Below are 256,820 nucleotides of genomic sequence, written 5' to 3' on the forward strand. Positions count from 1 at the left end.
TTAAAATCTCCCAGTCTTGACAGATTTTTGAAAATGAGGATCATATTATTAATATTTTATCTCCTGTATGGAAAAAGTGACAGTTTAACTAAGGCAGTCAAGCAGTGCTCTCTCTCAACTTCCAGCTTGTGTTGTGCAGCCCTGTAGAGTAATACAGTGTTCCTACTCACTGTTATGGGCTTTTAGTAATTTTCCGGGGGAGGAAACAAAAGCAATCAGCGGTACTTGTGTGACTGTAGTGGAGACCTGGTGACTAATATAGCAGCTAATCTGGCTTCCTTGTAGACTGATGTGCTTGCTCTACTGGCTATTTTTAGTACAGATTTGTTGAAAAGAACAATATTTCTCGGGCCTCGCACATTCAGCGCTTCTACTTCAGATTAATTGAAGATGAGTGTGCTTAAAAGTTTGTTTAATTTAGAGGCGTTCTTACCTGCGTTCCTCATCTGGCTCACGACCCTTTGCAACAGCCAAACCACAGCTCCACTGGAGCTGTGAGGATTTCTCCACACCACAGACACGGAGCTTATTAATCTCACACTGGTGTCAGCCTGCTGGCAGTGATTTAATGAGCCAATTAATGTTAAACAGAAGAGTTGCATAGATTAGGAGCAATTCATGTGAAAAATGATTCCTTAATCGTGTTGAACATGTAGATGTACTCTACGCGCTCTTCTCCCTCACTGGAATTAACAGGGAGCGCTTACTTTGGATGAGGACCACTGGACTGTCTCTAAAATGTGAAACCTGCAGACATGATGCAGTATCCCAGTGTGAAGAAGAACATTCACTGACCGGATGTAGCCACTAGGTTCAAGGTTCAAGGTTCAGCTTTATTGTCATTATACAATACAGGATTGGAAAATGAAATGCATTTACAGCCCCATACACGCTACACACAAAAAACATTTATAAACAGGTCAAATATTTTGAATTAGAATAAAACAATATAATATTATAAAAAGTAGCACTGGTAAATATGTTATATATATATATAAATACACATATACATAAACAAAATTCAATATATTCGCAATATCACTGTATACTATAATCAAAGTTAAAAGGTCCTACACTGATTATCACATACTGTACATTGTAGTAATCTGCTGTAGCTGTCCTCACAAATTACAGTGAGCTAAAACACAAACATCATTTTAAAAAACTCTTAAGCATGATGACATGATTCAAATGAACTTTTCATTTGTGTCCCTGGGACCAGTCTGCACGACAAAATAATCTCAACTCAAAGGTCCATTTACTAGCTTTTTTGAAACTCTCAACCACATCTTATGGTCTTCATCAGCGAATGGAGGTGGCTTAAGTGTAATGAGTGATAACAAGTGGTCGTTCACATAACGGACGTTACGGTCACATGATGACACCTGAGCGTTCTCTGTTCGCTGATGAAGACTATATGATATGGTTGAAAGCACTGAAAAAGCTAGCAAGTGGACCTTTGGGTGGAGGTTATTTTGTCACATTTAGTATCATTATATTGTAATTCTCCTGATGGAGGTGCTATATTTGAAGATCAACATTGCAAACTTTTAAAGTCCATAATGGCTTGAACACTGATCCACACATCTTGTTGCTGACTGGCCCAAGGGTTGTCTGCATCTCTGTGAAGGAAAACCAGCCCAGTATCAAGTAGTACAATTCGGCACCTCACAATTTACATTCAATGACATCGTTCAATGTCAATACCGGAAGTAGTGCACCCTCTTTGTAGGGAGATGGAAAGTAAGGGTGTGGAGGTCGTGGTGGTGGATGGGTGGGTGGGTGACACATCTAACTTTCATGTAGGAGACTGAAGTTTGCGTCACCTCACGGACCTGCAATTAACATTTGTCTTTTGATTAACCATATGCAAATGGTTCCCTAACCTTAAACAAGTATTTGGTTGTGTAACCTTAACCATACCTGAACCATATTTTAGTTGCCATAACCACAATCTTCCTCTAACCTTAACCATACCATAGATGCCAAAAAACAATTACAGTGTGACAAATGTAATCGCTAGCTGGATCATGTTCAGAGACAATGTTTTTTGAGTTAAGGTTAGGGAAAGATAGTGGTTTCGGTTAAATGTTAACAAAACATGTTGTGTCTCAAGTTACTGTGACTTTTTCTGTATTAAACCAAATATGATCTTTCCTAAACTCAATCAATTGTTGCCACTGCCTAAACATATCCATAAAAAAGCTTATTGGGTGTGAATGAAATACGTTCTACAAAAAAATTCTTTATTATTATTCTTCTGCCTCTTTTTTTGGCACTTAACTCCTTCTACATTTTTTAACATAGAAACTTCATTCAAACATGAAAATATTCAGCTCAATTAGAACATTCCATCTATTACTTTTCTCATTCATACCTTTCATACTTTCCAAAATATTCAAGGTTTTCCAGGACATTTTCCCTCTTCAAATGAATGGACAGAATGTTCAAAATTTATACATTTTCAAGCTTTTTCAACTCTTAATTCATACTTTCAGCTAGAAACTTCATTCAAACTTCAAAATGTTCCACATCTGTACATTCTGGGTATTATTCAGCTTTTCAAATCCCATTAAAACTTTTCAAATTTTTCAACTTTGTTTGAAGTAAAGTTTTGATGAAATGTTCAGAGTTTGAGTGTGTGACTTCATCGTTAGAGTGCAGAGGAGAAAAAAAAAATCTTAAACATTTCTCATTAACTTGCTCCTCCTCCCACAATTTTCCTTCCACATACATAATGTCACGGGGAAAACCTCCCTCCGGGCCAGATGGAGTTAGGTCCCCCACCACAACGTTAAAATTCTTTGTAATCAATACAAACAAACTGCAGAGTTCAATATGATATAGGTTCAATGTAACTGCAAACAGAGTACTGTTAAAACTGAGTTGGGTCCCAGGAGCAACTGAATGGGCTCCAGTGTGCACCTTCCTTATATTATCCCATTACTCTGCCCTTGCTCCTCCTGTTGTGGGCCTTCAATTAGGCCCACCTCTCTTATGCTTCACCTGTCCCACCTCAGACACCACTATTTCTTGTCTCCATAGCAGTTGGTTTTTTAAAAACAGCTGCAGATAGCTGTGATTTCCTTTAGATGGCATCCTACGCACACTAATTCTCTTTTGATTCTTTCGGCTGTCGCTACTTCACAAAAAAGCTATTTCATCATTTCATTGTGTGGTTTTAATTACAGAGCACATTTCTTGCAGTCAGAAAAGTGAACCACTCAGTCAGAAAGTGAACTTGTTCATTTACTATGATTATAGCAAAAGGGGAAGCCATCTTGCCATTGTGTGCATCCGTGAGCATTGGTATCTCAGGCAACTGCCCAGGCCGGGGGGGGCAGAGTGGCCTCAATGGATAACAATGGATACATTAATCACAGGTACGCAGGAGTAGCGCAGGCCGGCAGATGTCTTTACCCTGTACACAACATAATATATTGCTACACTTAATTGCTTAAGTGATCCAACAGTAGAATGTTTCAACAGTAGAGTATTTTCCTTCCACAATAATTTACACATCACAACGTAGGGAAATGGGTTCTGGTTGCAGACATGTAACTATGGAATCAAACAAACTTATACGTTTGGCTTGGTGAGCTCCCAAGCAGCTGCCGTGTTAAATGCCATGTTAAATGAGAGTTGAAAATTTCAGGAGGAAAGCAGAGAGTGCCAAGTTTTTAAAATCTCTGTAATGGTCACATTTTTAACTTTATCCACATTACAAATTACACATGTGGATGTTTGGAAAAGCCTAAGGATGCTGTTGGTGTGGTCAGTGCAACGATACGACCCACAGTTTTTTAATGAGGGTGTCTTGTTCGAGTGGTCCTTTGACAGGGATTTCCCTGACTCAGCACAGTCAGTTACACACACACCTGAGGTTGATTGGCTGATCAAACGTCTATGCAGTTTGTTCCTCTGCTCTGATTGGTGGATAGGTGTTCAGCTATGTTTGGCATTTGATAGCTCTGTCCGGTTTCAGTCTTCTTTGAAGGGAACTTGTACAGGGCTCCTTCTGTCTCTGAGCACTTTCAGGCTACACACATACAGTTACACACTGTTGATGCTGATTAACTGATTAAACCTCCATCAGTTTGTTCCTCTGTTCTGATTTTCACAGTTTTCACTCTTCATACATAATTTATACAATGTAAAATGTAGGAAAACTTGTACTGGTCACAGACATTTAACTATGGAATCAAACAGACTCACACAGTCAGCTTCAAAATAACAGCAGTGCCAGCCAACTGCTGTATAAATTCCATATTAACTGAGACCAGAATTTTCAAGAGGGAGGCAGAAACGGGGAGATTTCTAACGTGCTCTCATTCCAACATTAAACAAATCTCATCCAGCCTCTGCAGCAGGTTCTCTTCTCTCTTACACTATTTTTACTTTGGCGAAAGGAGTTACGGTCTTTGAGCTAGAAGCAAGAATGTGAGAGGTGAGCCTCAGTTATTATCTCTTTGATATTAACACATGTTTATTTTTGCATTCCAACTAAATTCAAATACAAACTTTCATTCCCTCTCTTAAATGTTACTACATTACAAAATGTTCTCATAACCAGATTTTACACACAATAGTTCGGTAGCAAAAAGGGCTGCAGTGTGGAAGACTATTGATATAATTCAGAGCAGTCAAATGTGGCAATGGCAGAGTTAGGCTTTGGACGATTGGCTTAACCACATATAAATCCACCTCATTTGAAAACCAAAAAACAATGTGAAATGTTCAATGTAGTTTGCAGACTGACTTCATCAAGGAACAAGAAGAAATTACATTGGTTTCCCAGAGTTACAATCATAGTTATTCAATAAAATCAAAGTCAAAATGAACTCAAGGACCACTTACTAGCTTCAGCAGTGAACGCAAACTTAATTTGCTAATGAAGGCCATTGAACGCCATTAAAACTATTGTTCCCAAGATCAATAATGAACTCTCACACTCTAAGTGAAATGATTATAGCCTTTAACTGAAATGTCAAAGTTAAAATATTGTTACTGACTGCAAAAGTCAGTAGTGTATAACTAAAAGGAAGGGCACTCAGAGTGCGCAGACCTCCGCCAAGGCCAATAGTCCAGTCTTCTATGAAATGCAAATCTGCAAGTGTCTGGATATATTTCCAAAACTATTACAATTACAGTTTGTCATAATATGGTTGTGCCTATGAAGCCTCATCATCTCAGCTGATGTGGCTGTTATGTTTTGCTATGTTTAGTCCCAGCACACCATTCACTTTAATTACGACGGGTTTGTGTAATAATTTGTGTATCCGCCCCGTGATTCAGATCCACTCCAAAATGTAATGGCTTCTTCCTTGGCCCATGCTACACCCTTCCACCAAGTTTCATGAAAATCGGGCCAGAAGTTTTCCCATAATCCTGCTGACAGACAAACAAATAAAGGTCAGGGTTCCACCATTGTCTAGTTTTTAAGATGATGATTTTTCAAGATGAAGAAAGACTCTCCAATGCCTTTCTGATGCCTTACAATTCATTGTCATTGAATCATGACATACTCACTCAAGTTGTACATTAGTGTAATGGAATCTACAATTCTGAAATGGAGTCAACATGTGTCTCTGATATCCCTCCATGTCCCAGCAAACTACTGACCAATCAAAGCCTTCGGACAAGCTGGACAAGATTTCCCTTCCATTATCTTTTCTCCTCTCAGCCTCTGTTCTCTAAATATGTCCGGAGAGAGTGAGGACAAAGCACACTTCTCGTGGCCTGACACTTGAAAGACACCAATAATTGAATGATAATTTATATTTTTCCTTTTTTGTCAGGAATGTCTGTTGTAATGTGTCTATTAGACCATAGCAGCTGACATGGCAGCCAGACTGACTCACACTTTTACACCAATGATCAAAACAAAACATTTCTCTGGGTCAACTCATCAACTTAGCTCTGTTCATCTCAACCAGCTGATGCATGTTGAACCCAGTTAGAAGGAAGACTTTTGCCAGTGGAGTGTGGGGTTCAGTAGAATTTGGGATCCCAGCGTTGCCATATCACAGTGAAAATCTAATATAACTTAAAGCTACTCTTATCAGTATTTTTATATAAACAACTGATGACTATGTGTGTAAAAGGAGTTGCTCCTAGTGGCAAACCCACAGAGAATTATCACTAACACTGCAGTTCCTCTCAGTTCTATGGAGTATTCTAGCGTATTTCAGCTCATTGTTTTGGTTTTACGGCCAGCAACTTTACTGTTTTAGTTCACACTCACTGCTCTCATCAACTTCATCTCCAGCCTGAGCAGGCAGATGTTTTCATCAAAACAGTTCTGATAAACCAGCTGTATGCTACCTGCACAGCAGACAAAGTTAGTAACTAACAGGTGAACATAGTTGAGTATTTAGCCACTAAAGAGCCAGATATTTTCTCAGGAGTTGGTGGAGACCAAAAACAGAGCTAAAAGGAAAGTTAATACTGGACTGGAATTCATTCATTCAAAACAGGTTTGTCAAAACAACTTTAAACAGTGTCAATTTGTCAATGTTGCATTTACAGTTTGTTCAGCTGCCCCCAAGAGGCCAAAAAATCTAAATTAATGCTGCTTTAAGAAATGAACATTTCTGAATCGTAAGTGTGCATGGTGATTTTGATTCTGATCTGTACAGGGATACAGATTGTCACTGTTTAAAGTTGTTTTGACAAACCTGTTAGCAAACAATTTCTTACATTAGCTTCATAGTTATAGCTAAAAATTATCATTGTTTTTTGGCTGAAATGCCATGAAAATGGGTTATGGTGTTGTCGGCTTATTCTCTTATTGTTGATGCATCTAGGCTAGCCTTTTCTCCCTACTTCCGCTTTTTGTGCTAAGCTAGGCTATCTCTGCTGTTTCTTTAGGATGCATGTAGCCTGATGTTCAGACTAAAATGCGGTTTCCCTTTCACTTTATGTCCTTCCACCAGAATAAAATATATTGGTTTGCTCACCCATCATTGATTCATATAGACACACTCTTTGTATGCAAGTGATTGCTCATTCGGCTCTAAATTGGGCAGTTAATGGTGTTCTCTGGGCAATCTGTCACTCGCTTTCTCATTCACTGACGTGTCTGTCGTGGACTGATGCATCCGTGCGTCTTTCACAGAGAAGTGATCCTATGTGTATTGTAGCGCTGATCACGATGGGTGGTCTTTAGATAACTGCGAGAAGCTCACTCACACTTTCATACCCATTCGCACACACTCCCCACCACCTCAACACACACATTATAAGAGCATAAAAAAGCAAACTACCAGACACAGCCAACCTGCTACAGATGAGTGCAGCCGGTGTGACTGGAAACCCGAGGTGTTTATTTTAATATTTGTGTCCTTGTGTATGTAATTGGTGGTGGACAAAATATTAGAAGCACCTTTCAGTATAATCCAACACCAGCACAAACTACCACTTTAGAAATGACTTTAGAGTTGAACCATTTTCTCCCTGACAACACAATTTGAGGCTGTGTTAATGTCGAATCATTAAATTGTAAAATTAACATGGGTAGTATTAATTTCAGGGTTATTGTGTTTGAATTACACCACAGTACAGGATTTCCATTTTTCTGCGTGTGTGTACAGTCTAAATTAAAGCCTACATTCAGTCTCAGGGCTTTTTTCTATTCTCTATATTTAAGTTGCTTTGTAGTATTTATTTTCTTATAATTTAACTGATGCATTAAACGCCACGCCACAAAATAAATGCCTTAAAATGGGATGCCACAAGATGGACGCCATAAGTTCCCACGCTGCAATTTTTTTTAGAACTTAGGAGGTGTATCGCTCCAATGAAATCAAACCTGTGACGCCATATTTTCAGCATGGGAAGTCGAGTATGTGATATGCTTGGCGTTCAAGTAGTTTAGGTTGTTGCTATGTGACTGACAATAAAATTGGACATTTCTTTGTTGCATTTCAGCGTCAAAGAACCTAAAAAGGGTAGAAAACAAAAGTAATCAATGTAAAAAAATATTTTAAAAAGTCACTTCCATGGGCTCTAACATTTTTAAAACCATCAGCTCACACATCACACACATCAATGGGTCATTCAAGTGGACTCTTCACAACCACACTTGAGGGCACCATATGCAGCACTAAACTGCCAGAGAACCACAAGTAACTGAACTGATGATCAAGAAACGCTGAAATCGAGCGTCACATCAAAGACACATCCATTAAGAAGGTGATCATAGTTTGAAAGAGTATTGTTTAATTTTGGCATTCATCAAACCAAAGAAGTATTACTCACCAAAGATCATCCCTGCACAGCAACTACTACTAAATACTGTCTAGCCAACCTTTGGGAGTGAAAATGGCTTGGACCCTGATGCTGAAAGGCAGGGCCCCTCACTGCCTCCTCAAACTCCTGAGCAGAGTGACCTGACTCTCCTGGCTGCTGGGCAGACTACAGTGATGATGGTGGCCATGTTTGGCCCATCTGCCTGCAAGAGATGTTGAACTCAGACAGCTGGCAGCCTGCTGAGGAGGCGGCTGAGGCCGGAGCTGAGCCGAGCTGGGCCACCAAGCTCAGAGGCCTCATGAAACAGAGGGAGACACCTGCTGAGGAGAAATGAAAGAAAGTGGTTGCAAGACAGATGCTGAGTCATCTCCCATCAAACCTCCACCTCAAAATAAACAATTATTCATAATATATTAACCATTAATGAATCTTTTCTTTAATATAATCAAATGAATAGTTGTTCTTACTTATATTTCACCAATTCATAACAAAGTTATCCCATTGCACTTTTCGTATAGAGCAGGTCTAGACTGTACTCTTCCCCAGAAAGTCCGCCAGTTATCTACAAAGGCCACATCATTAGCTGGACACCTCGAGAGCCAGCGGTGGAATGAAGACATGCGGCTAAACGTGGTTAGCACTGTCGCCTCACAGCAAGAGGGTTCTGGGTTCGAACCCACCGGCCAGCTGGGGCCTCTCTGTGTAGAGTCTGCATGTTTTCCCCGTGCCTGTGTGGGTTTTCTCCGGGTGCTCCGGCTTCCTTCCACAGACATGCAGGTTAGGTTAATTGGCCCTCTTAATTGCCTGCAGGTGTGACTCTACTTCTTTACGGCAGTATTGCGGGATATCTGTGTAAAAAAGGTTTCTCTGTGTTAGCCCTGTGACTGACTGGCAACCTGTCCAGGGTGTACCCCGCCTCTCACCCCACGTCAGCTGGGATCGGCTCCAGCCCCCCACGACTCTCTAAGGACAAGCGGTTATAGATAATGGATGGATGGATCTGCTTTGGTAGGTAATCTGAAAAATAAATATATATATATATATAATAATGTAAATACATTATATAGCTGTTGCTGAAAAAATGCAGACCATAAATAGTATAATTTAATGAAAAGTATGAGGATTATACCTTTAAAAGAGTGTTTTTGGAAGTAGTTTGTCTTCACTGACAACCTCTCAGCCCAAGATTGGGACAAGCTGTGAAGTCCAGCCGTAAGAAAGTATCTTCATAAATGTAAAGGTTAATGAAAACTGTTTAGATCTAAACCTCTATTTTATATGGGAAATAATAATTATATCCGGATGAGACCCTTGTTGCAATGATTTCTTTTAAGTAAGTCTGAAAAATAGCCCATAGGTAGCACTAGCAGTTTTAACCCACTGAGCTACACCTACCAAAAACCACCCACTCATATTTGGATTGTCATATTTTGAAAGATTTTTTTAAATAAAATTCAAATCAAAGTCGTGCCACGTAACAGCACAAGTGTTAACCCACCGTGTGTCTGAATAATAAGAGTGAGCTTTTCTTTGGAGTTACGACATACATGCTTGAAGCTTTATAAGGAAATAGTCATAAATAGTGCTGGCATAGTTGGCTGCGTTACCGCGACTAAAAGAGGCCACCTACGTCAAGACATGAGGAACATCACTGAAAAGGGAATGCTTCAAAAGATGCCAGTTATAGTTCAAGGGCTGTATGAAAGGAAACCAGTGGCATTGGAGCTACATTCAGACAAAGACGCATTGTACCCACTCACAATTTAACTTGATTCTCAAATTGAAACACTGAATTGAATTGAATTGAATTGAATCACTTCACCTGGGTGTGGAAGTGTAATTTTAATTTAAATTTCTTTTACTGGCTCCTGCTTACGTTTACACTTCACAAAGACTCACTCTTCCCTGCTCAATCAGCATCAACCGAAACCCATCCCCCTACTCCACGGCCAACTGCAGATGCAATGTACATCAAACCCATTACGTTCTTCTCATCTTTCAGTCATTCTGTTTGCTGTAGGCCACTTCATGTTAAGCGTACAGCTAAGATAAGCAAGGACAAAGAAAATAGAGACTAAATAGAGAATAAATGAAGACTGGCTTCAGCCTCGCCCAAGCAACCAGCCACACAAGCTGTTTCTCATTTCTGCAAGAAAAAGAAGCACTCCCTCATTATCATAACTGCGGGCGACTGTGGCTTAGTGGTAGAGCGGGTTGTTCACCAATCGGAAGGTCGGCAAAGTGTCCTTGGGCAAGACACTGAACCCCAAATTGCTCCCGAGGGCTGTGCCTTCGGTATGTGAATGATTAGTTACTTTGATGAGCAGTTCTGCCATCTGCGTGTGAATGGGGTGAATGTGATATGGAGTTGCAGCGCTTTGAGTAGTCAGAAAGGCTAGAAAGGCGCTATCTACAGTACAGTCCATTTGACCTTTTTTTTTAACTCTCCAAAAATACAACTAAAAGACACACTGTTACGACCCAGAGAGGTCCGGTGTGTGTTGATTTCCAATAATTGATTTCCAATAATTGTTAGTGGTCAAATAAATCATGTTTTCAAACTTGAAAACAGATCCAAAAGGTTACAAACGACTCGAGTCAACTGAGGCGAACGAACAAAGGAAAAGGGCTGCAGATGGCGCCAAATCAATAAACACAAACTCTACAACTATACAGCAAACCAGTTGATATGAACAAAGAAGCACAGTGGTCAACTGCTCAGGTTAAATCACAGCCGCCCCAGTTGTCTGTTCCGGACGACTTATAATTTCCTTGCGTGGAGCAAGCAGACTCTGGATTGGCGGACTAGGCTGATGACTTGGGATGGATGAGAGGACGAGGATGAGAGTTGATTGGAGGTGGTCTGAAGAAAAGCAAAATGAAGACTTTGGAGTGGCTTGGTCAAAGTCCTGACCTGAATCCTATTGAGATGCTGTGGCATGACCTTAAAAAGGCAGTTCATGCTCGAAAACCTCCCAATGTGGCTGAATTACAACAATTCTGCAAAGATGAGTGGGCCAAAATTCCTCCACAGCGCTGTAAAAGACTCATTGGAAGTTATTGCAAACGCTTAATTGCAGTTGTTGCTGCTAAGGGTGGCCCAACCAGTTATTAGGTTTAGGGGGCAATCACTATTTCACACAGGGCCACATAGGTTTGGATTTTGTTTTCCCTTATTAATAACTACCTTCATTTAAAAACTGCATTTTGTGTTTACTTGTGTTATCTTTGACTAATATTTAAATTTGTTTGATGATCTGAAACATTTAAGTGTGATAAACATGAAATAAAAAAAATAAATAAATAAGAAATCAGGAAGGGGGCAAACACTTTTTCACACCACTGTACAATTCTCCTCCTATCACAGGAAGTTACAAATTGAATCCAGAGTCTGGCAAAAATACCTCCCAAACTGCAGTAAGCAGGCGCTCATCCAGAGAAATTTCTATTCGCAAGCATGTTCCTTTGGTATAACACATCATAGACTGGCTGGAATGGTAAATATGAGTGTGCTATGTGCGCAGTTTACTGAAATTACAGATTCACTATTACTTTACAGATTTCTGGACTACCATTGCACAGCCTTTTTAATCTCAAAAGTAACTGAGATTGAATCTATAGGAGTTGAGTCAAATCCAACAATTCCTACAATAACAAATCACCAGCATTGTCGTGAATATAGGAATCACAAACTACTAACTTGAGGTTACCTTACCAGTGATTGAGAAATTAGAAAATGTTTTCCAATCCATATTTTCCCTGGCAGTCTGAGATTTGAACTGAAAAATGCCTGCCACAATCCTTCCTTACAATGAGAAGCACCAACAACAAGCACTTGAGCTAACATTGCAACTAACAGAAAACTTTGAAAAGAAGTTGAGTTGTGATTAAGCTATGTGCAAAATGGTACTCAATACCAATATGAGGGACATGGGAGAGTCTTTCGACTACAGTGACATCATCCCCAGAGCTGACATGCTTTATTAACGTGATCCATTGTCTCTTTTCCCCTCCCAACTGGGTCACCTATGTTTTGGTGAAAGTGATGAGTCACCTGTTCTCAATAGTCCACTGATGATGTTATCTAACTCACCTTTACTGCTGTTCTTCTGGCCACTTGCAGTAGCTCAGAGAACTTACTGTGAGAGAAAGACACATTGAAAACTGCAACCTCTCACAGACGGCGTGTGGATCCGTCATCTAATTGTGGTGGCGGCGTTCTTGCCTCTCTGTCAACGTCTCCAAGATTAGAGCTGATGGGTCAGCAGGGGTGCACCGATAAACTTAGATTGCATTTTACTTCTGCTTGTGTGATCATTAGAGGAAGAAAAAAGTCTTTGAACAGCTTCCTCAGATTTCCTGATTTGTGACATACCAGGCGGTGAGCCGTTCATCCATGACACAGCTCGATGACTGTGGACAGATCTCAAAGAGTAGATGCTCAAAGAGATGCGGTGTCTGTCAAACTAATGCAAATTTTCTGCACACAAAAAACACACAGCCATTTTATTTTCTGGAGCGGTATTTTTTGACAACCTTTCTGAATTCTGACATCATGCAGCACCTCCCCTCCTGTCCAAAGATACAAGTCTTTCAACCCTGGTCCTGTTTGATCCAATGGAAATAAGAAACAGCGTGTTGTATCCAGGCAACAAGTTCGTTGCCAGGTGACAGATACAGAGGTCCTGAGACCAGAGACTGCATGCAACAATTCCACATGAATAAGACAAGGCAGAACATCAGTCACCTCCTGCAACTCACACATTTCTTTGATAATCCTGCTTTGATGGCCTTTACATTAAAGCAAACAATACATGTCTGTTTGCCATCATATGAACAGTGAACTGGTAACAAATGCAATAAACCATGCACATGAGCAGATGAAGTGACAGTAAAACTCAATTGCAGGAAACTAATCTCCGCACCATGTGCAACTTGCCTAATTGCCGCATGGAATCATAATGTACACACTGATGGCTTATCAGACAAGACATATCCGCCAGCAAATATGAAAACAGCCATAAGTGGTGGGATTATCAAACGTGTTTCTGCCATAACGCAGGGCTTTTCATGTGACAGCCATGAGCAGAGATAATGATCATTTCCAAGGCGCTTCAGCTGACAAATCCACCGCCACCATTAAAGGCTTTCATTCTCCCCCCAGAGCTGTGTGGGGCGACTGTATACTTTTACTTTGATTTAGATTCTTTAGCTGGTGGGGGTGGGGGGGGCATTTTACTTACTGATGTCTGTCCAAGTAAAAATGGATGGATGGTAAACTGTATGCCAGTTTACTGTTCCTGATGTACATGGGACATTAAAGCTGCACTAATCTTTATGATTTATGTTGACGAAACACCAGAGAATTATCCCCTGACTCTGCAGTTACCCTCAGCTCTATGGACCTTTTTTAGCCTGTTTTAGCTCGTTCTTTTGGTTTTCACGCTGCTTTCATCAACCCTGTTTTCAGAAACAGCAGGCCACTGTTTTCAGCAAACAAAACAAGCTCTGATAAGTTAGCAACTAGCTGGTGAAAAGTACATTGAAGTCAAACATTTAGCAGCCAAAGTCCCAAAAACACTTTCTCAGGAGGTGATCAAGACCAAGACAGAGCTAAAAGGAGAGTGAATATCGGACTTAAATTAATCGGGTCACCAGAAACATGACTCCAAATGAATGCTAATGTTGCTCCATGTGTTCTGTAAAAAGGCAACTGTTTGCTAACACATTAGCTGTAATGTCAGATTGTTTTCAGCTTGTTCCTCTGCCCCCAAGGGGCCAAAAAAATCAGTTGATGCATCTTTAAATAATACCAGTTTTATTATTTAGAAACACTTTATTTTACTGGTCCGTAAATTCCTGATAATTTCCAAGGAAGTTTGATGGTAAGAACCATAGTTTCACACTAATTGAGGGTAAGATGGAGACAGTGTTGGTACCCCTCCAATTAAAAACTGTAAGCTAAAGCGTTGAATAATTCTTTGTGATATAAAGATGGTTTATGGGCCACTTTTGTCTTTTTGTTTCCATTGTGAAAAATCTGTTTTGTGGTGGAATTAACATGAATACATTTTTCGGACAAAATGCAGGTTTTTAGACATCGGACCTCTCTAAGTCAAACACTGAACACTGGACACTGGACATATGTTTCAGAATGCCCTCAAGGACAAAACATTCATCCCGTATTTGAGTCCCTGCTTTAGCAAAGAACACCACAGCCACACAGTTCATTCTCTTGCCACCAACATAATCAGACATTTGCTGCCACCCGCTTGTTGTGTCTGGTAAATGCAGGAATAAATACATTTAAAAAGATTAGTGTGCTGATTAGTGACTGGAATTGTACCAAAAACTCCATTAGGAATTGAGACAATTAATCAATGCAGGCGTGTTTGAGTTGTAGATGGGGATGAGAGGACAGTCTCTTCCTGTCCAGTGTATGAATACGTGACAATGTCCCACGATACAATGAAGTTGGATGGAATTTTATTTATGGTATGATTTATGGCTCACAGCATTAAAAAAATGTAATTAAATAAATTCAACAGCAACTTCTCTCTCCAGAATCCATGTCCCCGTTACTCTCAATAATCCACAAAACACAGTCAACAGTCTTCATAGGGACTATTTCTTTGGTGTGTGTGGACTATGCAGAGCAACCGAGAGGGTCTGGTATCTCCTGCATTACCCGTACACTATCTGCTGCCACTGATGCTATATTTTGCTGCTATCTATTTTAAGATCAGTTAAAGTGGATAGCATTCTTATTCCAGTGCAATACAACTGCATGTGCTGCTATCTATAGGCACTTTATTCCATTGCCCCATCCCAATCTTTTTTTAAGTGCTATTTTTGTATTTCTTATTTAAGTTTATTATTGATCATTCTTACTTGGTTTAATTCCTGGGTCAGTAAATATTTTTTTATATTGCAGTACACTTTTGTATATACTGTTGTATATAGCACCTTCCATCACATGCTTGGTCTTGTATACAGTATACAGTATTTTTTCTAACATATTATTCAACTACTTTTTGTATTGTATCCTTTTATTTCCTTGTATGGGATCAATACTTTATCTTACTTTATATAAACATAAGGCATTTCGTCCTTGCGGGAAATAGTGTGTGTCTGCCATGTAGTGGACAAACTTCTGTACTACAATAGCTGTCCAAACTACTGTATCTGTGCTTTTCTGGCTCTTTTATTTACATAAAAGCCTGATTCTCTACGATGCTGAGCCCAACCATCCTGACCTGCTGAACATACTGTACTTGGATATCAGGGACTGAATCTGTATCAGTACAAAAAAAATTTGTATTTAGTCTGTTACTAGTATTGAAAAAGCTAAGTGTGCAAACCAATTATGTAATTTTACCTGAGTCACCTTTATTTATATACTATATATTTAGATACCGTCATACAAATGCATTTAATAAATCAAGACCTCGTTATCTCATAATGAAAATTATAACAAAGAAGGTTACTACAGTTGAAAATCAACAAGAGTGCTTCAATATGCTGCAAAGATTTAGGTAATTTACATTTTTATGATTTAGAATTTGAACATTTGTATCAGAAATCAAACTAACTTGCGGTAGGTCTTACTGTGTTTACACTTGCTGAAATCTACAAATCCATGCTGTACCAAACAAAACCAACATTTTTGTTAACATAAGCTCTCCTTTTATTGCTAAGGTAAACAAACAAAAAAGGACACTCAGGTGTGATTCTGCACTGAGTAGCCTACTTATACAGTGCTTTAAGTGTTTCCTTTTAATTTGAATCTAAAATGTCCTTGTTCAAACCTCCCAGAGTTCTGACAGCAGGAAGCCCTTAGAAGACCTCCAGGTCAGCAGAGTTGTAGACCACCGCTGTCTCCTCAATGCCCACAGCAGCTTCCTCCTGACCCTCCTCTTCCGGAGCCTCCTCCAATGACTCCAAGGCCTCATTGGTATCACTGGCAAAAGTCTCCCTGGAGACGTCGTCGTGCTCCTGCAGGTTCAGTGTGCCGATGGCCTGCTTCATCTTCTTGGCCACCATGTGCCGCCTCCTCTTCTGGGCAGCCTTCTTGCTCTTGTACTCTTTCTGCTGTTCCTCGAAGAATATCTGCCTGATCTGGGCCTTGGTGATGCTGGGTGTGTTCTTCAGGAGGTTGAGATACACCCCACCAGGCGTCCGTCGCCTGCTGCCGTCCATGGTGTACACACCGCCGGTTTCCTCCAGTGTGGCAGTCTCTCCGAGCAGTTCTATGGCTTTTTTCTTCCCAATGGCTTTAACAACGCGCTCTATCAGGTCTTTTTTAGGCTCTTGCAACCTGTGTGCTATCTCGTCCACCACCTTATCCTCTGGGTCGTCCTCTGTGATCTCATACCGGCCCTTGATGTCCATCTCAGCCCTGGGGCCCAGTCTCTCTTTAGCTGGCCTCTTCCTCTTTGCATCACCCCCTGCCTTCTCCTCTGAGTCCCTGCCCTTCATGTACTCCTCCAGCTGGACGTCCAGCATGCTCACTTCTCCTTCATCCTTCGACTGCTTCTCCATCTCCCTCTCCTTCTCCATTATCTTACGGGCCAGGACAAAGTTATAAGTCTCCACATTTCTGCTGGACATGCTAACTTCACCTTCCATGCCAAATATGCCCAGCTCTGCAGCAATCGCATCCTGGCACTGCTCCTGGACCACGGAGCCCCAAATGTTGTTCACCTTGCGGCCTCCCAGCGCGCCGGGTGCGGGCATGCGGGTCGGCCCTGCCCGGGTGGTGCAGGCGGGCGGCTGGGGAGCGTTGGACACTTTTTGGCGCTTTCGGCGCCAATCAGCCGCCTCCTCGTCTGACGAGTCCGGGTCACTGTCGCTGGACTCCGCCGTCCTACCGGTGCTGCGGTAGGCGGCGGTAGATGGCTGGGCAGCGGCTCTGTTGTGGAAGGACTGGCCGCTAAAAGCTGGAGGAACCTGGGGTCGAGCTTGTGCAGCCGCGGCGGTTCCCATCTCAGTATCCGAGCTGGACCCGGAGATCTCTCCATCTTCCAGATCACCGTCCATTAGATATCCGCTATCCGCCATTTCTTGTCTGGAAGCCACACCAAAGATAATGGCTGTTGACTGCTGTTTCAATGCATCAGCTAAAGTTAAGGCCACTAATGTTTAGACACAATAGCAAACGCTACACCATTAGCAGCTAACAATAACACAGAACTTAACGCCAATTTTAAACCCGGCAGAGAATCAAACTACTATGTGTTAAAAGAGAAACACCTTCAATACCTGACACAGCAGCTGCCTCTGCTCTGCATGAGATTGTGTTTTCGCCTTGCTTGGCTCTGCCACTCACTGTAAACTGTTATGATGATGAGGTTGACAATCAACAGACAAACTTGCGACCCTCTGAAGAAAATTGGCGCTGGGCTAAAGCCACACTTCCGCCTTCCAACTGTCAGACGCTTTCAAAATAAACGTGACCTTTGCTTTTTCTAATTGAAATATCAGATAAAGAAATTACGAAATGAAGTGAAATAAAATGTTTTTCATTGACGCTGCATTTTGTAAGGCTATGTAATAGTTTCTCAATATCTCAGTATTAGTAGACAATACAAGCCGTATTTATATTTTATATCGTCATATTCGAAGTTAATGGAAACATCTTGTATTGCAGCGTTTTTAGAAACATGCACAGTTGTGAGAATAGAAGAAAATGAGCCAAGTGCGCTGAATAATCTATACTTAGTTTCCATCAATCCATCCATTAGCTATACCCGCTTGTAAAATGTAAATATACCCTCTTCTATATTTTTCATCCACCATTATTTCAGGTATTTGCCTTTGTACCTTTTTTATATTATGACTTTTTTAGGACTAATTGTATCTATATTACTTTTTTAAGTCTCAAAAAGTCTTGTTTTTATTCTTTAAATAAAATCATCTCTCCATCTCCGGCGGATGTTGCGTACTGCTTGCGTCAATGAAAATGGCAATTGCGCAGTGTGACAGATAAACAATATGGCGGCGTCCATACAGCGCCTTACATCTGCTGGGAGATATCTCCTACAAAGACATTTACTGAAAACAAATTCTTTAAGCAGGGTAAGAAGAATGTGTTTACAGACATGTTTTGATATAACACTTCCTCGACAGATATCAGTGTACAGTCTAACGGAGGAAAACCTCTCGGCATTGCCACTCAGTCAGCCTCAATGTTTGCTAACAGTTAACGTTAAAGTTAGCTAATAGCTGCGACATGCTCGGCTATTTCAAGATGAATTCTTAAAGCAATATTTGAAGTTTGGCCTGTGTGATACAGTAAAACAATCGACGAGATAGCTAAAGTCATTATCGCTGACAGCTAGCTGACGTCACTGTCCTAAATGTGTGGTGTCATCATGACTGGTTCCTGTCTGTCCTCCGCCTGCAGCTCTCAGCTGGACCACACAGGCTCTTGGCTACTCAGGCTGCTCACCATGTGGCTCTAAATGTTCCTGAAACCAAGGTGACCACTTTAGAAAACGGACTCCGGGTGGCTTCTGAGGACGCTGGGCTCACCACCTGCACAGTAAGTTAAAAGTTACTCCCCTAAACACACACACACACACACACATACTTGTGTCCGGCTACTTTTATGTATTAACAATAATAATTAAGAAAAGTACAAATACAAGAATAAAATAAAATGCCATTTTTTGGTTATCATCACAGTGTTTAGTATCCATGTCTCATATTTATTAAACTATTGTACATAGAAACCTAATGACCCTCTCCAACTCAAACCATAATAAAGAAATTCAAGACTCTCAAGTCAAAAAATTGTCAAAACCATCCTCACAATTGCATGCAGTCATGGCCAAAACTATTGGCACCTTTTGAACTTGTTGAAAAAAATCTAAATAGTGTTGTATTTATATGTATTTCTTTGGTTTGCACGGGAACAAATAAAACATTTTTTTTTTTTTTTTAATTTAAAAAGCTGACAAAAAACAAAACCTTCTCTTACAGACATACTGCAATGTACAGGACAATCTTGTTCCCACCGTTTGGAAGTTGTAGGAACTCATTTGATTTCCAAGTGGTGACTCTTCTTTAATTTGTGATTCAAGTCACCTGTGTTGAGTCGCAGGCGTCTGCAATATGAAATCATTCAACCAGTTCAGATAGAAAGGAGTTCAGCAGTTTTGTGCACCACACTGAAAAATGACAAAATCTTGTGGCAAAGCATGGACGATCTCAAGGCTATAAAGTCCATTTATAGAGGTAGGGGTGGGTAATGTGATCCCCTCCAAATCGAGAGAGTACATTTCAAGGGTTTATCCCAATGCTCTAATAAAAGAGTTTAGCTCCGTCAATACAGAAGGCAGCCTCACCTCAGGTATTTGTCTGAAGCTCTGGTACAGTAGCAGCAGAGAGTGTGAGAGTGGATATTAATCTGGATATTCATTGATGACTTCTTCCAGGTGGGCCTCTGGATAGACGCCGGCAGTCGCTACGAGAACGAGAGAAATAATGGCACAGCACATTTCCTGGAACATATGGCATTTAAGGTGAGATGGTAATAGTGCAGCAATGTTTTTACTTCTGCTAACTAGACTAAGTGGTTTGTAATCTAATGTTTCTTATTTGCATATATGCAACAATTATGAAGACGGTTTACTGTAGTTAAAAAAAAAAAAAAAAAAAAAGCATGTTAGCAAAATAGACAGTGGAATTCTTCAGGGTGACATAATGCAAAAAATAATTGCATAAATGTAATATTCATGACTTAGAAAAAGAAGTAATATGCTATATGTATCTTGTCTTCAGTAATGCAAAACATAGGTTCGTTCACAGGTTCGTTCACCTGTGTGTATGTGTGTGACAGGGCACCAGGAAACGCTCCCAGCTGGATCTGGAGTTGGAGATCGAGAACATGGGGGCTCACCTGAACGCCTACACGTCCCGAGAGCAAACTGTGTATTACGCCAAAGCTTTCTCTAAAGATCTTCCACGAGGTAGAGTACAGCGGGGCAGAGGAGCTGAATGCTACAGTGAGGTTAAGGCCACACTGATACATAGTCATGACCATAAGGATGATGAAGTTGGTGATGAAGAAAGGAGGATACATGTTATTGCTTTTCAGAGAATTGCATATTAGATTATGTGATCACAGAGCGAGTGCTTCTTTCTTGAGTCACCATACACAGATGTTCAACAGTCATTTATGGTGAAATCCATCACAGATGAGGCAGAGAAACCAATTTCTACTCTGACAGTTCCCTGAACTGACCAGGTTGCAATGCAGCCTATGTTATGCTTTCAGTAAGGAAGATGTCTGCAACTCCTGGAGAAATCATAAAGTGTCTTCAGTTATGTCATCTAAAGTTAATACATCTATTTTATTTATGGAGCTGGTGTTGTTTCCTATATAACTAAGTATTTAAAGGTTTTTAAAAAGTTTAACAATTTAGATTGATTACATTTTAAGAAAAGCTCGCTCTATGACAGAGGTTTATAAAGTTGGTAAACCAAAAGTAAATTTAAGTTTAAAAAAATTAATTAATTATAGCACAACACAAAATGAAACATTGATTGCACTGAATATCACAGACTGAATAATGAAAAATATTAATAGTTCCAGTTATCCAAATAAAATGTTCACTGTTTTCTTTCTCCCAAGCTGTGGAGATCCTGGCTGACATCATCCAGAACAGCACGCTGGGTGAGGCAGAGATCGAGAGGGAGCGAGGGGTGATCCTCAGAGAGATGCAGGAAGTAGAGACCAATCTGCAGGAAGTGGTCTTTGATTACCTGCATGCTACTGCGTACCAGTCCACGGCTCTGGGCAGGACCATCCTGGGCCCCACCGAGAACATCAAGTAAGACCAAACAGTGTTTTAAATGCTTTGGTCAGCGGGGCGTGTGTTGATGAAATGTGGATCTCTGTAGGTGGCACAAACGGATAGCTTGCAAACACCTGATCAGTGTGGTTAATCTACTGGTCTCACATGTTTCTGCTGTATCAAACTTGCTTTCTTTCATGCTATAAGTCAGTTGTATTTAATTGTAGGACGATCAACAGAGGAGACCTTGTGGAGTACATCACTACGCACTACAAAGGCCCCAGAATAGTGCTGGCTGCTGCTGGAGGTCAGAGCTGTTTATCTCCTCACTTGTTTGGTTTAAATAGGATGATATGTTAGTTTGATATGAACTTATAAAACAGCAGATCCCTATTGTTACTGGGAGATTATTCACAGCGTTTGTCATTGGAATTGAAAAGTTTTTCACAGTAAGAATTAGGCTAATGGAGGAGACAGAAACCTTGGTTCTTGGGGTAATATTTTTCTTTTGACAAATTTTAATTTTGACATTAGTTGATTCTGCATGAACTCACACCAAACCAAGGTAATGAATTCACACCAAAGTAAAATATGACTTTGAGGTTGTTCTGACCTTGTTTTGTTTTGTTTTTTTAATCAGGAGTTTCACATAATGAGCTCATTGATTTGGCCAAGTATCATTTTGGAAAACTTCCTGGCAGATATCAAGGTGAAGCCCCGGCACTTCCTCCATGCCACTTCACAGGAAGCGAGGTAAGGTTGAAGTCTTAAGGCTAACACCACACATTGTTATTGTGTTTTTTAGTTATGTTGTGTCATGTAAATCGTCTTATTTATTTCTTGAAAGCGCCTTAATAGACAACTGTTTATTTCAAAGAAAATATATCTTAGAATTGGAGAGTCTTTAATTACTGACCGTGGAAAAATGGCAGTGAATATGTTCTGCTGTCGCTTCAGATCCGTGTGCGTGACGACAAGATGCCTCTGGCTCACATTGCCATCGCAGTGGAGGCAGTTGGATGGTCACACCCCGACACCATCCCCCTCATGGTGGCAAACACACTTATTGGAAACTGGGACCGCTCGTTTGGTGGAGGTGTTGTGAGTACTGATGAAACCTCAGTCAAGTTAAATGGTGCAAAGTGACTCAACTCCAATTTACTTTAGATTTCTTACACTAGACAACTTAAATACCCCAAATTCTTGTTAAGTGATGTCACACCCATGTTAATCAGTCCACCTGGTCTGCACTACGTTTTTGCATTTTCTTGGTTTATTGATTTATTGACCTGTGCAAATGTCTTAGGATGTGAGGCTTTTGTTTTTACATCAGCAATATACATGTAAAACTTTAGAATTCTTGCATTAGAATACAAAGACCACATCATTAAAAGCTGCCAGCCATACATATACACACACATTTGGTCAGCAGTTGACCAAACACTTCAGTTGCCAGTTAAATTGACTGTACTCTTCTGTATTTTTAAGGATTATTACACAGAAGGACATTGATTTTTTTTTTCTTCTTCTCATCTTAATATAAAATGTTTGGTTTTAGTGATCATAATTAAATTTTGAGTTGACAAAATAAATACTGATTGAAAAAAGTGTGTTGACCACTCATGTCAGCCTCAAGGTATAATTGTTTTGAGGTCATGAAATGACGAACTGTTTTCATCTGATGACAATGATTTAGCACTTTCGAAAAGCAAGCTTGTTATCTAATGATCACAAAATTATTTTCTCGTAATTATGAGGAAAAAAAATCCTAAAAATAATTTTGACCCATATCCTGTCTGGCTTTCTGTATTGGGGTGTGGAATCCTTCAGGTTGGAATGAACTATTTCACAGTCCTGCTGTTGGTTTATATCACGCTTCACTGTAAAACCTGCCACAGACTAATTCTTCCCTTTCCCATTCAAAAAAAATCTAACTGAAAATTTCTAATAGTGTATTTGTAAACAGACAAAAAACAGCGTTCTGTGTGTGGTAATGAAGTGCAACACACAGCACAGGTCGTGCTTCCATCTTGTAACCATCCCTGTTGGATTGTGTCCTTTGTGAACCCAGAATCTGTCCAGTAAACTGGCTCAGATGGCCTGTCAGGGGAACCTGTGCCACAGCTTCCAGTCTTTCAACACCTGCTACACAGACACAGGGCTGTGGGGGCTCTACATGGTGTGTGAGCCCGGCACCATCAACGACATGATGCACTTCACTCAGATGGAATGGTGAGTACACTCTCACACACACACACACACACACAGCATATCATATACTGTAGAAATGGTACGTTGAAACCATTAATGCAGAGTTTGTGTGGCTGCTGTCTACCTGCTACTTCTAATCTTGTTGCTTCCTGTTAGGATGTCTCTTTGCACGAGCGTGACGGAGAGCGAGGTGGTACGGGCCAAAAATCTGCTCAAAACCAACATGCTCCTGCATCTGGATGGTAAGGCTGCGTCACGTCAGGCTGCACTGATGATCAGAGAAGCACAATGTAGCGCTTTTTTTTTTTTTTTTTTTTTTTAACTGACATCAGCTTATTTGCTTTCACTAGGATCCACCCCTATCTGCGAGGACATCGGCAGACAGATGCTGTGCTACAGTCGCAGGATCCCTCTGCATGAGCTGGAGGCCAGAATTGATGTGAGTGGACAGTCAGATCTCACCCACCAAGAATGTACAGAGGTTCCCACATTTACATTTAAAGGCTTTCAGTGGACTGTTCAATTTTCCAAATGATACATCAATTAAAGCCCGATTTAAACTCCTGATCTGCTCAAATATTGTTCCTCCGACAGCTCGGTCCAGACAGCTGAGGAATAATTAATGTGGAGGCTAATAATTTTGCCAAAACATTTCACCCTGAAATGGAACTTTTGTATTGAGGACCTTCGTTCTGCACCTGTAGGCATGAATAATAACCCCCAACTCCTCCAACAAGAAAATCCTCAGATTTTAAAGTAATCCCCCCCTTCCTTTCTCTCCGTAGCTGATATCTCATTGGTTATCAGTTTAAAAATGATCGTCACTGTTTTATGCCCCGTGCCAACATCCTGTTTCAATGAGGAATATATTATGAAAGTAGGAAATATGCAATTTTATGGAGCCCTTGCTCCAGTTGATAAACTCACCTAATAAAGCTATAAAAGATAAATAGAGCGAATTGTGGTGGGGAAACTACCGCAGTGTTAAGTTTGGTAATGTTTGTTGTTGTGCTCCTCTACAGGCTATCGATGCGAAGACCATTAAGGACGTGTGTACCAAATATATCTACAACAAGGCTCCTGCCATCGCAGCAGTTGGTATGTTTGTTGCTGATTTTTCATGATGCATTCAGAGTAACATGATTAGTATAACTTGTACACTTCGTAGCAGGCAGACCTGCCCGGTACTGTTCGTAGTGGCTGACTATCCCTGAGCTCATGGAGTTATGAAAGTTTAAGAGTTTGAATTTGACACGTATGTTTTGATTAGTCATTTTCTGCGGGTGGAGGAAATGTCCTGTCACTGATCATACCTGACCACGGAAGCAGAAGCAGCCATTTGTTCAAGGGGACACTTTTGATCCTTGCATGTAAAATTGAATAGGTTCATTAGTTACTAATCAACACCACAATGCTCAAAAGAAATTTAATTCCTTAATTATTTTTGTAGCTGGGGCCACCAGTTCTATTGATTATCACCTCTACTAATCCCTCTTTTCACAGGAAAAGCACACAATTACAGCAGGTAGACAGTTTCTAGGATATCAGTGTTCCCAGCACTTACTTTAAATGAGTAGTCTTATCATAACCAATAGAAACAAATGGGTAAGAGCTAAAAAAATAAAACCCATGTTCTAATAAACTGTAGTTTCCCTTTTTAAAAGTAGTGCAATACTTTTTCAGTTACATTAAATCCAACTTGTTTTTGTCTCAGGTCCAATTGAACAACTGCCAGACTACAACCAGATCCGCAGTGGAATGTTCTGGATGAGAACCTGAGCAGACCCACTCTGAGGACAGATTACATATCAACTGTACAGCATATAAACAAACACAGTATTTAAGTCTTTGTCTGTAGTATCTTTTTCCTCCTTTAATTTTTATTATAAAATAAAGACCAACACAATAATGTTAAAATAACACAGATACTATTCTTTGTGGTTCTTGTCATTTTTTACTCTTGGGTGCCACTTGTTCCTGTGCAGCTTTCTTGGCTTTAACCATCTCCACCAGTTCCTGTCAGAGAAACAGGGAAAAATATTTTGGATGATATTTAGTCTACCCTGATTAAATGGGGAAGACTAAATATTCGAAACATCTCAGTACAACATCACAACAAACTCCTTTATTAGACTGTAAGTTTTAGCTAGGTGTACCTAATAATCTGGCTGCTGAGGGTCAATTTCACTCTTCATTCACAACAGACCAGCACATCAGCTTACCTTGTACCTCTTCATACAGTCTTTCTTGCTTCGTCCTGGGACGGCAGCAGCAATCTTCTCCCACCGCTCAGGTGTGCTGACTGGGTAGGTCTTCAGGGCCTGTTCCAGAAGTTTCTGCTCCTCTGTGGTCCAGGCGGCAGCGTTACCATCGCTACCAGAGGCTGAGGGGACAAGACACAGCGAGTCAACGTGGTACACTGTTAAACAAAATATACTCTAATCAGACTATTTGTTTAACATCTCCCTCACAATGAATTCACTGAGCAGTTTCTCTGCTTCCAATGTACAAGTTAACCGCTCACAATGAGAACACGCTACTAGAGGAATCATTTTGCAGTTAGGATTCAAACTGTGGCACATCACCTGTAACACTGACCTGGAACTGTTGTGTTTTTGGTCTTTTTAAAATCACATTTTCATACAGTTACAGACACTAAGCAGCTGTACAGATACACTCACCATCAAATCTCTCTGAGGGCACAGCGTTGTCTATGGAGGGCGCTACTGAAGTGTGTTCCTTCTTGAACTTCTCAAAGGCTTTTCTGTTGATCTCATCTTTCTGTAGTGGATCTGTGGAGATGGCATTAAGAAAGAGACTATATTAATATTTCTGCCACATAATTACTAAAATTCCATGATTCTTTCAATTTTCCTTGATTTTATACCTGCAATACTGGTACAGTTGTATCTAGTCTAAGCAGAGATGTGTATTGTAACCCAATTTATTGAAAGGTTTTACGAACCATTAATAAATCTCCCGGACTGCCATTTTTCTGTTGACTTGTTGGAAGAAAACTGCAATTGCGGGTCATAAATATTAACTTTTTATTAACTAATATTTCAAGGTCAGTTGAGGAGAACTTGCACTTTGTTCTGCATTCCATACATGCAAGATGGAAATTAAATAGCCCATCTACAGGTCTTAATCAGCATTAAAAAGCAGTAGTGTATTCAAAATAACTCTTCATCTACGTTCATTTGAACCATGACTGCTGTTAAATACACAACTAAACTGAATGGAAGCAGTAATGCTAAATTGTGTGGCCCTGATGGTAGTTTGCGGGAGGTTGAGTAAATCTCATTTTCTTGATATGTGAGCTTACCTAGCCGTTGTAGATTCTTGGCTTTGTTGATGACGTCTTTGGCTGTCCTCTTCATGCCACTGGTGGAATGCAAGTTCATATAGTTGGCAATAACCTCCCATCTGGAAAGAAGGAAAAAAAACAAAAACAAATTTGACGTTGTGTTTTAATAGCTAACTTTCATGTCTATTTTCTTCCAGTGTATATGCCTGAACACAGGCTTACGCAGGCTGTGTAGAAATTGTGTGAGTGTCTACCTGGCATTGGTTCCAGCAGGGAACAGGTTGACAGCTTTGATGAGCAGCTGGAGGTCATCCTCCTTCCAGCCCTTCCCCCCAGCTCCTCCTCCTCCGCTGGCCTGGTCAGCAGTGCGAGCCGCCTGCCTCGCCTGGACCTCAGCCTCCCTCTCCCTCTGCAGCTGGGTGTTCACCTCCTGCACCTGAAGGGAGGAATACCAACATCATGTTTGTACACTTGTGAGGACTTTACAAACATCAGCTAACGCTCATTTCTTTAAAGGGTGGTATGTGTGGGGTCTCCTGATGGTCTTTGCTGTCTGTCTCCTCTATCAGCTATCAAATAAATGTGAAATATCCTTTTACCTGCTTCTCCACAGCTGCCTTACTGTCCTCTTTTGAGCCTGAGGCCAGGATTTCATTCAGGGACTGCAGACTGGAAACAAACAAGTACCAAAGATTAGTGTTACACACTTCCTCAGGGCTCGGTTTCCTGAAAGCACTGTAAGACTAGGATCATCTTAGCTTATATAATTGCAAGCGGACTAGGATCATCTTAGATTTAAGATGCTTTTGGGGTCCTGATCTACAGACGTGTCCAAAACAATTGTGAAAGCATTAAATTCATCCAAGTGATGATCTTGTAGTTGATTGTACCTTGTCAGCTCCAGCCGATCACAGAGCTTCTCCACTTCCTCCATCATTTTCACACTGTCAGCTTCAGTGTCAGCAAAGTAATTCCAGTTCTGTGGAGTGAGGAAACAACATTAACACTATGACTAATGCAAGTCTCAAGTATCTCTGTAACTCTTGGGAAATACTTGAGGTTTGAGTCTATCAAAGAGTACTTCTATGAGAATGAACCTTGCAGGTAGTCCTGAGTTTCTGCCTCTCCTTCTTGATGGCCTTCTTCTGGATCTCTTTCTCTTTCTTGGCCTGCTGGGCTGCCTGCTTGGCTTCCTCTTCCTCCTTCTCCTTCACCAAACGAGCCGCCTCCAGCTCCGCCTGCCGGGCCTGTTAAACACAGAAAATGTTTGAAAAGCAAACTTGTGTCACCAAAACCTAAAGCAGTTTATGGTAGGTCTGTTAAAGACCATTTTCAGACATTTTAACAACATTAACGATGACTTGGTTCCATTTAGGTGTTCCAGTAAATCTATTGGCTGTGTGCTACATGTCCGAAAAAGAGATCAAAGGGTAAAATATTAGGTAGGCTGGCTTGAGGCATCAGTGTTTGTATGCTCTTCAGAACATAGAATTTACAGCCTAGACCCAAACCAACAATGAACTGATCCTCCTCAAGTGTTTCAAAATTGGGTTAAAAAAATTATTAAAACCACATCAGTGAGCCACACTGCTGCACACGGTGACATGTTCCTTCATTATGAACACACACACACACACACACACACACACACACACACACTTACTTTGACTCAATCCCACACACACCGCCCTGCTGCCAGAAATACTCTCTAGAGAACCAAATGTGGATTAATCCGCTGCTGAAAATAGTCAATTGCACAGTTTCCTCCTACATTTTTTTAATGAAAGTATATATTTGTGAGCTGTTTTTAAATATTTACACCATCAGTGTACCTTATTGAGACGGACTAACACATTGGTTTTGGTCTTCTCATGGGATTTGTTGACAATAAGAAAAACTACAGTATGTCTTGTTAACAGATGTTAATTACAGTAACTTCCATATGACATAAACACAGCAAGAGCCTTTGACTGAGGAGAGATTTTAAACTGGACAACCATTTCTGACGCATTTTTAGAAGTGGATGCCAACAAACTGAAGCTGGACTAAGTGCATTGTCCAAAAGTCTTTTTAGGCTCACCTGCAAAGGACTGATAAACTAAACAACTAACCTTCTGAGACCAAGTTCTACCAGACCATCTACTTAATTTGCACATTCATTCTTATAGAAATACGTCTCACTACACATTTTCTTCAGTTCCAACTGAAAGGTAAGGATGATGCTTATTGATTTACCCACTACAGACAAAGTTAGTGGACATGTGGCTGTTGGCAGGTGTTTAGAATGAATGTGAATGAGACTTACTCGCTCCTTCTCCTCCTGCTCTCTCTTCTTGGCATCAGCTTTAGCCTTCTTCTCAGACTCCTTCCTGGCTTTTTCTTCTTCTTTGAATTTCTTTATTCTAGGGTCGCAGCTGTAGGCAGTATCTGCAGTGAAGCAAAGCAACTCAACCTCACTCATTTTCAGCAGTGATTTCCTAGGATTCCTGGACCATGCACCATATTATAGAATGTTTCCATATACAGAGGAAATATTTAATAGCCTAATGTAGCTTTAGGATATTTTTACTTGTTCCATCAAAATCTGTTTCATTCATCTTGCAGTGTGTGCTGGCTCTGAGACTGTACCAACTAGTGTTCGTATTCTGTTCATCTCCTCCTTCTTCCTCTGAGCTCTGGAAGCTCGATTCTGCTTTTCAATCCATCTCCTCTCATCTCGACTGCAAGAAAAAGTTAAAAACACGTCAGTCGGATACTGAAGTTATAACACAGGACCTGAAATGTGTTTCAGTACGATGGACTGCTGTCACACACACTAGCTTACCATTCAGCCTTTTCCTTTTCCTCTTCATCCAAGTATGAGAATTCCCTCCACGAATCAAAGTTGTACCTTTAACAGAAAATGACATACAAGTTAAAACACTTTCTCCTATGCAACTTGTGTTTTTGGCACAGCTAAATGCTATCTTTCTGTTCTGACACCAACTGGTTACTAACATTTCTTGCTAAAAAGCAACAAAAAATAAATAAAAACACTTACCAAAAAGAGTAAAAATTATCCACTTCTTCAAAAGAGGACTCCATGGTTCCGAGTTTGGGCACGTGCTTTTTGGAAGACCATCTGGCATTTCTCTCAAAAACGGGAGCAAACACCTCAAAAAAGTTTTCTTTGCCTTCGCTCTTTGAAGGCACAGCGTTGTCAAAGGTAGGATCTACACTGTCGAAGGCTCTCCTCTTCACGGGGTCCGACAGGATTTCTATAGCTGAGGTTCAAACAACGAGAGTGAGTTCAGGACCCTCCAGAAATAATATTAGTGCTGATAACAATTAGAGGCAGTGTTACATACCTTTAGTTATACAGGTAAAGTAGTCATTGTCTCCTTCTACAATCTGCTCTCCTGCAGCTTTCCTTTTGTCAGGATGGTGCTTCAACACAATCGCTTTGTCTGTTGAGAAACGGCCGAGAATGTGCTTGAAATAAGTTATTTCCACCAACTAGAGAAATGATCCATAAGAGAAGGAGGAAGACGCATACTCACGGGCAGCTTTGATCTGTTTCTGTGTGGCTTTGTACCTCAAGTGTGTGAGCCCGAGGACAGCATAGTGATCTTGATTCTGACAAACAAGTAAGGAGAAAGAGTTGAACTGACGAGCTGATACGTGTAGGGCTGCACCTAGCGATTCTTTTCATTATCATTACCTAAAGAGTTAGAAAATAGCAATAAATGTCCTCCACAGTTTCCCAGAGCCCATGGTGTCGCTGTCATGCCTTGTTTTGTCTAACAGTCAGTCCAAAACCAAAGATATTCCGTTTACTATCAAAGAAGACTAAAAAAATAAATAAAAAATCCTCACATTTGAGGAGCTGGAACCAGAGAATGGTTCCCATTTTTGCTTAAAAAAAAAAAAATGACTGAAATTATTAATCGATTATCAAAATAGTTAATTAATTTTCTGTCAGTCAACTAATCGATTAATCATTTCAGTGCTACATGAGGGCGTCCATACAAACGGCTTTTTAACAGTTTAAGAACAAAACAAATAGCACCCGATTTGTACTGGTATGAGTATCAAGCCGGCTGACTCTTAATCACAAGAGAAAATCAGAATTTGACTCAGTTGTCAGTAGTTACATTTTATAACCGCTCATGACTTCATATTAGACATGAGTAGGTCTTCTTTTTCACCCACCACTTGGCTGCTACAGTTGTGAACACTTTGTTACAAATTGAGCCAGATTAATTAAACTGATTTAAACTTTTACTAGTGCTGAAACAAATAGTAAATTAATCCATGAGTCGCCCGACAGAAAACTAATCAACAATTTTGATATTTGTTTAATAGTTTGACTAATTTTTTTAAGCAAAAAACACTCCAACTACACTACACCGCCAACTTCTCAAATGTGAGGATATATTGCTTTTTGCTGTTTTATATTGTTGTTAATTGAACATGTTTGCGTTTTGGACTATTGGTCAGACAAAACAAGCAGTTTTAAGATGCCTTGTGATGGATAATTTTCACTATTTATGACATTTTATAGACTAAATAATGAAAGAAATGAACAGAAAAATAATCATGGCAGCGCTACTTTCTAAATCAAAACTGCAGGGTGACAGATGTTTGAAGAGTGTCTCCTCCTTTGATACATCAGCTCTGAAAGGGAGGCAGAAACTTCTCTTCCTGTGACATCATTTTCTGATTTAGACCAATACCTTCCAGTCTTTGGGGTCAAGTGTTCGGAGCATCGGGTACTCTTCCAGCTGAAACTCCTCATCCTCGGACTCCTCTGAGGACTCCTCTTCCTCCTCCAGCTCCTGGAAGGAGGAAGATGCACTCCTGTTCCTCCTCTTCACAAAGGCCTCGAACCATCGACCCACAGGCTCCACCTGGACCTGCACAGAGGCTGAGGAGGGACAAAGAGGTGAGAAAACCAACGGTTTCTCATCAAGTTTGGACAACAACATGGAGCCCGACTGGATGATATAATAATATCAATATTCGACAGTTTTGCACAAACTTTATTTATTTATTTATATATAAAAATAAAAACTGAGTGGCACATTTTACAGTTGAAAAATAAAACTTGTCAGTGCAAAATAACAGCTAAACGGTTCCTTAATTACCTCAAAGGTATCTCAGGCATTTCACTACTGCAATGTCTTTATTTATCGGCCAACATATATGCTGATACTAATACATCTTTTATAAGCTATCAACTATGCAGATATATCAGAAAAACATTAAGAAATTAAAGGGAACGTTCACCCAAATGAGATAGGAGGTTTTTGTTTTTTTTTACATGGGATGTTTGTATTTTCTGTGGGGTTTGGCACGATCAGCTGTAGCAGACCCATGGAAAAAGAAGCATAATGGCTTTTAATAATGCTACAAGCACCTTGCTGAACATAAACTGAAATATATATATATATATATATATATTTAAAAGAGCATTCTGTTGCTCTGCAACTGCAAGACTTTGACTATACTTACACACACCAGAATGTTTTTTCCTCCTACTTTAACGGTGCTCAAAGTAGCCAGAATTTTTAACAACAAACAGGTTGTTCGACGAGTAGAGTTACTCACAATTCTGCCCAGGCTTTATCCATAATGTATGCCTGTTGCTTTATTTTTTTTATTGCAACACACTTTGTGAGGTTTGCTCTTGAGTGGTGCTATATTAAAAAACACTTACTTACATGGAAAACTTTAAAAGATTTAGACAAGATTTTTTTTTCTTGACTTTTAACACCACAAATAAATGCCACTGGGCTACAGATACATGTATTTGGGCTGACAGTAGCCTATATTGCCAATCCACTGCAAACTGCACCACAACTACCTGGAGGAAAGGCCACCCATTTAGCCAGCAGGGAGTGCATGTTTTACTATGGTTTGGGGCGAAGGTTTAACCCTTTGCTTTAAAACGAAAAACTACAGCTGTTTTTGTCCTCAATGAAAACGGTGACAGGTCAGAACATCTGAAGGTACAACAGGTGTCCAGACATTATGTAACAGCCCGGTAATGAATGTCTGACATGCGGAGAGATAAATGTCTGTGAAGTGTCGAACAAGTGAAAGTGTGTTAAATATCAAGAACTGCCAACCAGCAAGTGTTCAGCTAACTTAATGTCAAGATCTCTAAGAAATCACTGCAGCAAGTGCAACCATGAGTGGGCAGCAGCTCGGTTACATTATGCAACACAGTAAAAATCAGCTGGAAAAAAACGAGGAACAACACAAATTAAGAATAAAGGGACTCTTCCAAGCCCTGAATCAGCTGATAATATTAGCTTAGTCTTTGCTGTCTGCTTTCTAGCTGCATGCTAAACAGTATAGCAACAGTCTTCATATATAACACTGGTAGCTTAGCTAGCTACCTTCATCTGGCCTCTTTCAGTGCTTACCGGCAGCCGCTGTAAAGAAAACCGTTTCATCGCCGTCCAGCGCTTCTAACAGCATCTTAGAAAGATGGGCTACACGAACATTCAGGTGCCGAAATTATCAAGTGAAAGCTTTCTAAAGTGCTGAAGTTTGTGGCCCGCTCATTAACACACCACATGGGCCTCCCTTTACAAGTGCCAATCCGAAAACGAGCTCTGCTGTCACGCCGTTAACCACTCCGTGTAATGATTATGGTTCCTCACTATTGTTCGGCAGTTCCGCAATAAGTGTTTTATTAAGCAGTGCCTTTTCGCTGGAAATATTAGCGGTAACTGAAAATTTGCAACATTTAACTAATAATTATGATATAAAGTTATAATTATAAGAGTATAGTTTATGTACAAAAATATTTTTATTGGCGGTACATCCTCAATAAGATTCCGACCTGTACTTCCGGTGACTGGCTCACAGCGGCGGAAACCCAAAGCTGCTGTGTAATGGTACGGTTTAGTTGCCGAAGGAGCTCGGTTTTCTTGTGAGAAACAGATTATTCCCTGATTAAATATGCCGGACTATTTGGGAGACGACCAAAGGAAGACCAAGGAAGAGGAAAAGGATGACACACCAATCAGAGGTATATCTAAAATTGTAATGAAATTCTTAAAAATAGTCAGTGTTCTTTGCCGAAAAGGAACGTCGACATTAGCTACTTAGCTAACATTAGCGCTGCTCGTCAAACAAACTGCTACTATCTACCACTGGCTATAATAACTTATCTTTTGGTCAATGTAACATTTTAGATGTTTGCAGTGGAAGCAGTTACTATGAAATGTGTAACCACGATGAAATAAACTGCATAGCTCAGTTCGACAACAATGCTAGCGGCCCACTGCCACTGTCAAGAGTGTAAAATCATTCATGTTGTTTTCATCTTCACAGCTTTGGATGAAGGGGACATCGCCCTGCTGAAAACATATGTAAGTATGGCCTTAGCCAAGTTTGCACCACTTGACATCTAAGCTACCTGTGAAAGGTATCATTTGCATTATCATTAATTTTAAGTGCTTCTAATGTGGTGCTTGCTCTTTATCGTCAGGGTCAAAGCACCTACTCCAGACAGATCAAACAAGTGGAAGATGACATCCAGCAGCTGCTCAAAAAGATCAACGAGCTGACAGGTGGCTGATAAAACCAGAAATAAGCTTAAATGACAATGGGGCCGTGTATTTTTTTCTCTCTCTCTGTAACTGGCTTCAAATGTTATGAGGTGGGTTGTGTTTGAAGCTCCTGTTGTGTGTTTTGGCTTTCACAGGCATTAAGGAGTCTGACACAGGCCTGGCTCCACCAGCACTCTGGGATCTGGCTGCTGACAAACAGACTCTGCAGAGCGAACAGCCGCTGCAGGTAGCGAGGTAAAGAATATTTATATTGTTGCAAAAAATAAGAAAATGTGGGAATAATTTTGGTTGTGGCTGTTTTTTGCTTTTTGTACAATATTTAATGTGATGTGGTGTGTGAGGAAAATCACTGCATCTCCTGGCTTTAGCAAGTGCTTAATCTTCCAAAAAATACAATATTATATATATATTCCCATTCTTTTTGAAGCTGCTAAATATTTAGTGTCAGAGTTAACTTTCTCATCTTTCCTACTGCATTTATCTGAAAACCCTGTGTATGTATTATCCATCCTCTGTCAAAATCATAGTATAAAATGTATTCTGCCTCACAAAACTTTAATATTCTACAATGATAGCTCGTAAACAATGTTTTACCATGTTTCCTTCCAGTACAAAAGACATCTTTGTTTTCATATTTGAATTTGTACAGTATATCCATTTTGTCCCAAGTGTTTGTTTCTGTGTGTTATTCAAACAGATGCACAAAGATCATCAACGCAGACTCCGAGGACCCCAAATACATTATCAATGTCAAACAGTTTGCCAAGTTTGTGGTGGACCTGAGCGACCAGGTGGCCCCAACTGACATCGAGGAGGGCATGAGAGTCGGGTGAGGCAGAAGTATTATTTAAATGTCTCAAATATAATTTAAAAGTCACATTTTATGTCAAATGTCTAGTGAAACAATTAGCTAAATGTAGTGTCCCTTCTGTTCAACCAGTGTTGACAGAAACAAGTATCAGATCCACATTCCTCTGCCTCCTAAGATTGATCCAACTGTCACCATGATGCAGGTATGACTCCACTAATTATGAAAACACTGCTGTAAAGAAATCTGTGAAAAGTTTAAACATTGTCCCAATTTATTTTTTTTATTTTCATTTTGAGAAGGTGACAGCTGACTTTCACCTTTACTAAAATTACATGAAAAATTGCAATAATGGCTTCTGCAATTTCCACAGTAAGCTGCAGTGCCAACTCTTTGTTCTCATGTTGTAGGTGGAGGAGAAGCCTGATGTGACCTACAGTGATGTTGGTGGATGTAAGGAGCAGATTGAGAAGCTGAGGGAAGTGGTCGAGACCCCCCTGCTCCATGTGAGGGTTCACAAATGAAGATAATTGCACAGTCACTACCAGACTCAGATGAACTGTCTATTCACCAGTTTTAAAGCAATTTTACTAATAGACAGACCGGCCATCACACTTGTTCTGTAAATAATCATTACTTAAGTTAAGTTTTCAGTTTAGTAGAGTTAACCGGGGTAAATAAAACAGCTTTTCTCTGCCATGCGAGAGAGACTATACATGCCTCCATCCTGACTGATCATCCCGTTTGTTTTTTTTGCTCTGCTCACCAGCCTGAGAGGTTTGTCAATCTGGGTATTGAGCCTCCAAAAGGTGTGCTGCTGTTCGGGCCGCCCGGCACAGGAAAGACCCTGTGTGCCCGTGCTGTGGCTAACAGGACTGACGCCTGCTTCATCAGAGTCATCGGCTCTGAGCTGGTGCAGAAGTATGTGGGAGAGGTGAGTGTGCAGAGTTGGAGAAACACACCAGTCAAAGAATAGCAGCTTCGATAATGAATCCTGATAAATGTAAACATTCATTTTGAATTCCTGTCTGTGTTTGTAGGGAGCCAGGATGGTGCGTGAACTGTTTGAGATGGCCAGGACTAAGAAGGCTTGTCTGATCTTCTTTGATGAAATTGATGCCATTGGAGGTAAAGCTTGCCCCACTGTCTTATTCTTTTGTGTGTTACAATTTCATCACATTTTATCTAATATGTCTGTTATGATCCTTTTTAAAAATATCTAAAATTATATTCACATCAGGGCAACATCAAGAGATATTTGTAGAGGTTATTGGTGACTCTAATCACACAGAAAAGTGCTGTCATTTAAGTAAAAACAATTAAATTACCTATGAGAATTTAGATCATCTTGGTTGGTGCGAAATTCAGTTTTTACAGTTCATGAAATACTTAATGTAATTTTTTATTTTTTTTATAGCAGTGTAAAAAACCAAAACTGAATTGTGAAAAAATGACCCTTAAGCAGAGTACAGTCTTCCACATTAACTTGTCCTTTGTTTTTGAACCTGCCAGGTGCTCGTTTTGATGACGGTGCTGGTGGAGACAATGAGGTCCAGAGGACTATGCTGGAGCTCATCAACCAGCTGGACGGTTTCGACCCCCGAGGCAACATCAAAGTGCTGATGGCCACCAACAGACCGGACACCCTGGACCCTGCCCTGATGAGACCTGGACGTCTGGACAGGAAGATTGAGTTCAGCCTGCCTGACCTGGAGGTGAGTTAAAGGGACAATTCACCCCAAAACCAAAAATACATATTTTTCCTCTTACCTGTAGTGCTGTTTATCCATCTAGATAGTTTTGGTGTGAGTTGGCGAGTTTTGAAGATATCGGCCGGAGAGATGTCTGCATTTTTTAAATATAATGGAACTATATGGCACTCGGCTTGTGGTGCTCAAAGTTGTGAGCAGCTTCATGTAGATTCCTACATGAAACTGCTCACAACAAGGTCTGTAGATTATCTTGAGTAAGCGGGTCAAGATTTCTGCTGTTGAGTTTTTCAAAAAAATGTATTTTTTTGGTGCTTTTGCACCACAAGCAGAGTGCCACATAGTTCCATTCTATTCAAAAAAGGCAGACATCTCTACAGCCGATATCTCCAACTCACACCAAAGAGGAAAAATTTGTATTTTTGATTTTGGGGTGAACTGTCCCTTAAGTGTTCACAAGACATGTAGACATATTCTCATGAATCAACCATAAAACTATACAACGTGGTTAGCAGTGTTGTGCATGAATGCGCTCAGAGTGCTCTTCGAGGAACACGCGTTAACGACGCTCACGCACGGTGTTTTACGGCACCCGGCATGCCGGTGTTACGGTCATAGATTCTAGAAACACAGCGAGCTGAAGCATCCAGCCAGGATTGGGATATATCTGCGAGTGAATGATGATCACAAGAAATCATTAACAAAGGGTAAGACCACGGGCCAACAGCCGCAAAGTTCCTCCATCTGAGTCAAACTCACAGCATTTTGTAGAGGAAAAAAGAAATTAACGTGAACTAGTACATTTTTTTGGTACTGTGAACTTGCACAACACTGGTGGTTTGTCATAATTGTATTCTTTCTTTTTGCGTAGTCTCCAACTGTTTTTCTTTTGTGAACCCCTAGCCTCTGTTTGTTTTGTTTCAGGGTCGGACACACATCTTCAAGATCCATGCACGTTCTATGAGTGTGGAGAGAGATATTCGCTTTGAGCTGCTGGCTCGCCTCTGTCCCAACAGCACCGGTAAGACTGACACAGCAGCATTCAATCCCTGTCCTGTCATTTGTCTTCTGAAGAGCAACATTCTCACAGCCTCTTTACTTCTGTAGCTCTGTTTTACATTAGTTTTCCCTTGTTTCCTGTTCAGAAATGATCATTCCAGGGTCACTGTGACAATGGTCAAGTACTTGAGAAGTTTGTGATTCTTCTGAGTTGCTGGTGTGGAATATTGACACCTAATTACTATAGAGAACAGTTACAAATTTGACTATTTTTATTCACTAGTGTAATACTGATGTGTGGCCACAAGGGTGCACTGTAACAGCATTTTGTCACTGTCCAATGAAAGCCATGTATCTTGAATTTTTTATTGGAGGATTAAATGTTCCTTTATGGGTTGACAAAATTTCTGTTCATCTTAAGCTAAATAAACCGTTTTAAATCCCAGTTAGTTGTGTGTTGTCACAGAGCTGAAAACAGACCTGTTTATTTGGTCATGAAAAGTTCATGTTTTATAGATGCGTGGTTTTCACAGGACAGGAGTGATGAGTCAGGGGTTGTTTTACCTCAACTATGCATAAAGACAACACCATCTCTATAAATGTCTTGAAGTCTTTTCACTGTCTATCACAAAATGGCCATAGAAGCATCTTACCCTGTAGTTTTTCCAGATGTCTAGGTTGTGGGTATTGCTACATGAATGACTGAACATCTACACAGTGTTTCCTGTTCGCCCTGAAAGACGTTCTGTGAGCAGAACCTGATGTTTGTTTCCTTCCAGGTGCTGAGATCCGCAGTGTGTGCACAGAGGCGGGCATGTTCGCCATCAGAGCGCGCAGGAAGATCGCCACAGAGAAAGACTTCTTGGAGGCCGTTAACAAGGTCATCAAGTCCTACGCCAAGTTCAGCGCCACCCCTAGATACATGACTTACAACTGAGTGTGTTTGTGTGTGTGAGAGTTTCCACTTTGGCTTTTTACTGTCAAAAGAAGCAGAGAACTAAGTCAAAAATATTGTCCTTTTGTTGTCATTCTTGTTTGCTTAAAAATAAAAGTTTATTCCAGATTTGCATCTAAATGTTTTGTTAAATGTTGTAACATAACATGGTAACTTTAAAGGCATCCAGTGTTATTAAATAACAGCACAATTACAGCTTCTTTTTTTTTTTTAAAAATAGGAAAACACTGTCCACTGACAGAATGTACAATACGCATTAGTGTTGCACTCAGACTCAAACAGCAGTGCAAATGTACTGTAACATGAAACTGCAAATTGACCAATGATAGTTCGTCAGCTGATTTAAATACACAATTACACAGAAATGCAGCTGAAAATGTAATAGTCAGATATCCATCAGGACACAACTTCTCAGTAACCATAAACATTTGATAACCACATTATAATGAGAGGCAGCTTGTGGTCAGTTTCACAAAAGTTTCCACCACAAACTAGACTCTTCCAGAAATCATTCTAACAAGGACCAAAGAAGCAGCAGCTTACTTTAAAATATACTTCTTTCAGCAGAGCAGTGAGAACTAAAACAGAACTACACAAAGACTTTAAAAGTGCAACTCTAAACAACCCTCGAGAGAGGATGCAGAGGAAGAAGTCAGCTGGAAACTCAATCCTGCCTTTGTGATTGGATGAAAGCCTCATAAAAACTGCCTTGTATCTTGCTTCTCTGAGTACTTTTAAGTTAACAAGGTTGTCAGACTCTTGAGAGGGGAAAAAATCCACCTGGGCTATAAGCACTCCCCTATTCAGTATGAATGATTGTTCAGTTCATCTCTACTGTGATGCTGGAACATCAATGGAGACAAGTACACCGCTCCTACAGTTAGGTGCGGGACTAAATCTGCTGTCCAAGTCAGGACCCTGCTGCTGTGATTTTGTCCTCGGTTACAGGTGTCCTCTCCTGTCAGGTCGTTTAATTGATTGGAACAGCTGATGGGCGGGATTTTGAGTGCTGACAGCGCAGAACAGCGTCATGGATGGTCGGGAACACCATCTCTGGAGTCATGACCCCGGTGAAAAACTGTAAGGTGTCCAGCTGAGATAATAGGCTTCCTTGTAGATCAAAACAGAGATGCAAAATCAGTCAGACCACATGCAAACTTGTGTTCTCATACTACAGTATTTGTGTGAAGCTATTGCCATGAGTCTTTGCTGTACCATGTGTACCATTAAGGAACCTGAACACAGCCCGCCAGCAAAGACCATGAAAAAGATTCAGCTTGACCAGATTACTCCACTGACAAACAGTTGGCTACCTTTAATAGAAAGTACCTCAAACAGTAGAATACTGCTGTGGAGAACATGGAGGGCCTTGCTAATTTGTATAAAGAAATGTATTAATTGATATTTAATTGTGCAATAAGGATAGACTGATAAAATGCAATTCAAATGAATAAATGAACCATTATAAAACAGATCATTATTTAGTCTAGCCTCATTGATATAAAAAGGGATGGATAAAATGTTAGCCCTACAGTAAATCCTAATAAATCGCTTTTTTCTTATTAGTTTTAGCCATGTGTATCTAATAAACTGGCTACTGAGTGTATTTGGACAATATGAGATTAAGATATGACAAAAGAAATAAGTATAGTTTTATAAATCCCTCTGCAAGACAATCTTGATCCCCCAAATAATGATCACCACCACGCCTTTATTATGTCATTATACTACAAACAATCGTGTGCAGGTCTTGACTTTGCAGGAAGAGATGAAAGCTGATCAGAGCAACCGGTTTAATCTGGGTAAGACATCCTAACTAGGCTCCTGTTCATCATACAAAATGATCCAGGTTAGTCTGTATTTTAAAAAGGGAACTGCGTGTAAATATAGCCAGTGACTGTTTATATTTCCAGATTCAATAAATTACAGTACCAGTTACGGTATTTCCCTCGACGGCAATTATGCCTAAAACAAATAGAGAAAAGTCGTCATGATTACTTACTGCTGCAGCCGGCTATGACCACTTGAACATCCACAGCTGCATATTCCTTAATAACCTGCAGAGACAGATACTGTTTTACTCCCGGGTGAAATCCTGAACATCAGGGTTCCTACAGCAACATTCATTTTCCTACAAGCGTTCCTGAACTGACACTTCAGCAGCACAGGAATGAAGCTTAAGGGCTTTAACATGTACACTTGTAGTTGTTGTATTGAAAAAAAGGAAGAACCTGTTTGATGGCTTTGGCTCCCACAGAGTCAATAAAGCTGGCGGGCGTCCAGTCCAGGATGATTGAGTGAACGGTGCTCAGAGGTTCGAGGAAGACGGCCTCCTCTAAGTCCGACTCGCTGCTTCTGTCCCCCAGCCGGCCGTTACTCTGCTCCTCCCTCATGTGGTTATGGGACAAAACCTCATGGGTCACTCTCTGCCCCTTATACTGGAACCAATCAAAGAAGCTGATGTTTGATGATGGGGATTCAACAAGGTATTTCAGGTTGTCAGTTTTGGTGTATTTTTGATGATACTACCGCTGCAGGGAGCCAGAGTCACACACAGAGGCTTTAAGTGTGTGTAAGCTTTGCATATGTATATCTAGCTAACAAGATGAAAATGTCTTTTTTTCATTTCACTGTCACTACATGTGAATTATGGTGTTCATGGGTTGGATGAAATAAATGCACAGTTTTCTGCCCTCTCTATAGGATTTCTCTACAGAATCCACAAAATTCTATCACCACCTCTTAGGCCTGTCTTGTTAAAACCTCCTGAGGGGTTAGTCACGCTCTGCTGCCGCACATCATCCTGGGAAAGTTACACAAGCACCTACATGACAGGCATGATGCAAATATGCAGCACGCTGCACAGCCTGACTGTGCGACTGCGTACATACGCAACAAGCAACCGGGGAGAGAAGAGAAGAGAGGAGGACTCACCTTGGCACAAAGATTCAGTGGAGAGTTGTGGTTGCCGTTTGCTTTCTCCCGCTGTTTTTTTCGGGCTTTCCGGGTAGCTTGTAACTGCTCGGGGTTTACTCCCGTCTGTAAAGACATCATCAATAGTAGCAAACATGTCAGTGAGACAGTTTGCCTACTAGAATAGAGCTGCTAAAAAAGGACATTACACTCCTTCTTGTCCAGAATACGGATTTCTCTGTCTTTGTTTTGTTTGTAGCATCTTGTTAAGAAAAAAAAAAAAAGAAGAAGCTAAATCCTAAAACTGGTTTAAAACTTTATTTCCTTGTCAAACCTCAGCTGAACACATTTTCAACTGGGAGCCACTCAGTACAATGACTGATGGCCGCAGAGTAAATCTAATGATAACTTGTACATAGAGGTCAGCACCCACCCTAACAGAAAGGGAGTAATGCAATTACGCTTTAATCTAACTCATTCTAATGTCCAGCGTGACAATGACTAGCTGCTCAGGCCAACAGCTGACAGACAGAGTCAGTAGCAAAGGGACTTTAAATATCCACAAATGGGTGATTACCAACAAATAATCCAATAAGCCAGTGGTATTATTCTGGTTTTTGACTTAGATTTTTGAGGTGAATAATAAAATAACATACATACTGTACTTTAAAAACAGGAAAACTGAGTTTAAGTTTTAACTGTAACCTGGCTGAAAAAGGGTGAACGCAGCCACTTGATCGAGCTTAGAGCTGATGCTATGCCGGGATAGTAATCGAGGGGATTTGTTCGTACCAAAGAGCCCTTGAAAAGAATCGGATCATTTGCAAACCACTAATTGATTGTTTCAATCCACATAAATAGTCAGTGTGCTTATGTGTGCGAGATTAATTCTTACATTTCCGTGTTCAAATGGAAAATCCCAATCATTATATGATAGTTCAATCCCATGTATTCTGGTTCCATCGGCCTTCGTCAAAAGTTGAAATTTAATCGAGTTTATATCTTTTTTTTTTAAGGGTACCTATTTTATTTTGTTGTGTATTTTATCATATGTAGATATTTAACTCCTTATTGTGAAAATTGAATTGCAATAATTACACCAACGGATCGTAGTTGTTTCTCAATAACCTACATGTTCTCATCTAAAATCATTATACCTCTAAGAAATGAGTTATTTGTATCTAAGAATGGGTTCATATCGGGGTTTTCTAGAAAATGCTAACTGTGAATGAGACTGCACTTTTGCAGGTTTGGGTTTAAGGACGTGTTGCCCAGACAGCAATTTCAATCCAGCTTCGAAGAACAGAAAAATCCAGACTTGTGTCCAATCATCAACAGTCAAATCAAGCGTAGTCCGTTAGACACGTATGAAGCGGGACCCTGAAGTCTGAGGATATCTATGAGCATGTTGTCTGCTTCCTCTTTTCACCACTCATTCTGTTGACATCACATTACAACTGTTTGCTCACAGCCAGATTGTTTTCACATCCATATAATTACATGTCTCTGGGTAACGGTAGCGACGACCCGCATAGCGCCAACAGTGTTTGTCAATTCTAGACTTCACTGCACCTTTCGCAACCTGAAAACCAGTTCAATTCCATGGACAAAGGTGTTTCTAATATTACTCTCCTCCATAGATGTAAATGGGATAGGTTTCTTTTACCTTCAGTACAGTATTTTATAAAACACACACACACACACACACACACACACACACACAGTAGCTAGGATTACCTTCTCCTTGAGGGTGTTCACATAAAGGTCACTGTTAGCAAAGTAGATTGAAGAGTTGGAGTGGAAAATCTTAATCCCCTCATATTCAGCCACCTGGGAACAAAACACAAATCCCAGGCGTTCAGAGTTTAGACCATCAGACTCTGTGTGAAATTTGTAGCCTGGGCTCAGACTTCAGTGTTTTCTCCTCTAACAGACTCACCTCTTCATACTCATCCACATCATAGTACAGCCCTGTGCCTGGAACATAGCCCAGGATGGCACTTTTAGGGCTGGAAGACAAGGAGAAAGGTCAGAAACACTCACTCACTCACTCAAGTAAATTACTTTTACACTAAATCCTTCTGTTAGCACGCTTGGAGCACCATCCAAACCTGTTCGTACAAATGTATTTACACGCCATGATATGTAGCATTACGTTTATTCAGTGACTAATGGTGTGACGGTAACAAAAATAAAGACACATTGAGATTAAAAAGACAGGGAGCAGCCTATTATCAGTACCTCTGTGTTCTGTAGATGACTGTCAGTATGGCGAATGCGATGGCCACCAGGAGGCCATAATCCAGGCCCAACAGCACAGACGCTACAAAGGCTACCAGCCAGATGGCCTGAGAGAGAAAAGGGAAGAAACAGAAATACACCGACATGAAGTATTACAGCAGAGGGCGAAAATAGGCGCCGAAATCATCTTTTCCTCATCTGAGAGGGAGACAGCGGGTTGTTTTTGTTAGTTTGTCACACACTGACAATATCACTGGCATGTGATAGAGGCTCCCAATCATCTCTCAGTCATCGTGCCTCGTGGGCCTTCAGTAATGGAAGAGTAATTCCATTTAATCTGACAATGATCTATTATGATATTTAAAGCCATGACATTAAGCTCTCTTTCAAGGTGGATCATGAAGTTGAAGTGAACACTGATTACATCAGATTGCCCTTTTGTTGTCACATTCCTTCTAAAATTTCTCTTGCGTCACAAGCCAACTCTGTTTCCCATACACAAAAATAAATATTCAAATACAACAACGACGGGCAGATTGAGGTTTTAGGTGTAATCTGTGAAACAGAAAGAGAACGCAGTTTATCCTGTTTGTGCTGTACAGCAGAGGTCTTCACACAAAATAAACCTGCGAATGTCTCTCCCAATCCCGAGGTGGACCCGTCCATTAAAAAAAAAAAAAAAAAAACACAAAACACACAAACACAGATGCAAGCTCAAACAGCTCTGCATCTGGACCTCAGCCCACACAGACCTTAAGGAAATTAGGCCCGGATCAGCAAGAAAGAGAAGGTTAATACTGTTTAACTGCCTCCAAATTGTGTTAGACTCCTAAATAAACATAAATTAGCTCTTAATTAATACATCCAATTGCTCAGTTAATTCAGCACCAACATTTCTCTCTCGGAACAGTCTCCTTGACTTTTATGGCGGCGACGCACCTAAACAGGCACAGAAATGTGTGTAAAACACCTTGTAAGATTCACTGGGACTGGTTAACTCATGGGGGAAAACACTTGGCCAAAATGCCCTCTACTTAAATTAACAGGCACATTCTAACATTATCAAGACACATTCAAGTCAGTCATTTGTTGTGTTCTGACTAAAGACGCAGCATGTGTTGCTCATGGGAACAGTCTATTTTGAGAGAAGAGCTCCCTACCAGTTTAAATCAGACCCATTCAAAACCCACAGTGGACTCTATTCAGCTCCTTTAGCATCTTCAGATTTCCCATGGCTTGCTGCCTGAGGACCTCTACTGCACAGTAACACTTTTTTTTTTTTTTTGTTGAGTTTGACTTCACAGACTGACCAGTTCGAGCTTGCTGGTCCTCCACAGAGTAGGAATGTCTCTGAACTGTTTGAACATCCCCAGCAGGTTCACCATGATGATGGCAGCCAGCGCAGTCTGGGAAACAGAACAGAAGATAACGCCACATAAGAACAAAACATTAGCCTGTCAGCCGCTGTTTGTTCAACAGACTGAGAAGAAGGAAGAAGTGTCTGCAGCTCCACGTGTGACGCCGGGCTGCCAGACAGGAAGCTGGAAGCGCTGCGTCATCAGCTCCACAGCTTCACCCACCTGAGGGAGCGGCTGGAAGACGAAACCAATGGCCACCACCACCAGCAGCACCACGAGAGACGCCAGCAGCCCTGCAATCTGAACACACAAACAAACACACACACACAGCGAGAACTGTGTCAACATCATCTCTCGTTCTAATTATGGTCTCACAAATCTAGTGAAGTGAGAAAGTATAATCGCTCCTGTAGTGGAACTGGTGTGTGTTACCTGCGTTTTTCCACCAGTGCTCTCCTGCACCAGGCTCCTTGACATGGAGCAAGTGATGGCGAAGGTTTGGAAGAAAGAGCTTATGAAGTTACACAGACCGAGGGCAATCAGCTCCTGAAAGCAGAACAACACAAAGGTTTCTTCTCAGAACCTTCAAATAAATTCAATGGAATCCAAATGTGAACCTGTTTCGCAGCTTGTCAGGCAGTGAAAACGTAGTTTTAAACAACTTTAGGAACTGACCCCAAAAACCTATAGTTTGTGGATAAAAGGAGGCAGATGTTGACAGAAAAGAACCCAGAGCAAACCACAATGAATTCCAGAGAGACTCAAGTTATGACCTCAAGAAGAGATAGGTTAGCTTAGCTGAAGTTACAGTGCCTTCTCATTTCCAGGCAGTCCAGTGTGACAGACAGACATGATGTTCCATACCTAATCAGATATTGTAACATACAGCATATTCACTGAAAAAAAGGTTTTCTCATCACTGGGATATTTACTGTTTTATATAGCCTAGCCCTGCTTGTGAATCCATGTGACTTGTGCTTACGTTCTCCAGTATCCTTGTCACTTGGCAGCGTGAACCAAAACAAACCAAATACGAAAAAACAACAAGGTCCTTTGTTTCCACTGTGGCTCAGACCAAACAACTCAGTATGTTTACATGCACTCAAGAAACTGGGTTACTGTTAATCCATGTATACATGCAGCTGGTCAGTGATCAGATTTCCTCATTTCCTCATTTTACAGGTGTTACTTACTTCTTTTGACTTTATTTAGTGACAGAAGACACTGCATCCTGACTTTTCTTGGTGTGTATTGTAGCAGACTGACAGCGCAGTGAGGGACAGACAGACAGCATAGCTTTTCCTCACAGCGCAAATGTGTCTCGCCCTTACAGATAGTTAATTGCTCAGCGTTTTAGTTGGACTTTGGTGGGAATTATTTTAAATACAAAGGATGTATCGCTGCGTATTGATCTCTCCTCTCATCCCACCACTCTCTTGTGTCAGCAATATTTTCCCTGTCTGAAGTCTTTGCACATGATCACATATAAAAAGCTGATGAGAAACTCGCTTACCCTCACATACTTTAGCTTTCTCCAGGACAAATCTAGCTGGGGGAAACAGGTTCTCTAATCCCCCTACCTCAATTTCTCTTTTACATGACATTTAAGAAATCAGCTTATTTGAGGAGGCCAGCTGTAACCCGGTTACATAAGTGTATGTAAACGCAGTGTCAGGTTAGCATGCTGGGCCCATCGCTCATCAGCAGGTCCTCAGATGTCCAGGCTTACCTGGTTGCCGTCCACGCTGTAGCTGTGCTTCAGGGCAAAGGTCTTGGCAAGCGAGATGCCCATTGAGAATCCCACAATTGCTACAGCGAAGGAGTCTGTGACCAAACTGGGTAACAGAGAGAACTCTGGAGCGGCAGGAGGGAGAAGCCTGAGAACACATAAGAAAACACTCGTTACATCCATCCCACTGTGTAAATATTTCCTTTTACGGCTTTTACGGAGGAGGAGAAGACGAGCCTAAAACCACAAAATGAGTACAATTTAGATATGAAACAGGTTCTACAGCACAGACTTCCCAGTTGTAAAATTCCATGACTGAAAAACACCTCTCTAAATTCAGCGACATTCCAGAAATTCCACTGACAAAATGAGAATGCAACAACCTACCCACTTGGTATCTTCCCAACCACGTCCACCTTGTAGTCGTCGGATAAGGACAGGCCATACGAGACGCTGGTTGACACAATGACCACGATAATCTCTCCAGGAATGGGAATGGGCAGTTTCTTCTTAAAGCGCTCATTGAGGTCTTTGACAACGTACAGGAAGACGAGGCACACGAGGCCCAGGATGAGTGTGGTGACATTGGTGCTGGTGATGTCACTGAGTACCGCCTTGGTGCTCTGGGGTAAGAGCAATACAACAGTGTGACCATTTATGATGCATTTAAGGAATCTATTTTTTTGCATTTACCAAACATACAACAAAACCAGACCAGCTCCCAGAAAGAATCAACCGCTTGTACTCTTTCCCCCAGAAGCTATTAAAACTCACATTAATAGCAGAGAAGGGCCCACTGAAGCGCTGCGTTTTCACGCCCAGCAGGTACTTGAGCTGAGAGACAACGACGTGCACGGATGCTGCTGTAGTGAAGCCTCGCACCAGGGGCTCTGTGAGGTAGATTGCCACAAAGCCAAACCTGAGAAGACCCAGGACAATCTGAGAGAAAGGAAAAAGAAATTAAGAAAGCAATAAATAAGAAAGAGGAAAGGGGATAAGAACAAGCTACATAGTTTTGTTTCATATAAAAACATTAAATCAAGGGGTGGAAACATCAACAGTAATTCAGACATCCTGCTGCTTTGGGTAAACAGTGATTTTTGAGCGTGAGAAGATTTGAGCAAGCTGTATCACTTTACTGTGATGTTTTAACCAAATAACAGACACTGGAACAGACACTAAAGCAACAGCAGCTTTCAGCTGCTGGCCCGAGTGTGGTGGCTGACCTGGATGATTCCCACCAGGGTCGTGAGCACAACGGCCACCTGCACCCTCCTGGCGTCACGAGCCTCCACGTCCAGGACGGCAGACGCGTTGGATCCGTTGGCAGGCAGGACGTAAAACATGGAGTCTGGGGCCTCCCTCACCACAACACCCCCGATCATCAGACTTATCACCGCAAAAGTGCCTGCAGGTCACACACACACACACACACACACACACACACACACACACACACACACACACACACAGAACGGTTTCTTTAACAGTCATCTGTCAAACATTATTATGGCTGAATCATGGAAGTGCTTATCTTTCCAGGCTTGGTTTTGTACAGTATTATGATGTCCGCTGTAACTGTGGAACCATGCACCTAAACTGTGTGTGTGTGTGTGTGTGTGTGTGTGTGTGTGTGTGTGTGTGTGTGTGTGTGTGTGTGTGTGTGTGTGTGTGTGTGTGTGACTACACCCAATCTTTTGGACAGATGCCATTTTTACAGTGAAGCCAACTGCTTCACTTCAGATCAGATGAGGGTTGTTTTGTTTTTTTTTTAAAGGTTGAGCAGGCTTGGTTAATTGTACCCATTTGTCAGATGAACTTAAAGGTTAGAGCTGACATTTGAGATGACTTGGAGCCCTTCTTGGAAATAAAGTAGTCAGGTGGGTGAGATGAGGGGAGTGGGGGGGTCACACGAAATTTCACAATCCCGCTGTTGTAACTTGTGAATCTTTTGATAGTTAATTGAGCGGACCCCCCTGTGTGTGGGACAGAGACGGTCGGCGGTTTGAGCTCATCATACTGTTCTTGGCACTGACTGTGGAAAGTAACCTAGCTGCCTGAAAAGGCCACTGACTGCCTTAAAGACCACCATTCATTTAGACCAGGATAAACATTAACAACATGGGGATGGGATTAGAACACCACGAGAATAAATTTCCTCAAAATATTGTGCCAAAGGTTAATGGTGCTACGAAATGATGAAGCCGTACTGATATTGGCAAACGGATTTTCCCCACCACCAGTGCTTAACAGACAGCCACGTGAGAGAATAAGCAGCAGAAGGGAACAAAAATGTAAGCCCAGTAATAATAAGAGGCGTTTCAATCAAACATCCATATTAATAGAAATTGTAGCAAGCACAGTCACATCTCTGTGTTTCAGTAACAGATTTACCTCCAACTGTGACTGCTGTATAATATGTATAAATATGCCTGGTACCTCCTGTATTCTTACCCAAACTGTGACCTTATAACAAATGTACAGCTAGATTGTGGGGATTCATGCCTATAGGATATACATAACTGTAGATCAATCTTGGCTTTCCATTGGAACATTAGGCCAAATGTCTAATCAGTTGCCCAAACACACAATCTCTTATCAGTGTTGGCCTTCACTGCAGGAAAATGCAGCAGAGCGACACCAGAACAAACACAACAGTCCTCTGTCAAACATCATCATGTCTGAAACATGGACAGATTTCACCTTAGCCCCACTTATGTCCAGGCTTGGTGCTGTACAGTATCATGATGTCCAGTGTAACTGTGGGGGTCATACACCAAGTGTGTGTACATGTGTATTCCTTTGAGTGAAAATTCCATCTTGCCCACCACTTGAACAGCAGCCCAGTTATTCCTCTTCGCTCCCTGCCAGAAGTTAAGGGATCATCATTTCCACAGCAACTTGCTATCAGGCAAGATTTTTAGCAGAGGCTATTTTACAGTGAAGCCACCGGCTTCCTGTTGTTCTCTTCGGATCAGCTCTTTTGTTTCAAAAGGTTGAGCAGGTTTAGTTTACTGTGCCCATTTGTCAGATGGACTCATAGCTTAGAGCTGACATTTGAGATGACTGGAGCCCTTTCTAGGAAAGTAGCCGGATGGGTGAGGTGTCAGGGTCACTGAAATTTCACAATGTTGTTGCTCATGTCAGCTGAGGACACGGTCATCACATCTGAGTCAAAACATTTCCTCTATATGCCCTCTCAAAAACAACTTAATCTTTCATCTCACACTATGGATCCGTCTGTAAATTGAGTCGATACCCAGAGCTGTGCCCCTGTGTGTCTGGGACAGAGACGGTTGGCAATTTGAGCTGATCATAGCGTTCTTGGCACTGACTGTGGAGATCAATCTGGCTGTGTGAAAAGGACACTGACAGGATTAAGACACCACAGCAATCCCTTTCCTAGAAATATTATGCCACAAAAAAGGAACAAGACAAGTGCTGTTAATGTTTATCATTTTCTTAATCAATGGCAGATTTACTGTTAAAAACTGAAAAAAAAAAACATGGGGTAAGACAATTACAGGAACTTTCCTTTCCTGTAAATGTTGAGCCAAAAGCTGGCCAAGTGCCAACGGTTGGGTCATCCCAAAATCTATGATCGCACTTAATTGTATGGAATTTTTGCTAAACAGTCCGCTCAGCCTCTCTGTCCCTCTGTGCCTCTTAAAGTTTTCAAAACATTTTGAGCTGAATGAGCACTCTGCAGTTACATCAGGGATAATCGTCAAAAAAAACAAAACAGCAAAAAGGCCTCACACACCTCGCTGAACGTAAAAGTTCCCGAGTGAACGCAGAAGTCGCCTGGAGGATCCACCTTGAGCACTTTAGAATTTTGCATTTAGCAGCCCCAGCGTGCGCCTGTCGACTGTTTGATTTGGGTCACTTAGCACACCGGTGCATTAAATCAGTGAGTAATTAAGGTACAATGATGCTAACCGTAACCCATAATGACGTCATCCTTAATTTGATTGCATTGTTGTGCATTTACCGGTATGTACTGTTCACTGACTGCTAGCCCAGGACGGGGTGCGACCCCAGCCTCCCGTACCCCCCCCGCGCCTCTCGGCCAGTGAGCGTACACAATCGACATGCATCTTTTCCAGAGTGTCAGCTGAGCGCAGAGAGTCGCCTCTCGGAGCTCTGCCCTCCTGCAGCTGCAGACACATCTGCTGCAGCTGCTGATCTGACATCTTTCTTTTGTTCCATTCTCACACAGGTCATCAGGGCTTTTTCATGTGACTTGTTTTTACTCTGTAACGGATGCTTCTTGAAATGTAGCAAAGTACAATACTTGTGATAAAAAGCACTTAAGTAAAAGTAAAATTACCAATTTTTCAAAATACTCAAAAAAGTGCACACAACAGTAATGAGAGTAAGTGTATTTCGTTACTTCCGCCCCCTCAAGTGCATCTTTAAGAGCCCTTTACAAGATTTCTTTTTAAAACAAGTCAGCTAGGAACATTAAAAAGTCAGCCGGAGAGAGTGTTTTCAACCAATTCATGGAGCTAACCTTAGCTTAATAAGCTGACTAGCAACAACTGATGAAATCTGCCAGCAACAGTTGTTATTTGAGCCAGCAAAATCAACTGTCCCCAGCTAGAAATGAGAAGCTGCTTTTGTCTACCTCAGTCTAAAAACAAGGACCCATTGTTTCTCCACAATACACAACAAACATTTTCATAAGGAGGATTACTAAGAATTCCAAGTACTAAATCTGCTACCGTTATCATTGTAAACTGCATATATGCCGTGCAAGAACAGAGAGCCTGACAGGCATAGCAACGGTAACTAAGGGGGCTGGGCTTAGGGAAAGGTCGATTGCAAAACGCATTAACAAAACCTTTTGTCACATCTAACATACATTTAGCATGTTATCTTGTAGAACAATACACACAGGGACATAAGATAACAATAAAGGCAGTTTTAGGTTTCATGGGATCCGTCGGGTGTTAGTGTCGCCTTGTTGTTTCTATTAAATCGTATAATTCGCCCCAACCATAGCAGGTGGCACCAGCCGCAGCTTGTAGGAGGAGATTTATGACCCAAAAGCTAAGCCTCTACAAGACGTTTTAAGTTAATTTCTCACCTACGGATATGTGTCTGGAGGTGCCAAAGAAGGAGTAGAGCAGGACGGGGTAGAATGAGGAGTATAGACCATAAACTGGAGGCAGAGCAGCCAGCATAGCATAGGCTAGACCTGTGGAGCAGAGGAGAGGGAGAAATGTAAATAAACTGAACAGCGCCAGAAGCCAAAGGATTGTATCACAACCTCAGAGCTACAGCGATACCAAAACAAAGACAGCGTGAAGCTGAAAGCAGCTCCTCATGAGTTGGCAGCTGGACCTTCACACTATTAACACTCTTTAACCCTCGTGTCATTCCAGATGACTAGCTTGGCCAATTTCAGCTTGTAGCTACTGTACAGAGCCTTGGAATACATAACATTGCTGGCTTCATCAATCTGTAAAGGTAATGTGTTTTAGGCTTTCAAACATACAGATGGGTGACAAATTAACAAGATGGTGACAAAGTGTCTTAGTAAGGAGGGGGGGTTTTCCACCACAATCCTCCAAAACAGCTTTACTACTCCCTGTCATAGATTCTTCAAAGCTGCAGTACTCTACTGGAGAGATCAACACCATTCTTCCAAAAGATATTCCCACAGTTGATAACTTGAATTAAGTGAATGTCTGAAAGGGACTTTAGACAGCAGTGCCACTGGGACTGCAGGGCGCTGACCTTGAGGGAGCTGCACGACTCCTGTGCTGAGACCTGAGACCACATCCGAAAACAGGTACTGCTTGACTGGATAGGATGGCAGCCATGATAGAATAGGCAGGAAGCTCAAAGCTGCCGCCTTGGCCTTCTTTGATGAACACCTATGAAAGGAGACAAGTGGATTAACTTCTCAAGGCTATTCATTTAAAAAAAAAAAAAAATTAATTCAGTGTTTTCGTGCCCCATCACAGACAAGGCATCTTTTTAATTGGAGGAAGTCTTTCCTGGAATCCATGTTGTTTTTCAGCTATAGTTCCTGGCCCCCAATAAAGGCCAAGATAAACTATGATACAACATGTTACTCTTCCTTACTAACGGAAAAAAACTTGCTTCACTCACCTGACTCCTAGTCACACGTACTCCCATAAGCACATAAAACATATTTCTTATTTCTCACATACTGCCAAAAACAGCCACCATGAGTAAGATAGAAGGGTTATGTTTACCAAGGAATTAAACTTGAGAAAGAGAACTTTAAACTGGATCAATGACGTTAGCATAGGACAATATTCATGCTGTGAGTCACACTGAGTCATTAAGAAAGCCTTACAGTCATACAGTGTTTCACTGTTCAAATACCCATAAAAGCCAGAGGACAGGTGATAACAGGCACTCCAAAATATGTAGGGGGGGAAAAAACACTTTGTTTTAGAGGCTTTTCATTCTGAAAATGAAAGAACTGCACTGCAGTGCAACGTGTGTTGAGCTCAAAGCTCTCACATGGTTGCTGTAAACTGCCACCATATGCTACCAGCCGCGAATTGTGGTCGTTTATCCATGGAAGCCAGGTGGGACAGACATTCACTGGCTACACTGACAGTCACTCACTCCTAATGCTCATTCAGTTTGTTAATCATACAGTATATAGTGTCAGATTAGCCTGTGGCAGCGCAGGACTCCCTTCTAATGAACAAGCCGGAGGCATGAAAGAGAAGAATTCTGCGTAAGTGGGGAATTTACCAAAAACTTTATTGGTGCTGAAACAAACTGATCATCGGTCGACTGCTTTCTGTTTGATATCATTGTTCATTAAATATCTTTGGACTGTTAATCAGACAAATCAAGAAGTTTGAATATCTCACTTTGAGCTCTGGAAAAATTGCAATGGACATTTCCACAAAGACTAAACGATTAATCAATAAAAAAAAAAATACTCAGGAGATTCAATGAAAAATAATTACGGCTGCACGATATGGTAAAAAAAATAAATAAATCTTATTGCAATTATTTAGACAGATATTACCATTGCGATATGATTCACGATTAGTGGAAATGATCATTTTTGCATCACAATTTTCATTTTCACTGTAAAAACTTTTAAAATCGTGATGATGGGACATTTGTTGAGGTCTGTGCCAAACAAACATGCTTTCTCACATCTGGAGGACAAGATGTGTAGGCCAGGGCGTCTCTGCAGCGCTACAGCACTTCATTATAAAGCTGTTTTGTCCCACATTTTACCTTTATCAAAAAATGGCAGCTTCTACGATTTGGATATTGCACTGAGCCATATTATAATATAATATATTTATAAATAATATATTTGATTAATTGTGCAGCCCTGAAAATACCTAGCATTCAAGTGGATACCTGACACTTGGATTATACTGCAAATTAATTGATTAATCAATTAGCCTATAAAATGTCAGAACATAGTGAAAAATGTCCTTCACAGTCTTCCTGAAATCAAAGTGACGTCTTCAAATTGCTTGTTTTGTCTGACCAACAGTCCTGTGACACTGAACAAAGAAAAGAAAAATCTTCACATTTTAGAAACTGGAAACAGCTAATCTTTGGCAGTTTTGCTTAATAGATTACTTAAATTATTAATCCACTATCCAATTTGTTGCTGCATGTTTGTTGATCAACTAACAAATGCATGTTTTTATTTATCTACATTCTTATCAAATCATAGATTTTGAATGTCTTTTGCATCCAATTTTAAGAGTTTCATATACAAAGATGTACTGTAGGAATATTTCCTTTTTGACTTGTGTGGATATACCTGCACTGATTCAATGATTTGCTCAACAGCACTTCAGCAGGACCAATCCAGAGGTAAATTCCTGTCTAAACTTACCGGACCCGGCGTGCCAGCCTCTGTCGGAAGGTGGTGGAGTTTTGTTTGCGGTTGAGTAGCTGCGACCGGATGAAGGCTTCATCGTAGACCGGCCGCTCAATCCTGTAAATCAGCTTTGAGTCCACGTCTTCCCAAGCTGCAGCTTCTTCTTGCTCCATAACAGAAGCAGGGGGGCTGATCGTATTGAGTCAGAGTGTGTGTCTCTCCGCCGTTGTTTATCTCTCCCACTCAGTCGTCTCCATCATTGTTCTGGCCGGTACATCTTCATTCCTTTAGCCCGCTCCAACTTTAATCTGTCTGTCTGCACTTCCTCTTTCTGCTCAGAGGGCAAGAAAAGACAAGATAGATATTATTCCAACACTAACTGGTTTGTCTTTTGGTTCACTACTTGCTAAATGATAACAAGAGTGGGAGTGATGATAACCAACCAGGCCTTTGTGTTTGTGCATTTTTGTGCTGATAAGAGAGACTTCAGTTGGATTTGCAAGGCTACCACTTTTGATTGAGTGGTTTTATCACATTTTTAGCAAATATTTGGTCTTTGGCCGTTTATGCAAGTACATGGGTTGTATTATATGTGATCTATTGTTGGGACAAAGCTTGCTGTACAAAATCTTATGGCGTAAAGGCGCCCCGCATGACGGGGAAAAGAAATCATTATAATGATAATAGTCACCGTGATGCTATAGGAGTATAAATCTGTCTATGTATGACTTCATAGTGAATTTACAGTACCCTTATCTGCTGTGATTGAAAAAGCTTTTATTCAATATGAAAGTTTAGCAAACGCATTTCTGGATCCATCTGAATTAGCTAAATAAGAGATAAATAAAAAGAAACTAACAGCCGTGTTCTTCTTGTCAGGTTTGGTAAGATTTGATGTAATCCTATGTGTTGTGTGTGATATTTAATTATAGTCATTTCCACGTTAAAAATTGTACCTTTGTAATGCGGACAGTCAGTGTGGAATAAAGTGACCTGACCTGAAATTTAATTGACAATGATAATGCTATAGTTGATCGTTAATTTTAGGGAAAAGGAGGCAAAGACACACAGCCCTGTCTACATCTGTGGAGCTGAGGTGGAGCAGATCAACAGTTTTAGGTTCCTGGGGATCAGCATCACAGAGAACCTGGCATGGTCCTCTCACGTCTCCGCGCTGGTAAAGAAAGCTTCTTAAGGAAACTTCCGAAGGCAGAGTTCTTGTTAACTTTTACAGAGGAGCAACGGAAAGCATCCTGACCGGAAACATCACACACCGGCAGGGGATGAGCACGGCCCGGGACCGGAGGGCTCTGCACCTAAAGGACAGCACCCACCCAGCCAGTTCACCCTGCTGCTGTCAGGCAGAGCAGCTTCTCCCCTCAGGCTGACAGACTGCTACATTCATCCTCAGCACTTCCCCACGCCAAAGAGTTTTATTTCTACGACTTAATATTTATTCACTGATCTACTGTATGTCATTTATTTTGAGTAGCACACAGGGAACTACAGAACAAAGTCTACAATACATACAAACCTGTGTTGTAAAATGATCAATCAAACTGACACAGACGCACTTGTCCAAGCATAGTATGCTGTTTGTTTTCTTTTCATTCATCATTATAAAACGAAGCAGCTTGATGTTTTGTTGGTTCATAGTGTGCCCCGGTAACGTTAGACAAGACTCATCAGTTTTTTCCTATTCAATCTGTGACTCACAGTTGAGAGCGTTGAGCTTCTTCCCTTTTTTTATCTCCTTTACGCTAGCTAACGTTAGCTAACACGATATTGATAAAAGGAAAAAAACTTAATAAATTTTGAGAAAAATATATTTAACAGTAATGTTAGGTATAATTAACCAGTGCCCAACTGTTACACTATCCTCGCTGTCACAGAAGAGTTGTTTTGCTGTCTCTCCGCAGTTCAGCATTTAAGCTAACGTTAACACAGATGCTAGGAAAGACCAGGCTCTTACCTCCGTACTCCTCCAGCTCCTGTGGGGATGCTGCCGGCTGAAGGGCAATATGAATTTATAAACTGGCCTCTTTGGTTGAAGTTTAACAAGAGCAACGTCCTTTGAGGACAGCAGACAGCGCCAACCGCTTATGATTCACCAGAGATGGTCTATGTTGATAGGATGTATTACTCCGGTGAAATTTCTTTTCATCTTCCGGTTTGCAAAGATGGGCGTTGACGTTCACGCATGCGCTTTCCTCTTGCACTCAGGCCAGTTTGTAGTCCGTGAGTATTTGAGCCATGGCTTTCCTTGCCAGATTTCCAATGCTTTTTCCCACATTAGTTTCACTTTAACATATTTAGTTATTTAGGATTTCACTATGAATTTGCTAGATGTTACTACTCCATTGTATCTAGTATTGAATGTTTGGTCAGATTTGTGGTTTTTTTCGACTTATTTTAATCTATTTCTTGATGTAAATAAGGAAACGTTTCTAACTTTAGACAAATATTTATTTAGGCAAAGCCGTTTTTTAAGACATTGAGCAGTTATTGAGCATCATATTTGCACAGTCCAAGTCCTGTTTTATTTAAAAAAATGTTGGCCTAAAAGTTGTCAAATTTAAATATATTGATATATAAATTGATATATAAAATGATATCCATCATGTGTAAGTTTTATGTCACTCCAATTGCTGCGAGCTCCAAATTCAGAGAACATGATCTCAGCGTCCTTAATGGTAGCTATGGCCCTGACTATAGGACACCATACAAGATACTGTAGAAAGCCATCGAAGGAAGGTGAGGTAGGTTACATTTCCTTAAATCTGAGTTATTCTAGGCTTGCAGACTAAGTTTGCACTAGACCGCTGTATTTAGGCAGGAAAAAATATTGGATTGAACTTAATATAAAAGGACTTGAATTGGGATCAGGGGCAGACAAACAGGGTTGGGTCATCACTGCTTTTGACCACAGTTTGACTGCTCAACAAAAAAAATGTTAGTCACTGCAAACAGTGACCATTGGGCTCCCATACGCCCATTCTGTAATCCATCTACAGTATTTATAGAATAGAATAATACAATACCTTGATGTGGAAAGCATTATAGGCAATGGTGAATAAACATCGAAGTGAAGTTGCCACCTCAAACTGGCTGCTTCCAGCTAGGCCTAGTGATGCAAAGGGCAATGCCATGGCTTTATCCCAAGCAGATACTGATCATGGTAGTTTGTTAAAGTGTGGTTAGATTACATGAAAATGTTATGATTCAGTTTTATTTAGGGGGATTCTGTTATCACGTGAAATGTGTGGTGCAGGCCTATAATGAAAGCGAAGTCTAATTACATTTTTGTACTAAAAATGGATGACAGAGTGAGCGCTCTTTCCTCTCGTGGATCTCTGACTGTTTGGGGGCAGGGAGCTGCATGACGAAAGCAGAACCAGCAGTGTCATGCCCTTACGTGTAGTAACCTAGTCACGGGGCCCCTTCCTGTGTTCCTGTTTTTTTCTCACATGGTCCAGAATGAACAAAGACATTGTACAACATTTCTTCACACTGTTGTTTTGAACATTTTGAATACATAATCTCTAAAAAAAAAAAAAAAAAAAGTTAAAAAAAAGTGGACAGTTGCGCCCAGTCACAGGGGGAGGGGGAGAGTGCCGCGATCAGGCTTCCAGCAGATCGACGCATAGTGAGGACACAGAGAGCGTCTGCATCACCTGTCTGCATTCCTCTGTTTGCATCACTGGCTGCATAGTCTTCACAGTGACCAGTAGGCCTACTAATACACATCTGCTACCAAAAATGAAATGACATGTCCTGAAAATAATAACTAAGACAAGAAGGAAAGTTTTTCTGCAGATGAAATATTTTTGTCTGAGAATGAATTACTACATTTCACATCCCTCTAACAAAGATTTCCGTTTCCTAACACTTCATAATGATGATGATGATGACAGAAAATGTCACACTTCTTTATTATTTGTAACTGTATATGGTGCATAGTTTTATATTTGATATCTGCTTGGAAGGTTTGGTTTGCTTCTGAGAAAATCTTCAGTAAGGTAATCTGTAATTAATTATCCATGAATGTCACCAGCTAAACACCTTTGTTCTCTTTTGGTTGCCAGGAGTTTTTGTGTCTTCCTTTTCCGATGTCCAGTTTGTGGTCACTGAGCCTGCACTCGGTCAGGATCTGTCTCTGCTTTCTGTCTCGGACAGTAGAGATATTCTGCTATTCTGATATTCATCATCTCTTTTTAGGGCCAGATACCGCTCTGATCTACTTTGGCTTTTAGTTTCTTCTTTCCAATGTTCCAAACTGGTTTCTTTACATTGTTTGGTTTACTCTGATTGGTGTTTGGAAAGTTTGCTGTTGTGAGACTGGTCAGAGTCTGAGGGGGGGCAGTTAGTCTCAGTACCAACTGACATAGGGTACTTCTTTTCTGGGCTCAGCTCTTGGGTTTGGAGGGCTTTGATGCTTGTCCCAGCGGATATAGCCATGATGACTGAGCGGACCCCAGACTTCACTCCCATACAGCGCAGCGGGCTGGACGACATTAGCAAATATTTTATGCCAAATTTTAATTGGAATATGGAAATTATAAAATGTTCTCTTAATTGCATTTAGAGCTCTTTGAGCTTTTTCTTTAAGTGCATTCACTGCCATGCTGTTATGGTTATACCAAGGTCAGTATAACTCATACTGTGTTCAATTATATTATTATTTATGGTAAACTGGTATTTGTTCTCCTGGCATTTGTTTTCTTCATATTTCCTGCCAGCGCCCAGTTCTGACAGTACTGTTCTGCTATGTCCATTTGTTGCTGTCGTCCTTGTTCAGTAGGAGACAATAGAACAAGGTCATCAGCGTAAAACAGAGACTTCAGCTCTCTATCTAGGAGGGAGGGGCCCGGAGCAGCACATTGATCCAACTGTACAGCAAGTTCATTTATATACACATTAACTAAAGTCAGGCTTCAGTTGCAGCCCTGACGAACACCTCTTCTCTGGCTGAAGGATTCAGTTTGTTGGTCTCCAATTTTAACAGCACACCTATTTTCCAAATACATTGATTCAACCAGATCATACATTTTGCCGCCTTTACCACAATGTAGAAGTCTGTAACAGAGCCCTTCATGCCAAATAGAGTCAAAAGCTTTCTTGAAGTCAATAAAACAGGTGAATATCTTACCATTTTTGTTTGGTGTACATGTTTATTAATTAAAGTGTGAAGGGTGTAAACATGGTCAGTGATAGTGTTTTGGGAGGAAGCCAATTTGATTTTTACTCAAGATGAAATGTTCTTCAAGGACATCTGGTATTCTTTTACTGAGAATACTACAATATTATTTACCTAGACAACTGCTGACACAGATGCCACGGTAGTTACCAGGGTCTGATTTGCTCTTATGAATTAGGGAAGTGAGTCCTTTTCACCAGATGTCAGGAAAACATCCTGACTGTAATAAGATATTGAACAACTTCAACACTGCCCCCTGCGTCTCTGTGGTGCTGCATTTGGAATTTTGTTTTTAATGCTGTCTAGACCACAAGCTTTCCCTGACTGGAGAGACTTTGTCTGTGTGGTCACTTCTTCCGAAGTAACTGGGAAATCAAGGGGGGGTTTGGTTGTCAATAATTGTTTCTTCTAATGTTTGGAGTTTTTCTTTTATAATACATTGATCTGAATTAATTAGATTTATCGGTATGTCTTTGTACAGATTTTCACAATGTGCTCTCCAGATGTCACCACTTTGGATGGGAAATGCTTGTGGTTACTTTGTGTTGAAGTTGTTCCTCATTATCCCAGAAGTGATTAAGTTTCATGTGGGTGTAATTTAGTTTTTTGTTCCTAATTGTACGTTTATATTTGTTTGTAAGGCTGGGTTGTTTGGCTTTTTTTCTCAGGTCTTTTCTGATGGTCTTGCAGTCTTGATCAAACTGTTTGTCTGCATGTTGCCTTTTAACAGCATTAATGGCATCTTCAATGGCCTTGTTTACACCATCTCTGCTAGGATATTGGTATATTGGTCATTCATCAGATCAGGTGAGTTCAAGGCCATGAATTGAATTTGTCTCCACTGTCTGGGGGTGTAAGTAGGATTTCATTTATACAGCTTACTGTTTTCCTTTTTGTGTCACTCATCGGACCTGAGGGTTTAAAGAACACGTTTATTTGGTTGTGATCTGAAAGGAGGGATTGCTGTGTCCATGTCAGTGACTGCATAGTCTACTGTACTTGTATAGCGCCTTTCTAGTCTTCCGACCATTCAAAGCACTTTACACACTGATGGCAGCGGCTACCCGACCCACTCTACCTCTAAGCCACAGCCCCAGAGTCTCCTCTGAGCTACGGTTAACTATGTACACTCCTAAGGCCCGACAGGGATGCACCGCCTCCCTGCCACTTGTTGTTCCGATGGGTGATGGGTGGTGTGGTAAACAGGGGAGACTGACCAAACACATGGTTGTTGCCATCTGGGTCGATGACATCAGGTTCAATTCCTGTTCGGCCATTCAGTTTTCCAGTTAGAAGCACTGGGCTTGGAAATAGCTGATTTCTGAGTGGAGGGTATCAAAAATGTCCTCTTCAAAATAAGGAGAATCTACTGGGGGTATAAATATCACATGCTTTAGGGCTTGAGGTAATATACAGACAGTATAAGATGCATCGATGCCGTCTGTCTTTCTGTATTAACAGTTTGATTCCATTAGGGGGCAATAACAGTCAAAGAGTTGCCAAACTTTACAGAGGAGAGACTTTGTAGAGTTTAATCATAATACAAGTAGACTACAACTAGTTTTTGTTCATGTTTGATACAAACCATATGTAAGAAATATATAAGAAAGTAAGAAATTGCTGCATCAGTTTGATATATAACATGAAAGTGTATTCATAAGCTGTAAAAGTAATGTGTCACAAAAGCGAACACCATGGCGGACCTTTCATTATTTTAGTGTCAGAGTGCAACACACTATGAAAACTAACTTACCAGTTTGTGTGGGGTATTTTTACTAGAAAAGGTTGAAAAAGTTTGCACCAGGTTAAGTGCAAGTGTTTTCAACCTTTCCCGATGAAAAATGAAATAAAACAACGCCTGGCGTGAACTGGCCTTTAATTTTAAAATGCTTTCGATAAATTCTCATTTAAACAAACCACATTTATTTCCAAACCATAATGAAGACAAAGTTTCCTTCTCTGAGTTATATGTTTAAAAAAAAAAAAAAACTAAATCATGAAAATTGACATGGCAGCTTTTAGCTTTTTAGCAAACTGTATATCATCCCAGCAAACCCAGCATGGCCATAACGTTGTCATTGTATGGATTCTGTGTCTCACAGTGCTATGTCACTGGTTAAGCATGAAAGGGCAAATTCAATGTGCTTTATGCAAGAATATGCATTAGGAAAGACATAAAGACATTGAGAAGATTGAGAAGGATAGTGAAATAAAATAAAATGGAATAAAGTAAAATAAATATAAACACAAATGGGCAAAATAATAACAAAGTTTCAGTTTCCATAGTATCTGTGCAGTTTCAGTGCAGTAATAACTAGCCCCAGATTTAATAAATGATGTAAGCTAAAAGTGCAGTGGAAAAAATTAATCCAAGGCGCAGCAAACAGGGCCTTTCTAGTTCTGATTTTAGAGTAGCATCATCACTACTGGTTACCAGGTGCCACATGCTGAGGGATCACTGGAGTGAGATCAACTACAGTTAATGAAATCAAAACCTCCCCAGTAAAAGTCTCAGTTTACTGGGAAACTCAGCAGTGGTGGAAGAAGCCTACTCAGATCCTTTACTTAAAGTGAAAGTACCAATACAATAATCTAAAAATACTCCATTATGACATACTGTCCACTGTCCTCGTTAGTATAGTGGACAGTATCTCAGGGGTTCGGGGACCGGGGTTCGATTTAGTGTTAAATACCAAAGAGTTTCCCCTCGGGGATCAATAAAGTATTTCTGATTAAGATATCAAAAGTAAAAGTACTCATTCTGCAGAAAAATGAAGTGAAAGGTAACATTTTACTGGACTTGATGACAACAAGAGTAAAAAGTAGGGAAAGTAAAAAAGCGATATTTCCACCTGCTTGTCCACAGCACGCTTGTTAACGGAATTGATACAAACAAGCTTAAACAAAAGCTGTCTGTATGTAGTCTAACTGTTTGTTTTAGTTAACGTAGCTGAGACAATTAACCGGCCCCTCTCCCTCCACCTGCGGCAGTGAATCACAGCAGCAGCAGAGGGAGGAGGACAGAGGACAGGAGAGGCTACTGACTGATGTCTCCGTTCTTCATTCTTTCTAAACTTCACTCAGTATTTTGAGGTCAGGAATATGATTTATTTTACTGACATCTTAGATTTGTTTCCAGTGAGATATTATTGAGTGTATGTAGTGACTTTGCTGTTGTGAACTTTACTGTTGCTGCTCTAGAAACAACATTTAGTTATATTTAAAATATACATCAATTCGAACCCTGTTCTGAATGTATTACCCTTCTAGTTGACAGTACTACGGTGTTGTCTTGATTTTGTGTGATGGAATCCAAAAAGTAAAGAACGTGATGGAAGGTTTGTTAATTTAATTCATCTTAATTAGTAAAAGACTGTTCATGTGGAATTCTCACTGTGTGGGTTCATCAATATTGTTACCATGAGTGTTTAGGCTGTTGTTATGGGTAAGGGAGTCTACTGAATCTGCAAATCTAATATAATATTACACTATAATAAAAAGCAAAAAAAAACATTTGAATGTGTGACAACAGTGTGTGTGTGCTTGTGTTGTGTTTGTGTGTGTTTATGAAGCTTCTGTCCAATCCGTGCTACTGATCCCTCGTGCCACAATGGAAAGCATAGACTGACAGCAAGTATCTACACTTTGATCTAAACTCTATTCCATAGTAAGCAAAGTAATCATAACTCGGTTTCTTTCGTGACATTGAAAATATTCTGTGTCTTTGTCCCTCTCCCCTTAATGAAACAGAGAGGGCTGCTGTCCCTCTCGGGCTCAGGATGCTCAGCCACTTCTTCCATTCCTTTTGTTTGATTGGTTCAGACGCAGGAAAATACACTCCTGAAACTTTGATTCACTTGCATTACAGAGGAGGTAGGGAGGATTTAAAATGTCTGCTAAATAAGCAAGTGGAATACAATGTAGTAAACACATTTAGCATTTAATTAGATGTTATAGCTATATGTTTGTCTTTGGAAAAAAATCTTCACACTCTTAGTCATCAGCAGTGACGATGATGATGATGATCATTTTTAATTAAATGTAATCAAAATGTAAAAAGATAACTCGGCAGTCTTAATAACCAATGTTCTGTTTCTTTCCTAGGGGGGAGGGGGGGCAGCAGAAAAGAGGTGCTTGTTTTTTACCAGAGTGCATATATTTTTTTCATTTAAATGTATTGGTAAAAGATTTGCAACATTAAACAATGACAATAACAAATGTACTTCTGGTAGTCTCAAGATATGTTTCAGTTTTTCCATTAAGAAGATTTCTTCAACAATCTTTAGCCAGTGGCCTGTTGCGGAGCATTACCTCCCCCCAGTTCCTCGTAATATCTTTTTACTTGCTATTAACAGTATTTCATTACACTTTCTTCAGAGAAATTACAGATATAAAGTAATATACAATTCAATGGGACTTTATATCCTAGTATTTGTTGTAACACTTTTTCTTTCACTTTCTCTCATATAGTTTTTGGCATTTCCAAATATGGCTAACTGGCAGCCCTCCAAGGATTATGTACTCCACTTCCCTGTGTGATTAAAAAATAGTGTTTGTTGTCATACTCACTCACACACACACACACACACACACACACACACACACATAAACAAGGATATATAGTCGAGCAGAACTGGTGAATCCCTAATAATTTTTATGATGTGAGCATTTTGAGGAAGGACGGAAATGTCCCAAAGGACCCCTGGCCCCAGCCCTATTTTAACCATCCCAACGAAATGCCTAACGCCAACCTTTATCTAATCTGAACCTAAACTTAATTCGTACCTGAACCTTAAAACCAAGTCTTAACACTCAAACAAACCCATTTGAAGATCCAGCCAAAAGTGAGGACCAGCAAAAATGCCTTTCACTCCCAAGGTCTAAATGAGTTGTTTTTTGCCATTAGCAAGCAAAATCTTATGATGAGATGATTGCAGTTGTTGCACTAGGACACCAGTGAAGCCTCTGAATAATGTGAGGAAAGTGTTGGTGAGATGAGGTTTAAGATTCGGGTCAGAATTGGGATTAACTTTTGGTTAAGGTTTGGGCTTCAACACACAGTGGTAGAGTTGGAACACAAAACATACTCAAATGACTAATGCAAATGAGAGCTCACTCTGTGCTCTGCAGATTGCCCAGTTGGACATACTCATGCGTTGTTGCATGTGTTGTGTCCCTGTGGAGGTAATAAGAGTCCTCAAGGGGGAGATACAGGACAAACCAGTGAAAAAAGCAAAGTCGTTGCGTGCTGTGGTGCTCCTCACTGCAACACGAAAGGCTGTAGCTGGTGCTTGTGTTTCATTAAGAATATACAAGTGACACATTATGGAGCACAATGACTGCACCAGGTATATTCACTATGTACTTTCATGTGCGTGGTGACAAAGCCACATTTGTTTCACCAACATATAAAAAAAACTATTCTAGGTGCCTTTATGCTTCTTTAAGATGTGATGTATTGAAAGTCATTGATAATGTGGAACTGTAGACGCAAAACAGAACCAACTGCGTGACATTTATGCAACCAATGTGTAGAAACACTGTTTTGATGTATATGCCGTATTAATTCAAGCAAATCAATAAAATAGCACATAAAATCAGTAATATACAGCATTACATTTAAAAAATGAAGATCTTCAAAAATCAAGCCTTCAAATTGGCATAAAAAATGTATATAAAGCCATTTCTCCAATACAATTATTTATAACCATCCTCCAGTCACTGAATGCATTTTTAATCGCAGACATTTTCATGTTGCGACAGCTTACACATACTGATTTAATACTGTCCCGAGGTAGGCAATATCTGTTTCATGATATGATTTTATGGTTCAGTACTATTGACCATTGCCAGAAGATACTAGCCCCAAGTCTGAGCCCAATAAAATGTGACTATCTCGGTATAAATCACATGTTTCAAAGCTCATTGTAAAATGAAGTGGTTGAGAGCGTTCGTTTCCATGTCTGAAAATAGAAACACAGGCAGATTTCAGGAAGGAAATTTCCATCCTGGAATATTAGAACATTTCAGCTGAATCACTTTAATGTACCATGTTAGTCTTGGGTCGGATGAGTGAGTTGAGGATTGTTTATTTCTACAATTTATCCCTTCATAGATCCATTATGCTTCACAATCATACCTGGCATGAACACTGACATTAACCCAAAAGGTAAAAGCTTCTACACTCATGTTGGAAAGGAATGGACCAGAATATCACAGGCTTTTAACTCTCCAAAATGTCATGTAATGTGGCAGAAACAAGCTGAATCAGAATGACTAAAATAAGGAGGAACTAGTGATGAAAATGGGTGTTAAGAACAAATGTGAGAAGCTGCAGTTTCCTTGGAACAATTGGCTGAGACAAATGCTTTGCAATCACATCATACTTTGTCACAGGTCATACCTTTTTCTTTTCCTTCTGCCTCTCTCTTTACTGAACACAGGTATCCAGTACAAGTCAAAATGTCTGAAGTATCTTAAATAACAGATGCTGCATCGACAGTGCCATTTATACAGTAACTGATTGGAGAAGAGTCCTTTTTTCTTTCAGTTAGCATGCTTATTGTTGCCTCTGTGAGGCTCAGCAAAATACTAATGCTAACATGCTAATGCTAAGCAAGTATAATGTTTACCATGTTCACCATATTAGGTTAGTGTGTTAGCATACTCACATTTGCTAAGTAGTGCTTAACACAAAGAACAGCTGAGGCTGATGGGAATGTATAATTCAAAGTATTGGCCAAATAAGAGAAGGATGAAAAGTCAGGGGGTCACCAAAGTCATTAGAATTTCTCCTTGGGGAACCATGAATGTCTGTACCATAGACGGACATTAACAGCCCTGGAGCCATGCCGCTAGCGTGGCTAATAATCAGCAGGCACAAGCATTACAATAACTTAAGGAGAATGATTCTCACGCATCAATCTGTTTTTTAAGAGTGTGAAGGCCTTAGTTCCATTTCAGACCACATTTCCGTCTTTCTTGTTTTGTTCCATAAAACCAACAGAGCAGCATTTTCCCAAATCCATGTAGGGGCGCACAGTATAAAAAGGCTCACTGTCTTTTTGGCACATCATGAATATTGTAATTGATTCATTGACGCATGAAGGGTAAATGTAGCACTTTTAATCAGACCCGCTGGCTTCTGCAGCAATGAAACAAAATTGCAGGTTTTTTTAAGATCAATCCATCTCTGTTACGTCAACTCACATCTTCTGGCTCAAGCACAATGTTTATTTCCTACAGCAAATGTCCACCAACTTGTTTGAGTGTGAGTTGAGGGTTTGGAAAGGAACAAAAGCCTAAACATGGAACACCAGTCATCTCCGGCTGAGGACTACTCAGCATGGCTGTGGTTGATCTGAGGCATAAACACTTTGTTTCCTCCCTCTGCTGGGCCACCGGACGTCTGACCAGAGGAGAGAGACAGAAACACACTGCTGTTCCCTTTTGCTTCGGGTTAAGAGTTATCTAAATACTTCTACGCTAGAATAACAAGAAGAAAAGTATCAGATCACCTTGTTGGCGCCATGTTGGAAAAAGTGAAGAGCTTGCACACTTTTACTTTCAAAACAACATATTTCACAATTTGTTTAACCACATGAGCTCCTCAGAAAATTAAAGGATTAAATCAGCATTTTGTTCACTTTCTTGCCAAGAGTTAAGTGGGAAGATTGTCACCGCTGTCATATTTGTTCGTTCAATGTGAAGCAGGAGGCAGGAGACAATTTGCTTAGCTTAGCATAAAGGACTGACAGGGGAAACAGCTAGCCTGGCCACTGGTGACAAAATCCGCCTGTTAGGCAGATTTCTTTGTAACCTTTGGACAGTGTTATGAAAAAAGAACACATTATTCCTCATACAAATTAAAAGTTGAATTCATAAGCAATAAAACTTAACTTTTTTACTGTTTTATAACTGCACAAAGATTATATATCTGCCTTTTCTAAATACACATTTCTCTATAATCCACCCTGATATTTGACTAGAATTCAATATTTTGGACCTTAATTTGAAACAAAATTCATTGGGTTTAGGATGAAAACTTGAACATAACTTTACACTCATGTTTGAAACTACACTCAACTGTTACGTTTGTTCTTCGCTCTTATTATCGGTATATTTTTCTCGGCCCACGTGAACTTGTTAACGTTGTACCCCTTGTTGGCATTCATTCCTGGGTGGAAAGCTCTGATGGTGCGGGCATCAACATTGTTTCACTAATGGTAGAACAATGTTTACTCTGTCCTCAAACATGATTACAGCCACTGTACGAGTACATTGCATGGTTGGCAACATTAGTCACAGAAGCAAACATGCTCACACACTCAGCTTTCTCTCCTACACACCAACCCCAAGAAAATGCCTTTTAAATGTACACCACAGCAGTCTGTGCTCCTCTTTTTGGTGTAAACACACATTTTTTTGTGAGTCCACAAAGATATAAAGACTAGAGGAGGAGAAATATTAGAACAGCAACTTAAAAGACACTTGTGAGGTCTGATCATGAGATGAATGACTGTCTGCATCAGTAAGTGACATTTTAACTGCTCAGTATTTACACTTTCTCTGCATCTTCATGTCAGTGTTAATCTGCTGAATCATAGCGTTTTGGCTGAAAACATTATGAGTTGTTTAGTTAATTTTTATTTACTGCAGTAAGTTTCTGGAGCCAAAATTCGCTGTTGATCGTCACTATCACTTCATTGACATTAATCTTTAATGGTATTTGTTATCTTTGTACACAATCTCAGATCTGAGATTGGTAAATAGTTCTGTTGTCTGTCGGCATTATCTCCACTGGTGGTTGTCACTATTTATTGCCCATGATGGGTTTAAAGTCTGTGCCATAAAAAAACACCTTTCATGTGTCGAGCCTCAGTTGCTGAGAGTGTTTAGGGTACACAAACATTTTATTGGAGAACTACTTGAAGGAGCATTTATTTTTCCTCAATGTATTTCTTAGTCAAATCTGGCTTTCATATAGTGGATTATAAACGTTTGTGGTTACTCTAAATTCCTCTGCTGGATATATATTGTATCCCTCTCTACTTTTCCATCTGTCTAATCAAAACTATCCTGTATGTGTGAGTGAACTTCCCACCCTCCTGTCAGAAGAGATAACAGTATACAATGGAGCAATAAGTGTTGTTAATACTCATGTATCACATGTCATTATGTTTTACAGTATCCTTGAATGTGTTTCCACAGGACCTTTATCTTTGATGCCATCTACTGTATAGCACTATCAGAGCAGGCATTGTGACATGTCACAGTAGTAAAAGCACATGTGTAAATAATAAAATGAATGACGAGCCCTGGTGTTATTCATGCAGGCTCACTGTCACACTGTCATGGCCTGGTACACTTGAACAGAACAGAGCCATTGTTAATGTTATTAGTAACATCTGTGTTTTTGCTTCAGTGACAAAGGTCTATTAAAGCAAGAAAATGCACAGAAATTCACTTTTTTAAACAAAAGTTTTGATGCGACATCACTGCTAGACAAGGTACTATACATTTATTAATTGTATTTATTCATCTAGTTATATTGACCCAAACTGACTTTGTTGTAACATCAAGGAGCTTTCATTTCACTATCATTGGTGGTGAAATGAAATATGCACTTTGGTTCTCAGTATGGAGCATAAAATTTGCATAGCCAATGTTATTATTTTGACAAGTAGACTCTTTACATGACATTTTGAACAGGTACTCCAGTAATTTAGTAATGTACTACCATACGGTTGGGAGATTGCAAGAGACACGTAAAAAAAAAAAGAATGGTTAAAATTGTTGCAGGAGATGCTAAGATATCCTGACTTTTAGTGCCTAGTATGGGTCTAGCTCCAAAAACCCTGGATCCTACATTTCCCATAATGCAACTCAGAAGTTTTTTTTCTCTAGACTTCCCCTGCCTGGTAAAAACCCATGTCTTTCTAACTCCATGCCCCAGTTTGTAATGTTTCTAATCTAATCCAAACTCAAACCGAGATAAGCCTGATCATTGGGGTTATTATCTCAGACTCTAGATAGCTCCTCCAGAGCTGCCCACAGATGATATTTTACAATAGTTTTCACAGGCTGTGTGGAACTCTCCATGACAAATTAAACTTCATATGTAAAAATTAGTAGGCTTAAGCTCTGGGGTCGTCAGACATTTGTGTCTCCTTCATTTTCAACCTCAAAGGTGGGGTATGCGATTCTAATCCAATACACGCCTATTTGTCAAATTCAGCGAACACCTCCTCACGGTCCGCTAGCTGCCCGTTCAGTGTGTGTGCTGAAAAAACTCTGGTGTTTGTACACAGCCCTGGCTCGGACCGGGCCACTCAACACTATTCCAGCCATTCCAGCCATGATGTGTGTGTCAGTAACGTTAAATGACTTGCCCACGGACATTCAGCTTACTTTCTAGTTTGCCAAGACATGCTGATGTCGTGATGTTAGCTATAGTAGCAGGAGAGTTGTGTGTATCGCTGTCTGGAGCTGCTGTGCTGGCTCTGGGAAACCGTCTCGTCCTCTCTAGCTGTTAGCTTCACAGCAGCAACTGCTGGGACAGTTTGCTAACACACAACCTAGCTAAGCTAACCTAGAACCTAGTTAAGCTAACCCACAACCTAGCTAAGCTAACCTAGAACCTACAGTAGCTAACGTTAATGACATTACTTGCTGTGTCGTTGTTCACTCTATATCACGGTATTTGTCATGGTACTGGAATTTCTGGTCTCCAGAATCACATACCCCACCTTTAACTACACGTCCTGTTGGAATACAATTCCCAGATGCCTCAGGTTCTTGCACAGTAATAGATGGATAGATAGTGTATGTTTTTCTCAGTCTTATGTAAATAGGAGAGTCATGACTATCAGAGCAGAGACCTTACGGTGTTGCAACGTAAAGCAGATTACTCCAACCTACTTTTCCCTGACTTCACACATCCCCTTGTGTGTCTCACCACATCATGTTCACACCAGCAGGACAGTCCAGGACACTCTGTGTGCTGAAGTTGCAAGTTGTTCTTGTTCTTGCACATGGAATTTGCTGGGGGGGGTTCTTTTTGTAGTAAGAGTATGTTCTCTCCTGTCTGATAAGCAATGGATAGGACACAAATGCACAGGGAGGATCATATCTGATGATCCACAGATTTGATTGTTATATCAACGCCAGTGGGATGAAAAATGTGACAGTTCTGAGGGCCAAACTTCGCTTTGCGTCACACCACTTTCAGTGTTCCTGCTGCCGCCGGGTCAAACAAAGCTAAAGTAGTTAAAGAGGAACTACACACACAAAAAAAATACACTTAATCAACACCGCCCGACTGTGGTAGCAGTTGCCGCGCCTAGTATAGAACACAGAACACTGGCTAACTGCAGCCCCAGTTTGTGCCTCTCACACACAGCTGCTGGTAGTGTAACCAAAGCATTAGCAAGACTGATAAGCACGGGGGGACAAACAGCAGGGCTACGGCTATGTACTGACACTGCCCCGCAGAAACACACACCGGAGAGCCTCGTTTAGTAGAGCCGCTACACAGGTATCACACAGGGACTTTCTCAAAGGGCCAAATGTGTAATAATAATAAATGTGCTTCTAGTGACTAGTCTAGTCTAGTCAAAGCTCCATGGGACTCCCTGTCTTTCCAGCAGAGACACAGAGTGTCTGACAGCAGCTGCTCATTGCTGGTTAGCTCTGACTACCAGCTCTGTGTAGCTGAAATGAATGGAAATAGAAATGATTTTCTTGATTGGGAATAGCTTTTGTCTCTAGCATTTTACACGTGGATTGTGTTCTGTGAGTGTCCGTTGTTTCTTTTTGCGACTTTTGTGCCAGAATTGTCTCCTTACTCCACAAAGAGCCAGAGTTGGGTGGTCAAAATGCATCAGTGTGATTCAGCTGGTTTGGATGGAGCAGCTGGACATTTGTGCGTGCTTTAGACTCCATCAGAAAATCAAACCTTTTTCAGACTTGGTGTGTCGCAAAACACTGGCATTGTGTGACTAGCAATGCAAAATTACTGTATGTACTACAGGTTTGTAAGCTTCTCTCTTAGCGGATTTCAGCTTTATCAATGTTATTCATTCTAGATTGTTTTTCCTATGAATTCTGTTTTAGAATTTTGGCTCTGGCAATATTGGGTCGGTCCATCAGTCAGTCCACCACTTTGGTCCAAACTGAAATATCTCAACAACTACTGGATGGATTACCATGATATTTGATACAGATATCTATGGTCTCCAGAGGACGAATCCTAATGACTTTGGTGATCCCTGACTTTTCATCTAGCGCTACCAACAGGTCAAAGTTTTAACTTTCTCAACATCTACTAGATGGATTGGTACAAACGTTTGTAAAAAAAAAAAAAAAAAAAAAAAAAAAACGTGACAGCAATGGTTCCCAAACAATGGATCCTAATGACTCTAGTGATTTCCCGACTTTTCTTATAGTGCCACAATGAGGTGACATTTGATGTTGTCGAGTATATTGGTTTACGACCAAATAAAAACGAATGATATTCGCATCAGCCTTTGTGCTTTTAGTGCTACTTAACAAATTTCAGCATTCTAACATCCAAAACTAAGATGTACATGAACATTATTACATTATTACAGCAATATTACACCTGCTACTGTATTTATTTTATCCCCAGGATGTTAGAATTGTCATTGTGAGCATGTTAGCAGGCTGATATTGGCATTTAGGCCAAAGCCTTGCTGTGCCTAAGTGCAGCTTCACAGAGCCCCTAGCATGGCTGTAGACTCTTAGTCTTCATTGACTTAAATGTTGGACAGGACATTTATATTGTAAAATATAATTATGAGCTACCGCTTTGGGAAAAGTGGTGGTCAGGGTAAATAATACAAATGTCTTCTTCACCAGTGTTGAAGGCACTGATAACAGATTTATATGTATATATATTTTAGTTGTGGAAATTTTGTCCATAGTGAATGCAACATACATGCACATGTCCACACAGACCATGAACACATTGTTCTTTCCTTCAATCTCTTTTTTATTAATGGTAATAAATGCATACCAAGTGGAAAAGTGGTTGACCTTGGTGTAATCAACAACAGATCATTGTTCCAGCATTCATCAGTTATCAATCATTGCGCTCGTTTATCACTGAGCATGTTGTGATAGAACAAGGGCTGGCCAAAACCACCTGATCACAGCCATGCAATCAGATCACACTGGTTTATTATAGTAATTTGTATGAGCTGGGAGTTTTACCCAGGAGTCACCGCTCCAGTGAGAAAGATTACCCCCACACACATCCACAGCGTGTGCCTTTGGTACCTGATAGTGATTTTCCACCATCACTGTCAGGTGAAAACATTTGGAATATGTCTATTAAAATCCCCAAAACTGGAGATTTTCACAACGAGATGTATTTATGTATCTGGTTACACACACACACACACACACACACACACACACACACACGCACATTTCCCATGAACCTGGCTTGAACTGTGCTTGATCCTGGACAAACAGTGGAGGCAGGCATTACCTCCACTTAATTCTGAGTGGACACTTTGATAAGATTGCACTGAAACCAGTGAGAGACAGAACCCCCCCTCCTCCCCACCCCCCACCTCCACCCTTACCACCCCACACTCCCACCACACACATAAACACACACACCTCACGCGCCTACAGTTTCTACTCTTTCTTTTCAGTTTAGTTGGGGATGCTTTGAATTTCAAGAAAGACTTCCTTCCCGTTAGCTCTCTGTTCTGTCCACTTTGTGGAGGAAAAATATAAAAGGTCAGTTACGTTTTAAGATGGCTCATGCATTTTAACCTGTAATGTGTTTAACCTTCATGCCAGGAATAGGATTATCATAGTATCAGTGTGCCTTATCACACGAACTCTTGCATTCAACAGTTTTTCCTCAAACAATCTTGGTTCTTGCAGCACACAGACTATTTTTACTCTTGAAGTGCGCGGCAGAGCGTTGCAGCCGACCTTTAGCAGTGTTTCCCATCCTGAAAAGCTACTTGATTTCCACTTTTTAACAATGACTTGTCCTGTCCTGTCCTGTCTGTCCTGTCCACATCCTCCCTATCCTGCCCATCGATATAATATCTTCCAAATGCTCTTCGGGGGCGGAAAGCCTCCACTGAAAGTTGTGAGTTTCAGATTTTATTAAGAACAATGGTCAAGGATAAGGCATTCGTCCAGCAGTTGTGCGAAACCGGGACTTCATCATAATTGCTGTTAATAATTACAGTCATGATAAGCGGCAGAGGTGACATTTATTGATGGCAAATTCGTCTGAGGTCCCAGTTGATCTCCTGGAGCTGGAGGAGGAAGACAGAGTGGAGAGTTTGGATTTGAGACAGATTAGGACACTGTCAGGTAAGCTGCTGTACATTACATGAGGATATGAAAGTTACTGGAAAAAGAAAATGTTACTTTTTTTTTAGCTTTGAGTGTGAAATCTTGGAACATCGAAGGGTCTTCGTGAGCAGCTGGAGTTCTAGAGATGCTGAAAACGATAGTTGATCTTGGAAAAGTCAGGGAGCTGAGACATGTCAGTGCTAAAGTTTAAAACAATCCTCTCTGGTGTTCTCTCTGTTTCTAGAGCTAAAACAGAGCCTGACAAATCTGCCCCCAGGACAGTGCAGGTCCTGACCTGGCTCATGTGCTGTGCCTGTATTTGGGTGTCTGGACTTTTGTTGTTTGCTGGTAATGTGCTTTGATAAGTGATGTTCAAAGGCAAGACAGGATCCTCTTCCTAACCTAATGTGATTAATGGATCTCAGAGCCACATAGAGAGGAAGCAGCGGTCCTCCAGGCAGCAGAGGCGAGATGATGCATCCGGGGGCTAGGCAGTATGTGGTGGCGAGGCCGCTGTACTCGGAGGAGTCCTTCGCAGAGGAGCATGAGAAGGTCTACAGGCACCGTAAGACCATGCTGGACCACGTCAAACAGTACTTCACGTAAGGACGCTTTTGGTTTTTGTTTCCTGTGTGGTTTTTGACTTGTCATCGCTGAACAATTAATCCTTGAAGTCTGTCCTTTATGGGTGTTAAGATAATGAATTTAAAGGGGGGAGTGGAAAAAGTTGAGCTTCTGGGTAACATGAGTCTCTTCTTGTTTCTCAAGTCATACGTCTAAAACTGCACTGACTACAGAATCATTTTTAACTTCTAAATGTATATATACGAACCTGCAACGTTTCATACTGTATCATCATAACCTACTTTTTTTTTTAAACTTTTGGCTCAGTTTTTATAGTTTTAATTTAGGTCAAATTACGATGTTTGAGGTCAAGTTTTGTAAAGTAATGTTAAACCTTGGGTCCTGCTCCACTCAGTGCGTACGGCCCAGTCCTGTATATATCACATAAAACATTCTGTTTGTAGAAAGTAAAAGAACCAAACAAAATCCAGTACACTGTCAACGACGTTTTGGTCCTCAGACATTCGTCTGGTAAAATTCATATAGACAAGGAGGTAAATTAAGCGATCACCAGTGTGTGGGATTTTTTGGTTGTTTCACAATCACAAGAGTTTCGGATCCGACGCACCTGTCTATAAGACTTTCTATTGTGCAAGAACTTTGTAGAAATTGTTTGAAGAAAGTATAAATTACTTGTGAGATTCTGGAGAGAAACTGTCTATTAATGTCCAGCATGTTTAAGTATGCCTAACAATTTCTTGTTTAAAATAAATACACATTTACTTTGTTATAGTATAGTATAGCTAATTTCACCCTGTTCTGTAGCCCAATGCTCCTTCTTGCTTTCCTGCCTTCACACTCCCCAATATTCAGCCTTAGATTTGGGTTTCTTATGGCCTTGGTGGTTTTAGTTGTCTGTGCAAATGAGCTCTTTATCCACTAACATAGTACTTGGTGATCCTTTAAGGGTGATACTGAGTGTATTCCCTTTTACCCTGTCTTTGACTGACATATAGACTCATATAAGGAATACCCCAAAGTTCAAACTGAGTCAAAATACAGTGCGATCGCTCTCATTTCTCATTTTCAGATCTTGAGTCTGTTTTTTGAAGATTTTATCAAGTGACCATACCTAGAGCTTCCGACAGTGAGTGTTCCAGCCATCACTTTATCTAGCTATTTAACATGGACTTTATGTTTGTTTCTGCCATGGCAGATGTGATGCTAAACGAGCCAAGAATGCAGCGCTCTCTCTTCTGCCGGTCATCGGCTGGATGAAAATCTACCGAACCAAGGAGTGGCTGCTCAGTGACATCGTATCTGGTGTCAGCACTGGACTGGTAGCTGTCCTGCAAGGTAACTGCAAATGTTTCACTTTAGAGTATCTGAATGTAAGTTGAAGATTTAATTTCTTCTTTAAACCAAACTGGCACAATAGAGGCATATCAGCAGCTTAAATGCAATTCTGGATTTCCTCCTGTCATGTCCGATTTGGGGGTACAGAGGTTACCCACCACAGCAGACGCCTGGAGTTTGATTCCCAGTAGCTCCAATTTGGTCGTGCATTTCAACAAACACAACCGGCCGTGTTCGTAGGTGGGATACCGGAAAGGATTCTCCTCCTTGTCACTGCACTAGTGACTCCTTCTGATTGGTCAGGGCAGTGGAATTGTTGGGGGATAGTGCGAACCTCCCACATGTTATGTGGTAACAGTCAATCTCATCTGTGGCTGTTGGCAACATCATGTGTCACTGTGTGCAGCCCTCCACAAACCAACAGCAGAGTTAACAGCAACAGGACTGCAATGTAAGTGCTCGTTCCAAAATTGGGAGAAAAGAGGGAAAATTCAACAAAATTTTACAGAGAAAGTATGCATTTTGACATTGTTATGCTGCAGAAGAACACACTGCAAGTGGCCTCGGCCAGCCTTTGTTCTGTCACATCATGCTCAGTAATAAACGACAAGCGCGATGATTGATAACTGATGAATTCTGCAACAATGATCTGTTGTCGATTACACCAAGGTCAACCACTTTTCCGCTTGGTATGCAAAACACATTGTGAAATAAAGATGAAACTAATAGAGTAATCAGTTCAGTTCATTCCCACTGCATGACCTAACTAAAGGGAGTAGGCAAATGCATCCCACTGTGCTGGTATCGGTAGGAAAAAAATGCTGTATTTGAACATTCCTGGGGGGGGATGAATCTTGTTACTGATTTGCCTGAAGGGTTCTTACATTAGTCATCGGGGAGGGTTTTTTGATTTTATTTAATAAGAAAAGTGTTTATTGTTTATTTTTACTGTTCATTATGGGGACCACCGACAAAATTAGCTGCTGTAAATCTCACCTGTGCCTCTGAAAATGAGGAGTAATTGTCAGAAGCAGACATTTCCTTCAGAAAATTCCTAGATTGTAGAATAAAATCTTTTAAATTGTAGTTTGCCTTCAGCTTGCTATGTTTACACTTGTTTCCCCTTCTAAATGGCACCATTTTATCATTAACACTTGTGTCTAATCTGATGATGTGATAACCTTACAGTCAGAGTTGTTTAGAAAGATAATATGGGTCTTTCACCATGCACATAAACACCATGTCAAACATATTATACATTATATTTTTACTAAGTTATAGAGGCAAAATATTTTTCATCAGTTTTAATGGTTCTTTAACTTAACGATACGGTATCTATCCGATCACAACAAAGTGTAGTTTGGAAAGTACAAAATGCAGTGTGCCTCATCAGAGGAGTGAAGTCAAGTACTATAAATCTGTATAATATGTGCATATCTTTGTGTTTCAGGTCTGGCCTACTGTCTGCTGGCCTCGCTGCCACCCTGGTATGGGCTCTTCTCCGCCTTTTTCCCAGTTATCATTTACTTTTTCCTGGGCACCTCCAGACACATTTCAGTGGGTAAGGCCAGTGTATGTGTGTTTTTGTGCAGAGTGTCTATCCCTGTCCCTAGCTGCTCTCAAAAGGCTGCGAATCAGCTAATCTTCTGTCCTCTCTCTCAGGTCCGTTCCCAGTCTTGTGTCTGATGATCGGCTCGGTGGTCACCAGGTTGGTCCCAGACGAGGGTCCGCCCGCCAACATCACAGGGTTTGAAGGCCTGACCAGAGACGAACAGAGAGTGTTGGTGGCTTCTTCTGTGACCTTCCTCGCCGGTATCATGCAGGTGAAACACACTCTCCAAAACCACACAGATTATCCCTTCAACAGCTAAATCAGCACTGTCCGGGCAAACAAAAACAAAAAAATCAACACAATAATTAGTATTCTTGTGTTCGTGTACAAAATAAAATGTTGTTATCATCATGTTGGGGTGGCAGTGAAACACAGCGGTTAGGGAATTATTCTGTAGCAGGAGGACCCAGCTTAAAATCCCTGTTACAGCAAGCTTGTTTAAATGTCCTTGAGCAAGACGAGGGCAATTTGTGCAGATTTTGCAGACAGTCAGCTCTTCATAATCAAATGTAAGAACATTGTGCATGCTCCAGGTAAGTTAAAAGTACCCATTAAGTTGAACTTCTGAAAGACTCTTCAAAAAATGGTCTGATCTGAGTTACCAGGAGTAATAATACTGATGTCTTGAAAGGCCAAAATGTTTTTCAAAAGTTCATATGTGTGGCACAATAATTTGGAGTAGTTGTTTAGCGCATTCTTGATTTACAAGCTCAATTCAAAATCACTATTTAGTGGGGAAAATAATAAGGTAAAAGCAAAACACACTCATCCATCACTGAAATTTGACAGCTAGTTGTCTTGATTTGACCTGCTTAAAGGAATAGTTTGACATTTTGGGAAATACACTTACTTGCTTTCTTGCAGAGAGTTAGACGAGAAGATCGACACCACTCTCATGTCTGACCATTAAATATGAAGCTACAGCCAGGAGACAGTTAGCTTAGCTTAGCATCAGTCATAGTCCAGCACATAACTCCCTGTCAAACCACAACTTTACAATTTGGTTTTTGTATGGATTAAACTGACAAGATATAACATGTTAATTGGTGAGTTTTAGAGTTGCTGGTAGGTGGATATAGTTACCTTTGGACAGAGCCTGGCTAGCTGTTTCCTCCTGCTCCAAGTCTTTATGCTAAGCTAGGCTAACCAGCTGCTGGCTCTTGCTTGATATTTAGCAAACAGTCATGAGAGTGGAATCAAACACAAGCATTTACAGCTGTCAATTTCACATCGACACAAATTTATCATGTTCAAAACTAAAACTAACGCAATAAAAGTGTGAGCTAGGTAATAACGCAATGTAGTTTTTTAGTTTAGTTTAGTTTCTTGATTTGTGTTGCCCTTTGGTCTTTTGCCCCCCTAAGTGCAACATCAACCACCCACATTTCAGAGCGTTGCTTCAATTTCAGTCCCAGACACTTGCGTCAAGGAATTGACTATTTATAGCAAATGGTTGTACTGTTAGATGTGGCAGAAAAGGCTCTGCTGTTTGAGGGAGCTCTCAAAGAATCCAAGCAGCAACAAGGTTTCTGCTGAGAGAGCTAACCCCTCTTAGTAAACACATGAAGAGTTGAGTTAAATCAACAATACCAAAAACTCAGCGCATAAGGAGGATGTTGGGGTTGGTGGAATCAGTGGACACAGTGTTGAGGGTATCAGCAGAGTAAAAGTATGAATTATAATGGCTGCACTCTACACCTGCATGAATATGATTGGACGTTAGTAGTCAGGTGATATGGTGGTGGTGAGCCAGTGATTGTGAAGCATGAACTAACGCTATGCTCCATTTGACACATTTTGGTGCATTTGGTGGGATGATAAAAAATAATTGTGTTATTGTGTTATAATTGGGAAATATAACAGTGGCATGTCTTGATGCACTGATGCAAGGTGCAGCAGGTGTGTAGCTGTAGGTGTACATCATATGCCAGTGTGTCTTGCCCTTTAGTGTTTTACCTCCACAGAAAGGAAAGAATGGATAATGCCCTTTAGCAAAGCATAAGCTAGATGTTGTCATCTACATTCGCACAAAGTATGGGGGTCAGTAGTATATATAGTAGTGACATACACCTACAAACCTGACCATAGTTGGAAGGGAATCACTTTCTAGTGTACACTCTTCCCTGCACCATTAGTGTGTCTGGGTCTGAATCTCCTCCACATCCAGACGTAGTGTTCTGTCGCAGACCCTGACCTGTGATCTCTCTGTACATGGAGGGAAGTTATAGTGGGTTTCATATACTACTGCATCATCATCATGATCTCTCTGTCTCGTCCAGCTGGCAATGGGTGTTCTGCAGGTGGGCTTTGTTGTCATGTACCTATCCGACACTCTGGTGTCCGGCTTCACCACAGCAGCTGCCATCCACATCCTGGTGTCCCAGCTCAAGTTTGTGTTGGGGCTGCAAGTCCCAGGCATCAGTGGACCACTCGCTATCATATATGTAAGTACAGAACAGTTTAAAGCTTTCTCACTGTTTATCACAGTCAGGGTGGGTCATTCATCTGTTAGACCTGACTTTTTTTGTCTTTTTCAGACCCTGGAGATCATCTTCAATAAGATCACCTCCACCAATGTGTGTGACGTGGTGATCTCCTTGGTGATCATGGTGGTGGTGTTCATTGTGAAGGAGCTGAACGACAGATTTAAATCCAAGCTGCCAGTGCCCATCCCCATAGAGGTTATCATGGTGAGCAACATTGCACAACATGATCCTTCAACATATTTTCCATAGCCTGAGGAGCTGAAGGCTTGTTAGTTATATAAACAGTACTAATGATAACACTTATTTTGGTTATAAACGTTTATGACTGTGCTGGACGGTGCGTCCATAACAATCATTAATCTGATTTATGAGATCATTTATGTCCCTTAAAAGAAAGAATTCATGTCAATTCAAAGAAACAGCTCACAATCTGTAAACCAGGAGTTAATAAATAGCTCTCATTTTTAAACTAATCCTATGAGTCATGCCTGACAACTTCTGTCATTTAGTGATTTGTCATTTCTTCTCCAGACTGTCATTGCATGTGGAGTTTCATACGGATTTGACTTCAAGACAAGATATGGCATTGATATTGTTGGCCATATTCCAAAAGGGTAAGACATTTTGCACAATAGCTAAATCCAATGAATTCCGTATGTTATGTGAACAGCAAAAGCATCAGCGATAATTAAACTTCAAGGCCAAGCACCCACTAGACAATAGGACCAGTCCCAGACCGATCCCAATACATGATTTGTCTTTTCTGAGTTTCTGGGTCTCTCACTGTCTGTCAGAACACATTAATTCATGGATCATGCCACTCACAGGGTAAAGATAATGAATTATCTGTAAGGCTACACCCATGGGTATTGGTGTAACATTTGTAGATAGTGTTTTATCAACTCTGCGAGTGGGCAAACACATCTTCAATGAAGCGTCATTAACAAAACACATGTGCTGTATGCAGACTGGGGTAAAGGCAACTTTTCAGACAATATGGTAATTGTTGTATGAAATCCATAATGCTCACAACACACTTTGCAATTAACTTGATGACCCATAACCACAATGAAGAATGTTACCTGAAGTAGTATCACGTTAAATATTGTGGAAATATTTCAGCATAACAGACTAATATCTGTTCTCAGGTACGAGCCTCCAATGGCCCCAAACCTGCACATCTTCCAGGAGACAACAGTGGAAGCATTTCCCATGGCCATAGTGGGTTTCGCTGTTGCTTTCTCTGTGGCAAAAGTCTATTCTGTAAAACACGATTACACCATAGATGGAAACCAGGTTTGTAACAATGCTAAGATTTACAACATTAAAGTAAGAGCAACAGGTTTAATCAGGATTTAGATCACAAGACATGTTTTCTCTCTGACCTGGCCGTAGGAGCTGATAGCTTTTGGTGTCAGCAACATCTTTGGAGCTTCCTTCAAGTCTTTTGCTGCAAGTACAGCTCTTTCCAGGAGTGCAGTGCAGGAGAGCACAGGCGGCAAGACTCAGGTAAACTGATGGGTTTTTATTCCTCAATGAGCTTATTTGCCTTAATCCTAACCTTAATTCTAACACTAGACAAGTTTTAGTCAAATCTGAGGCTAAATACAGTGAGTTTGAGCCAGGTTGAAGACAGTCGAGGCTGACTCAAGAGAAAGACATAAACCAGTAATGTGTTTTATTGCATTACCAGTGGTAAATGGTAACTAAGAATAGTTCCACATTTTGGGAAATACGAGTTCAATGAGAAGATTGATACAACTCACATGGTACATATGTAACGTTAGCTAGAACCAGCAGCCAATTAGCATTGGAGATGCAGGTAGGTGCATTTTGTCAGCTTCGGACAGAGCCAGGCTAGCTGTATTGCACTATTTACACCACTTCATTTGTTTCACAGCTTTGCAGATTAACATTTTACATACAGAACGTATCATCAGTTTATAAAATACGATACATTTTTGTAAATTAAACTACCCAACAGTTTATAAAGTAGTAACAATTAGCTTTACCACAACAAGCACAACATTAAAATGTTGCTCACACATTAATGCATTAGTAATAATGTTCCAGTAATGTTGGATATAATAGTATTACTTTGAACTGCTGCATACTAAGTACTTATACTTTGATACTTTAAGTACATTTTGCTGATACAAATTTTACTTAAATAAGGGTTTGAGAGCAGGACTTTTACTTGTAATGAAGTATTAAGCAGTGGTATTACTGATTTTACTTAGTATTACTGAGCTTTCCAAATGCAAAAAGTCGAATCTAATCTATACATGTGAAGTGACTAATGAGTGCATAAAAGTGTGAGGGTGATAGAATATGCAGGAGTCCACAGGCAAAATCCCTGAAACCAATCATAGCTCTATGTGGAAGAAACGAACATTAATATGATTTCCAATTATTTAAAAATTATTTCACAGTATAATACCTTAATAAATGTTCTTGAGACCAGAGCACAGACAATTCATTAAGTGAGGGACCAATAAAAATTCTAAACAACACTGACTGGGGGTATGATATCCCTTTACTAATAGTAATAAAATAAACAAAATTGAAATAGAAAAGTGAAGCAGTGGCATATCAGATTGATTGGTTTAATGAGACTGAAATTTGCATAAGGTAACAGGGTTAGCAATCTGAAAGCCCTTCTTGGTTGGGTTTTTGTTTGTTGTCACGTGGTTCTTTATATCAGGATAGTGGAATAAAACAGACTTTTATTTTGAGGCATAATAAACTGGGACCAACGTGTTACAGCAAAGGAAACCAATATGTCTTGGACTTTTTGGTTTTTCTGCTTCGGTTTACAGTTGCCATATACCTAAACTTCAGATAAATATCTTTGAGACATGTGGGAGCATTCCTCTTTGCTGTAGTTTAACATACGCGTTCTGTCCTTTTCAGATAGCTGGTTTACTGTCAGCTATCATAGTGATGATCGTCACATTGGCCATTGGATTCCTACTGGATCCACTCCCGAAGGTAAACCTCAGAACTCCGTCAAACTCAAAAGTCTTTGGGGTCTTGACTGACTGAAATCTTACCTTTGACCCATTATTTGAACAGTCTGTGCTGGGTGCTGTGGTCATTGTAAACCTGAAGGGCATGCTGATGCAGTTTAGAGACGTCCCGTACCTGTGGAAGAGGGACAAACCAGACTGTGTAAGTTCTCACACACTGAGAGTAGTTATAAAGAAAGTTTTCAAATTTATTATGGTCATTTTGTGCTACTAAAAAAAAAGATGACATATTGCCCCTTTGAAAAAACTTTTCTGCTTCTTACCATTATCTATGTCCAGGTTGTGTGGTTAGGTACCTGTATTGCAGCCATCTTACTGGGGCTGGATCTTGGATTGGCTGTAGGCCTTGGTGTGGAGCTGATCAGTGTCGTCCTCAGGGCTCAGTTGTAAGTATCTGGCCACCAACTCTTTACTTTGTCTTTATACAAAACACAATACTTTAAACTAGTTTGTTTTTGTCTTAGCTTGTCATTTTCTTTCAGGTCTTGGCAGCATGCAGTTTTCCTATTGATAAATGGACAGTTTGAACTGTTTCTTAAACTGCTGAAGTCCTTAGTGCTCCAATTTTTAGCCCTGCTAGCAGTGAAGCTCTGGGGATTGCAGTGTTGGTCAGTCAGTCCACCACTTTGGCCCAGATTGAAAAATCTCATCAACTATTGGATGGAACAAAATAACTGCAATAAAATTTTGTACAGATGTTCATGGTTCACAGATGCTATGCTAAAGACTTTTCCTCTGGCGCCACCATGAGGTTCACATTTGAGGTTTTGAGTGAAATTTCTCAACAACTATTGGATGGCTTGCAATGATATTTGGTACACACATTCATGCCCCCCCCAGAATGAATTGCAATAACTTTGTTCATCCCTTAACTTTTCATTATGTTACTTTGTGTTAAGTGCCTGTTAGCAAATGTTAGCATGCTAACATGCTAAACTAAGAGGGTGAACATAGTAAATATTACCTGCTAAACATCCGCCTGTTAACATTACCATTGTGAGCTTGTTAGCATGCCAGAGTTAGCTCAAAGCACCACTGTGCCCAAGTATAACCTCCCAGAGCCGCTAGCATGGCTATAGACTCTTATACCAGATTTTAAAAAGTTTGCAGGTTGTTTTAGAAGTATTTATTTCTTTTCTTTTTTTTTCCAGCCCTCGCTGCAGTGTGCTGGCCAACATCAAAGGAACTGATATCTACAAAGATAGAAAGGACTATATTAATGTAAGTTGGTGCATGTGTTCTATCAGGTGTCTTCTGTAACTTATGGTAAAGGAATAGTTTGACATTTTGGGAAAGACACTTATTTGCGAGAGTGACATGAGAATATCTATATCTCTCTCATACCTGTCTGTTAGATATAAGGCTACAGCCAGTTAGCTTAGCTTCGCATAAAACAACAGGGAGAAACAGCTAGCCTCCCTCTGTCCAAAGATAACAAAATCCACTTACCAGCACCTCTAAAGCTTAATAATAAACACGTTATTGTTTGTTTAGCCCGTAATTGTCCGGCATATAACCCCCTGTAAAACTGCAAATTGTAATTAAACGTATTTTTAAAAATGAGACATGTCAGATCAGTTAATACCCCTGTTTCTAGTCTTTGTGCAAAGCTAAGCTAACCAACTGCTGGCTCCAGCTACATATTTAATGGACAAATATAAGAGTGGTATCAGTCTTGTCATCTAACTCTCCTTAAAAGCATTTATTGTATTTTTGACCAGTGGTTCCAAAACTAGGATCAAGGGAGCCAGAGAGCCAGAGACCAGAGTCCTTGAGGATTTTCCATGTGCTCCTGACAGTATCAGGATTTGTTTGATTTTATTTGATTCATTTGGAATGAGCAGGAGGAAGGATGTTATAAAAATGTCTGTGTTGAAAGTGTAATTTCACCTGCAGTTAGAGAACCTGTTCCAAAATGTGCTTATAATTCCCTTAAAGCAGAGCTTGTCTTTACAGACCTTATCTGAACCAGAAAGGTGATAAGAATCATCCCTGCTCCCTTGTTCCTGTTTCATGTTTGCATCTTACTTTCAAGAGACTAGTTGCACTTTACCATGATTTTGGCTATAATTTGGGTATAAAGGAATGACTCTCTCCAGATATATGAGCCAGAGGGAGTGAAGATCTTCAGGATACCATCACCAATCTTCTTTGCCAACATTGAGTTCTTCAGGAACAAGCTGGTGGAAGCTGTAAGTACAACAGTGGCAACAGACTGTGTTGTGTTTTTTTTTTTATTGTTGAGGTCACATCCTCCTAGAAAAAAAATGTCATTTATATTCAAAACCCTCAACTTAGCTCATTTAGTTTGCAACACAGCATCTCATTCTGTGGCAAATGTCATAAAAAACAACCAAATCGACTTTGAAAGGCCATGTTGTAAACAGACAGATTGGAAAATTTAAGTTTACAAATCTTATCTTGGGGTGCACGGTGGCAGAGCGGCTAAAGCTCCTGCCTCCCAATGGGTTAAGGAGATCGTGGGTTCGTGGACCAGACCAACATCACACAATCTCTCTGGACAATCTCCAAAGACATGCATGTGTAGGTTAATTGATAACTCTAAATTGCCCGTATTGAATGAATGTGTGAATGGTTGTCTGTCTGTGTCTGTGTCTGTGTTAGCCCTGCGACGAGTTGGCCACTGTCCAGGGTGTACCCTGCCTAAGGCCCAGAGTCACTGGGATAGGCTCCAGTCACCCGCGACCCCTAACGGGACCAAGCGGTAGAAAATGATTCCGTCTCTAAAACTTGTGACATACTTCACACTAATGTCTTCTCAGGTTGGATTTAACCCGTTGAGAGTGTTGCGAAAGAGAAATAAAGCACTGAGGATGATCCGGAAACTTCTAAAGAAGGGAGACCTGCAGTGGACATCAGTAAGTACTGACTTTGACCTTATTCAGTGATAACTGAACACACTTTTACTCTGGTAGCACTTTCACAATGCCATAAATGATAAATGGACTGCATTTATATAGCGCCACTCTAGTCTTCCAACCACTCAAAGCGCTTTACACTACATGTCAACATTCACCCATTCATACACTGATGTGTATCTCGCCCAACGACACTTTAACATGCAGGCTGGGGGGGGAGCCGGGAATCAAACCGCCAGTCTTTTGGTTAGTGGACAACACGCTCTACCTCTAAGCCTCAGCCACCCCGTAAAAGTCTCAGTAAACATTACTATCACTTGGATACCATTATTTAAAACAAGTAAATTCTGGAAATTAATATATTGATGCTGAATCTTTAGTTAAACAAATCTGAAGTGTGATGGCCTTTGCTCAGCAAACGGTACAAGGTTCGCCTCCACTTATCTCAGATGCAAGTAACAGTGTGAACATGATAAGACCAGGTCTGTGATGTGTTGAGCAGATCAGGGTTTGTTGTGTTTGGTTTACAACATGTCTGCAACATTTACAACGGGCAGACTATAATTGTAACTTTTGTTACTTTTGGAGTGTAAAAGCAGAGGCATTAAACCATATACACTAAGTCAGCTGTTGTACCCTTGATATTTCCACTTTCAAAGTACAATTATGTACCAAAGGTGACCAATAAGTACCTTTAAACAATTAATTATTAGAAAATATTGAGTGCTACGATTCCCCCTGCACTGCAAACCTTGTTGCTCCCACACTTGGCTTAGGGAGATTGTAGACAGATGAAGACAGTGTAGACACACCCACCAGTAGTGCTTAGTATTGCTACAAGGACACTGATCGCTCACCAGCTTCCCATCAGTCATAAGCCAGGTTTCCATCCAAATGTAAACGCAAATTTTGGCCAAATTTCCACAAAATCTGCAAAAGAAAATGCAGATTAATGTGTGTTTCCATCCACTACTGTTATGTGAATTTTAGGAGTTGGGTGCGTCGAGATAACAGTTGGTGGTGCTAATTCTCCAGTCAGGTGCCATTAAACCATTGCAGAAGAAGAGGACACAATAAGATGATGTGATTAAAAGAGCTCCAGTCAAACCTCAAACTAAGGCAATGTAGAAAACGTGATGGAAATATGGCATTTGTGTTTGTTTCATGTATTCATTTGAGGAAGCTTACAGTCTCTGCATTGCTCCACAGATATCTGAGGGTTTTCCTCTCTCCAGTGGAGCAGCTTCAGTGGACATTTTAAGTCCATATACGTCGTGATTTATTGTCTGTTTCCATGGTTTCCAACCTGTTTCCAGTGCGCTTTGTCGCATTTTGTTTTTATTGATTGACTTATTACAAGAACAAAGTAGATCAAGCTCATTGAATGTAGAAGGTTGCAATGCTGCACAGTGCCAGGCAGCAAAGTGGCTTGTCCTCCTTGTTTGCATGAGTTTCTTCCAGAAACTTTGGTTTCTGTCCACAAAGTCAGGGCAGCGAAGTTCAGGTTGATCATTTGAAAGTACAGCGTTTTGCCATTGAGTCCATATCATGTTTTCTTCCTGTGTATCTAAATGTTGGTCTTGCATTGCAGATGAGGAAAACTAGCATTTTTTTTCAAAATTGTTTTTAATTTAATTTGTTTTCATAAGATCTCAGATTCACAGTTCACATTTGCTTTGTGAACTTTCAGAAAACAATCTTAAAGATTCTGTAGTATAAATTTAGTTCTGCCTGCAGTACGTGTGTTACATGTAACTTTGTATATACTAGAACGTGCTGCAGCTCTGTGTGAACCAAAGAGAAGTGAGAACATGTATGAACAGCATTTTGCCATTACAGAAAGGCTTCCTGAATACCTCATGTGGACCCATCAAGGAGTCAGAGGATGAGAGCAACATGGAGGAGCTGGACCTGCCGACTGACTTCAAGGACCTTCCTGCCCGGATCGACTGGAACGCCGAGCTTCCCGCCAACATCATTGTTCCCAGAGTGGACATCCACAGCCTGATCCTGGACTTTGCTGCGGTCTCCTTCCTGGACATCTCTGCTCTGAAGGGACTCAAAACGGTGAGTTGTTCATTCACAGCAGCAACCGAAGCACTTATTTTACTAAAGCTGCTTTTCATTAGTCATCTTTAATTTTTTTTTTTGTAGGCGCTGAAAGAGCTGATCCGGGTTGAAGTTGAGGTCTACATTGTGGATTGTGATTGTAAGTATAAACCTGAAGTAAGGCCCAGCTCACTCAGACAGACCTGTGACAAGTGCGTCACCATCTGTGAAGCTAAAGCTCTCCTAAGCTCGACCAAATGTGTTAATAATGCTGCTTTTTGCATATCATGACATATTTGTAACATCTGGTTTTGTTATGAAGGACTTCTTAAAAGGAAAAGGAAAAACCGAACTGACTCTGTGAAAGCAAAACGCATCATTTAATATTACAGAAGTCAGCAGCTACCTTGAGCACTTTGCTCACTGAAACATGTCTTAGCGTTTACATTTTAACCAGTCATTCAGTGTGTTGGTGTAGCCTTTATATTTGACCATTGTTTAGCAAGTTCAGGTCTTTAAAGCCATTACTTTTGTCCATGTCACTTCCAACAGACACAATAAAAAGCATTCCATTGTTTTTCACTGTACTAGCAAAATGGGAAAAAAGTATGTCCATGCATTTCTAAAGTGTACTAAGTCTGCAGAAGAGGCACTACATTGCCTAAATTGGGAAATCAGAATTTGGACTTGGCAAAATAGCTTATTCTTTTTCAAATATACCAGTGCTTTCTTTTTTTACTATGCCCTCAGTTCAGCAACTTGTGCATACACTTAATTATTGACACTCACTTTAAGTCCGCTTTTTTCACTGTTAACTTTATGGGCTCCGTACAACAGAAATGCATGGCCTCAAAGCCTTTCTGCCCCATTGTCACACATACTGTGTTTTCTGTCACAATGGGCATTTGCTGATTTATTTCTTATACTGCCCACAAATACATGTTTTACATACCCACCCTATACATCTTTATTTCATTTTGTGTTCATTTCTTTGAGTAAATTCCCATTTGACAGAAATGATAAGCATTTCAGCTGACTGGTTTTCCAATAGATAATAGCCCACTTAGTGGCAATCTGTATTTCAAGGAAAACCACATGCTGACATGCGTGACAGATACAATCCTTAGTGTCATAAATCATTTCTCTAAATCCTTTATAGACATCTGAATTAACTTGTACTTTGACTGACTTCGTCTCCGCGCCTGCAGCTTACATCCTGGAGAAACTGCATGACTGTTGCTTCTTTGATGATGAAGTCCAGCCGTCAATGTTCTTCCTGACGCTGCATGACGCCATGCTGCACATCCTCGAGAAACATCCAGAGACTACAGAAAAGAAATCTGACTATGACAGGGTAAAGAAGACAAGGCTTACAGTTTGTATTCAGCGAAACATAGCATGACCCAATATGTGGACGTATACGGTCTATTAGCGCTGCGAATGGGTACAGAATACTTAACTCTTCGTGTCGTTCCGCAGATTATAACAACAGTCACAGTTCACCACCCTGGAGGCAGTTTGAGGAGCAGAGATAGAAATGTACGTATCCATTTTTGTCTGTGAGCAACAGCACCTGCTATGGTTTTCATCTCCTCTACTTTAGCCATGTCCTATACTTCATGCTATTGGTTTGATTTCATCTATTGGTTTATTTTTCTGTTCTTTATTACCTGAAACATTCATTCAGACACAACTCCTTCTTCCCCCACAGGCTCCAGATCCCGAAACCAGGTTCTAACTTCTGAGTGAGAAGATGATGATTTCTTCAGGAAGACACCAAGTAGACCAAAGACAAAAAGAGCAAATGTTTCACAGATCATGCTGTACGATACACTGATGTAATGAATGACGAGATACTGTTTTTGACTTTGTGCATCTGACCATCTAAGTTTACACATACAGTATTTACTGTAATGTAAACAAAAAAATTCATGGCATTGTTGTTTTTTATACTGTACATAGTGAATTTGTAGAAAGTGTAGGTGCAATATATTTTACATGTTGTATAGTTATATTTTCATGATAATGAGAATAAATGAACTTTTTGGCACACTGTTCCCAAAGTACTGTTCTCTGTTTGGGACCAAAACAATGTGAAAAAGACTGAATGTGCAGTGGCTGCAATACTAAAATAAATATTTTATGACTCTACAGAACATAATGACATTCAGCGTTTAAAGGCGGGGTTTTGTAGTCCTTAAGCAAAATATTCATAAGCCAAATGTCCTTAAACTTTGTTTTGGGTGCTACTCTCAAACGGTGGAAAGGCTGTCGGCACCAGGCTTACTGTGTTGCACTAACTGTGTTTGTGAATGTGGGAATATGCACCACTAAACCACAATATCAGCAGGCATGATAAGGGCCTTGAAGCCTCTGAAAGCTTAGTTTGAAATCTTAAGTATTTCTCTATTACATTATTAATTCATGGCTAAAAAAAAATGTACATACAATTTATATAACTGTCAGAAACTCAGCTAATCAGCTTCATCAGGACTGTGTGGGCGTGGTTTGATCAGATTTGACTGACAGTGGCTTAACGGCAACCCCAACCCGCAAACAACCCCTCAACTTTCATCATATTTGATTCAAAGGTTGCTTAACTGTGATTGGTGCACGGACATATGTGACACATTTTTCCAACATTTTTCCAATCAGAGTTTAGCAACATTTGAAGTGGGGTTGGTGCACGTTCCCAAAGTAATTTGTGTTTAATCAGATTGCCACAGCGGACCCCTGGGTACATGTAATATCCCATGAATAATTTAACACAATGCACAACTGCACTATTCATATTCATATTCAAAGGGGCTTTTTTTGACATGGGAAACAGACGTTTCAAAACAAGTGTGAAATAAAAACAACAACAACAAAAATGTGTATACAGATAAGTAATAAATAACTTAAATAAAATAGGAAAAAATGTAGATTTGCAGTTACAAAATAATTCTTTACATTGCGTAACTGTAGTAGCAGCAGTAACTGTACAGGCAGCAGTATTAGACATCTGTCTAGTGGAGCAGGAGGAGATGTGACATTAGTGCTAGTAGTAGTAAGTAGTGGTAGTAGTACAAATGGTACTACTACATTGTTTTGATGCACTGTAAGAAACGAAAAGCCCAGATCTGAGAAGAGGTGACACAAACGCCAAAACTGTTTTCCAGTTTGCACAAAAAGCAAATGCAGGTTCAATATGTTGTTGTGTTCTCAAACATCTTCATACAATCAATTATATTTATACATAATTATCACATACTGGTGTCTAAAAAGAAAATGCCATAATAAAAAAACTTCCTCAACCTCAGCCTCACTTTCCAACACAGTACATTAGATCATCAGTTCACACCTGTAGTCATTTAGTAGTGATAAAAACAGAGAATAAAAATAAGAACATTTCCATTTATTCCCTGTTACATCTATCAGGCCATAGATTTTCATCCATATCGCACCTACTGTAATATTCTCTTTGGCCAGACACCTTACTGTAGACATAATAATGTGTGACAAATTCAGCCTTGATATGCCTCTGCAGTCACCACAGACCAGGTCCACGTGCTGTGGAGGGCTTTTGTGTTTAAAAAAATGTCCCCAATGCCAAAGAAATCCCTCCCACGAAAAACATGGCGGTGTGTAATAAACCGCTGATGTTCTTAGATGGGCTCGGAACGTCCCTAACTGCTGCATCATAGCCTGATGAAACCTCGTATTCTCCCATATGACACTATAACAAAGTTGTGTAACTGTTGCACCTTCATTTTTCCCACGTTGCATTCACACAAACTGCTATATTTATTACTCTTAGTGCTTCCATTTTTTGACAAACCAGGGAACCAGGTGTCTCTTTTCATGTGACTTCTCACTGATTATGGAATGAATGCTCCCACACAACAGAAACATATTTTATGTTTCTTCATCTATAAACTGTACTTTCTATGTGATAAATGTGTGAAAAGTAAAGCTCAGTAAATGCACGTTAGGTTGTGACGTGTCGTTACTGCATCACTGAAATTGGAGTCTTAGAACACAAACGGCAGCAACGTGTCTGAGAAGAGAATAGCTGTGATGCTCCCTAGATCATGTTTAAGGCAAACTTCTCTGCTCACTGAAACTAACTGAGCTAAAGAATATGTGAGAATGCCTCTCATCCATTATCTCCGTTTGAAAGTGGAAAAAAACCGAAATGACATATCAACACAATGAATCATAAATGTTCTTGTGTTAATGATTGAACAAAGTTAAGTCAAAACTGACACAGTGATGAGATTGATGTCATATTGCAGATTAGATACACATAGACTCACATCACTGCGCAGGAAAGCAACGGGCAAAGGTTCATGTAGGGATCTCTCTCCAGGACCTTTCGCATTATACTGGGATCAGATTCCTCAGGCACCTGTGGTGTGAGGATGGTGACTTTGAGGAAACAATATGCGGTGTCGAGACCTGTGTACTCTGAGGACAGCTTTGCTGAAGATCATGAGAAAATCTACAGGCTGCGCAAAACCACCCAGGACCATGTAAAAGAGTATCTGACGTAAGTGAACCCCAGTTTTTAGAGATCAGGATCACGGTCTTTGATTTGACTTAATAACTTGCACTACTGATTTGACATCTTCTGCAAAATAAGCGTCTAATTATGATAGAAGGTTTGATGAAATTGTGTCTAAGGAAAGTTCATTAAAGTTGCAAACTTTAGTTTATCAGGGTTTTTTTTCCTGTTAAATCCAGCTGTGATTCAAAACGTGCCAAGAATGCAGTGCTCGCTCTTCTGCCCATCACTGGCTGGATGAGGATCTACAGAGTTAGAGAGTGGCTGCTGGGTGATGTGGTGTCTGGGATCAGCACTGGACTGGTGGCCATTATGCAAGGTGAGAAGGAGTGAGCCAGAGTCTGGAGCTGCAGAGTCCCGTCATTGTTGGTGCATTCAAAGCAACCAAAACCAAACCAAACCAAACTTTAGGGTTCCATAAGACACTGCACAGCAACTGAAATTACTGATGCATTTGAGATATTTGGCTGAAGATAAGATACAACTTGATTGATCCCACACAGTGAAATGAAGTACAAGAACAGATGCATAGCATGGACAAGTGCGCTTAATGAACTTGTATATTATTGTACATTAGGCCCTATGAGCATCTAAATACAAAATGAAGCATAAAAAGGCTAAAGAAAATTGTTAAATACAATATAAACTATCCATAAGTAACAACTACAAACTGTACTGAGACACACACATTGGTAAGTGAAAAAAGGGTTTCACAGAAAAACATGGTTATATTCCTCAAAGTAAAATGGTGAAAAAGGATTGTTTTCTATTGGTATCTGGTGTCATTTGGCACTAGACTGTATCAGAAACTTTTTTATCTTTCCATTTAAGTTCACGCCATAAACTGTCAACATTTAAACTTTGGACTATTTTTAGCAATGCTAGCATCGTGGCTCTAGGGATGGCAATGCCGATTGGTCAGTCTGTCGCTGAAATGTCTTAACAACTATGGACTGACATGAAAATTGGTACAGACACTGCACCCTGAGAATGAATTGGTGAACTTTGGTGAACTCTTAAGTCTGTAGGTCAAAATTTCAATTTGTTCAGTGCTTTGGTTTATGACGAAATACCTGCAAAACTAATGACATTCCATTATACCTGCTAACATCAGCATTATTAGCATTGTCAAGTGAGCATGTTAGCATGCTGACGTAGCATTTAGCTAAGTACGGCCTCACAGAGCTGCTAGCATGGCTGTAGACTCTTAGTCTTGTTTGGGTCAAATGTAAATGTCTGCACCACGTTATCTACCAGAGGTTTCAAGCTAATTTTAATACTGACATTCAAAAACAAATATCGGCCAGCTTACCCACAGAATTAGCTCCTTTAGTAACTTAATAGCCATTGTCTAAAGCTTGTCCTCCTTATCTGTACTAATTTACATGGCAGAAAAATAACTGGCAATTAATGGAAGCTTTTTGTTTGTTTAATTTGCTTTTCCAGAGATATTTGACATGAAAGATATTCATTATTGTTTAAATCTTCGTTCCGTGTTTGTTGTTTTGCTGTGGTCTCCCTCAGGACTGGCCTTCTCTCTGCTGGCCTCGCTGCCGCCCAGCTACGGCCTCTACACAGCTTTCTTCCCCATGCTAACATACTTCTTCCTCGGTACTTCAAGACACATATCTGTAGGTATGTCATGCAATGCTGAGTCACTATAAAATATTTATATATCATTTATATAAATTCAACTTTATCAAATACCATCTGATGTTTTTTTTTTAATTGATTGTGCTTTGGGACAAAACTCTTTATTTATCATAATTTCTCCCTATTTTTCTGTACAAACTGTCCCCTAGTAGTAAAACAGGTTTTCTGTCATCAAGCATAAACATATCACTTAAAGAGGCCTGTTTGGAAAAGTTATGGATGTTATCATTTAGACACAAGGAGACAAGATTGGATGTGATATGGCTTAACAGTGTCTTCCCTCCGCCCCTCCTTTCCACCCACCTTCATGCAGGCTCCTTCCCAGTCCTGAGCCTGATGGTGGGAGCTGTGGTGACCCGCCTGGTCCCAGATGATGGACCGCCGGCCAACATCACCGGCTTTGACGGCCTGACCCAGGACCAGCAGAGAGTCCTGGTGGCCTCCTCTGTGACCTTCCTCATGGGGATTTTCCAGGTAGATTTGTCTCCATACCATACCAGTGATTCTACATGTTCTAGGAAGGGTTTTCAAACCAAGCTTATTTTCTTTTCATTTTTCTGTCCCATGCAGCTTGCCATGGGTGTTTTACAGGTGGGCTTTATTGTTGTGTACCTGTCTGACACTCTGGTGTCCGGCTTCACCACAGCAGCTGCTGTCCACATCCTGGTGTCCCAGCTCAAATTTGTGTTAGGGTTGGACATTCCAGGCATCAGTGGTCCACTCTCTATCATATATGTAAGTCCAGCATGTATCTGACAGTTATATTATTATTGTCTATGCAATTTTATATATTTGGAACTAGCTGAGATAGACTCCCAATGTATTCATCATTCAGGCAGTAGGAGAATAAGATAGACCAGGGAAAGAGGACATAAACGATAGCTTTAAACCCAACCAATGAGCTGGCTCCAAAGCAGTGGCCTAAGTATTTGTGAGACAATTGGCAGTGGTGGTACCAAAATTTATGTTCTCGAGTGGTTGCATTCAGGACAACAGGAATTCATAGTAAAGCAGTACTGGATATGCATGTTTATGTGTCAAAGTTTTTAATTTTATGGCCTTTCTGGGATTTCTGTCGCATCTTCATGTGGTTTGCCTTGGAATTTTGCCTTATTGGCGTGTGACATAAAAATAAATAATACTTTTCATTTTTAATCATGCTCAAAGTGTTGAGTTTAGTGCGTTTGCTTCTTTTGCACAGACCCTGGAGAAGATCTTTGTCCAGATCACCTCCACCAACATCTGTGACCTGGTGATGTCCATAGTGATCATGGTGGTGGTGTTCATTGTGAAGGAGCTGAATGACAGATACAGAGCCAAGCTGCCTGTTCCCATCCCCATAGAGGTTATCATGGTGAGAGAAACCTTAAAGGGAGATACTCCTCCTGCACAATGTACCTTATTAACTACAAATCGTGTATACTTTACATTACTACCATTTAACACCATCATCGTGTGAAAAACCTCATTGGCTGGGGCATTCAAGGAAGCTCTGGAGTTTGAGAGTCGTCAAGCATTGTATTCACAAACTATGTTTATTCATGTCATTTGACACGCATTGTTGCTGTTCATCAGCCAAACCTCAACTCTTAGATTTTAGAAGATGAACACATCAACAAAGCAGTGAGCCAGCGTGAACGATTCCAGGACCCTAAAACTGATGCAGCCAAATGGCATTCAGCTATCATTAATTTTATCATTCACACCTGCGCTTTTCCTACTGTCACATGTCACAATGTCCTCCATTACGGTCAGTTTCCATGTGCTGTAACAATAAAGCAACTTTGGCAATAAACAAAACAGTAACTCATTGTTAGCTGAAATGAATGACCTACCTCAAGCATGTTTGAGGTCTCTGCAAGTTGATTTCAAACCATAATGAATGGAAATCAATAGGTACCAATGCTTAGAACTCATTCTGATTTTTTTTCCATTCACACAGACTATCATAGCTTGCGGGGTGTCCTATGGCTTCAACTTCAAGGAGAGATACGATGTTGACGTTGTTGGAAAAATGGTTAGTGGGTAAGTTTCAAGTTCTCCACGTATACCAGTAGATTGCAGGTCAAAATCAAGCTGGCCGCTGTTTCATCAGGTAATTCAGATCCAGTGGTGAAAGAAATCCCACTGAGCCATTACGTCATTGTACACAACATCGCCTCTGTGCTTTAACTCTTATATAGACAAGGATTTATTGGCTACGTATAGCCTGGTTTTAGACCATATTTTAAAAACATCATTACATGTTTTAAAAATGCATAAAAGCCTGTAAATATTTAACATAGTACTGTTTACAGTATAACTGTTCATTTTTTGTTATATACACAGATTCTGTTTACTCATATCCCACAATGCAACATTCGGTTGTTACATTAATACTGGGAGTCTACTAAACTTTCCCTTTTCAACCTTGAATGACCTTAATCTAAACCAGACGTACAATAGACAACTATTAAACGTCTTTTCAACGTCAAATTGCTCAGTGGGACGCAAGCACCATGTATGTAAAAGTATTAGATTTGAAATCCTAATAAAATAAAATAAGTTATAATACATAAGTGTTACCAGCAAAATGTTTTTGAAGTATTAAAAGTAAGAGCACTTGTTCTGCAGAGAAGTGAGTGATATAATAGATGACATTATTAGATTGTTAATACCGATGCATCACTGTCTAAGCAGTATTGTACGGTTGACAAATTTGTATTCATTTTTTTGACTTTTCTCTAATCTTTGTTGTTTTTGTGATATATTGAATAATTTACCTGAAACTGTTTAAATGAAAGCATATGAACATTTTGAGGGAACATGTCTCTTTGGTAGAACTGCTGACAACTCATAGAGATCTGAAACATGAGAGGGGGCCCCAACTAGACACTGCTTTTTTGTAAGGAGTCAGGAAGCTAAAAAGGTTGGAAACCACTGGTTTAATGCAGAACAATGCATTGCATTTTAAAAGCTTATCATATGTTTTTATGTACAATCTTAATATGAAAAGAAACCAGTAACAACAGCTGTCAAAAATTCAATATTCCCCGCTGAACTGCAGTTGAGTAGAAGTAAAAGGTATCAGAAAATGGAAATACTCAAGTAAAGTGCAAGTACCTTAAAATTGTACTTAAGTACAGTACTTGAAATGTACTTAGCTACTTTCCACCACTGTTCAGATCCTTTAAATTCACAATTAATCACAATCATCTTTCAGGTATGAGACTCCCATTGCGCCCAATATGGAAGTCTTCAAGGAGAGTGCTGTGGAGGCCTTTCCTGTAGCCATAGTGGGGTTTGCTGTTGCCTTCTCTGTGGCCAAAGTCTACTCTATCAAACATGATTACACCATTGATGGGAACCAGGTGAGTTACATATATTAACACTGCCTATCTTTGTCTGGCTCTGACAGAGGAAAAAGAGTTAATTAGTTACTGATACTAAGCGAGAACGAGAATAAGACTCCTCATAATTTTGGTCATGAAGATATAAAGATACATTGAACATTGCTTTTATTTCAAGGTTGGATGTAAACTTTCATGTGCTGTAAAAAAAAAAAAAAAAAAAAAAGCAGGTCAAACAGAATCATTCAAGTCAAAACAAAGGTTCATCGCCAGAGAGGTGACTCAGTTTTTCATTGTTCCATCCCAGGAGCTCATTGCATTTGGGGTTAGCAACATATTTGGGGCAAGCTTCAGGGCGTTTGCAGCCAGCACGGCACTCTCCAGGACGGCTGTGCAGGAGAGCTCGGGAGGCAAAACGCAGGTCAGAAAAGAAATCTCACCATTTACAACATCTGTTTCCTGGGTCACGAACTTTTACTAGGTCACTACTATTTTTGTCTCCAAAAAGATTTATTGTAATGTCGTTTTACAATCTGATTTATATCCCATTCTTTTCCTTCATTGGCATGTTAAAATGAAACATTAACTCTTTTACAAATGCAGATTGCAGGACTGATCTCAGCCATGATGGCGATGATTGTAACCGTGGCACTTGGCTTCCTGCTGGAGCCGCTTCCCAGGGTGAGCCTCACCTCTGTAATGTAACAGCTTATGCCAATAGGTTGGACATTTTTGTTTTGTTATGTTTTATGTTCCTTATATGGAGAGAGAGTTTGACATTTTTCAGTAATATTGATTCATATATGGGGGAAAGCTCAGTTGTGAGTGTATATCTATAAGTCTAAAAGTGTGTTTTTTTTCTTACTTCACTCCAGTCTGTCCTGGGTGCCTTGGTCATTGTCAATCTGAAGGGCATGCTGATGCAGTTCAGAGAAATCCCCTACTTGTGGAGGAAGGATAAACCAGAATGTGTAAGTGTTCTTACATTTCACTGTCAAAACTAAGACGAACTGTATTTACTTGGTTATTAACATGGCCCAGTCTATTCTCTTTCAGTGTTTGACCTCAGGTGTTTGTCTGCAGGTGGTGTGGGTGGGAACATGTCTGGGTGCCATCCTGCTGGGACTGGATCTTGGTCTGGCGGTGGGCTTAGGGGTGGAGCTGCTCACTGTCGTCTTCAGGACTCAATTGTAATAACACAGTTTATGACATCTGATAGTAGTTTCTTAATATGCAAACTGACTGCAGAGAGAAAATCATGGATTTACTGTAGTGGATGAAAAACCTTATCAGCACCCAAGTCATTTTGCAACATGAAGCAGTACAATGTATTGTCCCTATAAAGGGGCACTCCAGGGATTTAATATTGCATTTCCATAAAGTCAGGGATCTACAAGTCAACTTTTAGTCCCTAGTATGGGTCAAGCTACAAAAACACTGGTCCTATATATTTTACGTAACGCAACTCAATACCATCATTCAAACACACCTCCAGTTTGTAACGCTGGCTTTCTGTTCAAAATTTGATGTCTGATGACATAATCAGGGTTCTTTTTTCAAACTTTGGAAAGCCCCCTCCAGAGCCACAGTAGTTGTTATACAACTGTTTTCACAGGCTTTCACAGTAGTACTCCTTGTGACGGGTAAAATAGGTTTAAGTTGATATTTTTATCCAAAATGTGTACGATGAAAAGCGTTAGAAGTGTGTTGTCTTGCTCAGGGACACTGGACACTTCCAATGACAGTAAGTGTTCCGAGCCAGGTGGACACCCTGCTCATTCAAAGCTCCTCTAGACAAACGATGTGTTCCAAGCACTATAGTGCACTATATTTACTATCTGCTGTTTTATTTGGTTGTCTGAATTGACACTTTCAACTGACTGTCAGATGAAAATGATGCTCTATATAGTGCCCTCAGTTTCCACAATGGAACAAAAACAGTTGTGTCGATGGCATGTACCCTCCTTTCTGCACTTTATAGATGCCAAAACTATAATCCTGCCACTCTACATACATCTGCCACTGATGACAATTATGATGATTAGCAAGTGTCTAAGTTCTCAATTTACTGCTCACTATGGAGTAAACTACTGAGTGTTTATCACAAAGGCATAGGTTTGGTTTCAGAAGTGTGGGGACTCAATAAAGAAAAATACATATATATATATATATATATATATATATATATATATATATATATATATATATATATATATATATATATATATGCATATAATTACCAAATTAGGATGACATTGGTTATTGTTCTTTCCATAAGCAACAAAAAAAGAAATGCTGTCAACCTGTGTATTAGAAAATGTATTAATCATCAAGGAGGGAGAATAGAAATAATAAATGTATTATTGAAGCACTGACCCTAATTAAAACCAAATTTTTTCTTTGATAGATACCTAATACTTAAAGTACAAAGAACACTGCCCTTTACTGCCTTATCTTTGACTGATGCTCAATAAAAGTCTTTAACTAATTAATTCATTCACTGTAGAAAATAAATACTAAATTTGTATTTATTTTTATCCAAAAACATGAGTAGTGTCTTCAGGTATTGCTTTCAGGATGCATAGTAGCCCAACAACCTTCACCAATTTGGTACAGGGACAGAAATAGAATTCCACCAGCCTTCCTCCCACAGTCTGCTGTGCTCTGCACCAATATTTATGTTTAACCCTCTTTATGTCCTTCTAGCCCTCGCTGTTCTGTCTTGGCTAACATCCCAGGGACCGACCTCTACAGAGATCACAAAGATTACCTGCATGTAAGTGTGTTAAATGAAATACAATAAACCTAGCAGTGTTGAATGGTTTCGGTTCATGTCGTGGTATCTTTCTGAATCACGTTTGTTTCATCACGATGCTTCCCTTCTCAGATATTCAGACCAAACGGAGTAAAAATCTTCAGGATACCCTCGCCTATCTTCTTCGCCAATATCGAGTTCTTCAGGGACAAACTTGTAGAAGCTGTATGCACGACACATCGACTCTCCCCTCTGCTTCACTTTACTTTTCTCAGAAAATAAATGCGTATGAACATAATGCCAGCACTTGGTTGTTCCAGGTTGGGTTTAACCCTCTGAGGGTTTTGAGGAAGAGGAACAAGGCTCTCAGGAAAATCGAGAAACTGTTGCAGAAAAAGGATGATGACATTACAGAGGTAAGACCTCAAATACACTAGAAACGACTGCACCAGTGAGTGTTCTTCCAAAAAGCTTTAAGTCTCCTTTCTCACATCTGTCAAACAGAAAGGCTTGAGGGACTTATTCTGCCAGACGACTGATGAGTCTTACATGAACAAGGAGGAGGTGGATCTGCCCACTGACCTCAAAGACCTTCCTTTCCAAATGGACTGGAACGCCGAGCTTCCCGCTAACATCAGTGTTCCCAGAGTGGACCTCCACAGCCTGATCCTGGACTTCTCTGCCGTCTCCTTCCTGGACATCTCTGCTCTGAAGGGACTCAAAACGGTACAAAGTCAGTCAAGGTGCTCCCACATACTGGAGTTCAATAAATGCTAGTAGTAGTGAAGCTGAGAAAGTGACGGTCACTGGCAGGATGTCACAGTAAAAGGTGTCACCTCCACCTTTTCGTCTAACCAGTCCACTGTGGCTTTTCACCTTTCCTCCCTGACATTATTTAAAACTGTAAAAGTTGCTGTTTAGACCAAGAAGTTGGCTGTCACTCGGTATCCTCTATGACAAATAAGACTGGGGCTGCAACTGACGATTATTTTCATTATCAATTAATCTACAGATTATGTTCTCAATTAATCGCTTTGATTCACATTTTAATCGCGTTAATCGCGTTCTCCCAAAGCCCACAATGCCATGTTCAAAATGCCCGACCAACAGTCCAAAACCCAAAGGTATTCCATTTACCATCACAGAAGAGTACGAAAACCAGCAAATATTCCCAATCAAAAAGCTAGAACCAGTGAATTTGTGGCATTTTTGCTCAAAAAACAATTATTCAGTTATAAAAATTGTTGGCAATTCATTTTCTTTCAGTCAGCTTGTTTCAGCTCTAAATAAGAACCGCAGTTCCTGGTGACGTTTTACAATAAATGCCTTCCAGTGGTTCAACATCTGAAAGCTTTTACACACATATAAGTACAATCAACTTCTGTGGACGAACTTTGTTTTCTCGTTTTGATGATATCCGTTGGTGCAACGCCGTCTCTGCTGTGGCACTTTCTGTTTAAGACATTTCCCAATAACCACTAACCACTATCCAATAGTGTCGACAAGTCTGTAACATTCCTTGGATTTTTTGGTTGATGCAGTTTGGGTGTATAGGCAGAAGTTCTTTTGTTTATTCCAAATAAATCAAAATTGGAAGAATAAAACATATTGCTTCCTCTGCACCAGGTGTTTCTTGGGAAAGACCTTCCAGACAGTGTTCAGAACACCAAAAGAAAAAAGAAATGGAAGATTCAATAAAAGTAGGAATGTGTTGAATACTACACTGCCATAATAACTTAAAATAGAAAATAGATAATCAGTGTCTACCTTTTCACAAAGACCTTAACATAGACTTGCCATGAGACAACCCCCCCCCTCCCCCCGCCACACAAATGAATGTGAGAATCCACCACATAAAATCACAAGTAGGTGGCAATCTGCAATAAAGTAGAGCCAATGTACATATCATTCCTCAGCTGTATTATTATGCAATTCTATACTTTATATACTTCTCACAAATGTGGGATTTACATTATAATACATTTCTCACATAAAAACTCACTGCATTCTCCACAGGCGCTCAAAGAGTTCATCCATGTTGATGTGGATGTTTACATTGCTTCTTGCGATGGTGAGTTTCATTAGTATTGAGCACAACATCCTACAATCAGTGATGACACGTGTCCACTGAGCACCTGAGGTGATTACTGCCTGTGAAAACCCATAACATGCTCTCATGTGTTGACAGCGCACATCCTGGAGAAACTACACAGCTGTATGTTCTTCGATGAGGAGATTCTGACCTCCATGTTCTTCCCGACCCTTCATGACGCAATGCTGCATGTGCTTGAAAAACACAAGAAGGACAAAAGTAAAGGCTGGGTGGTAAGTACAACTATTGATATGTCATTTTTTTCTGTATGGATAGTTAGTATTCTTAACATGACAAAAATATTGCCATATCTGGCCCCTAGAAGCCTCTGATGTTCATTATGACCCACAGTACAAAAGTGTTGGACAGACAAAATCATGAAGCTAACAGCATCAGGTTCAGCTTTAGGGTGGCACTAGAGGAAAGCTCACGAGGTCATTATAATAAAATGCTTTTCCCGATATAATTAGATGAGGAGAAGTATGGAAGATTTAAAATGCCTAAATAAAAACAAATATAATACATACATAAATGCATACACACATAATATGTGTTTCCTTTTTATGTGTGCATTTACTGTGTTGTAATTAAATGAAAAACACGTTAAAAGGACAATAATTTTGGTTTTTGTCTTTAATACCAGAATTAATTGTTTTTGATTGTGACATGAATTATTCCATGCCACATTCAAATCAAACACAGAAAACAAAGTGAAGAGGTTTATTGTATTTCAGTGTTGTCCAGCAGAGGCGGCATGGACCTGCCAATACTAAATGGCTTGGCATTTTCAGTCTTTCATAGAGAAGCTCACAGTTTTGTCATCTGGGGAGCATGAATGTGTTCACAAAATTGTCAAATACTGATATTTCCTGTGTGCAAGAGTGCATACAATTTCGGCCTTCGAAATGGCAGTGCTGAATGCTAAAGGAAGGGTCAGGAGGTCATCCACTGGGGACCATGAATATCCACAGGAGATGTCATGGCAATCACGCAGTCGCTGTGGAGATATCTTGGTCTAGACCAGCTCGACTGATGGTCCGATCACTGATCCTTAAGCCTCTAGGCAAACAGGACAGAAACAACCCGTACATGTAGCAGTTAGAATGCTAAAACTTTGTTAAAAATTGGTTATGTTCCAAACAACGCAACCGTTCACACAAGTTGAAATTTTTACTTGGACCCTGTTCAACTCATCTACTTTTTCACTACGCTAATTAAAGTGACTTTTAAATTGCTTGTGTCTGGCTTGTTAGGAAGCACAGGATTGGGGTGATTGTAAATTGCACTTTAAATGCATTTTAACAAGGAATGAATATCAAAGGTATCTCTTGTACAGATATAACCTTATTAATATATTACACTGTAAAATCAGAATGTGATAGTAGCAGAACAAAACCACCGCGGAAACTTCTTTAAACTACATATCTTAGCTGGCTGTATGGGGACCAAGTATGTCTTCAAACCAAAGACGAAGCAAGTTATGCAACACAAGACTTTTAATGCAGTAGATAAAAGTCTGTGTGAGTCATCTGGTGTATTATATATATTTTTTGAGGCGGGGATAGAGAGGGGATGATATGCAACTGTCCCAGGTCGGGATTCAAACCTGTGCCGCTGCGTTACGGACTCGGGAGCCAGTCAAGGTGCCTTGATATGTGGTACGCGTTTTACACCGTGAGCTCCAGGGGCGCCCCCAGCTTGTGTATTATAGCAGTTATAATGCTTTGCTTTTTTGTTTTACTTCATAACATTTAACAACTCTGACACTCATTTGACTTGTTTTTTCGCAGTTAACGGATACCAAACTCTAGAAGAGCAACTGTCTCCAAGGACATCCTTTCAAAAAGACCATTCAACCAAAGAATCACACAGAATTGGTGTTTAATATACTGTACCATATAATCTGCTGTACTCACATACTACTACAACACAATATTTTGCATATTTAGTGAGGGAGTTCTTCTAAAGTTTTATTTTAAAACGCTTTAAAGTGCATGTGATTTTTTTTATTTTTTATAAATGATCCAGTGCAGGGTGTTGTCACTGGACTTGTCACTCTACTGCAGTGTCCTTTTTCAGAACGTTTCTTTGACATATGCAATATATTTTCAAGAATAAATGACGATACAAAAAGCATTTGGTGTAACAGAGGGTGTTAAATCTATTCATTATGTCAATCAAATGGATCTTAAATACGCGGCATGTAGATGGTGAAAACCAGCCCTCACTGTGAGGTGTCACTGCACTTCCAATATTGAGATACAGTGAGGATTAAAAGACAATAACCTTTTTCTAAACAAACATTGAAAGTTTGTAAGCGATAAAAGGACCCTGGAATCGAGCTGCTGCGGTAAGGCCTTAATGGTACGCGCTTTATCAGTCATCATATCAAACAAGGAGGAGATGCAAATCTGCCGTTAAAAATTTATTGAGACATAGTTAGCGTCTTTGAATGTACAGTACATATGCGTGTAATCAGCTGACATATATACAGAAATATTTACCATACGCTATTAAAAAAAAGGGACATTCCTGCTCTTCTCCAAGTCTACTGTATGTTCAGTGGGAAGTTCAATTACACTTAACTAAAATGTGCAGCACATACACATTTGCTTCGGGGCAATTTTATCAAAATGAAAGTCCTACATCCTGTAACCCTGAGGTTTACTATCACATTATTCACACAAGTAGCATGGAACAGAATGACACAGACTGTTGCCCATTCATTCAGTTGGCAGTTTACTGATAATAAGGCCGATAGCGGCCCTGATCTGGGTGGTGCGGTCCAGGCATCTGGCCCTGAGGAGGAGGACCCTGCATTCGTGGAGGTGGGGGCCCTCTCGGAGCAGGCCACATCCCAGGACTGAGCCCTCCTGGCTGGCTGAACGGGGGACTGAGGGTGCCCTGGTCTTCAGAGAACTGCTGCATGGAGTTGGGATTGTAATGATGAGGTGGGGGCATTGACAGGGGGGCCACTGTGTTGTGGTGGAGGTCCTGGGGGCGGGTGGTTCATATAGGGGGGCATCTGGCCCATGATGTGCCCTGGTGGTGGAGTGATTGGTGGGGGAGCTGTGGACATGGGGGGAGGAGGGGCCTGGTTATACACCATGTGTGGGGTCCCAGAGGCCTGGGGAGGATGCTGCATGGGGTGGCTGATCGGAGGAGGTGGGGGAGGTGGGGGGCCAAAGTGCTGCTGCGGTGGTGCCATCATGTGGTGAGAGTGGGACACTACAGATGGCTGGCCAGGATAGTCCCCGGGGTGGTGGTGGGGTGGTTGAGCAGGGCCTGGCCCACCAGAGTGGGGCTCCCGAGAGGAAGAGGAGTCATCTTGGATGGGCACGGTGATGAGATTGCTGTGTTTACGGGTTGTTACCGTGGCAATGCGGAATGTCTCGGGACCAAGAGCGGAGGGCGGGGGCGGGGCTTCGTGAGCTGTAGGTGGGGGTGGCTGACTGTAGGGGTCATGACTGCTGTGCTGGAGCGGGTTGGGGAGGTGAACGTGGTTCTTGGGTAAGTGAGGTGGAGGCACGCGGAACCGCTCAGGGACCTCAGATGTAGGGGGCAGGTGCACGGGCTCCTGTCGGCCAGTGGAAGACTTGGCTGCCCTCATGTGGCGGTGGTTGACATGGGCCTGCAGATCACGCTGGGACAGGTAGGTGCGCTTGCATCCCGGCACAACACTGCACATGTACAGGGAACCACGCTGGCACTGCTCGATGCGCTGCACTGGGTCTGTGCAGTTGTACAAGGTGAGGCTGAACACACAGGGGACAAAAGTTCAGTGACAAAGCAGTAATAAAACACATCTGAGCTGCTTTACAAAATGCTACATACCCCTTTAGTCAAAATACTGCTTCGGGTTCAGTAAATATTTAAAAAACACCACTCAGAATCTAGGATGTTAAAACTGAGAGGAATTGCAATATCCACCACATCAAGACTACACATTTAAAATGTCTCCAGAAGAGCTCACCCAGGGCACATCTTTTCCCCTTTCTTCTCGTGAAGCAAAGCACAATCGTAGCAGAAAACATGTTTGCAGGGGATCTGAGGAGTTAGAGGGCAAGAGTTACACATGAACATTTCTCTGCGACTGCCTGCAGAGAGAGCTCAGTTCAACAAAGTACATACCATCCGCCCATATAGCTGGATAGGAAGACCACATTTATCACAAAAGTGAATTGGTACTTCATCCCTTTCTCCAATCAAATGTAACTGTTGGAAAAAAACAAAAAAAAAACAAAGCTCAAAATCACAGGTAACTACCATTAAAACACACTCAAATACAGTTACTAGGATATCATTAGCACTGAGAATGTGTCTACTTTTTTGTTTGCTCATTCTTTGAGATTGGATCTGACAATTCCCCACACAGGAAAAATAGGAAGCTAATTATTTAAACCAGTCTGACACGGTCATTGATATCCGTCTGAAAATGCTGTATGGGCTGTTGAGTCGTTTCACTCTGCACAGGTGATGTACCTTATAGTCCCAAAACAGTTGCTGGGGGAATCTCCTCTGACTTGCAAACACATCACCAGCTTTAGCTCCACAATCACGCCTCTCTTCTTGCTTGAAGCCAAAGTTATCTGTAACACAAAAGAGACAAGTATTAATAATGCAGTGCAGAAAAACAAAGACAGCCCTAAAACCCAGATAAGTGGTGATTTAGCAGTCTAAGTGAATAGCTACAACAAAAATTAATTGAGCATGAAAAAAATTCTCTGTATGCCAATCTGACACTGTAAATTAAATGTAAAATATAATCAAAACCAAAATTGAAATAAAATATTTGTACTTGTATTTGTGTGGTGAGAGCTAGACTACAAGAGGGCAAAAACATGTCGATTTCAAGAAAGCCTTTGACTGGATCAATGGAGATCTTCTGGAGTGCAAGTGCTTGCTCTGGTATAGATGGTAAATTTTACAATGCTATCGAAACCTTGTACAAAGCCCCAGTTGCATGTTTACAGTTAAATAAACTTCAGGACTGGCTGGTGTCCTACTCCATCTGGGGTGAAGCAGGGAGATGTGCCCTCCCCAACTTTTTTTGCCCTTTTTGTTTTCTTGGGGTGCATAAATATACAGCTAAGCAGGCTATTGAAGGTGACATGGGATAGGAACCGCCTGGTCCAGTTGCTAGAGGAAAGGCTAACCAAAAAATGTTTTAACTGGGACAGAGCACGCAGTTACCCTTGGTTAAGAGAGGTGTCTGCAATATTTAGTGTAATATAAATATAGTAAAAAAAACTACTAAAGATCCATAAGGAACAATGGACGGATGAGATTTGGAATAAGCCAAAGCTCAGAAACTATGTTCAAATCCAAGAGGATTACTACACTGAGCCTTATATACAATTCAATTTCCCTGTGTACTCAGAACTGGTACCTTGCCTCTGGCAACTGAGGAGGCAGATATAAAAGGTATTCCTGAAGAGCAGCGTTTATGCGTTTTTGTGTGATCTTAGTGTTGCTGAGGATTAATTTCATTTTGTATTCCACTGCCCCATGTACCGCGACCTGAGGAATCATTTGTATGAAAAAAATGCAGTTGAGGAACCCTGATTTGTTTTGGTTGTCAGAAGGTAATATGTTGAGTTGGCTCTTTAATGAAGAGGTTTTTGCTTTAGCAAGATTTATAGACAATGCATGGAAACTAAGACAGAGAACACTATATGCATCATAATATCTTATTTGTTATGGAAAGTGAATATTCAGAAATTAGCTTTAATGTGACTCTAGCCGGGTTTCCACCAAAAATGTTCAGTATAGTACCCTTGAAAACCTTAGATATGATTTGCGTTTCCCCCGCTGACAGTACAGTAGACGAGACTTTTCTTGGTCGTGAGAAGCTGCAGCATTTATTAACTGACACGTTGTAACCTACATTGTACTTTTGCATGCTTAGTTTGAGCAAAGGCTGCAGGTAGCAAGACAACAGACTGCTGAAAAAAACAGGAGAGTGTGGGAAATCCTACATGAGAGCGCCGACGATGAGACTCTGGTTGCGCCGATCCTCTCTGACCAATCAGTGGTCTGCAGTGTTTTAACTCCACCTTTTAGTATTGGCTCAGCTCGCTTGGGACATCGACAGAGGGGTAATGAAAAAACGGGGCTGAATGGAGTGGTTCTATTGGTACCATTCACAACTTTTGCCAATGGAAACGCAAAAATAACCCGTTCTAATGTGTAATGAACTGAGCTGAACTGCACTGCTTGGTGGAAATGCGGGCTTCTGTCACTGGCATGGACAAGTGGAGAGAGAACAGGTGGAGAGGTATTTGTGAAAAAGTCGCAGTGTTATTTACCTGTAATCTACCATTTCTAACGATGTTCAAATGTATGTGTGGTGGAAGATAAACAGGCCTCCTGGCACAGTACAACTCTCAAAGATGTATCCTTATCTTACAGCCCTAATTTGTATTGCATTGAATTTTTAAGTTATCATACTATTCTGAGATCACATGTCAAACTGTTGTTTTGACATGATCAACTCAAAAATGTTTGCATAAGTCAGTAACAACCATCAGTGTTTAAGCAATGAGTGAGAACATTATAGTTAAAATGAAAGTCTAATCTCTCATTTTAGGTGTCAATGATTCCTTTATACCAATTTCAAATGTTTTTATTATTTAATTTGTCAAAAGTCTGGCATGGGCTTAATGGGTACCTAATGTACCCTTTAATCCCCATTGGTGTTCCAAATATATATATATATATATATATATATATATATATATATATATATATATATATATATTCTATTTAAATCTTTAATCTCTTAGCTCTCAACAGCTATTTTCATTTTGTCTCCCCTATCCTATGGCCTGTAAATGACATTTGAAATAGGTGTAACCAGCTTTTTTGCTGTGTTGTCAACACAGAAAAAGCTAAACTTACAACATGTCTTCTTTGGGATGTAGCCAAAAAACTATTTAAGAACAAAATCAAAACTATAGTGAAAATTACTCTTCAATATTTCATCTTTCAGTATGTGTTGTCATTTTGTCTGTATATCTGGTGAGCTGTTGGCATTTGAATTTTCCAAAATTTCTGGTCCAGCCAGCTGGTTGAGAACAGAACAGTTTGCAGGTTCAATATCAATGTTCTCAGGATAGTAAATGGGTCAAGTTATTGTTTATTTACAAATAAATAATAACTTTCATTGATTTTCAAATGTTAATCACATTTAGGCTAGTAGTTTGAAAACAGAGACATCCGTCATAACTTACTGACGCGCAATCATTAGCCTATAATTTAACCAAATTAAACAAGATGTCAACATTCTGCAATGTCTACTACTAACGTAGGCCTATGCTCTTTGAGATGACTGTATATAATATACATACAATCACACATATATGATATTTAAATATGGGTATTAATTATCTGAATTATGGAGCTGATTCATCAGGTGAGCTCAAAATTAGGGAGGAAAATGGTTCAAAGGTCAAAAGGGAGAAAATCCCCTTTAAAACACAGTCAGGTGGGCTTAAAGGGAACATCAGCGAATTTGAATTTTGGTTAAACATTAAAAACAACTATATGAAATAAATCTATATATGGGGCACTAACATAACATGAAAAGTATAAATTGATCATGCAGAGAAGTAAGTAGCTATACTCATTTACATCCACCCCAGACAGTGTGACTGGTTTGCTAGCGTCCCCTTTAAGCCCACCAGGTAAAATGTTGATTAAAAAATAAATAAAGATAAACATACACATTTATTGTCTATTTAACAGTATAATAAATAAACTCCATACAAAAATATAAACTATACATGCTTGTCATGCTTTATGTCATTGCAATGAACCATACTATGCAGCTCTGTATTGATGCAGCATGTGGTCTGTTTGCTGGCATCCTAGAACTCATATTTTGATTTCAAAAGAAACAATATTTCTAATTCTAGTACTATTCTAACATATATCTTATTTAAAAGCACTAACCACTTAAATTTAGATAACAATTGAGTACTTATCAAAAAAACAGGAGTAGAAATATGCAAAACAATGTTATCTTCTGAGGGTACCAAAATCACCAAAGTTATTTTGGTGTGCCTGCTGGGATCAGCAGGCACATGTCACACATGTGCTTCGATAACGCCATATTGACAAATCTGATTGGCTTACAATCAAAAGTGTCATTATGTAACAAGCAGCTTCATTGGAAGAAACATCACAGAAAAAGTGATGTACTTTTAATTTAACTCAGAAGTTGCAAGTGGGCTTAAATGGTACGTGGGCTTAATAGGGACGTTTACCCTATTTCAGCACTGTGCTCGTTTTTACTGCACTACGTATAACAACTGAAGAGAGTATTTAATTGTGTATGAGCCCCTGTAGATCATTTGAGTTGCAGTCTAATATAGATTGTGGTCACAATGAGTAATTAATTGGCACCATCTGGTGGTGCAAAGGTAAACTGCATGATGTCGCCACAGTTTTCGATTCTAAAAAAATGCTAAAATCAGTTATTACTAAAACTTTACTCCCAATTAATATTTTGTTTTACAAATTACACATTATTCCAATCCTGGTCCTCGAGACCCCCAGTTAAGAGAATCCCACTTAAAACAAGGACTACTAAAACGTTCTTTATTGCATAAACTGCTAGTACATCAGACACAAACAAAATTCTGTAATTTTGCAAAAGTTAAATCTTAAAAACTTTATGATGACATATGGCAGAACAGAAAAACTGCATTGGCAAAGCGGAAAGGAGGTCAAACTTTTGGCCCTCACAACAACACTGACTAAAAGACACCAACAACACCACCTTAGCTACTGCCTCCGATATAACATCCAAGATTAATCAGTGCCTCGGACAGGTCACAACAAAAAAACACAAGCTTCGACCAACAGTTTGTTGTTTTGTAATCCCCATTTAGCTATTATGACCTTTGTCACATGACACCTGATAAAGCTCAATTCTAAAGTTTAAGCAGACAATAAGACCAAAAAACAAAAAAGTTATTTAAAAAATAAAATAGGACATCATACACACTATATATTTTTGCTACCTGCATGAAACAACCGTAAACTTTCAATTTGCACACTGTCTCAGTCCCTCTAACAATGCTGTTTTTAAGGTAACATCCTTAAAAGAAAAAGAGGCATGGTCTACTGCAGAATGCGCCTACCGTCTTCTCCAGCCTCACTTTTGGATGGCCTGCTGCTGGGTCTCTGGATGCGGGGCTGAGGTTTGCTCCTTATGGGCTGCTTGGATATGAGCTTGATGGGGATTCGCCTGCGAACATCTGGGCCACCCAAAATCCCAGAACCATCGCTTCCTTGAAGATCATTATCTGCTGGGGAAAAAGGTAGTGCAAAAAAAAAAAAAAAACAACTGACTGATGACACTTTTGAGAGTCTTATAGTGCAGGAACCTCTAAATAATTTCAAATGAATATCCTCCGGTTTCAGGTAAAATGCTCGAAGTCAGGATGTGCAAATGCACTGTGATGGGGCGTGTGATATTGGCCCCTGCCTGTCCACAGGTTTTTTTTAATATTACATTGCAGATTAACAATCCCTTGTTGAGTTGGGAATGCTACTGACGGCACACGTTTTGGAGAAAATCCTCACCGCCACAGCCCCGACGGTTGGGGTAGAGCAAGAATGCTACATTCAAAGTTACTAATGTGTGATAATGTCTTTTAACTTTGGGTAACCAGCTAGATTAACGATTGAAAATAATCTATTATGACCGTATCGGTCTGGCTTTAGGACTGTAATATAAATAGTTAAGGACTCCGCAAGTATCTTTCTGAAGACATGCGATTAGTTCTGTCAGCGCTTACAATATCTTAGCTAGCATCATGCTAACGTTGGTCAGATAGCATTCTCAATCGCAGCTAGCGGTTGCGCCTACTTACAGAGACTGTACTAACATGTGGAAAATGTAATGTTCCCCATTTCATATTGTAACTGTGTAAACTCGACTACAACGTTGTATGTGCTCTTATAGATTCATTTAGAACTCAACGTTAACTTTTGGTGAACAAAAGTGTTCTAGCGTTACTCCATCGCTAGCCTGTTTTTAGCTAACGTTAGCCTGGACCAGACTAGTTTTAACTGCTCTGGAAGATAACGAGATGCCGTAGCAAACCCGACTGCAGAGAGGGTGATATGTAGTTGTCTGAAGAGCTGGTACAACAACAACTATGACTGTGTAGTGAGAAATAAATCACATAAAAGAAGTTTGTAAACGTCGGCCCTACTGGGCATTTTGCTTACCGCTTTGGTCCATGATTCAACGAGTGAACACAATGCATTGTGGGACAGAAGTGGGCGAGGAGAAGATGTGAAAGCGAGAGGAAAGGAAAGAAGGGAGGAGGGAAGGAAAATAAGTGGGGAGAAAGGCGAACAATGCGTGAGATGACGATGAGTGGAGAAAATCAGAAAGAGAAAAAACAATAGGAAGCAAAAATGTCAGGACATAATGAATAAGAGGTAACCTCTGAAACTACAAACTCAAGGATCATGGGTACCATCATTCATTGCTGATACTATAAATAGATTTAGACTTAATCAGTTAGGCATAATATTAACAGATTCTGCTGGTAATGAATGATTTTTGAGAAATATTATATTACATAAGACATTACTTTTTTTTTTACAATTTCTTGCATTCATATCATGGTTTCATATCAATAATTGTTTTTTTGCTGTGGGTCAAAACAATCCTAATAAATCACTTTGAGCCATAATGACTTTCATCTTATACGCAACTGCAACTTAATGTTGAAATTTAAATACTACTTTTTTTATTAATTGCATTGAAATATTTTATTTTGAAAACCATCTCTCTGAATTTAGGTGGTTTGAATTTCATTCTTTGAAATTTCCAAAAGGTCATTTCAAGTTTTGCAATTTCAAAAACTATCAAGTATCATTTTTTTAGGGTTCACAAAGTCAAATATTCAAGTTGCTCAATTTCAGATCTAACAATTCTGATTTATTTAAATGGAGTAAGTGCCACAGAATAATTTGTGAATGTTGACAAAACTTTCAAAATCATAATGTATGGTATGAAAACCAATCACAAATATATGCTGGTAATGAGTGCGCCAACCATAAAAATGGGTGGAATTTAGGTGGAATCATTTAGCTTCGTCCGTGCCTAGTGCAAATGACATCAGTAAAGTGCGTGGTTTGATCGTGAAAAAATCGAAAGGACAGCAACAATAAATCAAACGCACCCTTCCAAGAGCGGTGTGTTTAGGAAGTGAAGATGGGCACGCGCGCCGTTATTATGCCAGGGTTACAGAACAGACCGTGGAAGTCGCACAACTTGTTTGACCTGGGTTGTTGGAATAAAATTGAACATCATGAAACATCACGACTTATTTTGTCATTTTACTACTTTAGAAAATAAAAACAAGACTGGAAAACCCTGACTGGAAATTACCCTCTGAAAACTTTGAGGAGGAGAACCTCATATATTCAGTTTTTCAAAGTAAAACATTTCAATGCTATTATTTGAGACATATTTCAATTTCAACACTGGGGTTAAATTTCACAATTAGGTATTCAGTTGTTTGTAAAATTCTAATTATTTCAGACCTCCATTGCTTCCATACTCATAACTTGGACATTTGTCATTATTGACATTTTATGGACTAAAAAACAATTTATTTATTTAATCAGTAATGAAAATAATTGGTGACTGCTGCCATTAAAGCATCTTGCCTTTCAACCCACTTCACCTTACTTTAAAAAATTTGTATTTTATTTTGAAAATCTGCATGTCCTGTCTACTGTGCTCACCTACTTGTCACAGGACTGAAATCTGTGGTCTCAAATATTGAGAAAGTGACCTTGTGATTTTCTACATAATACATTGCTACCTTATACAATATATACAGTATACCTAATATTCTTTTAAGGTTAGAGGTCAGGCTCCACCTGTATGGAACATGTATTATGTCTAATTAAATGGAACCCAACAAAGAAATACAGCAACATTGAAACTTTAACTTCTTACATTTACACAAAATACATACATTTTATAGTTAGAATTCAATGCAACCCACTGTATGGTTCGTTTTGGATTTTGTTTATTTATAAGCAATACTTAATTTGGGTCAGATTCAGTATGGTAAACGATTTAGGAGGGAGAGCACTATGACTAAATGTATTTAGAAATGCACGTTGGCATTGTTGGAGCTGAGGATTGGCTGATATCACAATAATGATGAATAGTACTGGGGGTTAGAGGAAAAATAGCCTACTTTAAGTTTCATTGGGTGTGGGGTGAACTCACTTTAATTAAACTGAACATTACTATTTTCATCAACGTAACTGGCTGTTTTATGTCCACAAAACACATCTTAGAATTATGTTAAGCTATTACAGCAAATTTGTTAGTGTTATATGGTTAAAATAGCATAAAGTATGAAGGTCACTCCTTCTTAGAGGCCTATCACACATAGGTCCCTATAGGTGCATTATAGTGTCACAGTGTCAGGCTGTCGCATCATTCAGTACTCCAAAATGCTTTGCGAAGCTCAGTGGCAAGTGCACTGTCTGAAGTCAATGCACGTCCCCGCGTAGCTCTACTGCGCGCTCCCGTAACCATGTCGCCATTTTGATTCGAAAAATATGACTGAGTTTTTCCTGCTTTGCATGCTAAACTTAGCCCCGCGTTTGAATTACTTTATGCGTGAGTACGAATCATACACTCTATATCTGAAATAACAGGTATTGCTATTAATGTCAAGTAGCCATTAGTGTTGGGGAACTGTTTATTTGATAGACTTCAAAGCCACATTTGACTAACGTTAGCTAAGTTGAGCTAGCTAACAGTAGCCTGTGCTGTCGCAGACTGACCCTTCAAAACAAATCACTATTTGCTCACAGGCTAATGTATTTTAGCTAACACAGCTAGCTAATAGTTAGCTGGATAGCTAGTGACTTAGTAGCTGGCTGCCTGACGAAAAACTCCACCAACAATCGAATACAGACGGAAGGAATAGCAGCGGACTTTCAATCAAAGGTAAGTTTCGGACGGAAAGATCGTCATGAGTTTGAGCAACTAGCTAACGTTAACTCTGCTGCTGCATCGACAAAGTTGAACCTAAGTTGGAGAGCTATTTAAGTTGGCTAACTCAGCTCAGTACACGTTAACGGTTAGTAGCTAATTAGCTTACGTGCTAATCACAGGAAAGGAGGAACTAACGTCAACGTTAGCTAAATTGTTTGCTAATTTGATAACTTAGTTCATGAAAAATCACAAATTAACCTTGATCAAGAAACTTGTGTTGGCTAATCGGCTAAATTTGTTTAATAATTTGTTTAGTTAGCTTACTTGACAAGTTAACGTAACATAGTCGATAAGTTAATAGTTATAGTTGGGTGCTATCGAGATTAACGTAACGTTAACTTATTTTCCCACAGATATGTTCCTTATAATACCGCATATCTTCTTCGTTATTGTCTAGTAACTAACGAGCTAGCGCGTTAGTTAACTAGGTAACTAAGTAGCGTTACGTTAGTGTTTAAAAGTGCAGCCATTCGGAGTTGGCTGAGGCCAGCAGCAACGAAGCCAAGCTGAGTTACTGAAATCAGGCAACGTTACATACCGTCTAGTTTCATTTGTTCGTTAGTTACCGATGGATAAAAAAGAAAGGTACCTCGTGTTTAAACGACGGAATGTAATTAACTGTGAGGACCGCACTTACTGTAAAGTAAATCTAACTACGTTGTTTTCTATCTTGTTTTATTTCGTAGTGGTGCATCTACTGGAGTTGAAGTAAACAGAAATCTGAGCTCCTACAGCAAGTCAGTTGACGTGCACTTCATGCCAAGGCTATGGCAGCTCAGTTTACGTTTCTTTAGCTACACACCAGTGTGTCTTTCATTGTTAGACAGTCTTAACAAATGCAGTCTTAACAAATGGCGACTCCCTTACGTAACATAATATTATAAACGAGGGATAGCAGATATGCAGATTGCCTACATATTTGTTTGTTATTGATTGATCTATCATTTTAAAATACATCGATGAATCATTAGCTGTCATATTTTTTTCACATCTCAGGTTATCAAAGTCTAAAGCAATTGCTTATTTTGTTCCACAGCCAACAAGCCCAAAGGTAACCAATGATGTGAATTGAAGAAGCACCAGGCACTCTTTATATTTGTAAAGGAGTATTCTAAAACACAAGAAATATCACTGGCCTTTATTCTCATAAAGAACTCAATATTTTGGGACCATTATCTGTGTATCATACATTAGATAAAGGTCTGTTCACCTACTTTTACACCTTCAGTGCATCTAAGTGCAAATAAGTAGCAACAGGCTGAGTAAAACTGTAGCTTTTGTTTGTCCTCTGAAGTGCACTATTACAGATTTGTTGATCATTTGGTAGTGCATTTTGTACTATGTATGTAGTACAAAATGATAAACATTCAGTCACTACCAGTTGCGTATTATTTACATTCAGCAAGTAAAGTAGAGCTCATGTAAAAGTGCATACGGAATTTCCTTTTGCTTGATTTCACTGCTTTTTAACTTGCCTAATTACAGACTATTGTTGGCTCACAACATCCACATGTATACCCTTTATGTGTGCCATTGTTCCTCTTTTCATCGACTGTTACATGTGCCAGTAGACTGTTTTTGTTGAGGTTGCCTCTGGTGGGTTCTATTTTGGATGTAAAGTCAAGCATTTGCTTTCCTGCTTAGTGTCCACAGGGAGCGTTCAGCGGGTTATTACTGCACTTGTGTACTCTGTATGCCAGATGGACGCTGCTGCATGTGCAGGGAAGGGTCCTCCTCAGGATAAAAGAAAATGAAAAAGGAGGAAGCACTTGATTTCCTCCTTCAGTTTTACTTCCATGATCAACAGTTGATAGCATGTTGTTTACAGAGACATGTTAGCTTTGACAAAGCCAGTAGATTGTTAGTAGGTTAGTAGATAGTAATTGGGTTTTTTTTCGTCACTGCTGATGTGTTAGGTTATCTAGATTAGCTGCCACAGTAACCACATGAGGAAAAACAAACTAAACCTACTTGCATAGTCACAAAAGCATCAAATACTTGTTCTCCATCATTTAAAATGCATTCTCCATTTACCACCATCTGATAGTGGGCATTTAAAAGCCTTTGTTGCGGTGCTGATGAGACATGAGAAGTAGATGTTGACCAAATCTTGTTCAGCAGTTGTCTAAGTATAGAGTGAGGAGCATGGACACAGTGGCTGTGTATGCGCTCAGTGTAGTGTTAAACATCAAGTAACGTGCCTGATGAATGTCAACCTGGGAACTGGCCATAATATTTCATTGTCATTTCCAGGCTTAAACATTGATATACCATAGCCTAATATTGAAGGTAAACTTTATGGTAACTGGTATCTGGCTTGACAGTTAATGTCATATGGGCCTATAGACCGTAGCCTAATGCATTTTCATAAAATAGAAGAAGTTCACAAAATAGGTAGTGTAATAACCTGAGGGCAGTTTCCTTGTCAGTTCGTCTTATAGGAAGTCTTCACTATTACAGCCTTCTTACTTGCTAGTGAATATTCCCATTGTGTTTGGTTAATACCTCATTGATTCGTCATAATTACATGAGTTGGGTTGAGCTCTTTAGTTTGTTGTTATAACCTACAAGACAACACTACACTGCCAAATGTTGTTAAGTAACCCCAAAGTTAGATACATTTTCTGCATTGTATTGAAACTGCTGCCATACTAATATTAAATGAAACTTTAAAATCCACAACACGATTTGTATGTTTAACATCTTATGTAACATGAAGAATTCTAGATGTGTTGTCTGTTGTTTTATTCATATTTTTCTTTACTTTATCCTGACATGTCTGGTATCATTGGTATCTGGCATCATGTCACTCTTTTGTTCATTAAACTGAAACCAACGTTCTGTGACTATTAGAGATAAATACTACACCACAGTCCTCCCTAACAATCATTGTCATTAGCCGTCAGTTGGAAACACAACTTCGTGACTAATAGTGAGCCTCTTTACCAACAGCTTTGTCTTTAATATGTGTGCACTGTTGAGAATCTTACTGGAATGCATGTATAGATTTTTACATACACTTAGCATTGAGTTATACATCAATAACAACAAAATTATACCATAGTTACTAACAACAGGTAAATCAACATTGTACCCTGCATGAGATTACTTTACATCCCAGTCAGTGTATCACCAACTTTGAGCTGACACATGATGAGGACAGCACAACTTCATAATGGTGCAGAATGCCATACAAAACATACATTATTGCCCTTCATGTATACATTCACATACAGTATTTGTGCAGATCTGAAAGTATATCTGAATGATATGTTAACATAGTGTCATTTCTTCAAAACCTTGTTGCACAGCTTATTGATAATCTCTGCTGTTTTTTGTGATGTGCAGGTTATGGTGAGCCTCTCAGTGTCTCATCTCCTAAAGAGGCCTGCGTTTTAAGAGGAGACCCATGCTGATAAATGCCAGGCCTCGCCACACTCTCTGTCGTCTGCACAAACACAAATGCCTGCCTGCCCGTGGGGGAGGTCTGATTAAAGATATCCACATTTCATCCACTGGTATGTGTATGTATGAGCACTTTACTGTGTGACATTTCTGCCTTTTTGTGATCGTACAGTCTATGACTACATTTACCTGGACCACAATAATCCAGCTGTTGTCCTTATTGTAAATAACTTGAGTTGCCTATAGATCTATTCAATTTCAAATTTACATTTAAATTCCATAGAGCACAGCTTGATTAGTGACTGAAGACATCACCTCCACATTACATCACAACATCAGAGTTACCCTCCATTTAACCTCAGACTCAGAGTTACCCTCCATTTAACCTCAGACTCCATCTTTCTGTCATTTTGATAATGCGGTTCCCTTTGTGGGCATCAACATGCAAATTTGCTGGTTTCTTATGGCTTTTCATGAAAGAGCCAAACAGTAGAGCATACAGTGGTTCTATTCTATTGCAAAATCCTATGAAAACTTAATATAACTTATAAAGTCTTATTTTTATACATGGCCAAAATGCCCTACATTAATTCAGCATTAATTGGAATACTCCATAATAACCTAATTAGATAATTATTAATGTAATTATAAAATGCTGTTTACAAGACAATTTCTTATTAAGTTAATACACAAATGTTGCAGTCCCTGTAAGGATATACTGCAAGTGATAGTGATGTCTTGTTGTTCCAGCTATTTTTGTTTTAATCTTCTATCTTACATCTTTGTTTACATCAATTTCTCTCTTGTTTCCTTCCCCACCTATGCGTCCACTCTTCCCTTCCCTTTCCAACCCCTTTCTTTTATTGTTCTGGGCACTGCTGGGCCTCTCTGTGTCCTCTTCCACCTTTGTGTTTTTTTCCCTTTACCTTCCCTCCCTGGTCAACTTTGCTGTCCTACGGCCCAGGGCTGTGTCCCCCGTCCCAGCGGCCACCATGTTTTGGAAGTTCGACCTGCACACCACCTCCCACATCGACCAGCTGCTGGACAGGGAGGACGTGACGCTGAGAGAGCTGATGGAGGAGGATGACGTCCTGCAGGAGTGCAAGGCCCAAAACCGTCGGCTGCTCCTCTTCCTCTCCCAGGACCACTGCATGCAGGAGCTGGTCAGCCTCATCACCACAGAGCCACCCGCAGACCTGGAGGAGAGAAGCCGCTTTAAGTGAGTCCTCACAGTGGTGACTGACACAAAAGATGATGACAGGGACTTCAGGATGGCCATGTGAATGGTGACAAATACAGCATATGGTTATAGTCAGGAAAGAGTTCTCATGCAAAAAATAAAATACATTCCCTAAAATGAAAGTATAGAAAACTGTTAACTATGAAAGCTTCAGATAAACCATAAGCCAGACGTCTTGCCTAAATGCTATAAAGTTGGGTCCTTATTGAGTTAAGTTCAATATCCTTTTTCAGCAGTTTTAACTTGGTGATAGACTAACTCTTTTTAGCGTTAATTTTGTCCTTGAGTTTTCATTAGATGGAGGTATCAGGGCAGTATTTGATTAACTCAGTTCTTGTTCTTAGTTCTTGTTTAGTTCTTAAGACACTGAACAAATGAATACAACCACAATATTTGCTTCGGTTGTATAAAAAGAAAATTCACACTAAACGTACTGTTCTTTGTCTCTGCAATGTTGTAGCACCTTGTAAAATGAATTTGAATTAACATGCATTAAAATAAGAAATTGTCATAGTGTACTATGTTCTCTTTAAACAAGGAAATACAAAAATGATTTGTTATAGAGTTGTAGCTATTGGTTGTGTTCAGTAGCCCTTTTTGCTCTGACTTTATTTAATTTACTGTGTTACATTTTTTGCTACTCTGGTCATTGAAATTCCCCACATGAATTGTTAAAATTTGATTTATATTTATTTAATATAATAAAAATGTGGGGTTTTTTTACCTCCTTTTAGACTAAGCAAGGCTCAGATAATCAGATAACATTTCAGAAATGCCTCTTTAAAACCAAGACTTCTTCTCATTATCATTTTCTTTTTGTTTGTTTTTTTTAATAAGGTTTCCCAACATTGCTTGTGAGCTCCTGACATCAGATGTGTCTATTATAAATGATAAGCTGGGCGGGGACGAGTCTCTCCTTGAGATGCTCTATCACTTCCTGGAACAGGACCCTCCCCTCAACCCTCTACTGGCCAGCTTCTTCAGCAAAACCATTGGCAATCTCATTGCCAGGAAAACCGAACAGGTACACTTAAAAAGATAATAGCTCGAGGAATGGTTTCCATTGTACTGTATAGCAAAAAACTGACATACAGTACAAAACAGAAGTGTGATATTTTGGAAAACAAAAACATTAAAGATCACACTTTCAGAGTCACCCAGCTTTGGTCTGCTATGTGGAACCAAAAGTATTGAGCACTTTGTTTTGTTTTCCAGGTGATTACCTTTCTAAAGAAAAAGGAAGGCTTCATTGGTCTGGTGCTGAAACATATTGACGCCTCTGCCATGATGGACCTGCTGCTTCGCCTCATCAGTTGTGTGGAGCCTGCCCCCTTGAGGCAGGAGGTCCTTCATGTAAGCTCTCTAAATATGTCTTTGTGTACTTCCCATGAGTAAACACCTCCAAGTATTTAACACCATTTATGTGTTTTTCCCAAGTGGCTGAATGAGGAGAAGTTGGTACAAAGACTCACAGAGCTCATCCATACTGGCAAAGATGAGGAGGTGAGTGTCAGGCCTGCTGGGAGTTGACCATCACTATTTTGTCATGATGCTGTCTTTGTCAGATGAAGAAGCTATAATTCTGATTTCTAATTTAGATTTTCTAATTCATCGATTTATGTTTCAGAGACAATCAAATGCATCCCAAACGCTTTGTGACATCATCCGCCTTAGTCGAGACCAGGCCAATCAGATGCAGGAGAATATGGAGGCCGACCCACTATTGGCTGTACTAGAGTCGTAAGTTTACAATGGCTTTTTTAAATAAAGTTCAAGGAGGAAATCTCACCTGTGTCCAGTTGCTTGTGGTATTTAGAATAAGTGTGTATTGAAAAACCTGGCATTTATCTGGCTGCAGTACGTTAGAAACACATTTTTTAAATGTCCCCAGATTGGCTTTGTTTGGTGGCCAAGCTAGTCAAACCTCTGTCCCATCTGCTGTTGGTTAATGGTGTCACATAATTGATAGGTTCTTTGCATGTTTTTTGGTCTCCTTTGAATCATTTTGAGGGTAGACTTGGTAAAGTTGTGACAAGAAGTGTGGTCTTACATGCCCACACAAGCAGGGATTGTAAACATAGTGAAACACTTGTTGTCATTGTTAAAACCAGACTTGTAAATGTCTCAATCATAAAAAAAAGAAGGTTGGGAACAGGTTGTTGTGCATATAAACAATTGCTAGCAGAGCTGGTTTCACAGCAGTTTTGATTTTTGTTGTTTTTGTGTCCTCCATAATGCTTCCTTGGTGTACAACATCTCACCCATGAATTTCCACAACTCAGTAAGGTGTGGGCGATATGGCCTTAAAATAATATCACGATATTTCAGGGTATTTTTGCGATAATGATGTTCTTGACGATATGACAAAAATCCTGGGGGGGAATAAAAAATATATTATTTATAAATAAATTATATATTTCTTATTTTACCATTTTAATTCTACTTAATCTTCCACCTTATTGTAGTGTTTACTCACAAACTACTTTAATCTGCTCACCTTGCTTTTCCCTTCAGTTCCCCTTTCCACACACACACACACACACACACACACACACTGACTTGCCCTGCCTCTTTCTGTTTCTCTTTCTTTTTTCACAAAACGCGTTTTGGATTTTTTCCCCTTGCGATTCCGTTTTCACAACAGCAGGTGAGCCGCGTGTGGAGGAGGCTTATTGTTAATGACGTCGCCTATCGCAACGATCGCAACCAACGTGGTATCGAATGACATTGACACCAACAGGTGCACTTACAAGCTTTTACTAAACAACGGCATAAGTAGGCCTACATTAAACAGGAGACTCTCTCTCTCTGTGTTTCTCTGCAGAGCATCTGTGACTGTCAGTAGACCGCACGCGAGGGGCAGAGCGAGATTGTCCATTAGTTAATCCATTGCGGATGGCGCCGTTAGTATACCTGGGCGGCCCGACCAATTAAAGTCTGTGTGTGGGAAACACTGCTTGATCTTTTGTAACCGAACCACTTCCACTACTGAAGTAGCTCCCCTTTTTGGAACCAACTCCTCCAACGTGGAGCTGGTAGCAATGTTACTTTCACTGTATTATCGTGAATTATATGATATGGCACACCCCTACACCTCAGTATCAGTAATAGCAAACAAATCGGACAATTGGTTTGCTGACTTTAAGAGGAGAACACCTCAATAGCTTGTCTTCATCATCATCTGGTTTGTTTCTTAAATTTGCTACTGCTTAAACCTTTGTCTTTCAGGCAGGAAAGTGTAGCGGGGCTGCTCAAGAACATGTTTGAGGGGGAGAGGAGTGAGGCCTCCATCGTTAATGGAACTCAAGTGCTACTTACCTTACTGGAGACCAGGAGGTCTGGGTGAGTCAAAGTGTTTCAAAGTTTTTAATTGTAAATGTTGGTAGCTTAGTTAATTTTGGTTCCTCTTGGTCCTGGTCCTCCAGGGTATTTTGAGCAATAAAACCACATGGTAAATTTGTATTGTGTTTACTCCTATAAGGTATCAGGGAAGTAGAGGAAATGCTTATATTTAAAAAGAATACTGACACAGTAACTGAGTTAGAACTCTCAAGTCTAGTGACCTAATGTTTTGTCTGTTTGTGTGTCCCAGGTTGGAAGGGCTGATGGATCTGTATTCTCAGGGTTATGAAAGGTCTTACACTGTCAACAGCAGTATTTTAAATGCCATTGAGCCCCATTTAAAGGACTTCCAGCAGCTTCTTCTGGATCCCCCCAAGGTAAAGCCATGGAGCAGTGCCAAGTCATGAAGCAAAATACATTCTAAACATAAGCACTTAGAAATTGTATATTATATGATAGTATTTGATTGATTTTGTAAAAGTGAGTATAGTTAAAGGGACAGTCCACCCCAAAATCAAAAATACATTTTTGTCCTCTTACCTGTAGTGCTGTTTATCCATCTAGATTGTTTTGGTGTGAGTTGCCGAGTTTTGGAGATATCGGACGTAGAGATGTCTGCCTTTTTTTGAATAGAATGGAACTATATGGCACTCGGCTTGTTGTGCTCAAAGCGCCAAAAAAATGCATTTGAAAAACTCAACAGCAATGTCTCTTTCCAGAAATTATGACCCAGTTACTCAAGATAATACACAGATTTATTGTGAGCAGTTTCATGTGGGAACTATTTTTTTCTTGCGATAGTTCCTACATGAAACTGCTCACAACAAGGTGTTGCAGTTGCATAGCATTGAAACTCGGGGGTTCTTGTGTATTGGTATCAAAACCACATTTTGTGTTAACAGTAGTTGTTGTTGCACGTTTCTCATTCCCTTTACAGAAAAGTGCAATATTGACGACTGTTGGCGTTCTAGAGCAGCCACTGGGCAATGCCCGTCTTCACGTGGCCCGGCTGGTAGCCGCCCTGCTGCAGACCAATGCCCCCAGTATCTGCCAGGAGCTCTGCAATCTTGCCACCATGGACCTACTACTGGTAGGCTAAGCCTGGCTTGACTCTGGACATTGAAACTTTAGCTCCTTTTTGTCATTACACACATAGTCAGTAATATATTTTTAGAAGGAGTTTTGCCTGATTCTGTTTGCGTGTTTTATATCTGAAAAAGTTGCATCAGATTTGCACAAGGTCGGTCATGAGGCAGGGAAGTACTGATTTCCTTATCACAACACCTGACCAAAAGTCAGGTGGTGTGGCTTATTTGGAGCAGGTTCATATAAGACCATTAGGTTTTGTGTGTAATTCAGTTGACAGGGGTTTCAGACCCTCCACTATTGCCCTGCTTAAACAACATGGGGGCACTGGAGAAGTAATTTCTGGTCCAGATATTGCCACCATGACTTTTTTAAATAACCATGTTAGAACGGCACATAACCATGTGGTGTTTCAGTATTTGGCTAATATGCATAAAACTGACATGTGCTGTCAGTACATCTTGACAACTGCAAGCTGTTAAGGGAGGTGTCCACGCAATTCAGTGCTGCTTACAGTTGTTCTGTCTTGCATGTCACTAACTTTGCTTTACATCTCTCTCTCTCGGAATAGGATCTGTTCTTCAAATACTCCTGGAATAACTTTTTGCACTTCCAAGTGGAGTTGTGTGTGGCGGCTATCCTGAACCATCCTTCCTCAGAGGAGCGGCCAAGCCTAGGCCTCCAGAACCACGATGGGAAGCCTGCAGCATCCAACCCTGAGGCTCAGGGGGAGGCAGTGGAGACAGGCAGAACCAGTGACCCACAGACCTCTATCCACAATGCCCTTGTGGCACATGTAGGTGGCCATACTACACCCAAAACTTTCTCTGCCGTTTTGTTTGCAAGGTTTTGATGCTCTTTCTCAATTATTTCCACACTCATCTTAATTTTGTGTTTCTGTTGAACCTTCAGCTCTTCCAGAAGTGTCAACTGGTACAGAGGATCCTTAACGCCTGGGAGGAGAATGATAAAATACAGTAAGAACCTCTTTACATCCAATGTATCGCAATGTGCACAAACACATTTGTATCAAAATAGAAAGTTTTCTTCCACCACATCATAACTCTGCAGCATTTTGCTGCTTTATGTATGTCCTGCTAATTATTTATTGTAGTACTTATAAAACTAAAAATGTTACTGCATTTTTGTGGTTTAATTTATGTTGAGTAAAGAGAAACATATGCAGAAATATTTAAATTGGTAACTGTTTCTGATCAGAATCTTCTCAATACCTTGGCTGTGGCATCCCTGCCTAGACTTCAGGAAATAGTGTGGATACATTGGTTATGACAATTGCAGTTTTGGTGTTGCAGTGAAGTTACTTTGCTAATTGAAGGTAATCCTAAGTGCATCCCTGTGAATCTCAGGGCCGAGGGCGGCACCAGGAGAGGCAACATGGGTCATCTGACCAGAATTGCCAACATGGTGGTCCAGAACCTGGAGAAAGGACCAGTACAGGCCCAGATCGCTGACCTCATCAAAGGTAATCATATATTGCAGCAGATGATGTCAGATAAGTTACCATTTTAACTGAAGTAGTGATGGGCGGATGCGGCTTTGGGGCTTTCTTTATATTTGTGCCGACAAAAAGATTTGAAGCTTCGGGGCTTCAAACGCAGCAACCACAGTGACATCTGGTGACTTGCAAAACTTACAGAAGCCCCTCAAGACTTGGGTGGACTTTGATTCAGAAGTGCTGCATTAAATATAGATGTTATTGTGCAATATGTTACAGGAAAATCATTAATAAATACATTGTCCAAAAATCCTACATATAAAATATTTTTGCTGACACAAAATATGAATGTACGTTTTTGGTGCAGGTTAGTCCCAGTGTCCTCTGTGGCCTCATGTGTTTTAACTTCATGGTTGGTATTTATGTAACATTTCACGAGTTACAATGTGATGTGATAGGAGAGTGATATTCATTAAATTAGTTTATTACTTCTATTACATTATTACTTCATCAGTTGGAAATGTTGTCATACTTCTAGTGTACCGCCATCTTTCTCAATTATTCTCCTCTCTTCTTATCCCACTAATGTGCCGATCACATAGTTTAGCTGAAACTGAGACTGTCAAAGTGAATGAAGCACTTTCTGGAGCACCAGTGACGTTTGAAGCGTCGGACGCCATCAGACACAAGCTCCTGCACAATGTACTGAAACAGTACACTTCACAGGAGTGAAACAAGCTCCAGAGCTTCGGTATCATCTGCCCATCTCTACTGAAAAGTCTGTGAAAATTAATATCCCTGCTTTTGCAGAGCTTCCAGAAGACTGCAGAGGTCGCTGGGAGAGCTTCGTGGACGAGACCCTGAGAGAGACTAACAGGAGGAACACGGTGGAGCTGGTGAGAAATCATTCAGTAGCACTCAGGTTCTTCTGCATGAATAGCTTTCTTTTAACTTCCTCTAATTTCCTCTTCTTCTTCTCCCAGTTTAAGCCCGCTGTGTTCGGAGCAGCCTGTTAATCAGGACAGGACCGAGCAGCCCAGCACAGTGTCAGAGCAGCCATTACCAGCTTCTCAGCAAATTTATTTATTTATTTATTTATTATTTTTTTCACATTTGTAATTTAATAAATCTAAAAATATAAGCAACAAAAGTCAGAAGTGTCATTTTAATTAATTACCAACAATAGTGGCCCTGATTTAAGTTTGTAGATTTAAAGCATGCAGCATCCCTTCAGTGAGGTCACAGATAGCACTGATATCTGGTGATGTGTTTTCACAGGAGGAGGAAACTGAACTAGGCATGTTTACAAATTGCAGATGGGCATTTGCACTGCAAGAAAATGTATTAGTGCATTGTAAGTAGTATGGTATTCAAAGAGACTGTAAGTCTGAATGCCCATTAAGGTCAAATTTGTGTAGTCTGACAACGGCTCAGTGGTATATTGTAGGATGACAGAAAATCTGCTCTCGGTGTTGTAGTTTTCAACATCTTCAAAAGAAAATTATTTTTGTTATTTTTACACGATGAACTGAGTTTTATGTTACACACATAAATGTTGGCACAGTTACTAATATTTGCCAGTTTTCTGTATACTACATTTTCATGAGTTTATTTTTTAAAGCATTTATCTGTCATTGAAATTGCAATGCGGTGTTCAAATGTGTCTAGTAAGGCCACTCGGCATCTGTAATGTACTGTTGGACACCGTAAAAAGTTCACCAAACCTTTGCACTGTGTCCTGCAGGTAAGCACCCACAACATGCACTCGTCCAGTGAGGACGACGACATGGAGAGCCCCTTCCCCAATGACCTGTCTCTTCAGCAGGTAGGATAGACACCACCATGCAATCTAAATGACACTTCACACCACTGTCACTTGTAATAATATAGAAATATCCATATCCATCTCTAGTAACCTCTTCTTGTCCATAATGATATCACCTTCAAAAGTGCCCTTTGACCTTCCCAGGCCTTCTCCGACTATCAGATCCAACAGATGACTGCCAACTTTGTGGATCAGTTTGGGTTCAATGACGAGGAGTTCAGCGAGCATGATGAAAATATCAAGTGAGCAGTAAAAGTCTTACATGGCTTGTTGCCCTTTTAAGGAAAACGAAACAAGATTTGCTGCTCAACATCAAACAACTCTGCATCCCAGCTTGTGCAGTCAACGGAGCAAAATGTCCTCTACACCAGAGCTCAGACACATTTTTGTTATTTCTCAGTTACACTATTTGATTGTATGTCTATTATTATTTCTTATTTTAATACTTCAGTGTAGCTGTCTTATTCTTTGTTGCTAAACCCATTCAGTTATCCCGCAGCGATCACTTTAACCCACAGGATGTTGGCTAATATTTAAACATTTTTCTTGTTCTCTTTCCTCAGTGCCACATTTGACAGAATTGCTGAAATAAACTTCAATCTAGATGCTGATGATAATAGTGTAAGTGTTTTGCCGGTGTTTGTGTCTTATTGTTAAAAAATGTGCAGTAATCAGACTCAATCTGCTGTTACTTTCAGTGATATTAATATTACAGCTACTACTGTTAGTGTCCCTACAACAACTGCTGCTATTGTTGAGAATTATGGGTAACATAAGTAAATAAAGAGACTTAAACTTGCTGCATATTGATAATCTGTCTATTAGTCACTGTCGCAAAAATAATTATGACTTCATTCTGTCTGTACGCAGGCCAATGTGGCTGCGTTTGAAGCCTGCTGTAAAGAGAGGATACGCCAGTTTGATGATGCTGAAGAAGAAGAAGACATTTGGGAGGAGAAGGAGATGAACTATGCAACACAAGCTAAATCCAGAACAAGGTAAACCTGATGATGTTTTCTAGTTTTGGTTCCCTCACTGCAGTTTTTAGTACATCAAGCATTTCTGTCTGTTAACCCTTTCATCTCTCCTCAACTTCTGTCCATTGTCACTCTCTTCCAGGTTTGGGGTTACCTCAGAGGGAAGCTCCAGGAGCAGCATGGAGAACGGAGGCAGGGAGCGGGACCGTGGATCTGAATCTGATGAGGACGAGGATACTGAGCAAAACACATCAGATACAGGTAGATTAAAAGACAGCAGCTACCGCCAGAGCACATCCAAATGTCATGTAAGCCTACGAACAGCCCTTGAAAATAGACTCTTGCCTTTGAAAAAGTGATTATTTGTCTTGTTTCCAGGTCCATCATGGACAGCAAATTTCAGGGACTCTAGAGGGACTGCAGCATCCCAAACCCCAGCAGGGTGGGACAGCTCAGCTGGGGGTGGAGCAGAGACGCAGGGAACTGGCTGGGCCAACTTCACTGAGTTCCAGACTTTCTCCGGGTGAGAAGCAAACCTGTTGAACCAAAATTAGCAAGTCTCCTAGGATGGTCTTGAAAAAATGAAAAAAATAGAATTTGACATTTTCTAGGTCTGATAGGTTCTAGGTTTAATTGATGCAACGAATATCACTATTAGGGTGTGTCCACTGCAGGAACTTTCCCAGGGGACCAAGAACCTTTTGAGGAAACGGAGACTAATTTTAGTTCCTGTATGATAGTTCCATGTGGCAAGGAAGTAAATTAGTATCAATATTAGGACGAGGGTCAGTCATTTCTTGTTGTTTTATTAATGTTAAATACAAAGCTTTGCTGCTGTCTTCTCCACTCTTTTTTTTTTTAATTTTTTTTTTTAAAGAGAGAGAGAGAGAGAGAGACAGAGTGAGCAAAGCTGACAACACGAGTGAGTTAGAGTGAATGAGAGAGAGGGAGTGGTGATGAGAGCACAAAGCGAGTGAAGGAGAGAAGTAAAACTCAATTTTCTGATTGTTTCACGGTGGTTCCGTTCTAAAGCAGAAATAAATAAACATCAAACATCCTTTTCCACCTCTGCATGTCTCCTTTTCATTACATCTAACTCAAACATCAGTCATGCAACAGTAGATGCACAGAATAACAGGATGACACTGTGTTGTTGTTTTCTCATGTGTGAAAATTGCTTTTTAATCCATTGGTCTAATTTGCCTGATCTTCACGGTTCTTCGTTTGCGGTCGAAACGCAATCAGGAAAACACGAAAGGGACTTTTAGTTCCTAGTTTAGTTCCTGACAATAAGTTTTCTGGTTCCATAGTTCCTGGAACTTTGTGGTGGAAATTATTTTACCAATCAGCTGACCTTCTGTCTAAGAAGGAGATATTATTTTTGGAAGTAGACCAAAGGATGATCAGTTGATTGTAGGATCAAAACAAACATCTAACTCTTCCAAACTAGACAAGAAATACAGTCACAAAAATGGAGATTGAAGTCAAGTCAATTTTTATTATATAGCCCAATATCACAAATTTGCCTCAAGGGGCTAAAATTCTGTAGAAACAATTGTCATTCTTTACAGCTTGTTGACACGTTTTCTCTTGTCTTCTTGATTTTCTACAGTACAGAGACTGATCCCAGGTGCAGCTCTCCTGTGGACTCAGGCAGCAGTGACGCAGATAAACAAGCCAAACAAAACCACGAGAAGAGGGGTGAGTGTTCACCTGCATCCTTAGAGCTCAGCTGACTCACTGAATACCACCTAACAACCTCTGTCTGTTAGAGATACACACTTAAGCCCCTGAACACATTTCCAACTTAAAACCAAATGTCTTAATTGATTTGAAAATCATAACAAACGCATTTTTCCGGCCTTTTGTGTGTGAGCAGATGTTAGTACCTCCTCTGGTGCTTGGCCGGTGGGAGAAGGGAGGAAGGCTCCTCTCGTGGCCTCAGACAGCAGCTCCTCTGGGGGATCCGACAGCGAGGAGGATGACAAAAATGCTGGTGCTCCTCCCGTCGCAGCCATCGCCTCGGAAACAGTTGCCGCCCCCGTCAACAAGACAGCTGACCTCAAAAGGTTTGCATCTTTTAGCAGAGCTGCCTCGCCTCGCTCTCAGATGCTGAGTGGTAAATCCTCCTCTGTTGACCAGTCCACTCTGCAGCCATACACAAAAAGCTGGTCTGTGTGTGTATAAACATCTATATTTGAAATATAATTACCACATTGAGGTAATTATAGACTGGGATTTGAAATGACTGGATTCATTCAGTTTTGCCTTCTAAGTAAAGTATATCCTGAGAGCTTCTCTGGTACTCTGCAGAAATGTGAGCTTAAACTGAGATTTGCAAGTTCAGAAAGTTCAGTAAAAGAAGTTTGTAATGTGACAGAGCTGGGCAGTTACTGAATAGCAAACGCAACGTTATGACTTTTCCCGGTAGTGTGAAAAATAATTATTTCAGTTAAGTTATAGAAATGCTGTTAGCAATAAATAGACTGTATCAGTGATTTTTAATCACACCACCTTAATATTAAAGTCAAAATATGTCCTGTTTCACTTTTCCTCCTCTCAGTCGTCATGAGCACACACAAACACACACGTGCTACTTTATTTAATGGAACAGGGTGACAGAAATATTATTAACATAATTTGGTCCCCCTGATGAGTCACACAATAACACACAGTTATCCAGGGTTTGAACACTTTGAGTGTGTAAGTGGTAAAATAATTTTCCTCTTGAAATGAGTGCCGAGTAATAAATTGCTGGTTACCAGCACTGTCACTCAGTATGTCCACAAACTTCTAAAAAAAAAAAAAAGTTAAAAGGGCTTTGTTTATTGAGCCCAAAATAGAAAATGTTGTTTTCTTTTGCCTATGCGGTGGGGTCAAAGGTCAGCTACAGAACAAGGAGAAGTGAAGAAAAAGTTCAAAGACACTTCAGCAGGGAGTGGGATAGTGTTGACTTGAACCTGCGCACCGTGCTGAAACTGTATTGGAGTGGACTACCTAGTAACTGTGAGCTTCCTGTTTGTCTGTGTCCTGCAGTGAGGAGAGTCCGGTGTCTCTGGAGAAACTCTCTCTGTCAGATCCTCCTAAAGCGTCCGAGCAGCAGCCTGCTGAGGATTCACCTGTAACCACACAGACTGACAGGAAGTAAGTGACTGCCTGTTGACACTGGATAGAAGTTTAGCTGGCCATCTGTTATTGTCTACATTTTATGAATAAGATGATTATTCCAACAATTGAGCAGATAATCGATAAATGATCAAATTAAAATAAATATAGAGGGCGGTGACCCGCTGGTATAAAGGGCCGCATATAGTCCAAACACCGACTGGGACAGCAGACGCACACGTGCTTCTGTTTACACTACATTTGACGTATGTGCTCACACGTTTGTCGGCAGTACAGACTGTGCGGTCATGAATTTTTCGCTATATGCGGCTGGTCCGCATGGACTCTTGCAGACACAGGCACATTTGCGTCACGTGGACCGTTGCAAGCAAGTGGATGCTGAAAGTATGAAGCGGACCTAAGTCACCCCACTCCACAATGTGTCTCACAGTTTACCTGTTTATTTATACCCTCTCTCGTAATGTGGAGAGCTCTCCACAGCTGCGAGTGTGAGTTCATGTGAAATGACACTCTGTAGTGGAGGGCGGGTGAAGAGGGACCGTTTTTGGAAAGGGCCTTTTAAAAAGTAGCTCTACATCTGAAATGATTACTTGATTAATCACTCAGTTGATCAACAGAAACATTTGTGACAATTGTTTTTGTAAACGATTAATTGTTTTCAAGCAAAAATGCCAAACAAACCTTAGTTCCAGCTTCTCAATCGACATGACTTGCTGCTTTTCTTTGATAGTAAAATTTATATTTTAAAGTTTTGGAGTGTTGGTTAGACTAAAGCCATTTGATTACATCACTATGGGCTATTTTCTGATATTTTATTGATCAAACGATCAGTCAGATGAGAAAGGAATCTGCAGATGAATTGAGAAAATGAAAATAATCATTAGTTGCAGCCCTAGTTGACTCAAAGCGTTATACAGGAAGTGTTTCCAGCTTTATTAACTGTTTTATTGACAGTTTTATTCTGTCAAAAGCATGTTTGTCTTTGTATCATGATGAAAAAACTGTCACTAAACACTGTCTGAGGGCTGAAGTTAGCTACGGATAGCATTGTGTATCTAATTCAACAACTGTTTTGTTTTCTGTTTTTTTTTTTGTTTTTTTAAAGTTCAAACTCCACTGCTAAAAACTTATTTTTAAAACTTATAACTCCCAGCTAAACCCACATACAGTAGATGATCATTCTGTCAGGTTATGTGTGTGTATGTGACTATTTCCTCTGTCATCCTCACAGAGAGGAAACGCCACCGCCCCAGGAAGTGTCTGTCAATGGGCCGGTCTGAGCGAGAGCAGACTGCTAAATCCCTCAGTGACGGTGCCGCGGACTGTCAGCCTCCTCCAGAGTGACTCCCCTAAATAACCTCACTGCAACTACAGTGTTTTTTACTGAATCACTCTGCCATGTTATTGGACCTGGACACTGCCAATCAACACCAATAATGAGGCGGCGGAACATGTAAAAAAAAAAAAAAAAAAAAAAAAGAGAAAGAAAAATAACAAAAAAACCCAACGAATCCAACAGAGTGGAGTGTAGAGGAATCATCTTCAAAGCCTTTTTTCCGATGTTGCACATAATTACGTGCGGTTTTAATGTAGCAGCGATCTTTGAAACGACAGAATCAGAGGGGTAACATCATCATTATTATTTTTTTATGTCCTGAAAGATTTCTCTCCTACTTGTTCAAAGCTGTTGGAATCCCATTGTTAGGGATTTTACATCGTCACCCCTAAATGGATAGCACAGGCTAACTTTTAATGATGCCTCAACAATAAATACCTTTTTGAAAACATTTTTTTTCCTTCAAGCTTAAGAAAAAGCACTTATGCAGCCATTTACTGTACATTATAGCACAATGTAAGTGTTCCACCCTCATCTCTGCTGGCCGTCTTATCTGTCCTCACACCCAGATCGAGGTTTTTATCCTGTTTCCGTTTTTTTCTCTTTGGTTGCTGTTGATGAAACGTCTCTTGTTGTCGTACATCACCAGGTTTCTGAATGTGTTGAAGTGCTTCAGGAGGGTCCGTCGAGGAGGTTGATGAACAGAGCTCTAATAGTATTACTGTCTTTTGCTCATGTGCAATAATGTCAATTAGCCGTTTTATTTAAAAATGAAATTCAACATTTTTCCTTTTTAAAAAGAATCAGTCTAGCATTGCAGACTCATTTGGTGTAGTTTTGGGAAAACAAATTTTGGATATAATCTCAACTTGATCAGTCAGATTTTTAAATGTTATTTTCTTTTTTCTTTTTTTTTTCTTTTAGAGCATGTATAACCGGTTCTCTGTTGACCTAGCTAGTGAGCTAAGACCTTCTGATTGTATTGACCTTTAAGTTCTTATTGCTATTCCCCTTAAATCAACCAAACATCTACCTATATACGAATATTATCTACATTTAAAAAGTAATTTTACAAGCAATCTTGAGATTACTATTGTTGTCTGTTCCTTTTTTTTTTCCTCTCTCCACCGAGCACTTACTCACAGAGAGTGGCATCTGGTAAGAGTGACGCTGTATGCTTTTGTTTTGTTTTTTTGTTTGTTTTGTTCTTTTTTAAGTTTAATTTTATTTCTCTCTGAGCAGCAGGATTGGAAAGAGGGCAGGTCTGGGTTCTGCAGAGCTCCAGGCCTCTTTGGTGTACTTACTTAAATCATTTGACAGCGATCAGGTTCTACGATCATTGTTTAAAAAAAAGAAAAAATTGAAATTAAAAGTGTCTGGTTGACCACATTAATACCAAAAGCTTTGCCTAGCCCATCTGGTTGTTGTCTTTCCACCGCTGCTGAAGGACGTTCGGTTGAAAGGCTCCGCACACCCTCTCAGGTGTTTTCAGTTCTTCTGGTTGATAAGACCTCTGCTCAGGTTGAAGTTACGTGAGCTCACCGGGTGTCATTTGTCCCGCCCTTCAGGTGCAACCAATCTGTCAGGAGAGTGAGGGAGATGTCAGTCAAACACAGTCCGCACAAGCTCACATAATCCTGAGAAGAGATCTACAGGGAGGTCAGGCTCAGCTACAGAGCAGCCGCCCAGGAGCTGGTAGGCAGCCACTGAACAACACAACGCTGTCTCACACGTATTCTGTGATACAAACTGCAACTGATGCTGCTGTAATCAAAGTCACAGAGGTGCTGTTTGCAGTTGAAGTAGGACAGGGGTAGTGTAAGTCTTTTTCTCAGTGGAAAATCTCATGGCAGATTTTTCAGGTTCAACTACAAATTATGTTTTATGTTACTGTTAACCATTTTCCAAAACTTAGCTGTAGTTTTTATTTATTTTTTTTAATTCACATTCGTCTTATTAACTTTATGTGGTGATAATGTGCTAGTATTGTGTTTACAGCTCAGTTCTTAATGCAGGTTTAAGTTCCAAGTCCGTGCAAGTTGATCATTTATAGCACACCAAAAGAAATAGAAACAAATGGCTGTCTGAATGGTAGAATTAAATTAACCTAGAAAGTTGCATTGTACCTTTAACGGTGGTCCGCTGTAATGTGGAGGATAGACAGTGTAAGTTTTGGCAAACAGTAGTATGGTCCTTAAAAACCAGCTGATAGGCACTACAAGGTGCTGAACCAGGCGTGAGAATTCAGTAGCTACAACCCGGGGACACATCGTATGTTAAAAGCTCTTTCTGAATTCTTCCTCTTTGATTTACGGATAAATATCTCAAATTATACCAGCATGCAGAGCATTTCTAATTGCTTCGTTTCCACTCTAAACTAGCTGATATTTTATGAACATCTAGAAAAAATAAAAATGTATGTGGTGTGTTATCTGAGGTGAAACCTGGTGAAATTAGGCAATATACACACACACAACACAGATGAACATTTAAACCCCCAGTTTTTATTTGGATTCCAAAAAACTATATTGACATGATTGACAACATAACCCGGCTCAGAAAGTCATTTCTAATTTTAAAAAAAGAACAAAAATAAATAAAAGGATAATGTTGTTGTGGTTAATGTAGCTGTTGTCTGATGCAGAGCGTTACCACGGAGATTTGAGTAAACTAGAGTGAAAAGATGAGCTGGGTCTGACTGGATGTAGACTGCAGCCAAAACACAAGGAAACACAGAGTCTTGCCTCAGGCGGGTTCTGGCTGCTGCAGCGATTCCTGCTGTCACTTTGGTCCATCTGTTCCTCAGGGGAAGATTATTTTAAGATGCGCAAGGTCACCTGAAACTTAACGATGTATGATCATGATGTGGGCTGTGTACTTGAGCTTTCTTGGTCACCAGGCCTCCAGCAAACTGGTTATGGATGCTGAAGGCTCTAAAAACCAACACAGCTGCGATTCAGTCTCTCACGGTATCTGTTGGTGTGATGGCAGTTAAAATGCCACAGGAAGCTACACAGATACTTCAGCTATAGACGTTGTTTTTACCATTATTATCATGCTTATTAACACAATGGATCAGGCAGCTACTGTCAGGGAATAGCAAGGTTTCTTTCCACTGAGCTTAAAAAGCAACTTTGCTGATCTGTTGCTAATCGATTATAATCGCTTAAACCACTTGCAAGCAAAACAGTCTCTAGTTCCAGCCTCTCAAATGTCAATAGTTTCTGGTTTTCTTTGTCTTCATATGATAGTAAATTGAATATCTTTGAGTTTTGGACTGTTGGTCAGATAAAACAAGGCTCGTGAAGACGTCACCTCGGACTCCAAACAAACTGACTGAGATAATAATCGTTAATTGCAGCCCTACGTCCCACCTTGCTGCAGATGTGACATAGAAGTGTACTCCAGGGTGCATCAGGACGCTGTGACGTCACTGTTGGGTGTGGTTACAGGTGCAGCACTTGAAACTTTCAGTCAGAGAGGGCATTGAAACCTTGCTTTACAGCCCTTAAAGTTACTCTTTACAGTTTATAAACATAATTCATCAATATTACTATATTATATAATATTAGTATGTTTGGCATCTTAACTGAACTTGCAAATATCCTCCAGTTAACTATAGACACTAAACTCAGGACATACAGAGCTTTTAGGCAACTTGTTCAGCGTCCCATCTCGTCACTGACTATTTAATGAACACAAAAAGGGGGCATTAAGCTAGCAGCAGGCCAGTCAGCAGAACCCAGCACCAGCAAGACTTCATGTGTGAGATTTATTGTGACCGTAACCTACGTCCAGATGTGGTATGCGCAGATCCACCACTGCGGTTGAGCAACACAGTAAAATCCAACCAGCCTTTAAAAACCAGCCCAGAGGCTTCCTCTTCCACTAACACACCATTTCCACTCTTGCATTAACGGTTGGCATTGCGTAAGGACAACATGTTTACCAACAAAAAAAAAAAAGACATTGAGGGTTTACATTTTCCAAAAAACAAAAGCATTAGTCACATTAATACAGAAATAAACAAATGGCACATTGAATTCCTAATTTAAAAATAAAGTGGTGCTTGAGGAACTTTCTTACTGAGGAGACAAGTTAAATAAATTACTACCATAAACGTTACATACAAATCTGGAGTAGTATATACAAAGGAGTTATTAGACACAAAAAAAAAATCTACAATTTCAAATTTTATGTTCAACAGAGACAGCAGTAGAACTGTATTTTACATAGCAGGGTTTGTGTTAACAGGTGTGGGTCAGAGTGGTCTGTGTGTGGAGGACAGGGGTGAATCGAGGTGGGGGTGGGGGGCAGTCTGTCAAAGCTTTGACATTAAAAAACGTGACTTGATGTCTGAAACCTTCCAGCTACACCTACTGTTTCTCTAGAACTCTAACAGATGTAGACTCGTCTGTGTACACGCTTCAGCACTGAAGGTAACGGGCGCTAAACTTAAACACCGGCACACATGTGGACCGTTGGTGCATCTGAAACAGGTACAGTGAGTCTGAACAGCATCAGATTCATATCCGAAACACTGAGTACAAGTGAATGTGATGGGACCGTGTATATATGGGACCAGCACTCACACGTTGGGGTGACTTTCCCTGCCGCAGCATCATGAAAGGAAAATTCAGGCATTTTTCAACCTCTTCTTTCCATAACTGTGGCTATCCTGACATACTAAATTTGCACTCGCCACCTTCGTTTGTAACAATTTGAGAAACACGACTACAGCAAAACATATCATTGCTGTTCAAAGAAAAACCATGTATTTCAAAAATGTGTTATTTTGAATTTTTAAGAAAAAATGTAAGATTACGTGTTCCTTTATGGGTTGACAAAATTCTCCTACATATTAAACAAAATAAAACATTTTAAAGGTTGTTTTTCTTAGAGTTGAAAAGCTGATGTTTCGGAGATGGTTTTTCCAAGACAGCATTGATACATCAGGGTGAGCGGTGTGAGCCTCCTACAGCTTTCCAAATGAACTTCAATTTTACATAAATCATTTCAAGTAAAAACAGAACGGAGCGCCCTGGATTAGCTTTTGTGGCTAACTGCACAGGGATGTACTTCCAGGGCAACCAGCCGCTAACCAAACAGCTGCCTGTTCGTTTGCACACACCAGGTTGTTGCTGTCGATGTAGCGTGTGTACACGCTAGAGAAGTAAACGAGAGGTCTGTTGTCTTATAAGGAAATTCCATCTAAGCATTTTTGTAGAATCTTGCTGTATATGTAACGATAACAAATAAATGTTATAGTATTTCTGCAGATCATTAGGTAGTATGCTAGTTGGCTAACCATACAGCCAGTTTTGCAAGCCAGCTGGTTGCCCTGGTTTACCAAAGTAGCTTGCAGTTAGCTACAGTAGCTAATCTAGAGGGCTAATTTCTGTTTCCCCTTTCAGTCGGACTTGGGAAACGATTTCTGTATTTAAATTGTAAACTGTATATAACTCTGTTGTTTGCTGGAGCTGCATTTTCTGACTCGAACAACAGAGGTGGTGAGTGCAAATTTAGCGTGGGTCACAGTGGGCCTTAATGGACACAATTAGGAGAATAAGACCTAGGTTGAAAAACACCAACATTTTCCTTTAGCAACCATCCAGTTTCCAACACTTCAATGTCCATCTCTAAAAACTGTAGTCTCTCCTAAGCATCCCATAATGTCACTGTGTTCTCATTAGTATCCCACCTCTTAATCTCCTACCTTCCAGATCTCCCTCTATAGATTGTTTTAACACATCACTACAAAATAAATCCCTCCTTTTCCTTCAGCATCCCTTAAAAGTCTGAATGTTAATAGTGGTTGTAACTGATTAAAAACACAGGTGAAGAGCAGAGTTTAGCTTAGTGAGGAAAGTTTTGTCTACTTTGTAAACACGCTCAGTGAAAGTTCACAGACACACTCAATACCTGACAGACTCCAATCTTCGACTCTGTCCTGGTTTGATCTCTACGACTGATTCATGGCTTTCACAGTATACCGTCGCCACCTGCTGAGGACAGGTGATGAGCATTGATCTCTTTCTGGTACAAATTTGAGATTTTGGAAAAGAAAAAACGATATGGAAATCCTTCATGAACTGTTGAAAAGCACCCCCCCACCCCTTGAAGCTGCAGCGACAGTCAACTTCCTCTAAATATACTGCGAATGGGTATACATCAGGCAGTGAGAGGCAAAGAGAGCGGAGACCTCTGAGGACCGGAAGGAAGGGCGTTAGCTGTCAGCACGTGTGTTCCTCAGGGTCGTTTTGGTCCGTCAACACACCTCACACATCATTTAGGTCCTTCTCCGGTCGCAGTCTAGCGAGTCCTGTACGTAGCTGGGCCGAAAGGCAACTGCAGCTCCTCCGTCATTCCTCCCCGGAGCGTCTTAAAGGGCGAGTGGGGTCAGTAGGAGGGAGAGCGGGTTGTGGTTTACAGGTGGAGGGTCTGGAAAGATCTTCATGCTGGTCTAAGCTGCAGGATGCCTCACAGAAATGCAACAGCGTACTTTAATATGCATTGTTTTTGTGCATACAGACATCCAGCGCACATAGTGGTCAGACTGTCGGGGAAGTGAGAGGCTGCAGCTACTTGGTGACGAGACAGCGAGTGGTTCTTCAGGGGTATTTATGTTTTTTTCTTTTTCTTATTTTTATAACAAAAACACTGAAACGTTGTGACCCAACGTTGTTAGTTCAACACTAGCGAACAGAACAGAGCTTAAGTGGTGAAAGGCCCCTTCCCCTTCCGCTGGGATTGGTTGGCAGAGATGTCCGTCAGGTGCCACAATACTGCTCATTCGTTCCTTGTTGCATTGCTCCTTAAAGAGTCCTGCCTCCTCTCTAGGCGTCTGACAGGCAGCTCTGAACACTGTCCATCCACAGCTGTGCGTTCATGCTGTCCTGGGCACAGAAGTTGTACACTCGTTTGGTCGTCTTGAGCTGAAAGATGAAAAGAAATAAATTCATTCAAGCTATCTGCGCACATAAATACACCGGATACATAAACCTGCTAGCAAAAATATGGTTGACCAAAACCGATCAAACTGAATGTCAAGCAGATCTGTCCTCCTGGCATCTGTCTATGTATGTTCAAACTACTCTAGCATAAGCGTGGATTTTGTGCACAAGTTCTGAGTTTAGCGTTGCGATCAATTCATGCACACCTTAAGGGTTCAGGCAGTTTCAGTTTTGACACATTCGCCAAGCACACACTTGCATTCATTTGACGGATCTTAAGCTAACAGCCAGTATTAGTCCTTTAACTAAAAACAGCTAAGACGATGTGACGGTTCAACAGCATGTTGGAAAATGAAGGCATCATGGGATGGGCTTTTTGTGCTGAACAACACTCGTTTTTTCTGTCAGTATGTAAACACTACACCAGAGCTAAAAGGATTCATTGATTAATTGATTTCTCGATTGTCAGTTATTGACATCCATTTCGATAATCAATTAATCGTTTCATATCTTTGATTTTTGACAAGCAATTTGAAGATGTCACCTTGGTTTCTGGCAAAATGTTATGGACAGTTTTCCGACATGGTATAGACTAATAGATTAATCGGTTAGGAAAATGGTGTGTCACCAAACCGGAGACAAACTGGCTGGAAAGCCACCATCGCTGGCAGTGACGTTTAGATGAAATCCAATATTGACTCTGATACACTGGGCTAATTAAAAAGGGCTACACTTTTTGTTTGTATCTGGTTTCAGTTGTTAACTGCTACATGTACCCAATAATTTAGGTTTCATTTCTGCTTATCTGGTGGTGCGTCTACAATGCTAGCAATAACCATCCCTCCCATTCTGCCTACATGATGTGACAGCAGCAGACCCCACGCCCGAAAGCGACAACAACAAACAAAGTGAAGGTGAGCTTACATCAAAGAAGGCTTTCTCCTCAATGTTCTTCGGCGCTCCCATGGCAGGCGTTCCTGGAATGACAGACTCCACGTCGGCCAGCTCGATCACCCCTTTACACTCCTTGTCCTGCCTGCTCTCGTAGTATCTCAGCTGAGGACAGGAATGCGTCGTTAGAGACAGAGGCAATTATAAACTTAAATATAGCCATTAAAAATATTTTGCTCCGTGAGAGTCGTTCTTGTGGGCTTGAACGTTAAATTCAATCGTTGCTCCAGTTTCATTTTCAGCACCCCTCCGTCTCACCTGGTGTTTGGTCTTGTCCAGCACAAACCACCGTGGTTTCCATGGTTTCAACAATGCCCCTTTCTTAAACAGGATGCCTTCGAAACTCCTGATGGAAGAAGGTCAAAGCAAAAATGAAGAGATGTTTGACATTTTAGGGCTTTATCTGACACTGGTATTTTCACAGGGGCCCAACTGGTGACAGCTGAGTTGTGGGGTGATATCTGACCACTGTTGCACCTTGTTGTTGATCAAACAGCCATGCTGGTTCCTCACTGCCTGATATGCCTCGCACAGTAATCCCTTAACATAACGTGGGACAATCAGTATACCAAGTGATGCCTTTATTTAATGTATACAAATGAGGCCTCTGTCTCCTGTCCGTTGCTTTCCTACCCTTCATAGAGCAGCGGAACAGGGAGCCATGTGCTGTCTTTCTCAGGGACACTCGAGCAAGGTGGGTTGATCAGAAACATTACAAATCCTCACACAGAGCAGCTCTCCTCCCAGTGTCCTGGTAAAAAAGCAAGTACGGTGGGTGCAGACCTGTTCTCGCTCTCGGTGCTCTGGAACTGGCTGTAGAGCGTGCTGGTGCTGGGCCGGCCTGCGACAGGCGTGGAGGTGGCGCTGGCCTCACAGTCCAGAGCCAGGTTGATGGAGGATCCCACACCGCTCTCCTGCAGGTAGACGCCCTGGGAACGCCGCTGGTGGCTCAGGTTGGACGACATCAGCAAGGAGCTGGAGAACGACGGCTGAGGAGGAAGGAGAGACGGAAGGAAAGGGTTCCGTGAGAGTTTGAATCGGTGACCCAGAGGGAATGTTTTCAGAAACCCAGGTGGTAGTCATTTCCATGCAACAACACCCGTATGTGACATTTTACTCAGCTCACGTTGCTTTACATACTGTATTGAAAACAAAACAACAGCTTGGCTGGGACGTAGGAAAACACTAACTCCTCTAAACCTTCAGTATGCTTAAACAAATGGTCAGTGGTGCTGAAAATGTGCACCACACCACAGTATGCTCCTTAAAGTCCGTGAGTGCATCCTGCTTTCCACCACAAGATGTCAGTGGAATACATCTCCCACCATTTGTCTTTGTGTTTACCTTTTATTTAAAACAGCCTGTCAGAGGCTGACAGTCCAGAGACAGAGGCACAACGGATTACTGTAAACAGGTAATAATGTGCAACATCTGCTCTTTGATAGTTTAAACAGCGTTCGTACAGCTTTTAAAGAGTCAAATTCAAGTACTTTCAAGGTACCTAAACCAAAACATTTCCAGACTCTCAAAGCCTTTATCATCACATCTAAATTGATACTATAAATGCAATTGTGAAAAATAAAGTTTACAGAATTCCTTTATACCCACAGCAATCAATGTATTGTCACTTTGCTCATTTTACCAGCTGTTCATATTAACTCTGATTGTAAGTTTTGGTCATGATTATTTAATGTTTTAAAGTTCCAGAGTAAGGGATCAACAGAGGAATTATCTAGCTATGAATAAAGGTGGCTCCTCTCTGAAGCCATTTTTTATATTTTCCGTTAGCCAGCCAGTTGTCATTAAAACGACAGCCTAGCATGTTGCGAAAGCGCTAACAAGAACCACCTGTTCTCTAGTAGCTGATGTGCAGGTACAATAGTTAGCTAGCTGCCCTCAGTGTGCATGCACAACTTTCCAAACTTTGTACGAACCCTGTTTAAATAAGTCATCTAATTCCCAACATCTGATTTCCAAATTGGTCTCTTTTTTTTCCAAGGAACACACTGAATTCATGTTCCATTAATAATAGATACAATTTACACACATGCTTCATTATTAAAATATTCTGTTATTTCTTTATTATGTTCCAGATGTACTATAATGGGGCACATTGACCCCATTCAGTTTGGCTTTGTCCCATGCTTCACAGTGTTTATCAGTGACTGAACAAAGCTGCAGTTTGGAATGGTGGCAGCAAAAAAGAGATGAACCGGTGATCTTCACCTCCTTCCTTCAACAGATGTTTATCTATTCAATTTTATTTATATAGCACCAATTCATAACAAGTTATCTCTTGCACTTTTCCTATAGAGCAGCTCTAGACCGAACTCTTTATAATAATTGAACGGCTTCTACCATTCAAATGGAAAAGATTTGTTTCTGGAAAACAAACTTCTCTGTTGCTTCTTTAAAAATGTGGGGCCACTTTCTTGATTCTTTTAGTAAGATTAATAAATAATGTCCAACATACGTGACTTGATTTGATTCATGTGTTGTTACTTTGGTCTGGCAGCGTGTCGATGTGTGTTCTCTGTGCTGCATTCTGAGGGGCGGATTTTTGTTCCTTTGACTACCAATGAGAATACTGTAAATACTACAAAGCTTAAGAAACATACAGTACGTGTAAGTATATTACAAATGAATTAATTACAATGCGATCATGACTAGTTCCTACTACAGTGTTGCATTCACAAGCTAATCTGCTCAATAGGAGTTTTTCCAAAATACTGCACATGAATACACTCCACCAGCGTGTTAACTGCATTTCTGTGCAGTTTAGTAGCTACAAAAACATAAAACGAAACCACTGGTCTCACCTTGCTTTCCAGTTTGGCCTCAGATCTCTGCGTGGTCTTGATTTTGTCCCACGTGTCCTTCCACTTCTCTGACGTCTGTCCGAGCTCGGCCTCCAGACTCTGCAGGTCCTGCAGCAGCTTGGTGATGGCGTCGGGCACCACCTTGCTCAGGCTGTCGTAGCACGGCCACACAATGCATCGCTGCGATTTAGGGCCGCTCGTGTCGGGTTTCTCTGGCGTCTCCTCCGCCACGCGCTCCTGGCGGCCCCTCAGCTCCCAGTCGTAGGAGGGCCCCTCTGACAGAGTCTCCTCCATGTAGAACTCCCATACCTTCAGGTTGGAGATGAAGGTGTATGGCCGCAGCACCTGAAACACACAATTACTTACTTTAAATTGACCAACTAATGAGTCTCCTTTGTTTAAATGCTTCTATGAATGAATACACTTATATGTATGAAATATTTAGGAGCTAAGTTTGTCTATCCTTCTATTTACTGTAGCTGGTCACATTTTATTCCCTGTTGGGTGCGAGCGCGGCGGTCTCACCTCCTCGTCTTCGGGAGAGAACATGTAGTTGTAGAAGATGGGTGTTTTCTTGTTGAGTCTGTCAATGTAGTCCCACACAGACTTGCACACCTGAGGACTTTTCCTCTCGCCTTTCTCCTCATACAGCACTCCTGCACACACAGAGGGCTCGTCAGGAACACAGACACTCTCTGTGACTATGACTGTGTTTGTGAAGATGAAGCGGTGTTACAGTTCCTCAAAAACAAACAACAGCACTTCAGACAAATGTTCATACCCAGCTCTATGCGTTCGTAGTCAGAGTCGAGCAGGAAGGTGCGGAAGCGGTTGGACACGTAGTGGTAGGCCAAGAACTTCAGGTAGTACTGACTGAACTCAAACTCCATGGGGAACTGGAGGTGGATCTGAGGGTGGAGGGACAGAGAAACACAGGTCAAGGTTACAGTTTAAAGGGGCGGATATAGTCCATCCAGGGATGCTAACGTAGTTCCGTTTATACTGCATAGGGTGTCTGCATGCATCTTACACGGTCATACATTTTGGGCTGCATGCAGACGATCCCTGCGGACCCTTATGGACAGATGGTGACATTTACGTCACGCAGACCCCTACGGCCCTCCGTGGCTACGTGGATGTGGAAACTAAAAGTCGGCTTATGGAGATTTAGTGCAAGTTTGATCGCACCACCAATTTTCCTTTGGTCTAAAAACCCACTGGAAAGTATGAGGGACGTACGTTAGGTTACATTCAACTTGTTCTTCGCTAATAAGGACATCCTGTCAATGTGATTTCAGTCTCTTACTTCAGTGCGATAAATGAACCCTCTGTTCCTCTCTGAGGGGGAAAAGTCCTCTTTTCAAAGGAAAATCAGCTGCAGTGCAACGCTACTAACGCTTGTACACATTACACAATAATTTACTCTTGTTCTTCTGTATGTCATCTCTTTATTATTTCATGTAAGAACTGCAATCACTGTATACTGGCTACCAGCACAAGCGGCAACTTTTTGTTAGCGTGTGCTTTCAATTACAACTTGTTCCTCTTCTTTATAAAGGTGACATTTTCATACAGCACAGAGGAGAGCGGAAACAACTACAACACGGTCATCTGTGATCAGAGCTCTGATTTGTCAGAATACTTACAAGTGTCAGACAGTGGGGCCACTGAAGCTAAATGAAACACTTCCTGTGTGTAATAAGAGGGCAGAACCCACGTCACTGATCAGCACAACAGGAAATAAACCTTGATGTTCGAAAACATCATTTGCATTGTAGCAACGAAAGCACTAAGGATGTCCAGCAGAAAACCAAGCTGTACATCACATTCATTAAGTGAGTGCTTAGGTTCAAAGTCTTGAGTCAGATGGCATCCTTTCAATACTGCCCTTCTGCTGCCCTCTCTCATGATGAATACAGCACCACGATCCCCCACATGCAGCACTGCAGACCCACCTGGTGTACACAGTCGAGGAACTGCAGGAAGACGGGGGTGAAGCCGCTGCTCTGGCTGCCCAGCGTCTGTGCTCCGCGGTGGCTGAATCTGTGGCCAAACGACAGCCACTCCTTCTCCACCAGCAGCCGGAAGCCGTCAAAGGTTCGGTAGTACGGATCGGACAGCAGCTGCACCAGGGACACCACCTGCACACACAGCGCGTCACGCCGAGCCTTGCTCAGAGAACTATTTTCAGCAATAACGTTAAAGTTTATGGGTGTCGGTCAAACCTGAGTGGTGACGTCCCAGCCGTCCTCCAGGCTGACCATGACCGACGAGCCCGTATCCAGAAGCTCCACCACCAGGACAGACACCTGCAGCACCCTGTGTAGCTGGACACACACACACACACACACACACACACACACACACACACAGGGTCAGTAAAATGAGCTGGGACAGTAGATGGACTGTCCTGCGCACACACAGACAATGATGGAAAAGCAGAGAGCACTAACCAGAGCCATCCACTCGGACTCCTCGAGGCAGCGCAGGAAGGTCATGTTGTGGTCAGAGGTCGGGGAGCTCGGCACGCAGGCCTTCATCAGCTTCTTGAAACTGTTCTTCACTTGCCGCACGTCACACACCTCGATGGGAACCACCTCCCACTGCTGGAACGAGTCCTGCTTCCCTCCCTGAACACAACAACACCACCATCCAAGTTAATACTGGTAACTCCCAACCAGAACCACGGAATTTCAAAGCAGATTCATACACCTCCTCCTACTTTTGTTTTTTTTTTTTTTTATCTTCGGCAACGCTTTTTTTCTCTTCCTAGCCATTAATCCCAGTTAACACGCTAAACATCACGTTAATTTATGTGCCACTGGTTACTTTGAGCTGGGCCTTGTCTCCGATGATGTAGAGGTAGGCCTTCTGCTGGCGGAGGAACAGCGCCTCGCTCAGCCCCCCGTTGGGCTGCGGAGACTCTTTCCCTGCCAGACGCGTCCCCACGTCTGGGTTGTAGGCACTTAGACGCCCGCTGCCCCGGATACTGCCCCATTTACCTGCGATAAACACATACACACAGACAAAGTAGAGTCTTCAAAGGAATCGTGAAAACTGAACCAACAAACCTCACATGGGAGTCCTTTCCATGATAAACAGCCATTAAAAGGATCGTTCCAGTTTGTTGCAAGTCAAGTTGTAATAAACCGGAATGATCCTTTAAAACACACTGATGTGTATAATGTCCACAGCTACTAATAGCCATGCTGGTAAATAAGGCAGAATTGACTGAAAACTACCCATTCCAGTTTGCTACATCTAGCTCAATGACAGCTACATTATAATGAGACAGGGTGGACGGATTGCTGCTGACATTCAGCTGAGAAGAATCAAACAGGAAACAACGAACAGGGCGTCAGACAGCAGAGCTGCAGCAGCAGCATGCACACACAGCAGCTCTCTGGTAAACACAGGCAATAACAACAGACCATTAGTCCGCAGAGACAGCACACTCTCAGGAACCACGCCAAACACACTGACGCTACTGTTAAAGAGATCTGATTGGTTAGACAGGAGTGGAGGGGCCGTGGCCTACTGTACCTCTAGTAGGGTTCCTGGCCTTGCCAGACACTTTGGGCTGAGAGAGGGAGATGACTTTCGCCCTTTGACCCAGAGCTGAGGTCAAACGACAGAGACGGCCCGTTAAACAACACCACACACACACACATCCTAAACATGAGCTACAAGGGATGCATTAACTCGTTCGTCATCCTCGTGGTCCAGTCCCAGTTTTAGTAAGAGATTTAAGACACAATTCACACATTTTGTTTTGAAACCAGGACTGCAACAGACTAACTAAAACCAACAGAGAATCTACAGGAGCAGCGTGGGGACACACAGACGGGTCTCACCTCCTCTGCTGAAGGTTCCAGGAACATCCTCCTTGGTACCCATCACCTGCTTCATCAGTGCGCCGATCTTGGGCTGCCTCAGCTTATCTGAGGAGTCTGTGGAAAGATGAAACCATCAGCTCTGTGACCCCCACAGCCCCAGTGACCGGTGAGGCTCTTCTGACAGTGACATGTCATGGCAGTGTGTGTGTGTGTGTGTGTGTTAGTCCACCCACCGGAGGTGCTCATATGTGTGGAGGTGAAGCCACTGAGCGTGTTCCTGCCGCTGCTCTCACTGTAAGAAGGCATGGAGCTGATGATGGCCTGCAGGTATTTCTCCTGCTCCAGACTGGTGGAGTCTGCCTGGGAGGGCACTGCACAGAAAAGAAAACACATTAACAAATCTGTATGTTTCAGGTAAGTAACAAGGTTTTTTTTTGTTACAGGTAAATTTTAGTCACATACGAGCTGCAAAATATAGCAGTTCTTCCTCTATATTCTTTGACAAAGGCAAGACAAAAAATACTCTCCCCAAGCTTTTATCTCTGTCCCTACCACTGGGGTGAGAGTAAGAGTTTGTAATCATGACATCTGACCCCAGTACTCCTTACTACAGCTCACTCCTCTGAGTGTAGAGTCAAGGCAGCTAACATTTAAGGACTGGTGAGGAAATGAGTGGACATGCGTATGAAGCAGGACATTCCTGAAAAATAACCAGCAACATTCCCTGGCACTATAAAGGTGCATCCATATATAAATTATTAACTAGATGCCTAAACTAGATTTTGGTTTTTTTACCTGAAGCAGGGGCGTTAGGGGACTTGAAGAAGCCCACCACCCCCTTTGCGTGGAGGCCCGCAGACCTCAGCAGGACGGCCTTGGTTCGTGAATTCCTCCAGCAAACCACAGGGAAGCGATTCTGCCGGTAGCAGCGGCAGATTCTGTGGATGGTCGTGTCTGGGATGCTCTGAGGCACAATCAGCAGGCCGGGATAGCTGTGACACACACACACACACACACACACACACACACACACACATTGTATTAAGCACTGGAGAGATACTATCCATATATGACTCCAACCTCTCGCCCCTCATCTCTGTGTATTGTCTTCCAGTGGTCTCACCTCCTGCAGACAGTGTACATGCGGTTGACAGTCGAAATCCTGAAAGGCTCGTTTTTAGAACGTGTCAGGCTGTTACTGAGCGTGCCCAGACCTAGGCGCTGGTAGTCACGACAACAGGCACGCTCCACAACGTTACTCATGGTCTGTCTGTCAGATGAGCGGATGGTGGAGGACAGGGTAAGGGAGCTCTGGTCCACTTCCTCTGAAACTGTGGAGGCACACAGGAGAACTTACTGCACGGTCCACGTTTCAAAAACAAGGACTTATATTCCCTGAACTAATATGGCTATGGTTTTTTGTATTTTTGAATACATTAATCTGGTATTTAATGTAAATAACTCTCAGAGAATAATAATTGGAGTGAAAGATAAATTGTCATTTAAAGTGTAAGAGATGAAAGCAGTAGAAATGTCAGTTGACGTGTAAGTGGTAAAACTAGTTAAAATTCCATATAAAGTGCAAGCCCTTTGCATCAATGTAAAAATCTGAGAAGGCCTGAAATGAGCATAAAACTGCGATTACCTGAGATTTCATCCTCATCTAGCTCTGACTGGAAGCTGCTCCTGTTCTCCCAGGTGGGGGGAGAATATTTCTTCCTGGTCACATACTGCCGGCCGATGGTCCTCTTGGCGCTCTTCACCAGATTTTTGGAAAGTGTCCTTAAAAAGCCACAGAGAGGGAAAGAAAAGGGCAAGGGCATTTTTAAAATACATCACTGTGCCTATTCTGCAGCATATTCCATACAAAGTCACATGGCATCCACTTCCTGTTGGATCTTTTGGAACACAAATGTGCATTTACATATGAAGCCGTGTCCAACTCCAGATGACAATGAGCTGATTTGACTCGGTGTTCGTCTCCGTGCATAATCGTTAGTCATGAATTCACTGGTGTGTTGCTGGTTTAGCATGCCACACGGCCCCAGTCTGAATTAATGTCTGAATGGAAGATTTTTTAATCGCACACAGTGCAGAGATGGAAACAACAGGGCCGAAAAAACGGCTGCCAAATTTTCCACTGATGAATTATTCAAAGGCTTCTCTCCAGCTCCTTTCATTCTCCAGAAAAGAAAGAGGGAAGAACTGTGTGTGTGTGTGTGTGTGTGTGTGTGAGAGAGAGAGAGATCAGGGGGTTGGAAGGGGACTGAGAGTTGGTTGCTGAGACTTTGAATAAAGAGGAGACAAATAAAAAAGAACACAGACAAGAAACAGGTCTCAAGGTATGAGATAAAAAAAACTAAAGTCACATTGTGTCTAGACCAGGACATTTACCAATAAATTTATCAAAAAACTAAAACATTACTCCAAAGGTCACGTTGACTCAAATGGTGATTAAAAACAAAAGGGAAAGAACAGAGGAAGATTACAGCTGTCTTTTCTCAAGGCATCATATTCAGCTTCACTGTTGCTGCTCCTACAGCAGTTAGAGCAGCATGGGACATTAGAAGATGACACTAAAAACTAATTATACTGAAAGTTTGCGGCGTGGATGATACGGAGCCAAGGCTCAGAGGGAAATGGAACAAGATGCAGCCAGTGAGAATGAAGCTGCTTTCCACTCACTCTGCAGACCTGAGAGCATGTTTTCACACTCACGCTCAGCTCGTGAATATACACTTTCTAGAATAAAGGCAACTCCCGGTCCTGTTTCTGAAGGTGCAGTGAAAGCTTCCTTTTAGCACACACATTGTTTAGGTTCATACAGCCAAATCACAAGGAAACCAGGTTGTGTTCACAAACTGACAAGTACTTAACTAGCTTGTGTTTTGTTAACATAGTTGGTCCACTTGATTTTCCCTAATGAACCGCACCAAAGTTCACTTGAAGGAAAACTAAGCCTCACATGTTAACACATTACTGAACAAATCTGGTACCATCACCGTTTAAACCAACTCCAGACTTACTTGATGTAAACAAGCCCTTGGTTTTACCACCTTGGTTACGCAATACACTGTAAGTGTATATGTTCTAATGGACGCTCTGTTCTTGACCCACAGGATGTGACGGAGTCAAAGGTTATGAGTGATTTAATAGCCTGTCAGTTCCAGAGTGCTTGTGTTGCTGATGAATGGTTCACTGGAGCAAAAGTTTTTGTAGTTCTTTAGTTTCTCTTGCATAAAAACATTTCGTGCACTGACAAATTCATTCATTGTATATCACCGGTTCCTTACTTGAGCGACTGGTTCTTGTCCTTGGTCTTGTGCTCCACCACCATCTTCCCACACTGACCCACAGTGAAGGCGAAGGTGCCCTGGACGTGCTGAGGATAGCGCAGCTTGTGCATGTGCTTCCTGAAAACCTCAGCCAGGTCTGATGCGACCTCCTCGTCAAACGCAATCTTTATCAGCTACAAATAGACAGAGAAACAGTGAAATCAGAGGAAAAGAACAGCAAGCAAAGAAAGACAGTAAGAGGGGCTGGTTTATTTGTGATAGGAGCTGAGAATGTAAGAGTACCTGGAAGGTGCAGGACCGTAGCTGTAGCCCTTCCTGGACAAACTGGTCCATGGGTAAAGTGACTGAGATTCTCTTCTCCTTGGTCAGAGAGGCGATGGGGAACGAGCGAGTCACCACCTGCTCACCCACTGCAGGAGGAAGATGCACAGACAAAGAGCATGGGTTTAGAGGACCCACAGACCTGACCCAAACCTGTCAGCAAAACTGTCATGGAAACAGGCAGAAGTTTAGGCCTTTCAAAATTGTGTGTGTGTGTGTATCATCTCTCACCCAGTGGGTCGTTGGGCGTGCCCTTGAAGATGAGCCGGTAGTTGGTGAGGAAGATGGCGCCCTCGGCAGGGAGCAGAGGCGGACCTCCCATCAGCCCTGTGGCCTCCTCGCGGCCGTCAGGGATCAGGTGGACCCGCATGCCCTCCATCACCAGCTCCTCACCAGGCAACAGCGTCGGCCTCAGCAGCTTGGGCTGCACAGAGACAGGACAGAGGAAGAGAGGAGGATTAATGATGCAGCAGTGGAAAAGAGGATGAACTGAGTCGAGAAGTGAAAATGGAGGATTCCGACTGTGGCACTAATGTAAAATGTCACTATTTTCCATGATAGAATTGGAGAGTTCCTGCACAATTTCAAGATTCCGGACTGTTTTCTTTTGTTTTCTTTCTTTCAGTCTTTCAGTTTCATGCAAAAAAGTTAGATGGTGGTGCTGCTACAAACTGCCTTCACTCTATAGATTCAGGCTACTCCTACATGTATGAGAGATGGCGAAGTCTAAAAACTGAAAGAATGAGTACATACATCTACTCAGAAAACAAGAGTTTTCCAAAATGTTTCAAACTTTTTGTGAAATTTTTACATTTATAAAGATTCTTTATCCAAATATTTCCATCCTAACAGTCTGGTTTCCAGAACAATTTAGCAATTAAACTGGAAAAGGAGGTGTAAAACAATTTCTGTGAAGCTTCTAATTTGTAAAACTCAGTGATATTCACAGATGGAGCCAAAAACTTTATCAAGATCTCTGACTTTTCCTGACTTTAAAAACCCTGTAAACCGCCTGACACTTCAGTGGGAACCCTGTGTAGACACTTCGGTCCAGCAGGATAAGGCTGCGCAGTTTGACACTAAAACAATGCCGATAGTGTGGCAGACAATACTAATTACCATTATTCCTAATTCCATCTATGAAATGCCCTACAGTATATACATTTCAAGACCAAACTACCACTGCACGCATTATAATCTCATGCTTTCACAACCATGCTGAGGTTACTGGCTGGATGACCTGCACTGTTTGGGAAGTTTAGACAGAAACATGACAGAGGCTAATGTTGACATGACTGTATTATTGTTGCATAACACACACGTCAGTTGATCTGGACTGGTGGGATCTTGGCAGAGATGTTGCTACAAACAAAAAGACAAATACACAGAAAGAAATATATAATAATATTAATTTGGATGTGTTTATGCAATGGGATGTTCATTACATATTTCTTAAAAAACTGTAGTGAGTGCCCGAGGATCCAAAACCGGATTACAGGACTCTCATTTTTAGACGAAGAGGCCTCTGTGGGCTGCTGAGCTTTTCTGAATGCCAACAGTATGAAATATGAAGCTGGCTTTGTCCTCCGGCCCCTTACATCACTTCCTGTCCCCCACTGAGGCCTGGAGAGCTTCCTAAGGAACTCCACCTCTGATAGTAAATGAATTACAACTTTGGTAACCTGTTCATGTTTTGTAATCTGTTGCACAACACCTAATGCCACATATGTCCACATTACAGCTGCAGTCACACAACGGAAAAAGGACACAGTTTCCTCTGTAGGCATTCAACTGCTGAGACCCCAATAGTTGTAAATTGCGCACAAATGTTTTTGTGTTTTTGATCAGCCCCCAATCTCATATCCTCTAGCTGAACTGATCCTGCCTTCATCAGCACATGAACTTGCATGCTACAAAAGAAAATGATGACAGGACATTGTGAGAGCAGAAGCAGGGAGACGATGGAGAGAAACCTGCTCACATGGAAAAACACTAACGGGGGGCTGAGCAGTTACATCTCACAAGTCTTTAGTGAAATGACAAAACATGTCACGTCAAGCTCAGCGTAGCCACCGTCCCTCTCCGACACACTGCACGCAGGACTAACAGCACCCTTCAGACTGAAGGCACTCAGCTCTGTAGGGCTTCAGGGACCAAACGACACAACAAGGGAGAGCAGTCACCCAGCATGCACTGCTCAGGCGTGCTGTGAGTCACACAGTTCTGTCTCTGGCGGACAGACGTACCTGCTGTGACACTGTGAGCCTGAGCTGTAGGGATTGGTGGAGAGGGGAGTGGGCGGGGCTGGCTGGGGTTCTGCATGGCCTTTGTCCAGTGGAACGTAAAAATAGGAATTGGTTACCTTTTGGATCGGAGGCAGTCTCTTACTCTCCCTGTGGACTGCATCTAACGTCTCAATGTGCATCTGAACAATATCTGCGAAGACATGGACAGAAGGATAAAGATGCAGGACGGAAGTCATGAAGTTTGGTGTGGCGCTCTCTGTGGTACAAAGAGAGATCAGAGAGTGTGGCACGTCCTGGTGCCTCCATACCTGGTATCATGGTGTGGAGAGCCTTAAGGTGCTCGTTGGTCACGCCGCTCTCATTACACACTTTGTCTACGAAGCGGTTAATAAAGCGCACCACAGAGTTAGCCACATCCGAGCTCTCAGCATCCTCGAAGCCGCTCTCTGTGTCGTAGCTCTCCGCCATGCTGCCTGCAATACTACAAGACAAAAAAAATAAAAAAACTTCTTTGAACTTTTATGTGAGTTCGATTACATTTTGTATGAACCCATCACACACTCCAGCCACCCTTAACAAGTGGAGGTTAAGTAGATTTTTAACCTGAGAAAAAGTTTCTCCTCATAGGCTGAATGGCAAGCTTAAGTAGTCATGTTTGATCTCATTATGTGTTCAATATGTTACAATTACCAGTAGTGCAAGCATGCCATTATTGTTTTGTATTTTCTGAGTCATTGTGTTGGGCTGTGATGACATCACTTCCTCCTAATTCTAGAGAAATGTCAACACCATATACTGTGAATGCTGACAGTTTTTAGAGGCAGGAGATATCCCAAACCCTTGGTTGCCCAAATGTATGTGCTTTACAAACAGATCATGGGATTTTAAAATTAAGGTTCATCTTCATGACTGTAAATAGATTTTGAACTAAAACTTTTTTTAAAACAAATACTTATGTCAAAAAATGCTACATTTCATAGGCATACTATCTTAAAAGTGCTACTAAGATCCAAAATATGGTTTACTTTCCTGCTAGGGACAGCAGAAAATTACAATCTATATATATATACAAAAAATGTAGGACATCATTTTGGGCCTCACAATGATTTAATATTAGCGTATCAACTTTAAGTGGAATTGTGTCATGAAGTTATGAAAATGGTTTACAAAATTATTTTGTACAAATTAGTGATTCTCAGCAAAATTGTAATCATAAACTAAGAAAATTTGTTATTTAACAGTTTTGTCTGATGTAATCTATAACAGTGGACCAAAGATCATTGCTTTGAACATCAATTTGATTCTTTTATGTGTGATTTTGCAAACATTTGCCATATTGTGATTGACTGATTAATAATGTTATAGTGATTTTGACTATATTGCCCAGCCCTTTTCAGAAGGTGAACTCTAAGAGACAGACACAAACCAGTCTTTACTTGTCCTTTACAGGCCTACATGAATATTTTTCTCGTTCTTTTTTTAAGTCTGATCCCTTTAAGTCCCTATGAAGGCTGACAGCTGTTCGTACCTGTTTGTGACGTAGCTGTTGCTGACGCTCTCCACGTCTCCAAGGCCAGTGCTCCTCAGCAGGCGGTTCTTGCTGGTGTCCAGCGGCAGCAGCAGATAGCTCATCCTGTTGGCGTAGTGGATGGCCTGGCTGAACACCGTGCTCTCCTCCTTCTGCACGCGCTCCGCCTGCATTTCCTTGCTGAGCGTCACCCAAAGCCGGTTCTGCTCTGATGCCAGCTCCAGGGCGCTGATTTCCCTCCCACTGCCTGACCCGTCCTGCTGCTCCTGAGAACAAATCAAGGGAGGTTCATTTATGATTAATCATCTCAAGACAAAAACGACACTCTGCTTAGCAGGTTGGGAGACTGACTCATTAGTCTACTAGCATTGGTGGCAGATTTCTTCCAAAAATGCTTTACAATGTGCAAGACTATCATTCATCATTTCTTTGTTAACTTTGGTAACATATTGAGTGCAACGTAGGTGCTCACAGAGCTGTTCTGCTGCTCTCCCTCTTCTGTCTCTAGGTATAGAGCTCTGATGTGGTTCTGGACGTCGCTGTAGAACATGGCCTCCCAGAACTGCATGGTGGTCCACACCATGTGCTCCTGTACGCAGCTGTAGGCAAACTGAGTGATGCCTGCGCCCAGTTTCTGTCAGACAAACACAGGGAGAGACTTATGAGGCAGACAAGCCACTTGGACACATGAAATGACTTTAGTGAGGCTGGTTATGAACTTACTCGGCAGAAGGCTGTGACCAGTGGAAGGAGGGCAGCTGCAATACCGTGTTCATCTATATGCGAGCAGTCCTTAACAAAAAGAGATAAGCAATGAATGATGTGACATCTTGCAAACCATAAAACAGAACTGTATTCAAAATATATTATCTATCACTGTATCTGCCTTGCTTAAAATTCTGTGCTCCTCTTTATACTGTGCAGCCCATATCTGTAAATCTGTAATAAGGTCTCATATGTTAGAGCTTCTAAATTACTTCTCTTTTAGCATCATTAAAGTCCAACAAGGGATCCTTTTTTGCAGTCAAAAATCAAGTCAAAGTAATTTTCAATAGTTATTTTTTAGCCATGCTAGTGGTGTGACTCTAGGGATGACAATGTTGGTCGGTCCACCACTTTGGTCCAGACGTAAATATATCTCCACAACTACCAGATGGATTGCCGTAAAAATATGTACAGACATGCAGGGTTCCCAGAGGATGAATCCTGCTGACTTTGGTGAAACCCTGACCTTTCCTCTAGCACCACCATAAGATTGTCATTTTTGACTTTGAGTGAAATGTCAACAACTATTGGATGGATGGTCATGAAATTTGGTTTGGGCATTCATGTCACCCTCAGAATGAATTGTAATAACTTTGGTTATCCTTTGACTTTTCATCTAGTGCCACCATCAGTTCAACATTGCGATGTGCCCAATACTTTGGATCAAGACCAAATACCTGCAAAACTAATGACATTCCCATCAGCCTCAGCTGTACTTTGTGTTTAGTGTTCGTTAGCAAATGTTAGCATGCTAATACGCTAAGCTACGATGGGGAACATGATAAACATCTGCTAAACACCAGCATGTTAGCATTGTCATTGAGTCATCATACCAATGTTAAAACAGTAAGCATTACTGCTTTATGCAAATATTGTGCAAAGCGAAATACCATAATAGACTATATGCAAAGAAGTTCTTTATCTTTGTTTAGAGATAAACAGAGGGGCCTTCATAAGACCAAAAGATTCAAAATATAAATGTGTCCCTTTTGGGTATTTTTGAACCATTTTTTCCCCCCTCAAAAGACGACACAGGACATGTAATGTACAGAACGGATCTGTGTGCTGTAGCAGAACAAAATATGCAGTTTAAGATAAACTTTAAGTTGCTCTATCATTAAAATAGTATATTGCTATCCTTTGTTATACAGTCATATCCTCACCTGACAACATCTCTGTGTTTTCATGCCATGCTTCAATTTTCCATGCCAAGGTTCTGTGCTTGGACCAATTCTATTCACCTTATATATGCATCCTTTAGGCAATATTATTAGGAAACACTCCATAAATTTTCATTGTTATGCGGATGATACCCAGTTATATCTATCGATCAAGCCAGATGGAACTAATCAGTTAACTAAACTTCAAGCATGCCTTAAGGGCATAAAAACCTGGATGACCTGCAATTTTCTGATGTTAAACACAGACAAAACTGATGTTATTGTACTTGCCCCCAAACACCTCCAAGACACATTATTTTAAGATATAGTTACTCTAGATGGCATTGCCCTGGCCTCCAGCACCACCGTAAGGAACCTCTGAGCTATCTTTGATCAGGATTTATCCTTTAACTCCCACATAAAACAAACTTCAAGGACTGACTTCTTTCACCTACGTAACATTGCAAAAATCAGGTACATCCTGTCTCAAAATGATGCAGAAAAACTAGTCCATGCATTTGTTACTTCTGGGCTAGATTATTGCAATTCCTTATTATCAGGCTGCCCCAATAAGTCCCTTAAGACTCTTCAGTTTATCCAGAATGCAGTACAGACAAGAACTAGGAAAAGAGATCATGTGTCTGCAATATTCGCTTCTCTGCACTGGCTCCCTGTAAAATCCAGAGTAGAATTTAAAATCCTTCTCCTCACCTACAAAGCCCTTAATGGTCAGGCACCATCGTATCTTAAAGAGCTCATATTACCTTATTACCCCACTAGAACACTGCGCTCCCAGAATGCAGGGTTACTTGTGGTTCCTAGAGTCTCCAAAAGTAGAATGGGAGCCAGAGCCTTCAGCTATCAAGCTCCTCTCCTGTGGAATCAGATCCCAGTTTGGGTTCGGGAGGCAGACACCATCTCCACATTTAAGAGTAGGCTTAAGCAATATTACACGAGAGGGTGTGCTTTAATGTCATTATTGGCGTTAAAGCAAATGCAGACATCGATGCTGACCGCATCACTGTCGTGCCAATAATGACCTTAAAGCTCACCCGCGAGTGTAATATTGTGATTATACAACAGTTACCAACAAAATAAAAGATAACCAAAATGTATTCATATTGTGGGGCATTTCACTCTCAAAATAAAAAAAACTTTTTGCTACTGTTATCTCCGTTTCCCTGAAAACACATGGGGTCTTTCTAATAACTGGAAAACAATCAATCACATCAGTGGAATACTATGTAATGAAACCTAGTTTACTACTCCAGCAAGCAGGCGGACCCTAAGTAACGACCTAGCAACTGAGACAATTTCTAGTCCCTGTTGAGTCAGCCAGCCAACTTGAGCTAATGCTTTCTAGAGATCGTGGGATTTCCCAAACTGAATAAATACCACACATATAAACACAAAACTGCCTTGCTAGCTAAATCTTGTAACTAAGATATCTGCTGAAAAAAATTTTTTCCCCCCATTGACTGATTTAGCTACTACGTCCGCGAACTTCACATGTATTTTTAAGCTAGTAGCACCGTGCCACCGACTCACCGACACAGCTGATGGAGGATGCCAGAGTGTAACATCAAGGCTGAACAAAGTTTCCATGTGATCCAAACATTTACAATGACTCCAGAGGATTGTAAAGTCCAGAAGTCAAAATTTATTGAAAAAAGATAGATGTAATCATTTAGAAAATGTACATGTTTTTATCTAACGAAATATTCAGCTTCAATCCATGTTTGTTGGTGTTTAATTTTGCAAAAACATTTTGACTTGGCATTGTCGCCAAGTGCTTGCTCTTGGTGGGAATTGTTCGGTCTCTGTAAATAATATTATAAAGAGTACGGGCTAGACCTGCATAAGAAAAGTGCATGAATAGGCACTATACAAATAAAATTTGATTTAATTTAATTTAATGAAGAGGTACATCTAATTTAAAAAAAAAAAATGTGATTCTAGTGATATTCTAATATTTGCAGGCTCACCTGTAAGGTGCAGTTCATCATTCGGACAATGTAGTCAAACTGCTGGTCATCCAGCACAGCTCGGTTCTGTAGGACGTGCTGATTGAGCTCCTGGGTCAAACAAACCCGGGCTGCCCGACCCTTCAAAGCCCGCAGTACAGCTGGCATTAACTGGACAGAGGACATGAAAACAACAGCTGAATCACAAACTTCCGAACTTTCGATCACTTCCCAAAAATCAAACCAACAGCACAAAATTAGGACAAATAACAAATTTTGAAAAAACATAGGTAAGTTCTTGAGGGACAAGACACTTAAAGGCAGACCAAATAGGATTTTCCTAAAACACAATGTATAGACTCACACAAAAATAATCCCTCTCAATCATCACATATGAGCCACTAGAAGTGTGTCTGCCTGTATTTTCTTATTATTTTGTTGTGTTCAGGACATTTCTGGGCGTCAGCCTTTGGTCAGTGGTGTGTAGCCCCCAGCCAATAACAGCATATAAGGTGCGAGGTCGGGACTCTAAATATATAAAAACGTAGCGACGTCGCTGTCCCCGTCTCTCTCCTGGTCTCTGTCTGTGTGACCGAGTGCGGGGCTGAGCTACACTCACACACAGAGCAGAGAGGACACAGAGTGGACAGGATGAAGCCTGGCTTCGGCTGCATTCACACAAAATCCAGCAACTGCGGACGTGAAGGCGTGTTTATTTGTGCTTTAGAACGTAACTGCCGTGAAACAATCAGTTACATACACAGTTACACTCTCTAGCTCGCTTCTCTCTCTTGCTCATTGAGGCGGGGAAGAAAGGCCATCTTTGAATTGTGTGTTTACAAACAGCAACTGACAAATCCTACTCATTCTGCCTTTAAAAGTTTAGAGCCAAAAATGTACTTAAGAGCGTTTTGTTTCTGCTAAGTAGGTATGCAGCGTTTGGTGATAGAATTCACCATACTGTAGAAAACTCTCCTCAACAGTCAGTCTGGTCATGCAGAGATGCGTCGCTCTTACCTTCTTGGCCTCCAGCATCTTATTCTCAAAGATGTATGTGATGCAGTTCCTGACCACCTCCAGCCTGCGGGCACTGTTAGCCATCACGTTGCCATTCCTGTCCACGATGTCTCCTGTGGAGACATGGGATCAGACACTCATTCATCACTGCAGCACAGAGCTCAACCCCATTAAACACACACTGTGAGACAGACTGTCTGAGTGAAAAGGTCACACAGGAAGTTTGAGGTGCAAGTGGAGATGTTGAACTTGGTGGTACTTTTAAAAAAAATTTTTTTTACAAATGCTACTATCAAACCCAACACCTGCTGCCTTACAACAAACTTTTGTCAAGTGTTCACCATCTTCTGTCTAACCAATGGCATTTTTTGGGTGTCTTTTAAAACATCACTGCTACGCATTTTCTATTTACAACTGCGCGCTTTTTTCAGTCTTCTTATTTCAAATTAATCTGATAGAAACATTTTTAGACCTGGAATTTACCAAATTACCAATTTACACATTAACACATTTTCAGCATCTCAGTCCTCTGCCCAGCTCACCCAGTGGGGGCCCAGATGGCACCATGCCCTTGAGCTCCGCCTTGACCACGGGAGGCGCAGTCTTGAGCTTGGCGGCAGCGTGGTCGATGAAGAGCTGCACTGCAACGTCATCCAGCGCAGGGAAGGGCGTCTGATTCTGTGCAGTGCTTTGGCTGTTTTCTGACGGTCGCTGGACTTTGTGCATTGCCACGGCGGGGTAAGGATTCTCCTAGAGGGAGGGAACAACAGAGAGAGAATAAAGAGGGGACAAAGTGAAAAACTGCCGAGAAAAGGAGAACAGTACAAAGAAGCAAGTGAACAAAAACAGAGCTATAAGCGAGAGGGATATGTCTCGTGCCATTAGTTTAGAGAAAGGGAGAGAAAAAGAAAAATGGAAAGAAAAGTTGAAACTCGTGAGAAAGAAAGACGACACAACAGGACTAAAAGGTATTCCTTGAGAAATGCCATTTGTCGTCACATTAGAGAACATACATTTTTGAAGAGCTGCTCAGCCAGCTCCTTGACGTGGTTCATGACTTTGTGTGGACAGGCTTCCTCTTGTCGTATCCGCTCCACCTGATTGGCTACCAGCTGTGGAAACAGGACAAAGAAATGAGCTTATATCTGTATCTCTTTATCTCTATATCTTATATCTGAGCCACGTATGTTCAAAAATCTGATATCTGTTTTTAGTTTTGGTCAGTCCAATGAAAAAACACATCATAATTAACATTCATTATTATGATTTTTAAAAATATTTTCAGATATATTGTCATCAGCCCTTGGTAGGTGAGTCAAATATGGACACTAGTCTTCATACTTTGGTCTCTTTTCATTGTAACTGAAGACCAACTCAGTAGTTTACGCTATAGTGAACAGTAAATGGAAATTTTGGACACTTATGAATCATCATCATTTTGCTTCATCACAGGTGTAGTGTGGCTGGACTGTAACTTTTGCATCTACAAAATGGGAGTGGTTGCATTGTAGGTTTGTTAGCAGTTCCATTGTTTGAGTTTTTGAGGGCGCTACATAGAGCATAAATTCACAGTTCAGACACTCAAATAAAATGGTGGACAGTAACTGTAGTGCACTATATAGTAAATATGGAGTGATTTTGGACACAGCCATGGTTTGTAAATTGTCTGTTATACCTTCAAGTGTGACAAATAGCAATCACTATCTCCAAGTTCTTCGGCCTTGTAGAAATCAAATTTGGCAGATGAAACAGTAAAAGAGGCTCACGTGTTGACAAATCAACAAAACCAAAGATTTTTCTGTCCTGATTGTAGCCGTCCTTAACCACACACCTTTAAAAGAAAAGTAAACACAATCAAAAAAAATGTGCTGACACACTCACTTCATCAAACAGGTCAGTGGCTCTGTAAGGAGGCCCTCTCTCTGACACGAAGCCTGCAAACGCCATGCCATCCAACACCTTCATGAGGAAGTCGTCCTCTGTCAGCGCCCTCTGACCCAGGAAGGCAGCCTGTGGAAACACACGTTACACTAATGTGATGCCGTTCTCATTCAGGAAACTCAGCACACACACACACTGTCGGCCTCTCTTTGAACACTTTTGCAGTCTCTGCCTCACCTGTCGAACAGTGACCACATATTCTGTTTTCTTCTGGTTGCCAGGAGTTTTTGTGTCTTCCTTTTCCGATGTCCAGTTTGTGGTCACTGAGCCTGCACTCGGTCAGGATCTGTCTCTGCTTTCTGTCTCGGACAGTAGAGATATTCTGCTATTCTGATATTCATAATCTCTTTTTAGGGCCAGATACCGCTCTGATCTACTTTGGCTTTTAGTTTCTTCTTTCCAATGTTCCAAACAGGTTTCTTTACATTGTTTGGTTTCCTCTGATTGGTGTTTGGAAAGTTTGCTGTTGTGAGACTGGTCAGAGTCTGAGGGGGGGGCAGTTAGTCTCAGCACCAGCTGACATAGGGAACTCTTTTCTGGGCTCAGCTCTTGGGTTTGGAGGGCTTTGGAATGGAGGGTGTCTAGGGGGCTGGATTTAAAGTGATTAAAAAAATTGAGCGCTCTCTTTTGAATGTTAATTATCAGTGGGTATCTGCCTGATTCTGCTCTACATGCATTTGTTGGTGTTTTTCTGTGTACGTGTAAAATGTATCTGCAGAATTCTGCATGTAATGATTCTATTGGATGTTTGTCCCAACGGGTATAGCCACGATGACTGAGTGGACCCCATATTTCACTGTTTCTCTTTAGAACACACAGATGATTGGTCCGAATTGTTATCATATGCAGTACTGTTTACAGACCTTATGGAAGCGGATCACTGGTTCTGGATGAATGCGGATGATGTGTAAACACCAGCGATAGCCCTGGAAGAGCCGGGCGAACAGCCACAGGAAGACTCCGCGGATCTCCTTATCCTGAAGCACACACACACACACACACACACACACACACACACCAAGTTAAAGCCAACACACACAAACCAAAACTGGAGAATAATGGAATGACGAACTGAATTAGACACAGAGTCTGGAAATCTTCAAGAATCCTGGACCTGCAGATTTAATTCAGTTACATTTTTGACCTTCTAACACCTTTTTCATGCCAACAAGAATAAAATATAAAACCTACCTTGCTAGTTAGACATTAGGCCTATCAGATCTACAAGAGCGTACACACTTCAGACTAAATCTGCCAACTTTAGACAACATTTTTGGTTGAGGCTATGAACAATTTGGCTGTACCAATAGTTTATTCTGGTGGCATCTTGGATTGCAGTGATTCTTTATGCTTATTTAAAAGTGTTGCCCAGAATGTGTCATTGTGCTGACTTCACTGGCTACATTTAGAAAAATGCTGTACAAAGATGACTAGAACTAATGAAAAACTTTTTCCATTTGGTGCATTTTTCGCAAGAAATATGGTAAAGAGTCTTTAACATTATTAAAACCTCAATATAAATGAGGCTTCTCAGAACTTGACGACTTTCTGCATTTTTGAGAACAAAGCTACTGTGAGAAGACAGAAAGCAGGTTAACAGCAGACAGAGTGTTTTTCTTACCTGGATCTTTGGTGCGGAGGCTTGCGTGGAGAGTGGGGAAAAGGCATGATCAGCTACTTCAAGCTCTGGATCCAAAATCTACAACAACAAAAATGAAGCCACCATCAATCACTATCTAACTACTCTCATAGCCATTCTTACTGTAGCGTGTTCCTGCTGCAGCAGTGGAATTTTTTTTAGGGGGTGGGGTAACTGAGTCAAGACCAGAGATAAGTCTAGTGATTTCTAGTGACAGCGTGCCAGCAGAAACTTATCAGGTACGGCCTTGGATAGGATCAAATCATAATGTGATGAATTTCAAAATGATTGCCTGTAAGTGAGTAAAGTGGTAACCCATAAGATATGTGAATATCTTTGAGTTTTAAAATGTTTGTTGGACAAAACAAGACATCTGAAGATGTCAACATGGACTATGGAAAATTAGAACCAGCATTTTTCACTATTCTGACATTTTATAGACAAAATGATGAATTGAGAAAACAAATCGGCAGATTAATCTATTATGACAATAATAACGAGTCGCAGCCCTATTTTAGGCCATAGTGGCTATAGTAGTCACAATAATAACTTGATTAAATGTGGGGGGGTTAAGATACTGTCACTTTTAGGTCCAAAGCTTGTAGAAAAGTGGAAACAATTGAAATATTCTCATCAATACATCTTTTTGTCTAGCTTTAATGAAAATTAGACTCCATGTTTTATAGTGTGGAGACACAGTAGCAGCGGCAACATATCCAGAGCCCAATCAACAAATACTATCAACAAATACTATATTGGAAACAGCCTTTGGTCTCAGGCAATTACATGAAAATTCATTCAGCTAATTGTAAGCGGAGCACAACAGCTAAGCCCTGGTTCACGGTTGCTGCCCAACAATCTACAGCATGATCGCTCTCACAACATTCACCCAAACCAGCGTCTACCTTTCCCAGGGAACATTTACGGACAATTCAACAAACTAAAGACCTGCTACACAAATCCCCTGATCAGTTTTCCAGCTTTGCAGTTATCTCTCCTTGTGTCTTGTTTCAGTGAAGGTCAGTCCCACCTGTGTGAGCTGATCGGACTGGCTGATACCTTTAGGGTCTTCCACCCAGGCAAATCCACCACTAACTAAGCAGGTCAAAACCTGCTCAATTGGAGCTACTATCCTACAGTTTAACAAACCGGTGTTGGTGTCCATACCGCAGCTCTACTGGCTGAGGACACAGGCCCATAACCCAGTGAACTTCTCTTTGACTCGTTTCCAGCTCTCATTCCATCAATGCAGAGCAAGGACCACAACACACAAGAGTCTCCAGGTTATAAGCCATAAAGCACACAGAGCAACCAGAGACCGAAACAATCCCAAACACAAAAACATGTGGGATGATCCACAGATTTCTCAACAAAATCACTTTGCTTTTTTATTAAATCAATTTATTTTGAGCCTTGTCATCTTAGACATTTAGCAGATGCCCCGGTCAGTGGGTCGAGGTTCAGTGTCCTGCTTGAGGACACTTTGACACACAGCTGTTGGTAGGAACAAAAAAAAACTGCTGTTGGGATTGTAGATTTATTTATTTTATTTTGACTGAAATATATAAATAAATGTATAAATAGGACAGTAGGTCTAAAACTGGGTTTAGAGATCCTTCAGGGTATTCTGTTAGGGTTACCAGCAAAATGAGGAATATTTTTGGAATTGGACAATGTAGAACAATGACCACCGTAATCACAGGTTTCAATCTAACCATTGTCATCTCTCCATGACCTGACACAATTCAAAAACAAAATTCTTATAGGATCCATGGGACAAAATTAAATCAGATAGGGGACTGTGGTTTATTTCCTTGTACTAAGTCAGTTTGTCACACACTTTTAATTGGCTTGTTTTTAAAAAGGACATCAGCATAGATAAAAACTAAAGATAACAAAATAATTAAAATGATATAATTAACATAAAAGAAGCACATCACAAGGTCCTGCAGTAAGTATTGTGGCTAGGCCTTGTGTCTGTGTGTTAGAAGATAAGAGGGCAACAGGCAGAGTAAGTGACTGCAGAGAAGCAGACGTAGTAGAGTAATAATGATTCATTTCAATTGAATTAACGACTGAGGTAGAGTGCTCTCTGGGCTAAGTGAAGGATTCTCAGATCTATTGATGAGAACTATTGATCCAACACAACTACAGTTTTTCCTTGCCACTGTCGCCAAATGCTTGCTCATGGTGTGATTTATTGGGTCTGTAATTAATATTATAAGGAGTACAGTCCAGACCTGCTCTATAGGAAAAGTGCAATGAGATAACTTCTGTTATGGATTGGAGCTATATAAATAAAATTGAATTGAATTAAAGGTTAGATGGTGGATGTGGTAAGATGAATTATGACCAAGAAGCAAGACTTGACAAAGACATTGTTTTGGTTTGAGGATCAGAGTCAGGCACAGTATTGGACATAGCTGAGGTCATGTCCATGCTGCTGTTTACAAGTTGAAAATCTTCAGTCCACACTAGTTTTTCTTGTTTTTTTCTAAAGGTTTACCACCCAGATGAAATGTAGAGTCAAGAGACAAATGCCTCAACATATTTCGTAGGGCAAGAGCTGGCTCCTTGAGACAGCAGTTTTACACCACATTACATGACAACACTGGTGTTTTCAAAAAGCTCAATTTTAGCTCACAATACCTGACCTGACATTTTTAAATTCATCCACGTTAAATTTTTCATTGGCTTAGTGTGGATGGAAAGACAAAGCTAAAAAGATGAGATGAGACAATTGGGGCCTTTTCAAATGTATCCACAGGTGGGAATTTAATATCACTATTATTTTGCTTTTTCAGGGTTAACATAAACAAGAAAATGTGTAATGTTATGAAGTTTTGTCATAGATGAGTCAAAATAAAAACTTAGAATTATTTGTCCAGGCATTATGATAATGTATTATTTTGCAAGTTTTGAGTAGTAGTTTGTATTGACATCATTTTTAACTGCAGGACATGCTGTAAATATCTGAGTCTGTTAATTGTGTAGTTCTTCTATGCAGATCATTCAACTGCAAATGTAGAGTTTATTGTAGCTGTTTTACTTGACATCTGCAGAGAGAGACTTTCTCTTCAGCTCCTATTTTATTTAAGTAACAAAAACCAAACAATGCATTTCTTATATAACCAATATTTTTCAAATACGGTGAGAGCCCGTGGGAAGAGCATGTTTGATTCCCAAAATGTAGGCTCCTCACAGCATCCAAACACACACTTGGCATATGTAAGCTGAGACAGAGCAGTGAATGCCAGCTCCAGCCTCTCTAGAATAAACACATCCTAACCTTTGCCTCAGTGACATCACATCTCCAAAAACTCCAACCCTGTGCAACCAGCAGAGGGAAAACTCTCCTAATTTTATAGACAATAGTCAAATAAAGTGAATCATCATGTTTTACAAGCGACTGGAGTCACAACAACAGCAAACAAACCAGACTATCCAGGAAGGGTTGAGACACATTAGGAGGATTTTCCCACAACTGACCCAGGGCAATAAAGATAACTAGAAGCAGTCCATTTCATATAAAAGATGGATGCATAATGTTTGTCCTTAAATGATTTTATCTTATTTTAAGCAGAGCAACAGTGATGGAAGAAGTATTCAGATCTTTCACTTAGGTAAAGGTAACAATACAACAATGTAAAAATACTCTATTAGAAGTAAGTCCTGTATTACAATACAGTTTCTGTCAACTAAGATTTCTTTTTATATTGATTAACAGAAAAAGACTAATGTCAAAATGCAGACACTTCTAGAAAATTCTCTAAATATAAAAGATAAAATAATTTATAGAACTGATATATAACAAACAGTATTTACCTCCCTAAAGTCAATATTTATAAGAGGCAGCAGTACAGCCTTGATCCACTTAGACTCAAGGCTGTACTGCTGCTGGTATCAGCTTTGCACAACCTGGACACTGCAATTTTCTTTCCATTTTCTTTTGCAAAACGTCTCAAAAGTGCCGTCACGCTGCGTGGAGACAGGGAGTGAACAACAAATTTCCTGGACATTGGGTTTTCATGCAAGAACATTTTCATATTCTCTTAACTTTCCATGTCAGCTTCAGCAAATGCTCCTAACTTCAGATAACTGTGTAAATGACCCGCGTAAATATGATGTGCGTAATTGTGTGCGCGTTCACGAGAATTTCAAATTCGCATAATTAACGCCCCAATAATACCATATAAGGCTGCACGTACTGCCTCATATGTCAGGAAGTCATGAAAACGACATTAAGAGTAAAAAGAAGAACTTCACGGGTTACGAGTCCTGCTTTCGAAGATCCATAAAGGAAAGTCTATCATTTTTAACAGCGTCAGCAGTGGAATTAAGGGAACAGGGTTGGATCACTGTGTCTGTCTGTGGGGTTCTAACAAGTTACACATTTGTAGAAGCACAACCCGTGGTAATCTAAACCGCGACAACAACCATTCATCTGTCTCTGCTAATATATCAGCAGGCTGTCTAAAGACACGCTCTCTTCCAAGGGCCTGACGCGCTAAAGCATCCAAAAGATTACAGTTCCAGTTGACCATATTATATAGAGAGACAAATTAACCTTCAATTGGCATAATTTAATGTTTTGCAGTTTCAGATGTTCATATTGATATTAGTGTTCTATAATAGCATCAATAGTTAATTTACATTAATTATATCGTTAGGCTGTATGAATACATTTTGAATTATATTATAATTCCAATTGCTGATTCAAACAGGATAATGTCAACATAATTGTGAAGTGTAATTTATATAGGATTTTCAAACTCAAAATTGCTTCAAAGTAAGGAAATATATAATCAATTAGTAAAAACGTAGGTTGGATAAAAGCAGACTAATTGCACATGACTCCTCCTATTATGTCTGTGCCTAAGACAAAATTCAAAATACGAGAAAATTGGTGAATGCGGCACTAATTCGAATAAGCCAATTAAGAACAAATCAGTTCGTACGAGTGTTTCATGCATGATGCCCATTGTTTCTAATCCACTCCTATCTTATGTTTGGGGTTGTTGCCTTGCTGGAAAATAACTGTTCTCCTTAGGTCTAGCTGGTACTTTGACATTAAAGAGTAGTTTTTAAGCCATGTTAGCAGCATTTCTCTAGGGATGGCAATGACGGTTGTTCAGTCAACCACTTTGGTCTAGACTGAAATACCACAACAACTATTGGCTGAAGTACAGCTTGTTTTCTGCTAATCAGTGTCATAAAATTCAAATTAAATCCACTGTTATTCAATACAGTAAAAAAAAAAAAAAAAAGAAAGAAAGTTAAGGAGGGTTGATTTTTATGAACTTTTGCTGTATAATTCTTTAAAAAAAAAACACTTGAGGTGATTTACAAATCACAGTTTGTGCAGCAGACTGTTTACAACTCTGCAGCACGTGAGCATGACCAAGTTCCAGATTATGGAGGGTTTTAAGGGCTGAAACCAAATAAATGAATAAATAAATGATTATGTAATTTAATGCAATTTAATAGGAAACATTTTCAGTCATTTTAATGGGGTCTCCTATCACTAGTACGCTGACGACATGCAAATCTACTTGTCCTTTAAGCCAGAAAACTTTAGTTGTCTGGGCAGTTTAATAGAGTGCTTAACTGCTATTGAGAAATGGATGACTTGTAACTTTCTGCATCTAAAATCAAGTCAAGGCTGGTGAATAAGGGTAACTGGGCTTTTGCCATCAGGGCCCCAAGAATTCTGGAATTCTCTGCCTGAGGAGATCAAGCTTGCCAGTACATTACCTGTTTTTAAATCATTGCTTAAATCTTATATATCTTTAGAGGAAAGCTTTTCTTTCTTTGATGCCTCATTTGTAACTTTGGTGTTGTGTTGTTTTATTTGACTTTCTTTTGTTCTCATATTGTAACTATATTTTGTATGGTTATTTATATTTTATATTTGTTTATTCTCATGTATTTTGTGAAGAACTTGGTAACTTTGTTTAGATTGCTATATAGTGCTATAAAAATAAACTTATTATTATTATAATCATCATTTTAAATTAGGTAAAAGCAGTAGATTCAAGTTCAACCACCAATAACAGGAAAGAGTCCACCCAGACTATAGCAGACTATAACTATGAATCATAAATGCCACATAGGTTTGATCAGGAATGGTTGTTCAATAACCATATGAGCGTTTGAGGTTGATTAACCAAAGCATTGCAGAGTTATTCCCACTTCCTGCTTGGAATTGCTTGCTTAGTAACATTTGCCTTTTCCTTTATAAAGTAACATTGAGTTTGATTTTTTTATTCTTCCCTTTTTGTAGTTTGTGTTGGTTGTTGATGATTCACATGTTAGATCTTTTGCTGATGGAGTTGTGAACATGCCAGAGGGTCGACTGCTTTGGTTTTCTGGAAGAAACGTAACAGCGTTGCGTTTGGAGATCTCCCATCTTGGTGATACTCCATGTACTCTGGATGCAGTGTGCCTGCTTGCTCCGGGGAACAACATCACCTCAAGTCGCACCATTGAGGTATGTAAAAGCTGGGGCTTATCCATAGACATTGAATGGGGCTTTGACTTCATTGACGCCATAAAATGTTTGTGTTTTTGCACCCAAATGACTGTATACTCTAGCATTGCTTGGGGACACAACTAATGTATTGCTCAGGATCCAAGGAAGTGTAGTGTCGAGTGCAAAGCAATCAGTCTGTTCCGAACAGGCAGGTTTTGAACGGGTACTGCGATAGTCCAACCTTTAAAAAGGAAGGAATCTCTGTCACGCCCATTTGCTTCTAGATCGATTTCCCGCCATTTTGAATTTCACCATCACGAAATTTGGGACAGAACATCTCTGGACCACGATGGAAAGAGTTACTTTTTTCAGATTTTTGATATTTCATACATTTTTGCTATAGCTGGCCTTCAAAGTTTGCTTTAGTCGAGTAAATTCATCATTAACTGAGTGCAATTTCCTGCAACAAATCCCACATTGCACAGTAAACAGTGCCAACAAATGGAAGCAGGAAAGAAATTCCAGCATTCTGCAGATATCAACATGAGAATAAGGAAGCAGGGAAATGATTTGTTTACACACTTACACAGATAAAAATAATTTCTCAGAATGGGCTGGCACTGGAATACTGAAAGGGGCTGAAGCTGCAGGATGCAGTTCAGTACTTGATATGAGGTGGCATTATTTGAAGTGTGTGATATTTTATATCAAGCACTTCAAATAATCATATCATACTGTTGATATGAACACAACAGTGCAGTGCAGGATTAATACTTGACAACAAACAAACAAACAAAAAAAAACTGTAAAAGTTAACTATACCGAAACCAAAATTAAACCTGAAAAAGTAATGCAAAGAAATAGGAGGAAAACAATAATCTAAGAGCTTCCTGGCATCTCAAGCCATAAAGCACCACTGGGGAATTTACTGCTCAGTAGAAACCAACCACTGAATGTCAATGAGATTTCCTAGTACTCAGTAGTAGTGTGTATTATGGGTGTGTTCAGAGATTAGGCTGCAGCTCTTACCATGGAGAGCACAGTCTGGGTCTGCTGGAGGAGTGGTTCAGGCAGCAGGGAGATGTGAACACACTCGGGGATGGTCACTGTGCCACCGTCCAGGTCAGCGATGATCACATCCAACTGAAAAGCACACACACACTTTTAATCTCTGCTTCTGAGACTGTCGATAAACGTACAGCAGCAGGATACACAAGCTGATTACAGCAACTGAAAGACAAACGCAGAGTCGTCTCTGTCAACAGCTGCTCATTACAGGACGCCAGCTATCAAACAGCAAAACACACATTCATATTTCACTGCAGACAGCAGGAAAGGCTGCACAAATGATAACCTCTGACCCCTGACTCTGGTGACTGCTCATACATTGATAGTGGGCGTGTGACTGCTGTACAAAACACAGTGTCTCGTTGTGATGTGAGACAATGGCTTCATCAGCACGGCACAGCAAGGGGCATACAGCAGCATACAGTCAGACATCTCTAACAGGATCAATCATTACACTCAACAGGGTTCAATAACACAGCAAATTATTTTCTTTGATCAAGAGATCTAGACAGTAATTATGTTAATTATTAGTCATGTATATTGGTATAATTTATCTTGGCAAGGTTTGTAAAGAGTAGTGTATTAGAATCTACAAAAGGTAGGCAGGTAGCAAATAGCCAGATGGCAGCAGGGGCAGTTTATTAAAAGACACATGAACCATTGCTTAATGGGTCAGTGAGAGTTTACATGGAACTCTCTCCATTGTAATCAAAACTCAGATCCATGTCAGTTGCAGAGGTTATATGTAAGTATATAACAGGGTTTCTTCATAGAGAATTTTGGCATCCTCCGTCTGATTTTGAAAGACATTATGGTCCTTTTTGGGAGAAAGTTTATTAAACTAAGGAACAATACATTCAACCTTTAACACCAAGATTGATGCTTTTATATTATATAGATTATATCACATTTCTTTCCCACAGCTGGAAACTGGCAACAGGTGTTCCAACTAGTCTATCTTCCACACAGTGCATGCTGGGTTTTTTAAATTATACTGGTTGTTTGTTTATTGTTGATGGAATTTTCTGCTGCTTCAGACTGCATCCCTGGTTGTTTTCTGTTCAGGAGCTTATTACTTGAACAGAATACTGTAAAAGCACTGCCCTTACTACTTTTAGTCAAGTACTGTAGAGGCACTCCAGTTTGGTGGTCATCACTTTTACGCTCAAATTGCACATACAGACTTAAAGGATAGGTTCACATTTTTTCAAATCTGCCTTAAAACAAGATTTACATGTCCATATGTATATTTCAAGAGTTAATGGTTGCTTTAATTGTTCTTCCTGTCCATACTGGCTGTGAAAAAAAATCCCTTTCTAATTAGATTTTTATATAAGTGACACAATGTAGTCCTCATCCTTTACAAAATGCATCCCAAATCTCTACGATATAACTTTAATGAGCTACTGGGACTTGAATAAGAAAAACACTGCTTCAGGCTCATGAGACCACAACCTCATGACCAATAGAGTTTACTTTGTCTTATCCAAATACACAGTAAAATTGTTACATTGGTCTATTGTATTGTAGTGATGAGAACCCACCAATTCCTGTGTCTCCGAGCGAAAGAATGAATTGACACCGATGATGAAGGGGGTGGGAGTGCTCAGGACCTCTAGTAGTTTCCCCGGCAGGATGGGAACGTACGTGAAGCTGAAGGGGACACAAACAGGAAGAGATTGGGCACATCTACTGTCAACACAATTCCTACTTTACCCATTAGATATTAGATCAAATCTGTCCTGATATAAAAAGAACACCCTGAGAAAAATCTAAAAAGGCACAGCATGGAAAGACTCAGGAGTGGAAACACACCTGTATTTGAGGGGGAACATGATGGCCAGCAATCCCCGGCAGGCGTCTGTTAGTCTCTGGTAGCTGCTGGACAGGAACAGGATCTTATGTTCCGTCAGGGCGGCACAGAACAGATACAACACGTTGACTATACCTGAGGGAGAAGAGAGCACAGACAAGGCATCACAGGGAGTCCAGGACAGAGATCAAATTCATAATCATATGTTGAAGTGCAAGTTAGTTATCCAGTTAAACTAATTATCTAAAAAAAATCTGCTGTGATTGAACATTGAAACAACATTTAGGGGTTGTGCTACAGGTTTTAATTCCTCTATTACTGATAGGGCACACATTTTACACAGTTACAGACCTTTCTATCTTTTCTTATGGGTAAAAATCTTGAAGTAGACTAACTTTGACAGTTATACTGACTTACCGCCACCAGGATTCATTCATGGCATTTATCATAATCAACATTTAGCTAAACCCTGAGTTATTATCTGAAAAAACACTATTTGGAAATAGGTGCACAATTAATCCCATATTATAATTGCCCGTACCAAGTTGTCTGAAGAGCTGGGCCACGCTGCTGCCACTGACAGGAAGCGAGTCATCGATGGGAGTCTGGATAACTTGCCGGTCGCCAGCACCTAACGTTATAGTCCTCTATAGATTAAGAGAGAGAAGGGGACAAATGGAGGATTGAAAAGGGAGGTGAGAAAACCAAAGAATGAATGCGGTTTCTCCGAAAATCAGGGTTTGACAGCGTGGTTTAATCACAGTTGTGCGTGTCCAGAGAGCAGCGTGAGTCAGCGACAGAGAGATGGAGAATCCCAGAAGCTTAGCAGGTACATCACAAATAAAACACAAGCCATTCCAGCTGATCAGGACATGAATGGAGCTGGACAGGACTCCATGCCAACGACCTTAGTGCAAAACAACACCAGCACCACCATATCAATGAGCCTTTATGGGGAGAGAGAAATGCCAGCGACATGGCAGGTGTCATGCACAGGCGATTTTCCACTGCAGTTTAATGTGAGCACAAAGGGAAAGGAGATTGATCAGGGTGAATCTGCGTGGATGTTTCATTTAGATCCATGAAGCAAGTCCTGGGATAAAACTAATATTTCCAACATTTAATACTGTAAAACTCTTATCTGATCAGCCTTGCAATCTGTAGAAAGGTTCAAATACAGTGTCTGGCTTAAAGAGTTGTTACAAGAGCTTAGATACTGCTTATTAAAAGAGATGAAATCTCTGATTTGCACTACACTGTGCCTAATAACTATGTCCTCCATTACAGATAACCAAATTGACTTTGTAAATCTGGAAATCTACTGTGCTCCAGACAGAAGACATAGCCAAGAAAAATACTGATTTGTGTGTGGTTTGGATAACAAGCATATTAGGGAGTGGAAATAGGGATGACATAGACTGCAAAAATATAAATCAATACAGTATGAGCACAATATTCTAGTACAACTAAGCATTGCAGAACAAGACTATTAGTACTATTGAACACAGTATAACTTGGGCACATGATCGTTGATATACATTAAACATTTGGGACTCATTTTTAAGTAAAAAGGAGCACAAATCTAATTTCAGGTTATGCTTTACCAGTTAAGCCATCCATAATTTGAAAAATGAGAAATTTTCCACCGCCTATGTCAATTTGGGCTACACAATTGTGGCTTAAATTTAAATCCAGATATTTTTCTCAGATAATAACAAGTCTGTGACCTTGTGCATAGAGAAAACTAAATTACATGAACACACTTGTTGACTATTCTGAGCAACAGTAGACATCCGAGATGTATTGTAATCTTTCCAGAGGGCATACGGGATTCACAAACCAGTTTGACTGGATCTGCAATTCGTTTCTGAAAAAGAGCTTCATCTGACAGTGGTTTAAATTTACCCAGTCAGTTTGGCTGGAGTGTACTAGGCTAGATGGGAGGGAAAAGTGCAGCATTATTTCATGCTCACTACAGCAGCAGCAATAGCGTCAGCAACTATGGACGAGCTGTTAGCAATTCAATACTGTGATCCAACATCTGATCATTAGGTGTGTTCAATTTCTGTTTGGCTTTTAAAATTTGATAATAAGAGGCAGACGTGCAAAGTGTTAACGTGCATGGCCGGAGAGAATACTCAGTTCTGATAGGCTGAAGGTCAGCATAATTTTTATTAATAACCGCATGGCTCTGATGTAGCATCTTCCTCACTGTTTTAAAGGACTTCTCATAAGTAGAAGGCCACAGGCTTTGTCACTAAGCTAAGCCTCTAACGCAGGCTGGATTGTAAACTAACACTAAACTAAAGCTGTCAACTTTTAGTTTGTTTACTAAGGAGGTGCCAACACAAAGTCAACAGTTTTAATCACTGAGAAACGCTTTAAGTCCCCTAATTTAATATTCATAAGCAGTACATAAGCACGTGATAAATGATTTATAACACTATAATGTAGTTGTAAGCAGATATAAGTGTTTATTATTATTTGTCAACAACTATAACGCCGTCAGATAATGAATGACTATGTATTAAAACACAGTTGTAATAACATAAAATATGTCTTCATAGGAGAAAATTGCTGACAAATATTGTACATTAATAAACACTTAAAATGTCCGTATAGCTGCATACAATTACATTATAGTGTGTTAGAAATAATTAATTAAATGTTTATCTACTGCTTACAAATGCTAAATATGGCAACATAAAGTAAAGCGTTACTAATCACGGGCAAGTAGCAATAGTGTGATAAGTGTGATAATCAGTGTGCAAAACACACACACACCTTTCTTGTCCAGGCTCTGAGTCCTAAACTGTAACTGTGATTTCAGCCTCTCAAGGACTCTCAACACTGTGGAACACTCCCTTAGAAAATGTTTATTTTCAAAAGGGATCAAAATTTCTTTTGGAGTCCGCTGTCCCTGACAAAGAGCCAATTTGGGCTTGAAACATTGTACTTTTTCTAATGTAATAAAATAGACATTTTTAAAGGGAGCATTCTATAGGGTTGAGAGTCCTCGAGAGGCAGATGCCATGCGGTTATGAAAAGCGACTCTAGGTTGATGGGACACCCCTTACTTATACATTTATTTTAAACTATCAGTCTGCAAATGCATCTCGACAGATGCTGTTCATGGCACACTAATCTGAAAGTGTACTGTGAAACCTAAACTGTACTACTATTTGTAGTTTCCATTTCAAATCTTCCACAGGACCACAGTCCTAAAGTCAAAATCTTTGGTATTGTGACTGAGAAAGACTTGTATCAGATGTGTACTTAATATGAAATGAATGATCAGCTGTTGGTCACATATTGAGTCTGTATCAAAGCATTTTGATTGGTTCTCTTGCCACAGGAGGTGTGAGTGCATTGGCTGAGGGGAATGGGTGGACAAAAGGAAGCTGAGAAAGCTCAGAGCTGATTGGTGGGGAGGGAAGAATGAAGGCAGGCTGGCGTACCAAACTCTCCTCTCTCTCCTCCTGGCCAGGCTACACAAGCACCCAGCAGAGACACACACACACACACACACACACACACACACACACACACACACACACACAAACGCACACCCCACAGGATAAGACACAGGTTAGAAACAACAGGAGTGAGGGCACAGAATGCCCAAACTTGACAACAATATGACTATGTCATGTATCAGCATGGCAAAACAAGTAAGCTGCGCAAACAATAACATCATAAACATGAACTGCAGGATGACGACTGTAAAAATATAGGATGAATGCAACATTAGACATGAGAAACACAAGTACAAAACAAAGGAAAGCCATCATTTAGCATTCTGCAACAGAATAACAGCAACAGATGATTATGTTACTCTCCTCCTAACTCAAAACAAACAAAGAGTCACATACTGTACAATCTTGGAACCCATCGGCTATCATCTCACGACGATTTGAATGCAAATAACTTTTTAAAAAAGCTAATAAAAAGCGAATCTCTGGGGTTCCAAGATTGATAAAAAGCTAAATCGTCGTCAGACGAAAGCCAAGATGGCATTTTGGCCAATGTGTTCCGCCTCTTTTGCTCTAGGACACGGACTGTTTACCTGCATGCAACCAAAGCCCGCTCAAACGTGACTGGTCAATACTGTTCGGACTACAAACAGAAACCAAAAGGCCTCCGATACCAAAATCTTCCTGCCTTCAGATTCAGCATTCTTATGCAGATATCTGTTTATAGAGATTATATACTGTATACAGTAATAATTGTAATAATAGTAATAGAGGGGAAAATAAAGATGTGGATTACATTACTTTTACTAGTGCAGTTCATTGTAGGTCTCAGACACACTCTATGAAGGTACAAAGGAGGAGCCTCATTGAGCACAATGTTTTCTTTTGTCTTGTAAGAGACGAGAAGTTAAAATGGGGATCAGAGATATTGAATTAGCTACATGAACTCCTACATCCTTACATGGTTTTGAAATTACAGTGTAACAGTAACACTTGTGTGATAGGGAAATTTCTAAAGCTGAGATATATTTATTGAACTGAAAACATCTGACCACAGGGTTTGGCACTTATACCGTATGACTGTTTTAAAATCACAACAGGTAACTGATATTGGAGAGAGCAGAGTTCCTGCACTGAAATCACCTTCCAACCTCACTGCCACACTGCCATGATAAAAACGGAAAAAGTTCACAGGCTACGTGAGATCAAACGTTTGTCTTGTCATGTGACCGAGTGGTTATGACCTCCAGCAGAACAACTTTCAGTTTGAAGTGGGTTTTCTCTCAGTTATGCTTTAACGTTCCAATGTGTCACTCCTAAATCAAGCCAGTCAGAGCATTTGGCAGTGTGACAGACAGTGTCCAGAAACAGGGACTGGAATTACTTTTGTCACATATTTAAAACATATTCCTGAAACAGATCAGTCATTAATGGATGGTAAGATGAGCACTGGACTTTTTTTCCCCATAAATAAAAGTTATCCCCCACCATGGGGAAATCTGAAACTACCACACACACACACACACACACACACACACACACACACACAGGTCATAGGTCAGGGTTGCGTACAGATTGCGGGGATTCACTATGTTGTTCAAGGGGACTTGACGAGAAAGGATGCATAAAAACTCAGTGGTTTGTCACTTCTCTGGATGGTCTTCCTAACCACAAGGTCATCCTGCTGCTCTAATTCACCATTTCTCACATCAGACCAACAACCTGAAGTTCACTTCACATTAGGGTTGTGTAAACTACTTAGATAAATAACTGGAGTGTTGTAACATCCTGCTGATCAACCTTTCCTGGTCATACACTTAAACAAAAATCGGTTTAGTTATTTCACAAGCTGCTTAGCGGTGTTGCAGTGCACTGGAACTGTACTTTGTTTTTGGATAAATGTGGACCGTTTACTCCATATGAAATGAGGCGGCCCAGGGTTACATGGCAGGACCTCAGACCGCGTTTAGTCACTCAATAGTCGTTGATGTGACAGCCTGCATGTGAATGTAGCTAAGGTTGTAGCTAAAGACGTCTGCAGTCGTCCAACATTTCGCCAGAATCACCATTCACTAAGCCCTTAGTTACTGTTGCTACACCTGTCAAGCTTTCGGTTCTCAAACAGTACAAATGCAATTTACAATGATAACTTTTAATGTTACAAGAAAGGCTTTTAGGATGAGGACTAACCAATGTGTGTGGCGAACGTTAACACTGTGACCTGACAATAAAAGTAGAATAAAAAGCTACTTGGCCTTGGAAGTTGCTGAGTTACTACTGTAGGTGGTAAGCTAGATAGCCAGACATGCTAACGCTTACAGCTTACATTAGAGCAGACAAACTCGTTCCTTGCACTTTTAGTCTTATATTTTGGGGTGTGGAGAGGGCAAAAAAAGAAACTACCATCCAAACTCTTTACATATGGAGTATCGCTCTTCCTATAGCCCGTACACAGCTTTACAGACCTGCCTTCCCTAGTTACAGTTGCTAAGCTATGACTGGGGAAATGCTGTTCGGGGGAAGGGTATAGCAAACGATCAATTAAATCAGAATGTCTTGTAATAGAAATAGAACAGTTTCCAAACCTGTTTGAATGAAGATTTTTACTGTAATGCTACATCTTGTAAGATGTTGATGTTGCTGGATTCACACTGAAATTAGCAATCTCTTAACAAATGCTTGCTGTGTCATTTTATGAGAAACTTCTCTCAGGATCAAGTAAAAATGTTTTGAGTAATGTGCAACTTACTTAAAAAATACCTGGGTGGCTGATCATACAACAGGAAAATGTATCATACAATGTTAACATACCCAGACACAAATATTACAGGTACTCTAACCTGTACAATTACATAATGCTAACTATTTTCACTAACATATATTCACAAATACATAAAATACAAGTCCCACGTAGGCTTTGCAAAAGGTTAAATGATTGTCTGCGCCAAAAGCTGTTTGGTGTGTGACAGCGTTTGTCACACGCAATGTCTAATGGCAGAGATGATTTCAGTGTTACCTTGCTGGAGTCAATCTGTTGTGTGTGTTTGGGCAGAGTTTGACGTGAACCGACTTGTGGTAATGATAGACATTCAGCGAGGCTGATAGAAAAGTCCTGTGTGATTAAACAGTTATAGGAATGTAAGTGTGTGTTTCTCTTTTCTAAGTGACCTGTCCTCCTCTTGAGTCGGAAGTACAGAACTGTTTGTGCTTGGCTGGGAGCAGTACAAACTCATTTGTAATGGGCGCAAAGGAGCTGTGTGAATATATACTGTATGGATGTTTGTTTGAGTGAGACAAACTGGGAGACTGTGTCTGATATTTTACATTGAATTCTAGGTAGTATATTATACAGCTCTATAACGAAAGCACTGATAACATTTGAGTCAGAATCCATCAGTATGACGGAGAATGATAAAAGACTAAGCTTTATGTTTGGCATGTGCACCGATGAGTGTTTGTGTTTTCTGATGTGCGTTAGTGTGAGGAGAGCCATGTGTTAGCCTCTGTTGTTTGGGACTGTATGTGTGTTAATCTGATTCTCTCATTCAGAGGCAGCACTGCCCGGCAGGAAGCCATCTGCTGTCCCATATGGTCACCCAGCAACTGAACTACGACCTGCACAGCAACGAGTTTAAATGTGCGTGTGTGTTTTAGAGAGTGAGGAAGCAACGTGAAATTAACCAGTGCTCTAAAATGCTTATTACTAGCTGCAACAAAGTTAATGACAAACATGACAAGAGATTAAAAAAAAAGAAATAAAAATGTTTGAAATGATTAACATGATCCTGTGGAAACTGATCACAAATCGCACAAAAAAAAAAAAGCAGGTCAGAAATAGCTGCAGCGCCATCAATCACGAATGATTTGAAATGACTACAAGAAAAAACACATTCCTTAAAGAAAACAATTCCGGTCTGTCTAATTAACAGATTCAATAACATTGAACTGGTTATTGACTGGTGAAAGTTGCAGAACGGGAAAGTTACCTGGAGACAGGCCAGCAGCCAGTCACAGGCCAGGGCCTGAGGAACCTTGTCTAAACTACAAACTGGGGACTCATTTATCTGTAACACAGAGGAACCAGTGTACAGTAGAGTGCACACAAATGACACACAGGGGTTACAGCATCTGGAAACCACAGTGGAAGGGTTCAACTGATTTAGAGGAAATAAACACTTCCTTCTGTATGTGCACTATGCAAATGAATGAGTGTAATAGGGATGTTTAGTTTACTTGCATAACAAACTGATTAAAACATAGAAATAAGCCACTTTTTTCTGGAGGTGAGATAAAAAAAAACATGGTAATTACAAAATGTATGAAAAAATGAGTAAAGGGGAGAGGAAAAAAAGACACTCAAAATTCAAATGTGAATGCGCTCACAAGTAACACACAATGCTGCTGGTGCATGTTCACATTATTTATGTATAGTGTGCTATGAGTATAGTGAGTTTTCTTCCATGGCCAACATTGCTTGCAAAATCTGATGATTCAGTCTACATCTGTTAAGTGGCTTGGATCAGCCACAAATAAGTGTATTGTGTATTTCACAGAGCTTTGAAATTAATGTCTCCCAGTAAGCCCATAACATTAAAAATGAACTGAAGTTATCCTACGTCTACACTAAAGTGTGTTTACAGGACAACTGACTGAGCTGTATATGACACTGCACCTCAGGACAGAGATGTGCTGTAAAACCAGCTCTGTGAAGTAGATTAGTGTGATTTTAAACCTCATGACCCTCTGTAGATAGTAAGCCATAAAATATTCAATTATGCATGCACAAAGAAATGTGCAGGCAGGTTACAAGCACTTCTGCACGTGCACACATGAAGGGATACAGAGTCCAAACCTCTCCAACAACAGCTAATATTTTTCTGTTGTACCAAGCTAACACGGATGGAAGTGTTAGACAGCGCTAGCTGTCCATGCTGAACAGAGTGCTATACTAGCAGGCTGCGCCAAGCTCCACTTCTCTACACTGCTTACTGCCTGAATAAGCTGCGCTGCTGAGCAAGGCATGGGGTAACATCAGGAGTGCATACCACCGAGAAAAGCCAAAGAGCTGTAACAGCATAAGAAATGAGGTCTATATGACATCAAATCATGATCTTTGACTTTTCCCTTTGTAGGGCAGTGCAGTTTGTGCAGGTGTTTGTGTGAGAAAGAGATACATGGTCAGCAGTTACCTGGGAGCCTCCAGCGATGGGGATGACACAAGTGAGGAGATTTCCAATCACCGTTTCCAGTGGGACAGACAGGCCATCTACATGGACGGTGTAGATCAGACCCAGACAGTTCTGTTCAATCAAGAGGGAAGGACACAGAGGTCAAGGGTCAACATGCCACAGGGCCAGACATAGCCCGGTTACTGTAATAACACAATATTTACAGTAAAGGAAATTAGTGATGGGCAGTGTGGCCCATACACACTCTATTATATAAAAATTAAATATCATGCAATAAAGCTTTTTATCATTATATGCTATTTCTATTGAATGCCTATCTTAAATAAAAAGGAGACCGGTCACATGCCATGTCACAAAATTTATATTAACAGAATAATGTTTACCGTGTACCTTGTAAAAAAAAACAAAAAAAACAATAATGTTTATGTTCGGCATTGTGTCCTAGCCTCCGTTTGTGTCCCCCAAATGATAGGCGATGTGCTATTGTGTCATTTTCCACAAAAGATGCAGAAATGGTAGAGTATTTGGAGCTGTTGTGTGTGTCGTACCCTGAACACCTCGGTGTAGTCCAGTCGGGACACCAGCACCAGGCTCTTGGGGGCAAAGACCTGAGCTGATTGGACGACGGCCGGCTCCTCGTCCACCTCACTGGCCTCAGCCTTCTGCAGCTGAACACAGAGAAGAACAGATAGAACTGCAGTCACGTCAGGCTGAGATAAACGCTTCAAACTATAAACCTGGTTTACACACAGGATTTACAGTTGAAAACACAGAGTATGGGGATGTGCTAGTGATGCACACTCTGCACAATGGAGACCCGGGTTCAGTCCTGAGTGGAAGTGCTTCCTGGCCATGTGTTCCAACGAAGCCAATTGGCGGTGTTCACAGGTGGAAAGCATTAAAGAATGTATTAGCCTACATGGATGTAGTAAACACTGAATTTCATTCATTCCAATAAAAACTGCTCACCAAGCACGTACCCCAAAAAAGTTTCTCGCACTTCCTACACTGGGAGTCCATAAAGTAGGCACACCTGGCCAACTGCCCACATACGTGAATCACACAAAATCGCATCCTGATATTGCTTTTAACAGCTTTTAAATACACATTTATGAATATGTGTGAAGTTCAGGATGTTTTCTTCAGTTTCAAAGTAATTTCTTTCATAAAGGATGTGAATGGCAAAAGGCCTTTATGGGTCCCAGGGTATCACGTGACCACTATGCCGAAATAACCACACAGTCCAGCACTGGTCTTGTGGCCTAGATGGGAAACCAGTGAGGGAGCATGTCCTTGCTGCCGCATCAACAAACTAGTAGGACAGGACACAGATACCCAATCACTGAATAGCTGACGCCTGTCTCACCTGCGGGTTGTCCAGGCCCTCCCAGAAGGTGAAGCAGGCACAGTAGTGACGTTCCGAGTCGATGTCAGTCAAAACCGCTACAAAGAAGGAGGTAGGCTGCCGTTTAGGAACCAGCTGCCAACCGCTGGGCTGACAAAACTAGAGAGGAGGAGGAGATGAGAGAGGTGAAAAGGGGACGGGGCAGAGTTGGGGCCAGAGGGGAAACAGGGACGTGGGTTGAAATCAGATGGTAATGGGAAGAAAGGGCAAAAAAAGAGAAAGATTAGTGTACATACCAACCTGGGTGACATATCAGACAACAGTAGGTCACATGTTCTTACAGCACCTCAGGGTGATTCATCCTAGGCTGGGCTATCATTACCGCACCAAAACAGGTTCTAAAAACTTTCCGTCTGCTTTAATATGACCACGCCACCAAGCTTTGACTGAACGTGAACTGAATGTGAATAGACGTAAAAGTATACTGTTTTATTTGTTTATCCAGCAAATGGCATGTGTAGCATGTGGAACATGCCATTTGCTGGATTCTTTTATCTTAAGTCAATCCACACCAAAACCATTTATGAAGCAATTTTAAGTGCTCCATTTCATGTCTGATCACAGAGTGGCTACGCTTTTAACCGGTGCTCTTATGTTCCAAAATGTAAAATCTGTAAACCTCTCTGTGTCCAACTGATTAAGTTATGTGACCAAAACTGACCAGCTACAATGTAGCTCCTCCAGTAGTGTTTTTCCCCCCTCCAGTTTGTTGTTCAAAAGATATAACCTCAGTCCTCATTTCCTGAGGCGTTCTCCTTTGTTCGAGCTGTTAAACATGTAATAATTTATAGTTGGTTGATGCAAGTTTCAAAGCAACGTCCAAACAAAAAGTGCAGAAAATGTCTAAATCTAACGTTATAATAAAAAGTATATGGAGAAAATTTTCGGTAACATTAGCTAACCACGAAAGCCACTGTCAACCCTTCCAGTTTCACAGTAAAGACATATCACTGCCTTCACATTAAAATATATTTATTGTGAAGCACATACAGGAAGCAGCAAAGTATCAGCAGTAGAATTAAACGTTAGCTTACTCCGGTAAATGAACTGAAAGCAACAGAAAACTGTATTTAAAGTGACGAGCGGTGACGTTTGGCCGCTGATAACATTCCAACGGGATCGGTACATCCCTAATGAATATGTGACCTCCTCCATCTTGCTCAGTTTCTGAACATGCAATCCCTTTTTTGGGCACTGACGTGAAAACTAAATCCCATAGAAAACTATTCAAATTACACAAACCTTCTCCTATCTCTAGATCCCCTGAAGATCCATCCTCCATTATACATGATACAAGCTAAATATTTTTTATTTATCTGTTCTTCAAGACTTAAGTCTAAAGCCCCACTAGTGACAACATACAGTTATTTTGCTAGCCTTAAAAGTAATGTGGTAAAAGAAAGTTTGCCTCAATGGTAGCATTGGAGGAAAGGTCAGTGGGTCATCAAAAACAGTATTCAGCCTCAGAGGACCATGCATTTCCATACCAAATATTATGCAGTCTGGCTAGTATTTGTTAACAGGCCTGTCACGATTACTACTTCTGTAATAATTGCGATAAATTATATTATTGTCATTTTAAGACCATTTTATGCCACTGATATAATGATGTATAATAATGCAAGTACAGCCTTTTAATTAACTGAACATTCTTAAGAATATTCAGACACTGGAATTGGAATGTGATGTGAAAAAAATATTAAAACATCCTAAATAAAAAGAACAAAAACAAATCAAACAATAAACAATAACAACAATCAGGCAATATAGTAATGATAGAGAAACCCCTGCTGTTTATTCTGGCATCACGTTAGCTAAAATGTTGGTGACATTCTTAAAGAAAAAAAAAAAAAAAAAAAAGACGCATGTAAACACAACGGGCAATATCGAGGTCAGCAAAAATAATCAAGGTCATACGGTAAGTCGACATTATGGCACGCGATAATTACATATCGTATATATCGTACAATAAGTCAATAACGTAATTATTGTGACAGGCCTATTTGTTGAGTCACTTGATGTGGACCAAAGTGTTGGACAGACAGGCAGATGGATGGAGGAACCAACAAAGTGACATTGCAAACCGTAGATATCCCCACTGGTGGATAGAGATTTCAGCCTTGTGAGTCACAACTCAGTCTCTTATCAGGGTTAAACTGGTCCACCATGGCTCTCAAATTCTCAAATGTTTCCTCACTTGTTGGTGTAAGAAAAATATGTTTTCTTATTAGGGTTGGACGATGTCCACAGTGAAACACTGGGATGGACGATGACATCATTCATCTGCCCAACCCTGTTTCTTATATCTCTAAATAACCGGAGCCTGGAGATATACCACCAACAAACCACAAGAAGCAGTTTCATTATAGGCACAAAAAGTTCATTCAAAATAACAGGACTGCCCAGGGAATTGAACCCCTAACCCTTACAGGGTTAAGTGCCTTGTTCTAGCCACTGTGCTACACTGGAACATGTCTGTAAGTGTTGACTTACCAGCTCTATGCCTTGTGGGAACGGGCTGTCCTCCCAGTCTTTCTCAGGAAACCGCTGGAGAATGCGACCTTGACCTTCACCCTCCACTGCAGAGAGACATGAAGAGAGACAAATACAGAGGTCATTTCATGTGATTCAGATTGTTTGTTATCTGTTTGTTTCTTTAAATAAACTCCTTTGAGTTTATTTAAAACATATCAGCACACTGACGTTTTTTTTCTTCTTCTTTTTGTGTTTTATCATCATGTGTATGTTGGCATATAAAACTATGTATTCAAATAATCATGTTAAAAGAAAATGTATGTTTTGCCACACCATGCCAGCATGATTTGGGAGACTGGTATATAGTCACAGAATGGCACATGTTCATGTTTACCTTTGTGACCTGATCATTGTGATCAGTTCAGGACATCAGCTTGATCTCTTTAACATTCAAATTTCAAGCAAATTCTCAAACATAGAGCTGAAACAGTTAGTTGATTAAAGAGGTACTGCACACTTAAATGTGTGTTTTGAGCTGTAAAATAACGTATATGACTATACTGTGATAAAACACATCGATGCTGGTGTTAGTATTGATATTTCTTACCAAATTTATAAAAAAAAAAATCAGCATTTCATGGGTTGAAAATGGTTCAACACACTATCTTACTTGCATTTACCTTACAAGGCCAATGCTGACATAGATCTGATCAACACTCATCGTTCACAGGAGTTTACACAATTTTTTGCTAACCCTCTACTTAGTATCTTTCAATTCTGGCGCAATGGTTTGGACGGCTGTAGAAGCCCCACCGGACTGCATTTTTTCCTTGATGATGATCCTATGATAAACAGCAGGGCTTCAGCTACGTACTGACACTCCCCCACAGACACACACACACTCACCAGAGAGCCTCTCAGCCTCTCTGAGTCGCTAACGTTAGCTCAGCTACAGCACAGGTACCACACAGAAACTTTTTTAAAAAGGGCCATGAATGTGCTTCTGACTGTCAAAGCTCCAGTGGACTCTGTGTTTCCAGCGAGGACACAGGACACACAATTTTTAATTAATGGATTCATCAGTGTAATTTACTCGTGCTGTTTTATTGGGAGTTAGATATCAACATTGATGTTAATGTCATCTTTGTGTGTGCGTTCAGTACAGAGATTGGTCCAGGCCATGTTTAGCCTTTCTAAGGGCCAAGACTGGATGAAGGGGAAACCAACTAGCCTCCCTTAAAAGAGAAAGAATACACCTCTGACAAGCAGCCAGCTGGCTATCAGTGCATCCAAGAATCCCCTGTTTTTTCTTCAGATTAGGGAAATATGTAAAGTTGGCAACTTCACTATAAAAACACATTAACTACACATTCAACAAGGAACTACGCCAGCTTTGGATCTGAATGGACCTTTGACAAAGGTAGTGTAGCTGTTTCACCCTGCTTCCAGTCTTCATGCTACGCTAGGCTACTTGCTTTGAGTACCAAAGTTACGACTATGAATTTGACCAATTTCGTGCCTCATTTGGTGTTCACAGTGCTGATGTGGACATTAAAGCAATAGTACACAATGTTGGAGGCAACAAATAAGATTAAGTATGAGAAATGTCTATTAGTTACAGCAGTTTTCATGTGTGCACATTGTCAGTTTGGTCTTTTAAATGTCCATACCTGCCTGTGAAACAGTAGTGAGATGTGTTAAATGTTTATTTGTTGCTGGTTAATGAGGCCATTTCCACTGTTAGCCGGGGCCTGGCTCATCACAGTGGCACAATGACACGACAAAGGCCGACTTATGTAACCACCACAAGCCAGTCTTTCAGCTTAGTTCCATCTGAAGCCCTGCAGGCTGCTTAATGGCAGCATTCATCCGCACAGAGAATACACTTATTCTCCCAATACAAAGGATGTAAATCTAGCATAAACCTGCAAAAAAACAAATATTATGCCATGCTAAATAAGGGAGATGTTTCCACCAGCATTTAGACCAAACCTGGACAGTTTGGACTAAATGCTGCCTCGGGGAAAACAAGAGGGCCTTTACCAAGAGAACCTAAACAGAAGCACAGACACAATACACAAACAGAAAGTAGGCCAGCTCCCAAAACACACAGGGAAATGCTAAAGTCAACCTCTCTCCCTTGCAAACTAGGGATGTGGACGCATGTGGGAGTGGTGCTCTGGGATCAAGTCATCAAAAACAAGCGGTTCATTTCCTTTTTGTTTCGAGGTGACTGGCCTCCATTCCTGAGCTCTGACCTGCTCTAAAGTGTTCCGGCATCAACAAAAATCACTGGAACGTGGAGGGGAACACCATGAAGTGCACTGTTTCGGTTGTAGCTTCGGGGTTTCTCTGAAATCTTCCCAAAGCAATATGAGAGTTAAAACATTAGTGGTAAATAGTTTGTCATTCCACATGAGTAGGCGTCAATTAATTGGGCATCACAGGCCACGAGAACTTCCAAGATGGACCTTCAAACTCAGACAGTAAAATAAATATCCACATGGTTACTGTCTGTGAGACTATGCACATTCCACAGCTGAGTGTGTTTGTGGTTGCACAGTGTGTACAATCAAAGATTTTCATTCATCAGTGGTGTCATATACACTGCAAATAATTTACAAAGTAAGGTCTACATAAAAATAAAAAACTATATTTAGACCACTTTACAATGCAGAGCTGCAAAGTGCTTAACAGAGGTCATAATAAATCACAGTCTGCGGGTGAAAGGGACTGATAGACCCTGTATATGACACTTAAGAACATGTGACTTAACATACCCCCTAAGTACAATGTGATGAATCATCTGGTGCAGTATACCGGAGCTGATGCATTATGGGACTTGATGTCACCTTACAACTACCTCCTTAGAGATTTTTAAAAGCAGTGCACATGTCACCTGGTACGGCCTTTTGTTATGTTCTGTAACAATATGTTGTCAGTGGATGACGAGCTGTAGGTGTGTCGGGAACAAACTCACAATGAAAACACACACACACACACACACACACACACACACACACACACACACACACACACACACACACACAGTGCAAATCGAGGCTGGCGCAGATACACTATCAGCCAATAGTCAGGCAGGGTGGGGATTATTCAGCCAGTTAAAGCAGGACATCCTGCAGCTGAGGGAGGAGTGTATGAATGAGACAGAATATGAGTCTGTTGGGAGTGACACGCAGGCCTCACGACCAGACACACGCTGTACTTCTTTCTCCTGAAAAAACCCTCAACACAAACTAAACCCAGCTCATTCCTTGCCCTGGGCTGGTTTATGGAGAGGTATGCTAGATACAAGAAGTGTCTCCCCATCACAAGAGGCTAATTTTCACTCTAATCCAGTGATGTCAAGGATATGTGCATGTATACAAAAGGAATCTGTGGAACTTAAACAAGATTTAAAAGGTTTCCAATTGACTTCACAAAACCAGCAATTACGCAGAGAAATGAGAAAGCACAGAGCGAGATAGTGACTGTGCCACGGTAAAAACTAATCACATCCATTGTACATTTTGGCTACTACACAACTTTCAAAATATTTTAGCTACACAAAAGTAAATTACAGAAAAAGACAAAGATGTATCCATATGTACTGAGTCCTGACTATTGTCTTGTTTTACTCTGATTTGTCAGAGACCACAGCTCCATTCAGCAGCGTTCTTTTTTTTAAGGTTGTCTGAGTTAGTTATTACAGCTATAAACAAACAGTGGTTAAAGCCAGGGACTCCAGCAAAAAGCAAAAACTAAAACATTTTTTCTTTTGGAAAGAAGAAACAACATCTCTCGGGCTGGAAATGATCAATACAATGACAAATGGTACTATTTGTGCCATTAACACTTACCAAGAATGGTTCAAGCTGGCTCCTTTTTTAAAAAGGCACTGAAAGGTATTCAAGATACCCACAATAAGTTTGTTAGCAAAGCAGCTAGCCATACATCAGGCACCATTAATGAACTGAATTGAATTCAAGAAACTTGAATGGAGACACGTCATGATTTTACACGCCCGTTTTCCATAATAAAGCAGGTTATAGATGGCTCTCTGTCGGTTGGTTATAAAGCCTCTTCTTTGAATAGGCTACAATCAGCACAACAGAGGCATAGCTGTTAAAAAACAAACATTTCAAAAAGGATTTGCTTTTTTTTTTATTTTAAATACTTCCTCAAATTTGCTGCCTTATCTAGCTACCAAAGCCTAACAGTCTGAGAATATTCCCAATGTAATTTCGGAGGACCCTGCGAGCTTTGAACTAGCTCATAAAACTGAAATAAAATTACAAGCCTGTAACCTCTCCTTTATGGGGGCTAATCCAACAGGCAACAAAAAGTAAAAGCAACCTCTGCAGTTTTACGCTTTCTCAGAGCTGCAGCAGGCAGGAGAGCACAAGGCACAGAACAAGCGGCAAGCTATGAGTCAGCCGGTCCTGGCTGGGAGATGCAGTAATACCTCCTTATCACCTGCTTGCAACAGGACTGGAACGACTTCTGGCATCAAACTAATGCCAGATCCGATGTGATGCAAAATTCAAACAGTGATGGATACCCAACTGAAAAAAAGACCCTGCAACCAGGATGAAAATGTTTGCTTCAAACACTAACCCTTTGTACAGGTAAGTATTTCTGCTTTAGGTGTTTGTACAGGAGCTACAGAAGCTCCTTTTGAAATAACTGATTTCACTTTCATACTGGTTTGCATAAGTCAGGGTTTCACATGAACATGAACAACTAATTGAATATTTAAATATAAAGAGGCTATCTCAAGAACAAGCTGTATGACAATACTCAATTTCAAATGCTGTGACTTGTGCCAAAAGCTCAAAGTTCACAGTGTCAATCCAACAGACTGATTGTGAAGTGAAACTAAGCAGGTTAGTGTGAGCACAGAGGTCATCTCAGAGCTTCTCATTTAAGTGAGTATAAGGGATTTACACTGTCACTGGGCACAAATAATTTGTCAACATACTAACAGAGTGTTTTCAAGTTTGCCACTAATGTTTGGACTTGGTCACTTGTCATAAATTGCATCCACTAATAAACAGTTGGGTTTGTTTGACATCTCATCTGTTAACTAGGGCCCCATTCACACTTCAAGTGTCTTGTATCCAGATAAAATGTACACTTAGCCACATACACACGAGTCAGTTGGCCAGATCATAAATCGGATTCCAACCCGTCTTGGTTTTCCCAGCTACATGTAAATCAGGGTCGGCTGCCAAAAGAGAATAACTTCTGCACTTTAGCAGTTTCGTTACAACAATAACAGTTTAGCTAGCGTTACCTAACAACTGACCTACGAGCGAGACAAAAGTTGTATTGTCTCACAGGCTCTAACTCACGCCCCTCTCTCACCCACACAGATCATTCAGTTGTATCACTATGAGGAAATTTAGTGAAAATCATCACAATGTTCTCCAAAGACACCCATAAGAAACCAAACTGATCATGTATGTGTGAAGTATTTCAGGCAGACACCGTGCACATTCAACAGTGATCAAAGCCAAGAAATCATGCGGTCGTTTTCTGTTCTAACATGCCGGTTTTGATTTAGATCTCTAGTATATAGCCTACATATCCACACCTTCATTAAAGATATGGAAGTCAGTTCTTTCTGCTAACAGGGCAGCGTAAAAATAGGGCAGCAACCTGATGTTCTATGAAATCTAATTATTCATGATAAAAGCCTGTAGGCTACCTGGAATATGAAATTAAATTTGAATTAATTAAAGTGGCAGTTCTGTACCTGGTACAGTGTGCGAATATATGAAACACACCCATGTCAGTATGGGTGAAAAGACAAAAGGTGGCACCGAGTTAAACCACAACTAATACATGACTGATGACAATGAAATGAAAAAAGCTGTGATGAAAATGTTTACTCAAAACAAATACTACTAATTGTTTGTAGGCGATTCTGCAACATCACAGTGAAAGAGATAAGCTGCATTTCACTGAGGCACTGTGCAATATGCCGACCTGCAGAATTGCACAATTTCTCAACATTATGCTCAGAAATCAAGGTCACAGGTCAGCTGTTTGAAGTGGATGATGATGGAAAAACATTCAGATATCTGTATCAGAAAATGATACTGTATCACATAATGATAATGTGATCAAACTAAATGTAATTACATTGGTAATGTAACACTATATCCCTGATAATGCTACATTGTGAATAAAAAAATCCATGCTGAAATCCTAACAATAAACAAGAGAAAACTCTTTAGAACACAAGTTTTACCCGGAACGTCTTGGCAGTGCACCAGTCGTTGTGTATCAGCTGTAGCATGCTAGTCAACAAGTCATGAAGTACCGCTGCTCAACTGTATGGGAGCATTACGGTTTCCTGGCTAGTTAGAGTGAACATGGACACATGGAAGCGCTTCAAACACGTCATTTATGACAGCATCACCCGAATGTGTCAAATAGCATAACGAGACTAAATCAGACTGGAAGGCGAGTCCTTCTCCCCACAGCGTTCAGGCAGCCTCTCGCTGCAGATTCGGACCGTGCCAAAGTAATAGCTAACGTTAATGCTTTAGGAGTGTTTATCTCTGCAGATATGTGACCATACTCTACGTACGTCTAGAGAATACAGGATTTAAGCATATGGTGCTTAAAATGCTTGAGCTGTGCTACAATGTGTCTTCACGTGTGCATGTTGATCAGTCTGTTGTGCAGCTCTGTATAAACGAGCAAAAGTTCAGGAATCATCAACAGGTCAGATGGGGCATGACTTATTTATTAGTGTTTATTTTTGCTTATTAACAACATGCCACTATTTGAGTGCCCTATCTGGTACAGTAAGAATTATGGCCAATGAGCCACTGTTGAATGTTTACATTTTTCCCAAAATAAATGACAAAGTTTATTAAAACCCTAAAACCGAGATACATACCGAACTGTGAATTGTGTGCATGAATATAACCATAACATCAAAACACAAGTTTAACACTACAATTTCAAATCATCATTTTCAGATTTTTTTTTTGTGTGAAAATGAAATGCAAAAATTACCATTCCACTAAAACCGTGACTTATATCGTAATATCTCTCAAAATAATAGCAATATGATTTTTTTTTTTTTTTTGCATATTGTTGAGCCCTAAATTAATCCCTCTACAGAGGGAGCAAGTGAAATTAAATTTGACAATGACCCAAGCCTGGAAGTTGCCACACCTGGACCACAATGACAAATCAAGACTAAAATCTCACTTGATAATTAGGTCTCCTCCGTGTCACACCCACTGCTTTCCAGTCAGATCCAGTTGAATGACTCGAGACTTGGCAGAGCTCCAGCAAGCTGTGTGCAAAGGAGCCGCTAGATGTATCATATCCAATCATACTGTATGATTGTGATTCTAGTTTCTACTATCAATGTTTCCTGCAGGTTGGCATTTGGAAGTTGTAACATTTTTACTCATGTTTTATTTAACAAACCTAGCATATGATCTGTAATTAAGCACGCACTTCTCTCCCTGTAGTACGACAGTCATTAAACACTTCATTTCACTTGGACCACAGCTGCTGCTGAACATAGTCCTGATTTTGGTATTTGATGCCAAAAGTGTAGAACAAATTTACGTCCCCCCTCTTACCATCAAAACTAATCACAATTAAAAATAATTAATTTCCTTGTAACCACAATCATAGAGCCCAGGGTAAATGCACGGATTTGGCAAACGTCCACACTGGGTGTGTGTGTGTGTGTAAGCAGCAGTTGAGTTAAAAAAAAGCTAGAGTTCAGCAAAGAGCACTGGTGTTTAGGTAGTAGTGAGCAGTCTGCAGGCATAACTGCACAACAGAGCTGCTGATGATGGAAGACTACTATAATTACGATAGTCACAGTTCCTGTCCACTCGTTTTTGCCTCCTACAAATACCACAATGAAGACTATAAAAGGCTTACGTTATGCTTGAGCTGTAGTTAAGTTTCAGAACTAAGTATATATACCTTTTTTAAAGCAAAAGCTGTTTGTTTTTGCATTTCAGAATTTTCTTTCTTTAAAACCCAGAATGTAATATGGCACTTAAAGGCACTAAATGGGTTTAGTTTTGACAGATAATATTATTGTATGCAATTTAAAGGCGAGGTATGCGATTCTAATCCAACACACGTCTTTTTGTCAAATTCAGCAAATATCTCCTGACGTTCTGCTAGCTGTCCGTTCAGTGTGAGCGCTGAAAAGAAATCTGGTGTTTGTACACAGCCCTGGCTCTGTAAATTGCTAACCCACAGCCTAGCTAAGCTAACCCACCCCTTTAAGCAATAAAAGCGTCAATTTTTCTAAAAAGGGAACCAATTAGTTGTTAATTTTAAGAGACATGTCTTGTTCTCTCTTTTGCATATTTACTATTGCTCTTTAATAAAGCAAAAGTATTTCTTAATACGATTACTTGATAATTGATGGAATAATCGGTAGACTACTCGATTACTAAAATAATCCTTTCAGTTCTCCCCAACAATAAAAAGCATGACAAATATTTCAAAACAGCATTAACAAAGAAAGTGACCACAAAGCACTAGAAATACAACAACTACAGCCTAAAAAAATCCCCACAGACCCAATTTAACACCTCTTACGGCCTTGACAAACACCACACTGGTAATTGCTGTAAGGCTACTACACTGTACTGCCCTGTGTTTATGTTATTTTGTCCACCTCATGAATTGTAAGGAGTCTAACAACAGCTGTGTGTTCACAGTGTAAGCAACACAATCAGCAAATCACAATCGGTGCATTCAGTTCTTACAGCGCTGAGCAACCAAAGAGACTCCGTCAATAGAGCTCAACAGTGAGGTTCCGGAAGTGAAAGTCCCATTCATATTCTGAATAGAGGACTTTGATTATTAGCCATAATCTCGTAACCATCCAAGGTAGACTTACCCCGAGCTATGAGAGTGTGAAACGATGGTATGTGCTCCTGTAGAAGCCACGAGTCTGTATGCAATCACTTTGTTTTAAGAGAAACACGTTTTATTTGCGATCTCATGGAGAAATACTACACTACCCACAATCCTGTAGTGTTACAGCAACATTTCTGATTGTGGGAGCTAGCTGTTACCATGGAAATGTTTACCGCACCCGCAAACGCAAACGGCTTGTGAGATTTTTCAAAACTTTATTTACACACTTACAACAGGTTTAGCTAGCGAGTTACTGCTACCACTGAACTCTACGTTTGTTAACGTTACGTTTACCACAGAGCAACCATGATTTCCCTTTCTGAGATGCTGCATTTTCTTTAGAGAATCACTACAACACTATAACAATGACAAAGGTTAAATTCAAGAAGAAGCGCGCTACTATCGTTAGGTACTTCCTTCACTCTCAAAATAATTATGTACACAGTCTTGTACCGTTGCCTTTTTTTTTCCGTTTTTCCACTCTTTTTTTTTTGCTCCGGCCACCATTCATCTCGTAGTTGGTTGGCTTGGTTCCAGGCTTAAAACTCTTTATATAAAGGATTTTCTGAAACGTCAATGGCATGAATGAAACTTCCGGAACTGGAGCTGTTGAGCTCTATATACACACACTGTAAACAGACTTTTAGGCCACTGCTAACTCTCTATAAGCAGCCAGTGACCGCCAAATCAGGCTTCCATGCTTCCTGGTCTGCCAACCAGCCATTTTATGTTACAAACAATAGTTCAGCTCGCTATTTCAAAATGGTCTAGAAATTGACAATAGACATTCAAAGCGGTTTGAAAGTGGAAAGCTTCAAAAGTCCATTCGTTGGGCTCAAGGAAAAGGGAGGGTTTTCTGTTCACTTTTTAATTTACGCTTAACACAGTAAATTTAGCCTGATATTTTGAATAAATGGCCATTTTGTTACCACCCCGTTATTAATTATACATTCCCTTCTTGTTACCCGCCTTCCAGTCTCACCAATTCCTACCATCTTTGCCGCTCTGATTAATTTTCTTTCAACGAGGCTGTTAGCCAGCATACAGTTAGCCTATGTTAAGCAACTTTACAGAGAACAGCAATAGATACTGAGAATACATATTGCAACGACCACTTGTTTGTTAAAGAAGTATTAACTATACACTAATGCACAATAGTCCTCCATAGATTTCCATGACAGAAAACATTTCCCTTCTACAAGTCCATTGTTTTCCTCAGATAGCATTATCATTGTTATAACGTGGGAAGTTACAAAAGAAAAAGTGGAGTATGTCATTAAGCAGCTTTGGACAAATAATTAGCTAGTTAACTAAGTTAGCTAACTCATTAACTATTGTTACAGTCCTGCATCATTTCTGAATTGGCTATTTGGTAATGTTTCTAGTGCTTTCTTAGAAGGAACATGCACTTGAGTTTTGTTGCGAGAACAGACAGAAAAAAATTTGGGTTGGGAAAGAAGCAGGACTGTAACAGCAGCTAACATCACTAGTTAGCAAACATTCGCCTGCCAGCATAGTCATGGTGGTGCTGACTGCTGAAATATCACTTGAGCAAAAAAAAAGAAACCAAAATATGTTAAAAGCAGTCTTTTGTTTAAGACTTGGGCTGCTATAAACAGTAATTACTATTAATGATGAGCAAAAAATTGCGGGTTTCTTTTTTGCTGCAGACCAATACCACAGATACATTCAGAGCCTCGTGCCAGCCACAATCAACCAAAACAGAGCAACTGACCAACCAAGAGGCTCACAGCCATAATACACATGCTAAGATAACCTGCTCAAATAAAGGTGTGTGTGTGTGTGTGTGTGTGTGTCAGAGCTGGCGATGACTCCTCACACAGATGACTATTAGCGGTGATATTCTGTGGCACAAGATGGAAGAACATGTCCTGTGATCACTGAATGATAGCAGTCAGCGCTGAATTGAGTGTGTAGCTCAGTGTGTGTGTCATGCTCTTGATGCTGAACCAGACCGCAGCTTCTCGTTTGCAGGCTTCCAAACCACAGTGACACGACATCAGGCGGTTTCCACGGCGACTGCAGCAGTCAGGACACAAGAGCGCTGAGCCTCGTGTGTTTCCATGCAACTTTGTGTGCACGTATAGTATGTGCATGCAGATTTGCAACAATGTACAAAATAAGGTATACAATTTGGTCTAAAGCATAAGGTTCTGAGAGAGGAAGTACTTATTACTAATAAAACTGTATCTTACTGATGCATTGCGTTTCTGGCATTTCACTTTCCGTGTTATTCGAAGGCTCTGAGGCCTTTTTATGATGAAAACTTTCATTAGTAAATCAATGCTGCAACAAAAATGTGCTATATAATACTGCAATTATTGTGCTTACATATAATAATACAACTCTTGTCCATGTATGATTTGTTTAATCTCTAAATTTGAGCCACATGGACAGCTTGCAGCAACATAACTACATTGCAGGTTAAGTGGGATCAGAGTGTTAATGAGATGAGAGCCGCCATCATTACTTTTCACAACAACAGCATCTGCACTGTGTTAAGATAACATCTCCAGGAACATTCATAGAGTTGTTGTCATTGAGTGAAAACATACAAAACTATGACATCATTATATTCGGTCTCTATACCACACCCTCTGACAGTGCTCTCTCTGCTGTCCTCCCAGTTTGCTATTTCACACTCATTCATACACACGTGAATGCACGGGCATTCAGTTGTGCACTTTCTGATTCACACACATGAACGACAGTCTTGTTAAGTCTTGTTGAAGGAGTGTGAGTCACTCTCTGATTAAAAGCAGCACTACAGCTACAGACTGAGGCCCCAGAGCACAACAATGAGTAACACTTGATATTTAGAGCTGTCTGAATTTGGTGTCAGATGACAGCAAACACGATAATCCTGCATAAATAAATGAGCCAGTCCATGTTAAAAACTAACTGCCCGAGTGAAGCTGCAATTTAGGAACCAAATAGAGGGTGAAAAAAAACCTGCTCCATCTGGCAAACACTGTCGCCCTGGAGACAATGTAGGACATTTTCTTTGTGCAAAAGCTCACATCCTTCCTGCAAAACTAATGCCCTCCCTCTCCACCACCCAAACAAAAACGAAAGGAGAGGAAACTGCCTCAGCAAGGGATTCAGCAGTTAGAGTGACTAAACTTACTGCAGTTTCAGGTAGTAGGTTGCTTCAGATCTAACTCAAAATGTCACAGACTGATGATTAATAACATGAGCTTTATTTCTTCTCACTTCTCGTTTCGCCTCCGCAGCTACAGGTGGCTGTCTGCAAGAGTGCTCTGCTTTAGTGGGCGCCACCAAACAGATTCAATAGAGTGGGGAAACCTGCCAATGCTCACTGAACACAGGCCATCTACTGTCAGTCTGGGCAGTGTTTCTGACTAAAGTACATCCAGGTTTCAACTTCCACTGAACACAAACAGACCTCAGCTTGTTTAATCCTAAATAGCATATCAGTACATTAGTTTGAATTTTTTATTTTTATTTTTTTAATTGCAGACGATAAAACACTGGAAGTGAAATTGAAATGCCATCGGTAATTTAGAATTAGAATTGTGACAAGTATCTAGCAAAATAACAATAATAATATTTTGCTAAATAATAAATAATAACCCCACAAATCCCTGAGACAGTGTCTGCAATAACGCTTGCTAACACAGAACTTCAGCCAACCAAAATGATGAATCTATATTTTCTGTTGAAAAATGTCACATGACAAAGACGTAAAGCCCCGGTCACACCAGCACTTAACAGCTAAAGTTTGTGGCGAAATCAATTCAATTTCAATAGAATCACCGCGACACGTGGCTTCACTCGTGGGGCCAAGTATATCCGCAAAAATGCCTAGCGTGTTAGCAGTGAGCTTGCCAGCTACAGTAGTTCACCAAGTAGCCCTACGAGTACTGCCTACGCCACCAAGCACCTAGAACTACCTATTTTGCGAAGACATGCAGGTCAGTTTGACTGTGCCACTTGCTAACGGTTGACACTATGGTTTTGTGTATAGCAGTCTTACAGGCAGCCAGTCAGGAGGCTGCTTGGAACACTGAGAGCCGTTGTTTTGCATTGATTTGATCAGCTATCAGAGAGTGCAGCTAGAACAAACACTGCACAATATTCAAATCTTATCATCTCATAAAGTTCACAGTCAGTGTGAGGGGAATACTAGCAGCCTTGTAAGGACTGCACTGTTGCATTATGAGCCGTAACATCCTGAGCAGATTGGATTTAACTGTGAGGTAAACTCATCTCTTCATATTTACACTGCGTAAACTACATTTTAGAATATAGCAGTAAAATATTTTATGAATCATTGGGGTCAAATAGAACAATGAGCATACGTTTAATTCGCCAAGAAGCAACAGCTTCAGCCAGGTGTATTGGACAGCAATGGAGTCATCTCTCTAAAAGTTATTCAAATTAAGCTTGAGACACATCTAAAAAGTCAAGAAAAAGGTCAAGAAGAGGTCAGGTAAAGATTGTAGGTCATTGTAGAGTGTCCAGTGGGCAAAATGTTACATTGAGGCTGGTGTGAAGTCCAAGAATACCAGGACGAGAGTGACATAAGTCAGGGGCAGTATCTAGGACTCAACAGTGGATGACAATCACATGATGAGGAAGGCACATGGCCAGCATGCTGACATGATGCTGTCACAGATCAAATTCAGTCTTGTGGCTCTGAAAGAGCTTTAAGAGGACAAGGGTGTGACGAGGATGCCAGCATGGTGAGGGAGACGAGAAAAATTTGTTTGGAAATGAAATAATTCACTGTGCACAGCTTTAACATGGCAAGAAGTCATCACTCAATCATCCTGGTCACTGTGTAGTTATAACACACAGGCAGCATTTGTGAGTATTACCTAAAAGGCAAGAGCTAAGCGGGATTCAGAGGACAAGAACAGTTAACCAGACAACCTGGTAATTCACCACATAGACACAATGAAATACAGGAAACATGGTCTTAATGCAAGCAGCTCCTCAAAAACAAGATGCAATTCGTCTCATGGGCTACTCCTTATTATTAATTACTATTTCTATCTTTTGCACATTTAAGCCCATTCACCAGGCCTTTTTCTACCTATAGCCTAGTGTTATAAGAGTAGCATGGCTCCTTTAAGGAACAGGGCAGTGCGTAGCGAGTGTGTGGTTGAGCCAGCGAGAGAGAGTGTGTCAGTGGCTGCACTCAGAGCAGACACATGTTGGTGATCTGAGCAGAGGGAAAGGTTAGTAGTGAAGTTGTCTAGTGGCAGTAAATGTACAGTGTAGGTTACAATTTGCCCATGAAGAAACGCTGCAGAAAAGCACAATGTGTGTTGTTGACAGCAATATACTGGCAACATGGGCTTCAATCACTTGACTTTAAGAGATTCATTCATTCAGTGTTTGGTGCTTTTACTAAACTCATTAGTGCACGAGATGATGAGTGAGTGATAAAAAGAACAAGACGTGCATTTAATCTCCCCTATGCATATTAACCATTAACCTTTATGTTAACTACAGCATTCAGTTCAGACGTGTGCCCTGTTGAATGTTTTACAGAAATGTTACTAGCTCCACGCTAGTAAGATTACATTTGTGATGTTTACATAGAAGAGCGTAGAGCTACATGGCCTAGAGTATTTTGGTGATGTGACAACATTAAGACGGTACACTGCGTATACTTGCTTTTTTAAGTGCGGTTTGTTATTTTTACTGAAAGCTGAATATGTTTGTCACAAAAGAAAAGCTAAATATGTACAAGTAGTACAATCAGGCAGAGACCTGGTACCAGCACGATGTAATATTTGGTCATATCTCCCTGTATTAGCAGTTGACAACTAGGAGTGGATAACAAATCTAAAGCCCTTCAACTATAATCTGAATATCCTTTAAACAACACAGACCTCTGTCTGGGGGGAGAGCAGCAAAGATGTGCCATAAATACAGTACAGTGATGAAGACATCAAACCAGGTCTGGGCCAAAAACGGTCTTTTAATCTGCATATTCAAACCAATCACTGGCTACACATAAGATTAGAGCAAGCACAGTGGGTGTCTGCGAGGAAGATTTCTTTATTTTCTGAAAGACAGATTTGACCTGGAGGCAGTCCTAACAAAGATGAGACTTAATCTTCACCAGTCATTCACCCAGTGTTTCTGGTGCATTTATCTAGCCATCATTTAGAAAATGACTGGAAAATGACTGCCAAAGCTAAGAGAAAGAGAGAGCCGAAGTGTAAGTGCAACTTCCGGGTTCTGTTCCAGATGTAAGAAAACCTCATCCAAAATATCACTGATATTTGTAATTACACTAATAACTAAAAATCCAGCCTTGGAACAGACTCTCTCTCAACAGTATGCCGCGTGGCTCGCTTCCTATGTTCAGACAAGGATGTGGTTTGTTGAAAAATGATATCATTTAGTTGTTTATTTAACATTTGTGTTTTTAGCATTTATACGTCACGGCTCTACAAAAGAGGCGAGTCCATGAGCAAGTCGAGGTGTCGCGGCTAGCTCAGACATCTCTGTAATAACAGCAGGACAGAGAGGAGCAGACGGTGTAGACGTTTCAGACAGTGCCATGATGGAGATAAAGATTCACCTCATTTCCACTTTGAAAAAAAAGAGCACAAAAACAACATTTTTGAGTAAATAAGGAATGAAACACTTCAATTACTTGTTGACTGATTTTATATTAAGCACATATCTTATTATATTATCTCTAATTAATAAGAAAAAAGGGCTGTAATATTACATGTGCAAGTGTTTATCTCACACAGTCTATAGCATGACACACAAACGGTGTGTTGCAGTGATGTGGTCACCACTGCAGCCAACCAGCCTCACACAACCAACTCTTCTAATGCTAACAACCCCCTATCTTCAAATCAAAACTGCTCCAGACACGGCGGAATCGCCCGTCGGGGTTTTGAACGATTACTCCCTTGAGCCCCAACAGGCTGACTGTGAGCAACACTGACTCAGCCTTTGTCCTGAGAGGGGACAGAGAAATTCTCTGAATTCCAATGAAACCATCAAAGAACCGAGGAGGAGGGCATCCCTTACACACACTTACAAAACAACTGCCCCCATGTTCAGATGAATATTTGTGACTATCTTTCCCTAACTTCAACATAAAAAGTGTTTTCAGTCTTAAACATGCCTATAGCCAATGTGTTAAAAATGTGTCTCTGCATTTAAGTGGATCCACGTGCTGTGTGGTTGTAAACAGCGAAAAAATAGCACGTATTAATAGGCACCTTTGTTAACGACCACCTTAAGAACAGGAAATATGACTCCTTAAATGTGCACACTGACTACTTGAACTGTTTACCTCTCAATCAAAATCTAGGGCATAAGACCAAACCCTTTGTTGCCCCCCGGGGTGCAAATCCCATTTTCTTAACAACAAACACGAAAAGTTGTCACACAGCCTTGGATTACGATTTCAGTATATAGTATATGACAGAAGAATAAGTGTCTGCCGACAGAAGTGGTCTACAGGCCCTGTGTGTGTGAAGACTCGTGTAGGTATCTGCATCTATACCCCCAGCGTAAACACACACACACACACACACACACACACACACACTCTCTCCTCTGTATCCATGTAGTAGGAATGAGGGAATGAGTGCAGCGTGGGGCCCTCGGCCGCCATCTTCCTCATGAATAACAAGTATTCAGCACAGCAGACAGACTGCTGTAATACAGCCGCACACACACACACACACACACTAGGACTAGGGCAATATCACAATAGTGATATGATGGAGGTTCCTCCAGCAGTCTGTAAAGGCTGCAAATATGTTTCCTGTTCTTTTAAATGCACAATTATGATTTATGAACTGCCAGAGTAGAGCTGATGTCTACCTGCCTTATGAGCTGCTAACACTAAAATGACTTCCTCAACTTGGTGCCAGTGGAGAGTTTTGGCGTCCTGCAGTGGCCTAGATGCTGGCTTAAAAAGCTGAAACTGAAAACTCTGTTTTGATACAAACCTGCTCAAATGTAAAGCTACTGCATATCAGCACAAAATATTACCACTGCTGCGTTCACCCCAAAAATATTAGATTCACGATTAGTCACGAACTGGTCAATGTGCGCAAAGCGCTCACCATAACCCGCAGATTGCCGGGTTGCCAGACAGGTTGCCGTGGTAACGTAGCAAACACACAGAGACGGCCACAAACATTCAGGCAGCCTGAACTGAATGGCTGAGGGGCGAGCAGCTCACGCCAACACACAAGCATCAGTGCACCACAGCCACGGCCACGACCCAGCGTCACTCTGTCCCCCTATGAAAGGCAGATTGTGAGGGCTATTTCTGGAGGGCCTGAAAGGCTGGAGCCCTGCTCTGGAGCGATTGAGGAAGTGGCTGCCCACAGGCAGGCACTGCTGGCAGCAACACACACACTCCTCTCTCCTCCACTCTCTCACTCGGTTCATCTTGCTTTCAGTCTGAGAGGTTTCTATTTCCCCTCCGAGCTTTATGTTGCCTCGTGTAGACCTTCGCTTGCATTCACACTCTCAGTACTGAATGCACCTGTGAGCACCACATGAATAAGTCAGAGCTTTGTCACGATAACGGAAATCCCTACTTCAATACTACAGCACCAGAGTGAATTAAATACTATATAAATGTTCAATAGTTTTGCCCGATTTATCCTGCCGTAAGACATCTTGGTGGCCTAGGGGTTTAAGGCGCCAACCATGAATTGCAACATGTTTTGTTGTTACATGCATAATGCATGGCATTCCCTATCTCTCCCCTCATTTCCTGTCTAGTGTTGACGAATGACATCAAATAAAAGTATCCCACCTCATCTCCAAGGTGAGTATGTATGTACCTTAGGAGAAGTTACTTTTAAGGTGAAGATAAAATCTTCTAATCACATTATATATACACATAATACATTTCATGATATAGTCATTTTCCTAGAAAACTCAATAATGAACTGTTTATGGTTAAAGAGCCAAACTGGAATGTCTGTTTTTGGCTAATCCAGCAAACTGAATACCTGACAAATCAAAACCAAAAAAGATTCTTCATCACATTGACACATATCAAAATCCAATATTACCATAAAGCAGCCCTGCTCACTGATTTCCAACATTGCCAACATTGGCTTCATACACCCAGAGATATTAAAGAGGGAGCTACAACAGCATAAATGGTATAGCAAAATATCTTAATGGTTGACAAATTTCATGGTGCCCAACCCTAATACATCTCACATTGAAATGTATTAATGTATTAACATATCTAGTAGCTGGACAGGAACAGATACAAGCTGAAATCTCATAGTGAGGGCTGGTTGTCTTGTAAATGTTCAGTACTAGAGCCAGTATGATACCTGAGTTTGGGTACTGATACCAAAACAATACTTTTTTCTATACCTTACTTTTCAGAATATGTTTTTCTACAAGTTTTCACATGTTAAATGTTGTCGAAACACAAGCAGCCATACAAGACCTTTGCCTAGATAGAATAGTCTAAAATTGGGTTAGAAAATGTTTAATTATGATTTAAATCAGGACCTATCTGATGAAAGAATACGTAAAATTAGTATGAATCTGAAAATAAATTAAAAGCCAGTTTTCAGTACTTAACAGTACTGAGGTCTGATTCCCAGCCCTGCAGCTGAAAACATGTATTAATCAGTCTGGCATCACTTCATTAACTCAAATCTCAGTCAAACTGACAAAAATGGTGTCAGAAGTGAAGCAGAAGTGAAACAGAACTGACACCACAATTACTGAAGACTCAAGACTTACAGCACACTGCTTGATGGCTTTTGTTTAGTTTATTATGATATCATAGCGCCATTATATCTTACACATTGTTAGCAATGTCACAATTCTACAATCATGACAACACTGTATGACAGTAACCGAGGCAACCTGAGATTTGTAAACACAACAGCCCACATGCATGCTCCGTCCACCCTGTGTGCACCTCTTTGTGTCCTCGCTGGCCTCTAAATGTTGTGAATGGTCCTAGCTTGACTGCGAGCTGTAGGGGTGTGTGCAGAAGATGCTGGGCTTCAGTGAAGGATTTGTGTGCCAGAGCAGTCACTCCAGCCTGAAAACAACCATCCTGCATTCTGTTTAGGGCCGCCGTAGCAATGACCAACACCCTAAAACTGCACCGCCAGAGCCACACAGATGGTGCTACAATAGAGCCTGTATGTTAGCGTCTGTGTGTGCGCGTGTGTGTTTGTGTGTGAATGCATGTGTCTCTTTACTGTCTTGAATGAGACCGCCTCACACAGTCGCACACACAAACACACACCCCTTTCTTGGTTTTCAGACACGCACAGGGAGACAATCTGGATTCTCGCTCTAAACATAACTCTCCCTCGGGTCCTCTCCCTAGTTTCCTGTTTGGGCCTCGGACTGCGTATCCATTTAGCTGCTGGGTCCTCAGCGCAGTGGAGGAACCGCTGTCAAAACACAGTGACATGCTGTGGAGTTTCTCAAGAGACCCTTGCTAGGAGGGCCACTCCCCGGGAACTATACACTCTTCCCAACCCACAAGCAGCCATCTTGGCTCTAAGAAAGATCCACTGATAGTATAACTTAGCATCTAGGTTGAACACAATGTGAGCAACCTGACACCTTAGAGACAAACTGAGAGGGTGAATAGAAAATTTGAGGCTTTTCCCCCAGGTTAGCGTCTGTTAGACAGCCAAACTGTAACTGGGTATTTAAAAGTGAACCAGGAACAAGAGCTCCGTCTAAAATCATAGACAAATCGGTAAAAATGGTTCTGTTCTTCCGTTTGTAAACACCCACAAGGTTTCTGTTGGTGACGGCGCTCTGAGAGGCAGATGAGCGATGATGATGTCAGCCCTGAAAACCTGTCAGTGCCCACGCTTGCAAAACATTCCACTGACTGAGTGACAACCAGCAACCACTAACACACAAACACACACGTAGACAGGATGCATGAAATATTTAGACACAAGAGGAAACTCTACTGTGCTTCAGAATTCCTGGTATTCTTATGATCGAGGACCGTTTATTCTTGACTCGTAGCCAAGTGTTTTCTTTACAGTCATTTAGTCCCAGCAGCACCACAGCTGGAAAAATTAAAATACAACTAAAAAAGGTTCACAAAAATTGGAAATCAACCCCACCCCCTGACATCTACTACTGACACTGTAGCAGACATTGATTATTGACTGGTGTGCTTTCAAGAGGAACAAGCCCACATATACAATATAAAAACTGCTAAAAATTGGTAATTCGCTATCACCAACTAACTAGAAGAGCATAAGACAGCATCAAAAGCAAAGACTGGGAGGAAGTGTATTGATCTAACTGCAGAGGATGTCCTTAGGAAGTTAATGATGGCTCTCAGCGCATCAAATTACAATGGTGATGATGATGATGATAATGATGGGAATAATCTCATTGCAGCTACTGGAGATGTTTAACACAACAATATGCCTCCACCTAGAAACTTTAGTATGGATTAAAGTTATTGTACACAGTGGTTGTGGGGCAAATTCAACAATCATCATCAGCCTTAAGTGTTTTTACGAGGCATGGGAGCCTTGATCCATTAAAGCCATTGTGGCTTTATTGTCTGGTTCCCAGATGCTTTTTACAGGCTTGCTCTGCTCTGCACTGCATTCAGGCAGGAAGGAGTTTCTGCAGCGTTTGCAGTGTCCACGTTATAACATCCTGTATTCACCCACCTCTGAAAAAAATACAAGATGCAATAAGGGCGTTCAGGCAATCAGAAAAGTGATGTAGGTTGCTCCAGCATCATCAAGATAAAAGCTAGTTCTCTGCCTGCTTTTAGCCGCAGATTGCTGGTCATGTTACAATTGGCCTCTTCTGAATAAATCATAGGCAAAAATCCACTCTAAATAAAAGACTACCACGCTACAAGCTGCATGCTTCCATCGGATAGGCGAGTTGAATATTTCATTATTAAACGGGCCATTATACTGCACAGATCTAGGCCAAGGCTCAGGCTGGAGGGAGGGGGGCTCAGATAACGGTCCAAACCCCGTCCCAACAACACAAGGGAACAGAGCTCCGGTCCGAGGGGGCTCAGGGAGGGGCAAAGCCATCTAGGTTAATCCACACAAAACACAGACAAAGAAAACAATCAGCAACTCCGCCGAAAAGAAGCATCTTTTTCCCGTTTAAAAATCACGCTCAAAATCAAGTCCAAGCGGAAATCAGCAAGGTTTTCGTAGTCTGACTGTCCCATGTAACTGCTCAAGACCCTGCAGCCACATCACTGACAACTCGCTGTCCAGCAGACAGGTCTGCATTAATTTGCCACTTTTAAATGGCGACAGTTGCACTTGTAACATTTGTTAATGAGAGACAACTGGGGAAGATGCAGCTGAAACCGTGAAACGGGTGAACAAATCCGTTTTAAGTCACAGCCGACCAAGCAGCCAGCCCCCCTCAGAGCTAGCCCGGCTAACGTTAGCTCTTAGCAAATAAAGTTAGCCCAAGTTTGCTGTCAGCAGAGTAAGACAGTTTGTTTTGCTAAAGCTAAAAGACATTAAGCATTGCGATGGAGCTGTGCAATCAATTAGTTACCCCGTCAGAAATGCGGGACACCAGCTGACAGGCTAGCATTTAAGTACACTAATCCCATGAGGCCTGCGCGTCCCCGACCCAAAGTTGACGGCTAATTGCGAGCTGACAGCCCCTAGCTACGGTCAGTTGTGAGTGGCGGCCCGGCCCGTCCCCGCCTCCCTCTCCGCCTCCTGTTTACCCACAGCTAATAATACGCCGTTAAAGCTAGCAGGGCAGGCTAACTCAAGCACCCACCTCGCTTGTCGAGGTCGTAACCGACCACTAAAAAGTAGTCGGCGAGCCTGGCCATCTTTGGAGCTCACGGCGACAGGCCTTTATAGCTGAATCCTCTTCTCTTTTTGCCGTCAATAGTCCATTTACGTCCTGCCGGCGATAGACACATCACGGGCGACAGTAGCATCCTTCCAGCTGCAACCCGCCGCCATACTGTCAGTCTGCCTTGCCCTGACAGTGAAGAGCCGCGAGTCTGCGCATTAAGGGACTTCCAGGGAGGGGCTGCTCGGCAGGAATGTCCAATGTGAAGAGCCAAACCAGCTCAGGGGCCAAAATCCAGCAGTGTTGTCGCTAGAGGAGTAAAAGGTGGTGACGATTCTAGGAGCCCTAAACTAAGGAGGACCCACAAAAAAATCCACCGGGACTGGTTTATTTTTAAACGGGCGTCCTAGACCAGTGTTATTTCAGGGGTGTCCAGAATTGGTCCCTATGCAACACTCTCTCATTAGAGAAATACTGTTGATAACAAAAAAATTATTTATCATCCCATAAAGACAATTGCTTGTCAAAAGTCAGGCATTTGATAGTCCCCTGAGTTAAATCTGGTGACTTTTAAATCAATTTGTACCAGGTATTTAATAAATAAAGATGGATATTTAATGTCAGAATTCTGTTCATCTAAAATAAAGCTGCTTGGCCCTTTTCATTTGGAGTGTGGGTTAGGCAATTAGCCCTTGCTCTACCAAGGAAACCTACTGAATTTGACACCAACTGCGCCTCATGCAGTTTGAACCTATTCTTTCTGTGGTACATTCAGGGAGGAGCAGCATGGCAGGAATGTCCACCACAGGGGTCATTGCAAGACTGACCTTCAGCTGGATGGGGTGAATGATCTGTTTGCCCACTGTGTTTTAGAGGAGGAAGTCCCACAGTTTGTATCGGTTGTTTAGTAGGCGGATGAAGTCATGTATGATTGTTTGAGTATGGTCCTGATTCTGGGGGGGGGGGTCGTGGGTTTTAGCATGCAGACTTTATTTGCTGTATTGCTTTTTTTTTTTCAATTTGTTGTTTGTGTTTCTAAGGCTAATGGATAGGTTCACATTTTTTTCAAATCTATCTTAAAACAACACTCGCATGCACATATGTAGGGTGAGAGAGTTAGTGGTAACTGCAGTAATTACAGCTCTCTGTGCTGGCTGATAGGGGACACATTCCACACTCCTATCTAGAAGATATCTAGAGGATGTAGCCCAGTGCATTTTTTATTTGTGCATGTGTTTTGGGAATTGCCAGGAAGAGATGTTGTTGAGTTCAAGTCTGTAAAAGTTCAGCTGTAGTATATTCTGTTTGTGTTGTAGCCAGGATTTTAATGAAAGATCCAGCTCTAATGTGGATCATGTAGCTCTGCTTAAGTTTTGCTTGGGGATTAGTAGACTGGGTGATGTGCTGGAAGCATGACGCACAAACACACAGCAACAGTGCCATACCACTTTAGTCATTGGAACATCCTTTTACAGCTTCAAGAAACATAAATGTTAATGAGAGTTAATTTCACCAAACTGCTTGGGCGGCATTAATCCAAGTTTCTGTAGCCAAAGGAATTCCCAAACTCAAATATTCATCTCTTTTATCTCACATATTTTCCCCACTGACAATCCTCATTATGGTTGCAGCCTTTAGTAGAAAGCACAGGAACCTCAGTGAGGAAAATATAGTAGATTATCAGCAACATTTTGAACTGTTGAGCTGTGAAACACTTGAATTATGCTAAGTAAGGCTAGAGAAAACCTTGGCATGATGCTGTAGTGTGACTTTGGATAGGCAGATAACATGTCAGTGGGATGTGAGGAAGGCCTGATGGCCTGCATCCGCGTGGCCTGTCCTTGACTGTCAGCACTGTAACAGCATCGAGAGAATTCCAACACTTCCTGCACTGTGACCTTTGACCTAAAGTGCTTATCACTCTCTGGTTGAAAACAATCCCGTGTATGAGATGTCACATTTTTCTTTAAGAGCTTTGTTTTCCAAACACTCAGTAACAACTTGTCTCCTTCTTTCCTCACACAGTTATCTGAGACTCGGGCCTGAGTGAGCGGAGGACACCCCTGCTCTTTGATAAACACGGCTTCTGACAACCAGAGCCATGTTAACAGGAGATAACATGCATCTTCAGCCTGTTTGTGAATGCTGTTTTCAGGGAGTAACACTGAGGTCACCACTGTGGTTTAGATTCTTACAGTTGACTGCGTCTTAACCTTGAACCACACTTGACACGTTGCCAGAGAGACAGACGGTGGGTGAGAAAGAGAGATAGACAAAGACAAGTGCAGCTCAATCTCTCCCAGACTCCCCAAAAGACAAGGATACACACACAGTAATGAAGTTGTCTTTGCTAGACAAACTTGAAATGTCCATGTGCTTAGTTACATGTCCCCTTTGACTTAACTAAGTATGTTGTGCATTTAGCTGACCTCTAGTTGTCCTCCAGAGATATTTTGCATTTCCGTGGCAAGTTGTGCTTATTCACTTTCTTGCTGAGAGAAGAGAAGAAGATCAATGCCACTCTCATGTCTGTGCAGTAACAATGAAGTTACGGCTAGCAGCTGGTTAGCTTAGCTTAGCATAATGACGGGGGGAAACAGTTTGCCTGGCTCTGTCAGAAGCTAACAAAGTCTGCCTCCCAGCACTGTTAAAGGTGTGGATACAGGCCAAAAGCGATCATATTTTGGGTTGTGCACAACTGGTCTGTGCACTTAACGAAATTTGCGTCATGTTTAAAGCTCGCTAAATAACACTTTATATCTCTGGTTGCCTGGCAACCCCACGGTGGCAACAAGACTCCAGATAGTTACTGCGCCCGGCTAAGAAATAGTTCAGCACATAATACCCTGTAAGTTTGATTTTGCACGGATTAAACAAACAAGATATAACATGTTGATTGCTGGTAGGTGGATTTAGTTTTGTTTGGACAGAGCCAGGCTAACTGTCTCTCCCTGTTTCCAGTATTTTTTAAGCTAACCAGCTGCTAGCTGTAGCTTCATATCTAATGGACAGACATGAGAGTGGGATCAATCTTCGCATCTAACTCTCGGCAAGAAAGCGAACTATTCCATTAAAAAACAGGATCAGGATCTGCATGAAAATGTACTCAGTGACAGAAAATCATGCGATACATGAGCCAGTTCCTTTTAATTATTGATTAAACTACTGATTATTTTCTCAATTAATTGTAATCACTTGTTTGTTGGCCCATGGCCTGCAAGTTTTTTTTGTTTTGTTGTTTTTTCTACCTCTGACAGACCCCAAAGTGTCTGAGTATACAAAATACACAATTTAGAAACTCGGAGCTCACTATAATCCAGGCTCTTCACACACAATTATGATTTTGCCAGATCATTCACATGCGCTCATGTTGTAATTATGATTTCCCAACATGCACTGAAAGCAGCATAGGCAGGAAGAAATAATCTTGAGATAATCTTGCAAGTACAGAGCTCGCTTAGTAGACTTTCTATAGGAAATATGAATGTGTTGCAGCTTTGCTATTTTAGTAATCTGTCATCATCTCATGTATTTCCTTTTTTTCACCTTTTATTTCTCGAAATAAAGATGTAGGCGAGGTGCCGCCCCATCACTGTCTTATTCACACATGCAGCCCAATCAGAGCACAAAGCCACTCTCTGCAGGATGCAACAACCATGTGACTTCCTGTAGACTAACCAACAGACAGGAAGTGATTTGAAGGCCTCTTGCACATCACTGCTCTTCATGGGGCCATTCTAACAGTCGCCTTCCCTTCAGCTCAGGTGAAGCATAGCACATTAAACGCTTCATTAAGCAGGTATTACACCCAGTAGTGTCATTCCCCAAAGAGACAAGCAGATGCTACAGAGTCACAGCAGTGTTTTAATTTGATACTGTCACTCCACTGAGTTAAACTCATGCAGGTATATGCACTATATTTCGTGGTGAATGATAAACCATATACAAACACACATACTTCTCTGTCTCGTGTATCTTACTGCTGTAATTGGAGAAGCTCTATTTCTGCATACACAAAGGCAATGTAGCAAAAGACTGTATATTCAGTAAACTGCTGTAAATCCTGATTTGTAACTAATATGTTTAACCCATAACACCCAAGGAAGATGACCACAGATAGAGAAATATGACAATGTCAGTTATTTGCTATGTTTCATTCATTTCATTCTGTGCCATAAAATAATAAGCATTGTATTGCAAGTTTCATTCGAAAAAGCATTATATATAATCTGTCCACTTAAACAACATTTAAAGGATACCTCAGCAATTTAGTATTACATTTTCATAAAAGTTGGGGGACTTGCAAGGCAAGTTTATTTTTTATTGCACATTTCAACAACAAGGGAATTTAAAGTGCTTTACATAAAACATAAAAGCAACATTGGGCAATTTAAAAAGAAATTTAAATACACCTAAAAAGAGTTAAATAGAAAATGAAAACAAGATGAAACAGGAGAGTAAAAGTTACAGTGCAGTGTAAGAAATTAATCATTATTTGATTTAATGAAAGGCAGCGGCAAACAGAAAAGTCTTCAGCCTTGATTTAAAAGAAGTTGCAGCAGACCTGCAGGTTTCTGGGAGTTTATGTTAAATAACAATGTTGTATATATGTATATGTTAAATAAAAACTGAACGCTGCTTCTACATGTTTAGTTTTGATAGAGAAGGAAGCAGACCTGTTTAGGCGACCTGAGAGGTCTGGATGGTTCGTAACGTAGCAGAAGATCAGAAATGTACTTTGGTACTAAACCATTCAGTGCTTTATAAACCAGCAGTAGTATTTTGAAATCAATTCTTTGACAGACAGGAAGCCAGTGTAAAGACCCCAGAACTGGAGTGATGTGATCCACTTTCTTGGTCTTATTGAGGACTCGAGCAGCAGCATTCTGAATCAGCTGCAGCTGTCTGATTGATTTTTAGAAACCTGTAAAGACACCGGTACAGCACTCAAGTCGACTGAAGATAAACGCATGGATGAGTTTTTCCAAATCCTGCTGAGACATAAGTCCCTGAATCCTGGATATATTCTTCAGTTGGTAGTAGGCTGACTTTGTAATTGTCTTAATGTGGCCGTTGAAATTCAGGTCTGAGTCCATGACTACACCAAGATCTCTGTGTTGGTTTGTGGTTTGTGGCTAAAAATCAAAGCACATAAGCAGCTTATCATTTTTCCTTGATAAGGTAATCAGTTGTATCGTTCTTGCAGTCAGGTGGTGTTATAGTATACTATAACCCTATGTCGGGAGACATCCACCCTGCTGAAGTGTCCTTAAGCAAGACACTGAATAGTATACTGAAAGTATATGGACATCTGAAAATTACACCCATATGTGATTGTTGAACATTTTATTCCAAAACCATGGGCATTAATGTGCTGCTATAATACCAGATTTTGGAACCTGACTGCAGGGATTTGCTCCCATTCAGCCACAGGAGCATTAGTGATAGTGATAGGGTCTGACTCACAGTCAGCGTTCTAGTTCATCTCAAAGGTGTTGGATGGGGTTGAGCTCAGGGCTCTGTGCAGGCCAGTTGAGTTCTCCCACTCCAAACTGGGAAAACCATTTCTTTATGGAGCTGGCTTTGTGCATGTGGACATTGTCATGATGAAAAGGAAAGGTTTTTCCCCCAAACTATGGCCACAAACGTGGAAGCTCAGTTTTCTTCATTAGGCACTGTAATTTCTGGGAGCTCCGCTGTTATCAGCCACTTCTGTCCTTCGCCATCATCTTTCCCACAGTGAAATCCAATCCCTCGTTTGTCCACAAAACTGGCAGAACACTGTCCTGTTAGCTCCCTCCTCCGAGGCCCCCTCCCACACACCACTGCACTTGTGAGCAGCCATGCCAAACAAACTTGACTGAGAGGGCTCGGACAGAGACAACAAGCCGTTCAAACAAACTCAGTTGTACACCATCTCAAACAAGCACAGTAAATAAAGTTTACTGACGCAGCCAAGAGGATGCTAACAGCACGACAGTGGGAAAATGTCTCCAGATTGATTCTACTTGGGGATTTAATGGTGACTTGTACAACAATTATTTTAAAATCAGAGACAATGCCCTGATATAATGTTTGTTTTTGTTATGCTGATACATTATATTTGTTTTGTATTTGGGAGGTTAACTCAGGCTGGTCCTCATGGGAAGCATCATCACAGATTCACTCTCAACAGGAACTGCTGTACAGTGTGTTCTGCTGATGTAACATGAGGTTCACTAGGGGGCAGCAATCATTTGACTACCATACTGTGGCTCTTAATGGAATAAACCTGTCTCAATGAGAAAAGGTTGAATTATTTCACTCTAAAATAGCCATAAGAGAAATCACAACACATATACTGACTCAGATATTACACACATCACATCACATCACAAAAGATGCATTTTTATGTCAGTTATATCTGACTGTGACACTTATTTGTCCAAGGAGGGAGGAGGAAGTCGAAGGGCGTGATCCTAAGGTGTGGTCTATTGGTGGAATCATGACTAAACAAACAAAAAAGAAGAAACAAATCTTGCTAAAATGTTAGAAATATTGATGTAAAATGTGGTTTTCAATAGTCAGCAGGGAGTAAGAAACAGTACAGGACAGAAAGAGTGATAGAGTGTTAAGATGCAGGGGATGTAACACTCTATCACTGGCCATGAGACCTGAGAAATCAGAAAACAGTTTTCAGCCAGATCAGGTGCTGCGAGGAAGGAAAAACATGCACTTTGGGTAAGCTGTTTCCTCAAAAACAGAAGAAACCATACGTTGTCCCAGAGGAGCCATATGTCCTCCTCAAACCCGCAGCTGTTGTGTGTTTGTATATGAGTCCTTCAGCTCAGCCACTTAAGATCACATTGCCTCTGCTGGGATGATTAATTTGTTTTGTATCATAAAACATCTCAATTCAGAGCCAGGACACTTCAGCATCAAGCTGCTGTTTATGTGCCTTTTCACATTAACCCCCCAAAACACATCACAGCACACATTTTTACACACGCTGAAGCTGTTTACTACAAAAATTAAAGGGGTGGTTCTCTCAAATTGTAAAACACATATAGTGGTATCTAGCCATGCAGACAGTTTTGGTTTTATCTGTCCAAGTTTTGAAATTTATGCCTCCACCCCAGCACAATTGCGGGGAATAGAATTTAATTTGTGGTGCTCACAGCATTGAATAAAAGTCTAAATTAAGTCTGCTGACAATCTATATTTCACATAGTGTCAACAAATCCCAAATCCCAAATCCTACTAACAAGTATTGCATGTGTGTATCAAAACCTGATATATCTTATTCCTCTATGCCCTAGATCTCCATTGTTGTCCAAAAACTATTAAAAACACATAATTGAGCCACACTGTTGCACTGGGTGACACGTTCCTTCATTAACATGCACACACACACACTGTAGTTTATTTTGACTCATTTCCACATATGCTGTCCTGGTGCCAGAAATGCTCACTATCAAATGTGTATTAATCCATCGCTGAAAATAGTCTCCAACAAAAGCACTGTTTCTTCCTGTTTGAGTAATGTTTGTTAAAAACTACAGTGCTCAGATGTTTGAGGAAATTACCAAGCTGTTTTTTTTTTTTGATAAACTATACACACACATACATATTTATTGCAGATTGTTGTGGTCATGATTTGATTTTTCAGCAGTTTTGTTGGCTTCATGGATGCCAGTTATGTTAGGCGAGACGCTTACTTAAGACCGACCGCTCATCATTCAAATGATGCTGGAGCAGAAACTTGACCCACTGCATGAACAGCAACACGCAACATACTTTCTGCCTGTAAGTGAACTACATGTGAGAGCTCGCTTCACTCAGTGTTTGCCTTTATCACCAGTAATGGGGCAACACTTTTTATTTGCACTGTTTACGCAACCTTTAAAGCAGGCTATGTCCCAGTCTCACCCATTTAAAGATTCACATTAACAAAGACAACACAGAGAACACTGCACAATCAAGCAAAGGTCCCTCTGCTCTTTGATCAGTTGACTACGTCCCCCAAACTTTTCCTTTTCGGATGAGTTTCAAAGCCACAGATGGAGGCTCTTTTAAAACCGTCCTGTGCTTCATTGGCCAGTTCTACAGAGTACGTACTCATGTTCGCTAATTGCCGCCTAAAACAAAAGTAAAGACAGTGCACGATTGAGAGATCAAACCCAGCAGGGAAGTCTGTTCAGAGCCCAGTGGTACCGATTCACTGGCTGCTGTCACATGCCAGAGAACTCTTACATAAACAGGTCAGAATCAGTGAAGAAGTGACCTGTTTCCACAGCCAAGAGTGATAAATGAGTTACTATCAGCTGTCTGTGTTGGGAAATGTTTCAATTCCATTCAATTTTATTTATATAGCCCCAATTCATAACAGAAGTTATCTCATTGCACTTTTTCTATAGAGCAGGTCTAGACCGTACTCTTTATATTATTTACAGAGACCCAACAAATCCCACTATGAGCAAGCACTTGGTGACAGTGTCAAGGAAAAACTTCCTTTAAGAGGCAGAAACCTCAAGCAGAACCAAACTCACTGCTGGTTGGGTTGGTGGGCACAATGAAAATTCCAGATAGAATTTTAAAATGAGAGAAGATGTCGAGTTAGTAACATGCATTAATGGAATAAAAATGCATACAGATGGAGAGCGAAAGGAGGAGAGAGGAGCTCAGAGCATCATGGGAAGTCTCCTGGCAGTCTAGACACCATAACTAAAGGATGGTTCAGGGCTCACCTGAGCCAGCCCTAACTATAAGCTTTATCAAAGAGGAAAGTCTTAAGCCTACTCTTAAATGTGGAGATGGTGTCTGCTTCCTGAACCCAAACTGGGATCTAATTCCACAGGAGAGGAGCTTGATAACTGAAGGCTCTGGCTCCTATTCTACTTTTTTAGTTTAACATCAGAAAATTGCAGGTCATCCAGGTTCTTATGTCCCTAAGGCATACTTGAAGTTTAGCTAAAGGCAGCATATATAAGGTGAATAGAATTGGTCCAAGCACAGAACCTTGCGGAACTCCATGACTAACTTTGGCGTGCATGGAGGATTCATCGTTAACATGTACAAACTGAGATCGATCTGATAGATAGGATTCAAACCAGCTTAGTGCGGCTCCTTTAATGCCAATCAAATGTTCCAGTCTCCCTGTAATAGGATGTGATGATCAATGGTGTCGAACGCAGCACTAAGATCTAACAAGACAAGTACAGAGACAAGTCTATTGTCTGATGCAATTAAAAGGTCATTTGTAATTTTCACCAGTGCTGTCTCTGTGCTATGATGCACTCTAAACCCTGACTGAAAATCCTCAAATAAACTATTGTTATTTAGAAAGTCACACAACTGATTGGCAACTGCTTTCTCAAGGATCTTAGAAAGAAAGGGAAGGTTAGATATAGGTCTATAGTTGGCTAAAACCGCTGGATCAAGAGCAGGCTTTTTAAGAAGCGGTTTAATTACAGCTATTTTAAAGGACTGTGGTACATAACCTGTTAATAAAGACAGATTGAACATATCTAGTAAAGAAGTGCTAACTAAGGGTAAAACGTCTTTAAGCAGCCTACTTGGAATGGGGTCTAAGAGACAGGTTGATGACTTAGATGAAGAAATCGTTGAAGTTAGTTGAAGAAAGTCGATAGGAGCAAAGCAGTCAAAATATTTCATCAATCATTGTGTCAAATCAATAGGTACCACTGTGGGCTGTGGGTGAAGGTCAATATGCAATATTCAATATGAATGAATCAACCCTTATTCTGGGTTGAGTCCTAGGTCAGAACCACACTCACCTGACAACACTGCTGTGAACATCATGATGTTTATTTAATTTTCAAGAATACAAAAATGAAGGTGATGAATTGGTAACATAACCCAAATTGGCTTGTGAAACTGAAGCCAAATCAAAGACTAGAGGGGTTCTTTCATTACATCCAAACCTGGATTAGCGTGTCACTGGCAGGTCAGGCTGTGGCACTTACTCTGATGGTATTATAACGACTGAGAAACTACACGAGACGATCAAAGAAAGGCCTGAGCAGAGCCGAGCTGTAAGATGATAGCGGGAGGTGTGAGAAGTTGGCAACGACCACTGACGAGTCTGTCTCAGCGAATGTCACTCACACAATGCTTCTCATTACACGCAAGGCAGGGATCACGTAGCACATTGAGGCTAAAAGTTCTCAATAATTATACAGTACTATCAGTATACAGTATTATCTCACTGTTAAAAATCATGGCTTTGTGATGTTTAATGCTTTTGAGTAGTTAAATGACTTCTTTTGCTCTACCTACTTAGCTCGAAACTTAACTGGCAGGTGTAGAAACTGAGCTTTGTGCCTTTGCTTTGATTGATTTCTTCTTGCTGAACATTAGCGCAGCGTTTCAGGAAAGCAGGACTGACACAAAAGCTGACGTTTAGGTTGACAGTTCAGGTCACTGTCCATTTACAGATTTCAAACTCCTTCCCTAGCTCCTGGAAATATGTCAAGATTACATGATGCAATTAAGATTTGCCTCGTTAATACATAGGAAGAAGAAAAAAACCTAAATAATACACAAGCGATAGCTCTTTTAACAGTTTTCATAATGGATTTTTCTTCAAGTTAAACAGTTATAAGGATTTTCAAGCCACATGTCAAATTCTTTGTCAGATTTAGCCCCAGTTTGTGCTTCCAATGCATTATTATTATTTTATTTGAGTCAGAGAGGATCCAATTTTCCGAAAAAGAAATACCCGGCAATCTTTGAAAACCCCCCAAATCTTCCTTTTGTTCTGAAGATATTTCCAGAATCCGCAAAGACTCTTCTAACCATCTTGATGATGATTTCTCAAATTGTGGCTGTATCCAGGTAGCTGGATATAGCATATGTCCTTGCTATTTTTATAAAGCACCAACAAAATATGAACCCATTATTTTGAATACTAATGTAAAATATTGGAATCAGCATATACCAATATAACTGAAAATAAAAGACAAAATTGATTGTGCTTCACACTGTACAAATTGACACCCTGAGGTCACTATATTTCCTAATCCAAACAAAGATGGTCACTGGAAATGACATATGTCCTCGCTCAACTTGTACAATTAGCCTAATTAATTTGTAAATGTTGTTGTTACTTTCCAATATTTTGTATTTTTATACAAAACAGTGTGTTAAAATGTTGCTTGTATTTTACAAAAAGAGCTGGGACAGACATGCTACAAGTCACTTCCAACTACCTAGAAACTTGGGACGTTTTTTTTTTTTTTTACCATGCAGACAGAATATTTTTTGCTCCAGATGGTTAGAAGTGTTTCTGAGAATTCTGGAAATACCTTCACAACAGTGGGAGGTGCTGTTGAATGACCCTCTGGTTTTTTGGTTTTTTTTTAAGATTGCAGGGCATTTCTTTAGCTCTGTGACTCAAATGTAATGATAAAACATACATCCTGGGCCTATAGCTGTCTACATTGAAAACCATGCCTTTCCACCTACTACATGTGCAGTTTTCTGTGGCAGGCCTGATGTTTATGGAGCCTCTGTTGTTGTTTCTCTTGTACATGGATGCGCAGCATCTTTCCAGTACCAGGAAAGGCGTCCGCTCAGCTCCGCTGGACATGCTTTCTTGGAAATGAATGTTGCGTAACCGCATTTGAAGCAGGATCAGGTGTATGTATTAGTAGTGTGTTGCCACATCAGTCAATTGAGTTAGAAAGCAAGGAAGGGACCTTGGACACTGACAATAATGCTCACTAACGAGGTGAAATAAGCTGCACAGAGTTGTAAGACGCATGTTTCGACCCGTATCTGTTGTATCAGATTTCAGAACGCAACTGAAAGTGATGGAGTCACGGTTTGGTCACAACTTTTACGACAATTTCTGCAGGGCTCCCAGCTCTTCCTTAATGAATCATACACAGCAGGCTGTTTCCCACCAGGAGCTTCAAAGTACGTGCGGTGCCGCAGCAGTGCGCTGGGTGGATGTCAGGGATGCTGCACGCTGGGGCTGGGGGGGGTGACGTGACGTGACGACACGTTCTGGGGATTCTGCGAAGATTCCTGCATTTCTTTTCTATCTGCCTCACACACTTGGCTGACAGTGATGATAAGAGATAGGAGGAGGGTTTGGTCAGGAAGACAAACTGCTCAAGAAATTCATGAAAATGTGGGCTATTTCCCCGAGTATTCACATGGTTGATTAAGATAAAGTACTTTGTGCTGAATAGTCCTAAGCTTATAATAATAGGTAATATAATAATAATAATAATGATAATATAAGTGTCCTTAGCATCCTGAGCTATCAGCAATATTCTTATGGGGACTTATAGTGATTCTGTGGTGCTCAATTGTGACTTTACAGCGACCTTTTATGGATTTTATGGTATTTTAGAAAACATGTTGTATCACTACAGTATATTATAATATTCCTAATGGGACCTAATGCTGTGTTGCTTAATAGTGATTTGACAGTTTTCGGGCATGGGAGATAATAACATTACAGCACCTTTGCCTTTGCCACACCGGCACTTGAGTCAGTGAACTCCGCCCCCTCAGTATTTAAATCCACAATATCACCAGGCGCTCAGCTTCACACTGGAGAACTTCATCTTGACCAACACGTTTGGATCCATGGGGGAAAAAAGCTTCAGATTCTGGGCTATAGGCTGAATACCAAGAAGGTAAGACTTCTCTTTACTTATGTTATGTTATGAGTGGGTTTGTTCATACAGTGTAACATCTTGCCAAAGTATTTGCATAATGGGTTGGTTGCATATTTGGACATTTTCAGAAGAATGTAAAGTCTTTATCTGGTGCACAAGTTTAATGGGAAGTAGAAGTTTATAAGCGGAAGTTTAGAGGAAGAATCCACTGGGGATATTTTTAGCCCACATAGTGTGTTTGAAAAGTTTCTCATCAAGTGAAGGGTCTAAATGAATGAAATGGGAGTACATTCATCAGGCGCACTTTCACCGACTCCCTTTTCTGTTGCGGTTGACTATGAGCAGCAGGTTCATTGATCATTTATTACTTCTGCTTTCTCCAAAGGTTTCATCTACAATCTCCACTGCCAAGCTTGGATATCTGAAGCCAACATCCATCTTTGGGGATCATTGTTCTGTTTTTCCATATTATTTTTTTTTTTCTATTTTTTTTTTATTTATTTTTTTTTCCCACTCTTGGGATTTAAACTTCGCCCAGTCCGTGTGGTCGCGCCCTCCTTCCCAGGGAGGGTGTAAAGTGAAAGTTGGCCCGGAGATGCGGTCCCTTCTCCCGCTTACTGTGTATTGCATCAGCCTGGTTTCCCTCCAGCAGCTGCTGGCTCTGCCGGCTGAGGAGCTTCCCAACAAGAACAGGTAGGACACGCGACTTATTGTGCTACTACTTTATTAAGCATAGAGACCCGCTCCTCGCTTCTGATTGGCTGAATCACACTCTTAAAACATAGGAAGATAAACTCACCTGGAGCCGCATTACAGTTTATGTAAATATTCTTGCGCCCCGTTAGGCTAATAGGCACTATAATGGCCACTTTAACCTGCTTGGTTGGGAGTTAAAGAGTTAAAGAGCAATGTTATAGGCTATTTATTAATAATTGTAAATGAGCTATAATGGTGTTATTAGGTAGGCTATTAAATGATGTGTTGAACATGTTTTTTTTTTTTTTTTTACGACAGTAGCCTTTAATGTGTAAATAACGCCAGTTAGCTACAAAGCATTTATTTTAAGCTAACATGGGCTATCCTTTTTCACTGCCTCAAGTCGAGTAATTTCTCCAAATTGTCGTAGTTTTCCAGTGGACTGTCGCATTGTTTAAATAAGCAGACATTAGCCTACGACTGAACACAAATTAGCATTCCTAAAACATTCACTTTCCCCCCTCTCTAACTTATTGTTTAAGGTTAATATGTGTTCACTTTATTCAGTTATTGAGCGCAGCTAGTGGTGGTATCCTGTTAAACCCCATCAGGGTTACTGTGTGTTGTGTTGTTGTGTCGGTCTGATAGTGGCTAATGTAGACTGCAAGGTCAAAGGCTCTCCCATGACACAATAAAACACTTTCTCTCTCCTTGAGATAAGCCCTGCTGGAGAGCAGATCAGCTGTGGAACAAGTGGCAGGGTTAGGCATTGCCATTTTATATTCAAATAAACCATTAGAACTGTGTAACCATTAAAAAGACCCAACCAAACGAAAATCCATTTTATTTCTATAACATAATATTTTGTATTGTGTACAGTACAGTGTTTGTAACAGTGGCACATTTACAGGGACCTCATTGTGTTTTATAGTTTTATTTCCTATGGTAGGCTATCACTCTTCCTATTAGTATAAAGTCTAAAGTAACTGATCATGAGGTCATGACATGAGATGGGAATTAAAGTGTGACCTTTGTGTGACATTCTACAGTTTACTGCAGATCTACAGCAACTGTGACCCATATGTGACTGTGCCAGTGAATGTGCCAAGTTTATTGGCATCACTTTTGCAGTTAATCTGCATTCTATGAACAATTCAAGTGTTTTCTCATTCTCAGAATGAAGATTCTGCCTTTTCTGCCTCTTCTCCTTTCTCCACCTCTTGATCCCAACAGCCGTCACATGAGTAACTATTTATAGAGGTTTTGTTTGGTTTAATCTCCCTGTGATTCTGTATGGAAAACTGTTATTTCAGAGGTGGGAAAACCAGTTTGTCTCTATGAATAGCGCGGCCAGAAATACCAGCGTGGACTATTGCAAAGGATTTTGTTAGTGGCACCTGTACTTTTCCACCCCAGAAGTGGCAGAACTTTTAATTGCAAAGCCCTGCATAAAACATTAGGCAGCAGCGCAACAATCAGTTTGATTACTTACAGTCCAACACACATACAGTACAGTTTACCCATTTTGATGTGTGAGGGAGGCCCGCCAGAGATGCAATATGTGTGTGGAGGTGCATTGTTGAGGAGCAGTGAGTAATGTGGATGTGTTGGTGTGTGAGTGCCCCCCTCTGGTGGATTATGTATCCACAGCTGCTGGCTCAATGTCAGCACTGGGAGGAAGGGAGTCTCAGTGATGGGATGTGGAGGCCCCAGACAAAGGCAAGCATGGGGCCCCCTGAATGCCTATCTGACCATTCTTTACAATCCATCTTGTCTATGCATCGCCCTTCAAGTTGTGACAAATGTTGGCTGACAAGAACATTGCAGCTGATCCCACATGACTGCGAAAACACGAACACTGCAGTGGTGTTGCTGGTGGTGTTTGGGGGCAGCTGTGATACTGTAAGCAGCAACATTAATGTAGTGTGATAATGTTCACTAGAGAGGATGACAAGGATGTGGGAAGAGAGTGGGAGGATGATGTGCAACAAAGGTCCCAAGCTGGATTCAACCAGAAGCCCGTTTTATCAAAACTGCAACATTCAAGCTGCGACTTGCAACATGTGATCATTTCCTCTCCCCCTGATGTTGTAATGTAGGACTCTCAAATGTATCTGCAATTTGCAAGTGACAGTCAGTAGTGAGTCGGGACAGCGGCACCATTTGCGACCTGCGTGTAAGTAGAGTTCGCAAATCGCTTTTGTGACATGGGCCCCAGGGATGTTGTGGTGGTACATGTCTTAGGCCACTAGGTCGCCTGACATCCCTTGTTGCTTTTTTTTAAAAAGATTATTTTTGGCATTTTGTCTTTATTTGACAGTTAGTGTACAGAGATACACAAGAAACATGTAGAGAGAGAGAAGGGTATGACATGCAACAGGGGTGCCGCGAGTCGAACTGCGGCCCCTGCGGTTATGTGGTGTGCACCTTAACCATGAGGCTACTGGGGCGCCGCCCTTGTTGGTGCTTGGTCAAATATTATCAGTAACTTAGCATAACACAGTAGTAAAGGAAACTGATCTGCTTTAATATGATGTGGCAGGAAGAGAGGTTTGTAAATAAGAAAATATATTCCAAATTGATTGAAAAAAATCTTAAAGATGTAATGTTATTTGAAATGTTTCTCTTCTGTGGATCCCTCATTAACAACAGGTGTAGCCTAATACATCAAGATGATCCACACTCAGTGATGTGTCAGATCCTACAGTAAGGCAGGAGGGAAGGGGGCCGGAAGAAAAGCAAGGCTTTTAAAGAAAGCACTTAACATCCAATACTGATAATATAACAGTGTAAGAAGATCTGGGAGCGGAATTTTCCTCCAGGTGGGCTTGCATGTGTGTGTGTGTGTGTGTGTGTGTGTGTGTGTGTGTGTCTCAAAGTGTGTGAATGGTGAGTACCTGCTGCTGAAATCTAACTGAAAAAAAGGGAAGCGAGGCTGCTGTATCCGCTCTGTTTGTGTTGCTGTGGCCTCCTTCACTGCACCTGCCCAGCGCTGGAAACCCCTTCATTCCCATCTCTGTTTAAAAGTGTCAGGGGTTTTATATATTTCAGTCTGGAAAAAACTGATGCAGCAGTGCAAATAAAAAATGTTTTAGTTGACATTTAGTAATGTACCCATTTCAACTTTCATATTGTTTTAGTGCTGTGTATTGTTTTTTTTTCGCATTTTGGTATGGCTTATGACTCTGGGGAGGTTGTAGATATACAATGTGTGTCGTCTCCCTTATGCATGGGCTTGGGGCAGCCTCACCAGGACGGTATAACCTCAACTAAACCCTGACCAACAATAAGGTCATGATCCCTCACTGGCTTCCCACAATGAGCACAGTTGTGCTCTATGGTGCATGCCTGCCAACATTTAGGTTTCAAAGTACGGGAGTTTTTGCCGGGCTGCCGGGAGATGGCCTTGAAATACGGGAGAACCCGGGAGAGAGGGGGAGTGTTGGCAGGTGTGAGTGCACCCATCCAAGTCAAAAGCGACACTGCTGGGGGTTGAACCTCTATATTTGCTGTAGTGGGCAAATACCGCCTGGGCGCCTGGATCAGACTTCTTGTAGATTAATAAATCAGAAATAAATCCCATTAGAGAAATCACATTACTTCAAATCATGTGCCTGAAGCTGATTCTTCCCAGTGATCGCAGTATTGTTCAGCATGTAAATACACTCACGGAGGGCCTGTGGTTGGGTAGTATCATTTTTATGAAGACCTTTAGCACCGTAGCTGATCACAGTCTATACAGATATATTTCCCTCTGATAACGCAGTGAGAGATTTCCCTTTCCTGTCACTACGCCTCCACACTTCTCACTTTGCACATCTCTCATAAATGTCCTGTTTGGCTTTTATTAGGACAGTAAATTCTCCCTATTCTCTTAACTCCATAGAGCACATCCTGTTCTGTTACCATCACATGCTGACAGCATGATAATAACAGACATGACCACTCTGCATTTTTTCTCTCCTGTTGGATGCTGAGTGTCTGAGCTCAGTCATTCCTTCCCTGTTCTGTGTTTGTGTCCAACTTGTCCCTTTGTGTCCTGATAAGGACACAACAAAATCCCACTAAGACGCTGTAACAATGCCCGATGGGCGCTTTCCAAACAAGGAGAAATTACATGTTCCTGGGATCACACGCAACGCATACCCTTCATTGTCGTTTTACATAACGTCTTGTGGGGGTTTTTTGTAAGGGAAAATAGCCGGGGTCCGCAGCCAAACAACAAGTTAAATATGGCTTTAGCAGTGAAGCGGCTTAGCAATAGAGATTCCAGAAGTGGGAAGCAGCTCATTGCTTCGAGACGGAGGACATGTAAAGCTGATTTGCGGCCATGCTTTTATTACATCAACCCATTCTGTCTCTGCTCCGTCTGGACCAGGGTACGATGACGTGACAAATCAGTCTGTGTATATTTTGTGGACGCAAGTTTGTACTTTGTCAAGGCCAAGTCAAGTCATGTTTTTCCCCAAACGATTTGTTAAATCATTAACCCACTCTTGGAAGTATAGATTTGAACAGCGTGGGGTTCAGACGTCCAACGTAGATACTCTTAACATAATATTTACCTGAGAAACAGACTGAATTCATCTCACACAGGGTGGCTTCCTGCCTTGTTGATGTTTGTTGAACTACTCGGCACATGCAGTTGGCTTTGGGTCCTTCTTGATTTGCTATCTAAATTCTGACATGTTTACACCTTATCAAGGCGCAACAAGAACATTACTCTTACTTATCGCGTATACTATCTCGGAAAACCACTTTTATGCTTGCAGAATGATTGACAGCGGGATTGCCTCTGCTGTAAATCATCTCAAGCGAAGCCTCTTCTTGTGCGTCTCTTCTTTAATTCTTTGCATGTCGTAAACAGGAATTTTGGCTCGGACTGCTCAGATATATATGTACAGTCTAAACAGCCGTATGGCTCCATGGGGGTCAATCTGACTAAACCCAGGCTGAAGTTATGGAGGGCGAGGAGGAGCTGCGACCAAGCATGCAGAGAATTCCGCTGTGGATTAATGGCTAAGACCTGGATTCCACCCTCCACATCCTTAAAGAACAGGTTTCTACTCCACACAGAAAGCCACTAGGGCTGTCCCGAATACCATTTTTGGGGCTTCGAACCTTCATTCAGAATTGCGCGCAAATATTCAAGCTTTGATGGGGGGCATATAACTGTCAAGGTTCATAGACAAAACAATTGTTTTTTGCTAGTCACCATTATTAGCTTAAGCCTATGGCATTTTACACTGCATAAATTAGCCTAGCGGCTAGCGGACTGACGAGTTGTCGTTAACTCGAGTGACGTTCACTTCAGCTGTCTCTCCTGTGCTTCGCTCTGTGTGTGCCCCCCCAAATCATTCCGCCTAGGGGAAACACTGCATTACTGTCATCCTCTTCAGCTCTAAGATGCCGTTTAATGTTAATAATGGATTACTATTTATTATTTCATGGATTATTTAGGATTATTATAGTGCGAGTGTGGATAAAAAGTCTTATGGGAAATAAAGGCGGCTTCTGAGGGGAGAGAAACCTGCTGTGATTGCGAATGTTTTGTCTACTCGCATTGCAATGATGTGGTTTCAGAGCAGACGTATAGTTTTTAACTTGGCATCCTGTCTGTCTGTGTAATTTAGTGGCTGTACTGAGTATGCTCAATGTCCAGTTTTGCTTGCAAGTAAATCACATCCCACTGAGGAAGTTATGAAAGCAGAACTGCTCCCGAACAAGTAGGACCAGTGTTTCGTGTGACATAAATCCTCTTTCCTTTATTTTTGTCCTGCTTCTTGCTAACAACAATCCCCCCACTGTTACCTAGTGGAAGATTACAAATGAATGCACCATATTGACTGCTGATTAAGGCTGCCCTTGGTAAACTTCAGCCTCTCTGGTAATCGTGTAGTGTATCAGCAGCAAGATACTAGGGTTAGGGTGATGTTGAGCTTACCATCTGCAGGGTTAGGGTTGGAGTTACGGTTAAGGCGCCAGTTTACCCCCATAAAGTAATAGAAAGCTAATAAAAAGAAAATGCAAAAGTAAATAAAAATGTACACTTAATTCAACTCCGACGAAGTTCTGTAACTTTCCAAAACCAACAATCCAACGTTCACACCGACTTCATGCAGTGATTGGCCAACATTTCTGTCACTTTTCATGTCTACAGCGCAGTGCAGCACTGTGAAAGCCTTCCAGGAGAGACTGTCTGAAAATATGCGCCAATATCTTCATATTTAAGATTATCGCCCCTCCCTATGACGGTCGGCGTTTCACCCTGCCTTCAAGTGCAGCCGTTTGGAACAGTTATCAACACTTTTGCTTTCCATCGTGGTCAGACAACATGTCGGACGAACAATTTTTTTCCAGCATAACCCAGCCCTTAGGGTTAGGGAGGGCAGCTGAAGCTTGCTATCAACATGGGGAGATCCAGCTTTGATTCTTTGCCTTAAAGGTAGCAGTGCTGTGAGGTTAATACAGCAGAAAAACCAAACAAGGCAGCACAAAGGAATCGGCTTGGCCTTTTATCAAACTGTAAAATCCTTAGAAATCATCTTCAGTCAAAAGGAATTTTAGTTTAAAGCCCTTAAGCTAAGCGAAACCACAGCGGGCTGAAAAATTTGAGACAAAGTAGGTCGGATATCTTTGATCGTCTGCCAATCATGGAGATCTCCACTACTGTTGAGTTGTGGGACTGGGCTCCAAATAGCCAAATTAGCCATTAGTCTTGTGAGATCAAATGTGACAGAGTTCTCTACGGCAAGATTCTTTTAACTTCTGGCAGAAAAGCATTGCAGTCCAAAGTCTTTTTCAAAGAGGATGTGACTGGAGCTGCTTCCAGACCCTCTGGGGCCCAAAGGCTCCGGGATTGTTGTGTCGTTGTGGTCATTTAATTTTCATTCCAAATGTTCGATTGTTTATACTGTATGCACCACTAAAGCACCATATAAACTGAAACGATAGGGGCCGTTCCCTTTAAGTAGACACCTGCATTATTACCCATTGGGGGGACGGGTCAACAGGGCGTTACACACACTACACTATTTATTCCTACAGGTAACTTTTCACACCGGGGGCCTCGTAGTGATTAATCCAGCCATGGGTATAAAGTATTTCTACTTTAAACAGGATTAGGATTAGTTTCTTTCACTCTTACTTTAAATTTTTGACCTCCAAATTACAAAAAAGGAGTCATCAACACCACAGATCACAGTTCTGTCTTGTATAGAAGAATAAAGTCAGAATAGGAATCACATAAAGTATCACCAACTTTAAATCCACCCTTAAAACTGCTTAAACACAATGAAAACACTACGCTGATACAATAAATATAAAACAGAAATACAGTATATAGAGCCAGTTGTACAAAACAGAAATAGAGCAATTTGGTGCTGGGCCACCACTGCTGCCTTGTGACCCATGTGAATAGCTTTCCTGTGCAGTCAAATGCAGCTTTCACTCTGCAGACCAGGTGGGTGTAACTTGATGATGTGGCACCATAGCACACCAAGGCTGTCTTGGAAATAGTGCTCGCCTCCCCTCCGTCTGTGGCCTGGCGTTACACAACTATTTATTCAGCCACTGCCACTGTTGGACAGCAGGTCGCCTACAGGCTACCAGACCTGCCAGCAGTGAGCCAGCAGCTGAACTGGCTGAATTAACCGAAAGCTTCACTCTTCACGGAGGAATCCCAAACCCACCACAGCACAGACTGTAAGAGAAGGCCGTCCGCTGTGATGTTTCACATGTCAACCTCTCACCATAGTAAAGACGGAGTGTTCATGGTGAAATAACACAAGTCAGCATTTCACAAGTGGAACACACTTTTTATAATTAGATCAACTGTGGCTTCTGCCTCTCAGAACATGGGAAAATAATGCCAAACCTGATGCAGTGGAAGATTTTTTCCTTTGACTCAGAAAAGCAAATTATAGATATATGTGTCATGATGCTGTATTTAAAGCCTGTTATAAAAGAACTATTGCTAACATTTAACATTTTCATCCTATTTATCCACTGGCTGCCAGGTGCAACAGCTCTGTCCTATTTACTTCTCTCCGACCTTCAGCGGTGGTGATGGGTTAACACTCAGGGACTTGAGTCACGCTGTGCAGGGTCAAGTTGTGAGAAGCGACTGTCTTTGTCAAACAATGAACAGATGGCGAGTTGGTCGGCGCTCTGTTTGCTGAACAGCGCGTACCCACTGGTCCACCACACTGCAGAACCTGTCCACCTTAACAGGTCATTTAGTTTAATGTGCAGTCTCCGAAACCCTCTTTTTGTAAAGGGTCTGTTCACCCAAACTACAAAAAACATATTTTTTCATTTAACTCTAGTTAAGGGATAGTTTTGGTTTTATTTGGTCAGGTTTTAAGATTCTTTGAGAAGTCTTTGAGATTTCTGCCTCTACCCCAATACAGTAGAGGTAAATGGAATTTTGTCTGTGGTGCCCAAGCACTAAGAAAGTGACATTTGAACAATTCATAAGCATCGTATCTTTCTGGAAACAATATCCTAGCTGCTCTTGACAATCCATAGACATAAACTGTCAAAAAAATAGCCCCTATAAAAACTGTTTTTGGGAAAGACACATTGCTGTTGAGTTTTTCAAATGTCATTTTTCAATGCTTTGAGCAACACAATTCAAATTCCAGTCAGCTCCTTTGTATTAGGTGGTAGACGTTTAAAAAGCTGATGTCTGGGCTCATTAAACCAAACCTATCTGCATGGCTAGATATTACTAGGAGTTAATGAGAAAATACCGTATGTCATTTTGTGATTTGGATGAAGTGACCCTTTAAAGAGTGAAAATATGTGTCTATTGGGCAGCAGATGTCTACAGTTTTACTTAATGTCTTATGTATTGAAACAAGGCAGAACAAGGTTTATAAAACCCTGAAACAAACTGATTTGAATCAGATGTGAGGTAATCTAACTAATCTAACTCCACGAGTTTGTTTTATTTCTCAACTGAGACTGTAATGAGCCCATCAGCACCCCTGAGACCTGGCTGGCCAGGCTAAATCTCCCATAGCTACCGCTGAAACCCAGCTGGGCATTAAAATGCAGCAAGGTGCAGGTTTTGATTGTATAATGTAATAAGCGAGGCAGACTCAGAGCACATGTTGTGTTAGGCCACATGTGAAAAGCCATTAACTTTTATGTTGTGCATTAGGAGAGGAGCAAGGTGTCCACATGGATGGGTGACTGTGCAGAGAGCCATGCTGTGTTCAGACAGCAGGCAAATATTATTTGCTTACCAAAGCTGCTTTGTACGGATAATCGGATATCTGCATAATTACCTATGCCTTTACAATATTAGTTGTTATAGTAACAGTGCTGGCAGGTGCATGCATGACTAAAGGTCTTTTTATCTAAAAACCTTTAAGGTTAGCTAGGAATGGCAATGTTGGTTGGTCGGTCCACCAGTTTGGTCCAGATTGAAATATCTCAACAACTACTGAATGGACTGCCATCAAATTTTGTACAGACTCATGGTCCCCAGAGGATGAAGCCTACTGACTGTGGTGATTCCCTGACTTTTCCTCTAGCACCACTATGGGGTTGACATTTTTAGTTTTTTAGTGAAATGTCTCAACATCTGCTGGATAAACTGTCATGAAATATGATTCACACATTTATGTTCCTCTCAGGATGAATTGTCATAACTTTGGCGATCTCTTAACTTTTCATCTAGTGACGTCATCAAGTCAAAATTTGGCTAAAACTTTAGTTTATGACCAAATACCTGCAAAACTATCTAAACTATATATGACATTCCCATCAGCCTCAACTGCCCTTCATGTTTAGTGCTTGTTAGCACATGTTAGCATGCTAACATGCTAAACTAAGATGATGGACATGGTAAACATTACTTGCTATGAAAACATGAAAAAGGGTCCGCACACTGTAGCTCCCTCAAGTGAAATGTATTGGCACATCCACTAGTGACGTTTCAACCTAATGCTCTTCTTCAGACTAACTTGCAAAACATCAGAATATTAACATTGTTATTGTGAGCATGTTAGCATGCTGACGTTAGCATTTAGCTCAAAGCAATGCTGTTCCTAGTAGGGCTGCGGACATGAGTTTAGGAATTGAGCCTCCTCGTTTCTCCAGGCACCAGCATTCTCCTCCATTTTTTCTCTTCTCTGCTCTTTCTGTTGCAACATGTCACATCAAATACTGTACCTGAACACCTCATTTCGATGGTGAGACATGCATTTTTGATGTGGTTTGAATCCCAGTGAATGAATGATAGTCACAGACCTTCAGGACAAATTTTCACCCGATTTCTCTTTTCTGCTCAGGTTGGACCTTCTCAACAAGCTTATCCACCAGAGAGAGGATAAAGCCTCAGCATCAGGAAGCCAGACTCACATTGTCGTCCCCTCTTCGGCCCCCAGCCAAGCTCTAAAATGGCTGCCTGGTTTCCTGAGACACCAACCAGCTTCAGGAGTGAGAAGAGCCTCGCCAAGCCTGGCGTGGGCACAACCCACTGATTCTTCACAGGCCGAGCGGAGGGTGCTGAGAGCTCGACGCCATGCCCACTCAGGATCGCGAGGTGGTCACCACTACCCCCAGCATGCCCAGCTGATGAGAGTGGGTTGCGTCCTGGGAACCTGCCAAGTCCAGAATCTCAGCCACAGGCTCTATCAGCTGATTGGTCAGAGCGGCAGAGAAGACTCATCCCCCATCAACCCCAGGAGCCCCCATAGTTATGGATGAGTTAGTTGACACCCCCAAACACCCACAGCAAGTCTATCTATATCTCCATTTATTTATCTCTTAATATATTACTGGTAGTCTTTGCATTAGAGTTTGATGTAGTCCATAACTTTTGTTTTTCTATCTCAAAATGACAATTATACTCCTCATAAATGACTGTTGTGCCTCTCTATTTTTTGTGCTGACTGAATTCAAGATCATGACTGACTGAATCGTCTTTGAAACCCCCAATCTGAGTTATCTCCCACCATCCTTTTGGCTTTTGAAGGGCGTTCAAGTTTTGTCAAATAATTTTTTGGTTCTCCCTCCTGAATGCTCAGAAGAAGCCAACGGGCCTCAGTTTGACGTCTTAATCCTGTTAATGTAAGAATGAAGGCTTGTCCTCAACACCATCCGGTGGCCTGGTCCTGTCTGCCAACTGACCTCCCCACCGGTGGTTATCTCGCGGCTCGTTGATCAAACACTTAAGCCCCTAATGTGGATTTCAACGTGCACTCAGAGCCGGAGCCTTGTCAAAACCAATGTCGTCACAAAGACCTTGTAAATGACCCAATGAACCCTTTTACCTCTGTTTTTGTGCCCCCCTTTTTGTCAACTTTGGAACTCCCAGGTCCCAGGTTTCACAACTGCATAAACAATTTTAATGTGAACACTGACATCCCTGGAGTATTCCATGAGCTTTCAGTTGAACTGGGAATTCGTCACTCAGCAGGACTTTGTGTTTCAGGACCACAGTTTACATTTGAAACCAGCCACGGCACTTAGGTTACACCCGAGTTTAAGAGCATTCCGAGTCAGGACTTAACCACATTAACTCCATGCTGAAAATGAAAAAGAAGAGGGTCAGTACTCAGTGCCTTGGAAGGAATCTACACAGAAACTGACTTCCCGAAGGATCAGTTTCAATGTTGCATTACAGTGGCCTGTACACAGTAGGTGGCAAAGTGAACCTTGGAGCCATGGATCAGGGCTCTGTCGCACCACTGCTGGCATTTTCCCTGCTGGAGGCCAAGTCTGAAATATTAGCCCTTTCACGTGATTCATAAGTTCCCCTTGCAAGTCAGGACTTTGAGTTGACAGCATTTTAATAAACCTGACCTAATCACTTCAGTCATATGTGCCGCCACAGCAGGGAAGGGGAGGGGAGGCCCTGAGCCTCCCATGGTCTGCACACTCAACACTAAATATAAAGAGTGTGAAGTTTGCAGATATTAAAGGATCTGTTCACCACAAATACAAAAAACCCAAACAATTTCCCCTTCTTTTCTCAGTGTATTTTGGGGATTTTCCAGTGTAACATGGATTCTTATTCTGGAAAGAAATATGGCAAAATTCCATTCACCTCCATTGTATTGGGGTGGAGGTAGAAATCTCATATACAGATATCTCAAAACATGGGCAAATAAAACCAAAAGTAACTTTGCTAAGTGAGAATTTTTTCTTTCTTTCCTTTTTTTTTTGTAGTTTGGTTAAACCCAACCCAATTCTGTGCCAAAAAGAAAAAAATCTGCTTACATTTTACAAAATAATTACACTGGGCAAGCAAAGTGGACAGAGAGTTTTGGAAATTATGAAATAAGTGTCTTCTCGGAGTGTTCTTACAAATTAAAATATTTTTCACCCCCCCTCCCCCCATACTTCGCCCAATTGGAGGCCATAAAAGCTCTAAAAGTTGGCAAATCCAACAATAAGTCTTCTAATAAAACACATTTGCCATGAGATATGGTGGATAACAGTAATGTTGAAGAAGAATGAATAAATAAAGGTCAACTGTTCCTTACATACACTGTCTTATATACACAATTCTGTCGGCAGCAACGGGCAACTTGTTCATATGTAGTATTTTGAATGGGTTTAAAGTCGTCCTGAGACGACATCTAAAAGCTCTACTGTTACTTTGCGGGTTTTTAATGAGAGACCACAGCAACCAAAATGTTAGGTGTGAGAGTGCCCAATTTCAGATATGTACACAAAATAGTGTAGCACCATCAAAAATACATGCCCTGATGTTTCCTTTTCGCTATGTAAGTCTGTCTCTGAAATGGTGGGCGGATGATGGACTGAGAATAACTGAGGTCAAGCTCTACTCTTCAAGCATGCAAAAATCTGACAGGCCTTAAACTTTCCAAAATGCAACCATACCTATAAAACCCACATTTTTGGCAAGAAACATAATTATATTACATATTATTTGCATACTTCTAAACTTCTATTCCAAGACTTTACTATATGGTAGCCTGACCTTAACTTGCAGAGAGTGGTGGAGTGTTTCATAGTAGGAATACATGCCGAACTGTCAGCCCACTTTCTGATTTATGTGCACAGTCATTTAGCTTATTAATTGTTCAATCACAGGAGTATTTTAGCCTTTGTTATTTTTTCATATAATTTCACAAACATGAAAGTTTGGTATTCCTAAGAGCATTAGTTTAAACTCACCAAATACCTGGTAATACTTGACAAAGCAAATTACTTTACAGATATGTGATCTACATCATACAATAATGTATTCTTTTATATCTTAATATGTGTCTTCTGATTTTACTTTGTGTCTTCAGCCTAATTTTATTTCATCAACACTGTCATAGTTAGTCTCTCATCCCCATCTCTTTTTCTCTTTTGTCTGTAATTATGGGGGCCTGGAGGTCACAGGGTAATAATCAGTGGTTCCTTAGTCTTAAATCTAATCTGTTCAAAGGCTTGCTGAGGTGAAACATGCCATTCTCTCTGCTGTAATGGAGCTAATCAATGTCTCGTGACGGATCATTAAAAGGATTATGAAACGCTCTAAAACCCTGGTGGATCTCTCTACTTTTTAAAGTGTACTATTTCACACACATGATGTATGTGTGTGCGTATGTGTTTGAGGACACTTATCTCCTGTGCTCTGGAGCATTGTGCTCCCATCCTGTTTTCCCGCAGTATGTTTTTGTGACATCAGACGTTGCGTCATGTCGAGTTGTGTGAGCAAACTGCCCGACCATTAGAAACATCGAGAGCTTTCATGGCTCTCTATTGCAAAGAGGAATGAGTACAGAGTTAGTGTGTACAACAATTTCTGTTAGTTTTGTAAGATCCAGTAGATCCAGGTAGATCTGTTTGTAGGTTTGTTTTTGCTGAAAGTCACATGATCTCCTTTAGGGTCACATGAAAGCACTTTAATCCAAACACGTTTGTCGATGAATATGACATTCCCATCCCCATGTGAATTTCACTCATTGTAATGAACTTGAAAGTGAAAGTTGGACGGGGTTCCTCTTGTAAATGTTGCATTTGAGATTGTCTGCGAATGGGTTTGAAGATGTCAGTGCACTCCATGTGGCGTCAGGATGACTGGGAACGTCGTGTGCACCTGTGAATATATATATATATATTTAGCCAAACTATTTAAAGAAAGTGATGTATTTAAGTTATCTTTGTATGTTCATATCTGTGTGTCACCAAAGACTATTTATCTCATCTTTTCCACTGCTCCTTCAGCATGACCTTATGGTAGGAAAAGAAAGCCTTAACTGTAGTTAAAGTGTTACTGTTTGTCAATGTCCTTCACTCTGTAAAATAAAGAACTATACTGTAGTGTGATGGAGTATGGAGTATGATTTTAAGTGTGTGTGTATGCATGCATTCCTAAAGGACATAAAGGCATACATGATAGAATGACATGAGGCTTTGAAGAACTCAAAATGCCCCAAAGGTTCTAAATATTCACCAAAAAAAAAGCTAAATATGTTATTCAGTATATTTTTTAAAAGGCTCTTTCTAATCAGTTCCATCCTCCTCCATGTTGCTATGTCCTTGGTCAAACTGTTCTGACCCAATCATCCCCAAAGAAGTCAATCATTACAAGTCATTGCATGGCAGAACTAACAAAACTAATGGGGGGCAGGGGACAATGTGAATGAAACATCAGTTTGACATCGTTTGACTGGAGTTAATGAGTGACAAGGGGTTTGGTCAACAGCATTCAAGCCATTAGTTCATTTCATATCTGGTAAAGGAGAGGAATTAAGGACTCGTGCCTTCCCTCCACTTATTCCTCTCATTTTTACAACCTAAACCAACAGAACACGTTTCTTGGAGGCAAAGATGCTGTGGAAGCAGACGCTTGAGTTGACCATTTGTATCCAAATGTTCCACTTTTTCACCTTTAAGTTCTCCTTAAGTGGCTTCAATGTTACAAGTAGCTAACCCATTTTTTTTCCACACCGAATGACTACATCATCACATACCAGTGCTCTGGATGTGCTTGTTCCAGGACTGCACTTCAGCTACCGATGGTTGATGATGGAATGAAAGGAAAAACCAACATCAGCTGTGTTAGTAGAACAGTTTTTTTGCCCGAAATTTAAAATAAAGTCCTGTGGGTTTGACTTTGTACCATGAGGTTGTTAAAGACCTTAAACCTTGGTGTTTGGAGCCGAACGGCCATACTATTTTGGCTCAGTATGTATGGGTACATGCTAGCATTGCGCATGCTCCACTGAACACAGTGACACCGAACTGATGTCAACCCTCCATCACACTCCAGGTAAGTAACGGAGCAATACTGGGATTAGTAACTAATGTACTCAATTTCAAATTGTAATCCCTTACACTACTCGTTACTGAAAATAGTAATCACTTTACTGTAGCATGTTACTTAGACATGCGTTAGGCTACTGCCCAACACTGTTAGTTAGCTTACAAGATGTCCAAATTCAAACTTCAAAAATATACACACCAGAAATGAATGTTGAGGCACATATATGTTCATCAATATGAATACACTTCAATCAAATGACTAATGACTGTGATAATGTGAAAGGGGTCACTCGTAGTGATGAACCTACAGAGAATTATCACCGGAACCTGCAGCCCCTCTCAGCTCTGTGGAGCTTTTTATTGCGTTTCAGCTCACCGTTTAGCTGTCCGGCCCACAACGGTACTGTTTTGGTTCACGCTCACCGCTCTCATAGCATCGTTTTCAGTGGAAAAAACTCTAAAAAGCCACTGTACACTGCCTGCTCAGCAGCAAACAGCAGACAGACACCAGGATGGGTGCCTTTAAAGAAAGTAGCCATTGAGTTGCTTTATGGGAATTGTAAGGTATTTTTCGAACTTGACCCATACTAGAAATCAAAACTCTGGCTATCTCAGGCTCTACTGCATCAATTTTGATCCGTTTTTCAAATCTGTCTTGTGAATCGCCCAATTTTATCTGAAGTGCAATTCTAAATCACTGCAGTACCCCAAAATGAAGGGACAGGGGCATTTTATCTGAAGGGCAATGCTACCTCTTGCACCCTCACGATGGTTTTATAAGGCCCAGGTTTTTAAACTTGCACCAATAAGAAATACACATTCCTTCTCTGTGTTTATATTTCGTCCCGTGCTTTTCTGTTATCACTTTGCTCTCACGTTTTATCACTGTGTAAATAACAAATACCAAAAAGTCCACCAGCATGAATTATGTCATATCGTCCTGCCTGCATCTGATGTATGTCAGCCAGCAGAAAGTGGACTCTCATAGTCTTGGAATCACATGTAATGAGAGACTGAATAATTCGTGTCAATTTCTAGACCAGCAAAATAACTAACAACAGAGAAATCATCATGACAGTCAAAAGCACATTGTGTCTACAATGAAAACCACTAACTGAAGCACTGGTCAGGTCAAGTGACTGGAGAGAGATGACTTATTGCAGTGAGGGCAGATCTGGTTCATGTTGCCTAATGGAAAAAAGAAATATCCAACAACATTTTACACACGGCAGATCTGCACAGACCTGAGAGCAGTCAAATGTTCCACAGCATTCAGTGGAATGCAATCCTGCGGACACAGAATATACTCAGTGTAAATCAGAGATCTGACACTAACACAAGACAAGGAGAAGTGGAAGAAGCGACTTCTTCAGGTACACCTAGCTAGTGCAAGTTGGGTGGTCGTTATCCTTCAGAGGAGTCTGAATCCTTCTTAACATGGATTCACTAAGGCTCTGGACAGTTTCCATAGAGGTGTTGATATGTGCTGTTTCAAAAGCTCCAAGAGATTTTCCAGAAGATGGCTGCTGCAAACAAAATCCATCCAGGTCATTGTTTGCTCTTGTCAAAAAAACAACAACGTACCACTGAAGGGATGTGTCCCAATTCCAACTACATATTGTACAAGTAGGCTAACAGTTTTACAGCTAGTATACAAGAAGTGAACATACTTCAGCAGTCCAAAACCCCAGAATCTTACATTTACAATGTAAGCAGTGAATTTTCATGTTCGAGAACCCAGAACCATCAAATGTTTGGCATTTTTGTAAAAAAAAAAAAAAAAAGACAATTAATTAAACAATTAATAGGGACTAGCTGGTGAAGCTAGTGGAGCATTTAGCAGCTACAGAGACAGATATGTTTTTCTCAGGAAAAACAGAGCTAAAAGAAGAGTGAATATTGGACTTATATTCATCAGGTGGACACAAACACGACTCCAAACGAATGCTAATGTTGCTATGTGTCTGCTGGATGCGTAAATAGGCACGTTTGCTGCCGTGTTAGCCATAGCTACTACTATAAGGTGATAAAATGTCAGTGTTGTGTTTACAGTACAGCTAGTTGTAGCCTACTGCCCCCAGTGACCAAAACCCCACAATAACTTCAAAAACACAGACTACTAATATATTATCACTTTATAAAGTTCTTATAGCTAATATGTTAGCAAGCAATGGCCCTCTTTTACACATCCAGCAGACATGGAGTAACAGCATAGATTTGGAGTCCTGTTTTTGTACATTTAATGACTTCAGTGTTAGGAGAGGGAAAATGTTCATTCTCTGGTTAGGTCCCCACCAACTGCTAAGAAAAATATTTGGGTCTTTAGCAGCTAGATGCAAATGTTCACATAGTTGCTAACTTTGAAATGAGGGTTGATAACAGTGGAATTTGAGGGCTACACAAGCAACATAATAAGCAAAAAGAAACTGTAAAGAGCTTAAAGAAGCTGCAGAGCTGGGTGATCAGGGGAAACCAGATGATGTCAGTCTGCTTTTATGAATTTCTTTCACTGGGTCATGGCCGACCTATTCATCTTATCTTTCCTAGAAGGGCTACTCAGCCATGAATAGTTTTTTTTTTTTAATGAAAAGGACAACCACACTATACCAGATGGCAAAGTATTTCACACTAGACACTGTCCATTCATGTGAGCGTGGTAAACAGACAGCAGGCAGACACCGTCCTCACCTCAAGCACCTGTCCGTCATAACATTTACATTCCAACACACGACACGACTCAGGCCCAACCTTTATGTAACCAAGACACTGATACACAGTATCTCCAACACACTTCCAGGCACATACTTTAGGCTCAAACCCCTGTTAAGCTCATTGCTGGAATGCAGCTGATATTTATATTGAGAGTGACTCGCAAGAAGTGAAACAGCACATTGCTTTGTCAGCTACGCCAAGCATGCAACAAGCCTGACCCACGTCATAGACAACATGTGGAAACTGACAGCTGAGGAAGTGTGGAGGAAGTATTTTTTTGGACGAAGCTAGGCTAGTAGTTTCACTTGCTTCCAGTCTGGGAAGAAATTTCTTTTCACATAGCTCTCACAAAGTTGACAGATGTATTATTCTTTATCTGAAATCAAAGGAATACTCCACATAACATCGTCATCTTCATCTGCTGTTGATCCTTACATTCAGAATGTTCCAAACTCGAATAGTTTCTACACAGCAGTGGTGGAAGAAGACATGTAAGCAGTACTTTAATGCTGCAGTTGGTCAAGGTGTAGCTAATTCTAACTGGTTTATAAACTTTTTGGTAGTTTAATCTATAACAATACATCATACTTAATAAACTAACCATTTGTTTTGTATGAAAAATATTAATCTTAAAAGTAACCAGCAACTAAAGCTTTGGGAAAAAAATGTAGTGTAAAAAGTACAATATTTCCCTCTGAAATGTAACAGAGTTGAAGTATGAAGTAGCATACAATGAAAATATGCCTTTACAAGTAAAAGGAAAGTATTAAAATAAAAGGATGTAAGTATAATCAGGAAAATGTGCTCAATGCATAAAAAATTGAAGTTTGAACATTGGCAAAAACAGAAAATCTGCTCTTTTTTTGTCCATTTGCTCAGAAAAAGTATGTGAAAGGATCGGAAGCTCCAGAACAGCTACTGAATGGACCTTGAAATGAGATTGTTTTGTCAACAAAAATGAAAAGAAATATTAGAATTAGATATTAAAGTCATGATCAAAGGACATTTTCATTACATCTAATATATTGACTAAATCATTTCTGAAGTATGACCTGTAACAGCTGTCTATGGGTTTGTCACATTTACATTTCAGAAAGACTAAAACCATTAGCCAGCGTTGTTCAAAATGCCAATTCTTCTGACATCACACTGATTTGCATATATATAGTAACTCTTCAACCTACACGCTGCATCTACTGCATACATACTAATAATCCAGTCAATTCTCTCTTGAATGCTACGCCCAACCTAGCTAAGTGTAGCGCATTTTGGAATTCTTAGGAATTTACAAAATGATCTTGCTGTGACTTCAAACAGCTGAAAAGAGAACAAAAGTTCTTTTGGAGAAGTCCTGCGAGATGGTATGGGGAATTCAGCAGTGCATTCAGTGCAATGTGTGTGTCTACAATAGCTATATCAGCAGGCCAGCCTGGACAAGAGGTTGAATGTACAGCTAGCAGTGAGCTGTTTTGACTATGATCGAATGATCCAAATGGAAAAGGACTGTAGCTTGTCAGTCAATCAGCTCTGGTTTGATACATTGTCTGTATAAAAATATCAGTGACTTCCCCAGTGTAGATATACGTACAGAACTGTATGCACAGTGGCTATCTGTTGATAACAGTTGAGGCTGTAACACTGAGATAATGAAGAACTCGATAATAAAGAACTAGAGATTGGTTTCAAGGCTGTTGGGTTGCTCTGCTCCTTCTCAGCTTCTAGTTTGTAATTCATATGATCCAAACCTACGGTGATTGGGCAGTTAGGGTTCTTGCCCAGCGACACTTCAACAGCACACAGCTGTTACTGTGATTGAACCACAGTGCTGTGTTTCTAGCTGATAGGGTTATACTGCTTCCAATGCAATAAACATGTTTAAGAATACTGTGATCCCCCTGATCACCTTTAAAGGATGAGGCTGGCGTTATTCTGTATTTCATGAGTTCATAAGCATCACAGAGAACCTGGCATGGTCCTCTCACGTCTCCGCTGGTAAAGAAAGCTTCTTAAGGAAACTTCAGAACGCAGAGTTCTTGTTAACTTTTACAGAGGAGCAACGGAAAGCATCCTGACCGGAAACATCACACACCGGCAGGGGATGTGCACGGCCCGGGACCGGAGGGCTCTGCACCTAAAGGACAGCACCCACCCAGCCAGTTCACCCTGCTGCTGTCAGGCAGAGCAACTTCTCATGCTGTTACTATAGCTCCATTTCAGTGCGCCGGTGCACTGCTTAACGCCGAAGGCCGCAAAATCTGTTTAAATGGAGTGTAAGCTGACAAAACAGACAACAACGCTAGCGTAACACGTAGACTCACTGTATTCTGGACTTCACAGTATTCCAGATAGTTGACCTTTTTCTGCAAATTCTTTAAATAAATACTTCCAGGTCTTGGGCAATATAGATATATATATATACATATATATCTGTCTCATCCTTGTTTCCGCCTCTGTCGACTCTGACCAATCTCTACTTTCCAAAGCCAGTCTTTTAGGAGAAATCAACGTTCCAATGTATGAACGTTAAAAAGTGCAGGGGGGTGAGGGTTTTCTGGAAGGACGCTACATGGTGGGGAGACATATGTCTGCAAAGTACCAGTTTTAAAACATGATCACCCGCCAGCAAAATGACAGAACCATTCTTAAGGTCTCAAAGAATAGTTAGGAGTTCTTTTTTGCATATATTTTGACTTTTTGAAGGGATACACACATTTACAGAGGCCCTTTGTGTGACGTGAATGTGAGCGGTGTCCAGATTACTGTGAGCCGTCATGGTAATCCGGACTCCGTGTTTTCTGACTGTTTTTTTCTAAATTTCGACTGGCCCTCAAATGTGTCAGTCAAACTTTGCATTGATATCTTGTGGGACTGTACTAAGTGTCTGGAACACAGCGAGTCTACGGGCAGGGTAAAAGCCATGGTAGCTTTCCTAGTTGCCAAATAATTGCCAGCATGGCCAGTAATGGTCACAATATGATTTTATGTGAGCCTGAATGACATTCATCAGTTTTCTGTCTTATCAGTCTCCCTTGACTTGTTTGTGTTTGTATGGGCCATGTGGTCGTGGTGACGTAACTATCAACTATAGATGATACTAACAAAGTAAAAAAACAACATTTTGATTTTGGGACGGCTTACATTCACTTCAGGACGGTTAAAATTGTTTTTCGCACTTCCCAAACTGTTTTACTACTGTTCATACAGTAAGCAGTGGCATAATAGTACTGTTTTTCCTCTTTGTTCCAAACACGTCCATTGTTCTACTTTTTTTTATCATTTGTTGAATTTGTTTTGCTGGAGTGGTAACACGACATGTGTCGATATGTTCTGCTGCTTCAGTTTGCATAGTTGGTTGACTAAATAATAACTCACAAAGCAAAATGTGAACAGGGATAGCCAAACGAGTACTCCTCAATGCTTTTTATTTTATCAGCTATATGGAGCCTTTTTGCCCTTTGGCCCAGTTAAATTCTGATTCTCCTTTCAGGAATTCTGTAGTTATCTGGAGTCAGTTGGCTTTTGCTGAAACAGGAATATGACAGTGAGTCACTGGCTTGAGCAAGAACATGTAACTGTACCTTAGCAGAGGAGCCAGGGCAGGGATTTGAAAAGATAAAGAGGTTAGTGTCCTTGGTAAACCACAGTGCAATTATTCTGATCCATGCAAAGCCTCACACACCTACAGAGGACATCATATTGAAAACTTCAAAGAAAAAAAGGTGGCTGCATCTAGACTCAGTTTAGACAATACAAGCAGAAGTACACACAGACAGGAACACACAAGGATTGCTGTTGTCATTTTTCATTAACTTTGAATGTATGCAGAGGGAGAACAGAATGTGGTTCTCATAATATACCACCACTGGAGACAAATGTATTTTGGCTGCTATAAGCTTTCGGTAAAACATCATTTACCTCCAGTGATCACTGTTTTAACTTGCACATGTGGGTGGAAACAAACATGGCATATAAGCCACACATTCCTACTCAGGGAAGATGTGAGACAGCTCATGTTGGGGAAAACTAGACATGACACTGCTATCAGATGTTCTGTCAAACATAGTCTGCATGTTCTGAGAGGCTGGAGGACGTAACCGCCTGCCCCACATCTCTGCAGCTGCACAGTGATTGACTGTAATAGTGTGGTGTAAATTTAGACATTCTGTAGGTTCACAGGCCTTCAGGGTCAGAGGGACACAGCATTCTAAGGCTGTATATTACAGGCTGCCAAAATAGCTTAACACATAATAGGGAAGCCATGGGAGAATGTATAGTAGTGTGGGGGAAAGACAAGGAAATAGATGGAAGAACATCAACATTTGCAACTATCACCTTTAAAGGATGAGGCTGGCGTTAATCAGTATTTTATGTTAGTTCATTTATCAATACTTTCTGATTTTCCACCCGTGTGTGTGTGTATGTGGCACCCATCGGTTCCTACTGAACACACTGATCTTTAAAAACGGGTCATAAATATATAGTTTCATTTTGTTTTGACACTGATAAACAAACTAAGGAAATTATTAGCTATTACCTAGCTTCGCATTTCAGTATTTTGTGGCTTGGCAAAGTGAGGATTACATAGCATCCATGTATGTTCGAGGCGCACCCTGGAACTAGTATACTAGTATTCCATTTATACCATGGCCACTAGTCACCAATAAATAGAGTCCTTGCTGTGCAGTCCGTTTGTGCAGATAGAGGAAATGGTCACCCTGTCTGTTGTTCTCCTCAAAGTTAGTTCTTAAAGTTAGCTGACAGTCTTTGTGTAGTAGCCGTTGGCGCTAACCTCTGTTGCAGGAATCTTCTGCTGGCCCTCGCATCACTGCTGTAAGAGAGAATTTGGTTCTGCTGAGTGTCTGCTCCGAGCAGGCCACGCTGGAGGACAGCTGCTGCTGAGCAGCTGTGCTGCAGCTGAAGCCAGGAAGAAAAGAGAGAGAACAATGGTAGCTGGAAGTTCACACCTATGGTAGGTCTGAAGTCTGGAGGTTTGTGGGAAAGTGAGTTCTATGGCTTTCCTTTGTTTACAGAACAAAGCATGTGGTCTCATGATAAAAAGTTCAGTTAAAGTCCCACAAATGAACAAATTCAAATGGTGGAGTGCCAGTGGTCCCAACAGTGACACACGGCTAACAAACTTAGCCTGAGCTTGACGCAAAAAATTTGTGCAGATTTACTTTGCCCCGTGAGTGAATCCGCTAATTGCAGCAATTCTGTTGGAATGAAAAAGCTGGTGGGATCGGGCCTTAACATAGAAAAAGTCAGCAGTAACTTGAAGCACGAGACACACCATGTTTACTTTATTAACGTATAACTGAAACCACCATCTTTCCCTGACCTTTCCTTTACCTTCACCAAAGTGCTTTTGTTGCCTAAACCTAACACTGCCCCCAGTGCCTCACACCCTTTAGGGGCCTGAAAGACTCCATCTTTTTGAGGCTGCACCACTCCGTAAAATGGAAATATTTTAGATTTCTTGTGCATCCCCTTAGACACATTTCCCAAAAAAATCAGTCTGACATATTTGGTACCTTTGGAAACTTTGGGATTTCTAGATCACTAGATTTTAAAATATAGCTCTGTGGGGTTGAGCAATATTTGGCTGCGGAGCATGAACTGCCAGGGGAGCAGTGGGACTAAAGAGGTTAATAGAGGCCCACAAGTTATTAACCCCTTGGTGTTAAGCTCCACAATGCAAATACTGTATCATGTCAGGACTATTCCATAAACACCATTTGGTGTGAAAAGTGATGTCACTTCCTGTACGACATCATCGAAATTCTAGTTGAAGAAGAAAGTCACTGATACTGACACACTATACTGAGTGAATACACTTCCACTTTCACCTATACTCACTGTCAAATATACTGTGCATTGTCAGCACTGATTTCACTGTGCTGTGGTGATTATTATCTCTGCAACACTTACAATAGAGCTTTGTGTAGAGAGCCCATAATACACAATACACAGTGGTAAACAAAAACAAATGAGTTGCAACAAACAGACAGTCCCTTCTGTGGAGTTCTTCCAAAAACAGACAGATATCACTGACAATGCAATGAAAATGGACATGGGGGCAATCAACCGACAACTTGATTCTCTTCAACTCCAAATGCGTAAGTTTAGGAAACAGTGTCTGAAAAAAGAACTAACGAAGCTCTATGAAAATGTCCAAAATCAAAGTGGATTAGATGCAATGTGTGATGCTATGGAAGTGGAAAAAGAGGCCATTGAGCAAGCCAAAGCCTTGAATGACAGGTATGATGAAATCAAAGCAGAGCACGTAGCCGCAAGCCAGCAAAATGAAGAGCTGCAGCAAGAAATTGAGGAGCTCCGCAAAAGGCTCCAAAATGAACCTTTTGGAGGAAATTTGTAATGCAATGAAGGAGGCAACAAAGGCCATAAGGCTCCAAAATAACGGCATGCAAGAGGAAATCCAGGAGCTCAAGGAAAAGCGTGGCAATATAAAACCTTTGGATGCACTGAAAGCAGAAAAAGAGGTGAAAGGCCAGCGAAATGACCATCTGAGACAACATATTCAGGAGATGTGCAAAGAACTCCAGCATGAAAAGGATTTGCAGGAACTGAATGAGGTAATGAAAGTGTCGAAAGAGGCCATGAGCCAGCAAAACGACACACTGCGGCAACAACTCCAGGAGCTCTACAAAGATTACAACAATCAAAAAATTTGGGACGTCATGTGTAGGGAGAGGATGAACCGCATGGAACTGATAAGCAGACAAAATGATAATATCTAAGAACAAGTTCAGGTGATTACCAAACAGCTCCAGAACAGAAAAACCATGAATGAAAAATATAAAGCCCTGAAATCAGAAGAAAAAGTTGTCGTGGCAAAAAATAATGAGCTTCTTAAAAAATGTAGAGCGCTCTACTCAAAGCTTCTAAATAAAGAAGACTTTGAAGACAAGTTCGATACACTGAGAGAGGAGATAGAAGCCTTGAGACAACATGAACTCCGTCAAGAAATCTAGGAGCTCAGCGAGGAGATCCAAAACGAAACTGCTTTTAAGGCAAATTATAAATCAATGAAAGCAGAGAAAAAGGCTCATCAAAATAACACCCTGAAAAAAGAAATTCAGGAGATGGAGAAAAAGCTTGTAAAAGAACAAGCTTTGGAAGATAGGAATAATGTCATAAAAGAAGAAAATGAAGCTTTGAGCCAACAAAATTGCACATAGCAACTCAAAGTTCAGGAGCTCTATGACAGACTCTGAAGTGTAAAAGTACTGAAGGTCACGTATCAATCGCTAACAACGGAAAGAGATGCCATGAGCTGGGAAAATGACACGCTTCGACAAGAGGTCCAGGAGGTCAGAGTCAAAGGTGCTGGTTCAGTTCCTGGGCCTGACCCTTTCTGTGTGGAGTTTGATTTTCTCCCCTCTTTGGCTGGGTTTACTCCAGGTGCTCTGGTTTCCTCCCACACCCTAAAACATGGGCCTAATACATAGATTCTAAATTACCTACAACAAATAAAAATATAAAAATAAAAAACCTAAATTGGTTATTGATTAATAAATAGTTGAGGTAAATGTAAGCGTTCTGATTTTGATATATGTTTTCTTGTCATTTGGTGTCAGAGAAAGACAGAGTTGTAAATATTTCACTCAGATAGCCTTTTTACACAAAAGAGATTTTGCCGTGTCTTGGTAGGAAAAGCACAGGTGTAAAAAGCTAAATGAATGATGGCTGAATTCCATTTAGATGCTATGGTTTTATAGTTAATGTTATTAGTAACAACTGTACAAAGTCACTCCCTACTATATAGTGTACTATATTTACTGCCATGTTCGAAGTCTGTGAATCAAGTGTGAAATTTAGGGATGACTCAAAATGATAATGATCAAGTGTCCAAAATCTCAATTTACTACTCACTAAATTACTGAGCTACTGTCTAATTTATAGTGAGTAATGAATGAGTAAACAATGAGTGATTTCAGACACAGCCTACACCAAGTCAAAAAGTCTGCTAATGCCTATTGCAGTACTGATGGATCCATTTTACTCAAGTCCTTGTTAGTACTTTACAAAATAGAGCACATTAAGCCATTTTATGTGTGTGTGTTTAGGTTCCTTGGGTTATCAACTCTTCCAACCTGGCTGCCTCCCTACAGACAAGAGAAAGAACACAGGGAGGGGTATGCACACATACTAACACACACAAATATTAAAATAGATTTAAAGGATAAAGGCCTGGTCGCACCAGTATTTAAAACGGCAAAATTTGCAGGGGATTAAATTTATTCCAATGGAATCATCACAATTAGTGAATTTGCTCGTGGAGGCAAAGTCAGTGCTTTGACCCACACATTCACACTGTTGACCAATAGCAAGCCATCTTGACAGTGCTGATCTTTGAGGGCAAGCCAGAGAGTCCAAAATGGAGGAAGTTATCATAGCTTATAAACTATGCTGCATCCTTCACTTTTATTTAATCTCTTTAAGAGACATGGTTTACACACAGTCATGAGACAGGAGTCCACGCTACAAATACATCTTTTGAATAAACTGTGTGAATTCATTGTCCTGTCTGTTAGCGAGCTCATGAGAGATTAATTATTCCTTCTTCAATAAGTTTTTTAGTGAACAACATGGTGTGAAAATGCAAGGGAGGAGTAAACAGAACAGTAGAAAGAAAATAGAGAAGCCTAAGGAGCGACTGACCAGCACAGCCCAGCTGGCTAGCGATTAGCGGTTAGCTTGCCAGCTACAGCAGTTCATCAGCTAGACCTGTGAGTATAGTCACTACATCACCAAGCTTCTAGAACCAAATATTTCACAAAGATGTGTGGAATAATCACTGTACCACTTTCTGGTGTGACCAGGCATAATATTTTTGTTTTGTCAACAAATCTCATGAAAATAATTTCTGGAAGAAAATGCAATGTGATTGCTGGCAGCTGCTGCTGCTTCAAGAGATAACACAATTCACAATCTAATTACAGCATGACATTGTTATGGTTTGAGGCTTGGAGTGTAGTTATTTCCTGTTTTATTTTGTAAGTTCTGCCTCATGTGTCTTGTAGTTTTACTTTCTGTCTTAATTTGCTTTTCCTGCCGGTTTTGATTGTTTGCCCTGCCCTGATTAGATTCACCTGTGTCTCGTTTTCTCCCCTCACCTGAGTGTATTTAAGTCTGTGTGCTTCCTCTGTTATGTGTCAGTTTGTCATTGTCTACTTGTCAAGTGTCCCCGCCTTTGTTACCCGGTTTGTTGGATTTGATGTGCACCATCTCTGCCTCCGGTGTCAGCATTTGAGTCCTGTTCCCTTGTATTCCCCCTGCTACCCTGGTTGATTCATTACAACAGACATTCCATTGTTTGAAAAATTAAAGGCTTAAAATAAAACCATGGTGACCACCGGTGGGGTATGTGGGATTGAGTCAAAATAAACTACAGTGTGTGTGTTCATGGTAATGAAGGAACATGTCACCCAGTGCAACAGTGTGGCTCATTGATGCGTTTTTAATACTTTTTGGACAACAATGGAGCTCTGTGGCACTGGGGAATAAAATATATCAATCTTTATATGCACACAGTGCTGATAGTACTGTAGGATACATTAATTGCTGGTTTTGGGATTTTCAAGGGATTTGTTGACTATGAGAAAAACACATCATCACAAGTATCATCAGTCTTATAATTTAAAATGTGTAGAACTAATTCTGTGGAAAATCTGTTGGGTAATGATGTCACACAGTCTGCAGTCTGCATAACACAAAGATAAACGTGACTTCACACCACACTCCACACACACACACACACACACACAGAGCCTCTGCCCCTCCTGCCCTGTCTGCCAGCTGTGAATAGCATACGTGCAGTTTCACACATAGTCTCCTCACAGCCTTTCTCTCACACTAGTTATTACAGTGACAGACCTGGATGACTGGATTCTCTACTATGTCTCCATGGAGATGTGTGAAATACAAATGCCATTTTATTATCATCAATTCAGAGAAATTCTGTTATTAAATGTTAATGTTAATGTTATTAAAATTATTGTTGAATGCAAAGTTTTCAGCTTACTCAGTTTTTTCCCATTTTTCTCTCTTTCCTTTTTTAAACTTGTGTCCCTTTTTTTCACTGCAAACCTGCAGCACTCATTGCAAAGAATTGCAGGGGCAGTCAACAAACTCTCCACTCTACTCAGGGTGTATCCAGTGCAACATAATAACACTGCTAGGTGTGGTTAAAGGTGCAGCAGAGCACACTTCTGACCACACCCAGCAGTGATGCTGGGTGCAGTCACATGATTAAGTCAATCTGCTGGTATAAGCAGCTCATCCAAACAATAAATCCCATGGCTGCAATATATAGAACACAGTCAATTTGTACTGATGGTCTCAGATCAACCACCATTGTAATAACTAATTACTCAGATATCAGAATCAGAATCAGAATCAGAAATACTTTATTGATCTCCGAGGGGAAAATCTTTTGTTACAGCAGCTCGCCTTTACGTCAGTGCACACAGGAATAGAAGTACTAAGCAAAAAATATAATACACTATAATACAGGTCAGAAAATAAATTAAGTACCAAGTGGGTATAAGTATAAAATAAAACAAGTATAAAGCACAAAGTGGGTTTACCGGTTGATGATAATAATATGGTATAAAGTAATAGTGCATGAACGGTCAAGTTAATCCCCAAGGGGAAACTCTTTGTTACAGCTGCTCACTATCACGTCAATGCACACAGGAATAGAAGTACTAAGCAAATCAATATATAATACACTATAATACAGCTAAGATAATTTAAGTACAAAGTGGATATAAAGTATAAAAGCTAAATAAGTGTAAGTACAAAAGTGGATTTAGAGGTTGGTAACTTGATAAGTATGCACGGTATAATAATATAATATAATGTAATAATACAAAGGATAAGTAATAGTGCAATAATGAGTACTGTCAAGTTAAGTGTAGCTTATTAAGATGATTATGAGATGGTGGATATTGCACAGCAGTAATAGAAGTATGAATAAATATTTGAAAACAGAGTATATTGCACAGCAGTATAAAACACAGAATACTGCACAATTATTTCAAGTATTTCAGTGATGTTAATGGTCCAATGTCCAGTTTATCGACTTAAGGTCATACAGACTGACTCTTAGAGGGAGGAGTTAAAGAGTTTGATGGCCACAGGCAGGAATGACTTCCTGTGTCACTCTGTGGTGCATTTTGGGGGGATGAGTCTTCCGCTGAAGGTGCTCCTTTGTTTGACCAGCACGTCATGGAGCGGGTGGGAGACACTGTCCAAGATGGCGTGTAGTTTGGCCAGCATCCTCCTCTCTGACACCACCGCCAGAGAGTCCAGCTCCACCCCCCCAATGTCACTGTCCTTACGGATCAGTTTGTTGAGTCTGTTTGCGTCCGCTAACCTCAACCTGCTGCCCCAGCATGCAACAGCATACAGGATAGCACTGGCCACCACAGACTCATAAAACATCCTCAGCATTGTCTGGCAGATGTTGAAGGACCTCAGCCTCCTCAGGAAATAGAGGCGGCTCTGGCCCTTCCTGTAAACAGCTTGAGTGTTCTTAGGCCAGTCCAGTTTATTGTCCATGTGTACTGCCAGGTACTTGTAATCCTCTACAATGTCCACACTGACCTCCTGGATGGAGACATAGATAGATCCACAACCAGCTCCTTAGACTTTGTCACGTTCAGCTGCAGATGGTTCCGCTCACACCATGAGACAGAGTTCCCCACCACAGCCCTGTACTCAGATTCATCACCACCGCTGATACATCCCACCACAGCAGAGTCATCAGAAAACTTCTGAAGGTGGCAGGACTCTGTGTGGTGGCTGAAGTCTGTGGTGTAGATGGTGAAGAGGAATGGAGAGAGGACAGTCCCCTGAGGGGCCCCAGTGTTGCTGACCACGCTGTCCGACACACAGTGCTGCCGGCTGAGTGTCGGCAAGGTCCTTACTTGGATTTGCATAGATGAATTTTTGAAATAACTATATAGTGACACTACACAGGTGCTGTATATACAGGGAATATACAGATATAACTAAGGGGGTACCACAAGATGGTCCTTTTTATTTACAATCTTCACTGTTGTGAAAGAAATTTCCTGACAGTAACAGTACGTTGAATGTGTCAGTGAAGCTAGAAGGTTCTGGTGTTAACAGCAGGTTAAAGGGGCAGTTCAGTAATGCCACAAGAAGTTACGAGCCCTTGGTGTCATCCATTATTTTACTGAGATGCCATAACATAAATTTACACTATCCATTTTTATGCAGATGATATAATCCTGAATGACACGTGTACATGCACATGCCAAGTCTAGATTACAGTGTGCCTTTAAAACAAGACGGTGTAGTCCCTCATTTGTCCAGGAGTGTTCCATTGTAGAAAAGGTTTCAGTCGTAGTCATCTGGACACTGTTTTCAGAATCAAGACATTTCGGCTCCCATCCGGAAGTCATTCTCAATTGTGTCTGAGTTATCAGACCATTTTCACATTTGAGAATGACTTCCGGATGGGAGCCGAAACGTCTTGATTCTGAAAACAGTGTCCAGATGACTACGACTGAAACCTTTTCTACGAGTGTGCCTTTAACATTCTTCAGACAACTCTGCAGAACCTCATGCTTGTGCTGCTCACTGAGATTACCTGATTAAATAAATTACTGTTTGAATCCAAATGTAAAAGGATAAGACTGGTTAAAGCAACTTTGAATATAGCATGATTTTTGTTTCCACTCATGGTAGTTCCAAAACCCATATAAAGTTGCCCTGCTGGGACATTTCTGTAGGTTTTCATATAAACATAATTCATCAGAATTTATGGATCCATCATTTTCTGCATTACAGGCTAATGGTGGTGGTGGTGTAATGGTGTGGGAAATACATTAAGACCCAACGGCATAGGTTTGGTCGTAGCCTTTGGGAGGGCACATCGGAATTATCTAATATGACTTCACTCCAAAGATAATGCAAACAAGTTAAAATTTTGTCCTCCCAAAATATAGGTAAGGACCTGTCCCATCCATATGCAAAACTACGCCCTTGTTAAGACCCTTAAGCCTAAACGAGCCTCATTTGATTGCCACAGTGTACTAAAGCTTGCCTTGACCAGAGCAAATGTGGGAAAACAAGTTTTTAAAGCCTGAAAGATCAGGAGCTGGTGAAGTAAACATGGAGTCATTGGTATTGATTAGTCCTATCAGCAGATATAGTGCAGCCATTTTGTGCTGTGAGACAGTAAAAATTCCACTAAATGCCTTTTTAATATATAATCTTTTGACAGTCCCAGTGCATATGTTTAGCTTAATGCCCCATCAATTTCCTTTGGGATGCTACATAGGCTAACATTCATAACTTTCAGACTCTGGCATTCTGCCAAAGTGGTGTGTACGCATCCAACAACTCCACAACAACCTGAACCTGAACTCTGACGTCCTGATGACGTGAAATGGCACACACCACCGCCTCTGATGCATTCAGTGCCAGCTCCCAGCGTCAAAAAACCCTTCATCAGATTCCAAGAGGGGTCAAGGGGAGTGATACTTAAAATTCCCTCTCTCTCCCACATGCACATGCACACACACAGAGCTACCTGTGACCTTAAGCCTAGATTGCTAGACGGATGTTTAAACCAGTATGACTATGACGCAGAATGTAAATATCATCTCCCACTCAAAATGTACATATAATTTGTAGCTCTGTGCACATGCCAGTCATAGCATTGCATAAAGAGAATTCAGCATATTTGATAAGGAATTACATTTAGGTAAATGAATCGTCTTTTCAGGCAAGACAGCAAAATACTGAAATAAATCGTAGCCTGAGATTTAAGACCATAATCTGTGATGTCAGACAGAAAGAATTTCTTGAACTGACAAAAAAGTAGCAGGGTGACTGTACAGACTCCCACAGTGTTTGCTTGACTTTGAAAGGTATTTCCTAATTAAAATTCAAATTAACTGTACTCAACCACAAAATATTGCATACGCTAGCAATTGCACACAATAAGGTACAAGACAGCAAGAAATAATTCCTCAAATATCTCTCTAGTGATGATGAATGGGACACTGATTGTCACACAGTGTTTGACAATTTACATCAATACAATGATTTCATAAAAAAACTAGCTACTGAAAAATGTTACATCACCAAAACAGGTTCAATAATAGTAATAATGGTCAACTTTATTTATATAATAGTTTAAAACACTTAAAAGTAAAACATAACATTGTCTCTGATTCACCAGCAATATTATTAGATTAGACTGCTATAGAAGTGTGTGTGGGCAAAAATTAAGTAAACCATTTTACAGAGAATTAAATGCTCAGAACTCCCAAATGAATAACCAGTAAAATATATAAATCAACAAACAAACTGTGAAATTCTTATGAACAAATATCCACAGCAAAAACTCAGATATACAATCCAGTGTGGGTTAAAATTAAATTATCATTATGAAAAGAAAAAAACTTATACACCAAAATATAAGTATAATAAAGTATAATAAATAATTAAATATGGAATCATAGAATGAATTATTAAAACCAAACTAAGTGTTATTTTATTCTCATTGGTTTTATTGGAATAGTTTTGATTAGATTTTTACCAATTGAAAAGTTTTTTCAATTTCGGGCATACAGTGGCATTTTTGCTGTTTGCTCTTTAATTTAACTATGTCACTGACGTGTTTTGTCTGATTGACAATCACAATACCTCATCCCCTGAGCAACGGCTACTGCTACTCAATTGCTGAAATTTTCTGATAAGTCCATTAAAACCTTAAAAGTAAGAATAATAGAATAACTTTTTTTGTGTATTCATCCATATTGTATGTTAATATTTTCACTATGTATTACACACAAACACACACACACACACACACACACACATATATATATATATACTTCTACTACATTTTAATTTTCATGCAAATTAAGTAAAAACAACATTTTTAATTCTTTGAAACAGTGTACTAACCCTTGGAAGACAAATGTACTCATTGCATTTGAAGAGTCTTACAGTCATCAAATTTACAGTTTACAAGAATTCAGTGTTTACTTGAGAACTTAAACTACAAATTGTTGTTTCTCTGCAGTAAAGAGAAACATAAAAAATACAAAAAACAAATCAAAACACAAAAACCACCAGAATCTGAACAAAACAGGAAGGTGATCTAATGTCATTTACATGACAGTGACTCCTGTTATGATCAGTCTAATCAGCGTGATTGATGGAACAAATGATTCGGAGAGTGGAGTTTTAACCACCACTATTATGAGAGTTATTAAAATATGAGCAGAGTTTCTAAGTGAAGTTACAGCCAGTAAAGGAGTAAATGAGAGCTGCAGCATCTACGTCATAAAGGGAGACCAGACTCTCCTCATAATCCACAAACCCCCCCCCACCTTCTGAGGCTTGGACTTCAGAGAGAGGCAGACTGATGATCCAGCAACTTCGTAGCCTTTTTCATTCAAGCATACAGACCAACAGCCATTCTTAGGGATCCATGTGATGAGCCCTTTTCTGTCGATAGACTCTCTGGCCACTCCTAAAGCCCAGGAAGTCTTCCCTATAATTTGAACTTCATAGTAAAATCTTCCTGAAGAGAAACTCTGCTTTCCTAGGGCAGAATAACAAGGACATCTCTTTGGGCTGTCTGGAGGATTCTGCTTCATATCACAACGACTGACGTCTTTCCCATTATCAGACATGAGGAGTTTATATGCTGTCTGAGTATCAAGAGTCACATCCACTGCATACTGCTGGACCCTCTTCAGCTCAACATCAACACACAGCCTCTTCATCTCTTTAGTGATGGTCTCCTCCAGCTGAGCCACAGCGTGTGATCTGACTCATTGCAAAACTGACTGTGAATTTCTGGTGAAGCTCCTGGTGAGTTTCTCAGTAGGAGGTCAGACACACGAGGCAGGACTTTAGGGCCTTCAATGTGGTTTCAGTGCGGACGTCACAGAGAACTTGTGTTGGCATGTTCTTCCTCTGAGCTGCTGTTATTCTTTTGAACTGACTGCCTGAAATGAGCAGCAATCTCAAAAATAAAAGTGCTGACCCGCAGTTCAGGTCTTCTGTCAAAAAGCTCTTCACACATGGGACATTGACACTGGACATTAACATTCCAGTGTTCTGTGATGCAGTTCTTGCAGAAGTTGAGTCCACATGGTATGGTCACTGGATCAGTGAACACATCCAGGCAGATGGAGCACAGAAAGGAGACTGCTGGCTGCTGCCATGTCTAAGAACAAAAGTGAAAGTGTGAAATAAACTTGTCTTGACTGCAGCGGTGCTGTTGCTCTGACTTTCATTTACTGCAAAGCAAACTGTGAAACACATCTCTCTTCCCAGTTTTGATCCACCTCTTCATGCAGGTGAACGGATTTCGTTTTATATTGAAATTAAAACTTATTTTCACCTGAGACGTCAGATTTGATTTAACAGTCATGTCTTGTGGTTAGATATCCGATCACATCTTGAACTGCAGTTCTGAGAGGAGTATGTCACTTAATATAACTATTAAATTAGCAACAGAATGAAAGTATCACAGTCTTTAAAAAATCAGGTGACATTGTCATGCAGTAAGTCAAAACTGATTTGAAAAGCTTTTAACCAAACATAATATAACTCTGACAATTTTATTTTGATTACAGATTGGATGTTCACTGCGATAGATTTTGCAGTTCAAGCAAGTTCCAAGGCTGCTTTTTAAATTAAATACTGTACGATGAATGAAAGGAAACCAACAGCTGCCTGGAAAGCAGGAAAAAGACATTAAAAAATGTCAAACACTACAGCATGGTTTGCAAAAGCAGTTATCGGGCATGTAAAGCATTCATTTGTAGTTGTAACTGCAAAATCACAGGTACAGTAAGAAGAAATCCATTTTTTTTTTTTTCAAATTGGTACTTATATTGTATGTTGTCCTCAGTTAGTAGGAATTATGACAGAGTGTGTGTGCACTTGTGTGAATTGCTGATATCGTCCAGACAGAAGAACAGAGGAGCTGCAACTCAACAGCAAACTGAACTTTTCTGTGGCACTATCATGCCCTCTGGTGTCCGGGTTGGAGGCTCTCAGCTGTGGGGAATATACATGCTTCATTGTGCTCAAACTGTTGATGACCTGAAGAATAAAAACTCTTTTCAGTCTTTGATATCTAATGTTCAGCAATTTTGACATTATATACAAGAAAACATCTGACAAGCTTTCCCCATATACTCTTATTTGTTCCTATAGTCCAGTCAGCCTTCTGTTTAACCTGAAGCTCACAGTAAAATCGTCCTGAAGAGCAAAACAAGGAAAACATCTCTCCGGCTTGTTTGGGAGATTGTTCTTTACAACATCATATTTTACTTGTTTCCCATCATCAGACAGAATCAGATGGGAATTAGCAGTTTCAGGATCAAGAGTCACATTCACTGCAAACTGCTGGACACTCTTAGCTTCAATCAGCTTCATCTCTTTACTGAGGAAGCCATAGCTCCTCCAGCTGAGCCACAGTGCCCTCATATCATGGGTCAACTCTGACCTCTCCTTGCTGGGTCCATCAGGGTTCAGGGATGGAAAGTGTCCTGCAATGATTATAGTGGCATAAATTTGGAACAATATGAATTACAATGCAAAAGACTTTTCCTCAAAAGTGTGGAGGTGGCCTCTACCCTCCCTGAAAAGTAGGAAGAAAATGTTCACTTTTGCCATCACAGTTTTAACATTTGTATTTACTTTTATTTTTCCAAATAAATGTTTCAAATAGTAATAAGGTGAATCATTATGATTGCCTGACTGCTGAGTGTGGCTGCCTGCTGCTATGCAGAGGACATACATTATTTCCCCAAGGGAACTGATACAGAATTAAAAAAAATAAATTAATGAATTAAAGCTGCATTAATCAGTTTTCGGACACTAGGGGGCATAAGAACATCAAAACTGTAGCTGACAGATACACAGCCCCCAGCTTATTGAATTCTTATTTAAGTATTAGCAAACGGTTGTCTTTTTTACACATCCAACAGACATAACGCTGCATTAGCATTCATTTTGTGTTTCTGGT

At 40.7% G+C, this 256,820-nt stretch overlaps 11 protein-coding genes and 1 long non-coding RNA gene across 23 annotated transcripts; 6 read left to right on the plus strand and 6 right to left on the minus strand.

The window, feature by feature from the left end:
• Positions 1-15,412: 15,412 nt before the first annotated feature.
• On the minus strand, positions 15,413-17,677 carry phax (phosphorylated adaptor for RNA export). 3 transcript variants are annotated; one of them, XM_044187005.1, is made up of 2 exons: positions 17,512-17,677; positions 15,413-17,317 (listed from the first exon to the last, which is right to left on the minus strand). In XM_044187005.1, exons 1-2 carry the CDS (start codon positions 17,538-17,540, stop codon positions 16,087-16,089), a joined length of 1,260 nt encoding a protein of 419 aa, XP_044042940.1. In that variant the 5' UTR covers positions 17,541-17,677; the 3' UTR covers positions 15,413-16,086. The 3 variants fall into 3 exon arrangements, with proteins under 3 accessions (XP_044042940.1, XP_044042941.1, XP_044042942.1); XM_044187006.1 differs by having other exon boundaries at positions 15,413-17,352; positions 17,512-17,660; XM_044187007.1 differs by having other exon boundaries at positions 15,413-17,349; positions 17,512-17,642.
• A 490-nt stretch (positions 17,678-18,167) lies between these two features.
• pmpcb (peptidase, mitochondrial processing subunit beta) lies at positions 18,168-25,192 on the plus strand. Its single transcript, XM_044187003.1, has 13 exons — positions 18,168-18,327; positions 18,656-18,793; positions 19,689-19,775; positions 20,093-20,222; positions 20,888-21,086; positions 21,278-21,357; positions 21,691-21,803; positions 22,008-22,151; positions 23,122-23,282; positions 23,418-23,503; positions 23,612-23,700; positions 24,284-24,359; positions 24,976-25,192. Exons 1-13 carry the CDS (start codon positions 18,244-18,246, stop codon positions 25,038-25,040), a joined length of 1,452 nt encoding a protein of 483 aa, XP_044042938.1. The 5' UTR covers positions 18,168-18,243; the 3' UTR covers positions 25,041-25,192.
• dnajc2 (DnaJ (Hsp40) homolog, subfamily C, member 2) lies at positions 25,101-33,190 on the minus strand. The gene is made up of 16 exons (XM_044187001.1): positions 32,979-33,190; positions 31,284-31,474; positions 30,108-30,183; positions 29,916-30,014; positions 29,609-29,831; positions 29,393-29,458; positions 29,197-29,288; positions 28,874-28,995; positions 27,666-27,815; positions 27,459-27,547; positions 27,168-27,237; positions 26,823-27,004; positions 26,587-26,687; positions 25,943-26,053; positions 25,484-25,644; positions 25,101-25,277 (listed from the first exon to the last, which is right to left on the minus strand). Exons 1-16 carry the CDS (start codon positions 33,031-33,033, stop codon positions 25,209-25,211), a joined length of 1,857 nt encoding a protein of 618 aa, XP_044042936.1. The 5' UTR covers positions 33,034-33,190; the 3' UTR covers positions 25,101-25,208.
• A 227-nt stretch (positions 33,191-33,417) lies between these two features.
• psmc2 (proteasome 26S subunit, ATPase 2) lies at positions 33,418-38,712 on the plus strand. The gene is made up of 12 exons (XM_044187004.1): positions 33,418-33,589; positions 33,895-33,932; positions 34,052-34,133; positions 34,268-34,367; positions 34,831-34,962; positions 35,074-35,146; positions 35,352-35,447; positions 35,711-35,875; positions 35,982-36,069; positions 36,454-36,656; positions 37,575-37,671; positions 38,429-38,712. Exons 1-12 carry the CDS (start codon positions 33,520-33,522, stop codon positions 38,584-38,586), a joined length of 1,302 nt encoding a protein of 433 aa, XP_044042939.1. The 5' UTR covers positions 33,418-33,519; the 3' UTR covers positions 38,587-38,712.
• On the minus strand, positions 38,684-56,827 carry slc26a5 (solute carrier family 26 member 5). Its single transcript, XM_044187000.1, has 18 exons — positions 56,664-56,827; positions 54,707-55,022; positions 52,588-52,727; positions 51,935-52,045; positions 48,072-48,253; positions 47,620-47,784; positions 47,233-47,468; positions 46,846-46,993; positions 45,549-45,662; positions 45,339-45,416; positions 45,069-45,164; positions 43,759-43,865; positions 43,457-43,526; positions 43,255-43,347; positions 41,539-41,643; positions 40,836-41,042; positions 40,607-40,661; positions 38,684-39,714 (listed from the first exon to the last, which is right to left on the minus strand). Exons 2-18 carry the CDS (start codon positions 54,862-54,864, stop codon positions 39,575-39,577), a joined length of 2,205 nt encoding a protein of 734 aa, XP_044042935.1. The 5' UTR covers positions 54,865-55,022; positions 56,664-56,827; the 3' UTR covers positions 38,684-39,574.
• An 11,473-nt stretch (positions 56,828-68,300) lies between these two features.
• LOC122871648 (chloride anion exchanger-like) lies at positions 68,301-90,266 on the plus strand. Of its 3 annotated transcripts, none has more exons than XM_044187018.1 (21): positions 68,301-68,418; positions 74,660-74,836; positions 76,015-76,154; positions 77,605-77,715; positions 77,817-77,977; positions 80,046-80,210; positions 80,304-80,456; positions 80,784-80,866; positions 81,401-81,548; positions 81,648-81,761; positions 83,166-83,243; positions 83,328-83,423; positions 83,561-83,667; positions 84,433-84,502; positions 85,381-85,473; positions 86,065-86,160; positions 88,000-88,227; positions 88,315-88,369; positions 89,418-89,563; positions 89,689-89,748; positions 89,921-90,266. In XM_044187018.1, exons 2-21 carry the CDS (start codon positions 74,706-74,708, stop codon positions 89,945-89,947), a joined length of 2,262 nt encoding a protein of 753 aa, XP_044042953.1. In that variant the 5' UTR covers positions 68,301-68,418; positions 74,660-74,705; the 3' UTR covers positions 89,948-90,266. The 3 variants fall into 3 exon arrangements, with proteins under 3 accessions (XP_044042953.1, XP_044042952.1, XP_044042951.1); XM_044187017.1 differs by lacking the exon at positions 68,301-68,418 and adding an exon at positions 73,513-73,658; XM_044187016.1 differs by lacking the exon at positions 68,301-68,418 and adding an exon at positions 73,748-74,252.
• Positions 90,267-92,480: 2,214 nt separating this feature from the next.
• LOC122871649 (chloride anion exchanger-like) lies at positions 92,481-104,720 on the plus strand. 3 transcript variants are annotated; one of them, XR_006376915.1, is made up of 19 exons: positions 92,481-92,740; positions 92,935-93,074; positions 94,280-94,390; positions 94,722-94,882; positions 94,979-95,143; positions 95,610-95,762; positions 96,351-96,433; positions 97,611-97,758; positions 98,045-98,158; positions 98,341-98,418; positions 98,613-98,708; positions 98,821-98,927; positions 100,444-100,513; positions 100,625-100,717; positions 100,813-100,908; positions 100,997-101,235; positions 102,509-102,563; positions 102,681-102,817; positions 104,375-104,512. XR_006376915.1 is itself a non-coding variant. In XM_044187019.1 (19 exons), the coding sequence occupies exons 1-19, from the start codon at positions 92,613-92,615 to the stop codon at positions 104,393-104,395; spliced, it is 2,178 nt and encodes a 725-aa protein (XP_044042954.1). In that variant the 5' UTR covers positions 92,481-92,612; the 3' UTR covers positions 104,396-104,720. The 3 variants fall into 3 exon arrangements, 2 of the variants coding, with proteins under 2 accessions (XP_044042954.1, XP_044042955.1); XM_044187019.1 differs by having other exon boundaries at positions 100,997-101,218; positions 104,375-104,720; XM_044187020.1 differs by lacking the exons at positions 92,481-92,740; positions 92,935-93,074 and adding an exon at positions 93,645-93,779 and having other exon boundaries at positions 100,997-101,218; positions 104,375-104,720.
• A 276-nt stretch (positions 104,721-104,996) lies between these two features.
• Positions 104,997-112,982, minus strand: LOC122871650 (E3 ubiquitin-protein ligase Hakai-like). The gene is given in 7 exon segments (XM_044187021.1): positions 104,997-105,543; positions 105,545-106,339; positions 106,558-106,631; positions 106,716-106,799; positions 107,067-107,173; positions 111,731-111,895; positions 112,827-112,982. Coding segments are annotated over 7 exon segments (1,458 nt in total). The 5' UTR covers positions 112,840-112,982; the 3' UTR covers positions 104,997-105,323.
• Positions 112,983-115,102: 2,120 nt separating this feature from the next.
• On the plus strand, positions 115,103-134,829 carry ppp6r2a (protein phosphatase 6, regulatory subunit 2a). Of its 3 annotated transcripts, none has more exons than XM_044187012.1 (24): positions 115,103-115,587; positions 118,984-119,153; positions 120,005-120,259; positions 121,118-121,304; positions 121,496-121,633; positions 121,718-121,783; positions 121,908-122,020; positions 123,509-123,622; positions 123,873-123,999; positions 124,560-124,712; positions 125,280-125,504; positions 125,621-125,685; positions 126,076-126,191; positions 126,975-127,060; positions 127,909-127,989; positions 128,134-128,231; positions 128,553-128,610; positions 128,860-128,987; positions 129,109-129,227; positions 129,345-129,489; positions 130,579-130,667; positions 130,846-131,035; positions 132,003-132,110; positions 133,324-134,829. In XM_044187012.1, the coding sequence occupies exons 3-24, from the start codon at positions 120,033-120,035 to the stop codon at positions 133,370-133,372; spliced, it is 2,682 nt and encodes an 893-aa protein (XP_044042947.1). In that variant the 5' UTR covers positions 115,103-115,587; positions 118,984-119,153; positions 120,005-120,032; the 3' UTR covers positions 133,373-134,829. The 3 variants fall into 3 exon arrangements, with proteins under 3 accessions (XP_044042947.1, XP_044042949.1, XP_044042948.1); XM_044187014.1 differs by having other exon boundaries at positions 115,104-115,254; XM_044187013.1 differs by lacking the exon at positions 115,103-115,587 and adding an exon at positions 116,327-116,372.
• Positions 130,900-132,086, minus strand: LOC122871651. Its single transcript, XR_006376916.1, has 2 exons — positions 131,964-132,086; positions 130,900-131,114 (listed from the first exon to the last, which is right to left on the minus strand). It is a non-coding gene; the product is annotated as an uncharacterized LOC122871651 (long non-coding RNA).
• Positions 134,830-135,912: 1,083 nt separating the features above from the next.
• On the minus strand, positions 135,913-207,667 carry sbf1 (SET binding factor 1). 4 transcript variants are annotated; one of them, XM_044187008.1, is made up of 43 exons: positions 207,462-207,667; positions 185,778-185,863; positions 183,246-183,383; positions 182,428-182,547; positions 181,880-181,990; positions 180,677-180,754; positions 176,676-176,705; positions 173,759-173,864; positions 173,220-173,352; positions 172,949-173,057; positions 171,366-171,479; positions 163,847-163,924; positions 163,089-163,202; positions 162,166-162,294; positions 161,298-161,396; positions 160,827-161,034; positions 160,285-160,397; positions 159,289-159,438; positions 156,102-156,170; positions 155,851-156,012; positions 155,379-155,644; positions 154,159-154,331; positions 153,967-154,040; positions 151,836-152,028; positions 151,566-151,693; positions 151,281-151,456; positions 149,633-149,769; positions 149,111-149,318; positions 148,783-148,979; positions 148,221-148,358; positions 148,006-148,101; positions 147,695-147,769; positions 146,981-147,153; positions 146,605-146,781; positions 146,377-146,478; positions 146,107-146,292; positions 144,933-145,059; positions 144,677-144,807; positions 144,152-144,496; positions 142,116-142,321; positions 141,591-141,678; positions 141,306-141,437; positions 135,913-140,363 (listed from the first exon to the last, which is right to left on the minus strand). In XM_044187008.1, the coding sequence occupies exons 1-43, from the start codon at positions 207,514-207,516 to the stop codon at positions 140,265-140,267; spliced, it is 5,829 nt and encodes a 1,942-aa protein (XP_044042943.1). In that variant the 5' UTR covers positions 207,517-207,667; the 3' UTR covers positions 135,913-140,264. The 4 variants fall into 4 exon arrangements, with proteins under 4 accessions (XP_044042943.1, XP_044042945.1, XP_044042944.1 ...); XM_044187010.1 differs by lacking the exon at positions 180,677-180,754; XM_044187009.1 differs by lacking the exon at positions 147,695-147,769.
• Positions 207,668-219,825: 12,158 nt separating this feature from the next.
• On the plus strand, positions 219,826-235,105 carry adm2a (adrenomedullin 2a). The gene is made up of 3 exons (XM_044187022.1): positions 219,826-220,132; positions 220,500-220,807; positions 231,112-235,105. Exons 2-3 carry the CDS (start codon positions 220,710-220,712, stop codon positions 231,527-231,529), a joined length of 516 nt encoding a protein of 171 aa, XP_044042957.1. The 5' UTR covers positions 219,826-220,132; positions 220,500-220,709; the 3' UTR covers positions 231,530-235,105.
• Positions 235,106-256,820: the final 21,715 nt, after the last annotated feature.

The sequence above is a fragment of the Siniperca chuatsi genome, linkage group LG23 (assembly GCF_020085105.1).
Source record: "Siniperca chuatsi isolate FFG_IHB_CAS linkage group LG23, ASM2008510v1, whole genome shotgun sequence".
Taxonomy (NCBI): domain Eukaryota; kingdom Metazoa; phylum Chordata; class Actinopteri; order Centrarchiformes; family Sinipercidae; genus Siniperca; species Siniperca chuatsi.

Coding starts and splice junctions, on each gene's coding strand:
- LOC122871648 (XM_044187018.1), top strand. CDS start 74,706: ATGATGCATCCGGGGGCTAGGCAGTATGTGGTGGCGAGGCCGCTGTAC. Junction 80,457..80,783: donor TCCCCATAGAGGTTATCATG/GTGAGCAACATT, acceptor TTTCTTCTCCAG/ACTGTCATTGCATGTGGAGT. Junction 88,370..89,417: donor CTACATTGTGGATTGTGATT/GTAAGTATAAAC, acceptor CCGCGCCTGCAG/CTTACATCCTGGAGAAACTG.
- ppp6r2a (XM_044187012.1), top strand. CDS start 120,033: ATGTTTTGGAAGTTCGACCTGCACACCACCTCCCACATCGACCAGCTG. Junction 127,061..127,908: donor GGAGGAACACGGTGGAGCTG/GTGAGAAATCAT, acceptor TGTGTCCTGCAG/GTAAGCACCCACAACATGCA. Junction 127,990..128,133: donor ATGACCTGTCTCTTCAGCAG/GTAGGATAGACA, acceptor TGACCTTCCCAG/GCCTTCTCCGACTATCAGAT.
- pmpcb (XM_044187003.1), top strand. CDS start 18,244: ATGGCGGCGTCCATACAGCGCCTTACATCTGCTGGGAGATATCTCCTA. Junction 18,794..19,688: donor CTGGGCTCACCACCTGCACA/GTAAGTTAAAAG, acceptor GACTTCTTCCAG/GTGGGCCTCTGGATAGACGC. Junction 23,701..24,283: donor AGCTGGAGGCCAGAATTGAT/GTGAGTGGACAG, acceptor GCTCCTCTACAG/GCTATCGATGCGAAGACCAT.
- phax (XM_044187005.1), bottom strand. CDS start 17,540: ATGCAGAGCAGAGGCAGCTGCTGTGTCAG. Junction 17,318..17,511: donor AGAGGCAGCTGCTGTGTCAG/GTATTGAAGGTG, acceptor TGTGGCTTCCAG/ACAAGAAATGGCGGATAGCG.
- sbf1 (XM_044187008.1), bottom strand. CDS start 207,516: ATGGCCAGGCTCGCCGACTACTTTTTAGTGGTCGGTTACGACCTCGAC. Junction 149,770..151,280: donor GACAAGAACCAGTCGCTCAA/GTAAGGAACCGG, acceptor TGGCTTTTTAAG/GACACTTTCCAAAAATCTGG. Junction 144,497..144,676: donor TCTCTCCCGAAGACGAGGAG/GTGAGACCGCCG, acceptor TGTGTGTTTCAG/GTGCTGCGGCCATACACCTT.
- psmc2 (XM_044187004.1), top strand. CDS start 33,520: ATGCCGGACTATTTGGGAGACGACCAAAGGAAGACCAAGGAAGAGGAA. Junction 34,134..34,267: donor AAAGATCAACGAGCTGACAG/GTGGCTGATAAA, acceptor TGGCTTTCACAG/GCATTAAGGAGTCTGACACA. Junction 34,368..34,830: donor CAGCCGCTGCAGGTAGCGAG/GTAAAGAATATT, acceptor TTATTCAAACAG/ATGCACAAAGATCATCAACG.
- slc26a5 (XM_044187000.1), bottom strand. CDS start 54,864: ATGGAGCAAGAAGAAGCTGCAGCTTGGGAAGACGTGGACTCAAAGCTG. Junction 52,046..52,587: donor AGTCGTGCAGCTCCCTCAAG/GTCAGCGCCCTG, acceptor TCTGCTCCACAG/GTCTAGCCTATGCTATGCTG. Junction 47,785..48,071: donor CCCTGGTGGGAATCATCCAG/GTCAGCCACCAC, acceptor CCTTTCTCTCAG/ATTGTCCTGGGTCTTCTCAG.
- LOC122871649 (XM_044187019.1), top strand. CDS start 92,613: ATGGTGACTTTGAGGAAACAATATGCGGTGTCGAGACCTGTGTACTCT. Junction 94,391..94,721: donor TTCAAGACACATATCTGTAG/GTATGTCATGCA, acceptor ACCTTCATGCAG/GCTCCTTCCCAGTCCTGAGC. Junction 98,928..100,443: donor GTCGTCTTCAGGACTCAATT/GTAATAACACAG, acceptor ATGTCCTTCTAG/CCCTCGCTGTTCTGTCTTGG.
- dnajc2 (XM_044187001.1), bottom strand. CDS start 33,033: ATGCTGTTAGAAGCGCTGGACGGCGATGAAACGGTTTTCTTTACAGCG. Junction 27,816..28,873: donor AGCAGGAGGAGAAGGAGCGA/GTAAGTCTCATT, acceptor TGTGTTTAACAG/GCCCGGCAGGCGGAGCTGGA. Junction 27,238..27,458: donor GATCGGCTGGAGCTGACAAG/GTACAATCAACT, acceptor GTTTGTTTCCAG/TCTGCAGTCCCTGAATGAAA.
- adm2a (XM_044187022.1), top strand. CDS start 220,710: ATGCGGTCCCTTCTCCCGCTTACTGTGTATTGCATCAGCCTGGTTTCC. Junction 220,808..231,111: donor GAGCTTCCCAACAAGAACAG/GTAGGACACGCG, acceptor TTTTCTGCTCAG/GTTGGACCTTCTCAACAAGC.